We start from the raw sequence: 203,444 nt of genomic DNA on the forward strand, positions 1-203,444 counted from the left end.
GTAAATATTGTCATAAAAAAATATTGACGGTGTGTAAGTTTTGTAGACTTCTTTCTGTGACCACATGTCTATCCACAAGGTATCCAGTTAAACATGCTACAACACCGAAATCGATTGTACCCCAAAGTCGCTGCCTAGCGTATTGCAACTGCAACGTTACTTGTGATAATTTCAACGATGATAAAATATCGATACACATCTATCACATTTTAGGGTTTTGTCTTGTTGATGTGTTTTACTTTCTTCTGAGAAAGTAAACGTTGTTAAAAATAGTATCTCTCTTTTACGTAATATCATTATTGAAAAATACAAAATTATTTATTGCAAAAATTTGATTTGTATTTAAATTTTTGTATTATGGTAATTTGCTTTTATGCTTGTAAAATTACATTACATACTTAATATGACAAAACAAATCGTATAGCTTAAACTAATGAAAGCATAAAAGGCAATGTCTCCAAAACACATCAACAGGACAAAACCCTAAAATGTGATAGATGTGTATAGACATTTATCATCGTTGAAATTATCACAAGTAACATTACAATTATAATCTGTTGCATTTCCTTGACACAATGACGTCTCATTGATATTTAATAAGCATGTAATATCTGCCATCTGGTGAGATAATTGCTTTCCTTTGATCTGCATGAAAAGACAATTGCATGGAAAAATTAGTATTCTTACGTTCCCAATGACATCATGACATGTTGTGTCTTTTACACCGTTACACGATGCTCTGCTGAGGTATGTTTGAATAAAGAACGAATTAAAATTAAACATGTTTTGTATTAAGAAACACTAAGAATTAGATATTATTAAAGATGTAATTTGTCTTTTATATTTTTAGAGTTTTTGATAAAAGTTTTGACTTACATTTATAAGTTATTATATACTTATAACATATTTTAAATATGTAACATGTTTTAGAAACTTTTGACATTTTTAGAAATTTTTGAATTTATATAAAATTCAAAAATTTATTACAAAAATTTATATAAAATATTATGTAAAATAATGTATGAAAGTAAATATGCTCAAAATTTAATCTATCAATAAACTACACAATTGTAAAAAAATATAAACTTATATATTCCGTATCACAATAATGCGGTAAAGTTACACAAGACATGTTTTGAAAGTGATACTCTGATGGGGCATATAGACCTGACAGTGGGATAAGAAAAATGTCATAAGGTGGTAATTATTTCCTATGACAAAGTAATAATAGAAAGAATATTTTTCTCCACGCTTGAGTGTGTACAAGCAAAATCATAGCGATACTACCAATAATTAGTGGTGAAATACCAATTTGTTTTCCGTAAACGTGTAGAAATGGGAAAATAAAACCCACACCTAAAATTAGAATCATTGTATTTAAATATATTAATTTAATAGCATAATTTTCTGTATAGGTAAAATTTATTATTAATATTTCTTCAAATTATCCATATTTACACTGGACACACTCTGATTCGCGGATATTTATTTATTAATTTTTTGTTAATTACCGAAAATCTCGTGAAATGATGAAGGACTTTTCAATTTAGTTTAACTCGCTTTATTTACAAGAGATAGTGTTGTGTGTGTATGAGTGTGTGTGTGTGTGTGTGTGTGTGTGTTAGCACGATAATTATTAAATATCTTGTAATAACTATATAGAAAGTCATGCAACTAAATAATTAATATTTGTAAACAGTCGCGAAAGCGTTAATGATTTATGAATGTCGATCACAAAAGAAATACTTTTTTCATTATATGTAGATATTAATTCAATGTAAACTGTATAGTATAGATCGTACTGATGATGCAATTATTCGCTGCGGTTGTTGACGATACTGTGCAAAAACTCTGCATGGGTTTTTTAAAAGTTTACACACACACACACATACATTACAAAATTATCAAGTATTGCATATCAAGCGGTCATATATAATACACTGGTCTTCGTTATTTACAATATTTACATAAATAATATATTTGTGTCTAATAAATTCTTTAAAAAATGCATATTTTACAATGCATATTCAGTTGTTAAATAAAACTTGTTGGAAGTAAAAATTCTTAGAAGAGGGATATATTGTATTGTATATTTAGTTGTTAAATATTATTTGTAGCAAACAGAATTTAGTAAAGTAAAATAACTAAAGTAAATAAGTTGATAAATATATAACAGATTATTTTCAATATTTAGTTGTTAAATATTATTTGTAGCAAACAGAATTTAGTAAAGTAAAATAACTAAAGTAAATAAGTTGATAAATATATAACAGATTATTTTCAATGTGTGATATCTGTTCAAGCCACTTTTTACTCGTGACTTGAAAAGCTTACTCCTTAGCATCTTTTTGTTGAGCAATCTAGTGAGAAATTAGTAGAAAAGTATAGATGCTGGAATTATATCTTCACGCATACATCACTACACTATTTGTTGATGTGTATATGAGTTGCAGGAACTAACATACAAGCGCTATCTTGACGGTTGTAGATTGGGATAAGATAAGAAGTCCCTCCGATGGATAAGCCTACTTTAATATTTATGCTACTATTTAAACTAAAATAATCGACTACAACAAAAATAATAAAAATGTCTTTGAATGATTAAAAATGTCTTAAGTCTTTAAATTATTAAAAATGTCGCTACAAAATTATATCTATAAATGTCTGATAAAACATTCTGCGTTTCAAGCAATGGAAGCATTACTATTATATTTTCAATAATAATAGTAATAATGATATAAATTGTAAAATTACATAAACATTACGAATTCTCTAAGAATTTATTGTGTAAAATATACTTGTCGTAAAATTGTATTATGTAGAAATGTTACAAATTATTGCAATTTATCGTGATTTACATAAAAATGTTGTATTATACTCTTTCTTATTGTATAAAAAAATTAAAAATATTTGATATTATATTTCTGTTACACGATGTCTCCATGCATCATCTAGTTTCTTCCATTCAACATTATTGCATAAATCTACAATAAAAGAAAAACCTTGATACACTTCGACAATCTGAAAAAAAATTGTCACATTCCGATTGTTAAAATTACTTAAGTCCTTAACTGGTGTTTTATGCCTTAAATATAAAACATAAAAGAATAAAATATGTGAATGCAGATAAAAACTTATAATTACAATGTACTTGCGAGCCCGAAGAAGATGTTTTAACAATATGCACATATATTATTTTTAGCTGTTGCATATAACATTATGCATATGATTATGCATATGTCTGTTATTATCTACAAAAAGTAAAAAAAAATCACAATTACCATAATGTCATAAATTTAAAAATATTTTACTGACAATGCTCATAAAATTTTTGTACGCATTGTTATGTATAAATGGACAGATAAATTTGCAAGTATTAAATATTCGTTCATGTTTAACTTTTGCGATATTTTGTTCATAAAATTATCAAATAATTAAAAAAAAATAATAAGAAGAATTGAGACTAAAGAACGATGGGTAAAATGAGCCGGTTTTGGCTTAAAAAGTGTAATATAACGTAAATTATACATGTATTTTTTTGGATTGCTGAATATAATCGTATTCTTATCTTATAGCATTTTTATTCGTCTAAACCCGTGGAAAAGTGATCAAATATCGACATTAAAGGTCGAAATAAATTACATTTAATAGTAATTTAATATAGTAATTTAATTACAATTTTTCTAAAAATCTGTCGCATAATATTTGTAACAAAATTGTATTATGTAGAAACATGACTAATTATAGCGATTTATCGTAATTTACATAAAAATATCGTATTACAATTTCTCTTATTATATAAAGAAGAGTAAGAAGAGTCATGTCATGATTCTGCTACTACACAGTGTCTATGCGCATCATCCGGTGTTTCCCATTCAACATTGTTGCGCGAATCTACAACAAAAGAAACCTGCTGCTCTTTGACAATATTCTGAAAAAAATTGTCACAATTTGGCTATTAAAATTATTTCATTCCTCACCTGGTGTTTTATGCTTTATGTATAAAATATAAAGAATAAAATATGTTAATGCAGAAAGTGCTGCAAATACTGAAAATATTCTCATAGTTATTGTACCGCCAAATGTCTTATACAAGATACCACCTATCAAACTGCCAACCGACATTCCTAGGAATAATGTAACATTTCAGAGCGATAACAATTATTTGAGCACAAAAATACATAGTATACAGGGTTTCTATAAAGTTTTTTGTTACCCCTATATTTCGCAAATGGCTCAAAATAATAAAATAAAAATAAAAAACCGCGAAATACGTGTTCGATCATTTCGAGAGGCTATTTTTAAATTACTTTCTTAAAAGAATTTAAAAAAAAAAAGTAACTTATAAAAGAGTAGCCCCTCGAAATGATCGAACACGTATTTCGTGTTTTTTTTATTATTTTGAGCCGTTTGCGAAATATAGAGGTGACAACAGACTTTATAGAAACCCTGTATACATATTATTTATATAATATATGAATTATATGTAAATGTAAAGTTTTTTAAATAGAGTAGTTCTCGATGAATGCAACCAAGCAAATTTTACCAAAACCGTCATATATGCCTTGAGCAAGTGCTTGAACAGTAGCTGAAGCACCGGGTGGTGTTACTACGTTCATGTATGCTATTATTGTTGCTAAGCAAAGGGCATACGATGGTCCTTGCAGGATTAATTCTATCGGCACTATCCACCATGGCGTTGGAGATAGAGATACTAATGCCAGCCGAAGTGAGGAGCATACAAAACAGAATATAAAAGTGTAACCATATCCAAGCTTCTCCAGTATTTTGCCTGAAAAAGAAATAATAATTTTTAGGAAAAAAACTGTATTTAATTATGTATTACCGTCGTATATGTAACAAATTTTGATGAGAAGTAACTAAAGTTACCAGAAAAGAAGAGGAATAATACTTCGCCACCGAAAGTTTCCGCTGCTATGACTAATCCTTCTATCAATTTAACTTTATTCATATAACCGGTCGCGATAGCGATATCTTCTAGATACCTGTAAAATCAAATTACATTAAATATAATTAATTTTTAGATTATACGACTGTATAAGATATACAATCAAACAAAGGGAAAAATGCCGTAATTGGTCAAGACTGGATATATCTCGTAATTTTCGCATATTATTCCGTTTATTCCGAATTTCTTGTGTATATTTTAATAAAATTAAATTGATATTAATTTAATTGTGTGATTGTATCGTTCTGGCTTTGGTTGAGACTGCGTTATGTTCGAAAGTAACGGCGCGTGGTCTGCCAGGACAAAGAATTGTACGTAAAAAGTCACTCAAGAATTAATATATTATTCGGACAAGCAAGATCCAGTCCCTGACTGATTACGCCGTTTTTCCCTTTGTTTGATAATTAATTTTATTTTAAATCTTATTTTATCTGTTATTTTATGAAACGACAGATAAGCGAATGTATATTGTCGCCGTGCCGAAAGGGATAAAAGTTTACCACAACAAAAAGTTACGCTTGATAGTATATTGGATACCGGCAAAAGCAACAAAACACAAAAATATAATAATAGATTTTGATTTCAAAAGTGTAAATACATCCTTCAATATGGTTGCCGATCCTTTTTCAAGTGGTATCTGCAACAAAAATCTGCATGCAATAAGACAAAAACGAAACTATGCGCCGTTGATCTAGATTATGTTCTATTTTGAAATGCATAAAACAATCACCTGCAATTTTATACAGCAGATCAAATCGACGCAAATAAATATGAGCACGAGAATAAGCATTGGGGTGTAATTTTTATGAATTTCGTCTTGTGACCATAAGTCCACCATATATCCGGATAAACATGCTGCAACGCCATAACCCATTGTGGCCCACAGTCGCTGTTTTCCAAATTTTGACTGTTTACCTTGTCCTGGAAAGGAAATCTTTATTTTAAAAATAATATATCTTATATTTACATAATATTATTTTATAAAACTATAAAATTATTTATTGTAAAAATTTAATTTGTATGATTTGTATGACCAAAGTTTCATATTTTTTGGCAATCAGCACTAAAATTTATGTTTAGAAACACACCTAATATATGAAAACAAATTGCATCTCCTATGCTCATGGACGTAAAATAACTAATCTCGCCAAAAGACCACAAGAGAATATAACTCCAAAAACTAATAGATGTATATACACATTCATTTTTGAAATTATCACAAGTGACTTCGCAATTATAATTATTTGTTACATTTTCTTGGCTCAATGACGTCTCATTGACATTTAACAAGCATGCCGTATCTGGTGAGATAATTGCTCTCTGTTGGTCTGGATGAAAAGACAATCCCATGGAAAAATTCATATTGTTGCATATCCAACGACAAGCAGTGTCTTTTGTACCGTTACACGATGCAATCGCTGATGCATGCTTAAATAAAAAACAATTAAAGAATTAAACTAAACATACTTTCCTTTGACTAACAAGCACAAACAATTAAATTTTATTGATGATATGCTATTTTATACTCTTAATATGTTTAAGCAATTTTTCAAAATTAATTGACATATATATATTATACATAGAATATAATTATATAAATTAACTTATATGTTTATATGTATTAACATATTACTAAGTGGTATTATAGACTTTTGAAATTAACTTTAACTTACGTATTCCATTTCGCATTGCGATAGAGATGCATACGAAATATTTTGAAAATGATGATCCAGCAACGTTGGGCCTGGCAATGACGGTAAAAAGAATATCATAAGATAAGAGCCATTTGATACTATAATCAATATTATAAAGATGAGTTTTCTCCATTGAGAATAGTCTGTGATGAAGCCAAATATTAGTTTCGCTATCAGGCCCAGTATTGGAAAAATTGTGCCAATAATACCTACAACTAATGGCGAAATACCAAGTTGCTTTCCGTAAACTGGAATATATGGAAAAGTAGTACCAGCACCTAAATAATAGGAAGTTATTATTAAATATGTAATAAAATATAATGCATTAAAATACGTTACACTGTAGTAACGTGTATTCTTTAATTAACATTTATATATTTGTGTGTGGTACAGATTTTTATATTAAATATAAAAATAATTTTTTTTATTTTAAAATCTACTTTAAATTTAATTTTTTATAATCTGTGCATGTAAAAGAAAGAGGATATTATTATATATATATACATTTATGATTACTTACTCGCCACGTAAAAGAAATAATGCGCCTTTATACGCAGATGTCCGTAATTAATCTTCATGATTTATAATTGTGAGAAAAAATAAATTGTGATATTTTCTTCAAATTTATATCCCGCTACTTTTCACTTTTACATAGAAATATCAGGTAGTTAAATCTGTCGAATTCAATAATTTTGAAACTGCTTGCTACAAATGTCGATAGAATGTCGGCAGAAACATAACAGAATATTGGTTGCGGTCCACTTGACGCTACAAATGCTTCGAAGCATTCTTTTTCTCCTTTCTTTCAATGAAAAAAGAAGGAGAAGAAGAACGCTTCGAAGCATTTGTAGCGTCAAATGGACCGCGGCTATTATAGCAAATTAACTGCAAAATCTGCCATTTCTCTTGCCAGCAGCGTCTGCCGGTACGATACGTGTTTATAGACACAGATATTACAAAATTTGTTATAATATTTAAGCAAATTTTGTCGTTATTCTGCGAACAGTTTGATTATTAGGAAAGTGCTAACATACCAAAATTATTTAGATCCCATGAAAACACACTTGACGAAGCGAATAAAATTTCAATTGTTGGCGACTGTGTACTGTTATACGCTGCGTTTTGAAAAAATTGTTTTTCAAATTTATATCATATATCTATATTTATTTATATTATTCCCTTTTTCTAAAAAAAGGCATGTTGTCGATACTTGCATATCGGATATCTTGAAGTTTATTGTTGCCGCTTTTCCGCATTGCCGATTGGTTCTCTCGTTGCGCTTCATGAGCAGCTGTCATTGTATATTTTGACAGTGTGCAATGTTAAAGCTATATAGCGCGCGCGAAGCACGCGTCTGTGATGTCTAGTATTTTTAAATAACGAGTGTGATAATCGTTGCGTAAAATATCTATTGTCAGCAACATAAATAATAAAAAATTTTAATTTTAATACACTTAGGATCTAATAATTTCGTTGACAGTTTGAATTATTAAATTTTTCTTATCTGTATGAATAACAAAACTTATGATGACAATATACTTATAATGACAATATGACAATATACTATTAAAGCATTAACAAAGACGTTTCAACAAATATGCACAGGTCATTTTCAGTCCTTGCGTAAAGCATTATTTATATTATTATCTACACAAAAAATAAAGTGTATTATATATATAATTATCATGTTCTCGTGAATTTAAAAACTTTTCTGACGATGTATTATAAAATTTTATATCGTCAGATATATGATGGATTTGTTGTAAGTACTAATAAACGATCCTCCGTTCATAATATTATAGTTCAACTTTGAGATATTTTGCTAATAAAATTATTAAATAATTATAGAACATAAAATTATAGTAAGAATCAAAATTAAATTTGGTTTATCCATGCCACGCATATGTTAGATTTTGCACATTATGTGTAGAATTTTAATAAATTAGTAGGATATTTAATTTTATATCAAAGCCAATAATTGTCAATTCAGTTATATCCGTTATATGTGCCCTTCTGTATTTATTATGTTAAAACATAACGATCGCGGAAAAAACAGGCCCTGGTCGCGCGATAAAAGGAAAAGAAAGAGCTGAGGTGGTCGTGCACTAATTAGTTGCGAGCCTTGTCCAAGCTTGAGACGCATTTGTTATATTATAATCATAATCTACGACACTAATAAATACACACTACATCTTTATGGGAGCTCAGCCATGTGTTGCAAGATACGAAAGAAGATGATGTTGCGAATTTTTGAGACTGTCCTGCGGGACGATGGTGACGACGACGGCGGCGGCGATTAGTGGAGACGGTGACCGACGAGATTTAATGGTTATTTTAAGTTCTTTCACATACGTATGGAGAATAACGGTATAAAATATACGTCATTTGTTGTGCCTGATGTTCAATATCTTCAAGTTCTTCGAGTTCTTTGAATTTTTTCGAGCTCTATTTGGTATATGTTATTCTCCGTCAGTTTTTCAAAGATTCATCAATGAAGTTTTTAGAGATTTTAAACAATTTATATGAATGATTTAATTGTTTAAAAACGAACGGATTGGAAAATTTCAAAATTGTTTTGAAGACTACTAGCCAAGCCGGATTCGATCAATTGGAAAAAGCGTCATTTTCCGCAGCGAAAGGTCGAATTTCTCGGATACATAATCGAACGCGGAACTATACTATACTGTCTGAACGACAAACTGAAGTCGTCATGTATTTTCATGAAAATTTTTGAAGCCAACGCTATACTATTCTATTATAATTATTAAGAATGTTTTTTTCTAAGAGCTCTGTTAATATTACGAGTAGCCACAGTAGCATTATTCTTTAATTTAAATTTATACACGATAATTTCGTACAAGAAAATTATTCGATGTTCACCCTAATTTATGGTTATTTTTAACTTTAAATAAAACAATAAAAAACGTTTTTTTAAAACATTTATAAACATAATAACTACGATAATAAACGTAACCATTATAAGCAATTAAATTGTACATAAGATTATGTTGCAGAACTAATACAACTGAAACACTGATACACACATCAATATTTTCATTTAGCGGAAATCCGACATTTCTTATATGCACCATAATCTAATACCATGTATATGTTATGAGCTATCGCCAGCTATCGCAACGTGTATTTGTAGTAATATCCGCTAAGAATATTAATATAATGCTACAAGATTGCGTTAAAATTACAGTTTCTTTAAGAATCTATTTTGTATAATAATCATAGTAAAATTGTATTGTGTAGAAACGTTACAAATTATCGCAATTTACCGTGATTTACAAAAAAATATTGCATTGTATTTTTTTTTATTTTGCATATAAAAAAGATTAAGATGTTTCTGCTATTACACAGTGTTTTCGTGCATCATCCGGATTTTTCCATTCAACATTATTGCGTAAACCTACAATTAAAAAAAAATTGATACTTTTCGACAATATTCTGAAAAAAATTTGTCACAATTGTCACAATCCGGCTATTAAAGTCATTTGATTCCTTACCTGGCGTTTCATGTTTTAAACATAAAACATAAAAAATAAAATATGTTAATGCCGAAAATGCTGCAAATGCTGAAAATATTCTGAAAGTTATTGTACCGCCAAATGATTTATATGAGACACCTGTTATAAAACTACCAAATGCGAACCCTAGAAATATTGCAATATTTCATTAGCAATTGAAAAAAAAAAATATATATCATATAATTGTATGTAAGTAATCTTACCGAAACTATCATGCATGCTTTGAACAAGTCCTTGAACAGTAACTGACGTACCGGGAGGTGTTACTACGTTCGCATAGGCCGATATTGCTGCTAGGCAAAGTGCATACGATGACCCGTGCATGATTAATTCTATCGGAATTATCCACCATGGCATTGGAGATAGAGATATTAATCCCCACCGAATTGCGTAGCATATAAAGCAAAATATAATAGTGTAACTATATCCAAGCTTCTTTATTATTTTGCCTAAACAGAATAATGCAATATAATATCTTTTTAAAAAAAATTATTTTAGTTACAGTTTTAGTTATTGTTTAGTTACAAATTGTAATAAAAAGTTACTAATGTATTACCAGAAAAAAAAAGAAATGTAATTTCGCCACCGAAAGTCTCCGCTATTATGATTAATCCTTCTATCAATTTAATTCTGTTCATATAACCAGACGCAATAGCGAGATCTTCTAAATACCTATAAGTCAAGTTACATTGATAACTAATTTTATTTCAATTCCTTTTATAAAATGACAGATAAACTAATACACATCACATATAAGTATTGCCGCTCCGATAGAGATGAAAGTTTACCAAAACAAATAGTTACGCTTGACGGTATGAAGGATACCGGCAAATGCAACAAAACACAAAAATATAACAATAGATTTAGATTTTAAAAGTATAAACACATCCTTCAATATGGTTGTCGATCCTTTTTCAAGTGGCATCTACGTAACAAAAATTTATGATAACATGAGAACATAAAAACAAAACTATGTACTATTATTACTTTAGTTTATTTTTGAATTTGTAATGCATAAAACGCAATCACCTCCAATTTTATACAGCAGATCAAATTGACACAAATAAATACGAACGCGAGAATAAGCATTGGGGTGTAATTTTGATAAATTCCGTTTTGCGACCATAAGTCCATCATATATCCAGATAAACATGCTGCAACACCGTAACCCATCGTGGCCCATAGTCGCTGTTTGCCAAATTTTGACTGTTTACCTTGTCCTAGGAAGGCAAACTTTATTTTAGAAATAATAATTTTACTTTACATAATATTATTATATAAAAAAACTGTATAAAAACTATTTATTATAATAATTTACTTTTTATAGCTAATTTATTAATAATTTATGGCTAAACTTTTATACGTCGGGAAGTAACTCTAAAATTTATGTTTATAAAGTTTACACACCTAGTATATGAAAACACATTGCATCGCTTATGCTTATGGAAGTAAAAAAACTAGTCTCGGCAAGAGACCACAAGAAGACAAAACTCCAAAAAGTGTTAGATGTATATACACATTCATCTTTGAAATTATCACAAGTAACATTGCAATTATAATTATTTGTCACATTTTTTTGGCTCAACGACGTCTTATTGACATTTAATAAGCATGCAGTATCTGGTGAGATAATTGCTCTTTGTTGGTCTGGATAAAAAGACAATTCCATGGAAGAATTTATATCGTTACATATCCAGCGGCACGTAGTGTCTTTCGTACCATTACACGATGCAATCGCTAATGCATGCTTGAATAAAAATCAAATTAGAAATGAAATTAAACATATTCTCCTTTGACAAGCACTAACAATTAGATTTTATTGACGAAGTGCTGTTTTATACTTTTGGAATATTTAGCAAAATTTTGTATTCAAATTATACGTTGTTTTAGAAAGTTTCAAATTATATTTAAAATATATATTATATACACAATAAAATTATACAAAAAATTATTTATATCTAAATTTATATAAATTAATATTTTATAAAATAATATTATAGACGTTTCACTATTAACGTTTTATCAAGGAAATTCACAAATCCGAGAAAATGGAAACTTACATTTTCCATATCGCAAGTTGATAGAGATGCATAAGAAATATTTTGAAAATGCTGATCCACCAACATTGGGCCCGGCAATGACGGTAAAAAGAATATCGAAACACAAGAGCAACTTGATAGCGCGACCAATACTATAAAGATCAATTTTCTCCATTGCGAATAGTCTATGATAAAGCCACATACTGGTTTTGTTATCAGATGCAGTATTGAAGAAAATGTGCCAATGGTACCTATAACTAATGGCGAAACACCAATTTGCTTTCCATAAACTGGAATATATGGATAAGAAACACCAGTACCTGAAATAATAGAATGTTTTATTATTAAATAGGATAATAGTAATTAAATAGTATAATATAATGTATTAAAATATATTACACTGTATAGTAACATGTTATAACATTATTATTAAATGTATAATATAATGTAATGTTTTAAAATGCATTGTATTTCTTAATTAACGTTTATATGTTCCGTAGTACAGATTTGTATATTAAATATAAAAATAATTTTTTTTGTTTTGAATTCTACTTTAAATTTAAAATTTTATAATCTGTGCATGTAAGAAAGAGGATATCATTAAGTATATACATGTATTTAATGATTATACTTACTCGCCGCGAAAAAGAAATAATGCGCCTTTATACACAGATGCCCGTAATTGATCTTCATAATTTATATTTGTGAGAAAAAATAAATTGTGATATCTTCATCTGTGTCCCGTTACTTTGCACTCTTACACAGAAATTTCAGGTAGTCAAATCTGTCGAGAACAGATTTTGAAACTGCTTGCTAAAAATGTCAATAGAATGTCGGCAGAAATATAACAGAACATAACAGCAAATTGACTGCAAAATCTGCTGTTTCTCTTGCCAGCAGTATCTGCGAAATACGTGTTTATAGACACGGATATTACAAAATTTGTTGTAATATTTAAGCAAATTCTGTTGTTATACTCTATACTGCAAACAGTTTGATTATTAGGAACATGCTAACAATAGTAACAATTAAAAAACATATTATTTTATTACTCGACTAACTGGCAACAATATAAATAGTAGGCAATGTGCTTACTATTTATATTGTTGCCAGTTAATCGAGTAATAAAACAATATGTTTTGTTTTTAATCACTGGCGAAGGAAGTTATTTTTAAGTAAAACTTTTTTAGGCACGGTAGTGAGTTCGATTCGCGACACGGCAAAGCGACACAAACTTTACGACACGAATTTTGCGACACGAAAAGTTATGGCAAAGCCCTTACCTTCAAAAGTTTTACTTCTAACGCGCGTTCTAACGTGGCGACCACGCGTTCATTTTTTCTAGACTACTGAACCCTTTAACTTCTATGTATCCAACTTCTACTGTACTCGTTATGTAATAGTAAAAAAAATATATAAGAAACGTATATTTCTTCCCAAAATTTTTTCTAAAAACGTTATACAATTTAGTTCGGACAAAGAGAAAAGCTGATAAGATATAAGAAACAACTAGAAACTAAATCAAATAAATATACTTTATATAGAGCGCTGTAAATGTCTGAATGTTTATTTGTCTTACATTTTTCAAACTATCGACATTTAATACCAAAATTATTAAAGTACCAAAATTATTTAGATCCTATATGAATACACACTTCACGAAACGAATGTAACTGCCATTGTTGGCGACTGTGGTACTGCTATGCGCCTTGAAATGATTGTCTTTAAAATCTATTTTGAAAAGCTGATAAGATAAGAAACAACCATGGAAACTAAATCAAATAAATATACTTTATATAGGGCGCTGTAAATGTCTGAATGTTTATTTGTCTTAGATTTTTCGAACTATCGACATTTAATACCAAAATTATTAAAGTACCAAAATTATTTAGATCCTATGAATACACACTTCACGAAACGAATGTAACTGCCATTGTTGGCGACTGTATACTGCTATGCGCTGCGCCTTGAGAAATGATTGTTTTTAAAATCTATTCTTAAATATCGAGTGTGGTAATCGTTGCGTAAAATAGTAATTGTTGTCATAGGAACATAAATCAGTGGTCGGAATTAGTTGCACTTTCGAGAGTTTCGTGGCGATTTTCGAGATCTGCGCCTACTTCTCTCCTCTTGCCTCTCCGCTCGGCCGGCGAGCCCTACAAGTGACTAGTGTGTGCTTGAGCGACATGCTCGTCACTTGTAGGGCATGATTGTCGAGAGGAGCGTTAAGGGGAGAGAAGTAGACGTAGCTCTCAAAAATCATATTAAATATACAAATAATTCTGACCACTGAGTTATAAATAATAAAAAATTTCAATTCCTCTCAATACACTCAGGATCTAATAAATTCTTTGATGTTAACAGTTTGAATTATTACGTAAAATATTCTTATCTATATGAATAATAGAACTTCTAATGATAATATACTTGTAAGCATAAAGGTGCCTTTTCACGTTGACGCTCGACACTCATTTACAAAAATCTTCTGAAATAATATCTTTTATTTACATATATATATATCCATAAAATATTATTACTTGAAGATAATTAATATTTTACGTATTTTGAAGTCATGTTTGATTGTACTGGGACGATTAACGATTCAGCGACGACGCTGAATATTAAACAAATTCAACTCCATTCGCTAGCGTCAAAGCGAAACCACCATGCACGTTCACCTTGTTGCCGCTCATTTTCAGCATCTCATGAATTGGCACCTAAGAAAGACGTTTCAAAAACATGCCATTTTCAGTCGTTGCGTAAAGCATTATGCATACATCTATCATTATCTGCAAAAATAAATTGTGTTATAATTATCATGTTCCTGTGAATTTGAAAACTTTTCTGACGACGTTTTCCATCGTTATATATATGATGAATTTTTAAGTACTAAATGATCTGATCATATTAATTCAACTTTTGAGATATTTTGCTTATGAAATTATCAAATAATTTTAGAACATAAAATTATAGTAAGAATCAAGATTAAATTTGGTTTATCCATGCATATATTAGATTTTGCATATTATATGTAGAATTTTAATAAATTATTAGGATATTTAATTTTAGATCAAGGCCAATAATTGTCAAGTCAGCGATATCTGTTATAGGTATGTGTCCTTCTGTATTTATTGTTAAAACATAACGATCGCGAAAAAAACAGTCGTCCTCGCGCGGAAAAAAGTGCTGAGGCCGTTATGCGAATTAGTTGCAAGTTTTGTTCAAGCTTGAGACGCATTTGTTGTAATCATATACGTGACACTAACAAATTCTGCACACTACAACTTTTTGGAAGCTCAGCCGAGATCGAATAGAACAGATTTAAGAGACGTGTGTTGCGAGATATCGGAGAGGATAATATTGCGAGGTTTTAAGACGGTCCTGCGGGTGACGATTTCGACGACGACGACGGCGGCGATAGTAAGAATTAAGAGTGAACGACGAAAATTGATAGATGCATATGGAGAATACTGGTATAAAATATATGTCATTTGTCCTGCCTGATGGTCAATACTTTCGAGTTCTTCGAATTTTTTCGAATTCCATTTCGTGTACCTATTATGTAATTCTCCGTCAGTTTTCCAGAGATTCGTCAATAAAGTTTTTAGAGATTTAGTATAACAAAATGTTGTCTTAATTTATATGGATAATTTAATTGTTTAAAAACGAGAGTGAACGGATTGGAGAATCTCGAAATTGTTTTAAAGACTACTAACCAAGCAGGATTGATGATTAATTAGAGAAAGTGTCATTTTCTGCAGCAAAAGATCGAATTTCGGATACATCGAACGCGGAACCATACGACTGTCTGACAAACTAAAGCCGTCATGCATTTTCATAAACCGTGAGATGTCCGACAAGTGCAGGACTTTTCAGGTTCGAGCGGCTATGTTTGAAAGTTTTTGAAACCAACGGTATACTATTCTCTTATTAACAGTGTTTTCTCTAAAAGCTCAGTTAATATTACAAGTAGCCGCAGTAGCATTATTCTTCAATTTAAATTTGTATAAGAAAATTATACGAGTTTCACTAGAATTTATGTTTATTTTCAACTTTAAATAAAACAACCAAAAAAACTTAATAACTACAACAATAAACGTAACTACAACTATATAATGATAAGTGATTAAATTGTGATTATGTTATAAAAATAATATAACTGAAACATTGATATACCATAATTTTCAATTAGCGGACATCCGACATTTCATATATGCACTAACCTAATATTATACCATGTATGTATCCTGAGCTATCGCAACATGTATTTGCAGTAATATTCGCTAAGGATGTAATATAATACTACAAGATTACGTTAAAATTACAGTTTTTCTAAGAATCTGTCGTGTAAAATAATAGTTATGAAATTATATTTTGTAGAAACGTTACAAATTATCGCAATTTGTCGTGATTTACAAAAGAATATTGCATTATATTTTTTCTTAATATACATGCAAAAAAGATTAGAAACATGTTTCTGCCACTACACTATGTTTTCGTGCATCATCCGGATTTTTCCATTCAACATTATTGCGTGAATCTGCAATAAAAACAGTTGATACTCTTCGATAACATTCTGAAAAAAATTGTCACAATCCGGCTATTAAAGTTATTTGATTTCTTACCTGGCGTTTTATGTTTTAAATATAAAACATGAAAAATAAAATATGTTAATGCCGAAAATGCTGCAAATGCTGAAAATATTCTGAAAGTTATTGTACCGCCAAATGATTTATATGAGACACCTGTTATAAAACTACCAAATGCGAACCCTAGAAATATTGTAACATTTCATTAGCAATAACGTCTATTAATTGCAAAAAATATATATATCATATATTTGTATGTAATTTTATGACAAAATACTCATCGATAAGTGCATCTGTATAAGTAATCTTACCGAAACTATCATGCATGCCTTGAACAAGTCCTTGAACAGTAGCTGATGTACCGGGAGGTGTTACTACGTTTGCATAGGCCGATATTGCTGCTATGCAAAGTGCATACGATGACCCGTGCATGATTAATTCTATCGGAATTATCCACCATGGCATTGGAGCGAAAGATATTAATCCCAACCGCAGCGCGTAGCACACAAAACAAAATACAATGGTGTAACCGTATCCAAGCTTCTTTATTATTTTACCTAAACAGAATAATGCAATATAATATCTTTTTAGAAAAAATGATTTTAGTTATAATTTTAGTTATTTAGTTACAAATTGTTATAAGAAGTTACTAATATACCAGAAAAAAAGAGAAATGCTATTTCGCCACCGAATGTCTCCGCTATTAAGGTTAATCCTTCTATCAATTTAATTCTGTTCATATAACCAGTCGCAATAGCGAGATCTTCTAAATACCTATAAGTCAAGTTACATTGATAACTAATTTTATTTAAATTCCTTTTATAAAATGACAGATAAACTAATACACATATATTGCCGCTCCGATAGAGATGAAAGTTTACCAAAACAAATAGTTACGCTTGACGGTATGAAGGATACCGACAAATGCAACAAAACACAAAAATATAACAATAGATTTAGATTTTAAAAGTATAAACACATCTTTCAATATGGTTGTCGATCCTTTTTCAAGTGGCATCTGTAACAAAAATTTATGGTAACATGAGAACATTTAGTTTATTTTTGAATTTGTAATGCATAAAACACAATCTCTCGCCTCCAATTTTATACAGCAGATCAAATCGACACTAAGAAATACAAGTGCGAGAATAAGCATTGGGGTGTAATTTTTATAAATTTCGTCCTGCGACCATAAATCCACCATATATCCGGATAAACACGATGCAACACCGTAACCTATTGTGACCCATAGTCGCTGTTTGCCAAATGTTGACTGTTTACCTTGGCCTGGGAAATTTAATTAATGTATATAATATTATTATATAAATTTAATTAATATCTATATTATTATATAATATTATTATATAAAAACTATAAAACTATTTATTATAATAATTTATCTTATATGGCTAAAACTTTATATTTCGGCAATTAACTCAAAAATTTTTGTTTATAAAGTTACACACCTAGTATATGAAAACAAACTGCATCGCTTATGCTCAAGCAAGTACTGAAAGTAATCTCGGCAAGAGACCACAAGTAGACAAAACTCCAAAAGGTGTTAGATGTATATACACACTGATCTTCGAAATTATTACAAGTAACGTTGCAATAATTATTTGTTACATTCTTTTGGCTCAACGACGTCTCATTGACATTTAATAAGCATGCAGTATCTGGTGAGATAATTGCTCTCTGTTGGTCTGGGTAAAAAGACAATCCCATGGAAAAATTCATATCGTTACATATCCAGCGGCACGTAGTGTCTTTCGTACCATTACACGATGCAATCGCTAATGCATGCTTGAATAAAAATCAAATTAAAAATAAAATTAAACATATTCTCCTTTGACAAGCACTAACAATTAGATTTTATTGACGATGTTCTGTATTATACTTTTTTGAACTATTTAGCAAAATTTTTTATTCAAATTATACATTGTTTCAGAAAATTTTAAATTATATTTAAAATATATATTATATACACAATAAAATTATACAATAAATTATTTATATCTTAATTTATATAAATTAATTGATATTTTATAAAATAATATTAAAGACGTTTCACTATTAACGCTTTATCAAGAATATTCATAAATGTAAGAAAATGGAAACTTACGTTTTCCATATCGCAATTCGATAGAGATACATAAGAAATATTTTGAAAATGATGATCCAGCAGCATTGGGCCCGGCAATGACGGTAAAAAGAATATCGAAACAAGAGAGCAACTTGATAGCGTGACCAATACTATAAAGATCAATTTTCTCCATTGCGAATAGTCCATGATAAAGCCACATACTGGTTTCGTTATCAGGTGCAGTATTGAAAAAAATGTGCCAATGGTACCTATAACTAATGGCGAAACACCAATTTGCTTTCCGTAAACTGGAATATATGGATAAGAAACAGCACAACCTATAATAATAGAATGTTTTATTATTAAATAGGATAATAGTAATATTAAATAGTATAATATAATGTATTAAAATATATTACACTATAGTAACATGTATTTCGTAATTATTTATATAATCGTGGTACCGATTTTTATAATATAAATGTGAAAGTAATTTTTTTGTTTTAAATTCTACTTTAAATTTAAAATTTTATAATCTGCGATAATGATTATACTTACTCGCCTGGAAAAAGAAATAGTGCGCTTTTATACACAGATGCTTATAATTGATCTTCATGATTTGTATTTGTTAGAAAAAACAGATTAGTGATAAGCTTCTCTTGTAAGTTTTTCGTCTCGCTACAATACACTCTTACATAGAAATCCAAGATTTGACGAGAACAGATTTTGAAACTGCCTACCACAAATTATCTCTCAATAGGATATCAATCTGCTAACAGAATATAATGGTAAATTGACTGCAGAAATTGAAACTGCAGAATCTGCTATTTTCTCGCCAACAGGAGTTCTCCGACATAAGTTTAACATTATGGACATAGATATTATCGGATCTGTTGCATTATTATACGGTTTTAGTCGGACGAATCCTTTCTTCACATTGCTTTATTTTGTAATGTAAGTATATAAATTTATAAATATGTAGAGGCTCTATATATAAAGAAATTCAAATTAAATTTAGCCGCTAAGATTTATTTTGCAAAACTAATAATTAATACAGTCAAAAGTAGTCAAATAACGTACGTTTCGACCATTTTTGGGGTCATCTTCATCGCATTGTCTTAACATTTAAAATAATGAGTATTGGACTCCCGAAATATAAAATAAGATCAGGAATGGCTATAAGAGTCAGACGCAGTTGTCAGTGCGTAAAAAAACTTAAGCGATTTCATCAATCGAATATATATTCAAACAAGGAGAATGGGAGTAACTATTAACTTTTTTATATATTTCACTGAAGATGGTTCAATCCCGAGCCGAAACGTTTGAATATATATTCGATTGATGAAATCGCTTCAGTTTTTTTTACGCACTGACAACTGCGTCTGACTCCTATAGCCATTCCTGATCTTATCTTAACATTTAAATTCACCTAAATAAACCGCGTGAAGGTCATAATAATATTTAACATTTTGAAAGAACGAGTAACTCATTTTTCCGCCTGCGTGAATTAATAAATATGTAGAGGCTCTATATATAAATAAATTGAATATAAAATATAAAAAAATATTAAATATAATTATCATTGCACATAAAATATCACTTTATGATAAGTAAGAAATTAAAACACATTACGAATATTAAGAAATAAAAAATATCAAGGAATAAGAACGTTAAGATAAAACAATATTTTCTTAAAGCATAGTACCTAGATGAAAACGTTCTTAAAAGTCTGTTACTTAAAAGTCATGCACCAAAATAATAATTTTAAATTAGCTCTTATCAGACGATGTATGTACTTTTTTCCTTGTCACTGCCCAGTAAGCAAGAAACATCAAGAAACATTTCAACTACATTGCAGCAAAACGTTGTAACGTTAATTCAATATAGTTAAAATTTTCTTTGATGTTTCTTGCTTACTGGGTGATGTTTAGTAAAGGATTTATTTTCGGATTTTTTAGACCTATATGAATACCGGTAGTACTTCCATTGTACACATTATTTCAGCTGAATTGTACATAGAAACCTTTCATGAACATCACGTAAACGTTTTAAATGTTATGTTTCTATGTTATGATTTTTAGATGTACCAATGACGTTTTAGTGTTATTTAGAAACTTTTTGGAAACTTTAAAATGTTTCTGAAACATTTCTGTTGAGTTTTGTGCTATGTGAGTTCTATATTTAAGTAAAAACGACAAATGTTTCGGATCTTTATAAGACCATCCTCGATGTCGCACAACAATTAAGTCATTCGATTAAAAAGTTAATATACGTTACAAAAAAATTAAATTAACGCAACAGTTGAATCGCTGAATTAGGAGTGAAGCGTATTTTAAAATTGTAATAATTTTATCTATTTAGAACAATTCTGTGGGGTTATAGAAAAAGTAAAAAAATTAATATGTATACGTACATCAAAATTGTTTGTTTCATTCTGCCGTGAATTATGTTGTAGGGTCGACATTTCGGTTACGATGTGTTCTGTTAACAATAAACTGACAAAATACTCGGCGGCGAGAAAACGATATCGTATATATAGACTGACAGGAATGAAAAGGGAGGGGGAAAGGAAAAGTAGAGAAAGCACGGAGCTACTAGGGTGGGAACAGATTAAAAACAGGAAGATAATCTTCTGAAAAAAATTCAGTATCATTTTGCTTTATCAGATATTATTATAATCTCTTACGGTGTGATGGCTCTATGTCTAAAATCTCAACGTTGTCCCAATCAAACTCACGATACGTCTGTAAATGATGGCACGAGATGACAGAGGGGGAACCAGACTTTTTATCAATGTCAATCTGTGTTCCTTAACTCTGGTTTTCAATTGTCTTTTGCTTTGGCCAACATAAGTTACCTCACAGTCTTTACAGGGAATTTTATAAATGATGTTACTGTAGGCAAGCTTGTCGAGATTGTCCTTGCCTGTTTTAATAAATCTTTTTAGAGGATGTGAGACGGAATAAGCAATATCAAAATCTAAATCTTTGACCAAACTTTTGAATTTATCAGACGTAAATTTGACGAGGGGAACAGTAAAGTATTTTTTGCTGCTAGATTCTAATGTAGTATCTTCACTTTTTTTTTACAGAGAACAATTTGTTTCAATCTATTTTTTATGGTGGAGAAGATGAAAGATAACGGGTAACCATTATCTAAGAGCACTTATGAATACTGATGAATGAATAATTAGATTAAAGTTCTTCACGTGATACTGCGGGTGTGAAACCGAATTAATCTTGTCAACTGGGCCAAAAATAACGCCTCGTTTATGGGAGATTGGATGGTGTGAATGGTAATTAAGCCCAGAAAAGGTGCAGGGTTTACTTATACCAATCGAAAATAAATTTTCCGTCTCTCACCATCACAGTGACATCAAGCAAGTTAAGCCTATTATTTTCACTAATTTCCATTGTGAATTGTAATCTCTTATGTAGAGAGTTGAAAATTTATAAAATAAAAGATCAAATAATTCAGATGGAGCGGCCATAATAACGTCGTCCACGCATCTACGGAAAAACGGTACGTAAAAAGGTAACAAATGGATCGCTTTTTCCTCAATGTTCTGCAGTGTAATGTCGGCAATGATTGGTGAAAGAGGAGAACCCATAGAAGAGCCGAAAATCTGTTTATATATACGGTTATTAAAAATAAAAAAAAATGGAGTGTAACACCAAACGCCTAACAAAAACTCATCTTTTGGTATGTGAGTTCCCTCAGAAATAGAGTTCCATCTTTTTTCAATACTATTAATAGCTAATTCTATAGGAACATTAGTGAATGAGAAACGACATCCAACGAAATCAATTTGTAATTTGGTTCCAATGTGATGCCGCTTAACTCATTCACGAACTGAGAACTATTTTTTAAATGCGTAATAGGAATTGTAATGTCTTTGTAAATAATGTTATGTAAAAATGAAGCTAAAACATATAACGGACTATTAATCGATGAAACTATAATTCTGAAGGGACATTCCGGTTAATGGATTTTTGGTAAACCATAGGCTCTAGGAAGAACACCATCAGTTGTAAGTAGTGCTCTGTATTCCTGTGTGAGATAAACTTCCTCTTCTTCCATCTCATAAGTAACTCACGTAGATCGTTGGTGATCGTCCTTAAAGGATCATTTTTTACCACGGTATACGTCTCAGGGTCTGAAAGTGTTTCCTCCATTTTTTTTGTGTAGTCATCTCTATTGAAGTCTATATGGTAACGTTGCTCTTGTCAGCTCGAGTGAAAAGAATGTTTGGATGATCCAGCATAAATTTATTCGTGGTTTTTCACCAAGACGACAGCATTTGATCTACAGGATTCATTTTAATGTGATTTTTATAAAAATTGTTAGCAATGCGAATAGATCGGTTTCTAATAGGCTGGCTGATTTCTTCTCTATACCAAAATAGGTTTTTCTCAATATGTTTAATAAATTCTACTACTACTTTTTTCTTCCCTTTCTTGGTAACAGGCATGTTAAAACAGTCGCCCAGTTGTAAGAGAGACATGACATCATCAGGAATGTTGGTATTAGAGAGATTAAGGAACCATTTTTCATGATGTTTGTTTAATGGAACTTCTAGTTCAAACTTATTTGGTGAGATTTCTATTGTGTGCATATATTCTGCTTCAAAATTAGCAGGAGGATTAAAGGAGCAAGCAATGTTTGATGGAGATCTCCGAGAGGAAGAACAGTAATATTTAATAGATAAAATTATTACAAATTTTACAATACGGTCCACTCCTAATTCAGCGATTCAACTGTTGCGTTAATTTAATTTTTTTGTAACGTATATTTACTTTTTAACCGAATGACTTAATTGTTATGCGACACTGAGGATGGTCCTATATAAAGGTCCGAGAAACGTCGTTTGTTGTTTTTACTTAAATATAGAATATATATGAACACCAACACCTTGTTACGGCTCGACGCTCCATTTTCTTCAAATAAATATACTTTATCTAAAATATGGAACCCTGTGAACATCTTAATGTTTATTTTATTTATATTTTTCGAACTGCATCAGACTAATATAAAGTACTGGTATAAGTTATTTAGATCCCGTTGATACACATTTGACAAAACGAATGCAACTGCGATAGTTAGCGCACTTTGTACTGTTGTACGCTATGCATTGGAACGATTATTTTCAAAATTATTTTCTGATCCAAATATCAAGAGTGATAAATCGTTGCATATTATCAGATAGACTACATAAATAATAAGAAATTATATAATTTGAATGCACTTATAAGCCTAATAAATTCTTTGACGTTAATAATTTCAATTGTTAAGAAAAACATTTTTTTCTACATTAGAAAACTTATAGTTACAATATACATATGAGCTTATGTAAAATGTTTCAGCAATATGCACATATCATTTTCATTCATTGCATAAGAATATGCATAAAACATTATGCATATTCTTTTTATTATCTACAGAAATTAAATATGTTATAATTATTATGTTCTAAATTTAAAAAGAATTTTCCGACGACGTATATAAAACTTTCTATTTTAGAACTTGATACGTGATATATTGGCAAATATTAAATGATTCGTTTATGTTAGCTTAACTTTTGCGATATTTTGCTCATAAAATTATTAAATAGTTAAAAAAAATTATAATAAAAATCGAGACTAAGGGATGATGGGTAAAATGGGCCGATTTTGGCTTAAAAAGTGTAATGTAACGAAAATTATACATGTATTTTTTTGGATCGCTGAATATAATTATATTCTTATCTTATAGCATTTTTATTCGTCTAAACCCGTGGAAAAGTGATCAAAATTCGCCATGAAAAGGTCGAAATAAATTACATTTAATAGTAATTTTTAGTAATTACATTTACATAGTAATTACATTTAATAGTAAAGTAAACCTTACTAATTATGGCGATTTATCGTGATTTACATAAAAATATTGTATTATATTTTCTCTTATTATATAAAGAAGAGTAAGAAGATTTATGTCATGTTTTTGCTACTACACAGTGCGTCTATGTGCATCATCCGGTGTTTCCCATTCAACATTGTTGCGTGAATCTACAACAAAAGAAACCTGCTGCTTTTTGACAATATTCTAAAAACAAATTGTTACAATTTGGCTATTAAAATTATTTTGTTCCTTACCTGGTGTTTTATGCTTTATGTATGAAATATAAAAAATAAAATATGTTAATGCAGAAAGTGCTGCAAATGCTGAAAATATTCTCATAGTTATTGTACCGCCAAATGATTTATATGAGACACCTATTATAAAACTACCAACTGCGAACCCTAGGAATATTGTAAAATTTCATTAGCAATATATATATATATGTAATGTTTATATATATATAATATATATATATATATATATATATATATTGCAATTAATATATATGTATATATATATTTGTATGTAATTTTTGTGACAAAATACTCATCGATGAGTGTGCACCTGGGTAAGAGATATTACCGAAACTATCATGCATCCCTTGAACAAGTCCTTGAACAGTAGCTGATGTACCGGGAGGTGTTACTACGTTCGCATAGGCCGATATTGTTGCTAGGCAAAGTGGATACGATGACCCGTGCATGATTAATTCTATCGGAATTATCCACCATGGCATTGGAGCGAGAGATACTAATCCCAACCGTAGCGCGTAGCACACAAAACAGAATACAATGGTGTAACCGTATCCAAGCTTCTTTATTATTTTGCCTAAACAGAATAATGCAATATAATATCTTTTTAGAAAAAATGATTTTAGTTTTGTTATAAAAAGTTACTAATATACCAGAAAAAAAGAGAAATGTTATTTCGCCGAATGTCTGCGCTATTAAAATTAATCCTTCTATCAATTTAATTCTGTTCATATAACCAGTCGCAATAGCGAGATCTTCTAAATACCTATAAGTCAAGTTACATTGATAACTAATTTTATTTCAATACTTTTATAAAATGACAGATAAACTAATACACATATATTGCCGATCCGATAAAGATAAAAGTTTACCAAAACAAATAATTACGCTTGACGGTATGAAGGATACCGGCAAATGCAACAAAACACAAAAATATAACAATAGATTTAGATTTTAAAAGTACAAACACATCCTTCAATATGGTTGTCGATCCTTTTTCAAGTGGCATCTGTAACAAAAATTTATGGTAACATGAGGACATAAAAACAAAATTATATGCATTTATTGGTTTAGTTTATTTTTGAATTTGTAATGCATAAAACACAATCTCTCACCTCTAATTTTATACAACAGATCAAATCGACACTAAGAACTACAAGAACGAGAATAAGCATTGGGGTGTAATTTTGATAAATTCCGTCGTGCGACCATAAGTCCATCACATATCCGGATAAACATGCTGCAACACCGTAACCTATTGTGGCCCATAGTCGCTGTTTGCCAAATTTTGACTGTTTACCTTGTCCTGGAAAGGCAAACTTTATTTTAGAAGTAGTAATTCTCTCTTTGCATAATATTATTGTATAAATTTAATTAATGTATATAATATTATTATATAAATTTAATTAATATATTATTATATAAAGAAACTATAAAACGATTTATTATAATTATTTATTTTATATGGCTAAAACTTTATATTTCGGCAATTAACTCAAAAATTTTTGTTTATAAAGTTACACACCTAGCATACGAAAACAAACTGCATCGCTTATGCTCAAGCAAGTACTAAAACTAGTCTCGCCAAGAGACCACAAGAGGACAAAACTCCAAAAGGTGTTAGATGTATATACACACTGATCTTCGAAATTATTACAAGTAACGTTGCAATAATTATTTGTTACATTTTTTTGGCTCAACGACGTCTCATTGATATTTAATAAGCATGCAGTATCTGGTGAGATAATTGCTCTTTGTTGGTCTGGATAAAAAGACAGTTCCATGGAAAAATTCATATCGTTACATATCCAGCGGCACGTAGTGTCTTTCGTACCATTACACGATGCAATCGCTAATGCATGCTTGAATAAAAATCAAATTAAAAATAAAATTAAATATATTCTCCTTTGACAAGGACTAACAATTAGATTTTATTGACAATGTTCTGTATTATACTTTTGAGCTATTTAGCAAAATTTTTTATTCAAATTATACGTTTAGCATGTTTCTGAAAGTTTTAATTATATTTAAAATATATATTATATATGCAATAAAATTATATGAATTAATACACACATTTATAAGTTTATATAATTTAATATTTTATAAAATGATATAGACGTTTCACATTAACGCTTTATCAAGAATATTCATAAATGCAAGAAAATGGAAACTTACGTTTTCTATATCGCAATTCGATAGAGATACATAAGAAATATTTTGAAAATGCTGATCCAGCAGCATTGGGCCCGGCAATGACGGTAAAAAAAATATCGAGACCTCTGAGCCACTTTGCAGCATGATCAATATTATAAAGATGAATTTTCTCCATTGCGAATAGTCTATGATAAAGCCACATACTATTTTTGTTATCAGGTGTAGTATTGAAAAAACTGTGCCAATGGTACCTATAACTAATGGCGAAACACCAATTTGCTTTCCATAAACTGGAATATATGGATAAGAAACACCAGTACCTGAAATAACATAATGTTTTATTATTAAATAGGATAATAGTAATTAAATAGTATATTATAATCTATTAAAATATATTACACTGTAGTAACATATATTTCGTAATTAATATATTTATATATTCGCGGTACCGATTTTTATATTAAATGTGAAAGTAACTTTTTTGTTTTAAATTCTACTTGAAACTAGATTTTTCGCCCGCGCTTCGCGCTTCGGTCCACTAACGTGACTAACGAATGAGTAGTCGCGGTCAGACAGACAGACATACAGACAGACGTCAGGTACATATCGATTTAAAATTTTATAATCTGCGTGTAAGACAAAGAATATAATATATATATGTCGTCGTATATATTTAATGATTCCACTTACTCGCCGCGAAAAAGAAATAGTGCGCTTTTATACACAGATACTTGTAATTGATCTTCATTATTTGTATTTGTTAGAAAAAACAGATAGTGATAGCTTCTTTTGTAAGTTTTTTGTCTCGCTACAAGACACTCTTACATAGAAATCCAAGATTTGTCGAGAACAGATTTTGAAACTGCCTACCATAAATTATCTCTCAATAGGATATCAATAGGAATATAATGAAATCTGCTAACAGAATATAATGGTAAATAATTGATTGCAGAAATTGAAGCTGCAGAATCTGCCATTTTTCTCGCCAACAGGAGTTCTCCGACATAAGTTTAACATTATGGACATAGATATTATTGGATCTGTTGCGTTATTTCATCAAATCTGCTGTCATTCTGCGGGCAGTTTGCTTACTAACGTATTAACACAATTGACACTTTACGGTAAATTAATAACTTAAGATCCAATAGAATTATTTAAAAGTAGTAACATACGAAATATCTGTAACTACATTATGTAATAAATATACTTTATCTAAAACATGGAACGCTGTGAACATCTTAATGTTTATTTTATTTATATTTTTTGAACTGCGGACTAATATAAAGTACTGGTATAAGTTATTTAGATCCCGTTGATACACATTTAACAAAACGAATGCAACTGCGATAGATAGCGCACTTGTACTGTTGTACGCTGTGCATTGGAACAATTATTTTCAAATTTATTTTCTGATTAAATATCAAGAGTGATAATTGTTGCATATTATCAGACAGGCGACATAAATAATAAGAAATTATAATTTTAATGCACTTATAAGCTTAATAAATTCTTTGACGTCAATAATTTCAATTGTTAAATAAAACATTTTTTTCTACATAAATTAAGAAAAAATTGTAGTTGTACATATGAGCCAATGTAAAATGTTTCAGCAATATGCACATATCATTTTCATTCATTGCATTAAACATTATGCATATTCTTTTTATTATCTACAGAAATTAAATATGTTATAATTATTATGTTCTTGTAAATTTAAAAAGAATTTTCCGACGACGCATATAAAACTTTCCATCTTAGGACTTGATACGTGATATATTGGCAGATATTAAATGATTCGTTCATGTTAGCCTAACTTTTGCGATTTTATGAGCAAAAGCTCATAAAATTATTAAATAATTAAAAAAAAAGAAGCTGCGGAGAAAAATGAAGCAGAGAATAAAAAGCGCAAAGAAAATAATGAGGATGAAAAAAAAAAGAAGAAAAAAATTAAAACAGATTTACATTTTTTATATAATGTACAATTATTTTATTATAAATAATAAATATATTTTAATAGTATTATTTTAAAGATATATTGGTGTTGAATTTTCAAAAATTATTAAATAATTAAAAAAAAATTATAATAAAAATCGAGACTAAAGGACGATGGATAAAATGGGCCGATTTTGGCTTAAGAAGTGTAATGTAACGAAAATTATACATGTATTTTTTTTGGATCGCTGAATATAATTATATTCTTATCTTATAGCATTTTTATTCCTCTAAACCCGTGGAAAAGTGATCAAAATTCGCCATGGAGAGGTCGAAATAAATTACATTTAATAGTAATTTAATATAGTAATTTAATTACAATTTTTCTAAAAATCTATTTTGTATAATATTTGTAGCAAAATTGTATTATGTAGAAACATTACTAATTATGACGATTTATCGTGATTTACGTAAAAATATCGTATTATAATTTCTCTTATTATATAAAGAAGTGTAAGAAGAATTGTCATGTTTCTGCTACTACACAGTGTCTATGTGCATCATCCGGTGTTTCCCATTCAACATTGTTGCGTGAATCTACAACAAAAGAAACCTGCTGCTCTTTGACAATATTCTGAAAAAAATTGTCACAATTTGGCTATTAAAATTATTTTGTTTCTTACCTGGTGTTTTATGCTTTATGTATGAAATATAAAGAATAAAATATGTTAATGCAGAAAGTGCTGCAAATGCTGAAAATATTCTCATAGTTATTGTACCGCCAAATGATTTATATGAGACACCTATTATAAAACAACCAACTGCGAACCCTAGGAATATTGTAATATTTCATTAGCAATAACGTCTATTAATTGCAAAAAATATATATATCATATATATTTCTATGTAATTTTTGTGACAAAATACTCATCGATAAGTCCATCTGTGTAAGTAATCTTACCAAAACTATCATGCATGCCTTGAACAAGTCCTTGAACACTAACTGACGTACCGGGAAGTGTTACTACGTTTGCATAGGCCGATATTGCTGCTATGCAAAGTGCATACGATGACCCGTGCATGATTAATTCTATTGGAATTATCCACCATGGCATTGGAGCGAGAGAGATTAATCCCCATCGAATCGCGTGGCATATAAAGCAAAATATAATAGTGTAACTATATCCAAGCTTCTTTATTATTTTGCCTAAACAAAATAATGCACTATAATATCTTCTTAGAAAAAATGATTTTAGTTATAGTTTTAGTTATTTAGTTACGAATTGTTATAAAAAGTTACTAATATACCAGAAAAAAAGAGATTTGCTATTTCTCCGAATGTCTGCGCTATTAAGATTAATCCTTCTATCAATTTAATTCTGTTCACATAACCAGTCGCAATAGCGAGGTCTTCTAAATACCTATAAGTCAAGTTATATTGATAACTAATTCTATTTCAATTCCTTTTATAAAATGACAGATAAACTAATGCACATATATTGCCGCTCCGATAGAGATAAAAGTTTACCAAAATAAATAGTTACGTTTGACGGTATGAACGATACCGGCAAATGCAACAAAACACAAAATTATAACAATAGATTTAGATTTTAAAAGTACAAACACATCCTTCAATATGGTTGTCGATCCTTTCTCAAGTGGTATCTGTAACAAAAATTTATGGTAACATAAGGACATAAAAACAAAACTACGTTTATTCGTTTAGTTTATTTTTGAATTTGTAATGCATAAAACGCAATCTCACCTCCAATTTTATACAGCAAATCAAATTGACACAAATAAATACGAACGCGAGAATAAGCATTGGGGTGTAATTTTGATAAATTCCGTCGTGCGACCATAAGTCCACCACATATCCGGATAAACATGCTGCAACACCGCAACCTATTGCGGCCCATAATCGCTGTTTGCCAAATTTTGACTGTTTACCTTGTCCTGGGAAAGCAAACTTTATTTTAGAAGTAGTAATTCTCTCTTTGCATAATATTATTATATAAATTTAATTAATATATTATTATATAAGAAACTATAAAACTATTTATTATAATTATTTATTTTTGTTTATAAAGTTACGTACCTAGTATACGAAAACAAACTGCATCGCTTATGCTCAAGCAAGTAATAAAACTAGTCTCGGCAAGAGACCACATGAGGACAAAACTCCAAAAGGTGTTAGATGTATATACACACTGAACTTCGAAATTATTACAAGTAACGTTGCAATAATTATTTGTTACATTTTTTTGACTCAACAACGTCTCATTGATATTTAATAAGCATGCAGTATCTGGTGAGATAATTGCTCTTTGTTGGTCTGGATAAAAAGAGAGTTCCATGGAAAAATTCATATCGTTACATATCCAGCGGCACGTAGTGTCTTTCGTACCATTACACGATGCAATCGCTAATGCATGCTTGAATAAAAATCAAATTAAAAATAAAATTAAACACATTCTCCTTTGACAAGGACTAACAATTAGATTTTATTGACAACGTTCTGTATTATACTTTTGAACTATTCAGCAGAATTTTTTTTTTCAACTTATACGTTTAGCATGTTTCTGAAAGTTTTAATTATATTTAAAGTACATATTATATATACAATAAAATTATATAAATTAATACACACATTTATAAGTTTATATAATTTAATATTTTATAAAATGATATTATAAACGTTTCACATTAACGCTTTATCAAGAATATTCATAAATGCAAGAAAATGGAAACTTACGTTTTCCATATCGCAATTCGATAGAGATACATAAGAAATATTTTGAAAATGATGATCCAGCAGCATTGGGCCCGGCAATGACGGTAAAAAAAATATCGAAACATAAGAGCAACTTGATACTATAGTCAATATTATAAAGATGAATTTTTTCCATTGCGAATAGTCGATGATAAAGCCACATACTGGGTTCGTTATCAGGTGCAGTATTGAAAAAAATGTGCCAATGGTACCTATAACTAATGGCGAAACACCAATTTGCTTTCCATAAACTGGAATATATGGATAAGAAACAGCACAACCTATAATATTAGAATGTTTATAATATTAAATAGGACAATAGTAATTAAATAGTATAATATAATGTATTAAAATATATTACACTGTAGTAAGATGTATTTCGTAATTAACACATTTATATATTCGTTTTTTATATTAAATGTGAAAGTAATTTTTTTGTCTTAAATTCTACTTTAAATTTAAATCTTTATAATCTACGTGTAAGACAAAGGATGTCGTCGCGGCGTATATATTTAATGATTATACTTACTCGCCACGAAAAAGAAATAATGCGCTTTTATACACAGATGCTTATAATTGATCTTCATGATTTTTATTTGTTAGAAAAAACAAATAGTGGTAGCTTCTCTTGTAAGTTTTTTGTCTCGCTACAAGACACTCTTATACATAGAAATCCAAGATTTGTCGCGAACAGATTTTGAAACTGCCTAACTATAAATTATCTCTATAATTATCTCTCAATAGAATATTAAGAGGAATATAATAGAATCTGCTAACAGAATATAATGGTAAATTGACTGCAGAAATTGAAACTGCAGAATCTGCTATTTTTCTCGCCAACAGGAGTTCTCCGACATAAGTTAAACATTATGGACATAGATATTATCGGATCTGTTGGATTATTTTAGCAAATCTGCTGTCATTCTGCGAGCAGTTTGCTTACTAACGTATTAACACAATTGACATTTTACGGTAAATTAATAATTTAAAACCCAATAGAATTATTTAAAAATAGTAACATACGAAATATCTGTAACTACATTATGTAATAGTGATATATTAGAAACGCATATCTATCCCTAAAATGTACATTATACAGTTTTAGTCGGACAAAGAGAAAAGCTGAGAAGATAAGAGACAACTAAACCAAATAAATATACTTTATTTAAAATATGGAACCCTGTGAACATCTTAATGTTCATTTTATTTATATTTTTTGAACTGCAGACTAATATAAAGTACTGGTATAAGTTATTTAGATCCCGTTAATACACATTTGACAAAACGAATGCAACTGCGATAGTTAGCGCACTTTGTACTGTTGTACGCTATGCATTGGAATGATTATTTTCAAAATTATTTTCTGATCTAAATATCAAGAGTGATAATCGTTGCATATTATCAGACAAGCTACATAAATAGAAAAATTATAATTTCAATGCACTTATAAGCTTAATAAATTTTTTGACGTCAATAATTTCAATTGTTAAATAAAAGATTTTTTTCTACATAAATTAAAAAACTTATAGTTATACATATGAGCCAATGTAAAATGTTTCAGCAATATGCACATATCATTTTTATTCAATGCATAAAACATTATATGCCTATTCTTTTTATTATTTATAAAAATTTAATATGTTATAATTATTATGTTCTTGTAAATTTAAATATAATTTTTCGACAACGCATATAAAACTTTTCATCTTAGGACTTGATACTTGATAAATTGGCAAATATTAAATGATTTGTTCATGTTAGCTTAACTTTTGCGATATTTTGCTCATAAAATTATTAAATAATTAAAAAAAATTCTAATAAAAATCGAGACTAAAAGACGATGGGTAAAATGGGCCGATTTTGGCTTAAAAAGTGTAATATAACGAAAATTATACATGTATTTTTTTTGGATCGCTGAATATAATTATATTCTTATCTTATAGCATTTTTATTTGTCTAAACCCGTGGAAAAGTGATCAAAATTCGCCATGAAAAGGTCGAAATAAATTACATTTAATAGTAATTTAATATAGTAATTTAATTACAATTTTTCTAAAAATCTGTCGCATAATATTTGTAGCAAAATTGTATTATGTAGAAACATTACTAATTATGATTTACGTGATTTACGTAAAAATATTGTATTATAATTTCTCTTATTATATAAAGAAGAGTAAGAAGATTTATGTCATGTTTCTGCTACTACACAGTGTCTATGTGCATCATCCGGTGTTTCCCACTCAACATTGTTGCGCGAATCTACAACAAAAGAGACTTGCTGTTCTTTGACAATATTCTAAAAAAAATTGTCACAATTTGGCTATTAAAATTATTTTGTTCCTTACCTGGTGTTTTACGCTTTATGTATGAAACATAAAAAATAAAATATGTTAATGCAGAAAGTGCTGCAAATGCTGAAAATATTCTCATAGTTATTGTACCGCCAAATGATTTATATGAGACACCTATTATAAAACTACCAACTGCGAATCCTAGGAATATTGTAACATTTCATTAGCAATAACGTCTATTAATTGCAAAAAATATATATCATATATTTGTATGTAATTTTTGTGACAAAATACTCATCGATGAGTGCACCTGGGTAAGTGATATTACCGAAACTATCATGCATGCTTTGAACAAGTCCTTGAACAGTAGCTGATGTACCGGGAGGTGTTACTACGTTCGCATAGGCCGATATTGTTGCTATGCAAAGTGCAGAAGATGGCCCGTGCATGATTAATTCTATCGGAATTATCCACCATGGCATTGGAGCGAGAGATATTAATCCCAACCGCAGCGCGTAGCACACAAAACAGAATACAATGGTGTAACCGTATCCAAGCTTCTTTATTATTTTGCCTAGACAGAATAATGCAATATAACATTTTTTTAGAAAAAATGATTTTAGTTATAGTTTTAGTTATTATTTAGTTACAAATTGTTATAAGAAGTTACTAATATACCAGAAAAAAAGAGAAATGCTATTTCGCCACCGAATGTCTCCGCTATTAAGGTTAATCCTTCTATCAATTTAATTCTGTTCATATAACCAGTCGCAATAGCGAGATCTTCTAAATACCTATAAGTCAAGTTTATACATTGATAACTAATATTCTTGCAATTCCTACATTTTATGAAGTGACAGATAAACGAATACACGTACATATATATATATATATATATATATATATATATATGTATGTATGTATATAAGTATTGCCGCCGCGATGATGAGAATGAAAGTTTACCAAAACAAATAGTTACGCTTGATGACACTAAGGACACCGGCAAATGCGACAAAACACAAAAATATAACAATAGATTTAAATTTTAAAAGTATAAACACATCCTTCAATATGGTTATCGATCCTTTTTCAAGTGGCATCTGTAACAAGAATTTATGACAACATGAGGACATAAATAGAAAACTATGTGCTATTATTACTTTAGTTTATTTCTGAATTTGTAATGCATAAAACGCAATCTTACCTCCAATTTTATACAGCAGATCAAATTGGCACAAGTAAATACGAGCGCGAGAATAAGCATTGGGGTGTAATTTTTATAAATTCCGTTTTGCGACCATGAGTCCACCACATATCCGGATATACATGCTGCAACACCGTAACCCATTGTGGCCCATAGTCGCTGTTTGCCAAATTTTGACTGTTTACCTTGTCCTGGGAAGGCAAGCTTTATTTTAGAAATAATAAGTCTACTTTAAATAATATTATTATTTATTATATAAGACACTATTTATTATAATAATTTATTTTATATGGCTAAAATTTTATATGTCGGCAATTAACTCTAAAATTTATGTTTATATAGTTACATACCTAGTATATGAAAACAAATTCCATCGCTTATGCTTATAGAAGTAAAATAAGTTGTCTCGGCAAGAGACCACAAGAGGACAAAACTCCAAAAAGTGCTAGATGTATATACACACTGATCTTCGAAATTGGCACACGTAACGTTGCAATTATAATTATTTGTCACATTTTTTTGGCTCAATGACGTCTCATTGACATTTAATAAGCATGCAGTATCTGGTGAGATAATTGCTCTCTTTTGGTCTGGGTAAAAAGACAATCCCATAGAAGAGTTCATATCGTTACATATCCAGCGACACGTAGTGTCTTTCGTACCATTACACGATACAATCGCTAATGCATGCTTGAATAAAAGTCAAATTACAAATGAAATTAAACATATTCTTCGTTGACAAGCACTAACAATTAGATTTTATTGACGATGTTCTGTATTATACTTTTTTGGACTATTTAGCAAAATTTTTATTTAAATTATACGTTGTTTCAGAAAGTTTTAAATTATATTTAAAATATATATTATACACACAATAAAATTATATAATAAATTATTTATATTCTAAATTTATATAAATTAATATTTTATCAAATAATATTATAGACGTTTTACTATTAACGTTTTATCAAATTTAAGGAAATTCACAAATCCGAGAAAATGGAAACTTACATTTTCCATATCGCAAGTCGATAGAGATGCATAAGAAATATTTTGAAAATGCTGATCCAGCAACGTTGGGCCCGGCAATGACGGTAAAAAGAATATCGAAACATAAGAGCAACTTGATAGCGCATTTAATGCTATAAAGATCAATTTTCTCCATTGCGAATAGTCTATGATAAAGCCACATACTGGTTTCGTTATCAGATGCAGTATTGAAAAAAATGTGCCGATAGTACCTATAACTATTGGCGAAACACCAATTTGCTTTCCATAAACTGGAATATATGGAACAGATACACCACCACCTACAATAATATAATGTTATTATTAAGTATACATATAATGTAATGTATTTAAAATGCATTGTATTTTTTAATTGACGTTTATATGTTCCATGGTACAGATTTGTATATTAGATATAAAAATAATTTTTTTGTTTTGAATTCTACTTTAAATTTAAAATTTTATAATCTGTGCATGTAAGAAAGAAGATATAATTATATGTATTTAATAATTTATACTTACTCGCCATGAAAAAGAAGTAATGTGCCTTTATACAAAGATGTCTGTAATTGATCTTCATGATTTATATTTGTGAGAAAAAATAAATTGTGATATCTTCGTCAAATTTATGTCTCGCTACTTTGCACTCTTATATAGAAATTTCAGGTAGACAAATCTATCGAGAACAGATTTTGAAACTGCTTGCACAGCCGACATTCTATCGACATTTGTAGCAAGCAGTTTCAAAATCTGTACTCGATAGATTTGTCGGCAGAAATATTACAAAATATAATAGCAAATTGATTGAAAAATCTGCCGTTTCTCTTGCCAGCAGTGTCTTTCGCCAAAATACGTATTTATAGACACAGATATTACAAAATTGGTTGTAATATTTAAGCAAATTCTGTTGTTATACTGCGAACAGTTTGTTAGGAACGCTAACAATAGTAACAATTCCCAAAGAGCGCGAATGCGCGTATAACATGCTTTTAATGCGCGTACAATTGCATTGGTTTCAAAACCATATTAATTGTGTGTTCAAAATACGCGCATTCAAATGCGTAATTAATGCAAATTGAGCAGCATTCAATTTATAAATGACAAGTTTTATAAAATATTTAAATGAGTAGCTTCTGATTTATTATAAAACATTTTATTTAAGTTTTTAAATTTTATATAAATTGAATTTTAAATAAATGACATTTGTCATGTCAAAAATAAAGATATTCTCTAAATAAGAATATTCTTTTCTTCTGTAATAGCTGTACTGGAAATAACCTCACAGCAATGGTTAAAAGCTCGACACGAAGAAAAATTCCAATATAGTATACGGAGTTCACTAGTTGTCCGATCAATGAGCGTAGGTGCACTTTTTGGTATGCTCTTCCATAATAGAATGCATTAAATGCACATATAATGCGAGACGCATTGGCATATACGTTCCTTGGAAATTAACACTTTACAGCGAATTGATAATTTAAGATATATATATATAATACAATAGAGTTTAAAAATGATCACATACAAAACTTTTGTAACTACATCACAGAAAAAGGAGCATCGAGCCGCAACTATATGGAAGTGTTGTAAAATTCTATGTTAAGGCAACAAATTGACAAACGTTTCGGACCCTTATGGGCCCGTTCTCTTACCGCCGAGTAATTTGTAAGTCATTTTTAACTTTACACATCGCAGCACGAAAATGTCGATCCGGCGAAATAATTTTCAACAGAAAGAAACAAACTCAGGTGTACGTATTCTTATATTTGATTATTATTCCTTCTACAAATCCGCTGAATTAATTTTGACTAAATCACAATTGTTACAGTATGGTCCACTTCGGAATCAACGGTTGTTGCATTAACTGTAGTTGCGTTAATTTTAGTGTAAGAGTATGTAACGTGTAAACTATTTTGAAATTTGGACATAATTGTTATTTGACACTGAAGATGGGCTGAAGATGGGAACACTTCCATCTGCTCCTTTTTCTGTGATTTTTGTTTAATCTTATGAGCCTTTTGATATATATTTTTGTAACTACATTATGTAATAGTAATGTATAAACGTATATTTCTTTCTAAAATAAACATTATACAGTTTGGATCGGACAAAGAGAAAATCTGATAATATAAGAAACAAAAGTATACCAAATGAATACATAATAAGAGGATGGACACCCTTTATATCTGAAATATGGAGCGCTGTAAATGCCTTAATGTTTATTTGATTCACATTTTTTGAACTATTGACATTTAATACCAAAATTATTAAGGTATCAAAATTTAGATCCTGTGAATGAATATACACACTTGACGAAACGAATGTAACTGCAATTGTTGTCGACCGTGTACTGTTATGCGCTGCGGCTTGAGAAAAAATTGTTTTTAAAATATATTTTTAAATACAGAGTGTGATAAGCGCTGCGTAAAATATTTATTTTCAACGACATAAAATTTATGTTATTATGACTGTCATAAATAATAAAAAAAATTTAATTTCAATACATTTAGGATCTAATAAATTCTTTGATGTTAATAGTTTGAATTATTACATAAGATATTCTTAGTCATATGAACTTATAATAATAATATATTTGTAAGCATTAAGAAAGACGTCTCAACAATATGTCATTTTCAGTCCTTACATAAACCCTTGCATAAACCATTATATGCGTACGTCTATTATTATCTGCAAAAATAAATTGTGTTACAATTACTATGTTCTCGTGAATTTAAAAACTTTTCTGACAACGCGACGTATATAACGTTTTCCATTGTTATATATATGATGAATTTTGTAAGTACTAAATGATCCATTAACATATTAATTCAATTTTTGAGATTTTGCTTGTGAAATTATCAAATAATTATAGAAAATAAAATTGTAGTAAGAATTAAGATTAAATTTGGTTTATCCATGCATACACCTATATCAGATTGTGCAAATTATATGTAGAATTTTAATAAATTAGTAAGATATTTAATCCTTTAGATCAAGGCCAATAATTATCAAGTCAGAGCGATATCTTATATGTGTCCTTCTGTATTTATTGCCAAAACATAACAATTGCGGAAAAAAACAGTCGTCCTCGCGCGGAAAAAAGTTCTGAGGCCGTCGTGTGAATTAGTTGCAAATCTTGTTCAGGCTTAAGACGCATTTGTTATATTATAATTATATACATAAAAAATATAATAAATACTGCACACTACATCTTTTTGGGGACTCACCCGAGATCGAATAGAATAGAATTGGAAGATGTGTGTTGCGAGATATCGGAGAGAATATGTTGCGAGGTTTTGACACTGCGGGTGACGATTGCGACGACAACGGCGGCGATAGTGATAAGAGTGAACAACGACAATTGATAGATATATTGGCTTCTTTCTCATGCGTATGGAGAATGCTTGTATAAAATATATGTCATTTGGCATGCCTGATGATGACTAATCAATATCTTCAAGTTCTTCGAATTTTTTCGAAGTTCCATTTGGCATATGTAATATTCTCCGTCAGTCTTCCAGAGATTTGTCAATGAAGTTTTCAGAGATTTAGTAAAACCGAATGTTATTTCAATTTATACGAATGATTTAATTGTCCAAATACGAGAGTGAACGGATTGGAAAATTTCGAAATTGTTTTGGAAACCACTAGCCAAGCCGGATTGATGATCAATTGGAAAAAGCATCATTTTCTGCAGCAAAAGGTCGAATTTCTCGGATATATCGAACGCGGAACCATACGATCGTTTGAATGAAAAACTGAAGCCATCATGTATTTCCCTAAACCGCGAGATGTGTGACAAGTGCAGGTCTTTTTAGGTTTAAGCGGCAATTTTTGAAAGATTTTGAAGCCAACTCTACGCTATTCTCTTATTAACAGAGTTTTATCTAAAAGCTCTGTTAATATTACGAATAGCCGCAGTAGCATTATTCTTCAATTTGAATTCATGTAAGAAAATTTCGTATAAGAAAATTATATAAATTTCACTAGAATTCATGCCTAATTATTTTGAACTTTAAAAAAAACGCGTTTTTAAAACATTTATAAATATGATAACTAGAATAATAAACGTAACTATAATAAGCGATTAAATTGTACATATGAGATTATGTTATAGAAATAATAGAACTGAAACCAATATTTTCAATTAGCGGAAATTCAACATTTCATATGTGCATTAACCTAATATTTTATACCACGTATGTGTTTTGAGCTATCGCAACACATGTTTTTGTAGTAATATTCGCGAAAGATATAATATAATACTACAAGATTGCGTTGAAATTACAGTTTTTTTTAAGAATCTGTTGTGTATAATAATCGTTATAAAATTGTATTTTGTAGAAACGTTACAAATTATCGCAATTTATTGTGATTTACAAAAGAATATTACATTATATATTTTTATGCAACACGTGCATGGAAAGTGCCCCATTACGCACGCTACGCGTGCGTGATAGACCACTTTCCAGGCACTTGCAACATAAAATAGGGTGTGTAAGCCGTGTGTAAAGATGAAAATTCCCGGGTGCGGAGTTTACGCACGAGCCGAATTCATCTTACCTCACTTGTTACACAAATAACTATTTAATGTACATACAAAAAAGATTAGAAAGATGTTTCTGCCGTTACACAATCTTTTCGTGCATCATCCGGATTTTTCCATTCAACATTATTGCGTGAATCTACAGTAAAAAAAAATCTGACACTCTTCGATAACATTTTGAAAAAATTTGTCACAATCCGGCTATTAAAGTCATTTGATTTCTTACCTGGCGTTTTATGTTTTAAATATAAAACATGAAAAATAAAATATGTTAATGCAGAAAATGCTGCAAATGCTGAAAATATTCTCATAGTTATTGTACCGCCAAATGATTTATATGAGACACCTATTATAAAACAACCAACTGCGAACCCTAGGAATATTGTAACATTTCATTAGCAATAACGTCTATTAATTGCAAAAAATATATATATCATATATTTGTATGTAATTTTTATGACAAAATACTCATTGATAAGTGCACCTGTGTAAGTAATCTTACCGAAACTATCATGCATGCCTTGAACAAGTCCTTGAACAGTAGCTGATGTACTGGGAGGTGTTACTACATTCGCATAGGCCGATATTGTTGCTAGGCAAAGTGGATACGATGGCCCGTGCATGATTAATTCTATCGGAATTATCCACCATGGCATTGGAGCGAGAGATATTAATCCCCACCGAATCGCGTAGCATATAAAGTAAAATATAATAGTGTAACTATATCCAAGCTTCTTTATTATTTTGCCTAAACAGAATAATGCAATATAATATCTTTTTAGAAAAAAACGATTTTAGTTATAGTTTTAGTTATTTAGTTACAAGTTGTTACAAAAAGTTATACTAATATACCAGAAAAAAAGAGAATTGCTATTTCGCCACCGAATGTCTCCGCTATTAGGATTAATCCTTCTATCAATTTAATTCTGTTCATATAACCAGTCGCAATAGCGAGATCTTCTAAATACCTATAAGTCAAGTTACATTGATAACTAATTTTATTTCAATTCCTTTTATAAAATGACAGATAAACTAATACACATATATTGCCCATCCGATAGAGATGAAAGTTTACCAAAACAAATAGTTAATCTCGACGCTATGAAGGATACCGGCAAATGCAACAAAACACAAAAATATAACAATAGATTTAGATTTTAAAAGTATAAATACATCCTTCAATATGGTTGTCGATCCTTTTTTAAGTGGCATCTGTAACAAAAATTTATGCATGAGGACATAAAAACAAAACTATATGCATTTATTGGTTTAGTTTATTTTTGAATTTGTAATGCATAAAACACAATCTCTCACCTCCAATTTTATACAGCAGATCAAATTGGCACAAGTAAATACGAGCACGAAAATAAGGATTGGGGTGTAATTTTGATAAATTCCGTCGTGCGACCATAAGTCCATCATATATCCGGAAAAACATGCTCCAACACCGAAACCTATTGTGATCCATAGTCGCTGTTTGCCAAATTTTGACTCTTTACCTTGGCCTGGAAAAGCAAACTTTATTTTAGAAATAGTAATTCTCTCTTTGCATAATATTATTGTATAAATTTAATTAATGTATATAATATTATTATATAAACTTAATTAATATATTATTATATAAAAAACTATTTATTACAATAATTTATTTTATACGGCTAAAACTTTATATTTCGGCAATTAACTTAAAAATTTTTGTTTATAAAGTTACACACCTAGTATATGAAAACAAATTGCATCGCCTATGCTCAAGCAAGTCATGGTACTAGTCTGGGCAAGAGACCACAAGAGGACAAAACTCCAAAAGGTGTTAGATGTATATACACACTGATCTTCGAAATTATTACAAGTAACGTTGCAGTAATAATTATTTGTTACATTCTTTTGGCTCAACGACGTCTCATTGACATTTAATAAGCATGCAGTATCTGGTGAGATAATTGCTCTTTGTTGGTCTGGATAAAAAGACAATTCCATGGAAAAATTCATATCGTTACATATCCAGCGGCACGTAGTGTCTTTCGTACCATTACACGATGCAATCGCTAATGCATGCTTGAATAAAAATCAAATTAAAAATAAAATTAAACATATTCTCCTTTGACAAGCACTAACAATTAGATTGTATTGAGGATGTCCTGTACTATACTTTTGGACTATTCAGCAAAATTTTTTATTCAAATTATACGTTTAGCATGTTTCTGAAAGTTTTAATTATATTTAAAATATATATTATATGTACAATAAAATTATATGAATTAATACACACATTTATAAGTTTATATAATTTAATATTTTATAAAATGATATTATAGGCGTTTCTCACAGTAACGCTTTATCAAAAATATTCATAAATGTAAGAAAATGGAAACTTACGTTTTCCATATCGCAATTCGATAAAGATACATAAGAAATATTTTGAAAATGCTGATCCAGCAGCATTGGGCCCAACAATGACGGTAAAAAGAATATCGAAACATAAGAGCAACTTGATGCTATAATCAATATTATAAAGATGAATTTTCTCCATTGCGAATAGTCTATAATAAAGCCCCATACTAGGTTCGTTATTAAGTTCAGTATTGAAATAAATGTGCCAATGGTACCTATAACTAATGGCGAAACACCAATTTGCTTTCCATAAACTGGAATATATCGATAAGAAACAGCAACACCTATAATAATAATGTTATATTATTAAAATAGAATAATAGTAATTAAATAGTATAATATATAATGTATTAAAATATATTACACTGTAGTAACATGTATTTCGTAATTAACATATTTATATATTTGTGCACGAAGAAAATTTTATGTTAAATTTTACTATGCTGCCGCACCAACTGCGGACCATCAATACGCCCAAGTTTAAATGCTATAGTCTTGTGTAAAATTACTATGTCTATAGCATTTAGTGATACGATTATAGCATTATTATAGCATTGAATGCTATGATTGTAGCATTAAATGCTATAGACATAGTAATTTTACACAAGACTATAGCATTTAAACTTGGGGCGTCTTGATGGTCCGCAGTTGGTGCGGCAGCATAGTAAAATTTAACATAAAATTTTCTCCGTGTGGTACCGATTTTTATATTAAATGTGAAAGTAATTTTTTTTTTGTTTTAAATTCAACTTTAAATTTAAAATTTTATAATCTGCGTGTAAGACAAAGGATGTCGTCGTATATATTTAATGATTATACTTACTCGCCGCGAAAAAGAAATTGTGCGCTTTTATACACAGATACTTGTAATTGATCTTCATGATTTGTATTTGTTAGAAAAAACAGACAAGAGATAGCTTCTCTTGTAACTTTTTTGTCTCGCTACACAAGACACTCTTACATAGAAATCCAAGATTTGTCGAGAACAGATTTTGAAACTACCTACCATAAATTATCTCTCAATAGGATAACAATAGGAATATAATGGTAAATAATTGATTGCAGAAATTGAAGCTGCAGAATCTGCCATTTTTCTCGCCAACAGAAGTTCTCCGACATAAGTTTAACATTATGGACATAGATATTATCGGATCTGTTATTGTATTACTTCAGCAAATCTGCTGTCATTCTGCGGGCAGTTTGCTTGACACTTTACGGTAAATTAATAATTTAAGACCCAATAGAATTATTTAAAAATAGTAACATACGAAATATCTGTAACTACATTATGTAATAGTGATATATTAGAAACGCATATCTATCAATCCCTAAAATGTACATTATACAGTTTTAGTCGGACGAAGAGAAAAGCTGAGAAGATAAGAGACAACTAAACCAAATAAATATACTTTATCTAAAATATGGAACCCTGTGAACATCTTAATGTTTATTTTATTTATATTTTTCGAACTGCAGACTAATATAAAGTACTGGTATAAGTTATTTAGATCCCGTTGATACACACTTGACAAAACGAATGCAACTGCGATAGTTAGCGCACTTTGTACTGTTGTACGCTATGCATTGAAACGATTATTTTCAAAATTATTTTCTTATCTAAATATCAAGAGTGATAATCGTTGCATATTATCAGACAGGCGACATAAATAATAAGAAATTATAATTTCAATGCTCTTATAAGCTTAATAAATTCTTTGACGTCAATAATTTCAATTGTTAAATAAAACATTTTTTTCTACATAAATTAAAAAACTTATAGTTATACATATGAGCCAATGTAAAATGTTTCAGCAATATGCACATATCATTTTCATTCACTGCATAAAACATTATATGCCTATTATTTTTATCATCTACAAAAATTCAATATGTTATAATTATTATGTTCTTGTAAATTTAAATATAATTTTTCGACAACGCATATAAAACTTTCCATCTTAGGACTTGATACGTGATATACGTGGCAATTATTAAATGGTTTGTTCGTGTTAGCTTAACTTTTGCGATATTTTGCTTATGTAATTATCAAATAATTATAGAAAATAAAAATCTAATGAAAATCAAGACTAAATTTTTGTATTTGCGGTAACTTCCGCTAAGGATGCGATAATGCTGGAAATTTACACATAGATTACGATTTTGTACACAAGTCAAGAGTCTTGCGCGGGATTGTAATAAATCGTGTAAAGTAGGCAATAAATCTTACCATAATTACGAAGATTGCTTCTGTAGACATGAAATATAATAGAATTATAAAAGAAGGACAGAATGGTGTGTTTCGTGTATCGCAACATCAGTTGAAGAAATATAATAACATTAACCTAAGGTGTATACACATTGAGGTCTCCAAAACCCTATAGAGAAAGTTTGAAACTGTACCACTGGCAGAACAAATAAATAGGGAGGATCGTTTTGTAAAAGAAGTTTCAAGTATCTTCATTACGTATAGTGACTGCCGAATTAATCAATTGTTTATTGGTTTGGCAACAATTAACACTTAAAATAAGATATAGGGGTCTTTCAAACCCCAGTTGATATTTAGTGCAACTTTCTTTTATAAGTAATTTCAAGACGATGCATAATAATATATTATTATATTATATATTATTATATTTTTGCGTAAGTATCGTATTCGTAAATTTCAGCTCTTCTCGGGTGATCGCTACGACGCATGAATCTCTGCAAATAAAGCGCTTCTGTGCGCAGATAACAAATTTGAACGCCGCGGAGATAAAATCTTATCTCGGTGCACAACTCTAATTGTGACTCATCCGCGTATAACCATGTTGCCACTGCTCCGCCTATCAATGTTATAATCCTGTCAATCCTTATTACACGCAGCGATTTTATAATATTCGCGTCTAATTTACGTTAATAACGTTAATAACAAATTATATGAAAGAGAAGATCAAGAGCGATGAGAACCAATCGTGATTGTATTACTAATGAGTAATTATGACTCACTTGCACGTACGTTTCGATCGAACGTTAAAGTATATAAATTATCCAGTTAAAAAGATACGCGGGAGAAGATAAGGCAAATAAATTATACTTCTCGTCAGCCATAAACGAATTGATCGCGAAGCACTAATAAGCGACTCTTTCGCGAGAAGTTCTCTATGACGTCAGATCTTTCTCTTACATTTGAGATATAGCGAGCATTATTTGAAGTTAATCATATATATAATGATAAATCAATTTACCATCTAATACCTGTAAATCTACTTTTATGTGTTCTTTAACAACGCGATAATGAGAAACGTGCTGTACGCGCTCGTTGTTCCGATCGCTAATTGAAGCTAATTGAGTTTCTTCCTAGAAAACGTCTGGAACGCGTATGTCTCAAGAACAGACGTTACAAAAGAAGCTGAAAACGGAAGATAATCGTCCGGTAACTTTTCGAAAATGCGATTTTAACGCGACTTGAAAAATACTTCGGCAACATTTCTAATTCCATAAAACCCGTGTCAGACCGCGGATTGGGATTGAGATTGGATTAAAATTTAATTAATTAGAATAGAGAAAACTCTGATCTCAAGTTTAGTGAACTTTGCATTGATTGGTCAGGTTTCAGTACAATCTCGATTCGTAGTCTGTTACGGGCTTTAGAACTCATCGGAATGTGTGTTTCCCTTGTTACAACCGCAAGCAATTCCATATTTCTATCTTGATCTCTTTCTCTCTCTCTTTCTCTCGCCTTCTGATCCGGCGTCGCTTTCGTAACGCAACACGCATCGCGCATCGCGCGCGCGCGTATTACGCAGAAGTCCCTCATTGTGTCTTTAATCTCTTTCTCTCTCTTTCTCTGTCTCTCTCTCTCTCTCTCTCTCTCTTTCTCTCGTTTTCTCTCCCACCAGATTTGATGATTCCAGCTCCCCGCATACTTGGACTTTCCGTCGAATCGGCTTCGGGTATCATCAGCTGCGCGTGATACATGTCGCCGGGCAGTCGGGAACTTCGGTCGACCGTCATCGTTCTCATCCGCGGGCTTTCATGTTCAGTGCGGCTGTTTTGTACTCGCGATCGCGTGTCAGATAGTATTTTCAACCGCGAGTTCTTGCGGTCTTGTCACGGGTGTATAGCGTATACACTCAAAAGTGGGGAACGCGCGTCTCATCTCTCGCGTTCGCCTGATGCCCACGGAGCGCCGCGAATAAACAAGAGGACGAGCCGCGAAGAGGAGGCATCGTGTCTCGGTGTGAAGACTACTGAAGACACGCGATGAGAGAGCTGAGAGATCGGAGGTCGAGTCTTCGGGTCGTATTGACGTTTTCCTCGGAATCGGAGTAGCGGAAGAAGCAAGCCCACCCCTTTCGCGAATCAAGGGGTTTACATTTGAGAATTTCTGAAGCGATATTCAAGCGACGGAATTGATCGAAGAATATATTTCGAAGCTTACAATTAGACCGACGTGACTGATGTTTAATGACGGTAAATAGCTTCAGCGGATTACGCGTGAGATTCAGTGATGCGAGCGGTCTGGCCGGTTCTACAAAAAAGGCATTCTTCGCGTCGGCAAAAAGTTTTCAAGGTCGGAGAGCGAAAGTGCGCGCTTCCACGGTTCCACCGACCAGATTTCGGCATTTTTGGCACGACGCGCGCTCCAAACGACGCGAGAGATCGCATTGTCGATCCTAATCGTCTCTAAAGCGAAAATTATACGTGGTGAAAAATACGTACTCTTTTGCTGCTTTTGCATAACAATAAACTTCTGGATAATTAGTTCGGCTTTTATACAATGAAGGAAAATACATCCTTTTGAAATCGTTTGAGAAACGTATTTATCTTGCCTATGATAACTATCGTGTGGATGTATTATATATCTACAGATATATAAACGTTATTGTTATTTCGAACGTCCTTCCTAAATATACTTCATTAACGCGCTACAAAAGGTTTCTCAATTCTGAAAATAAAGCGGCGACTTCTCGTTAAATATTAAGCGTTAAGGTTTTACTGTATTTAATTATTTACTGTAAATTACACGTGACGTTTAGAATACAGGCAGCTATAAGATCTAAGATCACGCGTGTTGATTCAGCAAAATCTCGACGATAGCTACTGTATCGTGTGTAGCGCGATTTCCGTGCCGGTTGTTCTTCGTGCGATAACAGTGCGATAACCGCGTTGAACAAATCATGCGAGTGCGATGACGGAAAATCTCTTTTCGAGAAATTCAGTTAAAATAAGGAGGGTTCTATTCTTCTATTCTGAGGGATCGCTAAGTGGAGCGAAAATCAATCATGGATCTTCGTTGGCTCGTTTTCTCTCTCGTCATAGCTCTCGTAGATAGCTACGAATACGTCAGTGCTGCTAACAAGTGTAAGTAAGACGAGAATTGTGATAACGCTATGAAATTATTCTATTACCGCAACGAGCTCTTTAAGATATGCAGAGCGAATAATATAATTTTTCGAGATATACCGTTCAAGTAAAAAATGATCCGTTGACAATAAAGTGAATATTGAAATTATATGATAAAAAAGTTTGTGTCATCGGAGAAAAAGATGGTCCTCTGTTTCTCGGTTAAACCGCAAACTGTATAATTAATTGCAACACGCAAGTCGGGAAATTGTAAGATATATGATGTATACGTGAGTGCTTGCGTAAGTGCACGTGTATATTTTGCGGTTATAACCATTTTTGCACGCTTCTTGCCGAATCTTTTCCCCCGAAAATGGTTCATAGAATTGCAAATAGTTCTTCTATATCAATAAAATTATAATTTTAGCCAATATCGTTATAATTAAGAACACAGTATTAAATTGTACAGAATACATTAATAAATTGTTATTTTTCGTGAAGTTTGACTGATTTATTTTCGAGCGTGTGAGACAGCTGATAAATAATACGTAATTATAATATAGGGGATCGGGGGGTAGCCCCGGACAATTGAAATTGAAGTATACCACGTATCTATGGCCATTGTTTAAACATTCTAATATGCCCTTCCGCGTATCTTGGCATATGCAGAATGTTTAAACAATGGCCATAGATACGCGGTATACTTGAATTTCAATAATGTCCGGAGCTACCTTCCGTTCCCCTAAAATACGTATACTTAAAAATATCAGTGAAATACTTCTCATTCATATTAGAAAACCGTTTCACGAAAACCGTGTGCCAAAAATGAAAATTGTGATGTTTTAGGGACACTGTGCTTGGTCGACAGTGTACATACTGCGCAAAGAATTCTTTCACTCTGCCCGAAACTCGCGACGAGTCCGGTAGAATGTGTCATAGAAACTGATAGGCAAGTATGACGCAAACATAATAGAATTTTTCTAACGATGGACGTTTCTTTCAATTTAATGCTTATAAGTTTAGTTTTTTTTTCCTCGAAAAAGTCACATCATCTCTGTCCTTTTTTTTCTAGAGAACAATCATTTTTCAAATAAGTTAAAAAATTATACTTTATAACAGTACATAATAATAATGTGTTATATAACAACATGAGTTATTTAAAAACCAGTTCTTTGTTTTTGAAGGGTTCGATGGAGATATGGCTTTTTCAGGGAGACCGATTCGGAGTCGCGAAACTTGCCAATCGATCAATTTTCCCCGAATGCAAATATATTGAAGAATATATTTCTTATAAGAAAGTAATTCTTTCTCTGGTTTATAGATTTGGCTGTTTACGTCGAGTAACCAGTGGTGATGTCGATATTACTGTGCTGGAGCCAGAAGAACTCGTAGCGATAAGAAACTACAAACTATACAATGTACTAGTCACGAATGAATTAAGACTCTTCCCAGACGGTAATTCATTAAAGTAAAACATTGAGCGAGGAACACATAAAATGTCTCACCTTTGCCGAATTAAATTTCGATTAATTTCTAAACGAATTTGAATTATAATTAATTAATTAATCAAGGAATATATATTCTCTGGAATTCGAATCATAATAATTAATTGATTAAGGAATATATATATTTTCTCTGCTCACTTGGAAATTAATTATTACGCAATTACTACTCGAAACTAACAATTATTGTGCAAATTATTACTAATTTCGAATTTTTTTAGTAAAAATTAATCGATTTGATGCTAAAAAGTCTATTAAAGTTATATGTATATTTCAAATAAGACGTTTTTTTTCCAGATGATTATCGTTTTGAATTAGTGGCCATAGCGCACAAAAATGTGCAACGCATATGGGATGTTAAAGGCAAGCGATTGTGTCATCCCGGATTAGACACCATCGACGATTGGACTACAATTTTCTCGACGGTTGGTGAGCTTTTTTTTGTATCAGTGTGCTCGTTAGAATCATGCTCTTATCGCTCGATCTCTCGTATTTCAGTACTTCGAGAATCTGATAATTAGAAAAGAGTGCAACGCGAACATGACGCTGTTCGAGGACAGAATACACGCTCTGTCCAACTTCTTCGAAACGGCTTGCATCGCTGGCCCGTGGTCGGCAGACACAGTATTTGATTATCAATTGAGTATGTATTTAATTGCAAGCATATGCGAGTGTTAACATTGCATCGTAGATGCGTATATATATTGTATACGTGTATATTCATGATTTATTTATAATCGCGATTTATACGGCATGTATATAATACATGAAACTCTCCATTTCTTCGTACGGCGTCGAATAAGCGCCGTCGTGCTGGAAATCAGAAATGTTTATTGTCGTTTGCAGAATCGAAGTATAGGAATCTCTGCGCCGCTTGCGAGAAACCAGCCAGTTGTTACAACACCGATAAGTACTACGGACGGGAAGGTGCCCTGTTGTGTCTCACCGATGGCATGGGCGACGTCGCCTGGGTCAGATTAGGCGACGCCCGCATACACTTCAAGGTAATTGACAAGTCAACCCTACGGTCAATTTTGTCACGATATCTTTAAGGCAATTCGAACGAAGAACTCAGGAAGAACCATTCTCGTTCTAAATGTCCACTTCTATCGATGCGGATTAACTTTAATCTCACAATCAGTTCAACTTATTTTTTATCTTTTCCTAATTCTTAAAACTAGAAAAGGTAGAAAAAGTAAGTTGAACCGAAAAAAAAATTTATAGCACATTGGTAATGGACATAAATCGATTTAAAAGACTATAATCAAAACGGATTGCGACGCGACTCGCGGTACTAACGTCTAAACGATGTTGATGCAGGCTCAGATGATCGACACACAAGATTACAAGTTTCTATGCCCGGACGGCACCACGAGATCGCTCGACGATAAACCCTGCGTGTGGATATCGAAACCGTGGCCGGTCGTCGTAGCTAAACCGTAAGCGCTTTACGTCGCTCCTCCGTCAAGTCACCTCGTAATATCGGATTGTGTAAAATTGAAAGATTGAAAAGTCCTTCCTTTTCGCTAGAACGCATGCCGAGAATATCGCCCGCATGATGAACTCGATGATGAACAGGACGTACAATTGGGAGTCGAACGTCTTGCAGCTGATGGAGAACTATTACATCACCTCGACTGACGTGAGGGATCTGCAAACGCCCGACGATTACTTACATCGATGTAATGTATATACAGCACGGCTATTTATCTTTGACTTCTCGCAATAAGGCACTAACAAGTGATCTGTTAAAAATATACTTTTTACTAATTATATCACTGAACGATCATAGTAATTGTCAATTTCACGAGCTTTCCTCCCACTGGATAACGTCTATCATAACAAAGATGTAATTGTTTAAATACAGTTTCTTGAACTATATGAACATTTTAATATATGCAATTTGTTAATCTAATTATTAATTTAACGGTTGTTAATTATATAATTTGATAAAGTTCAGTGGAATCGATAGAGAAAAGTTTTCTACAAAGAAAGCATCTAGAAATATTTAGAACAATGATATGATAGATAACGTCTCATGTCCTAACAATTAACGTGAATGTTCTGGTTGAAGATCCATACTTCCTGAGCGCCAACGTTCGAATGGGATGTCAGCCGTCAAGAGACGTACGTTGGTGTCTGGTATCCAATCTCGAGAAGCGTAAGTGCAGCTGGCTAAGAGACGCTTCCATCATCTACGGCGTGGAGCCGTTGATCTCTTGCCTCCAGGAAAATAGCAGAGAAGCATGCGTGGAGGCTGTACGGAAGGGAAAGATGGACATCTTCTTGGCGCGGCCCGAAGAGCTGCTCGAGGACAGAATGTAAGCGAAGAGCAGGTCATCAAACGCGGCGAATAAAAGTTGAGAACATTTTCTCGGAGACATTTCTCAAATCGTTTCTCTCTCGCAGGATGGGTTTGAAGCCTATTATCCACGCGATGGCGAGCAGCCGGCAAGAATTGAATAGGATCGCGGCGGTTGTCAAGAGGAATTCCAGATTCAGAGTTATGAAGGATCTCAAGGGTGCCAGGGCGGCCTTCACGGGCTACAGAAGCGTCGGTGCGATTATATAAAAGATATAATTTCGTATTTCGCAGTTTCAGTAGAGAATCATTTTTAATCCATTTCGCCGTTGTGATCACTTGATCCCAGGTTGGAACGCTTTTGTCACGCTAATGAGGAACGAATCTGACGAAGACTGGGACTGCTCGGACGCGCAGGCCATTTCGAAATTCTTCCGAGATAGCTGTGTCCTCGGTTGGAACAGCAAAGATAATCACAACGACCTCCCAGCTAATTTACACTCGTTATGTAAGGAAGGTAAGACACGGAGGACACATACAGTCGCGATTAAGTGCGCGGGCGATTAAATGAGGCTGTAATTATAAAGATACGCGATGCAAAACGTATATGTAGTAGATCGTTTAAATTTTTACTTGCTAGGAACAACCTAGATAATGATGAACATGCATGTTGCATAAGACGTCGTAAAGATATCTTGGGAATGTGCAAAAGAAATATACAAATATAAAACGCGATACAATCGCGAGGAAAACGAGTAATTAAAACTCCGATCTTTTCGCAGATGCGGCACATGCGGGCGACGATTTAAGTGCCTTTAACTACCTGGCTTCCGATATCGTCGACGTTGCCTTCGTCAATCTGAAGATCATAGAAAACAAAACGGAAGCTGGTGAGTTGCGCCGATTGATCTAACTGTATCTTCTCTGTATCATATTACTACCTAATTGTTCTGATGTCGCAGGTGATTTTTATTACGAGAAGATTGATAGTATAAACCGCTTGCCTAAGTACAGAGTATTAGGCCCGACCTTGGCGGAAGCTATAAAAAGAGTCCCATATTTGCTCGCTTGGACACCTCTCGGCTCGGTATAAATCTTTTCTTTTCAAAAAAGTTTAGTGATTTAGCTAATGATTAGCAACTTACTTAATGCAAATATGAATTGTACGTAACGTGGACTTTCTTGCCTTGGCAGATAATAGCGCACGAGAATATCACGGATCTGAGGCGTCAGGAAATCTATACGATGCTGCTCGAAATGGACAAGATATTTGGAAGGAAGTTCAACGGACAGGCACCCACATTCTTGTTATATGGGCCGTACGAAGATAATCACGGTGTTATCTTTCCCGTAAGTTGAATACAGAGCATTTTATCACAAAAACAAATTTATGTAGCTCAATCTAGGCGATCCAGCGAGATAAAGTCAAAGTGCAGACATCGTCGTAAGAAAAATCGATAGAGTTGGTCGAGATTTATTTGTTAAAGCTTGCTCTGCGTGAATATAATAGAAAGGAAGGAGAAAAATTATATTATGCTTTGGGTATTAAAAATAGAAATAAATTGGAGCGTAAGAGATATATGTCAAAAAGATATTGTGAGTTGAGCTCATCGCAGCTCTGGTTGAAGTCGACAGCAGTTATTCGGTGAATCGCGGCATTTCGCCTAATTGGAATCTTCGCACATGCAGTCCGACGGTCGTTCGAGGACATCGATCTTCTCCGAGAACTTCTCATTCCTCGTGCATCCGTAATACACGTAGCCTCTGTCGCAATACGCCCATGGAAAATGCGCGCACTTGAAGGACACTGACGGTATCCCCTCACTGGTTAACGCGATCACGCCCACGTCAGATTCCGGCGGAGATGCTCCTCCGGTTTCTTCCTCGAAGTCCCTCAATATCTCGGCGACCACATTGTCGATCGACGTCGCCTTTCGCCGCAGCCGCCGTAAGATACGTCGGGCTGGCGCGTGTTTGTATATGGCTTTGTCGCAACCCGAGACGGATACGGAACCGCTCTTATCAACGTAAATACCGCAACCGATCGCCGTGCCGGTCGCGCTCACGATTCCGTGCAGCTTCCCCGGTTCCCCGGCCGTCGAGGTTCCGCTGGCGAGACGCTTCTTTCGGTCGAACGCCACTGCTCCGACCGCGCCGAGCTAATGTAAATTTTTTTTAAGTATTACGCACACAAATGTCCGTGCGGTAGTCGTAATATAAGAATACTTTAATTACTTGAAACATCCAGAGCAAGAATATAATAGGTCCATAAAGAAAAGAAAGAGAGATTGAGAGATTCGGATTTTACACTTAAGACTCTCTCTTCTCTATCTTTTTATCTTTTATCCATAAATTATAGGCTTATGTCCATTTCTATGCAGATTAACTTTAATCTCGATTTAACTTACATTTTATCTGTTTTTGATTCGTAAAACTAGAAAAAGATAAAAAGTAAGTTGCCAAGATTAAGGTACATTGATAGAAATGGATATTAGACGAACAAGAATAAATAAGTTAATGTATACAATTTCACATTGGCTATACGGGTTTATATTTAAGATTTGAATTCAAGAAATCTTAGAAATTAAAAAAAAGTAAAAAATTCAGTATATTTATTATATTTTTGCCGGAATATTTCACGTATATTAATTCGCCATCGCGAATTCGACGAACTCATCCAACCTGTATAAAATCAGGTTCGACCTCCAGGAACTCGTCTAATCTGGCGACCTCGAAGATAGCGCCTTCTTCCTTGTCTCCGTATCTTTCGATCACACACTCCGGTATGCATTCCTTTTTAACAGATGGTTTGTCCCCGTCTTGTAGAAGCTCTTGCGTCTTTCCTGTATCTTGCGCTTCTTCATCAGTATCGCGATTAAAATCTTAAAAAAAAAAAGCTCGTTTTTCCCCGTTGTCTATCCTTTACCGTTAATCTCTTCTTCGTGCAACGACGTCTTCGAGTCGGACGTAACGATTAACTGGCCGGGTGACAAAGTGGGAACACCTGACTCCAAGGCGAATTTTTGCGCTCCAGCTTCGACTATCAGCACAAGTCCCGCTTGCTGCAGGACTATTTTGGCTGCAAGAGTATCAAGCGCTTTTGAGCGGGTCGTTAGACAGATAAATGTATATAATTTCTGCAACAGAAGCGTTTTACTGAAAAAGGCATGGACCTAACGTTATGGGATGCGCTATATTGCGAACGGCACCCACGCAACCCGCGCGAAGACCATTCGTCATTATCGCAGCGTCCATCACAACCTCCCCGTTGGCGTCCAAGGAACCTCCGTATCCGCAATTAAAATACTTCTTACTCTCCATGTGACAGATCGCACGCTCGACTGCGTCCAGCGAGCAGCGTCCTTTAATTAGGTCGCGATACGCCGCTACTGCGGCATTTTTCACCTGCATCCATTCGTTAAACATCAATCTCATCATGAAATAATGATATTTTATCGCTACCCGCTAGAAAAATGTCTCAGAATTTTTTATACATATTATTAATAAAAAATTTAAGACTTTTAAAAATTATTTATACAAATTGGAATGTTTTTCAGAAAAACACAATCAGACAAAATAATAATAAAGTATTTCAGATTTTTCCCCGCCAATATATCTTTGTAGAAATCTGATGAATAAATATGAGAAAACTTTTTCTGACTTTCCTGAATGATGTAATTTCAAAGTATTCAAAAACTCAAATAATACTAGAGCAATGAACTGTTTTAGGCAGCTATATTTCTCGCATTCTGTAAAATGGCTTTTCCGAATTGTTTAATATGAATAAAAAACAATTTAACCTCGTCGAGCATAAATTTCCGTGCATATCGAGGAATTCTCCCGGCACCTCCGTGAACAACGACAACCGGATCCACCCGCTTTTTCTTCTTTTTCCTGATCCGCGTCTCGGCGCTGATTCTGGCCAAGATCTCACTAATCCAAGCGCAATAGTCGCACATTACATTAGTAACAATTTTAGCATTTTCAGGATTTTCGTTGCCTCTTAACATTTTTCTTCGCAAAAATGTCCTCAAGCGTCTGTTGAACGACAGCCCGCAAGTACCGGCGAATTTTGCTCTAATTGGGATTGCACAGAAGTGTACTTTTTTTTACGCATATGTCATTTGCGTGTAAAAAACCGCGACGATGTTATTTTATTTTCGACAGGAAGATATGCAATATTAATGTATAGTAAGCGTTGTGTAGACACGATTGCGTTTGAATACGATAATAAATGTGAATTTTGTTATCGCAGGATGGCACACGCTATTTAGAGCTACACGGTCAACAGATATTAAAGGGACGCAATTACGACCAAATCGTGGAAGAGTTCGTGAAGCAAGAATCTTGCAGTGCTGCTGATGCATGGATTTCTCGTTTCCCAAAATCTCTTCTTCTATGCATGATTATAGTCTTCATTCTAGACCGATTATTGAACTGCTGACGATGGATGGATAGACTATGCTCTCTATGAAAGTACAACGTAATACAAGACAGTTCGTTATTGGTGATGCAATAATTTTGTATAAAAGAATAAGTTTTTTTTTCTTTTAGACAGAGTTTCTCACTTTCGATAAAAACAAATTTGGATATTGCAAAATTAACAACAATCAAGTTATATAATTTTCAATTATACATATCAATAAAGGATACTTCAATAATGATTATGATATATAAATATAAAAATTCTTATAAGAAAAGCATATTTGACAATTTTGATATATGCTTTAAATATTTGTCTAAGTTATTATTAATAATAACTTACGCAAATAATTTTTAAAATATTTGTAAAATATATTCACATGTATTGTATGTTATTTTATTTTTGTATACATATACATATATAATATACGTAATGCACGATGTTATACATATATATGCATACATTATACAAATATATGTGTATATATATATATGTACATGTATAATATACATTCATATACGTACATATTATTTATATATTACATATATATTATTTATATATGTACCTCTTTCAACACTTCAATAATTTTGTTAGATTTCTTTGAATAAGATATCTAATTTCTTTTATTTGTATAATTGTTCATATATTGTGAGTGATTATGTAGAGATAATTTTAAGATTATCTAAGCTCGATGACGGGAAACATAAACAATTGTTTAATAATAGATCTCAAAAACAAAATTATTATTGAAGTTGTTGAACAATTACGAACGAGTATTGGAGTAGAATGATGTCGAACAATAAATTATTGAACAAAAAAGCTTTTTTATGAAAACTTTTTTCTACATTTATTTTTAAGATAAAATTATATCATCTCAGTTGTATCATCAATAATGAACCTACATCAAAAAGCGCGATATCAAATCGGCTAGGCTATGTATAAAATTCTATGTATAATTCGATTGTATAATCTTATCATTTGTCCTTATTTATATGATGTTTTATACGATACACTATGTAAATGTATGTACGAGACTCGTATAAATAATATTACGAATACTATTTTCATCTACATCTAATGGTACTTATTTTCCCTGGACGGAATACTGTGATACGTATATTATATTATAGAAAGATACGAATAAGTGCAAAAAAGTCTCATTCGTTATACACATACGGCGCGCTTGTAAAATATATAAAACCATAACAGTTTAATCGCACTTCATTGCACATTGGAAACATTCAATGTTATTCAAAGTTATCAAAGATGACTATCACTACACGTTGCTTTGCAAATCTTATAAATTACAAATTCAGAATCACGTGAAATAATTGAAATTGTATAAACCTTGTCAATTGAAAATTTTAAATTGTGTTTAAGTATTACTTTCTATGACTGGTATCTCACTTATCTATTGCAATAATTGCAAGTGCACGTATACATTGGAAGTATAAAACCTGTGAATCTTTCTATATTCAATTCCTTGATATAGCAATTCTAGAGAAACTATTAGTGGTTATATAATTCCCTCCTTGTTGATGCCATATCCATTTTCGTTTATGATACCGAAACGTATCGAGAAAATACGTTCAGTTCTTGTAAAAATTCCTCTTTCTTTGAATAGTAGAAACCTTTTTTCAGTTTGTGTACTTCCACATTACCAGATTCCATACCAAAAGCCTAAAAAATATATTTAAAAATGTATAATGTATAAAAATCTTCATCGAGAGTCCTGAGAGATCATGTTTAACTTTTTAAACTTACCAGGTATTGATTTGTCATATCTTGATCTATTATGCAAGGAGACAGCTGCATGCTGCTTATCTTTCCCCATTTTTGCATAGATGATGTATATATAGGGCAAATATCACTCTGACTCAAATCCCACACGTGAATTCTGTCAAATTTATAATTTATATTACATATGGATATTTTTTGTAATTACATCTTGTTTATTCATTTGCAATTTTATTCATTCCATGAGAAGTTCTTACCGAGAATCATTATCCAGAGCATATATAGTCAACGGTTTCGTTTTCGACCATTGCAAAGCTTTGATCTCGTCCGTGTACTGTTCACTTTTCAGTTGTACGATCGGTCTCTCCACATTTAAGTAATGAAGTCGAATCGTTCCATCGTCGCAGCCGACCTAGTAAACATAAAAATCGATAGGAATAAAATAAGATTTTGAAGGTAAGCTGCGAAGAGACAGTCTTACCCAGAAAAAGGATTGACCAAAAGGACAAACATCGATGCAAGTTGAAGTGCCGCATTCACCTGTAATAATTAATTGAAATAAGTCTGACGTCACCATGATGCACGTTTAATGCATACATCGAGATGATAAGACTATTTCCACTCACTTATCTCGGTTGGTTTATATGTTAATGGGTTAGTTCTGTTACCGATATAAGTAGCATGCAAGACATCAGTACTGTTAGTCGCGATATAAATGTTATTTGTATTTGCACTGTCCACATGCATATCGACAAATGTGTTCATTCTAAAAGAACATCGAACAGTTAAGGGAATTTCAGCCATATATATCCTTTCAAAAAAATTAATCTCAAATCTATTATAAGTATTTACATTTCTGCGTCTTTCCTCGTCAGAAACGTTTTCTGATTCTTTATGAGTCTTATGTCGCCCCAATGAGAGAGTCCCAGATCGTCGATATTTATACCCATGTTATGCACAATACTCCATATTATGAGACAACCATCCTCGTCTAAACTACATATCTATCGAATTCAGTTTAAAGATAAGCATGGATTAGTAGGATTACTAAATTTTAACAGGCCAATGTCAATATCGTAATAGTGGCAACCTGGATGGGGACGAACTTGTTGCTCCTTTCTTTAACAGAGGCAGTCTCGATCTTAGACAGCACGCGTATCGCAACAACTTGCGACGTGTGCGCATCTAGCTCCGCCGTTGTCGTGTAAGTAGGCGTTCTGATCACCCAATCTAACTCGTTAGCCTTATCCGTAATCTTCTGATGCCACATCTCGTCCTCCTTAAGGTCCCAGAGACTCAGCGACCTAGGTTCAATATTTTATTTTTAGACTAGTACAAGAACAGCGAGAGAGAAAGCTTTGAAAACTCAAGTCACATACCCATCCTCGAGTCCGGCGAACACCGTGTTGCAATTCGTTAAGTGAAAGCAACAGGCGGTAATTGGGCATTGCGAGTAGAATAATTTCTTCGGCATCGAAGGTTCGGAAATATTCCACACGCATCCGATACAACAGTCGGTGACATAATCTTGTTTGCTTATGGTTTCTAACTCCTGTTTAATATAAGAAATTAATTAATTACAATTCACTCTTCAAACCACATTAAATGGCATAACAGCTACGTACCTCTTCCACTGGAGCGTGTATGGTAAGCAGAACTTTATTTAAGACATTCGAATAATGTATAATCTTAACTGGTCTGGAAGCTAAGAACGTTACTGTATCTACAGAGAGCTTCACGAAACCATCGCTGAACGATAATTCGTCTACGTTGTTTTGAAAAACGGTGCCACCGTGTTCTCTTTCTTCCAGCAACGACAATACAACCGCGCCCGCGCGATTAAGAAAATCGTTTAACCGCAATACGTCGTACGACGGACGTGACGAAAAGTTTATATCGTCCGTTTCGTCCAAATCATTTCCCACGCCAATTTGTTCCTGCGAATTTTTAGAAAGTTCAGAATTATATTTATCTTTAATTCTATTCTACAGTCAACGGCGTAAACACTATTACCATTTTAAATAAATTTATATCTTGCTTGTCACGCAAGTTTTTTCTACAAGTTATGGGAAACTGTGTCCATTTGTTCTTACAAGGCACCTCGTCCGTTTGTATCTCAATGTCCATGTTGTCGTCGCCGGTTTGGGTAAACACCTGTAAAATGTGGTGTACAATAAACAATTGATCACTCTACAATTTGCCGTGTAGTGTGTTACGTACTTGTTGCGTATTTAATTTCCCGTAATTTCTTATAAATTCATCATAAGGTATGGGGCTGCACTCCAATATCGACCATTCCATAAAGTCCAGCTTTATCATTTCCAACAATTCTTCACCTCTGGTACGAGGCTTCTGCGAAAGACAAAACAACACGTTTTGGGTTTAAATATATAACAGTATACTTAATATTATAATACATTCTTTAAAAAATGGATTACCTCTTCACGTTGATTTTCTTTTGGTTTATGAAGATTGACAAACGGTACTTGCGACAGCGGCGGAGATCTGGTAAAGTCCCCAGAACGGCTGTCCTCGAAACCTTCATCGGTGGACGATGGCAGAGATTTATTCTCCGCCGGTCTGTCATCGCTGCGCCAAATAAATGTGAACACGTTAAATTATCCACGTATTTTATTTTATTGTTTTTAAAACGAAACGTTTTAAGAGAAAAGCATGCAAAGTAAAAGCGTAACAATCACATGTGACAAGAAACAAGTACAAGTAACAATAAATCTGCAAATGAATATCTCTCCATTTATTCGTCCTGATATTTGATCTTAGTTATCACAAACCTAAACGTTTTGCCAACTGGCTCTCTTAATTCGGGTAACGGTGGTGTGTTGGATTGCGTTAAGAGCGCAGATTCTACTCGCGCTGCCCGTTTTCTCGCTTCTGCGAGATCGTAATGTCCCGAATCGAGCATACGTTCCTCTTCGACCTTCGCGTGTTCCGTGCTCCTCTGCAAGAATTGTTTTCATAAAACTGCGTCTCAACACGCGTGGAATAAGCATAGAATAATACCTTCTCTCGGATTTTCAATTCGATAGGTTCTAAGTGGGAATTATTTCCACTGCTGTCTGATTTTTCGCTGATCGAGGGAGTATCGCTGTCGGTGCACTCTTGAAAGTCTGACTCGTAATCCTGAAAGACAACACAAGGTATTATAATCACACACACATATACATGTCCCTTTATTTAAAGTTTTCTTTTCTTTCATTTCTTTCTCACCTCAAAATCGTCTTCGTAATCATAGTCCGCCTCATTCGAGTCCGCTTGCGTATGAGAACGACTGTCCGACGTTTTCTTCTGCTCTACTTTTTCCACGACATTCGGTCTTCTTACGGCGCTGTGCAGCATCCTTACTTCGCTTGGACTCAGCGTCCTGGATTTCCTGCGTTCTCTGGACGACATTCGTGGCTTAGTTCGGTCGGGTGCGGGAGAATCTTGCGATTTCTCCTTATCCCTCGACGACCGATGTACAGTCTTCTCGTTAGATTTAACATTGAGCTTGCTCGCAGTCGATCTTGGCACGTATATCGTACTCTGACCTCTCTTCTCTGAATATCCCGCTTGCTGCTCTCTGGACTTTCTCTTTTTGACCGTACTGTCGTCGCTCGATTTAAGAGCATTTTCGGATCTCGTCTTAGAGGTTGTACTCTTCTGCGTTATCAAATGACTGGACGAAGTAATGCGCGGACTAGATTTCGACGTCGAGGATACTTGCTTGACAGTCCTAACTTGAGAAGAACTGACGGACGGCTTGCTAGTACTTCTAGTCGATTGTGTCCTCGTTGAAGTATTCTGCGTTGATTTGGACACTCTGTCTCCGTCTCCTCTGTGCTCGGTTTGAGACTTCCTCAGTAAATTAGAATCTTTCTTCGATGTTTCTGCATTGCCTTCGTTGCTGGACGACGTTTTCGGTTTCGACCGCACTCGCGTTTTGACTTCATCTTTAGGTACAATTTTTTTAGTTGCTCCCTAAGAAGAAATAAATGATTATATTAATGTAATATAAAATGTATACATACTTAACAAAGTTCAAGTTAAGATAAATAATAATACTCTAACACGCTCCGTCAGAATATAGTTTCGCGATTAATTACTACAATAATTTGCGCTCACAATATAAACATTTAATATATTTAACTAAAATAAATTGAAACAAATATTAAATAATAAAGTGATAAAATTAATTAACGCAATGTTTTAATAACAATTTTTATTTCGGTCATTGTTATATGTATTTATATTACTTCCATTTTCTTAGAGGGTGAAACAAATTGTAATATGCAAATGACGTTTAGAGTTTCTAGAGCCAGTTTCTTACGTCATCGAAGCTCATGAATAAAACATGACTAAATTAAGGCATGGTCTTTTGTAGAATTAATATAAAGGATACGCATAAAGAGATCTTTTTTATAATGACAATGAATTAAAGGGAATCAATACTATCTCTTTCTCTATACACCATTATCATAACGTTCTTTACGTAGCTTCGCGAGAAATGTCAATAGTTTCGAGGTTGACCCGAGTGAAGAGTAGAGCCTTTGTAAAAATGTCAAATTTGCGTGTTAATTAATACAGACAGAACGGGACGAAGAGGATACATTTCCGCGATCGAAAATGTAACGCGCGACACGGCGATCGAGCTAAACGCGTAAAAAATTATCGAGACACTCACTTTATTGGACATTATGCCGCTAATTGATCGGCGTTGACAGTTGCAGACGATCCTAGGGCAACCATGATGTAAACTAATGCGCGACAGCAACGAATTGAGCGAATTTTTTTGCAACCACCAAACTGGAATACGTTTTATACCGATGAACGATAGAGGCGATTTCTATTTTATCCTGGCAAATCGTTTTCTCTCGCTGCGCGCTTCAAGATTTCCCTTTTACCGACCGTGATAAATTACAGAATAAACGTAGAAAAATAGTTTTGCGCAATTCATCTTTTCTCTTCTTCTCGCCAACGTGAAAGGAAAAAGAGGAAAGATAAACTGCGCAAGAATTTCAGCTTGCTAAAAAAAACCCAGAGGCCTCTCGTTTGCTTCTCTCTTGACTTTTTGCGCTTTCATTTTTCTCCCTATTCTCGTCATTAGCTCAATTGTTGCAGATTGTTCGTTATTTGCAGATGTAGAAGATGAATGAAGACGAAACAAAATACTATTCCACGATCACGCCCGTATACCGTTAACCTAAATTTTGGTCCTGCAATTTTTACGATTAAATAAGCCGTTTCCCTGATTTATGACGATTACGTATCTTTTGCTGCTTTGCCATGGCTGGAGATCGGAGACTTCGTCGTCCGAGAGGCGTGCATCGACATCGCGCTGCGTTCGATCGCGCATACAGGTCAATTTAAGCCACGCGCCAATCTCGACACGAAAATATTAGATTGATCAAAAAGAGCTCGTTACAGCGAGCTAAACGACAGATCGTGCAATAATTTACGCCGCGCGATATATATTGGACGGCTGTAAAATGAAATGTGACGCATAAGAGTCGCGCAAGGCAAAACAAATATAACTTTGTTCATTGCCATTCGTTGCCTTAATTTGCGTCGTTATTTCCAATTAGGTCAGCTGTGCCGACGCGACATGACGAGGAGCGTTATTTCCCCCGGCAAGACATCGAAAAGTCAACGGTGTTCGATTTGGTGTACAAGTATCTGGGCAGATGCGCCGACAAGAACATGAAGTCGAGGCAGCGGAACTGCGCGTGTAGCAAATTCAATAAGCGACACGCGAGGAAGAAGGACATTCACGGGCATGACGTAGCGGCGATTCGTACGAATCTCGAGGGAGGAGTCTTCGCTGACGATGGCGAGCAGCGGTCTCGATCGCGCGCGGATAAAAATGTGCCCTTGAAGAGGGCGTCTAGAAGCTCGTCGAGGGAAGGTGTCGCCGATTACGCGAAAGCCGTCCGCGATGGTATAATTAATTCGCTTAAAATCCACAGAAATCGAATGTGGCTCGATGTACGAAAGAGCACATCACTGTTAACCCTCAAAGGACTCCGTCGGGTCGTTTTCGTCCACCCGAAAAATACGATCCTGAATATCTTTTTTTTTTATTTCTTTGAGCCTGAAACTCATTTTTTATATTTATTATAAATTTAAAAAAAAATCACTTTTTCAATTTCTTTATGCTAATAACTAAAAAAAAACTATTAAAGAAAAAAAATTTTTAGAAACCAACATCACAGCTTAAAAGAGGAAAGAATTCCATGAATTTTGCGGAATTTTTTGAATGATATTTAATACTATTTATAAGTCGAAAGGCAAAAAGGACCCGACGGAGTACTTTTAAGGTGCCAAAAAGCACGGAGTCTTTTGAGGGTTAAATTCGCGCAGTGTTAACTCAATTTAAGTCGTTTTTAACTATTTCTATATAGGTCGCCACTGCTCCTATTAAAAAAAAAAAGAATATGTCGTTAATTTAACATTAAATGCAATTTAAATTAATATTAAAATAATGTTGATTTAACTAAACCAATGGAGTTAAAATAATACTGTTTTGCATTAGAATAATAAATTTCGACATATATATGGCACTTGAAAGTAATACAATGTTTAAAAACAAAATTTAACTCAAGGTATATTGGTTTAATTAAACTTAAGTGTCATTCTTTAATATTTAACAGTGATAGATTCATCAAAATCTAATCTTCTGGAATGTTTGAGAAGAAGATAAAAATGTAGAAGCAAACGAAACATGGGTTGATTAACACGCTATTGATAGTATTGATTTTCTTTTGCTCAGGACGAAAACGCGCGAAATGTTACGTGCGGAAAGCGCTTTTATACGGAGTGCAATCCGGATTGTTATATCCGACCGATCGACGAAGGAACATGCTGCGCGTCTCGCGAGAGCTGGGACCATTCTTGTCAAGAAAAGATGCGAGAGAAGACGACGAAGATCCATCCAGTATCGCGACCACCGATACTGAGTATTCTGTGCGAGATCGATAGACTTGATTCGTAATAAATTTAATCTTTGAAAGCATAATATAATACGTTTTGTAACATTTACAATGCTAATTTTTAATTTTGTACTTTAATTATTAAATAAAAATGATTAAATAATTAAAATGTTTAATGATAAAACCGGCAATTATAGGCAAGTTATTATATTTTTATTTCTATTAATTTTAATTCAAAATTTAACACGCGCGTATTTTACTTAGCTCGTACATGGCAACAAATTGTTTCTTATATATTGGACAAAGAAATTGGACATAAAACTTTTTATTTCAAATTTAATATCTGTAAAAATTTTGAAACAGCAAAATCTTAGAATTATTAATTCTATTTCGAATTCACATTAATTTTGTTCCCATGCCGCATGGAAGTTAATTGCCGAGTTAAAGAAACAAAATTTATTTTTTCTCAAGTTTTTAAAAATATATTTGTACAGAGAATTATCGCCCTCTTCGTCGTTCGCATTCTTGACGACACCGCCGGATCCACCTTTTCAGCTCTCGTTCGCGTGCCGTAGTTCTCCTGCGTGGATCTCGCGCCCTTATTTCTTCGTACGCGCTATCTTCCTCCATGTCTTCATCCTCTTCTTCCACCCTTTCATCCTCCTCGTCCTCTTCGTCTTCCTCGACATCATTGCGACGACGTCCGTTTCGCTGGTTTCTAACGACGACGCGAGGACGATCGACAGGTCGGATCCTCGGATATTCATCTTGCGTTACAGCTTCGGCGTCACAAGTGCAATCCATATCCTCCTCCGTCGTGGTCTCATCATCTTTCTCATCCGCGTCACCCACTGTTCGATCTTCCACCCGCATTCTCTTCGCGTTTCTGGCTGGCACAGGAGTCTCCACGAATCTTCGGGAAGGCCCAGGGATCGGTTCCGCGTAATCGTCACGTTGCTCCATCCCGATTGCGTCGCGTCGTCGACGATCGTCTCGAATATCCGAGACATCGGCATTAAACTCCCTTTCGTCGGCCGGTATTCTGGTCGAATGAAAAATCGGTTCCGTATCCTCAAGACGATCGACAATGGGAGTCCTGAGTGACTCCACGTGGGGCGATCTCGGATCTTGGCGAAGACTTCTGGCAAATCGCGTACAGTTGCATACGCCGTTTCTCTGATCGTCGACGCCTCTTCGTCTTCTCGACGCGTCGTCTATCATGCGATTTTTGCAATCCCAGGAACAGCCATTCCGCTTTATCGAGCTAGCAACGGGTCCGACCAAATGATACTCGTTGCTCAGTAATTCCATGACAAATCTGTTGGAACGCCGTGACTGTCGTTAATTTATAGTAAACAGCGAAAGATCTTTTTAAAAAAATTAAATAGGAAAAAAAAAACACTCCGAGACGCGCGGCAAGAAACCCGTATTTGTCAATTTGTTACAAAGCTGTTATTCCTTTAACTAAGGAAGCGCGTACGTTTATTAAGCACTGTTAAATATTAAATTTAACAATTTTGAATAATATGCGCACGGTACAACATGTCTGCTGTACGTAATTAGTACCAAAATATCGGTCGATAGATACATATAGCCTGGGAACAAGATAAGTCGCGCAATATACTACAGCGATTGCCTTGAACAAAGCACGATTGCGAGAGAAAGAGAGAAATATCGTTATTTATTAAACGCTCTATTAGAACTAAAATAGCATTCTTTCAAACAGTACATACATTCTTTTGATGTGTGTTATAAAACATAACATTGCAATGTACGTGTTGCGTACGTGTTAATTTAACATAAAATAATAAAAGTAACAAAAATAAAAAAAAGTAAATTATCTGGATAGCCGACGTTATTTGTCAGCGTATTTGATATTGACAATATTTTGACGTTATTTGTCGTTTTGACGTCGAAATGACGACACATAACGTCAGCTTGTTACCCGGGTGGTACACGAGAATTGTATGAGTGCTTTTTGCGCGTGAAAGACGCGTTTCATCCGATCTGGTCTGATCTTCGACGAAGGGACAACTAACCCTTGAGAACAGACCTGTCTCAGCGCGGTCCGCACCTGAGCGTAAAGGTCGCCGTCGTGGCGATAATGCGACCGGATGTAGTCGGCGATCTCCTCGGCGGTGGACGTGGACGGCTGGTCCACGTCGCGCTGCAGCGAGCGCATCGCCTCCATCACGCGCAGCGAGAATCTCGACGAGTTCTCCACGGCGCATCTACATTGGGGTGTCTGTGGCGATAGAGATTTTCTGTTTCTTGGATCTTGGGTCTCCTGAAATTCGTTGAAATCGAGCATACAATATAATTGTCACGATTAACGTAATTTAAGTTAGCGTCGCCAAAAATTGTAACGGCATCGTTAAGCCTTCTTCTAATATTTTCTAATGCGCTGGTTTATGTATGATAAAATTACATTTTACTAATAACATCCAAAAGATAGAGATTTAACAAACTTTGTGATAGAATTTTTTTCGTTGGCTAACGCTTTAAAAAAGATCAATTAATATAATTGCAGTTACGTGAATAAAAAGAGATACTCTTTGCGCGTAGCTTACTTCTTTAGGCGTATCATCTAATTTCTCGCAGCCTGCCGGACAAGTTTCAGTTTGCGTTGCATCGAAATCGTTTTCCTGATCTTCATCAAGAATTTCATCGACTATCGCATTGACCTTTTTTTCCGTTTGTCTAGCATTCATCTCATCGTCGATTTCATTTATTCGAAAGGTTAGTGGAGAATGTCATCGAGACACGCGTACATACATGTCTGAAAATCGTTCTAGACGAGCGTTTCAAATTTCTTAAAGTAATCTCGGCAGCAGCCTGAAGTTTCAGAAGAGAAAGACCTTCCGAAGAAAATTGTTTGCGCAAACATCTGAAATAAAATATATCATAAAAATATATCATCATCTCTCTCTCTCTCTCTCTCTCTTTCTCTCTCTCTCTCTCTCTCCTTAATATGCGATTGTAACACACATTATTAAAGTCTACTATTATACATATAATATAATATAATATAATTATGCATTTAACAATAACATTTGGATTTATAAACTGCGCATATTAAAATTTCTTTTTAGATTACTACACTTATTTTTTTGTTTATGTTGTTGTTAGGTCTCCCAGGTACATTTTTATCTGTTCATATCTCAGGCAAACATTAGTACTTTTTTTATCTCTTTTTGTTTAATCGAAACGCAAAAGTCTGCTTAAGCGAACTACATTGTTTCATTTTGGATTACATTAATAGGAGAAAAGTTATAAAGACTTGAAGCAAAGAAGAATTTTTACATAGCCAGAAAAATCATGTTTCTGCTTGGGTCTCTCTCTCTCTCTCTCTCTCTCTCTTTCTCTCTCTCTCTCTCTCTCTCTCTCTCATTCCCAAAGGTAAAGTAGAGTTAAGGATTTCATGCGCCAATCGAGACCGATGATTCCGCGTGTAGCCCGTGTGTAGCTCGTACATTAATTTCGAAGGATTTCAATAAAGCGAAGGACTCCCGGGTCCCCGTATCGATTCGCAATCGGAACAACGCCACGAGAAGGTGCTACGGTCAAGGGGCGTAAATAGATATGTAGAGAGAAAAAAGTAGGAGGAGCCGGTCGAGCTGGCGTGGGTGGCCGGGGCGAGTGCATACGTGAAATATTAATAGAGCGGGCACAGTCGGCGAACGTGACTGCGCTGCACACGCGGAAGTGCTTTTGCACGTCGTCGTCGGTATACGCGATATGCCGCTCGGCTTCCTCAGTTTAAAAGATACTAGGTACTCACACTGTGTACAAATTGCCGATATAAAATTGCCGTTCCGCGAAAGACACGAACGCAATAGACGATAGGTACGTCGCTGTCGGTGCGATAGATCCGATAATAATAAAATTATACACGCCATCGCTGTTTCTTCATAATAACATCGCAATCTCCCCCCCCTCTCTCTACCATAAAAAGATTATACATTCATGCCCTCCGTCCTCCGTCCTCCGATCCGACGCACTACCCTCCGGATCTCGTCCTTATAGAGTTATAGAGAATCGAAAGAACAGGAGATAACGCGAAAATAAAAAGAGATAACGTTTTATCATCATATGCTATTACAAATTCCAACAAGGAGTTGTGTTTTAAAAACCGCAACAAAAAATTGGCACGCAGTTTACTGAGTTTGGAAAAAGTATACAAAATTCACGAAATATTATTTTTATTACGCCAATCCAGACCGTAAATGGTGTTTTTCTCTCTAATTAATTGTCTACCATAACGGTCCTGTTTCACTTATTATTGCCTATTACAAATAATATTATCTTTTATGATTTTTTGATCTCACAGAGATCATCGTGATTCCGTAAAATGGAGACTAGGAAGAAAATAATTCAGGAAGAAATTTAATTTTCTGCTTCCGATCTGTCTAGAGAAAGCTGACTTGTATATATTCATTCTGCAATTATATCTTATTCAATTGTAACGCGATATTATATAAAACCCGTGCAGATATTTGATGATATTTGTATCATGAGAAAATTTACAAATGGTACCCCTTGATTTCCCTTGCAATAATGGTTATTAGTGCCTCGGGAAATGGCTCGCGATATAAAAAGTAAAAATAAGATTACGCGGGCGGAGCGCACAGGCAGGTGAATCAGGAGAAGAGGTGAGAGACTCGCGGCGAATCGGGCTCGGGCAGGCACCACGCTCCACTTTTTCCTCGTTCGGGGGGACGACGCCGGCCCGGCGGTGGTGTGAGCGATTCCGCTTGTTGTTTCACGCCGTTTCCGATAAGAACGTAGCCGGGCCCGCCAAGAATTACCTGGACGAGTGCGCGGCAGGATAAGAATACCGCCGGTGCCCGGCGCGGTAAGCCGCAATTTGCCGACGGCCTGGGAACCGAAGGGCTGTAGATGGCCTGGCGTGCTCCAACGGGGGCAAATAGTCTAAATGATTCAGCCAGTCCCCCCCCCCCCCGGTGCCCCTCTCCTTGAGGTGCAGCTTGAAGCACGTCTCGTTCGCTCGAGAAATCAACGATCTCTTCTCAATCGTGATCTATTGATCGCGGATACTGTCATTCGGAGAATTATATCTTTTCTCGAAATGTCGCGGGGTCCAGTTTCTATCTAGACCTGAAATTCGATAAGTCGTTTCTTTCTTCGGCAAGTCATCACACCGCTTGCCACGTTGGAACGCGGGCATTGAAGTCTACTTGCGCGAATCGATCCTCGCGTTAACTCAATGCCGATATTCCGATTGAAATTGCAACTAATAAAACGGTCCTTTTCTTTGCGAAAGAGAGAAGGAAGAAATATCAGAATATTTTTTGGTCTCATATCGTAATTATTTTCTATATACTCTTAATCGCTTCTATTTTATAATCTTGAACGATTAGATTGATACTTATAAGCTTCTTATCTATCCCTTTCTATTAATGTAAATAAATTTTAATCTCGATTTAACTTACTTTTCATCTTTTTCTAATTATCAGAACTAGAAAAGAATAAAAATAGTAAGTTAAACCGAGATCAAATAAGTTAATCTACATTGGAGAAAATGGGCATTAGATAAATAAATGATCTTTTCACGAAACTTTCGATCCAATAACGTTTCGAGAAATTAAACACCGAATTATAAGAAAGTTAAGCGAACCGTACCGTGGGTACCTACTTTGATGAATTTTTTCTCCGAAACACTAATTAGTTAAGTCCTGATAACGATTCTGCGGTTCTGAGTGGGCGCGGAGCGAGCGCGAGATTATAAATACCCGCGCCGGAGCTGCAAAAGTATAAGAAAAGTTTAATCAGGACTTGGAGAAGGAGGAGGGAGGGCCAGAAGAGCGGGAAAGAAGGAAGGAAGGAGGGGGGGAGCGTCCTCGTGACGACTTGATGAGATAACTTTGCCCAAGTTGTGAAACAATGGGCGTCACGATACGTGACTTCGTGCGAGGGTGAAAGGAGAATCCGTGCTCCCTGCAGGTGCAGGGTAGGGGAAGGGGAGGAGGAGGGAGAGAGGGATGACGGCGGAACGAGACTAAGGGGCCAGACACGCGACCACCTTGGATACCCGCCCTGTCCTGTGTTCCTGAGGTGTACTACGACGACGATCGTACACCTCTGTGTATTCTGCGCTGCGTGAGTAGGCGGGCTTCGTCCTTCCGTTTCGTGTGAGGAAACGGAGCGCATTTTTGCGTGCGAAAACGCCTGTATAAACTCCTCAGTGCTGGTACCGGGGTGCTAACAACACAGTCCACGTGATACCTCGTGCAAAGCTTTGGGCAATATTATCACCAGCGTTTGACACGAAGTGTACTAATATAGAGGCGTTAAAATAAAGTAGGACGCTGCATTTTACACGTATATATATAGTCTTTCAAGATATTATAGTTAATGTCCCAAGAAAAAGACTGCGCACAGTTTTGAGCGGCAGACGATCTTATATAGGCGAAATGAAAAATCGCCACGCGCGAATTCCTGATGCATGTACGAAGGATACGTCCTGCACGTACGTCGTGAACCTCCGGGAGGGGAGGAAGATGGGGGAGGGGGGGACGTCGATTAGACCGATTACCGCCGGGGTCGTCGGGGGTGGGCTCGGGGGTGCGTCCGCCAGTTCGCCGGCTCATCACGTGACGTGATGTCACGTTACCTGGTGGTCGCCGACAGGTGTTCGGGTTCGCACGACCAGGTCCGATCGCGCGAGCAAGGACTGGGCGCGCGGAAGCGCGGAAGCCCGTTATCCGGCGTAAATCCAGCCACATAATGGTAACGAGCACATCCGCGAGCGGATGAGCGACAAGAAGCGCGCTTATAACGCTCGATCGATCTCTCCCCGCAAGAATAGATTTTACAAAAGAGAAGAAAAAATGCGAGCACTTTTCAGTCCCCGACGAAAAGAAAATCAGACGTCTAGGAGAGAATGTCCTGGCAGGAGAGAATTTAGATTCCAAAATAGGATAAATCTCGCGAGGTACAAAGGATTTTATATATATAGAGTATGGACAGAAGCTACGCGGCACGTTACTCGAACGTATGCGTTTAATTTTTCTCGCAGTGCACGCTGAACTCGCATGAGAGGGACACACGATTGTTTCGAAGGCGCCTGTAATTGCGCGGCGCCGTGGGATCACGACCACGTGGGTCCCTCCCCGGTGGTCCCTCGCCTCGCCCTTTGCCCTCGCCCGTCTCTCCACCTGAGGCTCGTCGCTCCCTTCCGCTGCAGTAAATTAGATATTACGATACTAAATGACGTTATTTAACCCGCCCGTGCGTGCCCGTGCCCCGATGGAGTTGAATTTATGCAGGTGTACAACGAAAGTCGCGCTCGCGATCATCGCCTATATCATCGCACCGTTGCACGATTAGCACGATTCTCCGTTCGAGCACGTCCGTTCGCCACGCGGTGCGGACAGAAAAATGCGATTTTGACCGCGCGAGAGCCTAAAACACGTCCGAAAGAAAGCTGGAAGGCACTCTTCACGTTACTTCGGGACGTCTCTCAAAAGTTCTTATCGATCAGTTATCTAGAATCTAGATAAACGCGATCGCGCGAGCGTGTATAACGCACATTGGAATTACAATCGCGAAGGTCAAAGGACGCGGAACACAATCGTGAGGCAAAAGTAATCGATCTCTTGACCGTTAATCGCGGGCTAGAGGATAATTACAGAACGGCCGCGAGCTGCAACATTAATGAGAGCGAGGAGACCGATGGAAGGGAGCAAGAGGGGAGGGGAGCGATCTAGCACGCGCCGCCAGCTAATTTACTTCATAATAATTACCGGCGGCGCATTAAACATTCGTTATACGTAGGTAACGTGAAAGTGTCAGGTGCTGACTGTCCCAGAGGCAACATTAGAAGGCAAACGTTAGGCTACGTATCGTATACGATATATATATGCTACGTTGGCGGGTCTATTGCGGAGGCGCGCGTGTATAACGTACGTACAACGCGCCTTCCTCTCCGCGCCTTCGCATGTGTAAGACTCGCACCTGCATCGCCGCCCGAGGTCTCCCAGAAGGACGAGGGAAGAAGATCGTAATTTCTCTGAAAATAGAGCGACTGAAGAATCGCGTTAACTCTCGCCCGTGCGAAAGTTTCCTGAATTTCCGTACCGATTCGATCAAACTTGCCGCGGAGGTTCGACCTCGCGGCGCGATCTCTCGTGATTTTTCCTCATATTTTCAGATGTTCGCTGTATTATACCTCCGAACGAATTTAGAGAAAGATTTTTTTCCCTACCACTCTGCGATGTCGTTTCTCTCTCTTACAATTAAACTGCACTCGTAATTCTTAGAACTTTTAAGCTCCTTCTCCTCCTTTTCTCTCTCTACTTCCATTTTCATTTTACTGCTAGCCGTCCGTTTTTTCTCTCTTCTTGAAAAATTTACGCTACGATAAACGTATTTCCTCTCTCTCTCTCTCTCCTCTTTTTTTTCATATTAATAAATTCGACGAAGTGTGCACACGATGAGAAGTAAATGACGAATGACTTAAAAAAATTATGCATGTCATAAGAATTACAGATCGAGGCCGTGTAAGATGTGTATGTGCGATAAGCGTCGGCGATCAGTCATCGCGAGGCCGCGACGTGTACCGTCGAGCGATGAACCACACGAATCGCAGATAATACCAGGCATAATGATTGGCAGATCAGAATCTCTCCGGTTACCTGAAATTGCGGTACTGGTCGTTATTCTTTCGCGACAATGAATATTTTAGATCGCGCTATAGCAGCGTACCTTCATTACGAACTAAATTTGTAATCTGAAATCAATTTTAAGTACAGTTTTACATTCGAAATGAACTCTACAGTTTCTGAACCTGAATATTCCGAGAACGCTTTTCCCTTCCGCTTGCTCGATACATAAATTAGTTTAAAACGTTAATTGCAATTTATAATAAAATAATATATTTCGTAGTTCGAGCTCGAATGGGATGTATATTTAAAGCGAACTGCGAAGCCTTACTAATTACAAACTCGATCAACTTTCGATCGCCTCGCAACGTTTCTGTAGATAATGGCGCGACAGCGAAATAAATAGTAACGCATTAATATCAATTAAATATTGAAGAGCACGAGAACGTTATACAGAGTCTCTTGTCGCGGGGTTATCTACGCGCGCGTCCTTTCGCACATCACATTCACGTGACCTATTATGTTGCCGCGGATTGCAGATTGGCCTCGCGATAACACAGTGATAAAACGGCGAAGGAGAGGAGAAAACGATTGGCACACGTCGCGATTGGCCAGGAGGGTCCGCGCCCGCATTTCGCCTTGACCAACGACCGACGATCGCATCGACGCCGGCAACGAATCAACCGGCGACGTGACAATGCGCATGCACTCGGAGGCGGGGTTGTTCGATTCGAAGTGACTCCCGTGTGTGCTGTATACGTGATACCGCGATGCTGCAACACGTGACGTGACGCGGCGCGTTATCGCGTCTGGATGAGGCAAGTATCTGGATAGTCGGGGCGAACTGCTAGTCCGACTTCCGACCGCTCCGACAGCCGCCGCAGGGAGTTACGCGAGATCGAGGCTTTTTCGTGAAAAAAGCTCGAATCCTCGCGCAATCGTAATCTTCGGACGACTTGGATTAATTCTTAATATTTGTTTCGACGCGACGAGTGAACGTCGGATGCGGAAGGATAGCAAAACGTCCAGTTTCAGATTCCGTTGACGAGATTATAACGCCTTCGAGCATGTGTACGAAAAACGCGCATGAATAGTGAAAAGGGAATCGGGCAGTAATGCGAGTCGTCGTCGAAGAAATTTTGCATCAACGAAGAGTTTACCGATGATGTACGAGTCGAGTTTAATTCTAAAAGACTATTAAAGTCTAAATAGTATATGGACCTAGAGTCTATTTCTTTTCAACTCTTATTCATGGTTGCGTGCACTTCAAATATTGATGTTTTTGAACAATTTAATATTAATTATTGGCAATTTTTCTAATCCTATTATATTCTTCGGTCTTTTCTACCCCTATTTTATATATAATTTTTTTAAATTTGATTGATTAGACTCAGAGTTGTACGCGATCAAAGTTGCAAGGTCCATATGTGAACAGTGTAGTCTAAAAGTGATTGAGACTTGAAGTGTAGCCTTTAAGGGTTAAAATTTTCTATATTTATTTCGACTTCGTTTAACGTCTTCATATATCTTAATAGTTTTGTACGCAAAATATACGCATATAAATAGTGACATGTATCGTAAAACGGACAAACAAGTATGCACATGTTTCTGAGAAGAGATTCCCTCGTCGTGATCGAGTGCGGTTCACCGAATGGCACCTTTCGATTTCACGAAAGATGTGATTGTCGGCAACTGTGGCGCAAGTTATGCCTGAAGCGACCCTCAAGGTTCGACTGATTTTAAAGACCGTCCATTTATGTGCAATGTCTGCGACCTAGGTCTCATAACGCCTGTACTTCTCTTCTGTATTATTAAAAGAACTCACCGTTCGAAGATCGAAGAGATGCGTAAAATCCACCTTGACCCCGCGCATTGAGAGATACCTTTCGAGAAATGAGTTCGCACTCCCATGCGAGGACGTTGTGCACCGGAAACGCAGTCTCTGGCGCATTCTCGGCGCTACATCTTCTGCGGAGTTACAGCCTCTTCGCTCCGAACTCAGGTGCGTAAATCGCATATGAAATTCTGGAAAAAAATTTAATTATATACATAAAATATGTCTATATATTTTTTTCTTGTCTTGTATAATATCTGTTCGTAAGTTCGTACATATAAGAAAAATAATAAAAAGAAAAATAAAAAAAATAATTAGAAGGATAATTTTCGCAGTTTTTTTTTTACAGAAAAGTGATACTTTTTTGGTATTCCTCAGTTTGAAGAAATGGAGAAAAATTGCCCATATATAATCATATATATAATGTAATAATCATACATAAAATATGATTATTATAGAATGTCGTATAATTTAATCGCGATTTTATTTTTTGTAGAAAAACAATGCGAAAATTATCCTTCTAATTATTTCTCAATTATTCCTCTTATTATTTTTCTGATATATGCGAACAGAGATTACACAAGAGAAAAAAAAACGTATATGGACATATTTTATATATACATATAATTATCTCTGCAAAATTTTTTTTGAGACGCGCGATATTATTTTCTTCTGTTAGACATATCTAACGCCAATTTATTTTACAAAAAATTAATAGAAATTTCACAATTTCGTACTGCGTGTTACTAAATTTTGACTTTGCACGTGATATATTATATTATATTATATAGTCTTTTATTTTTGCGTCAATACACACTTTACACTAGATAAATATTTCAGACATATCGCACGATATCTTTTATTTGTCGCTTGTCGGTCCCCGTTATGCACAAGTGAGCAAGTTGACCGATATCTAGATTGATGTATGATATTTTGCAAGCTTCTTCCAAGTCCTCCGATAGCCGTGATCGTCTAGTGGTTAGGACCCTACGTTGTGGCCGTAGTAACCCAGGTTCGAATCCTGGTCACGGCAATGTGAAACATTGTCACGGTGGAGGTTTTTTTTTACACAAATTTTTTTTCTCGTATTCTTTCATTGATGCTTACACCATTAGAATAATTTTTGTTAATAAAAAAAGCGTATTATTATATTAAATTTCAACAATTTCTCGGAATAACTCGGGGCAATCCAAACAATTTATTACTCCGAATTCATATAAAATGTCAGAAATAATAATAATAATAATTTTTATAATTTAAAATATCCGTATGTGTGTGCGAGTCCCATAGTTCGTATCACAAGCTACAACATAATTTGTTATTTGCATACATATTAGTATTAAAAAAGCTATCGAGACTCTCGTTTGCCTAGTTAAGTCGGTTTGATTTTTGCGAGCACGCATTCTCGTTACAAACGGCCGTCTTATTCGCGGCATCGCCATTATATCGGTGTTTTCTTCCCTTAAAATTGTAACTGGCGCGTTCGAGCAGTTTTAACATCCGAACGAATTTTACGACTTGGCTTTAACAGCCGTGGAGCAAATTCGCGCGAACGCTAACGCTTGCACAGTTTCGCACGAACCACGACGTGGTCGTTGCATTTTATCATCACGACATTTCGGATCGCGATATTTCATCGTCGGTATAGCATGCGCACGTTATAGCCGGACGGGGTAAAAGTTTCAACTTCGCCCCGGGGCGAAGTATCCAAGTGTCAAATAAATCTTGCATCGATCAAGCGAGCGAACAAACTGCGCTCCACATGCAGCTAATTAATCGCGAAGAGAAAGGGGAGGGGGAAGAAGCGAGTGTTTATTACACCTTTTATCGCCTACATGAGAACTAATTTGTATAAAAAATTGAAAATATTAAACAAAGAATCACATAATGGGGCGTTACATTGTACGGGAAAAAAATATATAATATTTGTGTTATTGCATGTAGTAAAATTAATTTTATATAATGAAAATCTCTCGTCGACGAAATGTTATTTCTATCTTTATTTTTTACGATATATTATTTAAATATATGATGCCAAAAAAAATTATAAATGTACCCCTGGTGGGACTCGAACCCACAATCCCCGGTTTAGGAGACCGATGCCTTATCCATTAGGCCACAGGGGCGGTCGGTGGAGATGCCGCTAAACCGTATAAACCTTGCCGCCCAGCAATTTAATTCTTTTTTTTAATTTTATAATACAAAATAACCGATATGTGATCAATAGAATGCGCGGTTTTTGTTAGAATGAAATTAGAATTAAATTAGAATTGAATTAAAATTAAATTGCTGTTTTTATTCGCAGATCTATGCAGGTACGAGGCGTACCCGTCCCGGGACTACGGCTTCGTCGAGCCGGATATTTTGTCGAGTTCCGTGCCGGCGGATTCCTCGCCGTTAACGTCCTCTTCCCTATCAGCGACGCTCTCGCTGCCGGGGACTCTGCTTCAGCCGCCCTTTCTAGCGACGATGCCACCCTTGATGCAATCCCTGAGCGTGCCTCAATCCTTCTCAACTTCCCCCACAGGTAAGCTAGTCTCTGATCTTTTATATATTTTAACGTTTGATCCTCCCTTTATACATACATAAATCTTCCGATACGTCCATTCGCATAGAGGGGCTTTTCTATTTATTCACCGATTAATAGGAGGGAGTCAACTGCCTCGGTAGCGCAGTAGGCAGCGCGTAAGTCTCATAATCTTAAGGTCGTGAGTTCGATCCTCACCCGGGGCATTTTTTTTTCTCTTCCACACAAAATCCTGCCGTCTCTGTGATAACACATATATATGATAATAATGTGTATATTTTTATTATTATTTTATGCGTGGGCGAAACAGGTGCTATGAACCGCCACTTCGTCACTACGAATGGCATGACCGCTCTCCACAGAAGACCCAGAAGCGAGAAGAAACCGATTCCGGACGAGCAGAAGGACGAGAAGTATTACGAGAGGCGTAAGCGGAATAACCAGGCGGCGAAGAAGTCGCGGGACGCCCGCAAGATCAGGGAGGACCACGTAAGGATGACGCGCACAGATATCGATTTTAAAGCCGCGACTTAATTATCGCGATTAATTCGATCGGCGCAATTGCTCGCGATAATTTCGAACGTAATTCCTAATTTAATCTTCCTCTTCGTGTATCAAACGACAAAAAATTAGCATAATTATATTAATCTCAATTAACAAAAGTTAACTGTACTCGACAAGTTAATCAGTTGATTCTGCCCTCATTCTAAATTTTAAAGGATCCTCACAGGCTCGAGGATTCGGCCCCCGTGAAATTCTATCCGACTCGCGCCGAGAAATTCCGACGTTATAATATAAAAGATCAATTTAAAAAATAAAGATTTTTTTATATGATTTAAAAATAAAACTTATAGCTCCAGTAAGTCATTAAAAATTTTAATCTGGCTTTCACAAAAAAGGGGGACCTCTATCTTTATAGCGGACGATGTAAATTGAATTCACTGGCGAGTCGCTCTAACAAGTTCGACGTTTTCAATTCGTATAACATCTGTTTACCTCTTTTCACAGATCGCGCTAAGGGCGACGATGCTGGAGCACGAGAACGCGATCCTGAAGGCGCAGATAGTGACCCTACGGGAGGAGGCGCAATCCTTGCGGCATATGTTGCTCAAGCAACACGCCCCGGCGATACAATCGATCGAACGATCGCTCTCGTCCGTGACGCCCGTGACGCTCTCTCCACCGCGTACGAGCGCGGAGAGAGAGCGTCTGGATTGTTAATTAATTCCCCCGGAGATTCCTCCGAAATGCGTGTGTGTACGAATGTTTATTATACATACGAAACTCAAATCCGGTTGCGATTTGTACCGGCGAACTCGCGCGAAACCAATTTCATGCCCGTTTCTATACCAACATAGATTAATTTTAATTTCGATTTAACTTAACTTTTTCGAAAAGTAAAAAAAAAATAAGTTTATTAAATCGAGATTAAAATTAATTGGTAAAAATGGACAATCAGTTTCAGAGAAGATTAGGATAGAATCCGAAGAGACTTCGGAGACTTTATTATTTATTGTTGGAATTATTATATCATCCATTTTAAGTGTAATTATATATATGACTGTTGCTTGAACGCTAATAAAGAGATGATTCAAGATATACGAACCAGAAACTAATGTGCTATTATACGAAATCATCTTGGAAGTTATTTCATCTCATCTCGCGGAATTCTCCACAAAATCCATGTTGCGTTTCTTTTTCTTTTACCGCGAAAGACGAAGCTGTCGTGTTTTTCAGATAAAAATATAAAAATATCCTTACGAGACATCTAACGGTGTAGTAAAACATCAAAATTTGTAGTAACCAATAATCGGTATGTGCTCAAAAGGTAACTAGAGAAATTGATATTTTCATGTATTAAATTCTTGTACCTGAGCGAAAAAGTAATATATTATATGTATTTATATTTTAAGTCGTTAGGAATAGGGAAATGGAAAAGCCGAATAAAAAGATTTAGATAAAGAATATTTATGACGCGCGTGCACTTTTGCAACGTGGACATTTTTTTCAAAGTGTCTAATTACAATATTCCTATTAATCCTAATTCAAATTCTTTTTGAATAAACAATTTTTTTTTAGAAAGAAACCGATACAATGAAAACGTGATAAACTAATAATGTTACGTAGCATAGGAGTAATGTGTATATACATATACACATATGTATAATGTACTTATTTTCTTTTCGAAGAGTGTATATGGGGATAAAGTTTATATACACTGAAAAGAATGGACTGTGTCGCCCCACACACGACTAGTCTTGTTTACCGTATAAAAAAGTACTTTAATTACAATACAATAAGAAACATTGTGACGTACATTTGAATTTTATATATATAATTTATGTATATATATATAAACCTTTTCGGTGTGCGTCCTATGCTAGTGTATAGACTACTTATACGATTACAGGCTACTCCTACAAGGAGAATATAGAATTGTAGATACAGAGACACATAAAGATGATACATAGACGCTCTAAGTAGATAGAAACGCGCAACTACTTTTATCGAAAGGAAAAAAAAAAGAAAAGAAAAGAAGAGGACAATGTCTACGTCCATCCGTCTATCATCACGCACATCCGTGTGTGTGTATCTGCGTCGAGTCGCGCAAGAGTTCTCTGACCTTCGCCGGTGCGAGACCTCGCAGAGCTGCGAGGACATTGTCGCATTTAAACTTTACAACCGTGCCTTATATCCCTAAAGTGCCCGGCGAGATCAAATTTTTACAAGTGCCGTTGACCCCCTCCAGGAGGACGACGCTTCGAAACGACGCTTCTCGCGAGAGAAACTTCGTCGTTACGTGAGGAAAAACTTACATCCCTAATTACATTTAACGATATACATATACAATGACGCCGTCCGATCGTTATACGATCATTCCGTCGTCAGAGCTCCTATACCCTCCGTTTCTTCGCTCTAATAACGCTAACATTTAAATATTCATCTACAAAGGCATTACATACTTGTCTTTCTGTAAAAACCTGGAATCGATGACGACGACGATGTCGACAAAAACACGCGAGTCGTTTGCGATGCAATCGCCTTCTAGACCGCGCGTCGGATCACCGAAAAATGGCAGTAATCGCGTGCCAGAGAGCATGCGGATGGTAACGCAGAATTATGCGAGTCATTATGCGAATCATTATACAAATCAATTGGCCGCTATTACAGCGGTCGCTGCTGCCGCCGCCGCCGCCGCCGCCGACGATGACGACGACGACGACGAAGATGACGACGACGTTGATGAGGACGATGACGACGAGGACGACGATGATTTCTTCTTCAGCACGATGTCCTTGATATTCAGATTGACCTTCTCCTTGTGCAGCGGCGGCACCGATTGCAGGCAGAACCGCTTGAAGGCCTCCAGCTCGCGTTCATCATCGTCCATCTCCTCGTCGTTCTCTATAGCTTTGGGCGTGAATACCTCTGTAAAAGACACGTTCTGAATACTGGATACACCGACAGCCCGCCTGCGAGCGCGGCAATGATTGGTAAAATCTGCTGTGCATTACTTTTCTCTCCCTCTCTCCCTCTCTCTCTCCCTCTCTCTCTCTCTCTCTCACTCACTCTCTCTTGTCCACTGTGTGGGTATGGGTAGAAGTATAAAGAGACGAGAAAAAAAGAACAATTATGTCAACGTGTGTTTGACGAATATCTCGGATATCGTCCAGATAATGGGCCATGCATTCGCGGAGCAACACAAAATCAGTGAGACATCCGTGTCGAGTTTGCAAATTCCTCTCGCAGAATCATTATTATGTTTCTCTCTCATTACAAGTACAGTTGTTAATGTTCATTTGAATCTTTCCTAACTTTCTTCGTTGTTACAATTAATAAGATACTGCTCGAAAAATTGTTTTGTCCCGGGGAATTCGTTCTTGTCTTCTCTACATTTATTGCAAGGCAATGAAGTAATTTTTAACATGTTGAATGAAAGAGAAAAAGAAAAATAAGAAAAGACAATGAGTGTGACTACCCATACTCATGCAGCATTTCGGGAAACGTATTTCTGCTCCGACAAAGGGGAAAAGAGAGTATAACATTGAAAAAAAGTAGCTTGCTCATTTATTTAATGTCATCAGCATATTAAAAAAACATCGTATACTAAGTATACTATCACATTCGTGTATCATTCAATGAGACGATCCCTATATTGTCATGGTCAATATAAATGGAGTCGAGCAATTTGTCCATTTATTTTTCGTCCGTCGATCGCGTTTAAAGCAGAGATTGTAAAAGATATAACAAAAATATCAATTATATACCGGTATATTTTTCGGTTATATACACATATACACGGTTATATATATGTATGTATATATATATATGTGTGTATGTTACATATTGTATCTTTTGTTATGTCATTTTATATAATGAAAACTAATCTCAATATAAATATTCCATATCGGTACATAATGGTATGCAGATAACGTTTCGATAATAACAGTATTATAATACCGATATAATTCGATACTGTCAGATCTCTCAGACTGTAATAGATTCTTGATATATTAAAAAAAAAAACTAGACAATTATAACTTGAATAAATTCGGAACATTCTCATTATCCAATATACTATAATTAAATAATCCGGTATAATCACACGTTCCCCTAATTGTAGTTTTATCAAAATAAAGATACCCGGTACACACCACAGTCGTCGGTGAAATTATTTTCGGTATTCGGTCCCCGGTTTGAAATAATCTTGTATTGTGTATGCTCCCCCTCCCCCTCTCTCTTTCCATCGTCACGCGCTCTCGGTTAATACATTTGTACGGCGTCTTATCGAGACGACACTGCCTCGCGTTCTGCATTCGAGTGGAAAAGAAAACAAGGACCGCCAAGAATTCGCACCTAAATCCAGAGACACTTAACTTTGCGCTTTCAAGAAAAGAACAAAGCGATTCGAATTGTCGAAACGAATCTCGCGTGGAACTGAAAAAAAAAGAGAAGGATGATCATTTGCCTTTTTAAAGCGATTGCCACAAGAAATTCGCGGTAGCCAACTCTCGAAAGTATCTTTTTCTCTTTTCCATTCTTTCTCTCTTTCATTCAAGAATACTTGGTTTGGTGTCTCAAAAATATCTTTTGACCTATATAGCAGACGACGCGGCATCCTAACGCGGTGCAGTGCTCTCTCCTGACGGCACGGAATAAAAGGGGAAAAAAAGATCATCCTTAGTGCGATAAGCCTACGAGCCTCCAAGAGAGATACGTATGGATAGTTTCCTTCATAAAGGAAAGAAAGATCTAGCCGTTGCAAGCGTGAGTAACAACCCGAGGAGAATGCGTGCCTGTACAATGTATTTGTGTAATGTATAATGTGTTAAAGAAAAACAAACAAAATGAAAGAAGCAGATTTACATGTTAAAGTCTGATTATTGTTGTTTCTCACCAACGAGGTCCAAGTCATCTCCGCACTGCCCCGTGCCGCTTCCGCGTTTTTTCTTTTTCTTGCTCTTTCCACCGCCACCGCCGCCGCCGCTGTTGTTGGCCGAGGCGGCGTTCATCGCCGCTTCCTTCGCCGCGGCGCATTTTGCCGATACCTGCCGCGCATCCTCCATATTCCCCGTTACCTCGGGTCTCACCTTCGTCAGGGTGACGCTGGTACCCTTGAGATTGATGCCGTTCTCCGGTATCGGTTGGCCATTCGTCATCTGGCTGATCTGGATGTTGGCGAGCTCGGACAAGGACGACGCGCAATCCGGCTGCGCGCTCAATCGGCTGCGCAATTCCGCCAGGCTCGACGATATGACGCCGTTCGCGTGTTTCACGCTCAGCTGACCGCAATCGGTCGTCGTCGTTCTGCCCGCCGACGATAGATCGCCCTTGACTATGTAATCCGGCTTAGGTGGTGACGTCAAGCCCGCATTGATCGCCTGCTGCAAAGCCGGACTTCGGATCGTCACCATGCCGTTCTCCGAAACTTTAATGATCGCAGCCTGTTGCGTCGGCGGCACCTTCATCGGTCCGAACGACGGGTTCCTGATGGTCACCATGTTCGTCCCGGGGTTGTGCAGTATCCTCGCCGGCTCGTCTATCGCGTGGTCGCTCACGAACGTGTCGCTATTTTGCACCGGCGACGGGGCCGCCGTGTTGCCCGAATTGGCTGAATTCTTATTTTTCTTCTTCTTCTTTTTACCGGTAGTGGTATTTTGAGGCTGGGAATCTATATAAAAAAAAAACCAAAAATTACTCGTTTAAATCACTAATAAGAATTGTACAAACAGAAACTTAAAGAAAAACATTCTCTATTTTGAAAAAGCACATTTAGAAATTTATGATTTTTGAAGGCAACTATAATTCCAGTGATTGTTAATAAATTTAATTGTTTGAAAAATTTTATCAACTCTTCACGTACTCGTTTGTTTTTATTATACAAGTATCGTGCTAGATAAAAATAGAAGCTTTCAGATTAAAAGGAGTACGATACAAAAATCTGTTCTTATTTATCACAATTGTTTCTGTTTTCAGACTCATTTCCTAAACAGAGAAATATATTTACTTTTCTGGAAGATTTCAATATATTTAGATATCGCAAATTCGAATAAAGACTACTAAATTCTTATCCACAACGAAATTTTATCTCAGTTTATCTATACCAATATCAATTTACCTTTTTCATTGGCTTTTGGCAGCAGATCTTGCTTGAGCTTGCCCGTGTCCACCACTATGACATTTCCACCTGCCTGCGGACTCGCGTAGCTCGACTGAACGCCGCTCATCGGCGCGGCGATGATAGTAGTTTGCTTGGGCGGATTCACTGGTTTCGGCAAAGGAGCCGTTTTGATTGGGAGCGGTTTCGGCGGCGCGTCGACCTTCGTGATCGTGATGCCCGGAGGTAACTTGAGATTTTCGATGTTGATCTTGGAGTTCGGCCCGATATCTTTAAACTGGCTACTAAGCGACGGCGAACCAACTCGTTCGGAACACGTATTTTGGACCTCCGTGGGCGCACGTTGTTTACTTACGGTAGTTTGATTCGTTTTATTTACATTACTACTCTTTTGAGAATCGCTCTTACTCGATACGCTCTTATTATTCGCGTTATTATTACTTTTATTGCTCTTACTGGTGTTCGATTGTGGATTTTTATCTTGTTGCTGCTGTTGCTGCTTCTTTGCTTTCTTACTAATCGCGGATTCGCTTATAATCTGGTTCTGGTTCTGCTGCTGCTGCTGCTTCTGCGACACCGGCGTCTGAGGAGGAGTACTCGCTTTATTCTGCTTCTTGTTAGTCGCGTTTTGTTGATTCTTACCCTTGTTCACTGTATTTTGCTGTTGCAACACGTTCTCCTTGTTCTCTGTATTTCTTTTATCTTTCTTCGATTTAGAACTTTTGACCTCGTTGACGCTCTGCTGTTGGACTTTCCTCTCGTCCATCTGTTTACCACTTTTCGACTTGTCGTTATTCGCTTGTTGCTTCAAATTCTTACCGTCGTTGGCTTTAGTTTGAGTCTGTTGCTTCGAATTATTCGATTGCTGTAACTTATTTCCCTGTTGCAAGGGATTACTATTGTTAATCGCTTTGACCTTTTTCTTTTTCCTACTGTTACTTTGGTTTTGTTCTTGCTCCGACTTGTGAGAAGGTTCTTTAGTCTGTCCATTCACCAACGTAAATAAAACCTTATCCTCGGCCGGGGTTTGGCCTTTCAGCGTGATCGTGACTGTAGGTTCAGCACTGCTCGAATTTATTTCTCTCCTAATAGTAACTATTTGCGGTTGAGATTCTGTATGTGCTGCACTTTCGGTCTCCCTTGCCTTCGCCTCTTCCAATTTCTTCATTTCCTTCTTTAATTTTTTCCTCTCCTTCTTCGTCAACTTCTTATCGAGTAAATCGACGTTGGCTAACTTACTTGCATTATTACTCGAACCGTTTTTCGTACACGTAATATTATTAATACTTGCTGGTGGCTTACCGCCTTTATTGCTATCAACTTTATCATTTTTCGCGTTATTCTTATTCCCTTGGCTAGAATTCGTATTCCGCACTTCACACTTTTCCGTGCTATTAATACTCTTATTTTTTGCGTTTGAATTCGCAGTCTTCGTCTTGTTACTCAAATTAGTAATACTATTACTGCCGCAGTTATTACTATTATTGCTACAAACTTCTTGCTTATCTTTTTTTCTATTGTTTAACTGTTTTATCGTGGGTACAGATACCGGTGGCGACGTTGGTAAAATGGAAACTTCCGGTAAATTACATTGAGGCAATAATCTTTGAGGTATGGGCTTTTGAGGGTCGACAACAGTGATCGTCACCTCTGGTGTCTTTTTTTGTAATTCTATTAACTTTTGTCTTTCTGCTTCTTGTCTGTCCTTTTTTAATTTTTCTTCAAGCTGTCAAAAGAATCAACATATAATTATAAAACAATCTAAAATTGAATACGAAATATAGCGTAGTATAATTTGTACTTGAACAAACCTTTCGTTGTTTCTGCCTCGCTTTCTTTTCGGCTTTCTTGTTGTCTTTCTTCCCGCTTTGATTACCTTCGATGAACTCTAACAATTCCTCCAAATCTCGCTGATCTCGTTGATCGTATTGGACCGTGGACATCGTCGAAATTGGAGTATTTGATATAAGAATCGAATTTGTCGCGGCTTTGGCTTCGGAGTTGGCGTTTGGAATCGACGATTCCGACGGACTTTTCTGCGGGCTGCAACCGGCTGCGACGGTCTTGCACTTTTTCGCCTTTTTCTTCGTCAGAAGTTGTCGCAATCGTTCCCGCATTTCCTTATAGTTTCGACTCACCGGCGCGACCGACGGCTAAAAATAACGCGCTCATTAATCGCCACTTCTTCGAGTCGAATAAACGCGATTTTTTAAAAGATCCAACTCTCACCATCCCGTGACCAAAGACCTCACAGTAGCAACAGTCACAGTGTCTCACATTGGCATCTCTTTGCGCGGAACTACTAGTGGAGCACGAGTCCCCTTGACTGCTCCCTGAATCCGAACAGTCTCCATCTCCTGAACTCACTGAAACAAATACAAGATTAAAATGTAAGCATACATAATAAATAAATCTTTAGAGGATATACACAATATATGTTTACTAACAATCGTTACACGACATTCTCTTGATATGTTCGACGTTGGCTTGCTTGTGGCACGCATGCGGTGTATGATTAAGTGGACGAAGTCTGGGGTGAGAGCATGGACCTGTGCTTTTCGTCAGATCCGGCAGCGGTCCGTGGGCGTGCGAATGAGTGTTACCTATGGTTGCGTGAAGAAAAGATGTACACAAACGTGCGCACATAATAAATGTGATAGAGACGCAGAAAAAAAGATTAAGATCGAGACGTAACGACTATGCGACGTAGGAACGACTCGCTACTTTCACCTACCCTGATGCATGCTGTGATTGTGAGTTTGCGTTGTAGAATGCCTCGTTTGGGTTTGGGTTTGGGCAGATTGCGTGGAACCAGTCTTTACAGCAGGTTTTTGGCTCGGCTCTGGATTAGCCTTTGTAACGGAAGTCGGTGACGTCGCTTTGGGACGACCATTCGGTACGACCGTTTCAGGTATGGCTGTTTTTCGATACATTATATCATTCGATTGACATAATTTTAATTGGTTGGCTAAGTAAAAATCCGACAAAAATCTGTTAAATCGCTTACATTTAGGCAAGCAAGGGCATATGTCCCACTTGCGTTTCGAATTCAACAGACAAGGACAGGGCGGACTTTCTAGAATTTCCTTTTTCCTTTCCGCTATTTCTTGCGCGTGTTGATAAACACACAAACAAGGTTCCGACTCGGGTGTTTTCGAGGCGGTATATTTGTGCAAAGTATCACGCGTACCCGGCTCTTTCTTCTTTTTGTCCTCGTCATTCAAATTATCTAGTTTCTTCTTAACTTGCGTCGCTGTACAACTTGCAGGTATTTCTAAAAACACGTTTATCTATTTTTTATCTTTCTGAGACACCTCTTTTCATTATTAATTTATATTTGCCTACCTGGAAACCCATTACTAAGGGATGGAAAAGAATTTATCTCGTCCTTTTCGACATTTTCGTCTTTATGTGTATCCTACAAAAAAAAATGTATTGTCATCTGTCAGTGTAAATTATTTTCAAGGAAAGTTTTATACAAAATAAAATCATAATAAAAAATTATACACATTATAATAATTATTTTTATTTGGTCTAAAAATTTGTATTCTCAGACTGATGTTAGAAGCACACATGGTATAAATAACATATCTTAACTTAGTTTTACATTAATAAATTGAAAAAAGAATATGACTTGAAAAAAATATGGAAAAATATAACAACGATCATCAATGAATTAATAAAACTTGAAATGTAATATCTTTACCGTATGGCCTATTCCAGTTTCATTGCATGTATAACATTCGCATCCTTTTCCATTTTCAAGCCCATTCTCCGTATCGCCAGAGATGTCATTGTGAGTCCTAAAACAAGTCAGATCATTTAACATGTTACAAAAGTTAATAAAACTCGAAATATACAATTCTTCATGTATTCGTATGACGTACCTCACCGATCTGATAGCGTATTGCGCCAACTGACACGTTGCACGTGTATAATCATAACAGTTAGAATCACCTTGTCCAGCGGCATCCACCTCGGTCGCGGTCAATGCCCCGGCTATGTCCGCTAACTTTTGATGCTGAGCTTTATTCCAATCATCTAACAATATTTGAACTATTTCTATGCTCGATGGCATAGCTATGGAATCCGAACTAAAGTCCAATACGGGACTTAGAGGTGGACTGTCGCTTCCAGATGTATGTGCGATGAGCGACGAAAACTGTCCGTGGATCTCTTGCATTTCACTAATAATATTGGTCGCAACAGATTAGAGAAAATCATAAAAAAGTTTTTTTCAGAATTTTGGGTACACGTGCATATCTTACTTTCCGATATCAGATGTTTTGTTTAACATGCTGCGCTCCATAAATTTACGTGTTGCCGTGAACAATTCCCAAGCTTCTCTAATTTGTCTAAGTCTCGTCATACGAACGGCTTGTTCTGCACTAAAACCACACTTTGCTTGTACAACCCTATTTTTTTATCTTCCGCCATTCAACTCCGCCGAGTTGTTCAAAATAATAATGTAAACAGCATAATATCCTTCAACTTACTTATATTTATCCATCCATGGCTCTGTTTCAGGCCACAAATTACCGATTCTCGTCATCTCATCGTCGAAAGATAAATATCTATGAACAAGAGCTTGATATTTGGAACCTTTCAACGGCAGAAGTTTCCTCAGCTGCAAATTCATGCGCGCACGTTTAGATTTACCAAGTCGCAAACGCCACTGGACATTTCTTCAGAAAATATAGCATTTTACCTGGCCAATAAATGTAGGTAAATTGTTTTGCACTAAAGCGTCATTATATACATAAATCTGATATAACTTTTTGATGAAGCAGTCCCACGTCAAATTAAAGTTGAGGCACTTCTTTAACGGTTTTACTAATTCAGAAATTAAAAGTGCTGTCGATACGAGAGCGTCGTAGTCATTCAAGAGACCTATATCGTGAAAAATCCAAATAAATCTTGTATCATAATATATATTTTGAAATTGTTTTTGCTTACGAAACGTAGTACTAACCAGTGAGAAAAATTTCAGCTAAATTCACGCTACGATCGTGTAGAAGAGCGAATAAACGGATTTTTACTTCTATCACAAACTCTTGCGCCTGGCTCACTAATCTCATGAAAAGTTGATGGGAATCTCTTTTGCATAATCTGTAACCAAAAGACACTGTTACGCGACGGTCCGGTTCAACAATAATGGCGCAAAGAACTTCAATATGTAGAAGTTTCTTACTGGATAACAGTGTTGTGCATATCCGTGGTGTATCTGTCACGAGATTGCAGCGACTCAAATATATGAGCCGTTTCTAGAGCGACGTTAAAGTCGCTACGTATGTACTGCCTCAATTCTGTCCACAGATTTTGGAAGTTCATAGCCTTCTGCAGCTCTTCTCTAAACATATCTCTGCACATACAAGCAAGACACTTTCAATTAATACCCGCATTCTCGCCCCCCTTCTCATTCGTTATGACATTCTAATTGTTGTCTTTACCGTTTAGCTTTGTAGTCAGCTGTATTATCACAGGAACATGACTCCTTTCCGAGACGTGACTGACCGTCCATAGCTGCCGCAGAGGAGTACAGTTTGGCAAGCGCGTCGGTGCTTACTAGAGACGACTTGCGTCGATCTTCATCGGCCGCTCTTGCGCCTCTGATAAATGCGTCGATCACGCGCTGATCGGTCGTCCCACACTACGAATAAGTATTCAATAAACTTATTTACGCGATGGAATTTGCGCAAGTGAAGTAGCGATGCAAGAGCTGACCGTTTAATTTGTGAAATTAATCTAGATCTTTGTTCTGTGGTGTAAATATTGAAAAATTGTTATTGGAAATTCTTAGTCTGAAGATTACTAAATAGATTGGGCCTATGCATATCTGTTCATATCACAAAAGTGTGTACCAAGTATATATTATCATGATTGTTTTGAAAAAACTGTAACAACATAGTGATATATTTCTGTTATATAAACAAGACAGTTTTCTTTGTTATTAACAAGTTTCATTTAGTCAGCTGTCGCTTCATTTAAGTATCTGCGAAACAGTAATAACTGACAACGTGGTTCAGTCCGCTAGGACTTCAGAATGGGTGCGTTCTGCCGATACTCCGCTAGCCTAGCAATCGTGAGCAGTCGCTCGTTTTCGCTCGTTTCCTCTCCTTTGACCCAATGGATTAAAAGGAGAGGAAACGAGCGACTGCTCACGATTGCTAGGATAGCGGAGTATCAGCAGAACGCAGCCAACAACTGGCACAAGGAAAACTGCTGCGGCATAACATAGAGAAACATCTATGCATCGGTCTACTCCATAGAGATATCTCTGACGACTATTTTCCAGGCTGACAATACTATACCCACATACATGCATATATGATATTAAAATTATAACGTTAATAAACAATGTATTAAATTCTCGAACAGGGAAAAGTGTCACAACTGACTGTGTATGTGAGCAAACTTTTTACTCCAAAAAGGTTAACAGTGGAATCTTTCACAAAGATTTCGGCGAGCGACGCTCTCTAAATTATACAAGAATTATGTTATTGAAATGAGATTTGTTCGACCATACATCGCGTTCGGTTTTCGCACAACAAAACCGCGCAGAAAACGAGAGGACGACGTACCCCGGTGGGATCGTAGTCCGCGACCGCGGGGAACACGCGGGCGTCCCCGCTCTCGTGGTCGCTCGGCGCGTCCGTGCCCCGGCGCGGCGTCGTCGTCCACGCGGACTCGTTGCTACCGCCGACGGCGACGGCAGCGTCGTTGCAGCGTCGCTTGATCGCCGTCGCGGTTGGACCGCCGTCGTCGCCCATCGCTCCGACCGTGCCGCTTTCCCCAGTGACGATGGTGGTGGTGGTGGTGGTGGTGGCGGTGGCGGCGGTGCTCTTTTCGCGTCGACCGTCCTCGCCGTCGCTACCGCTCATGACAGCGGCCGCTACGCCCGGCCTCTCGGATGGCACGCGCGCGTCACGAAGTGTCACGACGCACCGTGCACCAAGGCAACGGCCACGGAATCGATGCGCAACCCGTATCACGGAACCTTCAACCCGGAACCGCGTAAACACCGCAGCTCGCACATTCGGTCGACATCGACACTCGCAACACCCTCTCTCAATATGGCGTCTCCTGCCCGCAGCCCGCGCAACCGCACCGCGCATCGACCACGGCTCGATACGGTGGCGCGACGTCGCGGCGAGAATTCAAAAGCGCTATCGTCCGCCTCGCTGTCATTGTCGGTCGGTAAAGCAGGTCGCCCGTGTTCCGCGCGCTTCATTGCTCTGCACTTATTCCGTCTCAAAATTCGTAATCACTTTTTAGCTTGATGATATATATGTATATTTATTTATCATCTACAATGACAATATATCACATCGTATTTATAATATTATTTAACATTTGCTGGTTAAAATGGACAAAAATTTGAGAAGCGGCGCATTCGTCCAAAATGAATGCAACGCGTCGTGGTGGGCTCGCCTTCTTCTCTATTGTTTCCCCCTTCTTCTTTCCTTCTTGCCGTTGCGGAAGAAGAGAGCTATTTCCCACGCTGGGAATCGCTAATGACGAATGATCGCGTTTTAGCGCGACGCGCGCGAATGATCGCAATAATAAGCCGGCGTTATCAGGCATCGTTGTGTACAGTAATAGTAATGAGTACAAAGTCTTCGAAATTTGATTTGGAAAAATGTGAAAAAACTATACATTCCATTGTACATTCAAGAACATAATTCTATCACTGAGAATCTTATCACAATTCGCGATTAATAATCACATATGGATGAATTCATAATTAGCAATTTCATAATCGCATTCATATGTGATTGTGAACAATCATTCACAATGCGAAGAATCAGCTAAAAGCTAAATGATCAGGAACCACGTGTTCAGAAACATTTCTCAATTGTATATTGCGCATCGTATTTTCAATTATACAAAATATGTGCACGTTTTATACACTTCTTTTTTTTTTACAAATTCACCATTTGCTGAAAAATCAGAATCAAGTTTGCGAAGCGATTGCATTGTGCTACGCATAGCAACATTACGCGTATAAAATTCTAAACTCTTGCTAATCACCGAGCAAAACAATATCATATCGATCATTAACAATACATTGGAATCTATTTTTATTACATTTATATCTATCTCTTAATATCAATTAGCTAGTATAAAAAAAAAACCGTAAAAGAATACAATATCAATACTGATTTAGTTAGGTCGCGCAACAGTACCTTTCCCCAGGTTTTTTGCTTAGAACAATCGCTTCTTCTACCTTCTGCAAATTTTCCGGATTAGACGCGAAATCCTGTACGATTTCGTTGAACAACTCGACTGTAAAGGACAGATACAATATTAATACACTTTGCAAATAATGAAATAAAATAGAGGCGAAACGAGACATTTGCCAAATATAAATGTAATGCTTCCTTTACCTATGTTCTCTCCCGTTTTACTAGACGTTACGAAAAGCTTCGTCTGCGTGCCGCTCGCATACCTCTCCACGACATTCTGCATGTCCGGATCGTCCGACGCGAAACCTTCGTCGCACAGATCCTTCTTGGTGGCGCACAGGTACACCTTACAATTCTCCTCGATGCTCCTGAGTTCTCTGACCCAGTGCTTCGCTCTTTGGAATGTACTCGACTTTGTGATATCGTAACACACTATGGCAGCCTTGGCGCCACGATAATACGTCCTGGTCATTGCGTCATACCTGGTAATTAAATGATAACGGCATATCAATGAACTATGTATTTTTCCAGCTATGTAGATAACTATGTATTTTATTATTTGAAATTTCAAGGTGGGAACACGACATAGCAAACTGAATATACTTACTTCTCACTGCCCGCAGTGTCCCATATTCCCAAAACAAGCGTCACATCGTTTACTTGCACTCGCTTCGCCGCAAATACAGTGCCTATTGTCTGCGGCATAATTTCAACTGCATTCATTAATTGGTACATGACGCCCTCCCTTCCGTTCAGACGATTCTCAGTGCAAACTTTAACAACGTTACTTTTATAAATTTTCTTTCCACAATGTTGCGGACTAAGAGAAACAAGATTGTACCACGTTAGTGCTCGCAAATTGACTGCGGGCCCGTTCTTTTTAGCTTTTAACCGTATATGTGCCTCTCTCTCGCAAAATACGTCTCTGCAACTTTTCTTTTTCTCCTCTTTTGTTCCAAATCCACGACTGTGTCAGCGGCGTGAATTGCAAATCGCTTTTAAGAAATTGATCATACAATTCTCCTTCCGAAAGTCTTTTATCTGTGTGAATTAGAACTTGAAACAAAATATCATAACTTTAAATCATGATACTCTTCGTCTTCCGCGTATCGATGTGTTCAAAACAGCGCTGATAAAATCGTAACTGGAGACGCCCACAGATATATTATCACCGTCCGCGTATTTAACTTGAGATATACAAAATTCAAGCCGCAGAGTTCAGCTGAAAGGAACGGTCCCGTTGTCGGGGAGGATTCTAAGAATTCTAAGGAAATAACTACGACTTTTCTCTTTCCTTTGTCTCTCAACAAATGTCTTTTGTTGAATCGTCTCTTCCATGTAGCGTGTATCAGGAGTATTAACGCTGTCAGGCGTGGCCCTTTAATTTTTACGCGCAATTCAAATTGAAGTATCGTCATTCGGGTCGGTCTATTTAATCGCACAAGTACGCGAAAAGGTGCCTTTTTTTTTAACATCAAGGAGAAAAGTCGATCGCCGGACAGCGTGAACGCTCCCCGTACACACGCACGTATAACCGAACGAAGTATACTTACATTCTGATAGGGCCTGTCGCCGTTAAACGCGTCATGCACATATCGTTCCATAAGACTCGTTTTTCCCACCATCGCGTTACCGAGTAACACGACCTTCAAATCCACGCGACTCATTCTTGAATCGGGGAAACTCTCTGCCTCCTCGGAACAGGGAGCCTCCGTTTCAGCGTATCATGGGTGAGGTTATGGCATAGGACCCCCAATCCAACCGTCCACGCTGACGTTCCGAAACGCACTGAGCGCCCGAGTGAGCGGCAGTGAGCGGTGATGCCGACGTGCCGCTCTTTGTAATTTGTACATTGTACCTGATGACTTCAAATTAAAAGTTCAAAGTCTTCAAACACGAGATTTGCTTCTCGTGCATAAAAAAATAAATATGCCTCTCTTAGAAACATTTTGTAAGAATTATGTATTATGTGCAAAATGTGCGACCAATCTGTTTTACGTGGCATATCAAATAATAAAAGAATATAAGACATGTAAATAATATTGTTATATTCTTATAACTTATTAAGTTATATTAGGTGCTTTCCATTTACATCAAAACGTCGTTTGATCCTTTTTGGGAATTAATGAATAATAAAGACAGAATGACATCACAAGTGAGAATTATCTGAGTTTTGATGTAAATGGAAAGCAACTATTTAAGGCGTTCCATTTTAAATAACGCACTTGAGTATATCGAGAATTAAGAAAACACATTTGGAACTTTTTCATATAAAAGTTGAGGAAGATCATAAGATAATAGTTTCAATTTGACTCGAAATTCTCGCGCCAACGCTGTGTCGAGATAAACTTCAATTTTCAAATGGCGTTATGCATATTCTTTAACATACAATGTGTATATATAGGATTGAGTATCTCATACTTTCACAGATATATTCTATGATATATATTTGATATATATTTTTTCTTTACTTTACACAAGAGGAATGCTCGTTCAAGCAAGAACATTCTATCGTCTTTCTCGAGCTACATTCTCTATCACGGTAACGAAACTAGAGGTTCATAAATACTTAGTTAACAGACATACAAGAGAGATTTGCTTCTCGCAAATCGACACGTTAAACAATTTTTCAGATTTATCGTCGTTCATTTGGCCTTTCCTTGCGCGGCAACCGCGGCCATCGCGGCCTTAACAGTCTCCTCATCGCCCAGGAACTTCATAGAAACGACCGGCTTGAAGTTCTCGTCCAACTCGTACACGAACGGGATACCGGTCGGCAAGTTCAGCCCCATAATTTGGTCGTTGGTCATTTCTACAAAAGAGGAATATTCCGTAAATCATCATAAATCATATAACAATGGCTGCGTTCTGCCGATACTCCGCTAGCCTAGCAATTGTGAGCAGTCGCTCGTTTCCTCTCCTTTTAATCCATTGGGTCAAAGAAGAGGAAACGAGCGAAAACGAGCGACTGCTCACGATTGCTAGGCTAGCGGAGTATCGGCAGAACGCAGCCAATGTAAATAGATTGACCGTGCACAGAGCGCCTTACGATCCAGATGTTTCACTATGCCGCGCAAGCTGTTTCCGTGGGCGGCTATAATGATCCTCTTGCCCTCCTTCAACTGCGGGATAATCGTCTCGTTCCAGTAAGGTAACGTTCTCTCGATGGTCAACTTGAGGGACTCGAACTTCGGGAATTCCTCGGGCTTCGGGCCATCGGCGTAACGCGGATCCTTCACTATCGTGTCGTGATATTTATGATCGGCCTCCATCGGCGGTGGCGGCACGTCGAACGATCTCCGCCAGATCTGCACCTGTTCCTCTCCGTACTTGGCGGCCGTTTCCGCTTTGTTCATGCCGGTAAGACCGCCGTAGTGTCGCTCGTTCAAACGCCACGTCTTTTGAACCGGCAAATCCTCCTGGCCGATCTCCTTCAGGATCGACTTGAGGGTCTCCTGCGCTCTTGTGAGTACCGACGTGTGAGCCACGTCGAACGTGTAGCCCGCATCCTTGAGAGCCTTCCCCGCGGACACTGCCTCACTCTTGCCTGCAAGAAGATTGCCGATATATCAAGCTATATATGCCGATTGTGTCAAACTGGATTTAACATTATGCTTTGCGGTAGTCTATCGCACGGTTCTTCAAGCATTTGAATCAGTATGCACAGCTGGCAACTGCATTCTTGAGATCTCTATAAATTTGTCCAACTAATAAAAATTCTTTTATTTATGTTAAACCCGTCGATTAGATAAAATTGACACGATACTTGACCCTCGCTTATTTGCGAGAAATAACTCGAATCATAAAGGTCTTTAACCCAAACTTTAATCGTTTGATTATCAAATGTTCAAGCTTTTAAAGTTCAACAATTAAATGTTAAACTTTTAAATGTTAAAATATTTGCAATACATGATTGATGAATGTTAGACCCGTCGATTAGATAAAATTGACACGATACTTGACCCTCGCTTATTTGCGAGAACTCGAATCATAAAGGTCTTTAATCCAAACTTTAATCGTTTGATTATCAAATGTTCAAGCTTTTAAAGTTCAACAATTAAATATTAAACTTTTAAATGTTAAAATATTTGCAATACATGATTGATGAATGAACGATTGGTTTTTATCACGCGTGTCATATCAGACTTCATTTTTAACATGATTTAAGATGTACGGCCGCGATACGTCAAACAATGTCATTCAGAAGAGGGACGCGCGGTCGCGCGACCTTTCGCCCTTGAAACCGGTGAACTTGGCGGACAGGTTTACGCACCCTTGTCCGACAGATTGGCGTCGTACCACCCGCAGAAGAGGTTCAACTTATTCCACTCGCTCTCGCCGTGGCGAACCATAACGATCCTGTATTTCGACATGTTTTTCTCCGCGAGACCACAAAGCCGGGAGACGATTCACGAGCAAAGCGCACGGTGCTCGATCCGATATTATGGCTCGATACTTTCGCTCAGCTGTTCAGTTCGAGTCCCGTCTCTCTCTTTCCACCACCCTTGAATTCACCTTCAACGAACACCGGAGCCCGGAGCACGTCTTGCGAAAATGCGAAGAGAGGAGAGAGAGAACTGGCTGCACTAAGGTCTGTTCTATTTATCTGAACTTTCTGCACAGTTCATCTTTTCTCTTTTCTCTCCAACGTAAAAAGAAAAAGAGGAAAGATAAACCGTGCAGGAAGTTCAGCTAAAACGAACACTGGTCGATAAAAAAAGAGGTTTGCTGTTCTTTTTAACTGAACTTCTTGCACTTTTCATCTTTTCTCTTTTTCTCGCCGATGTGAAGAAAAAGAGAGAAGCTATAAAACCGTGCAAGAAGTTGAGCTGAAAAGAACAGGGAACAGGCCTACAAGATTGGCCACACATGCGCTCTATGCTCTATCTCTCTCATTTTGACAGAGGGCTGTCGATGAGTCTAATCTGTAATCGTTATCAAATCGTATAACTATACGATGGTGGGACGAGCTTGAAGTATTACATTTACAATAAGGTCCGCTGCAATTAGCAATCATGTCCTGTATTCGTGTGATTATTTCTACCCTCCAATCGTTATAAATTGAAAGGGGCTAACCTATCTTTTTTGACGTTTGTATCGAATAGAAGGGATAAAGTGCGGGTTCAAGATACGGAGGCTGTATAACTTGAAGGAAGATCGAAAACGCATACCGCGTAAGTCCTTTTCACTCGAGGAAGCAGAGAACAGAACGTTTATATCGAGCGTTCCGAGTTGTCGAAAAGGAGAGTGCAGAATTTTCAAGCTGCCGATGATGCAACGGCGTTAATTTCTGCTTCAGCGCAATTGATACAATAAAATCTAAAGGGTATTTTTTCTCCTTAATAAGTATTATTATTATTAATCATTATTATAATATTATTATTATTATAAAAAAAATTATTTATTCAGAAACAGTGGTTCTCTCTCAGCTTCTGCTCCCGACCTTCAAGATCGAGCAAGGATCATGCGTGGCAAGATGCGACAGTAAAGATCGCGCAGGAGAATGCTCACAATCGCGGACAGATCCGCGAGACTGCAAAGCATAGTTGCTGTACACGCCTCGTTCGCAAAAAGCTGACCATTAATTATACTCGCTTGCCTTGCTCAACGTGTGTCGGAATCATGGAGATAATGAACGCCGAGGATATGGGCGAGCCGCGCGCTTCGCTCTCCACGAAGCGCCGCGACAGTCCCCCGTTGATCTCGTGCAATTGGCAGATCAGCAATAATAAGCAATTCATTGATGCCGTCACTACTGCGCCGCTGCGATACGCGCCTGCAAGGTGAGCGAATCGATTGACAATCGGTCTTTAAGACACCAAAATGATATTTGAATAATGTAAACGTTTGCACAGAATAAACTGCGAAGATGTAGCCTCTGTGGATACTTGTATCGCTCTACAACCAATGGATTCCGGTACGGAGTCCAACGCAGAACCGTGCACGCTGAATATTGAAGTATCGAACTGTCAGAGGATAGCGCGCATCGCCGTTGTTTCCGAAGGTAACGTCCTGGAGATCTTCAAACAATTTGGAGAATACGAGACAACGATACTCGCGGAGTTCATAGACGAGTACGAGGGAAGTATAGTTTTCCTCGGCGAAACGACGATAAACCCTCCTACTACAGAAGTCAGTATTAAGGTAAGATGACTGTCATTTATTAATGTTTATATTGACACTTTGCCCTTATATTTGATGTAATAACGTTTGCTTTTTTGGTTTCCAGTTTATTAGAACAAAAAATAAAGGCCCTCCTATGTGGGTATATGGTATAAGACTGTTTTTGACGGAATCTATGAGAGAGGCAAAACCTAGTGCCTTCGATTACGATGTTATTCGGACTTTTCTCAGTAACGCTAGCAATGGCAAGACGAGTCAGGGATCTGAAATAGCGAGGAAAGTATTTGGATTTTACGATAGAGAAGAAATTACGAGAAATTACGGAGAGAAGCTTTTGGAAACACATGCCTCGGGTTCGAGGTACGACGGGCGTATCAACGAAAATGAAAGGAGCAATAATGACAAAGAATTTCCAAATTGCGGAGATGATTATGAACAGTCAAATGTCAAGTGTAAAAATAGAGCTGTGAGAAGAGATAGTGAGACAGAACACTTGAACTGTGAAGAGAATTATAAAAGCTCGGGCGCAGATATCAAAACCTGCATTGATAATAACACAGAATCTATGAAGAAGACAAAATCCGGTATCTTCAATTATGAAGATTTTATCCAGACATTTCTGAGTAATGCCGGTAACGGCAAAACGAGTCGAGAAATTGACATGACAAGGATGTTTGGGCTTCATGATAAATTCGATAATAATGAAATCGTGAATGAGCAGTTTTATCAGAAAATTTTGGGAACTCTTACTTCGGACTCGGATCTTTTCACATGTAAAAATAAAATCGCAAAAGGAGATAATGAAAGAGATCGTCGAAGTTGCGACGAAGAATGTACAAACCGTGAAGATGATAAAAAATCCGATACAGATATCAAAATCTATATCGACAATAAATTCCACGATATGGAAAAGAGACTGATGGAAAAAATAGACGAAATGGAAGCCAGATATATCGATAATAAATTCCACGATATGGAAAAGAGACTGATGGAAAAAACAGACGAAATGGAAGCCAGAGTGAATCAGAAATTGGATGCCATTTTGGAAAGACTTGAAACACGGTTGAATTTACAGTGAATTTATTCCTTAATTATTAATTTAGTAAGTTATTTTTTTATATTTAATATAATAGAAGATTTAAGTTATCAAATATTAGTTAAATTTTTTAATGTATATAATGAATTGTTTTATCACGGATATATTTTTTTGTTTTTATTAGCTAATTAAAAACTCCGACTCAACAAAATATAGTTTCTTTTTGTTATTTTTATGCAATCTTTTTTTTATTATATTAGAATTTGTATTCATGTATATTATATACGACTGTTTGCAAATTTTGTATCAAAAGCACATATAAAACATTGCACATTTTTGAATTTATATTTAAATACTCTTAACTCACACATGTATTTAATGTGTCCTAAATTAGTAATATAAATCTGCAAACGTCTCAAGAGAGACATTTAGTATACATATATTAATGTTATTTATACAAAATTATTTGTGCAAACTAAGCTTTCTAAAATGCGATTATAAAATTACGTACACGAGAACAGAAATATATCACTTCATGTTAATCATATTATGACCGTTTTCATATTTATAAATATATTATAAAATTGTTTCAAAAGACAGAAGCAATACTTAACAAACAAAATAGGAGGCGTTAAAATAACACGATTGCAATATAAATTAAAGAAAATGATATTGGCAGTATTTTGAATGGAATGACAATATGATTTTTTAGCCTAATTCATCAGCCTTGTCGTTCTCCTGAGGAGGATCCCAAGCGTGAAGTTGTTTTCGCCATAGCCTTACCATACCGTCCCAACCCCTTCTGCTGTATTTTATACATTTTGGTGGCGTTCTTGGATGTTCTTTCGTACGCTTCTCTCTGAAATAAAATTGAGGCTTCAGCTAGATATATACGTAAAAAAAACGGAGCATAGAATCTTATTATATCGATCTCACGACACTTACTTTGGAACCAGCTGAATATATCTGTCGTACCCGATAGTATTCTTCCCGTAATCGATCTCTTTTTGTCTACGTGCCAGCACAGCTGGATCCGTCTCGTACTCTATAAGCCTTTTGCCGTTCTCCGACGAATTTGTGGTCGAGCTGGAGTCGCTGGAGTAACGTCTGCTGCGAGAAACCTTGGCGTCCATATCGTGATGATCCATATTGTCCTGCCTCGCTCTCTTGCGCCAAGTATGCAAATCCTTTGGCCTGTTCCTCACGTTATCTCTGTACTCTATGTACTTAATATCGTCCGTACCCTCTTCGCACCCCGTCCGGGTATCGTCACATCGCGCACTCGAGTTCTCATCGTTCTCCTCGGCCCCGTCAACGTCCGCGTCCTCCTTGTCGTCGTACCAGGTACCGCCTTCCGGCTCGCCTTCCTTCTTCGTGCCGCTCTGCTCGGACTCGACGATCTCTCGATTGTTCATGCACAGCACTTCGTCGAGCAGATCGTCGTCCTCCACAATTTGCAATTCCACGGACGAGCCGCGCGAGGATGAATCCATGTTCGGTGAAGCGGCGAGACTTCGATCCGGGACGTCCGACTATCTAAAAAAAATACACACAGAGATAACGTGATACGCGTACGCTTGAACTCCGTCGACTCGAACAATGCGATACTGGCGTATCCGCGTATCGGCACACGTATAATTCGCAGAATTTATCGCAACAGGTATAACCTACACAATCGCAGTCGGTGTGTTTTGCTTCGAAAGGCGAGACGTCCGTTCGCACCGGTCTCGGTACAACGCGCGCTCATCGGCTAGGCTAGCTCCGAACACCAACGTCACGTACGAGTACGACGAAAGGGATAGCCGCGATTCGAAATCGCCTTCGGAAAGCTTTTCTAATTTTCGTTACTCACTTCACTATATATTTACCGTGCGCGCCTTTTTGACTACGCCGCAGTTGACTTCGCGCCCAATGTTGGGCGACCGAGGAGTAAAATTAAAATCCCTTCAGAATATGGTGCATTATACGCATGCGTATATCATACTGCGTGATTAGAATCCCGACAGATTCGTAAATATATATTAGTTCCTAGGATGCTTTGTGGGATCAATAAATTGTTTTTTATTTTTCATTACTTTACTATTTATAAAATAATTATATATATTAACAATACATTCTCATATATATTCATAAAATTAATATGTTTTTATATAATATATTTTATATCTTACCGCATGCACTTTACACATATTTTTATATGTAATATATATATATGTTCTTTACATTATTCTGCACACTGCACACTTATATTTATATAATTTATATAATTTATTTGTATTCGTTGGAATATAAATTTTTTAATAGAATATAAATATTGACATTTCTATGAGAAGTTGGCTGCAAAATATGCAATAAATCGATAGGTTTAATTGCTTCTATCCGTGAATCGTTACACTTTTGCATCATCGAAGATTTTCCACCCTCATTTTTATTATTTATTTTTTTTCAACGAGCCTAATGACACTCCTTATTAATAAATATATACATTGATGTTCATTAATCGAGTTTTTGGTCAAATTTCAATCCAATCTTAATCTATTGTATAATAATTCGTAGTACGGTGTGTATAGTGCTCAAAAAGACGCCACTTTGTGGTGCCACAGAGAGAACCCTTATAGACATTTAAAACTGCAGGAAGGTATTATAAGGTATAAGTGATTATAATTACTTATTTTGAGTGTTAAAAGCATCGCACTTAACAACAATGTTGATACTCAAAATAAGTAATCAGCCACTACCCTCCAGGATGAAATTTCTGTAAAGGAAAGCGCTACACACGAAACTCATCGCTCGTCCGAACTGGTCTGAACGGACTCGTGCGGATGGACCACTTTGTGGCGCCACAGATAAGCAGTCTCTTGTACAGTCGCGGTCAACAATGCTTTCTACCTGAAGTAGCTGTTTTCCTGGGGATTTCTATAGTGCACGTTACATGTACTATAGAACGCAGCTAACTGGGCATTATTGACCGCGACTGTACTGCGAAAGGGCCGTTTCTACAAAGTCAGAAGTCGTTTGTTGATGACACCTTGACGCCACAGACTCATGAGGGCGACGTTTGTGACGGCACATATTGCTCCGTGCGTCGTGGGTTCACACGAATCTTAATCTCATATATCTAGTCGTGTTCAGTCAGCTGTTTGTGTGTGTCACCTGTAGAAAAGTGTGCCGGAAGAATGGCACCCTTCGACACTGATAAATTTATCCAGGAAATTGAAGCTCGTCCCGTTGTTTGGAACACCACCTGTCTAAAATTTGGTAATAGACTTCAAAGAGGCAAGGCATGGGAGGAACTTGCTGTAATGTTTATACCAAACTTTGAAAAAATGGACTCCGCAAAAAAAAGTAATACAAGTAAGTCGTTTAATTGTGTTAAAATGTCAATGTTGTTTGAAACGAAAAATGGAAATATATTATTTGTGAGTAATAGCGTTTCTGATTGCAGAGGGATTGTATAGTTACAGACTATCGGCACATTTAAAAGATCAAGCATCAATCAGATACATTAATTGCTCCCAGATCAGTTCAAATTCTCTCTAATCAAAAACGCTATAATATAGAAAGAACATATGTAAAAACTAAGTAATATAAAACAAAGTGAACATAAGAACTAATAAGTAATATAGAAAATAGTTTGCAACGACAAAAGAACGAAAATATTCATATTTTAAGTAACAGGGATTAAGTATGTTCAACAGAATTTTTAACAATAATTACTTTGCCAAGCTGAGGCTTCTTCTTCACTAGAAAAATAGTCAGCAAATGTTTCTCGAATCTTTATTGCTGTTTGTTGAATTTCTGTGTGACTCTTTCTGTCTAAAATCCGTCTCTTTCTCTCGCAAAATTGTAAAGTAAACTGTAAGCTTTTACAATTGACTCGGCAAAGTTTACTTCGACATCGAGGGGACGACGAAAAATTCACCATTTATTTGTAAGAATACCGAATAAACATTCAATGTAATGCCTAGAGATAAATGATAATTATATATTTTTTTTGCAGTAGAGTCAAGTTTTTTCTCCTGTACGGTCGTTGCATGTGTTTCGATAACTTGCTATTTTGATTGCTCGCTATTTCCGTTAAAATTTTCTATATGTTGAAATTATTGTAAAATTCTGAAAATGTTTTATCAATTTTTTTCAGTTGCAGGTCTTCAGCGTAGATGGAAAAGTTTAAAAGATTCTTTTAACAGAGAACTCGGTATAATTGATAAAATAAAACGCGGCAAAATGCAGGATACAGGAAGGAAGACGTATGTTTATTTTAAACAACTTTCTTTTCTAAACTCGAGGAATAAGAAAGCTTCTCAAGAAAATACTTCTCAATCAAGAAGTACATGTCACGAAAGGACTTCTGATAACTATTCTGAAGATGAATCTCAGGAAGATGAAACAAATAGTGTGAATCAGACAGCTCCGACAGCTCCAACACCACAACCACAAAAAAGGAAAAGAGTATTAGAACAGAACCAAATCGGGGGGGATTTGGGGAGGGACTTGAGGAGAGATTTGGGGGGGAACTTGGGGGGAGATTTGAGGAGGGATTTGGGGGGGGACTTGGGGAGAGATTTAGGGGGGGACTTGGGGAGAGATTTGAGGATGGATTTGGGGAGAGATTTGGAAAGGGAGTTGGGGGGGGAGTTGGGGAAAGATTTGAGGAGGGATTTGGGGGGGCTGGAGAGGGGGTTCCACCTTTTAGCTGCTAATATGGAAAAAATAACAATAGCTTTAACAGCGAAGGACGACCCAGATAGGCATTTTCTTATGTCTCTGCTTCCTCATTACAAGACGATACCTGAACAAACAAAACTTGATGTGCAAGTGGACATGATAAATCTCATTAAGAGATATCAATTACAGCTTTATCCAAGACCCTATTAAAACACAACATACCAAACATTCAATCCATATTATCCTGATTCCTCCAGTTATCCCCAACTTATGGATCAATCACTACAACCCACTGATGTAACATCTACTCCTGTTCCGTTGACTTCCACTGCGGATATTGGTCCTCGCAGAGGGTTCAAAAGAACAACCTGTCGCAATCATTACAAACCCAATATCTCCAACTATGTCAGCTATGTTTTCCATAGAGTCTGATTCCTCAATGTGCGACTATTTTTATTTAAAAAAAGAATTTAAATCGTGTACAAAAAGCATATTAATTAGATGTAATATTGTTAATATAAAAATGTTTGTGTAAAAAAATAAAATTTTATTACTATTTATTAATTAACTCATTTTACGCTATTATTTACTAACTTATTCATTTTATGCTAACTTAATGGGAGTGTGAACTTTTGGTAGCACCATTTTTCTCCAATACTGTGTTCTTTCGCCTCGTGACAGATTTGTGTTTTCTCATTTTGTAATGCTCCTCTGTGACGCCTGCCTTCGACTGCCGCGATTATTGCTGGCAACATCGCGTAAAAATGATCACTTGCATCGCGCGTGCGAATAATATGGTTCAATTAAGGCACCGATTGTGTCTGGATTTTTAATACGTGAAATAATACAAAGCACGAGATTAATACAAGAAACGCATTTTTAAAAATAGCATTTTCTAGCACGAGAGAGGGTGCTAATCTGGAATATTTGAAATTTATAAATTATTTAACAATGAACGACGCGTGGAGCAAACGATACACGTTAAATGCCATTTTAACAGTATTACGTTTTACATTTGACGAGCTGAGTAAAGTTAAATATTAAAAATAGATCTGTTTTCATTATGGATATATTTCTTACATAGAAAAAATTAATACACAAACGGATGAGTTCTTTTGATAGTTCCGGGATTAAGTTCCTTCTTCTGCCTTCAGTTCCTCTATGAGCTTCTTGCGCTCTTCTGCTCTCCTTAAATTAGCTAATACGGTACTTTCAAGCTCTGCATCTGACATTCTTGCCTGCTGCGTCTGTATAATTCGAAAACATTACAAATTAACGTTATTATGCGCAATAAATTAAGTTTTTGAATCTTATATGTACTATGAGCTACAAATAATACATACGAATATATTAGGTGCAGAAGGAAAACTGACAGACCCACATGGCGTGCTGTTAAAATGTGCGGCTGCAGGAGATGTAGGCTTTTCAACATTAGAATTTGCACTACTCGCAACACCGCTTGAACGTTTCTGTGTATCCCACAGAGCACGTAGCGTTAATGGGTTTTGGGCTAAACCGATTTCTGTCTGGAGCGCTGTTTCCTGAAACAAACATTTTATTAAAGAATTTTACCTTGAATTTGGATTATACATGTATATTCTTATTGCTTCATTATCAAGCATCTTGTGGACTTACCGCTGCACTCTTATCTCTAAATTCAATCATGGCGCTGCCTTTCTTTGTAGATGATATAACAAGACCCTCTATGTCCCCGTACTGCAGAGAAAGAATAATTAAAAATATCTGATCTAAATATCTGACGAGCTCTAATGAGAAATGGAATTGGAAGATTGTGATATTTACCTTGGAAAACATTTTATGTAGATTATCATAATTGTATCCATTTGTCTGATCACCATCTTGTACCTTCCATCTTATTTTGATTCGAAAGTCTCCCACATTAGACGTTGAAGCGTCCGATGAGCCATAAAGCTTCTTCAAGAGTTCTCGCGTAAAGAACATCTCTTCTTCTATTCGCTTGTACCACCATTCTTGTAATCTTTTCACTTCCGCCTGAATAATTATATACTTTATATTTATATATCTGAACCAACAAATCTAAAAACCCCTAAAAAGTATTGTAGCAAAATCAAGCTGATCGCATACTTTTGTTCGTTCGCCGTCGGATTTAGTCTCAGGCACAGACTCACATGATCTCCTATAGGCCTCCTCGCGTGCCTCTAAGTCCTCCTTCAATTTTTTCCTCTTGGCATCAAATTGTCTAACGCGTTCCTTCGCCTGCTTCCTGGCAGCGATAGCTTGATCATATGCTGCCTTGTTTCACAATACATTTTTAATAAATTAGACCAGCTACGAGACTTTCTAGAAGTCTAAGAAGAAAGGTGTTTGATGATGACAAATGTTTAATGAATTTTGAAGAGATGCCGAATATACTTACCCTGGCCTTTGGGTCTGTTAATATTTCCAGTACTTTAGAGAGTTCCTGAAATAATTCCGCGGCTCTTGGATTGTCAGGATTCTTGTCGGGATGGCACGTCAAAGCTTTCTTGCGATATGCCTTTTTGATCTGAAAATATAAATATCGTGTCAAGTGTTTACCTCTTTGATATTTCTTGATTATCTTGGAAGTATTTTTGCTCCGTTATAAAACAGAAGTAAACATTTTTACGCAAATAATCTGAGAAACAAACTAAAAGTGCATACGTTACCTCTGGCATAGAAGCTGTTGGCTCTACACCAAGCAATCCATATAAATCCATTTGTGTAAGTGGATCCATTATTGATTTGGGTAATTAGGGGCTTCACCTCAAATATCGATAAAATAAACTGTATAATTACCGCAACACAAAACACACTTTTAGTAAGTTAACCTCAATTTATTCCTTGTCTAAACACATGCGTACTAGAGCAGAAGTGTGTGCTCCCCGCTTTATTGCGCATGTGCATACGAGATCGTCGAGATCTCCCAATCGTTTCCGCCTCTTCGAGGCGTCTTCGATATTTCGAGAATCGCACTATCGCCGTTCGAGAAATTTCAAATCATGCTCGAGAATTGTTTTTAATTTTTTTGTTTTAAACGAGCTTTTAATTTATTTTCGGCACGTTGTATCGTTTTTATTATCTCCTCTGATAAAATATCGATCTTCTGTATAAAATATCTATCGTGCTGCCATATTTCGGAAAGGCAAGAAGAATATATACAGAATGCTAAAAAAATTTTGAGACTTTAAAAGTGTATAGTACATTCGAAAAGAAATAGGTCTTTAAAGGCTTTTGAAATCTTGAATCCTCTTTTTTACGTGCTATATATTTCCATCTGATTATTTCTCTGTCGTTTTTTATTATTATTATACATTTAAATGTCATTTTTCGAATTTAATTGAATGCTGGCGCGTGAATAAAATATGGATCGAATGAAGGTATGTTTATCAAATCTACCTTTGGCACTCAGACGCACACTATACATCGTAAATATACTTTAAAAAGCCTGTATTAATGCTTGGCAATATTTAACAAACGGAAAATTGTCCTGGCATCTATCAGTAATGATCAAAGCGAACTTAAATATCCGACATATTTACTTTTTCGAAATATAATCGTTGTTTTTACAGGTTAGGTTAGGATGCTGCTCGAGTTGTCGGCATGTGTGGCGGTTGATATGTGTGAAAGTGTACTAACAGATTTGTCTCACTTGCAGTTCCTCCGGAATATTATAAGATTCGAAGCGTACAAAGAAGAAGAAAAGGAAAAGAAGAAAGAGAAGAAAAAGAAGAAGAGCAAGTAAAATTAAAAGTTAAAGAATAAGAAGAAACAACCAAGAAGAGGAACAACAACAAGAGGAGTAAACTTAGATATTGGAAGGTGAGAGAGAAAAACAAACGAAATTAGGCGAGAAAGGCGAGAAGAGAAGAACAAGCTTGGATATTAAAAGGTAAGAAAGAAGAACAAACGAAATTAAAGGACAAGAAAAGTGAGAAGAGAAGAGAAGAAGGGAAGAATGTCGAGCGTGATCGTGTTGAGTGATTCGGACGAGCCAGTGTCTCCTGTTGCCGACGAGCACGATAGAATCGAGTGGGAGATCGACGGCAAGTATCATTCGGACGCTACGAGTGACCTGGATCTCCCGGAGGTGCCGTTTTGCCGCGACATCGCGAGGAACTTGACGTTGCAAAGCCAGAGTCTTCCCGATTCGAACGCCGACGATGGCTGTGAACACGCTGAGGGATCGCCGTTCGATTCGGAGGACAATCGGGTCGAAGGAACCTCGCAGAAGGCGACAGTTTCCAAGAGAGTCTCCAAGAAGGACAAGGAAACGGTGAGGGAGGAACGAGCGAGACGTCGGGAGGCTCTGGCGAGGGAGAAGGCGTTGAAGGCGATCGAGAAGAAGACGTCGAGGGACATCAAGCCCGGCGAGTGCATGAAGTTCATGGAAGTTAATCTCGATCAGGGTATCGACGCGGTCGCTTCGCGAGGGGAGATTGAGAGCGCGTTGCAGAATGCCGGTATTAAGTTCAATGTAACCACCGAGTTGATTCCCAACAGTATTACGTGGCGGAGAAACGTCGAGGAGGACTACGTCGACGAGGACAATGAGATACGCACAAAGAGAAGTGTACGGACGGAGGAGTACGCTATTGTGATTTGGAGCAGCTACGAGGCGGTGAGACACGTGGCGGAAGGCACTTTCTGCACGTTTGTCTCGAACAGTAAGGACCTAATGCCGAACTATAATATGACTCTGGTCATCTGCGGTATGGAAGACTATTTCGCGTATCGGAAGAAACAGAAGTCGGATCGGAATCCTGGAGGCAAAGGGTCCGGGCACAACGGCAAAGGTAATCAGCGGTTTGACACGCTACCGATTATATCGAGGCAGCAATTGGAGATGTGCCTGACCGAAATTCAGATAGTGGATAGCTGTAGCAGCAGATTAATCGAGAGCGCGCAGGATTTAGCATTGATGGTGTGTCAGTATACAAAGTCCATTTCGGAAATACCGTACAAATTGCAGAAGGGAAAAAATGAGGAAGGCAAATTCGACTGGTACGTTGCGGGGGATAATAAGAACACCGTGCGCGTGGACAAAGATGGTAACGGGTTGAAGAGACTGTGGCAGCAGCAACTGTGCCAATTTAACTTGAGTAGCTTGGAAACGTCGGAGGCAATATGTACGGTCTATCCTAGCCCGATGCAACTTATCAAGGTACTGTTTATAATTAAACATTTTTATGTAATGTTGGAAAATCTATCTTTGCTTTGCTTATTAAATAGTAAGTTAAATATAATACTTTTATGTTTCTAGGCTTATAGAAATTGCACACCTGACGAAGGCATAAATTTATTAAAAGATATATCAGTGAGTCCCTTAGTTTTATTTCTTCCTATTAAACAATTAGAATATATAAAATTATCGGACGTACTTGAATTATTTCTAATACATACATTCTACTTTAATCAATTATACGGATATAAATTGCAATTATATTTTATATGTGATAAGATATTTAGCTGTTATACAATCTGTAATCTTGCAATTACTATAGTTTAAAATTTACTGACGTAATAAATTTGCAAAAGTTAATGTTATTTGACAGATAAGGAGAGCGGCAGGACCTCTCACAACTTCACGTAAAATTGGTCCCGAATTAAGTAAAAAGGTGTACATAATGTTCACATCGCAAAACGGGGACGCTTTATTGGGAACTGAGGTATAAATAAGCTGTAAGCTTTTGTAGGAACTTTATCTGTATATAATTCCATTTCTATAATCCTTCATGCTAAGTTCGTAATACAAATGCGTTAGGTCATGAAACAATTATACATTCCTAGATAGAAAATATTTCAACTTTTCGATGATACTTTCGTTTCCTAAAAATCAAATTTTCTAGTCGATTTAGAATATGATTTATATTTGTAACTTAAATTAAGTAATACATTAATACAATGCATTTTTGCGCAATTATTTCTTACTCTTTCTCAGACACGTTTCAGAGACGTTCAGAAATAATTATAACAAGAAACTGGTATTCTAAGAATAATACGTATTTTTCAAAATAACTGCATCACTGCATCATTATTTAACCATCTATTTTTTTGTTTTTCCCATTCTTTGGTCAATTTCAGTCTAGCAGCGAGCGTTCTATACGTATAAAAAATTTTACAGTACTATCAGACATAATTAAACAATAATTATAACATTCTATTTTTTGGAGTGTACATGCGTTTTTTCACATCTTTCTGTTTGTGTCACGCATATACAATATAGAACTCTAAAATAGATCGCATTATAATCTCATTATAATAACAAAGTATCAGTAATCGCTATTAAAGCTTAGAGACCAGTACAATGTGTGTGATATACAATATATAGTAATTATAATATGACATAATTATCATATATATATATATATATGTATACGTATAGGTTTAGATTATATCAGTACTTTGAAATAATCATACTTTGCAGGTATCTTCTCACATATCGCATAATTAATGTTCATCAAACAATTACGTCCTTATCTCGTAAAGCAATTACTTATGTATTATACGTTTGGATTTCACCAACATTGCCAAAAACAGATTGTTCTGAATCGTGTTCTATCTCGTTCAGTTTGGTCTCGTTGAAAATATCGCAGTCATCGAGAGTTACGGATGATGTCTCGTCGATTGCAGGCGCGGGTACGTATTTGCGTTCAATGATATTTGTTTTAATAGCGTCTTCAATCTCGAGCATGTTATCCGCACAATGATCATCATAATTTGTCGATGCCGTGGAAGATTGCGCTTGCACGAATCTATGCTCGTTTTTCTCGAAGGTCAGGATTTTAGGTGCGTTTATATCTTCCGGGATTTTCTTGGTCGCAACCACCTGCTCGCCTCTCTCGGTCTGCGAGTTTCTTTTCGCCAGTATGATCTTGGTGTACTTCACGGTAGGTTGTACCAACCGATTTTCCAGCGGCACTCCGACCCTGCTCCTTGCCGAGACGCCGCTGTTCTGCGACCGCGTCTGCAGTATCAACTGATTCAAGTTTTGCACAGACATATTAGGACATATAACGGCCTGCGTGGAAGCCGCTCCGAGTTTATTTGACTGCAGCTTGTCTTGTTTGTTGCTGATTAAAACCACCTTGGTGGTATTGTTCAACTTCGGTCTCTCCTGAGGCTCTTTAGCCAGCGTCGTTTGCGTCATCACCGGCATCTTGTTTATGTTGCTCAAATTGTCGTCGTCCTTGGCGAATATTATCGGTATATCCAGTATATTACCCAGATCGTCATCTATATCGTTTGCGACGTTTCTCTTCTGGACACTTTGAGGCTTCCCCTTTTGAAGTCTCTGCAAGTTGTTGGCGTTGACCGTGATCTTCGGCATCGTTTTCATCGATTTTTGCGAGATTTTCAGCTTGTTGGATAGCGGCAAAAAGTTGGAGCTTTGACCGCTAAATGGGACTATCACCGACGAAGGCGCGCTTCTGGTGTGGAGGGAATTCTCGACAATGACTATGTTACCGCACGATGTATTATGAGAGTTATCGGTACTATTGGATACGACTCCTTGCCGTGGTAAGTGCGCCGACTTGGATACGTCCAATAAGTGAGAATCACTGCTCCCTCCCATCTCTTCCATCGCTATAAAATATACACGTATATTTGTTTCATATCTTAAAAAGGTATATATAATGTATAAGGTATGTATAAGCCTATCATGTATTATTAACATGCAACAGTATCGTAAGACACTATATGAACACATCCGATATGCTACACTTTTACATGATTATCAAATAATTTTTTTAATATTCTTTGAATACTTTATTTTTGGTATTCAATTTTCCCGAACACTTTTCTAATATTTAGTTCTGTATTTAACTATTTACGTATCAAAATGACGTATTATTTTTATTTGACAATTCAATGAATACAAACATTGAGACATTGGACAGATGGAAATTTAGATTAATAGGATTTATATTTTATTTTAACTAAACAACAAGGAGCGTTAAATAATTTCCTTACCAAGTATATACTTAATGCAACGACCTACTGTTGTAATAAGTGCTTATCACTGCCCAAAATATCTGATGTAAGTAAAGGCGTTAATTAAATCTCCCAAAACCAACTGTCTAAAGTTACCCAGACTCGTTAATCGTTTACATTTTACTCAAGGTGGACGGGATTAAGGTTGGGAAGTAAACAAATTCGAATTACATGTTACAAAAAAATATTTATTGAATACAAAATAAAAAGCAACCTAGTATATTTACAATACTTTTTTAAAATATGTATTTGAGAATGCCTGACGATCCTTATTGTCACCTTTAGTCACCTTTATTCGGTTGTTAATTTAATATCTATAGTTAATATTTATAGGACACAATATACATATGCCTAAATATATTCACTATGTACAGTCACATTGCCAATTGAAAGATAGGATTGAAAGTTCTCAGTTCTCTATATGTATTTGAAATATTTTGTAAATACATGTAATTAAATAATTGAAAGCAATAAATATATCTTGTTAAGTAATTCTAACTACTTTAGTTACAAAGGAAATATATACAAAATGAGTAAAATAAGTAAAATATAAGTCCAGTATCAAATTTAATATTAAGTAGCCTTATGATTATTTTAGTTTCGCATAAAGAAAATTCCTAATAATTGTGAATAAATTGACAAAATAATGTAAATTTAGGAATAGTTACGTGATATATCTTTTATAAAAATATATATATGAGTTTTCCAAAAGTATTAGGTTTTTTAAAAATATAACTAATACGTTTTAAATCTATATATTACACAGTATACAGATTATATATAATACTTCAATGGAAAAAGATCATTATAGCAAAATATACATATATGTACATGAGGTTCTTCCATATATGTGGTTTCAAATACACATAGTATTATATTTATTATATAAATTTTATTTCCATATGAAAATTTATCTGATAGTGAAGTTATTATTTGCTTCAAATACTTTAGTTTGTCTGTGCATGTTTCGCTAGACTATTTTGAAAGAGCAAGTATGAGATTATAAGAAACTGAAAGAATTTTTTAGAACTTTTTAACTCCCCTTTTACTACATTTTATTATTTATCAAAATATGTGTATCATACAATTTTGAAAATTATGATTTGCGCTATTTTATAGAAGTATAAAAGTTTAATAGAAGAATATTATGTGTATATTTATGTGTATGTGTATGTGTATGTTTAAACTTTTACTAAAATACCAAGAAGGAGGCATAAAAATGTAAATTTATTGACTATATATATTTTTTGTTCGTGCGCGTGTGCATGTGTGTATCACATTAAATCAGTATTATAAAAATTTAATTTATGTTAAAGCAATTAGTTTACAGTGACTAAATTTATAATAAAAATCTAAATATTTTCGAAATTAATATCATCATTGTAAAATGTTCAATTTGTTAAATATGAAAATCGCCCTAAGTACGCTCACAAAGCAAAAATTATAACATCTGGTCATTCAATAAACAAACAATCCAAAATTATGTTAAACCCCTACATGTATGTTTATTTATAACTACGTTTCCGATAAATCAATTAATAATGGTTTAGATAATTGTAATCTACCTTTTGAAGGGGTCGATGCGGACGACGTTACGGTATTCGCTGATGACGTGGTGGTCGTTAGTAGGATACTAGAAGCCGACGATGCACGGGTGGAGGATGCACCGCTCGTAAGCGCAATCGAATTCTTTCCACTTTGCAAAAGATTCGACAAAGTGCCGCTTGTCGCCGCAGGTTTACTACTTCCCGCTATTTAATTGAAAGAAACAAAAAATTAATAAACACAAGTACCACTTTATGACTCTTCTACTGATAACGTTAATTAATTATACATTTATCTTACCTGTAGGAGTTGCATTAACTCTAATTTGATTTCCCGTGGGCGTGGTGAAAACGTTCACCAATTTCGTGTCTCCACTTTTGTCAGGAGTATTGACCTGTCTGTAACTGTTCGCGACCATATTCGAGTAAGACTTATTAGAAGATATCGTTTTCATTTTTGAAACATTCTGCAACGGCACATTCGAGATGATCTTCGGTGGCACTTTAACGGTCGTAGTTGAGGATTTGGATGCATTAGGTGTTTTGGAGGAAGTGGTCGTCGATTGACTCACTGCAGTGGGTGCTAAACGTATCGGCCCTATCGGCGCCAGACTCGCTAGTGTGCCAATATTGAGCGTTATGCCATTTTCTGAATTAATGTTTGTCTGTAACAAGTAATATTTAGCATAATCTATATGGAAATAATTATGATTATTATTAGTATATTATTTGTAGTATATTGTATAATATAAATGTCTCATCGACCATTATAGCTGATAGCATATTATCTAATACATATGTATCATGTATTGTGCATTGTGTGACAATTACCTGTCCAGCAAGTCTAGGAGTCTTCAGTTCTGAGAACTGATTTCTCTGATTGTTCGTGGGCCGCTTCCGTTTCACGGTGGAAGTATGATTTGTATGTTGCCCACTTACTTGCGTCAAATTGGATTGGATATTGAATGCACCGATTTTAGGAGCCGAGCTCGATGCCACGTTTGTTCCAACCGATAGCGCGGAAGATACCGGCGTGGTCGGCCGGGATTTCTTCACGGTCGGTGAGTTAGGTTCGCTTTCCACGGAACTGCTGGTCGAGTTTCTTCGTTTGTGAGAGTCCTTTTTGTTCTTGCTGTCACAGTTAGTCGTCATTGTCGGTCGCAGCGGTAATGGATGCGGTTGCAATAGGATGCTACCGATGAAATCTCCAATCTCGTCCAACACGCATCTGTCCACCATGCTCTGCGTGATGCCCTCGAGCACCTTTTTAGACGTGGATATTCTGAGATGATCGTCGGCCGTGCCCACGACCACCAGACTTGTCTCGACCAGCATTTTCTCACGGAGTTCCTCCAAATCGTCCGGTCTAACGAGGGTGGCGTTTTGCCCAATAATGAACATGACGGGACAGCGAATGTCCGTTAACATATCATCAGGCGTGCCCCGTTTTCCCTCGACCGTTGTGAAAGGAAATCCAATGCAGATAACAGCAGTTATGTGTTCCATCTGAGCCACCTACACCGCAAAGTAAATAAAAGTCAATAGACCTGTTTTTCTTCAGCTGAACTTCCTGCACGGTTCATCTTTCTTCTTTTTCAAGTTGGAAAGAAACAGTGAAAAGATGAACTGTGCGAGAAATTTAGCTAAATAAAACAAATCTAAGAACAATTGGAAGAAAAATTGATGCAAGATATACAGAAGTAATTTTACCTGACAAGCAAGCGCTGCGCCAGCGTTGAAACCTACGAGTATGATCGGCCTACCAGGACAGTCACTTCTGACATCTTGTATCTTGGCTCTTGTGGCCTGAACCAATTGATCCATGCACACCATCATAGTCATTCTGTTGGCTGCTAAACTCATGTGAGTGTGAACGGTAGCGACCATGCCTAACAATCCCAACTGCGTGATCCATTTATGCTGACGAGACGAAACGGATGCCGACGCGATGCCGGAAGGTACTACTATTAAGATCGGATTTCCGGGCAATTTCTTCTGCAATCAATTACGTTAATTCCCGTCTTACATTACTAGACCTATATAATGTACGTTAATGATCAAGTTATATTTACAGGTCTATTTCCGCTCAAATTCTGCGCGACTGGATCCCAAGATCGTTTTAAGAGTGATCCGAGCGTTTCCCACGTTATGGAGCCGTTCTTAGCGCTAATATTCGGTTGCACAGCGATCATCTTATCGATTAGCTGAGGGATCTTCAGTCTCAAGGTCTGTAAGATATCGAGATAAATGGCTAAATATTCCTGGGGGAGACGCTCGAACAGCAAATTGTGCAGCCATTGAACCAGTCTCCAGTCCCATCCGGTCGAGGCTAACGTTTCGCGAAATCTCCTCGCTGCGATATCCACCGACGTTCTTCGAAAGATCGGTTCCGTTACGCTCTTAGCCTTGGCTAATCTTGCGAGCCTCTCCGAACTTAATATCCGTGTCACTTTGGTAAATATCCGATTCTGAATCGGAGACCACAAGGTTTTCTCTATCTTCTCCTCCCAATCCTCCTCCTCGTCCTCCTCCTCGGGTCGCGCAAAATTCGCTAACCGTTCAAACTCGTCCATCATATGCCGAACTCTGGTTAAATCAAAAGGCAGTGGCGATGGTTCGCTGTCAATATTTTCCACGTCGATTTCCTCATCCTTTCTGTGCTTATCACTAAGATGGAAGAAGTAATATAATAAATCCATTGTTACGTCTATTTTGTATCCTTCCATATTTAAGCAAAAATAAAATTAAGTTAGACGTTATAAATAATCATACCTCACAGTGTTCTTCGAGAAAAACAGCTTTTTTATAGGCTTTACATAAATGTTTTCTGGTCTCCAGTTCCAAGGTCGAGCATAGCAATGATCTTTGAATATCGCATCACTGTCCATCTCGTAATTTCCAGCTAGTTGATGTAGGTACGCCGTCAGTTTGTTCGAAATGTCGTCAAACGTATCAGTAGTTGGACTTGGTAGCCCAGAACTGCTCGCAGAGGTGGACGGTGCCATAGGCATGGACGTTAACATTATGCTATCTTAAATTAGATCGGGTAGTAGTCGAGATAAATATCTATTCACTCGATATCTCTTCGAGTTTCTTCCAAATATCCTATTATGTGTTACAATGTCATTATTATATTGTATAAAACATTAAAATTTTCCTCTTTCTCTCTTTTTCTTTCTCTTCCTCGGTTTGTCCCTGAAACAGATATCTTTCAATTATATCTTGTATTTGTGAATTTAGCTAGGTGTGTGCTTATACTATTGTCACAAACAAACGCTAATTATAAAATATTAAGCTTGATCTTTTTAGCTGAACTTCTTGCACGGTTCATCTTTTCTTTTTTTCTCTCCAACGTGAAAAGAAAAAGAAAAAAGATAAACCGTGCAAGAAGTTTCAGCTAAAAATAAGAGGCCTATTGTTACAGCATTAAAACCCTTTTACGAATTAAGTAATTAGAGATAGATTTCTTACATGCGAGAAATCCGAGAACTAACCTCCACTAACCTCTGTCTCCTTTTTTTCACGTCGGACGACGAACGCTTAGCTGTTCATTGAATTAGTATCATTCTCATCTATCGTGTAATCCTGCATTCATTGGAATTTGTAAATGTAAACGATATTGTGGCTACTTGTTTCACTTTCACGTATCAGAGGACATCCCCAACGCGAGGATAAACGCGCTGGCAAACGTCTATCACTGCGTCACTGCTCACTGCTCAATCACGTGTGACTCGATGTCGAAAGTAATTAGGGTATTATGTGTCATTAATTGTGATAATACGCACAGGCATTGCGTTTCGCTAGGTTGATACGACACGTGGCACAGGCTTTACGCGAGAAAATGCAATGCATCCATTTTTTCATAAAGCGAACAATTCTTGCATACATAATACATACGTGAATATATATGACTGTGTGTGTGTGTGCGTGTGCGTATGTGTGTATACATATATATATATATAGCTACATAACCTAAGAAATTAAATTTGGGTTTTATCTACACTCCCTAGCACTTTTGTGTCTGAAATGAATTCCGTAACGCGCATATGCGCGCATTTTCTATAGTAAACGTTACGTATACTATAGATAAATGCGCGCATATGCGCGTTACGGAACGTAAGGATAGATATATGTTTAATTGTTTCGGCGTTAGAAAAAGAAATTTAAGAATAAAAAGAACCCGAAAATGCAAGTAAAATGGACAGCCTATTAATTGTCATAGCTGCACTTTTCTTTGGTTTGCAAAAGACGCAACTAAAACGGAGTTTGTAATTGAAAATAATATAAATAATGCGCAAGAACAATATTTTAATGCAAATGAAAGAGTGTGCGAACGTATTGAAGTGTAAATTTGTTTTTCGTAGCTGCACATTTTATTATTTGTCTTTCGCATAATGCGTAAGCATAAGAAAATTGATTGGCCCATACACATGTGCATAAGGAAATAGACCAATCAGTTTTCTTATGCTTACGTATTAAGCCCCTTGCACAATGTTAGACAATTAGGCAATAGGAACAAGGAATAGAAATAAAAAATCATGTACAATGAATGCAGAATAAACAGCAGTAGTGACACAAGCAATAGACCATTCCGCGTCACGTTGGGAAATTCTGTGCCTGTTGCCTGGGGGCTTATTACGTATCTTTTCACAAGGTGAAAATGCGAAAAGTGAACAGATTTACTAGATTTCGACCAACGAAATCGTAGATACTCTGAATTCTCTCACTTTTCGCATTTTTACCTCGTGAAAAGATAGGCCCCCTGTTGCCAACCAATCATAGCATTCGAATTTTTTAGAAAAGACTTGGATATTTAAGTTTTAGGAAAAAAGAATGAGAAGAGGAAAAATCGATAGATTAACGTAAATTTAAAGTGTACCCCCCATAATTACAGATAAAATTTGTAATTATTTGCAACGCGAGCAATTCTTCGATCGAGATTGGGCGCGTTCAGCAGACCAAGCCGCTGAGTAGCATTCGAACGTGATTGGCTCCTACTTTTAGAACCAACCAATCAACGCATAGTGTTGATAAGACGAACTCAACAGTTGTGTCTGCTGAACGCGGCCATTATTATCGATAATGTTCGACTTTGTGTATCAATCGAGAAAAGTTTTGGAACGCAGTCCGCACTGTCCGCAGTGGCGCAGGTGTGGTCTTGTGTGATCCTGTCTCGGTCTATTTATTATATCTATGATGCTTTAACTAAAGTTAGGTTAAATTTTGACGTTTTGAAACGAAACATTCCATAAAAGTGAAATACTGTTACTAATTTCTATCTTGTATAAGTTGGATTCAACATGTGGTGTCTTAAAGGACGCGAAGGTAAGGTTAAATTGAAATTTTAGATGTAACGCTTATTTTATATAATTATAATATTTATCCTAATAGATAACAGACAAGATTAGAAATGATAACTAGATGTAATAATAAACAACAATTTAAAATCAAAGTTTATAACTGATAAAAGTTCAAATAATAAATCATTTAGAACTTTAGTATGTGCAATTTAAGAAATTATTCCCCTTTTTGTGATTTTTTTTTGTAAATTCTACATAATAAATAGAAAAACATTAAGAATTAACGGTATTTAAGAATTAACAATAGGTTTTCTTTCAGACTTGTGCGTTTATATTTTACCAAATCAGAAAAAATCGTTTGGTAAATCATTGTGTGACATTAAGCTGGAGGGAGATCCCACAATTAGTAGAATTCATGCAGTAGTTTCTGTAGAACCAACAGAAGAATCAGAGGTATATACATTAGTTCTTTTATTATTTCTAATATATATCTCTTTTAGAAATGTTACTCTATCATTACATTAAAAATATATGTTTCAGACACAATATAGATGCGTTATTAATGATGTATCTAAGTATGGAACCTTTGTTATAAGAGATAATAAGAAGAGAAAATTGCTTCCTGATAAGTTTGTTTTGAAAGTTGATGATATAGTACAGTTTGGTCTAAAGGAATCTACTTTTGTGTAAGATTTGATTTGTGATGATTTATTTTGCTACGCAAGTCTTAGTTTTTCTATTTAATTTTTATTTTAAGAATTTATATATACATATAAGATTTAATAAATATTTATTATATAATATTGATTTTTTATAAAATTTTGATTCTAATTAAAATTATAACTCAGAATAAATCATTTCAATTGTTTTTAACAAACTTATTAATTTTTGTAACTTATTGTAGGGTGTTGTGTCATTCATTTGTAATTGCAAGATCCAGCTTGGGCGAACAAGGTATTAAGAAATTACAAGATATTGCGCAGAATTTGAAAGCAACATTATCTGAGACTTGGGGGAACTTTTGCACACATTTGACGGTGGCTGAAAGTACATTATTTACCCCAAAAGTAAGATTTTGTATAATTTTGTGTAAATTTGTCCAGTTATTGAGATCAGATCATTTAAGTTTTTTTTAAAACTTTTTTTAAACATTACATCCTTTTTCCAATTTTATGTTATATGTATAATTTTTTTCTACTCTTTCTAAACATGAAAAATGGATGAATTTTAGTTTTGTTTACGTTAAAAATAAGAGTATACAGCTAATAAAATTGCATGCATCTTTAGCATTTAACAACTAAATTATTTTTGGCTATTCTTTTTAATTTTATATTATACGACATTTTATATCAAGCAAGAAAAGTATTATGAAATATTTTGCAATAAAAATGTATAAGTGACAAGAAAAAAGTTTATCAATTTATATATTTGCAATATATATTTTGTATAGTTAGCTTGTGCATTGGCATCCGCCAAACCTGTAGTCACAAATGCATATTGGGAAGCAGTTGACGTAGCTGTCAAAGAATCCAAAGAATTACCAAAAATCGAAGATTTTCTGCCAAAACTGAGAGAAGACTGGTTGAAAGTGGATCCAAGAAAGTTTTTACCGGACGAAAAGCGTAGAACATTGTTCAAAGGTCTCTCGTTTATCCACTTTTGTGCAAAACAGTATTCTGCAAATGCGCCGTTGATTACTACTGCAGGTGGTTAATACTAATTTTTATCCTAATTCCAGATCTTAATATACAAAGATAAAACTTTGCAATAATATAGTAACATATAAAAGTATATTATGAAAGAAGATATAAAATATGTAAATATAAATATAGTCTTATTGTTATGTTTAATTTAAATTTTATTTTGTATTAAGATACATTAATCTTTTTCATCATTTAATTTTTTATATTTGTGTACTTTACAACATATTACAACATATTTTTACATTAATTTGTAAGTATTTAAAGCAAAATTATATTTTAGGTGGCAAGTCATGTGTGTATCCCACGAAGAGACCTTTGACTCCCCGAGATCTCACTGCAAAAAATGCCATTGTCATACTATATCCTGCCAGTGATTCTACACAACTTACTCAAGCTATCCCAGCTGATTATCCAATCATTCGTGAGTAATTATATATTATCATTAAAACTAAAAGTAACAAATAGAATAATATATGACATAATATTTCTGTATTGCAGATCGCAAGTTAGAAGCTGTCAAACGTAGAATGATTTCTGATTCTGAAATTCCAATCGCGGTTCTACATTGCAACACGGAAACGTATTGCAATCCGAAATATGATTTCGCCACATATTTAAAATCAGAGACTCCAAACATTTTTCTCTCTAATACGATAATTGAGAATACACAGGATATTGTTAATACCGATACAAGACAAATTAAAAGAAAAATAATTCCTGAAACTTGCGATTCTCCAAACAATGAGAGTGTTTCGAAAAAGGTTCGCTTTGACGAGAGTGAAAGGAATATTTCTGGCAATATTATGACGACGCAGAACACTGATAATATAGAATCTAAATGCAAAATAATTCCCGAAACTTGTGATTCTCAAACTAGCAAGAAAAGTTCGAAAAGTTCCTATCCTTTTGACGAGAGTGAGAGGAAATGTATGTCCGGCACTAATGAGAGTAATATTGCAATGAACAACGTGCAGAATGCCAGTAACAAAGAAATGAAATGCAAAATGACTGTCAAAACTTATGATTCTCAAAATAATGAGAACATTTCAAGTCAGGTTTTTTGCGAAAGTGAACAAAGATATGTTTCCGATACCAGTAGAAGTAATATTCTTACGAAAATTCAGAACAAAAGTATTATAAAAAATAATTACTCTTCTAACGAACAGAAGAATATTTCCGACAGTAACACGAATAATATTTTACCTAATGACACCAATAAACACAAAATTATTCCCGAGAGCTGCTGTTCTGTAGAAAAAAATACAAGCGATATTTTTTCTGGCAAGAGCAATAATAAAGAAGTTCGAATTATTCCCGAGAGCTGCTGTTCTGTAGAAAAAAATACAAGCGATATTTTTTCTGGCAAGAGCAATAATAAAGAAGTTCGAATTATTCCCGAGACTTGCGAATTTAATGAAGAACTCGTTGGAAACAATGCTGTTACAAAAAAAGAGCATCATATTGTCGAATTACAAGAAGAAAGTATGCTGCAAGAAAATGAGTATGGATTTCAACAGCAAGAAAATTCGATTGTTGAAAAAGACAATTTAAATAAAAATAATGATAAATTTGCGAGATGGAAAAGCTCTAAAAATGCCAAAACTCCGCACACTGTATCCATAAACGAGATTAATGACAGCGCAGCAACTGATATAAATATAAAACAAGGAAAAGAAAACAGTCTATTTGAAAAAGGTTGCTCTAGAGTTGAGTTGCAAGATTCATTGAAAAAGCAAAAATTGAGTCCAGGCTGCAGTTCTGAAAAAAATCAAGAAGATAAAAGAGTGAAAGAGGATAAGATATATACAAAAGATAATAAGAAAGAAGAACTTCGAAAAACAGTGAGTTAATAATTATTAATTATAATTTAATTATAATAATTTTAATATATTGAAAAATTTATAAAATGTATATAATTATAATAGGGCGGTAACAAAACATATCTAAATCAAGGATTTACGGATAAGATATTACGGAAAGATGTACCTTGTGGCAAGAAATTTATAAAGGTTTGTATAAAATGTATGATTTAATCCTACATCATCTTTTTTTTTAAATTTATTTGATTAGTAGCTTGCTGCTAATCATACAACGTACATAAATGTAGCAATACAATTTTTGTGTAGAGTCTGTAAATGTATAAAATGCAATTTGCGATCAGGTGGCTACTTGACTCTTTTAATCAATTTTAAGTTTTTATATTTAAAAGAATTACTGCCCAGAATAAACAATTGCAAAGACTTATGATATTGTTTTTGGTAAAGTTTCTGTAAAATATATAAATTATAAGAGAACAAGTGTAGTTTGCGTGTATATTACGTGTATGTATGTGTGTGTAAAAGAGTTGCAATATTTTATTATGTGATTTCGTAATATGTAACAAATTTTCTTATTAATAATTTAGATGTTCGTTATGAAACCAGAGAGGATATTAAGAAGGAACGATTTTGTTTTGTAATTTTGCACCTATACAATTTTCCCAAAAAGGACTGCATCACATTTAGAGTATACTAAAATAAGAAGAATTATCATTTTTTAAGATATAGATTTTCAGTAAGCTTTCTGTTTGTATAAATGTGTTTTAAAATATTGAAAAATAATATAAATAATAATAGAAAATTTAAAATTGTTTTTTTTATTTTAATTTAATTTATTTTTTAGTTAAGTTATAAAGTTTGTTACTTCGGCTAAATCGGCTAAGCACTCAGTTAGCATATTGTCTTATCTAAATACTTAGGATAACTAAACCAGTTATATCTATTCTATTAATCAACCATTTTTATTTTTTTAGTGGTAGAATCTGTAAGATAAAAATTCTTTACAAAATCTACTATCATCTTATTTTTGAATTGAGTCTATTATACTAAAAACAATTTACATCGAGAGTTTTATAATTCTTTTAAAAAACAAAATCTGCGATTTTTACCTATATATGCCGGATTTTTTGATGAACATAATCATTGATGTTTTTTTTAAATTCTTGCAAAGTAATTTATATATCATGCTGTACTGATCGAAATCACTTTCTACAACGGCGGTATTTTGATCGCAGAACTATTCAGCGAATCGTATACAGCAGTTACAATGACTTCGATCTTAACGATTAACCAAAGCATTTGATTAAATCGCAATGATGTCGATCAAGTTGATGCTCGCGCTTTAGTTGTATTGTCTACGGTTCACCTTAATCCACATATCAGTTTGCGACAGATTGAATTTCAATTAGGAGTTCCTCGAACAACTGCCGGCAGAATTTTTAAGTCTGTACGATGTCGTTGGATTGTACAATAATAAACATTTCTTAGTAATTAAAAAGTTAATTTTAAATTATTAATTTTAAGAGTTGTTTCCAAAGTATAGCATATTCAGTCAAAATTCAATTCGTTTATTTTAAACTAATTAAAGAATCTTATAACTTATAATTAACCACAAGATTTAATATATGTATATATATTTTATATATTAATATATATTTTTTTAAATACATATATATTATTAAATTTATATGAATATAAAATTTAGTAAATGCATAATAATACATAAACAATCTTTTTATATATTTATTTTACATACAAAAATATTTATTGATATATTGATGTTTAAAAATATTTTTTAAATTTTATATTATAACCTTTTACAAATTAAATGTAATTACTGCTAATTAGATAAAATGATCCCATCAAATCTCCATATATTAAATTTCAAATTTTATTTTACTATACCTTGAAAAACAACATATTTGCGATAAGAAAATTATTGAATTAAATACAGTAAAAAAAAATTAATTTTTTTTATAGATAATTATTGTAAACGGGGAGACTCATAATTTTCCAATTGTAAAATTTATCGAATGGATCAAACAAAGAGCGATGTTGCATTATTCATAAAAGTTCCAAAAGCGTTTCACGAAGCTTTTGTTATTGCTATTTTCGAATCGCATGGCACCTGTGGTCGCTAAATCGAGATTTCGTTGTGACTTTTAGAATCTCCGTGGTAACAAACAGTCAAACGTGTTGCAATTAATTAATGTGCTAGTGGAAAATAAAAATACAATTTCTATACATAGAAAAATGAAGGAAAATGAGGATCAATGTGCAAAAAAATTACTACGAAAGTTTAATTTATACGGTAATATGCTTGCAATTGATATATATTGTGTCTTTATTTATATATTACTTAAATTGACAGTATATAATATTTTTCATTGACCAAAATAAGACTTTTCACATTTTTGTTAATAAAAGGCTATTTTAAAGGCTGAAAAGTTTGTTTCATTTGCTGTTACGAATTCGAACAATTTCGAATCGATAAATCGATAGACCCTCTATTTTTCTAACGAATGAAAGAATAACTTGGAAAGAAGGTTGAAAGAGGATCTTAGGAGGATGGAAAGGGGTGGAAGAAAGCTTCAGTGCTTCGGCTTCTTTGCACAGCTGCATCACGTGCGATGCGCGCGCAAATTCAAGCGATTATGCAAATTTCGCATTAAAATGCATTTTATCGAAATCTCCGACTATTCGGCGAAAGGCGAACACGAAAGGCGTCGTGACGCTTTATGTATTTGCGCTTGTGGTTTGCTCTTCCATCTCCTAATTTGTTATTTGTAATTATCATCATATCGGAGCATCCCTTTTTATTGAGTATTTTCTTCTTTGCAATTTTTGGTATTTTTTTATTGTAAATCAATCGCATTACTATAAAAAAATATCCATTACGTTTTTTTATTAAATAATCTATAGATACCAAATATTAAAGAATTAATATCTAGTGATGTCATTATATAAACATTAATTGCATACTTTTAATTAATTTTTTTCTACATTATTAGTTTATAAGAATTATATTATTTTCTATATTAATAATCTGTCTTATAAATTTATGCAAATTGTGTGTGCATTCTTTTCGCAAGAAAATAAACTCACCTTTCCAAGCGTTGCTGATGACAGGGGTGAGAAAGACTTTGTCTCGATACGTCTTCCAGTATGTCAGCTGTTGTGCTTTAACGTTTGTTTATGCCGGAGCTTCGATTAGTGTCCCGCTCCGAAGAAAGTTCTCGTTCAAAACTTTACTGAGCTGTACAAAAGATTGCCGATGAAATGCCGGCTGATTTCTTGCGACTGACTTTTCCTCACCGAGGAATTTGTTTACGACGAAATACCGTGACTGTCTGTCTCAGAAGAGACATTGGAAGTGCAAAGTTTCTTGCTTAACACCGTAATAGAATTACAAGTTTTTATTTTTTTGAACAGTAACTATTAACGTGATGTAATTACTAATAATAAATATGCTATTATTGTGCTATTACAAATGTACTATTAATGACAATTCAATATATATTTATGCAAGAAGTTCAACAAAGCAATTTTTCGGAATTATACATATAACAATTATTGCATTCTAGATAAAAATTACAAAAAAGTAAGATTTGAGAAAAATTCAAGAAAAGATACATTTTTCTCAAATAAATAATTGAGAAATATATACGGTGTATGTACAACGTAGGATATTTTTTTAAGAGATATATGAAAATATATCTAAATTTATCTAAAAAGAAAAAGCATTTTTCTCTCACATTCATAATCCTTTTCTCGTCGAGTCAAATTGTCACCATCGATTTTGTGGTTTTTCATAGAACACGTACAGATGAGAATCGATAGTACGGAAGAACTTTATGAATGTCCATTTGAGTTCGTCGTCCGCAGAACTGCGGACGAAGAAAACCACGCGAACATTATTAGATCACAAAGAATGATGGCTGCTGAAGTGAAGTACAATAAGAAGTCAATGCCGTTCGAATAAATATATATCCGCCCTCCGACCTCCGACTGACTTTTTATCCGTATTTTAAACGCATATAGACCACTCGTGGAACAAATCTTTCTCCACAGTTTTTTTTTTGCTGATAAAGCTAAAAATGGACTTTTGTAAACGTCATTCAATTTCTCGCGTGTCAAATTTTCATATAACATTTAAGAGAAAAACTCTCGTCTTTAAATAATTCTTTGTAATGTATCTTTCCTTATTGTCACCTGCGCAATTACGTAATTATTTAATTATTAATATTACAGTATATAACATTGTTTAACAATTGCCACATTTCAAATATTATTTTTGGTGAAAAAAAGAAAATATTTTTGCAACATCTTTTACATTTTAAACGTGATATTTTTTGGCAAATTATGTAACTCTTTGGCGTTTCAGCTTAAGACTCTCAGAATTAATAAGCGAGATTTACGAATATACAACGGACAACTTGTGTTTGACGAACGTCTTGGATGGGATTAGCAACCTGGGATCTGCCCCTGTCTACGACAGCAACAGGATCAAACCAGCCTCCCTTTGAAGGAGCGGATTGGCATACGGGAGAACGGTGGGAGTGAGAGAGGGTATATATCCTGTTAATTACACGATCTCGGATTTGCCTGTGACGTTAGATGTCTCGAGCAGGATGTCTGTTCCCTGACAGACAGATTGAGTTGCCTTCCGTATTATGGACGCGATTAATAGTAATCACCCTTCCTGTCTCTCGATCCGTAAGATCTCATCGTGCAGTCTCAATGCGAAACAACAACAGAATTGTTCCTTGATCCTTTATTAAGTATTTTATATATTAATGTTGCATCTCTCTCGAAAGAAAATAAGTCAGATCGCATATGTGAACCATTCTAGTCTAACAATTATTCTGTGAAAACAATCACTCTTCAGTACAATAAAGATAATTTTCCAAAATTTTTCTTAACTTAAAATATGCTGTAATTCAAGAAATTCAAAAACTTAACATTCGAAAAAATTTGCTATATTTTTGAAGATGTGCGCTGTTAAATGTTATCTTTTCGACTTTTCTCATAAAATCGTGTAATTCGTAAAAATTCGTTGCTATAAAATAATAAGTGGTAGAAATGTAAGTTTCGATAATCCTCTTTCAATCAATTTAATATTTTAAGATACGGATGCATATAGAATACCGCTAGGAAAACATTAATTGTGTAATCACGCAGACTTACCGAAATTTTTAAATAGGCGTTCCTCTTTAAAACAAGCATATGTCTTTCGCAAATTATTTATAAACTATTTTTATATCTTTAGTTTCAATCCGATTGTCTTCATCAAAATACAATCTGTCAGTAATTTGTTATAATTGAAGCTTTTTTGTAATATTATAAACGTAATATATACGATCTGCTATAACTTTTTCTACACTCATGTATTGTAATTAATTGTAAAATATCTACTACGATAAAATTAACGCGTAACTATTAGTAGCTTTTGCAATAAATGTTTAATTACGATTCATAAGCAATATTCGGCAGTATTAGATATTGATAAAGCGAGAATATGTTAAAATAATGGTGCGCGCTGTTAAATAATTGCATTTTATAACGATTCTTGCAACATATTGTGATAAAATAACTTTAATACAACGTCACGCGTGTACAGCTTTTATATACGTGCTCAATGGTTACGAGAGGTCTGCGCGTGCTCCCAAAATATTTTTCATAAGCACTTCGATCGCACTTCCATTCTATTTTTGATTTCGAAGAGAAGCCGTAGAAATACATTTCTGGCCTTTGTTTTAGAAAAACGGAAGTTTTTCTTCAATATGTAACAAGTAGAAATGTTTACGTTGACATTTACGTAGATAAAATAATATAGAGAAAATGTTTATAATATTTTCAAAATACCAAATTATTTATTGTACCATTTCTTAATTTTAATTTTTAAACTTTGAATCTTTATGAAAGTCTCTAAGTAAAAACGAACTCATTATTTATTGTTTTATAACTAAACATTTTTAAAGATTACGCGATTTTTTTGAGAAATGCCGAAAAGTCAATACTTAATAACGCATATCTATCCTTTTTTAAATTAAACTACTAGTTTTGAATTCTATACATATATAAATAAGAACGTTGGAGATATTACAAATTTAATTTATTACTGAATATTATAAATAAAATAATTAAAATAAAATAAAAATATTAAATAACCCTTCTGTAAATTTTGAAATAGAATGTTAATTTTGAAGTATATTAAGATATTGTAAAATAATAATAAAAACAATATTAATGTTTATATTATAATTATTGCTTTTTTAATGAGTTAATGTTCGTTAATAGTCGAATGTATGTTCTAATTGGCAATTTTGGCTACCGATTACTAATTGACGATTTCGATGGTTCTGTGAATAATGATTTTGCAAACGTCGGGGGACTGAATGTAAAATGACGGACCTCTTTATTATACGCTAAATAATTGTGAATTCAGCTTTGTCGGATATAAACGCGATTCTTTTCTTATTTTTTTATGTTGTTTTTTTTTCTGAAGAGGAAATATAAATCGTATAAATATTAATATCTTGTAATTCATATATCGCAAAAGTCGACTCTAATACTTATACTATAATTATATTATTATACACACACATTTGTATATTATATAATTTAAATTTACCTTATTACACTATAGGACAATAATTTTACCTACAATTATCATTTCACGTAGACCTTTGTCCGCTAAATTCGAATCTCACGTTTAAGTTTGCACATCACGTTAAATTTTTGAAAAGATTAAAGCTAAAAGTGTAAAAAGTAATATTATATCAACTTTTATTTTATTGTAAAATTGTAAAAGATTTCGATACTATCCCAATACGGTGTCTTAAAGAGCCTACGAATTAGTGATCTGGAAACTTCCATCACGTCTGTCACCCGCAACTACGAAAATCGGAAAAACCCATAAACGCGGAAAACAAGTACAACACGAATTCATGAGATTCGCGATGTTGAAGAGGCATCAAAAGCGAATTGAATGACGAGCATATTATTCTGATTATCTTGACGTTAATGCGACATTAATTGACGATAGAGTCAAGCAATTCACTTGAAATTTAATAAGAAATATACCGGCACCATATATTTGTTTCTAAAATTTAATTTGCAAATATATAATTTAATTAGTATTTTAATTATATAATAATTATTGCCTCAATTTTTCGTTAACATAATTATAGTTAAAATTAATATGAATAATTGATAGCAATAACTGACAGTAAAACATCAATAAATATCGATAAAAAATTATTAACAATTTTTTCAGTCAAAAGAGCCGATTTTTAAATAATTCACACTCTGAAAAAAGTATGTAACAAACTAAGCAATTCGTCTACAATACCTCTATAATTCTTCTTCTTTGAGATAAGAAACATCTGAATGATTTATTTAAATCTTTAAATGTGACGGAGTCACATTTAATTTGTAAATTAAAATTGTAAATCGCCCTTAGGAAAAGTACGAGAGAAAAAGCTTATTTTCCTGAGAAATCTATGACTATTTTCGTTTGACGGCTAAAAACCAGTCTATTTTCGGCAGATATGAGTAAGTAAAGAGATCGACGAATTAATTTTGCGATTCTCACGCGTTTCCTCTCGCCTCAAAGCTCATCAAATATTTGCGCGACTTTTCGCGCCTTGATGTATCCGTCGGATCTTCGCGTTTGTTGTACTTGGGAATTTGCGGTTCCGCGTAACTTTATTCGCCTTTAGCGAGGGCTTAAACTTTGCTTCTCTTCTCTTCGCAGGAAAACTTTCTCTCGAGGAAACGTTAACGATGGATTTCCTGACAAGATCAATAAGCCTTCTTTAGACCTTAATAAGCAACTAATCAATATGTTCTGATTATATATAGATATAAGTATGTATAAAAATATACCTATGTGTGCGTGTGGGTACCTGTGTGTATACGCGAAAGAATTAGCGATAAATTAAAAATCTACGAAACACAGATTTGTAAAAATGATTCGTAGAAATGATGATGAAATAAGATGATTGGTTCTCTCTCTGTTTAATTAAAACAAATTTCAGAAAATTCACATTTGTCGCGTTATTCTTGAGTTCATTACTGAGAAAATCGATTCGTTGTGGAAAACTCCAAAGGTAAGAATCTCGTTCTGTGTAATTCTAGAAAAAGTTGGTCGATTTTTCCGTTATGATTGATCTCTTATAACAGTATCTATCTGTGAAGAACAATTGGAAAGTTTTGTTTGTTTTATTCAATTTTCTGTAGTATTCTGCGGGAGAATTAAGAAGAAAATTATGAACTTTTCCATAAGTATTAAATTATTTAATTGACATTTTTACTATAATAATAAAGACGTAATAAAATTTTATATTACATAAATGGCTGTATTATAAGAATTATTAATACAGCAATATGCAAAATAATAATTTTTTAAATAAATATTTGATTTAATTTTATAAATATAAAAATTTTATTAAATGTTGACATTTTATTATATTTTTCGAGAAATCGAGAGGCATTAAAAAAATAAAACACAATTGTACAGAGAATTAAAAGATCTTTAAAATGATGTGTACTTATTCACTTGAGTTCTATTGCTATATATTTGAGATTTTTGAAGAGATGTCTACTCTAATTAAGGGATAAAGCAGCATGAATTTATCAAAATTATATATTTTCCTTAAAAACAAAAATGATGCGTTTCGGCATATTTTATGTGATGTATATATATACATATATTGATTTGCTATGTCCATCCATCTCTATAAATTTTAAAATATAATTAATTAATTTTTAAGAGATTCTGATTAAATAATTAATTTATTATCTGGAGTTAGATTGCATTTTACTTTATTTTTATTTGACAAACATTTAGATGAAGAGGGAAAAGAGTATTAATTAAACTGCATTCCGTTTTATTTTCCATTCAAATTTATTTTTTGTATACAGGTGCGTAAGGAACATAAAACATGTGTATGAAAAGCACACTTTACAAAAGCCCTCTCACGCATTTACATGCAAGATTCACACACACATAATGTAATTTAAATCTTTCTCTTATACACTTGCAAACATTCTCGATTTTATTTACAATATTATTATAGCAATTTTTAACCCATGATAGGCCATAACAATCATATAAAGAATTGTATAATCAATAATAATTTTCTAATTTTTGATCAATTCTTAATTCTATATTAATAATCAATTTTCTTCTTCAGTGTGTCATATCAGGTCACCCTGACGTTGACGATCACTTTGAAGAGAGTTGCACTGTTTGTATGGCTATGTGACTTGGACCCATCAAGGAGTTGTCTTGGGACTGAGGGCCTTTTTATTTTATAAATTTCTCTCTGTATAGCGACATCTTGGACAGTAATAACCAGAGTGGTTTCCCTTTAATTTCTGGTAAGCCTTCGATAAAATTAAGCCCTCACATATGTGGGGTGAGAATCAGAGAATCAAACTTGAGACCCGCCGATTATCAGTCGGTCGCTTTCATAATGAGTCATCCTAATTTTAAATGTCACCCTAATTTTATAAAAAATCAATAATTATTCAAAGTTTTATAGTTATAAATTGTTATATAATACAATTAATATGTACATTTTTTTAAAGTTAATTATCTAATTAATGCTAAAATAATTAAATTATTAAGTCATTATTATATCATAACTAAAAATTAATATATAATTACTAATTATTTATTTATAATTTTATATTTCTTTTTGTGAGTATAATAAACAACAATAAACTATAAGAGCAAGAAAAGTGAAATTTTGGCCAATAATAGGTTAAATTTTTAACATTGTTATTTATCATGTTATTTTTACATCAATAATATTTATTATACGCGATGACAACTTGTGTTTTTTGATTATCGCCAAGTCGCAATGAATATACATACATATAACTAAATTGTGTATTTATAAGTATTTATGCATACAATAGGTACAACAGCCTCCTTGTAAATTAATAATTTTTTTTTATTAAAAAGTAAAAGCTAATCAACAAGATTTTCTATGATATGTTTAAAGATATACTTTCCTCGAAAAATAATAACATTACCATTTAGAATTATTTTAAATTATTATTTTTTATTTCTAAATTTTTTACAATATATATATAATAATAAAATAAATCAAAATGAATTTAAAAAGATAATTTTAATTTTTTAAATTTCTCCCGTCAATTTTAATTCTTTTTATTTTTCATAGAATTTTCTTTTCAAATCTCTTCCCTATATATACACAATAAACTTTTTGTTTATTATATAAAATAACATTTTTTTCAATTATATATATTATTACGTTAAAAATCAGATCGTGATACAATATCAGTTAAGCTGTAATGAAATAACGAGTATAATTTTCTAAAAGTGTAAAAAATTATAATTTCATGTTTAATTTCTCATGTTTTTTGTATATGAGTAATTACACATTTTATTAAAAATTAACTATGAATTTGTAAAGTAACGCTATTTGCCAAAACTTATTCTAAAAGTTAATTTATTAACCATTTAACGATAACTTAATCTTAACAATAAATTGCATACAACTATAACATTAATTTAATATAATTATAATTTTGTAATAGTTAATTTTTTTACATTAAAATGTATTATTTAAATGTATTCATTAAAACGTACCAATAAAGTTTCTTTAATAAACATTAAAAAATATAAATGTAGTAACAGATATAACAACCTCCCTCCGAATTAAATTAAAACCAAATAGATATTAGTTTTAATTTTTAAAATATTTGTTTAATAATCGATTAAATTAAAAATCACGATTTTCAATAATACAATTTTCAACAACTTAATCAAATAAAAGAAGATATAAAAATGATCTTGAATATATGATCTTCTTATTTGACGCCATTCCATTTGTATAATTAATAAGTCAACTAATTTAATTTAATCGATTTAGTTATAAATGAAGTGTTTAATTTGCTTTATATACATTTCCAAAGAAAAATTATTATGAAGATACTATATATAACAGAAAAAAAAAGAAAAGATCTTCTAATATTTTCTCGGAACTGTGAATCAGCATTTTAATTTACAGATTTAAAGTTTTAATATTAAGGTATTTGAGAGAAAAAACAGAAAGAAAAAGCGAGTAAAAGAAGAGGGGGAAAAGGAGGAGATCTCTTTTTACATTTTTTTTACATCGCAATTATTTATTCTAGACCGCGATTAAAGGCTATAACTTCGAATCAATTTTATCGCTGTGGACGACCTGTTGCGAAGAGTTTTCGCGAGCAATGCAGTCGCGGATGGCCTGCAGAACAATGCCTATCCGCCGATCTAGGGCGTCTAAATGTGGTTCCCATAAAACGGGAGCCACAGGATCCCTTGCCATACTCTGCCGCATGGCAGTGCTGAGCCGCTTGGACCCATTATGGAAGCTGCAATCAGAAGTGAGCAGTGTTTCAATAAAAGGAACATTTTTTAAATTTATTACTTAAATAATAAGCTTTTCAAATAAAAGAAAAGATTTCTATTAGTAATTATATCAAATTATATAGAATAATATATAGTACAATCACGAACAGAAATGCCATCCGTTTCGAGTATAGTGAGTTAAATTGCACATGTATATAAAAAAATTGTATTTAAAACATTTTGGCATATTGTTTATCGTTTCGATGATACACGCTTATGAAAATATAAAAGTCAATTTTCTTAAAAGAGATGTTTTACTCACTTAATATATGCATAAGAGCTTATAAAAAGATACGTGTCTCTTATTTTGATCTACATTGCACATATCCAAAATTCATCAAAATCAGAAGAAGATATTTGTGACCTTTTCCTCATAAGCATTTCTAAAATTTCTAACAATTTATTTAGCATTATAAAGTTTGCGAAATAAACTTTATTATTCAATAATCTTGTAACTCAAAAATTAGTTTCTTGACATATTTACTAACGATATATACTCCCAATTGTGTTGTTAAAAATTAATATAGGGAAGTAAGATATCTTGGATATCTTCGTCAATTATTTTTGCTTCCATATATGAGCCTAATTTTTATATTGCGTAATAGTGCATGGTGACAATAAGAGTAACCAAGTAAACAACCAAGTCTCGGCAGGATGAAAAGGCTGTTCAGTCTCAAGGCTCATCCTTCCTCCTTAATCCTGAAAGAAAGTTCTCCGAAGATTCCCTGGAGAGAGTAGTCCAGCTTGTGTGGCAAAGCAAAGTACTCTGCGAGAGTCCACTTTTATCCACGTGATGCGTCGGAATGTGTGCGTTTTGTGTGTGCGATGTGCAATATGTATGTGTCTATGTGTAGGAATGTAGGTATGGACGTAAGTGTGGATATGCGTGCGTGCGCGCGCGCGCGTGTGTGTGTGTGTCACCCCGTATAAATAGAGCCCAAGTCGAGTGTCTGCTCAAGCCGATACTTTATTCATTGGCAGTTCCACCGACCCGTGGAGGCTTCCATTACCGTTCTGAAAGCTTCCGACCGCCCGGTTGTTGATCTAAAAACCCACGTCGCTCTGAAAAGCGCCTCGAGACTATTATCAATCCCGAAAACCTTCGAACTCGATATTGTTTTCTTGAGGTATGTTCAATTATTATTGAAAAACACAATTTTTTCACAATCATCACTATTAGTAATTTGAAAATTTATAAACGATCCATTTTTATTGATATAAACTATTTCTACTACTGCTACCTAATACACTGGCGAACAGCTGGCGAAAACAAAAGGAAAATTTCAGAAATTAAGATGGTTAAAAAATGAGTAATAAATTATTAAAAAATGCCAAACGGATTATTTTGTCCCCTTTAGTGGTAGTTCTAATAATATTAAATCCTTTTTAATACTGAATCCAAATATGAAATCAGATTTTTTTTATCAAGGTTCTTAATTGTTAGTTCTCTTGTAATGTTCATATTGTCGCCATTTATTATAATAAAAAAAATTAATAACATTGATAGTTTTGCTCTCTGGAAAAGAAGGGGTTTCTTGAGGTTTTTTGCGTGCTGAATCTGAATTTACAAGCAAAAATATTTTAGCACGTCATGCAGATTAAAAAGAAAATAAATTTTTTATTATTTTTGAGAATTTGTAGCTAGCAAAATAAACCCGATGTGCTAAAGGTTTTGAAAAGAGTTCAAGTTAAAACTGAAGTATCGTACTTTAAAATAAAAATGTTGAATCTTTTACCGCAAGCATCATTGAACTTCTGGCGCGCTTTGTTTCAAGGGTAAGTACGTGTACAGGATAAAGTAGAATTGCATTTAGACCCACAGTGAAATCATTGCATGTATAAAAAAATGTAGATTAGTACATAAATATAATAGAATGTAAATAGATATATAATTTTTTTAGTAAAATAGATAATGTCGCAATAAATATTTTTAATCGTTATTTTTCACAAATTGTTTCATAAGCTAAATTAAGATTTAATAATGTCTACACGGTAAAGATTAATCGTTTTTATTTTGAAACTGGCTATTGCCGGACTGTTAAGAGAGATAAACAAAATATACTGAAGACAATTAAATAAAACTTTCTAAACTGCAGATTTTCCTTGATCAAATTTTAATAAATATGTATAAATATATCGATTTTTTAAAATTCACTTGTCGCTCAGTTTTATCTGATAGAGAAATTTCGCAAACATATTTGGATTCAACACAAAAATATTACAAAAATTATGTATTTTCATCCTCAGGATAGAAAACAAATTTTTTTTGTTCCCTAGTGATATAAAGTTGTAAATAATGTAAATTCTATTTAATAAATAATCAATCAAAAAGGTTTTTTTTTCAGAGATTCGTAATTTTTTCATTACTATATAAACAATTTGGCAACCTAGAAATGGTCTATTATCATTTCTTGAAAACTGTTTCTTCATCATTTTTATCAGTCAGCAAATTGATTTCTGTCTAGTTAATAGCCAAGCAATTTCACTGAATTGTTATTGTAATTATGCGGTTGCTTAGATGATGGGCTACCATATAGAATGTAGAAAATAGACTAACAGAAGAAGAGTCGCAATCAGCGATTCATGCGACGAAACAGCATAGCAGGAAGCAATTATCCCGTAATAATGCGCTTAATGGACGATGTGTGGGTTCCTTTTAGCTCCGCTATACGTATTTGTGTATGCGTATCTGTTCGTTTCCTATACCTGACCATTAGCATGTTTCGCATATTTATTTTCAGATAATACTTATCAGACAGAGTAAAAAATATCTATTTAATATCCGTTGGAAAAAATTGTCAAGGATATCCTATCAAATGTTAATGCCAAGCCATTCTGAAATTCGAATATACACATTTATGTGCTAATTATACACTCTTATATCACAATAACGTTAATTTTCACGATGTATCTTCTACGGGTTACCCTTTTAGAAAAAAAGGGTAACATTCATTTATAAATTTAAAATTCCAAAATAGATTACTTAACTAAGCACAATAAGTTTTGTACATACACGAATGCATAGATATATGTATGACTACATATACATATATGCATGTATGTTTGTCCGTGTGCGTATACGCGCGCGCACAAGCTCTCATACATATGAAAGGCAGGAGAAAACACAAATTATATTAACAAATTAATAAACGGCAAATACACGAGTCAGGCGCAGTACGAGATGCGCAAATAAAAAAATTGCCACCTCTAATTCTTCACATACTGACATTATAGATACATAGAAGAAATGGCTATTCAGGTCATAGAACAGCCATTTCATGTGGTTTCAAAATATGTTAAATAAATTCATTTCCAATAAAAAGAAATAAAACAGCTTAACAAACAAAAGTACAATATTATAAAAAAGCCTATTCACTACTTGATTTGAACAAATCTTCAGATTTAACACAATAAAACTGAAAAAGCTTATATACGTCACTCCTTGTATAAACAATCTCACGACTTAACGACTAAAAAGCATTACCATCTATTGGATATGAATAATGAATGAAATATTAACAAAGTGGCATCTTCGATCTACTTACCTTACGTAATTAGGTTATTTAATTTAGAAATCGTAAACGAATTGTAAGAGAATATTATTCTTCGCTTTAAAGGAGAAATTCCTTAGAGGATACAAAAATCGAAATTACTCTGAGCACATAATTAGTGCATAAAAGTGTATTTATTTTTTGAAATGACTTGTCACTTTCAACACTTTATAAAAAATCTTTTTGGCTTAAACTAAGTAAGCATAAAATGTGATTCTTGTAAATTTCAAGAGTGCATAAATATGTTAAAATTATGTAACTTTTTGTTAAACTTTGATTGGAACTATGAAAAGAGGCAACTGGGCAGACATAAGTATATTACAATAATATCACTGCAAAATGAAAATTTTACGAAATATCTAATATTTTATGTCGTAATAATATCTCTGATATAGGTATGTAAATAATATCTCATGAAGTATTCGTTATTTTGAAAATTTTACTGTGTAATATTTTTATATGTAACTAGAATGTATAATGTTATATTTAAAAAATCACATGTATAATCACATATAAAAATTCAAATAGGTCAGCTGAATTACTGAAAGATCTCTTCTATATATCTTTGATAAGATTAATTTTTTAACTTGTATTGATTAGATATCTTATACTCATAAGGGAAACACACGCAAGTGTCCTCCTGATTTTAACGAACTTTGGATATATTTGGATATCTATTGTGGTATAGATAAAAATAAGTGATACCTACATAAATTTAAACCTCGTAAAAAATAACTATCCGTTTTGTAAATACTGAATTTTTTTCTATTACCTTGTATGTAAGAAAAAAACTATTCTTGTTTCTGCTCGTAAGCATTTTTTTCTATTAATTATTACTAAAAATTCTATTTATTACTAGAATTTTTATTATATTTATGTTATATATGTATCGCGTAAATTTTATTTAAGAGTTCTAGCGGAAATATTAAATTTAAAAATGACTTGATTTAACATATAATTTATGGGATTTATATCTGATCGGAGAATAAAAAACTAATGTAATATGACAATAAAAAATTTGTTAAAAGAATATATATGTCATACTGTCGTGTTTAAAGGAATTCAAATACTAGCACACGTATAATAAAAGATTGAAATAAGGACGATTGTTTTGATTTATCGAAGAAAATTGTCGAATCGCACGATGGATAGTGTCCATCGATCGGTGAGATTTGCAATTCAGAACGGTTAACAGTAGGTTTAGCGCCGCTAAATTCGATTCCATCCGAAAACGGAAAAAAAGAAGAAAAACTTTACGATAAGGCGGATTCCGCAATCCGGGATGCTGCGTTTTATCAGAATTGCTGGGACGCGGTCGTGAATTCTTGCTTTGATGCGGATTCGCGTTTTTACGGGCTGCACGATAAATCCGATGTCCAGCCGTCCGGATTTCGCGGACGCGCAAAGTATCGGAAATGGAAAACCGATAAATAATGTCGTGTGGGAGATTAACACTGGGATACAGATTAAAACGCTTATAATCAAATCGTTCGTTTCTGTTATCGATGTCTGGTCGTCCAGACGAAATCATGAAACATTTGACACCTCGCAGATTAAATTGTATTGTACAATTGCTGTACCACATTATTTCATAACAATAAATTCAATAATTACTGCTTTTCTTAAAGTTATGAAGTAATTCATATTTGCAAAAAGCATTGAAAAGATTGAAAAAGCTGATCACAATGTAATATAAAAAAAATAATTGTGCACAACTTTCTGCAATAATTATTATTTTTTATAATTATTATTTTTGTATTTATATTTTTTAACTTTTATATTTATTATATAATTATATATATTATCATCACGTGTAATTATTGTATTAATATGTTGGCTATAGCTGTATAATCAAAATTTTTATATTAATTTGAGAGATTTGATAACTTAAGAATTCAAAATTTTGTGGAATTAATTACTATTTATAATTTATTGTTTATTTTAATAATACTATAATATATTATTATAAAAACATTAATTATTAAAAAGTTTTACTCACCGGAGTAGAGTACTTAAAGTAGTCTGTCTGATAATACAGCATTGTAAAAGAGGCGCTAAAATAGACGTCTCATCATGGAAGGGTTTTCCAAAGCCTCTTCCGTGGTCCAGATGTAACGTAAAACTATCGTTTCCAAAAATTCTAAACGTCTCATAATGATGGCGATCCATATTACCCGTTAAAAAATCGAAGACCGCCATGTCCATTAGATCGAGTAATCGTCGACCTTCATCATATGGTGGGATTTCTCTTACCAGAGAGCAGTAATCGGAATCTGCAAGTTTGTAAAAAAAAAAAAAAGATTTTATTAATTAGAAATATTAAGAAGCTTAAAAATTAAGAAAAAAAATGTAAAGAAAAAAAATTGTAAAATTTTTGTAGTTTTTATTACGTACGCTTCACGAAAAAAAAGGTTGGATTAAAACATAGAAGGTCAATGTGTATCAATATGTGCAATAGTTACTTGTAAGTTAGGATAGTGAGTGTATGAATGGAAGGATGAATGATTAAGGCTATTTGTAAACCACTTCATAGCCAAGTCCACTTCTTGGCTATGTAGCTGAAATTAACAATAAATATATATTACGTACGCTTCACTCTAATTTTTTTTAAATTATAATATTAATTATAAAGTAAATAATTAATATCAATTACAACGTAAGAATAATAATAAAAAAATAAAATACAATAAGAAACTTAAATAAATAGATAATAATAAATAGAAGAAGAAGAGAAAACCTCGTGTTTTCTTTTAGAATTCTGTACATTTTTAAGAACATTTTTCTAGGAAAAAAAAAGATCGTGTCTTACCATGTTCCCACTGGGCCTTCTTTCGTTTGTGATAACTTCTGCGCCAGGGATGCCGCCAGGCCTTTCTAGCCGCGAAAGCCTTATCTGGCAAAAAGGCGGCGAAGCTACCCTCGAGGGTATCGGGGCTGCCGCAAACTGCGTGTGCCGTATCGCAATAGTAACTACATTTGCCATGGAAGCACAGGTTGCCGGCCGGACTCACGAAGAATGTTTTAAGCAGCTCACCGTCGGCAATCTGGTAGATTTCGGTTGTAACGTTGAGTGTCCGACCGCTCACCGGCATCGCCCTGCGAAACCCCAAAAGCCTGCGAGCCAAAAAATAAGATATATGTTATAAAAGATTTTAGAATATTAAATGGGATTCAATTTAATAATTTTATAGTTTACTTGAATATGTAGGTATCTTTAATAAATTTCTTGATCTCTTTAAATATTTTAAATTTACGTTATTCTCATTTTCTACTAGGAATCAATCTTTTTTTTTTAAATAATATTCTTTCGTAAAATCAAGAAAAATATGTATTTTAAACATATGTACATTTTTATGCATGACAAAAAGTTAAATATAATATTACCTGTCTAGATGAAAAGAGGCAATTTCAGCGGTATGCCTCTCAAAGTCTGTGAAGTAGAAATGGTTTGGCAGAGTCTGTTGTTCTCGCGGAAACCTGCGATTGAAAACCACTTGCTTATTATTGTGATAAACAGAATATTATATAGAAAAGAGAATAGAGTTAAGTAAAAAATTAGAATCTGCTGTTTTTTAATTGACAAACTAAACAATAGTACAAAAATTGAATTAACTGTGGTTAAATTTAAAATCTTTTTATTATTATTATGATTTTGAGAAGGTTACAAGAACATGCAGTGGTCTTGAAATAGTCTGTGTAATCACGGAAGAGTATAAACGTCTCTGAAAGAGACTCGCGTGCATAATATTGCGGGTATTATCCGAAATTGCTATATTGCAAAATTAAGGCAAATTGGGGTATCAATCGATCGATATCTATCGCGTGACTTTGTGATCGTTCTGTTTATTGCGTAACGCAGTAACTATTTATTACTATATTTACTCTATTTCAATATCTTTCAAATTTTATATAACATAATTTGCAAGATTGTTTAACGGTTTTTTTCCTTTTGTAAAAAGAAAATAAGAATAAGACGTGTAATTTTTATTCTTTTAAACCAAGACTACGAATATTTTTCTTTAAATGTTTTACAAAAGAGTTTACTGGTTTATTTCGCTAATTACACGCCTCATTTCTACTAATAATTTGCAGTACATTCTATACAGCGCGATTATTCATTTAGTGAATGAATTAATATAATTAAACAATACATATACACGCATACCAACACACATACACAAACACACATATATCAGTATTCTAATGTAATACTTATTATAAATGCTCGTTATCAAGCGGTATTTGATCATTATTTCATGTTTTCCGGCATAATGCGTTAAATAAAGACATTACTAGAGCTGTATAAACGATGCTTTGTTTGAATAAACACATAAAAATTAACCTATTTTATACGTAACATATATATAATATAATTAAATATTATTTATACTTAAATAAAAAAGCTCCTATATATAGAAGCGTCTTACAATATTGCCTTTATTTACATCCAATCAGACCAAATATTTTATTATAGATTGTAGTAAATTGATGAATTGTAAACTGTGCAATGCATAAGACAGTCAGGGCACATCATGTGTGACAGAAAAGAAAAAAAAATTAAAATTATTCACTGGGGATGTGCAGCAAAGGGACAATGCAAAAGCTCAGACTTTTATTAGTCCCCGAACTTCTCTTTAGGACCTCTTTCTCTTGAAAGGAACACGAAGGGAAAAGGGATAGAAAGAGAAGAAGAAGGAGAAAGGAGGGAAAGGAAAAGGAGGGGGGAGAGAGAGACAGACAGAGAGAGAGAGAGAGAGAGAGAGAGAGAAAAGAAGAAGAAGAGAGAAGGAGAGAGAGGAAGGTTCAGGAGTTCCGCAAACTTGAGCACGATCAAATATTTACTCGGTGATCTTGGTGCGGGTTTTACGAGCGATATATGTATATACGTACCTATATATACATATACGAGACAGGACAATAAGCACGAGCGAGGAGCATGAATTTCGCGAGCTCCGATCGAGATTCTAGAGAACAAGGAAAAAATCTACTTCGTAATCCGGACAATCAAACATCTGATTTCAGATTCGTTCCTTAAAAAGTTCTATTAAACGATTAAACGATTAAATTGTAAATATCATATTATAAATGTTGCAAAAACACTTTAAATCTGGACTTTACTTTTCTATAAAATACGTCGGATATGGTATCTATAAAACTGCAACTTTCGAAATTTGACATAATAACATAATGTCTTTGTGCATATAATGACTTAAACGATATTATCACACAAATCTAAAAGTCAACAATAAACAAATAAATAAAATATAATCATATAAAGAATATGTGGATATCGTGAATGTTTTCGTTCTTCTCCTGGATTGAACAAATTTTGTCCGAACGAGTAATGAGAGTTTATTGCGGCCAGCTCGCCGTTTCGCCGAAATTCTCGCTGCCATGGAATCGCAAACTTTCCGTGGAACTTATTGGCGAACTTATTACCAGAGTTTAAACCGCGCGAGCACCAACCACTTATCGTAGAATCTTCGGCCCACTGGAAGTTTAAAGGGCTCTAGTCTCGTGTGGACCACCAAGAAGGAGAGGTAGATAGAGAGACAGAGATAAAAATAGAGATATAGATGAAGAGGGAGGGAGGAAAGGAAAGGAGGAGAAGAGAATCGCAATATCAGGTTTGTCTGAAAATTTCTTACGACCTTTTCGAATATTGCATTGTCGCTGCTCCATTATTGTTAGTGTATTTAAAATAATTTTTGTTCGAAACAATAATTATTATAAAATATAAATTGATATGTTGTAAAATAATAATTGTTATATTCAATGTGTGTTACATCTACTAGTAGGTACAATAAAATCTTAAAGATGTCTTCTAGACATATTGTCTGAGATGTAATAGAAAATGTAAGATTTTTGTATAAAATATATCGATCTGTCATTAAAGTCATAAACCAAATTTATTAATTCAATATTGATTTTAATATTTGTATTCCACATTCAGTCTTCTATTTCTATCAGTCTAATTTGAAGATAACTAAACGTAAAAATATTTGCGTTTTTATCGTCATTTTTAAATTATTTTCAAGATTCTCGTGCATGTTTATTGCTAAAATTATTAAAATTTTATTCTAATATGCATATTGATTTAAAAATAGAAAGTTAGTAATAAAACGCAATTCAAAGATGTGCAAATTATATAGAATTATCACATTTTAAGATAAAAATCAGTCGAATAAATTTCAATTGAATCTCAATAGAAATCATTATTTACTAACGATTTTATGCAAAAAGGTACGCATGTCTGAAAATGTAGAACAATGGCGTGTGTGTCATATCATTTACTAGAAAAGCGCTATAAAAGAAAAAGAAGAAACCGGTAGAGGAACAAGAGGAAGGGGATGATGAAGAGGTCTGGCTGTTCAAGAGTGTTCTTCTCATAGTTCAAAGCGCGCTCCGGCCATCACTTATGTAATTGCACTTGTAATCCAATCCAAATGTAACTTCGTCAGTAAAAAAAAATCAAGATGAGAGAAATAATTGTATCCATTTCAAATTAGGCTTTATCAATTGCATTTCGAGAAATTAGAATGGGTAACCTGGGATTTTTATTTAAAAAAATCTTTGATATTGATATTATAAGATATTTTATAACACGGGCATAATCGCAGAGAAGAATTATAAAAAAAAATTTGCATAAATATTTGTCCTATTTGATCTTGTTTCCAAGTTACAGAGGTTTTGTATCTCAATAATTCTTATTGAGCATCATGCAAATTGAGCTAGCTAGATTCCACTTAGCTGATTCCACTTAGCTGTTCATTATCAACGTTTTATCGTATAATGCTTTGATTATTTGTAAATACTTTCGTAATGTTAAATGAATCAGTTTAGTCCGTTCTCTTGACAATAAGCTCCGAAAATTTCTAATGTAATTTTATAATAATGTACATTTAAAGTAATAATGGTCGAACAAATAGCAGATACTAGGGAGGAATTGCCTAATGAATACCGGGGTTATCTAAATCGGTTATCTAATGGTAAAAATATGAAATAAATGAGCAATAAGAAATATAGGTAAAGTATTCCTAAATCTTAAAAAATAACACTTTTAAAGATGCTACGTATGTTTAATGAATAAAATTTTATTAAATTTTTCTGTGCAAATTGTGATTTCATGCAAATTCTAAGTTTTATAAAATGCATAAATGATCAGGAAAGCACGAAAGTAACCAAGGATTTAAATAAATTACAAAATTATTTGTTAGCTAATTTTAGATAAAATTTACTTTAATAAATTTCTAATTTGAAGTTTAATTATAAAGATGCTAAGGATTGAGAAGTTGATAACTTTCCTCAACATTCTTACTAAAAAAAAATCAACTTTAAATTGATCTTGATACTATCGATAAAAAGTAATGCGCAAGAAGCAGAAAACATCTTGTAATGATAAAATTATATTGCCCCTCGCCTTCTTTTCTGGAGGGAGAAACAATTTTGAAATTTTCAATAAAAACCTACAGAAAACTTTACTTTCAGATTTTATGCAAAGAAACAAGTAATTTTTATTTAAGATTTTTTCGTAATGTAAATGTACTAAATGTAAATGTACTAAAAAATTACAAACACTTGAAACTTTAGTTGAATTAATCCATGGACACTATTTTTTTTTGCTTGTTTACTTTATTGAATATCCAATTGACCATTTTTACTTTTCTAAAAGCTTATTTAAAACTAATCTTTTAAATTACTTAGAGGAGATCAAAGTAACCTTAGCAGAAAGGAATGCAAATTTGTAAATTTGCGTATAGACTGTGTGTGAATTTAAGACGGCGATTCGAGCAATGCTTCGGCGTTAATTTGGGCGCTATCGTGGCAGCGTCCCGCGGCGCCGTTGCACCGACAAACTGCCCAAGTAATTTTGCGCGCTGTCTGCCTGTGATCCCAAGATACGCCAAGAACTTTGCGACATTCTGCGGTTTCACCGCCATCGTTCACATCGGGTCATAGAAGCTGACCTCTCGCTCGTAATTTGCATGCAATCGTTCCTAATTTGTGCTATAATGGCGCTAATTAGAATATACCTACATACATGTATACACGTATACATGTGTGCACACGCGCGAGTATGTACGAGAAAATCAATAAACAAATATTAACGAATAAAGATGGGAAAAATTGATCTAATAGCAACAGTAATCCCCCAACAATTGAACAATAGGAAACTTATATATAATATTTTATTCAAAACTTATTATCTATGTACGCGTGTTACATCTATGTAGGTATATAAATATAATGATGTGCGCGCCGAAATGTTATTGTGTCTGTATTAAGTTTATATTCATATTAAAATTTATATTTCTAATATATATTATATCAACTTTTCATGTATTATGTATTTCATTTACATAACCGGTTAATTTACAAAATTTTTAAATTATCGTTACGAAAATCTATATATAAGGGGAAGAGTAAGAAACAAAAATGTTAAATACAGTATATACTGATTGTATACTTACCGCATCGGTTTGAACAACGCCTGCATGTTTTCGCCGTAATCAATGATCAGTTTTAATTGTGTGCCGCCGTCTTTTTGAACTGTAACAAACCAATAAATAAATCTTTAGATGACATTGTTTAATTATAGATGACTTAATTAACAGCTATTAAATAAAATTGCTTAGAACAAAACAGAATTAATATAGTAATATTGATTATTACTATTGATAATTACTAAACATGTATGTATATAATTATACTATATATCAAATATCAAATATACCTATAATATATTATTATTATTGTACCTATTGGTAATATAATGCATAAATTATATAAGGTTAACTAATATTTTAATAAATTATCCTAAATTTCAGTTATTTCTCATTGTTTAAAAATATTTTAAATAAAAGTTTCACAGTTTGAAGGAGAATTTATTTTGATATAAAATATGAAATATCTGGTAAAATATTTATTTTTTGATCTTACTTTAATACTTTTATGCACAGAATAATAAGAGAAATCGATTGATAAGAAACAAAATAATATTTTGTTTCTAAAATATAACTGTATTTATCAAGAAATATGTAACTGTACATTGCAATTAAAATAATTCACTATGTGGACTATATATAATCATTGTAGTCTTATCTTAACTAAATATAACGCTGTTCTTTCTTTTGTGTGTAAATTACACTTGTGTAAAATTTTATACTTAAAGTTTAGATACCCCAACAGAGGATTATAGTTTTCCATATTACAAATCGTTACTAATGTTACAGAATAATTAGGATACATTTAATAAAATCGTGGTTAAGTTAAGCGATTCGTCTAGCTCTTGTATTACTATATAAGCTTCGAGAAGTAACGCGAGTCAATAATTCGTCGGGCAACGATGATTCGTCGTGGTCAAATAATAAAGCATCCGTCGTCTGCGGCCTGAATTAAATATACGACATTCACGAGATTAACAGTCGAGACTACGAAATCGATATATCTGACGAAAAATAGAACTAGGTTTGTTCAAACAAGTCACCATTGTGACAGTATGTTAATGAACAAATCAAATACGCAGCTATTATACTCAGACAGCACGCATGTCTATAAAAGACGTATTTAAAACGTCTTTTGGACATACGTATAATTTAAAAGACATCATAAAAACATTTTTAAGATGTCTTTTAGACACGTATATCTAAAAAACAACTTAAACGTTTTAAAACCGTCTTTGCGACGTTTTAGATATGCGTGCTATCTCGATAATTTTATTATCAGAAATGCTATTACGATTTATGATTTATGATTATGATTAATCAATACAAATTGAACAATGGAAAACCTGCATATTTTATACAAATATTATTAGCTATATATGTATATCTACATACTTTTACATATTTTTATATTTAATTATTTCTGAAAAGTTTATATAATTTTACATAACTTTATGTAATCTTACAATAAAATATTTTTTTATAATTTAAATGCAATATTATTTCTCTCACGCTATTCGTTAATAATATAAGGTAAACAGGGGTTATTTAAATCAATTAAAGAAAAAATCCGATAAATTTTCAAGACAAAAAGTCAAAAAGCCCTATATAGCTCAAAAAGCCCCTCTCTACTCTGAAAATTGAAAAGCTCCTTCATGTCTTAAAAATTTTGTATCCAATTTTTTCTTTAACTCAAATAGTCCCTCAAATTACCCTATTATCTTAATTGTCATAATGTCGTGAATAGTTAGACGATAATTACTCACTCCCACCTCCTAGCTAATTAAATACGTTCTTCTTTATTCTCAATCGACAGAATTGGAGCGAAATTTTAATTATTACGGTAAAAGTTTTATCCATTTATCTTCATTAATTTTTGCTTCCTTATTTAATTTCGTAATATCATTATTATTAAGCAAAGATTTCCATATGTCAGATCTATTCCATAACTGCCAAACTTATGAGATGGGCATGCGAACATTATGTAATTCAATACAAATAAAAGTATTATAATACAAATTTATATAATACTACCAAAGTACTATGATACCAACTAATAAAATATACAAAATAAATATGTAACACAACGTATATATATAACAATAAGTAACATTTATAAAATATAATTAAAAAGCTAATAAAGTAATTCAAAATGAATTACAAAACAATAATTTACAGAAGATATTTCTGTAATTATTATTTACAAAAAATATTTCTGTAAATAAAAATTATAAACTTTGCGATTAATTAGTGATTATATTAATCTGCTCACCGACATGAAGAATCGGCTTTGTCGCCATCTCGTGAAGCAATTGGTCCACATACTTCGAGTCTTCAGAGTATAACTCTAATCTCGAGATTTGTAGATGGAATTTTTCCAAGGTTGTGCTATTTTTCCTGTAACAAAAAAAATTTCCTACAATATTACATATTTTATTTTAACATTAAATATATATTTAAATTATATATGCACGTCCTATACATACAAATTAACAATCTACATTTTTGAAGCAATTAGTTTCTTAATTACAAAATATAATAACAATAATAATAATAATATAACGGTTAAAAATGTAATGTCAAAATATAATTTAATAATAATATCAGCTTAAAAATAAAGAAAAACATACCAATAACAGTAAACATACCAATAAATATACTTTTAGCAAATGTGTGTATGCACGAGTGTGTACCATAGATATACGTCTATATATGGTGTGTACATATACCCCTATATTCACATTTATTTTAGACATATATATTCGAACTCTGCACAACAACATTTTGATCACTTAATTCGTGAAGATTAACTCAATTATTACCTGCCATCCTCTTCCAAGAGTTCAATTTTTTTTTAAAGATAGATTTAATATGATTTGGGAAGAAATATATTCTTCGATTTTTTCGACGTTTATTATTGATCGTAACATTTTAATAGCAAATTGGTGATAACATTTTGTCATAAGAAAAGGTCGAATGTCAATCGATGCCAATATCAATTCTAAAAACGTTCATAGCGTTGTAAAAATTCCCGATAGTTATTTCCGCGCAAAAGTAGAACGAGCAATAAAAACGTAAGTCTCGTTGCATTGCCATTTTTTTATCGATATATTAAGATAAACGAAGAAAGAACAAGAAACGGCAAGTCAAGAAACATAAGTAATATATAAAATGTACCTATATACCTACATTATATATATAATGTATATACATGTATTATATTAAAAAAAAACAAGTAATAAAATAAATAAGTAAAAAGTAAATAAAAAAGAATATAACTGATTCGTTATTTAAAATTTCATTCGTCATCGATCTGCCAAGATGAGACATTCCGTGAGAATAATCGTCGGAATTTTATGGCGTGATATCAAACCCTTGGGGATGGTAAAGAAAGATGAGAAGAACGAAGGGATAGAGAAGATCAAAACCGCAATGATTGCGAAAATATAATTTGTAGGCATCGTTTGGCCGTTTTAAAATGCATGGAGCGGTGTCCACAACGATGACGGTCTTCGACGACCTTCTTTTTATGCCCTAAGGGTGAGGAGCATCTTATCCAATGAGAAGAGAGTTATTATGTCACTTCGGTTATTTTCCTACGTAAGCACTATTCTTTCGATGTCGCTATTTATAGTTATACAATATGCAAATATATATGGAAAATATATCGAGATGATGAAAAAAATTAAATTAATAATAGAAAAACGATATAATAATGTATAATAAGTAAACTTTCATAAGAACGTATTTTTAGATGACAAATTTTCAGATAATTAGTTATTATCAAATTACAAAGAAATTACTTTGCAGAATCCGTTATTAAATTATTTTCAAGCGAAAAAACTTTCCGACGGCATCAAGCTTAAATCTAGTAATTTACTACGGGGCACATCGGCAGTCTTTTATTAAAATTCACCTCATGGCTTTCTAGCTGCTATACTCCTGCTCCCAATCCCATTTCCACCCCCACCCTAAAATCTGAGTACTTGTCGATATCCAGTTACGACGTGTTTCCAATAAAAATCTGCTGCTTTTGCTAAATAAATCATTATATCGTCGCGTTGCTGAAACTTTCTCACAGTCACATTTCGATTTTTCTATTTTTCTATTTTTCTATCAACTTGGAAAAATTTGTAATTATATAAAAAAGTTATTTGCAATTGATTCTTAGACTGAGGTCATTTTTACTTAGATATTGATTTCAATTGATTTATTTTATTATTTTTGTTAATAAATTTTTTAAATCAAGTTAATGTATATATATTAAGTTATTTTATTATCTTTTAGAATTAATTTTAATTCTGATTTATGATTACATCTCTTTCTATATCGTATAATTTAACACGTTTGGGCCTGAATGGCGGCCCAAAGATAACTCGGAAGAAATATGTATATCCTGTAACTGGATGGTTAGTATGCAGGAAGAACTCCGCTATGATGCTCCTTCATCTTTCTTGAAGGTGGAAAGTTGATGCGACACTTTTAGGTAAGAATTTTTCATCGTTGCAAATTATACTCCCTATATATTATATAACATAACTTTATCTTACTGATATATATTTTTATAATTTACTTAGTTCAATAAATAATATAAAACTATATGTATTATTTTTTATTATATATATATATATATACATATGAATATATACTATTTTTTTTAATTGCAACATAAATGTATTTTGCAATTTAATTCTATATTTAATATTATTTTATTTTAAACTGTATATTGCATTTATATCCCCAATTAATAATAAATATAATAATTGAATAGAACTTAATAGAGTTTAATGGAATTCATTTAATTAGGATAGATTAATCCATTAAACAAATAATTATTTAAATTGGTTTGTAATACTATTGAAATACATATACGATAGTGAAAAAGTTTCTTGAGTTTTATTTATTATACATATATAATTTATGAAACGCGTAGTTTCAACCAGAGGTCAAATATTTGATGGAATATTTATTGAAATCGATTTTCCGGTTTCTCCGGAAACCTATTTAACAACATTTTTTCCATTTGTCAAAATCTCATATTGAAAACCAAAAGGTATTTGCGATACAATTGACAACAAATTATACAATTTTACTTGAAATTAAATAAAATAAAAAATTGCTTATTTGCAGAAAAAATTAGAATATAAAAATATTCTTACATTATATAAAAGTAATCAGCAATATTTAAGTCGACAAGCACAAATGATATGCAATAATGTATAATACAGTACACATGCGGTGGTGATGGTGTGCTGTGTGTATGTACCTAATATATTATACACATATTAATATCGACTTTTGCTTAAGTCTTCTACATACTTGTCAGTGTAATGTTAGCTATTAGTTATATATGAAACACTTTATAAACTTTTTAATATAATAATACCGTTATTATAAATAAATTATTTTAATAAGTCACAACTTTTTAAATATATCTTTGATATATTTTTCGATACATTTTCATTGTCCTTTCTGTTTTACAAGAAACGTCTTTCAAATTTTTACAATTCACGTTTAATTACAAATAAAATTTTTCACTCTTCCGCCATTAATTATCTTCATAAGAAATTGTTTTGTACAAAATGTTTATAAAAAAAGTTTTAGATGCAAGTAGATACATATAAAAAATATTCTTACATTGCAATTAATGTTTAATTAAAATTCACTATATAGATTTATTAATTAATTATCATCTTCCTATGACCAATAAATGATCAAATCTGAGGTTTTTTATAAGCTTCCAAAGTTGCAAACAAATGCGATGGCTAATTAAAGATTTCATGATTAGACAATTCTCTCTCTCTCTCTCTCTCTCTCTCTCTCTCGTGCAAGGGACGTCGCCGTCGACGACGATGTCGTCGTCGCAACGTCATCCTGTCTCTCGAACTGCAAACCGAATCTCTAGATTGAGTTCTCAGCGAACACACGTGCGAGCGAAACTAATCCGCGACTTCTTCCTCTCCCCCCTTTTCACCCGCCACCCTATTCCTTTCTCGATGTCGATGTCGGAAACTCCGTCGAGACTAAGTCTTAAGCCTGGTTCTCATGTATAACGCGTAGCGATCCCGAAATTAGCTCAGAAACGAGAGGTTTCTACTGATAGTATTATTGGATTGGTAGATATTTAGATCCCTGGCTTCCGGTTTTCCTAAACCCACGAGAAGCCTTCGGAACCTTAAAGTCGTCTTTTATAATAAAAAAATTAATAACTGTCATGGAATTGAAATAATTTAATAATTAGATGATAATTAAAAAAATAACAATTTTCCCCACTTGCTTTTCGTTTCTACATCCAAAATTCGCATCAAAATCGAAAATGCAATCAGAAACGGAAATTCGAGAGAGATGGGACGTATGCAAAAATATAAGCGGCAAACTGAATTAATGCGAATCGTGTGTGGACAAGACGTAATCAGTCGCAGCCAGCGCACATGAAAGGCTGACCTAAGCCTTCGTTATTGCACATGTACGTACGCGTCCGTGAAATTGCATTAGCGATCGCGTGCATATTGAGAACGAAAGCGAGCGAGATTGTATATCGTATCTCTGTAGCATAATTCGTTAATACAAATATAAATCAATAATTCGGCGATCTTTGAATCGAAAATTCTTAATAAATCAATAATTAAACATCGTCAACCTTTTAATTAATATCAAGAAAGATATTTATATTAAAGAATATATAATTAAAAATAAAATAAAAGTATTTCATATAGTAAATTATACAATTAAAATAATAGTTTTATAATGTATAAGGTATTAATATGTATATAATAATAATCCATATTTTTTAATGTAAATTCTATGCTTTCAACATAATTATGTAAAATCTTCAATTTCAATTATAACATTTGTATAATCAAGTTTATAATATCATAATGATTTGTTTTCGAATACCTTATACAGTTTTCCGAAAAACAATGAGATTTCATATAATTTTCTGCCGAATAATGCAATATAGTTTACCGGGAAATAACGCGGTCCACGTCGAGAGATTCTCAAGTAACGTCCGTTCGTCCGCTGCTGTGATGCATAATGCATACGAATGCACTTTCTCACGTGATCTCGTAACGGAGGAAGGAAATATCACCACAACGCCACTGGAGAGAATATCAATTCTGAGAGGATATCAATGGCAAATCGCGGATTCAGATATGTCACTTCCTCGATTTGCGAGATCTGTGCCCTCGCTGTACCAAACCCCCCAAAATTTCACGATGCATCTCAATTCGTTTCTTCAAGATAGTAAAATTTATCCTGAAAATAAGCTTCATATAATTATAATAAATTTTATCGATCTCCAAATAAATTATAATAAATTAAAATGTATGTTAATTAAATTTATTCTATATTTTTATGTCATTATTTATTTTTATATTATTATATTAAATATATAATACGTTATTTATTTTTTATGAGAAATTACCTCTTTCCGATTGTATTATAATTTCAAAGACACATTCATATAATATTTTTAGAATAATATGTGGCGATTATATCGTCATATACTTAACCGCCGAAACAGCTCAAATCGAAAATAAGTGGTAGCAAAGTCGTAAATAGGAAAAGACGTTAGATGGGAAAACGGAAACATAGGTGACAATAAGCGGAAACGTATAAACAATAATTAATAACATTGAGCGAAACATGACGAGCGACTCCTCGAAGGATACGAAGTCCGGAGGGGAGACAACTACCGGAGATCCCGGGGATAGAGAGGTAGACATTCGGCATCGCGACTCGCTAGCATACGGATGTACCTATCCGCCAAATTGTACATACGCTAAAACTTGTGGGATTAAAGACTATGTTAAGATACGAACTCGAATAAATTACTCAACCTACACGCACATTCCCGACCTATCCCCAAAAATATTTATTTATGATACAATTTACAATTTATATTAGTTTTTAATATAAAATTATTATTTTATCAAATATATATTATAATTTTTTTTTATACTAGACTTGACTAGCTTTGTTTATCTATACGCAATGAGTTTTTACAGTTATTAAAAATAGAACTTTTAGACATAATAAGTTCATAATTATTCTATTTTAAGTATTTCAAATAATTATTCTTGATTATATCTTATTCTTTTCTAGATTACATTTCTATCTGCTTTGGAATGTAAATTGTGAAAGAGTATTTAGTCAACCACGATTAACGTTGACCGACTTTATCAACCATTTCAATTATTGTGTACCGCATATAACTTACATCATTATCAATGGCTCATAACACACTATGATAGTGTGCACCGTTAATAAACCATAAAACTCTTAATTAAAATATTAATGATAATAACGATAATAATAACTACATATATACAATAAGATATAATAAGAATTCAATATGAGAAATATAATAAATAAGTACAATATAATATAATATAATATATAGATATGTATATTATAAATGTTTTATTTAAAAAAAAATAATGTTACGCATAAATTATAAAACAAAAAGAAAAAGAGTTTATCTCTATAAAATCTGAGCTTTATGCTACTGATGATAAGAGCATATGATAAATCTGAAAATGAATGCAATTGCAAACCCTTTCTGTACAGATGCACGGATGCAGATACAAATACACACACACACATACACACACATACACACACACACACAAGTGCACGCGTAAAAGGAGAGCTGGCAATTCTTAGAGAAATAATTCAGTGACCAACTCGGTCGTCTCGCAAGCAGGTGAATTCAGGTGAAAAAGCGTTGTTGTAATGCAAAACATTTAAATTGTTTATAAACGTACTTTAGTATTTAAACGGTATAAACTTATATATAGGGGATTATATTAAAGATAGATCAACTGTAGATAATAGGTAAAAGATATAATACCTAAATAGCTTTTTCCTTTTATACATATACTATATGTCTGTTTATTTAAAACGTAGTATTATCATTTTTTTTTATCTTTACCTGTTTAATCTTTTATGTAATTTTTTCCTTGCAGTTTTATCTAAAACTTTCAATAATTTAAATAATATAATTTTTATCAAATTATTATATAAAAGCATGTTTTACAATTTTTGTTTGTTTGTTTCAAGTTTATTTGTAAATTTTTAAGAGAAATTTATATAATAATATTTTACAACTTTCTTTAAGAATAAAAAGAAATTCATAAAATAAAATATAAACTTCTTACTTATGAAAAGCTGTGCTGACGAACGCATAAGAAAAATAGAAATTACTATACAAAATTTAACGACTAAAATATGAAGTTAAAAACACGTTTTTTATTTTCATACCTTTAGCTTTAAGTTTATTGGATTTCATGAGAATAAAATTATCAAAACAATTTCTTATTTTAAGAAACATATTACTGAATGCGTTCTGATTATATATGTTTTGTTGGGAATTACTTAAACACATCGCTATAATACAAGATCAAAATTCTCATAGATCTATCAACAAATTAATTAAGTTGCTAAAAGAATAAATTCCTTTAATTTTTTGATATCTCGGGTGAAAAGTGTGACAGCCGTCTTTGGGACAAGTTTCGCTTGTAATATCGACCATGCCGCAACACGAAGTGTTGTAAGGGAAATGTTAGCATGCATTTCCCTTAGGGTTACAACGTGTAAACGTTGTCGTGTAACAACCATAGTCCGCGCTATCAGAGAGGGTACACGAGGCCGTGACCCCGTCGTCAGGGGAATAAGTCATTGTTTTGCGTAACAATAACGCAACGTCGTCCTCGTTGCTCTATTTCGTTTAATTGAATTTTTATCGCGAGGCAGATTCTTGCAGAAAAAAATTAAATACTGATTATCGCGCTCTCTGTTTCGCGGTTTCTTTTATATCAATCAAACACTTTGATGTTGAGTGTTTATTAATATTGACACAATATAAAACGAATTTGTTGTGAACTTGGTTATTTTCAATGGATGATATAACATGCTTTCAGTCAAGGAATGAAAATTCTCGACGGAAGAATATTATTGAATTGGCTGGCCGCGAACGTGATCATTTTTACGGTGATATCAAATAATGGAAGATTTTGAAAAGAGAGTTGAATTGTTATATAAAAATGATTGTAAATGTAAAAATGTAAAAAATATTTCTTAACTCATTTTAAAGGTAATACTTATAATAGTATTGATTTTGTTTAAAAATATCAATTTTTGTATCAAAGATTTTTGAAAAAAGATAACATTCTCATTTATTGATACTGACAATATAAAACTACTTTCACGAATTAATCTTTTGCGTCATTTGATATTTAAAAAATTCAATTATTACAGCTTAAATTTTAAAAATAAAAATAATAATTTAATTTGCAATTTAACGTACATAGAAACTAACTAGTGCGCGAAAAATCAGTGATCACAGATTTCGAATTTTTTCTCAATATCTCATTAAGTCAATTGGAAATAAAAATGCGGATTTGACGCATCACGGCGCTGTTGCAAGACGACGCACCGTAAACAAGCGAGGATAGAAATTATAGATGAGCTGGCGGGGTAAACAGGCGGCACAGCACGAGAGCCGAGAAAATGGCTTTTCCCCGGGAGAGAAATGCGTCGCCGCATTTTCCAGAGCGGAACCATCCGGTCCACGGTTCCTCTTTCCTCATCTTCCCTCCTCCCCTCTTTTGTCCCCTTCAATATGATCTAACCCGTTATTCTGATATATGTACATAAATGAGATATTATATGTACAATAGAAAAGAAAGAAAGAATTTGAAAACTGTATGCGTGCGCGCGTGTCCGCCCGGGGGTGTGTATCTACGGAGAAAATTATTATAAACAAATTAGTTAAATACGTTTAAAAAAGTAAATTTTGTAAAAAACTTTCTCAGACAAAAAAGTATCGTAACTTTGAGAAAAAAGTACGAGATATGCAAATTTTTTGCACCATCCGATTTTTGAAATTTGTAAAATATTAAAATATTATTGATATTAAAAAATAAAATCATACAATTTTCCTATAGCCATTGATGCATATATGAAAGTATAAAGATAAGCTTACCAAAAAATTAATAGTTTATGAGATATTTTATACTTTATTTTAATATATATATTTTGACATGATAATCATTTTGTAAAATATTCCTTTTCTTCATGATCTTGCTTTAATGCTTTCATGCACAGAATAATGAGATAAATCAATTGGTGGATAAAAAAACAACTATAATAAACAGTTACTTAAAAAAAATATGCTCATATATGTTGCAAATTGCATGTTACGCGCGCATACACACACTACTTTGTAGGCATCATAAAATGTTGCAAGTTATTTTCACGAAACATTAGCAATAACAATTATTTTTACTGAATTTAATTCCACTGGAATCTTTAATACGATACATAGGGTATTACTGTCAGGCCCTCCACAAGAAGAGAAGCAGCGAATAAATCTTACTTCTTTGAGCTAAAACTCTCCTAAATATTTTTTTTATATCGATTCTTCTCATTATTCTACTTATAAAAATATCAAGATAAGATAATGGAAAAGTAAATATTTTAACAGGCATTTTATATTGTATTCTGACACATTTTAATATAAATTAAGAAATATTTCATATAATTTTTCAATAATTTTAATGCTTTCATCAACGGATTTCGAAGGATTTTGCGTCGTATGTCATCAAGTTTATCTCTTCAGCGACCATCAAAATACATGCAAAAAAATATGTAAATATCCTGTTCAAAACACATATAAAAGTAATCTTTATATTTTACATGTAATATTTTCAACAATAAATTGTTTTATTGAAAAGAATATGTTATGCCTTTTAATTAAATATTAATAATCGCTGTTAAGACAAATTTAACATATAACACAAAGTCATTTAAACTTAAAAAGACATGATTGATTTATCAATTTTTAAATTTGTCTCGAAAACAAAGACAAAATCTTATTTTTTGATAAACAATTTTTATAAAAAATTATCCCCTCTTTGGTGGTACCATCAATTCAATACATATATACTCATCGTATGTATTAAAAAATTAAATAATTATCATATATCATTATATCATATTGAATTATTATTGCAAATAAAAAATAAAATTATGAAAACTCAGATTATTAAGTGTAAAATTCAGCTCAATTTCTGAAATCTAAAATTTATATCTGCTTTACATCTTTTTTATATTTTAAGCTACAGTTTCTCAATATTAGTAGAAGCAAAATCAATTTCCCATGTTTCTCTTTGCTTCAATCCCGATCACATATGACAATTTGGACAGGCAAGCGGGTTCGAGAATAGGCAGTACTGTTTGCCGGAAACTGACGAGACAGAGAGACTGCTATTGACCTAATTTCGGCTCATTGTGTATAAACCGAAACTAACCGAGCGAGAATCCGACGGATCTATAGACGATCTATAGGCCTATAGATTCTGTTAGCCGTCTACGGCATTCTAATCTAGTTAATTTTGCTTCTGCTATGCAAACGACTGTGTAAACGTGACATAAGAAAGTATGAATTATCGAAGATAATAGATCTAAAAAAAGAATACCGTAGAATAATACAGAATACTGTAGAATTGAATTCAAATTTTATCTACAAAATTTTCGGTTTATTTATTAAATCATTATATATGTGGATGTAATAAATAATAATAGAACAAAATAAATGAGATAGTAATCAAAGATATTTTGATAAACGTGAAATATTCTTGATATTTCTCTCGTCTATCGCAGATCGGTTATTTTTATCATTCTTATTTGATAAGCTACGATAAGAAGCGGTACACTTGTTTACGACGTCGTCGATCGAACATTTAATTCCAATAACGAGCGTGTCTTTTACTGTGAAATCTTAAATATAATTAACATTAAAATAATAAAACGATAATCCTTTCCAAACATAAAAGTGTAACAGTTATAAACAACTCCATATCAATAATATCAACATATTTTTATATTTTAAAACATGTTTTGCAAGAGATAAATTATCCATTATTTCTATTAATATTTTATGTACGTAAAAAAGTTATTAATTATTTTTATTAATTTATATACATTTATTTATTTTTGATATAAATGTCTTTTGTGACATTGCAATTTGCTTTATAAAAAATATTATTTTACGGTAATAATAAATTCAGAATAAATAAATAGAAAATAGAAAATATATCTTATATTTTTATTATATATTTTCTTCTTATTTCTTCTTATATATTTTTGTTGTATATTTATATATATTATGTATTATATTTATAGTTACATATTATATAATAATAATGACATAAAATGTGCAATGTCTGGCCTAATATTGATCTTCCTATTATCTTACTCTAATACTTTTCTACGTAGGATAATGGAAAGAATCGATTTACGCCAAGAGAAAGAGAAACTTTATATGGTTCCATTTAAGAAAGTGCGGTTACAAGTGCATCAATATTGTTCGAAAAAATAGAATTATAGAATGGTAGATTATATTAATAATAAATAGTGAGAAATTTTCCTTCATTTTTTCTATTTTTACTTACAATTAGAAAAGAACTATAACTCTCGACTCAGTTACAAGAATTACTCTGTACATACTATATGTCAAACTTTAAAATGTATTCTAATAAGCATAATGCTTCACATTCACTTACTAAATAGATAATTAAATAAATATATTAGTAAAAATTTTTTACATTTTTTATGTCACTTTTATAATAAATATATAATAGAATAAAAATGTATAATAAAATTATGTTTTAATTGAAAGGCAAATTAATTTTGAGAGAGAACAATTTAAACTATAGAAAGTTGATGCTTTCTGGAAGATAAAATCACAAATTTCTTTACTCGCTAATTTAATTCATAATACAATAAATGTTTAAATTTTATTGTTTTATATAGGATATATGGTCACGATATGCAACTGGTATATCCAGTTTCGCGGATACGATAATCCAGTTTATCCTTGCGTGCAGCAATTACATAACTGTATTTCTAATGGACGATCGACCCCAACGTTATACATTTCACATATGTGTATACATATATGTGTGAATATATATGTATGTATTTTTTATGTTTTTAGTGTGTTTATTTTAGCTACAAAAAAGTTGCAGAAGCTGCAAAATACGTGGCTGTCTTTTCCGCTGGCTATTTATTTTAGTTTCGTTTTATTTAATTTGTCTTTATTATTTCGTTTTAGTCTATTAAAGAAAAATTTTAATATTAATGTAAAAAATATAATATAAAATTAGCTATACTTATCTGAAAAATTCTAATGTCACAAAAATGTCCGTAATATAAAACAATTAGATTCTAATAAAATTTATATTCATCGAAAAATTTATAATTGTCCCAAAGATCGTTACAATCATTTTTCATAGCACTGCATAACATGCGTAAAATGTATTTCTTTCTTGATTCAGCAATTTTACGTTGGTTTCTGATTGTTACTGAATGAAATCGCGCGATAAGGATTAATAGAATTCGTTGGTGAGAAATTAAACAACTGACAAGGTTTTATGATTCAATCATTTTCGATTCATATTTTGTTTTCTTTTTTCCTATATTAAAAAATTAGCAATTTATGTTTCTAGCACAAATATATAGTATACAACATATTTTTTCTTTTTATTTTACGATTACAATACTCGTTAGAAATATGATCGATCGACCGTGAAACGTGAATACGCGATAGGAAGTTATTTTTAATTCTAATAAAATCAAATTAAAGAAGAATCTTTATATATATACACGGAGAAAATTTTATAGTAAATATTACTATGGTGTCGCACTAGCTGCTATGTCCATAGCATTTAGTGCTACGATCATGCTATAATTATAGCATTAAATGCTATGATCGTAGCACTAAATGCTATGGACATAGTAATTTTACTATAAGACTATAGCATTTAAACTTGTGCGTCTTGATGGTCCTCAGTTGGTGCGACAGCATAGTAAAATTTAATATAAAATTTTCTTCGTGTATATATATATAAAGATTCTTCTTTAATTTAAACGTACTATTAAATATACATGTATATTACACGTATATTTAATAGTACGTTTTACTTTCAAGATTAATATAATAATGACGCATGTGTAAATTGCATTACAGCGAAAAATATGACTGTGCTGAACCACATGATATGTAACAATCGTTATAGTTATCTTCGTAACAATTAAATTTGTGTGCGTATGTGTGCGTGTGTATACATGCGTGCGTGCGTGCGTGTATATCTATGCCTATGTAATGTTAAATAAAGCAAACAGAAGCAAAATAATAGCGATGATAAAGGAAAATATATCTCTAGCAATTAAAAATTTATTTATCTTATTTTATCTTGTAATTTTATATAAGTATTACTTACAATTAGTAAATAAAAATAAAATAAAATTTGCAATGACGGTTTTAATAAGATTATAAAATCTAATAACTCTAAAGAATCAGATCTTTACAAGTAGAATTTTATCTCGGAATCTTAAAGACAACTTTCACATTTCAATCGGTTGTAATTATCTCCTAAATTGTTAAGTCGACAAGATGGTAGCGATTCGATAGAGTATGCACTCTTCTCATTTCGGATCAGTATTGTTTCCTTCGATTGAGATCGAGATCATTTCCGATCCCACAACGTCAATTCCCGAGAAAGCGTGGGAATTTTTTTCCATTTGTTCTTTCCAGACATCCTAAATCGGCGACATAGCCTTCCTCCGTCCTTATCCATCCTTTTTGCCTCAAATATTTGAAATGTATCTCGCTTTTATGCTATCTCTTCCTTCTCTTCTGACAAAACGGCCTTTTGAAGAAATTTCAAAGCCATGAGAATAAGCAACAGCATATTTTTTACAGTGTTAAAGTATAGCGCGGATAAATTTAAAGGCGTTATTTTATCAGATTATTACATTCAATATGTCATTTTTACATTAATAATTTTTAAATAATTTTTGAGAGAAAACATAATAGATTGTATAATTATTATATCCACTATAGTCTTCCATATTTCTCAAAAATGTTTTCAAAAGTTGCAAGCATTTCTTAAAAGTAGAATCATATTTCTATAATAAAATTATGTCACATTAATGTATGTGTAATAACACTTTGTTAGTGTGTGTCAGAAAACTCCAACTATATTTATTTATAAAATAAAAATTTGTATATGAATATAATATTATTTTATAGATTTATAATGTTTTTTTAATTTGACAACATTAGCGACCACATAACTAATTGTTAATAATTAATTAATTAATTAGATGGTCAATTATAGTGTAGATTTACAAACAGCGACAGTCAACAGATCGATGAACAAATAAATAAATGGACATATTAAAGTTGACAAATGTTAATGAAGTTGACAAATTTAATGATGATTTAAATATTAATTAACTTATAATTTAATTATACGTTGCATTACAAATATGTAGAATTAATGTCTGCGTTTAATTTTTGAAATGCATTATCATTATTTAATGCAAGCAGCATTCCGAGAATTAGCCGCAAGGTGACACGAGATGACGAGAAACGCTAACGTAACATACGATGAATGGACACATGCTGATGACGCATTTCCCTCTGTAATTCACCATGATCTAATGCGCTTTATGGTTTCTCGTGCGTAATACAATAATGAATTTTACATAAAAAAATGGAAGAAAATGTAATAACTTCCATTCCTTCAGAAAAGCCTGAAATTGATTCTGCAGCGAAAATATTGATGCAAATATCAAATAATATTACAGTTTTCTATATTTCGCATATTATAATTATATTTAATTTTAAGCGGATTTTTTATCTAAACAAAATTTTAATTTGCGCTTAAGAAAGAAGAATGTACAAAATGTTCTATTTTATTTGTATCAATCTTAATTTTAATAATATATTTTTCTATAAATTTTTGTCAGCAAAATATCGATTTCCTATAACTTCCATAACATCTTTAATTTAAGATTCTAATATAACAAAATTTGCTTCCCTCAGATTATTCAAAAAAATACATTGTGTTAACTATCTCAATCTGAAGATTAACTCGAGAAAAGTAACGTAACAAAAGTGAAATAAAAATTCTTGCACGGTGCCTATTGACTAGAACTAGAAAGATCTTGTAACATTTTTGTTTAAGCAGTTTAATTAGGTTCGCATTTTGTTTAAGTTTTATCAAATACCAGATACGCAATTCTGTGTGCAGTCTTTGATAATTACGTGTCATCACGGAAATAGGGCGCCATCGTAACTGCAATCATTGCGCTTCCGCCATTGCTGTATAATCACGTTCATAATGCACTGAAGCGACCTTCACATCTCACGAAATATATAACAGCATTAATAAGAGAAGTCTTTGAACTTGATAAAGAAATTCTTAAGTTTAGATTTCAGTACTAAGAATAGAATTTGGAGCACTTGGGAAATCTAGCTAAAGATAAAAAAAAGTATTTATCAAAGGAAGAGTCATAAAAATTGGATAAACCGGAGTCTTTCTATTGGTCTACTTTTCCGACGGCAATGTCTCCAAAAGTATTGTTGAAATAACGAAGCGAGAATTATTCCAGGTAGAACAATGATGTGGGATCGAATAGACCCAACAACAACCTTTATATGCGTTCTCTACCACGCGATTATAACGAAACGTAATTCCATCGTTCCACGAAGGTGCCATGGAACATCGTGCACCTGTACCAACAACATTTCCGATGTACGTGTGTGCGTACACGTAAACAGATACATACACGCACGCCGAGATTACGTATGTTCGTTCCGACTGTCATCGGTATAATTACGTTTGCAAACGGCAAACGCACTCGTGCATGCGCCGCCGACTCGCATCCCGCAACGCCTAAAGCGTCACTCACATCGAAGAAGAGAAGATTACAAAGAATTTATTAAAAATTATACTTTGGACAAATCATATAAATAGACAAAGATCCGAATTGACAGACGAGATTAATAAGTTTAAATCTTACAATAGTGGAGAGAATTTTATTACAAATTTAGAAAATTAAAAATTCTATACGTATAATTAAATCAACAGTTAAAAATAAAAAAATATGTATAAAACATGAAGGTGATTATATTCATTTTTCACAAAATATAGGTAATTTATAAAATTTCTTTTTTATGACTGTTAGCATTTTTATAATATTTGTCATATGATATTCAATAAGGATATTTGTTCAACTTTATCAATTTTGTTACTTACTTTAATGTCGTCTTTCTCAGTTCTCCAATCGTCGGATTATAGTCCCGGTCCTCTCCGCTAATTCTTGCCACTCCTTCGTCAACGTTTACCCCATACCCGTTCACCACCAAGTCCACCAAGTCCGTGAAATCGTCGTGTTTCCTCATGGTCGACGGCGTTACCTCGCTTTTCTTAGATTTTTCATTGGTGGGCGTTACGTCGCTATTAGCCTGTTCGCGACTGCCATTACCTCGTTGAAGAAACCTCCGACGGAAATTATTGTAGACGGTATCGGCGTACGGTGAATCGCCGATACGGACTCGCGCATGGCTGGGACTCAAGTGATGGCCGCTGTAGCCCAGGTCCATCTGCAAATCCACCACCAGCAGCAACGTGAACACGATGGCGAGCGCGCTCAGAAATAGCACAAATTTGTCGCGAATACGGATAGGCTTGACGTTTAGCCTCATTTTCGGATTTTTATGAGGTCTCTTGCCGATTGATCTTTGTCTCTTCTCACTTTTCACTAATTTCCGCTCAATTAATGGTAACTCCGATTTATCCAATTGATCGATAACAACGGAAGATTTCTGGATCAATCGTTGGTTATTTAAAGCTTCAAGATTACCGACTATCTTCGACGTGGACGAATTGTTGGTGTATTTCTTGGTGGATGAATTTTTTGTAACTTTATCGGGGTTTCTTATCTTATTAAGTGGGTTCTTCAAGATGTTCCTTTTTTCGGGATCTTCTTTAGAATGTACTATTAATGGCAGTCGTGGATCTGCAGGATTATGAAATTCGTAATTTATAAGATTAAAAGAGTTTTGTGAATCTCTTTGAATTAATTGTTGATGATATGGAGCTTGAAAATTATCAATTATCTTCCAGGTAAGCAACTTATTAATATCTACTTTAGTATCTTGAGGTATCGTCGAGGTTTCTCCAGAATCTCTTATCTTAATGATTGGTTCCTTCAACGTTTCTTCGGGCTCCTGCACTTTGATGATTCGACATTTCAAGCTTTCATCAAACTCTTTAGTTACTGAATTCTTCGGATTCTTCTTAGAATCTTTATCAAAATTCGGACATTCTGACACACTTTCAACGGACCCTGCGACGGAGTCGGCTAATGAAACTTTTTCGGAGCTGTCTATTAACTGTTCGGAACAAGGTGAAATCTTGAAGATCTCAATATGCTCCTCGAGTGGTTTCGCGATCGACTGACGTTCCGCATAGCGATTTGAAACTATAAGTTTACATGTCACGACCGAATCGTATTTATCGGCTGACCCGCTGTTATCGGATCCCGTTGACTCTTGACCCGACCAATCCTCCTCCGGCGGAGGCGATCGCTTCACTTTACAGACACTATTACTTCCTTTTCGCACTTTCTTCTCAGATCTTTGAACAGCTTGCTGAGCGTCTTTCGAAAGATAGCGTCTGTGAATGATAGATGATTGATAAGAGCGATTTATTGAATCACTTCTAACTTGTTTAAGTCTTGAAGAAGATATGAATGCTGCTTGATTATCAACAGTTAAACATGTGTTCTTTTTCGTTGAAGGTTTGTCCTGGGTGCTCGTCAGTTGCGATAGCTTATCTTCCTTCTCTGAAGTAATATCTTCTTTATTTGGAGAACACAGCTTTTTTGTCAAAGGTAAACTATTCTGGACAATGTTTTTCGTTAATTGCGATAACACATTTTCTTCAGGAATGTCTTTCTCTTTTTCCGGTAAAAAATCTTGGTTAGCTGAAAAAATGACTTTCCTAGCGGGAGAATAAGGATCTTTCGTCAACGAAAAATTTTCTCGAATGCCCCTATCTATTAATTGTGAAACTACAGGAATGTCTTTTTCTTTCTTAGCTAAAGAAATAAGATCCTTCGTTAATAAAGAATCATCTTGGACGATTCTTTCCGTTAATCCTAATTGTGAATCATTAGGAATGTCTTTTTGTGACAACAAGGAACTTTTGTCTGTTGCCTGTGAACTTTTCTCAAAATCTTTCTCTACTAAGCATACGTTTTCTTCAAAGATGCTTTTCGACAATTCTAAGTTCTTTTGAATATCTTTTTTCGTCAATTGCATTAGTGGATCAATCGAAGAATTCCTTTTTGTTAATAGCAAATTGTCATCCACATTTTTATGTATTAAATGTGGACTCTTTTCAGGATTCCTTCTTGTCAGCGAATCTCCCTCTTGAACGTCCTTCTTTAAAAATAATTTAGTTTCTCCAATGCTTTTTGTAGTCAATTGGAAGATCTCATTAGCTTTAATTTTCTTCGATGACGATAAATCTTTTTCAATGCTTTTTTGGGTCAATTGTTTTTCAAGATCTGTCTTCGTCGAATACTCTTCAACATTCTTCTTTGGCAACAGAACACTTTTATTAACGTCTCTATTGGTCCCCTCTTTCTTCAATAAAGAACTGCTATGATTATCTCTTTTCACTAATGTTGCATTCTCTTGATCGTGTGTTTTGGCTAGTTCTTCCTCTTTGGCTAATAATTCTTCTTTTTGAATATTCTTTTTTACCAATAATGGACTATCCTTAATATCTTTCTTCAGCAATCGTGGACTCTCCTGTATGTCCTTCACCACTACTGGACTCTGACGATTTCTATTAGTTTTCCTTTGAACAGTCTTTTTTAGAAACAATGGAGTCTCCTCAATATTTTCCTTTAAATTACTTGTTATATCTTCTTCCTTTTCCAATATTAAACTCTGCTGATCGTTCGTATTGTCCAATAATGCTTTCTTTAGAATATTTTTCTTCGATAACAAAGAATCTTCCCGCACATCCCTCCTCAAACTTGGATTCCGCTGGGTGTTTTTCTTCAACAACGATTGACCTTCTTTAATAGTCCTCAGCAATCTGTCGCATCTCTCGCCTACATTTTCCCTTAACACTCTCTTCAAGAAACTCTCCGCTCTCCGAAATCTCCCGACATGATTTTCTCTTAACTGATCGTCGATCACGTTCGTTAATTCAAAGGATCCGTCTATTACGCCCTTTCTAAAGTTCTCTGACACCTCGTCGTCATTGTTCTCATTTTCAGACTTAAATCTTCCACTTTTCGATCTAGATCCTTCGAATTTTAATTTCGATCTAAATCTTTCGTGCGACTCTCCACAATCGTATGCGCTATCTGTGTATATCGGGCGGCCGGCAGTTGCTATCTCGTTGCTGCAACTTGCACTTTCGAAACATCTCCCGTCGGCCAGAGCTCGAGATGATCCCTCGGGACGATCCGACGTTGCGACGCGTCGCCGGCGTTTTGCACGCACAGATTTTTAAAAACAGATCACTCGAGGCACTTTTACCGTGCTTTAAGCACTCACGAAAATATGCCGAAGAACTATATCACTTATTATATAAATAATTAAACAGTCGATTAAGTAATTAACTGAATCTCGAGAAAAGTGCGTGACACCGCGACACTCTGCGTTCTCACCGTCGCATCGCCTGAAACAAAGAAGAGAAAAATACCATTACTATATGGAAAATTATATAAAAATTAATACGTGGTTCGACAAAAAAGAACCTAAAAATGATTATTTCTTATAAATCTTTAATATTCAATACGATTTTAAATTGAGAAATGCTCCATCATGTCAGTTTTAACATTTAAGATTAAAAATATAAGCTTCTAAATGAGTTAAAACTTTTCAATATATCAGCTGTAGTATAAGTACATTAAAATAAAGTACATGAAAAATTTTTTTTACAACTTATCGTCAAATTGTTCAAAGTTGTAACAAAATAGAACATTTTGAATGTCAAAATCTCTTTAATTATGCAAAATATTTTAAGTAAATGTTGCACATTTAACGAAATGTATTTAAATTATTTCATTAAAAAGTTTTAAATTTCCTCCTTTGTTCTTTTTTAGGAAGAATCAAGACAATATCTTATCATTTAAAAGGCCCCAACAAACCATAAAATCTGGCAAACAGAATTTCCTCACTTATAATATACCTTTAATAGTTTTAGATAAACCGTGTAACACTCTATGTGAGGCACTCTATATAAAATTTTTTATCAAAAAGAAAAAGAAAAGATTTGTGGTGTAACTAAAATTTTTTATATTACAATTACGCATGCCAATGCATTGCGTTGCGTTGCATTGCGATGCATCGTTGTGGTGTATTATGTGATGCGTGGCATGTAATTCAAGACGATAATGAGACCGGCCAGCGTTATTTTTACGACAACGCGCAGCGGCATCCGCCGCTTTTATATCATTCTGTCGTTACTGTCATATATATTGTACACGTGCCATTTTGATATTTATATTGCACTATAGTGTGTGCACGAAATTGAATATGCAAATGGCATAGCGTGACGTATAACCATGCTGTAATCACTTGTTTTTTCCTGTTTATTTAGAGTGGTACAATCATACATATATCATCTGAATCATCTGAATCATCTAGCTATATCTAACATGTTATTAAATTTGCAAAGAAAGAGTGATAGTTGTATTAATTATCGTACCGTAATTTCTATAATTATTTTATTTTAGGATTGTTTAATCATTTTTATAGGTAAACACTATTTCTACAGTATTTTGTCGATAAATGCTATTATTATATATGTATTAATAAAATGAATAATATAACAAGTCCGAGATTTAAACATTTTATTTGATAATACTGATAACATTGAATCGCGCGTTCTCGCATTTGTCAGTGGAATTCCAATTCTCCTAATTGCTAATTAATTAGCGAACATTAATGAGAGGCAAAAGGGCCGGAAAACCGCAAATACCACCGAGGGATCGTGTGTTATTTCGAAAACGCGATCACGTCTTCCATACAGGCGAATGGGCGAATGGTTTTACGAATCCCGCGAGCACTTTTCTTCCCGCGCGCGGAGGAACATCAATGGTCGTATATAAGTATATATGGTATCTTTATTATATCGGAATCGCGGGACACGCAGAATTTCAATGGCACCTTCAATTCCGATGCAACAACCGGCCGGCTTTTACATCGACTTTTACAGCGAGACCTCGGCTTGCATTACACGACGTAAGTACCTGTTCAGATCGCAGATTCCGGCGAAACGGTCGTCCAAAGATCGCCAATCGCATCGATAAATATTACCGATTTAAAGATGACTAGCTATTTTCTAGAACGATCCCATCATTTTCGACGATCTCACAATGTCGTTTTTACTAAAAAATCATCGTGCATCTTTGTGGATAATATTTATATAAATAAGATTTATTATATTAATATATTTTTTAACGTATATTTATGACAATTTTGTTTTCATTTTTGCTTAATCACGTTCAGCTCAAGCAATCCTTCTGTATTACTTTAACGGGAAACCTTATGATTTTTAATTGATTATTATAATTTTGTTTTTTCATCTCAGTATAATGTTGCAAATCTTGATCCCTGATTGCATGTATTACAATATCCACTCTAATTGGTATCGATGTCTCCTCGAGGAGACTAAAAGTGCAGTGATAAAAGAATTCGCACGCAAAAATAGCACATTATGGCTTTTTATCGTCCGCGAGGGGGTTTTGTGTTGCCGGGTCAAGGTGCGCTCTTTAAGAGAAGGGTGAAAGCGGGTGGATATCAACTGTGAAATAGAGTGACGGTAATGGGGCTGCGCGTTGCGAGAGTGGCCATTACAGTTATCGCGAAGTCGCGTCATAAAGGCGACGGTGCAAAGCTATTATATATACATGTACATGCTTTTGCACGCGCGCGCGTATGTGTGTGTGTGTTACATATGCAACATGCACATACGATATATAAATAAGGGAAAAAGAGCGTTGTATCGAAGCAGCTGCATAATTCAATATCTCTACAGTCGCTATGCTCCGAGACGAAATCTCGAGGTCGCGCGTGCATTTCCGCGATTATCAGTTTTCACCCTTTTACCTCTTAAAGTTGTAAATAATACGGTTCTGTTTAGTATATATTTATTATACAGTCTCGTGTTTAATCCCTAAGCTAGATATCTTCGCAACTAAGAGAATACTATCCAGACAAAACATTAAATAATCATTTTTTGCAGTTAAATGACAGGGACATATAATATTTTTACATAAAAAGATTTTACCCTTAAACCAAAAGATTTATGATTGTTTCAAGCTCAATCTCATTTTTTTAAAACACTTTAAAATTGTTTTTGCTTCTATCTCAAGAAGAATAAATTACAAGAATGCACAATCATCAAAATATAAATACAAGAAACAAGTTATTATTATGTAAATTAAATAGAATTTAGTATCAAAAATATTTTGCAGTGATTTACTCGATACGTTTTTCTATATAACAAAATTTTACTATTCCAAATATAAAATCACGAATAAGCTATAAATGAATGATGAGAGTTTAATTAAAAATTTCAATTTTTTCTCATTTTATTTTTAATAGACTCATGTTTTCCAATATCACGATATTCCGATGATGCACGAATCACTCACGACCTATTTCTGCACTTTGTCTTAACTTACGTCACTGCGGATCGCGACAATATTTTTGCATTTTATCATACGTTTATTTTCCGCACGATAAGGTTTCGAAAGTGCAATAGTCAGCGCGAATCTTGCCGGAAATGGAGACACTTTTATTTTGCATGTTATTCATATACATCTCTGAATACAGATATGAGTTATATAAATTATATTATTTCTGATTATACATTCGTTTTTCATACACATTCGTTTTACAATTTAATTATTACAAAGTGATACATCATATCTTTCATAATGTAGATTTTAACAAGTTAAAATTTGTAATGTAATATTAAAATTTTAATTTTTATTATACTGTTGAAAAAGATCGTTTCACAGTTAAAAAAAACAGAAATTAGTTCTCAGCAAATAACATGAAAATGTTTAGATATGACATACATAAAAATATCTTATGTTTTATATAATATATTGTGTTAAATATAATAAAACTTATAAGGAATAAAAAAAGACCGTAATGTTATATAAATATATATATACAAGACATAATCTATTTATCTTTATCACCAGAAATATCTCCACTCTTTTTAAGAATAGAACAGAAGATGTGAGGAGATTATTCAGTTCAAGAGACTACGTATTATCGGTAATACATCCTCCTTAAGATCATTTCTTTTTCTAAATATTAAGATCATCATCTTTTTCATTATATAATTTATCTTCTTTTATAAAATGTTACAGTCAGCATTATGATGAATTTAGCAACCTAAGTTAATAATGATCTTTGAATGAGATATTCCTCAATAACACGGGATGATGAAATATTTTTATTCTTTGGAAAAAAACAAACGTTACAATTGTAAATGTGAATTTTTTTATTCAAAGCCCCATGCAAAAGTCATATCAGTTTAGATATTTTTTGCTACAATGTAGGTGGTTGTATTGTTAGCTATTACAGAGTACTATATAAAAGAAAATATATCATATGATGTAAAAAAAAGTATTAATAATCTTGAAATCTAGAAAAAAATAATTTTGGAAAAATATCTCACTTATCATAAAATCAGACATAAAATATGTGCTTTTGAACTGAACAATCCCGTAGGCATTTCATTATATTTTTCAAAACAATGAAAATATTTGATAAAAATAAATAAACCAATTTGCATATATATAACAAAATATGTATAACATAATAATGTAAATTGTAGAATATTGTTATTAAATATTTTACTAACATCTATTTTATTAATTTTTATTGAACATATTAAAAATAATTAATATAAAACATGGATAAATTTACAAATGCATATAATGCACAATATATTTAATGCGCGAATTTTCCGCGTCGAAAGAGAAAGAATAAAATAGAAACAGAGGCACTAAAAGAAGTGGTTTTTAAGAGGAACTCGATTATATGCCAACTTCGCGAAATTCCTTTCCCTCTCCCTCTGTCTTCTCCCTCGAATCCTCAGCTAGACTCTCTCACGTTTATTGAATCTCACACGGAATTTGTTTCGCAAGCAAAAAGTGGAAACCTCTGAATGCAATTTGCAACGGGCATAACGAGCTTGCCAGTGGCACGTGCCATTTTATGCTATAAAGAAGATTATTGGTGTTTAAGAAAAAGAAATGGCGACTTTTTACGTGAAAGAAAGAAATAAAAGATATCTGCTAATAATACTAGATACTTATTATCAATATATTTACTATTATTTGTGATTGTTTTTATTATAAACATTCTATAGCATCAAGTTCATAATTTCTGAAAACTTAGATTCAAGATGAAATTGCTTCGAAAAATTGTGTTTTTGAATTTATTAAATAATCTATCGTTCTATGAAATTGCCGAAATTCTACGTGCAAATCAACTGATTTGTCTATAAAGCGCCACAATCGAGATAGTTATCCAAAAAGATAACTATAAAGTAAGAGAAAAAATTATGTAAAGGTGTCAACAATAAAAAGAATAAATTAAAAATAAGATACGACTAGTTTATAAGAAAGAATTTTGCTAAGCGTTAATTATACGTCAAAATTTCTTATCATATGCTTATTATAATAGTCACAGAATTAGAATAAAGCAGGGAAGTTAAGAAGGGAAGTGAAGAGGAAAGGATTAAGACGATTGGAATTTATATTCATTCTCGTATACACAACAACTACACACGTCGACGCCGTAACCGTGTAAGAGCGAAAGCGTTATCTTCCAGAGAGCGAAAATTGCAGTAAACCCGCAATTTAGAGCCAGTACAGTAGTCTCGTTAACACCATTTGATTGCGTCGAACAAAAGATCCTTGTTTAAGGATTATAATATGCACTTAGGATCATGAAGTCTAATATTCGTTAAATATACTTTCTAAAATTAAAATGAAATATTAATTTTTAAAAATATTAACTTAGAATATATTAATTTGTAGAAAATTTTTAAAAAGATAGAGAAAGAAAGAAAAAGAGAAAGGGATTTAAGTTGGCTAACAGATATAGTAAAACTGAACACATTATTTAAATATCAGATCATATATCTGATGAATAAAAAGAATGTCAAATCTATGACTTGTGAAAGCATTTCAACCAACTAGTTTCTACTAAACCAGACGAATTAATCGTATCGATAGTTAAATTCGTGTTAGTGAAAGTGCAAATCGTTATTTTTTGGAAACACGTTTCGCCAATCACGCTAATTTTTTCAAAGTTGAGAGCGAGAGAAACGAGGAAATCGGGAGAAGGGATGAAGGAAGTAGAAATGTGCATTTGCACGTTCTTGCAGTCGCCTGCTTTTGCTTCGGTTTCCAGCCAGTTATCGCTTTCTTCCGTGAAACCTGTCGGCTGAATCTTTTCGCAAGACAAGTCACAGCGAAACGACATTCAATATTTACGCTCACTGATTTTCCTATAATAGAGGCCTTCCTATAAGAGACCGGCGGGGCCCCAAGGCCCCGAGATTCCCGTGAAGACGTTAGGCTATATTTATTTCTAACTACGTTTCTTATTCGCATCTTAAGAATAAAACAAACTTTAAAAAAATTAAATAAATGTTATTATTATTATTATTATTATTATTTGATTATTATTGTATTATAAATATATTCCATATATCTAACTTGTCCATATATCTTATTTATATTTTGTATCTTTAAAGGTATTATGTTTTTAAAAATGAGTTATAATCGATTTTGCATTGTGTAAAATTTCTACACGATGATTTCTTGCTTTTCTTGTCTATGTTATGTAATTCAATCCATTTATTAATTTGTGCATTCTAATAAAATATTAAAAAATATTAATTTAGTTTCTAATATATTAATATTAATTCACGCATAAAAAAATTTCTTTGATATATAATATCATTTATTGCAGTCAAAGTAATCGAAACGCTGCGTTTCTTGCAAAAACGCGAAACGAAATCGACGGTGCAAAGCATTGTTGCGCGCCGGTGAAATCGTCTTCGCGAACGCACGTCCTCGAGATGCACAACGGCGAAGACTAGATGCAGCCGGTGTGCGCGCATACGGCTGGATGGATAATGCGTTCTTATGCGCGAACACGTGTGTGCATCGCTCGGATTATGCAAGAGAGGCCAGGCCTCGTGCCGGGTCGCTGAGCGTTCAAGATGCATGTTAAGACGCGCGTGTTAGTCAGCCACGACGCAACCGATTACAATTGGTATAATCTTAGACGGCACACAAAAATAGTTTTACGACTTGACAGAATATTAAATGTTATAATATTATAATTAATATAAACATATTATTTGAGTAATATAATAAATTTATATTTATAGAATGTGCAGAATGTTTCTTAATTCTAGCGATGTTATACAAATCATTAATTTTCATGATTCAAACTTTTAATTGTACAATTTTAGAAAGAAAAATTTTTTTCAAGTACAAGTTGCTTACTTTTTAGAATTCGATTATATTATTTTTTAAAGTTTGTTTTCGTACTGCAAAGTTTTAGAAATTCAATTGTGGCATGACAGTTAAAAAAACCTTCTTATAACAAAAAATAATCCCTTGAATTTTGTATTTTTAATATATGTACATATAGGGAAGAGAGATGAGTGACAGTTGGGACAATTTTGACACTTTACTTTTTGTAGCTTCTGTTTTTCAAAATTTTATAACGACAACGAGTAGGATTTATTTCTTATTGTATTCAGAAGTAATTTATATATTTTTTTGAATATTATAGAACTTTGTTAATAAATAAGAATCTAATAAAAATATAATTTTGTTCTAACTCTTCCTTATATACCGAGGAGACTTGGGATAAAATAATAGAAATAATTGTGCTATAATTTTTATTGTATTTATTTTTTTAACTAAATAAATAAAATAGCTGGGACTAATAACGTCCCAACCTTCCCAACTCTCTCTCATTTGTCTTCTTTAAATTAAAACGGTTGTCTTTTAGTTAGGTTAAAGATTAAAGTCAGATATTTTTTGTATTGTAAGGTTAAGAACTATACATATTAGAAAGTGTTGAATAAGATTCTTCTGAAATGTAATCATCAAAAGAGATATCAAAAACATTAAATAGAAAGATAATTACTTTCAAAAGTAAAAAATAATTTTACTCACTTTGAATTAACTGAGTTCTTTACACAATAATGTAATTAACAAAGTTTTCTTACATCTCACATTGAAGATCATCAGGTGTATTTTGGTCATCAGGTGTAGTCAAAAATATACTACCAACTGTTACAAAGAAAAAACTCTGTCCCAACTCTCCCCCGCGGTGCCAACTCTCCCTCATCTCCCCTATGTTAATCTCAAATCGGAATGTGCATTTTGCAAGTTTTACTTTTTACGGTAAAGAAAGAAAAATAAAACGCGACAAAGGATATCTCGCAATACTTGCTTCACGTATGCCACGGGGCAAAGGATAGAAAGGGATTAGGATTTATCTTTGGTTTTGCGTTGAAGGAGGAAAGGAGAAAGGATAAATGTGAAAATGTACATATTAATCCTATAAGAGTGCCTGTGGCGGTTTCATTGAAATGTCGTTGTGTGAGTAGCAAAACAGCATTTGACTTAAATTCCAAATACTTTGACGTCATTTAATAAAATTAGTCACATCTCTTTCTCTTTCTCTCTCTTTTCCTTTCTTTAATAATACTTTCGAACTCTCAAAGAAAATAGACAGTTGAACGAAGTAAAAAGCAAAGGATTATCATACAATTACAATTAATGTTTCGCGACCAATTATTCGAAAAGAACTTGCATTAATAAAAAGGAATCAATATATAAAAATAGTAACAATAGAAATAATTTGTTTTTATAAACAGGAATAGAAAACAAATAAACTGGTAGTGCAGAAAAATTGCTTGAAAAATTTCATAATTGAATTTTTATCGTGCAATCTTTCTGTGAATTAAAAATTTGTATCGACATAGAAAAAATATCAATAAAAACATGCAAAAAGAATATTGATATAATTAAATTGCGTTGTGCAAATAAATAAGCTCGATATTACACTATTGAGAACTTTAATTTCTAGTTATATAACGGAAGTGGTTCTTTTGTTCTGCTCAAGAAATTCCAATTGCAAAAAAAAATTTGCTACAAAGTAATAAACAACAATGAATTTGGAAGTTATAATATTTATAATATGTTATTTTTAATCGCTAACTGTAGAAATTTTTGGAAGTTTTTTGCATACATGCTATAATTAATTTGTTTCGGGATTTATTAATTTCTTTTTATTTTCGGATTCTACACGACTCGTCAGATTTTCTATCGTTAATAAGAGCAAAGAAATGCGAGAAATCATGCGAGCAAAAAAATTAAAAATAAAAGAGGAAAAAGTCAATTTATATGAACAGAGTTAAGAAACGTAACAAACGAAGAATATTGCAATTCTCGGAATGTCACAAAAATTGTAAAATAAATTATTAATTTTGTTGATATGCTATTAAATAATAAATTTAGATTTATTTTATAATTTATTCTTTTATATATATAAAAAATATGTATAATTTCTTTAATTTTATCATTACATGATTGGTTTTATTACTACATAACTAATTTATTTCCATTTATTATTTTATTGTCGTAGAAAATATGTCTGATTATTATTAATTTTGTTCTAACATATAAAAAAGTAAGTTTTTAAATCTCAAGACTTTTATACAACACATTTTCTATTTAATTACAAAGACGCGAGAAAAAGGCTCTCGTCTTAATGACTTTCTTAAAAGAGCTTCTCAACAACATGTCACTACTGACGAGATGCAAGTTATATCCCCTTTCTGCGAAGAAGAAAAGATCGCGGATTTCATTTTTGTCTTTTTTCAAAATCAAGATATGATTTGACAACCTCGACATGAAATTATCTTTTAAATAAAAGCGGAAGCGCCAGTTTTACAATCTGTGAAGAGCGGAAATAGGATGAAAAAAATATAGAATATCAACTAAATTTGCAATGCCAAATGATAAAGTTGCAATAAAGCAAAAAAATTGTTAAATAATATAATATAATTTAAATAAAATAATTATTAAAGAATATATTACATAAGTGATATAATATATATATATATATATATATATATATATATATATATATATAGAGTATTAGAAAATAGTTAAAACCGAATTCTTCCGTCATTGAACAATACATTGAAAATATTTTTTTATTGCAAAAGAAGTTCTGACTTCCATTAATATTAATAATTAGAATCTATTTTAAACAATTTGTAATTCACAACAAAATAAATTCTGTATTTCTATAATTTGAATAATGTCGTTTTAATGTATAAAAAACATTTTTCAGGATCGAATTAATTTGTAAAATAAAAACGTGTTTCATTTTATAGCTTTTGTCAATGTCGATTAATATCAACATTAATTCAATTGATTTTTCCTCCCTTTCTTTCAAAGGATCAATTAAATCAAACTCAATTAAATCAACGTTGAAAGCGATCATTATTGGAATCGTGGAGCAATAACTGAATAGAATCAAGATAGATATAAACGTTACTTATTGTTAGACAAGTGTCAAAAAAAAAATTGTACAGGCGTGTTGAATATTTCACGTGACAAATTCGTATTCTTCCTCGATACTTTTAAAGAACAAAAATGGAGTAGAAGAGAATATTTCTGTTAAGTAAAACTTAAAAAAGTATATGTAAGTTATAAAAATATGATATGTTAAATCGATAGTACATACACTAGAGCATATCTTTTATTAACGCCATTAGTCGTGAATCACAGTGAATTATAATAAATAAGCGAATAATATAAATACAAAACAAAGTTTAGTAAACAACTCACCGACTTCTCTCGACGATCTGTTTTCCATGACTGGTTCAGCCGCGTCGTCGTTACATGTTAATTCGGAGTTAATTCACACCGATTAATTGCACCTGTACTAATCATCTGCAAAACAAGACCACGCTTGTGAATAAATACGCAACAACACCAGTAAACTGTCATTCATTTAATTTAGCACAAATCATAAGCATATAAATGGGTAAAAAAAACTATTTTAAGCACAAATATCTCCTTACAGTTTTTACATCAATTTATTTATATCTGTACCTAGCTAAAGTATATCTTATCAATGCAAAGAAAAATTCATTACTGTGTCATTACCATAAATACTGATAGCATTATCAATGGCCTTGCGGAATAAAACAGTCGCATGACAAACAAAGCGAGCAGGATAACAAGAGCGAGGATGTCTCAAGTTAATTATTTCAAACAAACGCGTAACATGATGCACATAATGATAATATGAAGATAATATTCATAGAGATAATTTTTGTGGGTGCAAACAGTAATGGTATCGATTAATCATCGTCGATCTGAATCACTAGGTGGACTTGTGCATCCATCATGCAAGAGTGTTTAATTTTGACCGCCATGTTGCGACAATATCCATCAACATGTCGTCGGTTGGTTAGGTTGGCACTGATAAGAGAACTCGACAAAATGCGATAAAAGATATTTCACACTATTTTACGGTAATTGGTTAGTTTGCATGTCTTGAAAAAAATGTAAAAAATTTTGGTCAAATTAAATTGTAAATAAATTACTAAAAAAAATACAAATTTTTATTTTATTTTATCTTATTTATATGTTTTTCTTTTACTTTGTTTTTTATTATTTATTATTATTTATTTTGTTTAATTATTTTATATTATATTAATTATTATAATTAAAATTTATACATATCTCAATTTATATTTAAGATAATTTTGAAATTTTTAATTGTCTAAAAAAGCTATTTAAAAAAAATCTTTTCAATTAAGTTTTAAAGTTCAAAAATTTATAACTTTATCATAAACAAAGAGAGTTTTTATAAGTCTAAAATATCGATTTCTTTCATATTACTATTATAAACTGTTAAATATTTCAGACTTAGCAAATTCCTTTGTACAGCAAATTCCAACAACAAGCTATAACTCTACGTGTCTTAAATTTGATCTATTCTCAGTATTTCATTTCAACAGCCGTTGCATAATACCGAACATGCATAATCGCTTCGCATTAGCAAAGGGGCTACAAATGCTCGCAATTATACGGTTAATCAACACTGGAAACTACTATTGAATATCTGACAAAAAAATTAGTAATAAAACAACCCTTGTCAGAAAGATCGTTTTTCTTCTGAGAGAAGGAAAAGCTTTCTAGTTAATTTTTAATTTTACGTTTTTGGTAAATATATTTTTGAATGTTATTTCTTTTGTAATTCAATTTATTATTTATAAAATATAAACTAATTTATTTATTCATATCTAAAAATTTTTGCTTGGTTCCATCAACAGCTTTAATATTCAATGTAATATGCAGAATTTATTTATTAAATTATACATATACATATACAGGAAAAAAATAATATCATTTATATAATTCACTTATTTAGATTACATATGGTCTGTGGAACCTAACAAAAATTTCAAGTTGCATTCTTAAAAATTTCTTCTTCTTTAAACGTTTATATTTCACAATTTAACAAAGTTTGATTTTACAATCGTATTCTATCATATTTATTCTTCTGAAAAAAATTCGTTGAAAAATATAAATTTTTACCAGTTATAATTAAAAATATTTGAATGGATCTGAAAAATCTATATCTAGGTATTACAAAAAAATTAAAATTACATAAAGTGTAAAAATTAAGTATAAAAATCACATATTAAATGTAAAACTAATATATAATATATGTATGAAATAGAGATGTGTACATTTCCGTAATAAATCACGCGATTTTTATGCTTTATATAATTTTATATACTTTTTACGGTGCAGTGTATGGTCCACGTGTACAAAAATATAATATATAGTTCCAAGGTTTATATCATTACCGACCTGCTATAATCAATCAAATCAATAATTATAAAATAATGCAAAACGTATATCATACCGTGTGTACATATTTTACTGTCATATCCCATAGAATCATCTCATTTATAAGACGTGACACAGCGATAGAAATAGGCGCGCATTTAATCGCGCGTTTTACGGTCGGTGCATTTAACAGGGAGGTACGCAATTAAACACGCCGATGCAATTAACCGAGATGAATGCGGTAAATGTATTATAAAAGAAACGTCTCGTTATTTGCATAAGAAGCTCGAGCAAATTTCAGTTTTTGCATTTGTATCAACTTTCCCATGCTAATATACATACATATTTACTCCATTATGCATTAATTTTTTTTAATAAGAAAAAGATACATTTTTTTCTCTCTCATCTACATACTTCATACAGTAATAATATAAAAAAATAATATATCTCATATATTTAATACATAATATTTAATGAATATACTATATATATCAACGTATATATTATACAATGTTATACGTTATTAAATTTACGTCTTTTTAAAACAACAGAATTTTCATTCAATTTTCCAATGATACGCTCTTCTCTGTCTCAATGTAAATTGACTGTTTTACACAACAACAAATTTATGGAAACCTGAATGCATTTCTCGCGTTACGCTCTCATTCACTCGTCGAAGAGATTCGATGGTCGATCTTTTTGTCTATTAACTTTTATTATCACAGCATGATGTTACTTTCATTGGATCAAATCATCTATCTCGTTAAATTTTAATGGGATCCGTCACACTTTCAAAGTTATTTTGTTCAAGTTTACATTTCAAATGCTCCTGATATTTCTAAAATAATGCATTTTACAATATCTTTTGCATTATTTAACATTGTCTTTATTCTATTTATATTTCTCACAAAAAATGTCTTAGTTTAAAAATAGAGATTTTAATCATATTACATTATATAAAAAAATTTTGTAAATTTTAAATTCCACATACATTTTTCAATTAAAATAATTTGTTTTGAATACGCGATCTTATATATATACATAGCAAATCATTAAGAAAATTTACGGTATTACTAGAATATCTTAAGATAACCTCACAACTAGCAAAAAAAATAACGTTACTTAATGTACTTAGCAGTGGTTACGAAATCGCCGTGCATTGTTTTACATGAAATATTGTGGATTTTGCGCGAATTCGCATAATTATAAAACGAGCGTTCGATACGTTTATATTTGCTGCGTTTGATAAACAAACGACGAGTTACGTTTATTTGGTGCAAGAGTAACGTTGGTGCTAGTCCGCCAATTATCATGCAAATATTAATAATACAAACATTAATGTCGAATGAAACGATATTTTGCTCCCTCCAATGCATCTTGCAAGAAAACAAACATTTATCGATTTATCGCTATTCTAAACATTTTCATTTATTTATCAAAACTATAACTTTTTATCTTTTGTGTATTTCAATTGTATTTTAATATATCATATTTTTTAAGACACATTTTTTTTTAACTCTTGTTGACTTCTAGGATATTTTTTTTCTTTCTGTTTACTCATAAAAAAATGCAATTTGATATAATAAGTATCGTTAGGTATTATAATTTATAATGTAAGTAATTTAAAATATATACATCAGGATGTCTTATTTTAAACAGTTCAAGCGAATATCTCGAAAGCTGAGCCTGCAGGCAGGCAAAAATGTTTCAGACAAAAGTTGTATGATCTGGAAGGGAACAAATAATAGTAAAATCAATTTTTGAAAAAAAATCCGAATTTTTAAGATCTGACATAAAGGTTATTGTTATTTTTTAAAATCAAATTATAGGAATTTTTAAAAATAATATATGATTTCTTCTATAGTTATTGCTTGTAAGGATGGTTAGTTTTCGAGATATTCGGCTATTTAAAATAGAATACTCTGTATACAATAAATTTCTGATATGTTTCCTCTGTGCGTGCGTATGTGCCAAATATGCATTACATTCTTTTTTTCATACAAGTGAGTAAACGGAAAAAAAATCTTAGAAATCAACAAGAGTCAAAACGAATCAATTTCTCGGCGGAATGAAAATACAGAGCTTTCAACTGGATTGACTTTCATCAACTTTCTGAGGGATCGACTAGAAGGATTAGAATCATGGAAGATGGATGAATTTGAAATTCGAGTCGCTAATTCGAGTATTTGCATGATTTTATTCTCCTTTCTTTCAAGGACTAGGTATCTATTCATCTAGAAAAGCTTATTTGTGGTGACAATAAAAAGAAGAAAACGAATCTATTTGACAAAACTATAGTTTTAAGATTAAAATATATTAATAATAAATAATATATTAATAAAATATATTAAAACGTTAAAATCTATTACATGTAATGTTATATTTGTAACTTTCTTATATTGATGACCGGAATATTTTAGAAGACAATTCTATATATGTATATATATATTTTTTATATAAATTCGAAATGCATTAAACTGTGAAACTTTGCACAAACATAAAATTTTTCTATTGAAATTTGTAACTATTTCGATATCTCAATCTCTTAAGTCGCTAGTCTTTTTTCTTGGTTATCCGAAAGAACAACTGGTGCCCTTGGATATATCATAGCAAAAGCGATAAAGCAATGATAACACGACGCTGAAAAGCGAGAGATATGTTGCTAGAAACCGGGAAACAAAATAAAGTGATGATAACACGACTAAGGAATGAAAGATTGTTAGTATGCTGCAGTGCAAGCATTTAAAAAATATCGTTGGAAAGATTTTTATCGGAACTCTGTTGCATAAAGGAAAGAAAAACGAACAATAATTTTATGAATTTTTTTCTTAAGATGATGCTCATAAAAGTAATAATATCATATAATACAATATCTATCAATACAATATTTAAATAGGATATCTTATATATATAAACTTTTTGGAGACGCTCAAATATCTGGAAAGAATTTTTATTTTGTATTGTAGATATTATAAAAATTAAAACAAAAATTGATAAATTATTACTATAACTGCCATTGTTTATCGTTATTTCGTTGATCATTTATAGAGTTTTTTAAGATTTTAGTTTATAATGTGTCTGACACGTATTTATAAAAATACTCATGTATGTGCATATCATCCCAGTTTCAATTTGGCTGGTTCATCTCATATAGTCAAGATAATTAATTCAATTTAAAGTTGCTAAAGTTGCTGGGGCTTGCAGGTTCTCTTAATAAATTTATAATTTTTGTAATTTTGCCAGCAATTATAATTTCCTTACATTGAACATACCGTTTACAAAAAAGAAAAATAAATAGAAAAAAAGAAAAAAATAATCTACATCTTTTATAATACGTATGTATAACATGTTGAAAATTAGTTATTTAAAATTAAAGCGTATTAAAATTGAATTAATTTTTTTAGAATAAATATTTTTCAAATACTTTTTAAACAGGCTTTAAAGCTTCCCGCCCAAAGTAATATTCTTCTCTGAAACAAAAGAATAAGAGAGATTCTGATTTCCACTCGACGAAACCCAATCTACTAATTGGTGCTATGTTGACCTCTCGACACCTCTGAGAACATTTGATAAACAAATTGCAACGTAAAAGATGATTGAATCGATGAAGATGACGATAATCGAGTCAAATAAATGCATATTGTCATTTCAATTGTTTATGAATAATTTATCTATTGTTTGTAGCTTCAAAGGGCATTTAAAACGTCTTTGTGAATTGTAAAGTAAATTTATGTTAACGATGTTTACGAATTGCAGGAAGATGATAATTGAACGACAAACAGCTTCAAAGAGGATCCCATAAAATGAAGTGATATAACTGTTAAAATATTCAGGCAAATTTAAAAAAATAAAATTAATGTATGTGTAAATATACGTTAATAACAAATATTTTGATATTATAGTTTATATAATTTATACATTTTTTGTTTAAATAAGTCTTCACATGTGCATAATCTTATCATGTACATGCACATTCCATACGCATTATATGTATAGTATGCATGAAATTAGAAAATTCTTTTAATATTTTATATATGTATTAATATTTAACTACATTTCTTTTTTAAATAAAATTATTTTTTAAATTAATGAATTTTTATCATTCTGTATATAAAAATAGAGATTTTTTGTATCATATTTTAATTTATCTTTTTATAGAGAAAAGTCCCCTATTATGAGATAGGCTCCTAATATGCGATAGCGAGGTTTCTGCTAAACTAATAGGTTCTATCTTTGGTTTCATCATAAACTTATTGCCCTTAGAGTAAAACCTATCTAGTGGAAAATTCATTATTCGATTGTATGCACTCGCCTACTACAGTTTTCAATTTTGCACATAAACTTCCGGTAATCACGCAAAATAGATGTGGTATCTCATAATATAGGAGACTTTCCTTTACACAATACTGAGAACATCAAAACAAAATACGAAATTTTACACTTTACAAAATATTTCACACTTCCTCCTATTTCATATACCGAAATAGGTATGTTACGATAAAAAAAATATGAAATATATCGTAAAATGTTCACTTTTTTATAATTTTACAATATCTGAATAATTTTACATGTAAAATAACGAGAATTGATTTATGTGAAAAGAATTGCACTTTGAAAGGAATGTTCCATGAAAAAAGAATGCAAATTTACTTTGACATAGACTGTCATAAGAATATGTTATATTCATTCACATCATTGTCTTAAAATTAAAATTTTTTTGATTTAAAAGATTATTCAATATACTCGTTGTTACTTATAAAGTCTATCGTTATTAATTATTACATAGCAGTGTCTAGCTCTTATACTTTTCATTAAATTTTCAGCATACCTATATGAATAATTACTCCTATATTCTTGTTAGTTTGAAACACAGTTTCCAGCATAGACCAAGGTTTTTATCTAGAATAACATGCTCAAAAAACAATGATTTATATTATAAAATTTATCACATTATTCTAATTTCGAAGAACATTTATCTCCGTTTATGTTTATCGCTTTTCAATGTGTCTTATGAATATAGTTTCAAATTAAATTATATTAACAATCTAACAATTAATAATTTCAACTGTGTGTTACGACTTTATGATAATATAAAAGTATATTTAATATTCCATCAAACTATATAAAAATCATTGAGTAACAAGGAAAGTGGGCTTTGAAAGTCAAACATGCGGTTAATTGTGCGTGAGTTGACGCTACGTAATACTTAATTAACAATTTAACACAAATTATAAATTGTACGTTTCCACTCTATTTTGAGCCAGCGATGCAGTAATAAATAAGTAAATAAATAAATAATAGGTAGATAAATTAAATAATCTCAAGCTCTTCGACGAGCATAAAGCGAGTTAAAAAATTGAATATTCAAAGATAGTATAATTTTTAAGAGAAAAATACCAGAAAAATTCCGCGAATATTCTAGTCTACAAAATATTCAGACTAGAAAATTGAGAAAATGTAAATTGAGACTAATCGGCGAAGAGAAGTGAAATCCACTCACTAAACTAAGTCCAGAGAACATAAGATTGACAAACTAAAGTCTTAAGAAAGACAACGGAAACTCACAATGTGAGATGATTTTTAAGCGGCGATGATTTATATAATCGCGAGACAATGAAAGAACAGACCTGGTTCCAAATAACAGCTGGTTCGTCCGGTTGTCAACCGTTGACTGACTGTGAGTCTCCATTTGACTCTCAAAACCTACTTTTTCTTATCACTCGTTAATTTTAATATAAAAAATCTTTTATCTATTAACTAATCATTTATTTATATAAAAATATTTTATTTCAATAATAATATGTAAATAATCGACTACGCTCTTGTGTGATCTATAAATGCATCATCAGTGAAAAAATATCCACCCATAATAAAAATAAAAATTTTTAAAAATACAAACAACAAATACAACAAAAATTTTTTTAATCGTCTTGTTCTATTTATACTTAGAAAAAATGTATTTTCGTCTTGTTTAGAATCATCCTTGCGTACGTAGAAAAGAGGAGGTATTATTGCGCAAAAAATTATAATTAAGTTACGTTATTTCTTACAATGCAAATTTTTAATTCACGTCTCGCAAGACAAGAGATGTAAAACGAGAAAAACCGGAAAATTGCATCTGTGTTGCGGAAAAAGATAGAAAAAGAACGAAGAACACGAATTTTACACCCAATGGAAATCGCCGTGTAATGCCGTGGCGTCGACGACGTGGAGCGTCATAAGGCGATTTTCCGCACGTGCCATCAATTGTTTGCTCGCTTTTCCTTTACACATATTGTTCCATTTCGTTTCTAAGTCTTTTGTCTTTGCCAAAGTCAATTCACAATGTGTATAAAATAAATCGGCGACGTAATTCCGTCAAATTTTCGAAAAAATGCTACTATACTTAAAAATTTTGTTATTATTCATATTCTTTGATATAAAAGCATGAATGCATAATCACATATAAATGGTCAAAATTTAAATTGTTTGCGAGATATTTTATACTTTAGTCCGACATAAAATATGAAATATCTCATAAAATATTCATGTTTCGGTCTTATTTTGATGTTCTCTTACATACAAAATAACGAGATAATTCAAATAATCGATTTATATGCTTTAAAAAAAAACCTATATGCTTTTTAAAGAAAGGTATGAAATTTGCAACTACATATACTGTTTTTTATTCATAAGCTTTATAACATTAAAAAAATTTGTTTCGGGACTTGAAGAATAGATCATATCAAATCAAGTAAAAAACGTTTAATTAACATAAGTTAGAAAACTTTGTTTCTTTAAATGTGAAAGTTTTCAGAGTAAAAAATGTTTTAACCTTATGTCCGTTTTTTTATGTCCGAATTTTTCTGTATAAATCTATTTTCTTCCTCTTAATTCACATATTAAAATCTTAAAAAAATGAACATTTTGTGAAATAATAAAGGACAAGATCAGAAAATTTTATATAGAAACTTTTATAGAATCTTACATAAAATCTCTCTTATCTCTTTTCTTTGTAAAAAATTCAGAATTACGTACGTTTATACGTATAATATATAATTATAAAATTAATATATTAATTATTATATCTGTGTATTCGACCAGATAATATATTTCTACTCATCTAAAAAATTTTATACTGTACAACGGAGATGAAATCTTTGAAACAATAGCAATACGAGATACAATAAAGAGTTGCGTCAGTGTTTCATCTAAGTGTTTCTTCGAGGAGTTTCCGTGAGTTGTATCTTGACGATCGCGCTTCATCCGCGTCATCTGCTCGCGCGGGAAATTGCACTCGCCCGGCAAGATGAAGGAAAACTTCGAACTAAGTAAACTACGAACAAAGAAATGATCGGAGCTAGATGGATCTACAGATTTTGTAGGACGCTGGACAACTCATTTTCTTAACATGCTCAAACTTTAATTATAACATACTTAAAGCGATAACGCGTTATGATGATAATCAATTTTATATATATATCTTTACTTTCATCTCAAGCAGTAAACGATCAATTTAAAGAAAAAAGTATCTCGAAAAAGTTACCGATTGTGCTGGGTATATCTTTCTTTAGAACGAGCTTAAGGTATATAGACGTGTGCAATCACTATAATGGATCTCGCAGTGTGTGCACGCGTGTTACGCTTGTTCATCTTAATATCCGCGCCGCTGTGCTGTGGGTGGACGAGATAAAGCCTAATCAAGGAGATGCGGTCTTATCCGCGTCGCAAACTGAGACATATTGCACGGCGAGCTGTGACAACGATACGTGCATCGCATAATGCCAATCATGCGAATCACAGTACCCCATAACACTCGTAACTTCTCGCAACAACTTTCTCCATCGTATCGAGCCTGAGATCCTTGCGAAGTTTAATTTACTAAATTTTGTTATTTATATGAATTATATGTATATATACGTAAATTTTATTAGTTCTTATATTGCTTGTGACTCTCTCTACTCGCTTAGAGATTAAATTAAACAATAATATTGACTATTGTAAATGTCAATAAAAAAATTACTTAACACTAATTAAAGTTAATTAAATGTCAATTAAAGATAATTTAAAACTTTACATTCGGCAAAATAAAAATAATTTTTCTTTAAACCGCAATAACGCTACGTTTTATAGAGATTAATTGACGTGACGAAAAAAACATAAATGAGAACCCACGGCACATGACAAACACAGTGACCTTGAGTCGCTTCGCTTGGTATATAATGCGAGTAATTAGCGTGTGGCGTAATTGTCTGTTCAAATAATGAATGTTTAGTCAAGAATACCGAAATTATTCAAATATTAAAGTCAAAAATATAATCCTAATTAAAAAACAAACTCCAAATGTGCAAGCAAATGAAACAAAAGTAATTGAAAAAATACATATATGATTACCTTCTTCTGTGTGTACAGGTGTGTATTAAAGTCGAAGACAAAATGTATCAGAAACACTTATTATACAGATAACATTTTTCTTTCAGTCTCTTTTGTATAATTAATATAATTAAACATATTGTAATAAAAGTAATATAACAATTTATATATAACGTAATATAATGATACTAATATTATAAAAATACTAAAATTGAAAACAGAATCTCATTAAAAAAAATAAACTGCAGGTATAAATATGGAACGACAGCAATTTAGAAAAATACAGTGATGAGTAATTGCGTTTTTTGTATGTACAGGTGTGCATTCCATGAACACCCGAGTATTTATTACAGCCTGAGGGGAATAAATGCTTTCTCTCTCTTTCTGTTTTTCTTTATCTATACTAAAAAAATAAAATTGTCTGTTTTTTTTCGTGTTTTCCTGATGCTTCAATGAATATACTATATTCAAAATCATTGGTACATTTATTTTTATCGCACATGCGTATGTATGTATGTATATATATATATATATATATATATATATATATATATATATATATATAAACTATTATTAATGATATAATCAGCAAAAGAATAAATCTTTATAAAAAAATGACACAAATATCAAATAAATTTTATATATGCATATATATTAAATTCCGTAGAAAAAATAATTTAAAATTTAGAAAGTTAATATATTTTATTTCATATTTGAATAACTTCTGAGGACTTAATGTTGTATATTAATAAATTTAAAATAATTCTTTGTATAAATAATTTTATATTATAATTGTATATTTTGCAATTAGAATTTTACAATAAATTTTAGATAATATTAAGTTATTAATTTAGATATTTAACTGCATATTACAAATTATAAACGCGTGTTGTCGTATATAGTCGGTTAAAAAAAGATACATCCGAGAATCAGAATTTCGGCCAGCTGGAACTATTCTCGATGCCGGATCTATTTTCAAAGACGCCTGCTATACGTCCTACGCTCATCAAGTATCATCATAGCCGTGAAAACTCGAAATATTTCTTTCCTAACCTTATTCAAATTTTACCTTAAATTAATAAATAATAAGAAAAACAATATTTTTGTATAAATTTTATTTAAATTGCTTTTACAAGCTAACTAGATTTTATTTCAATATACAAAAGAATTATAATAACCTTCTTTAATAACACCACTCAGTAAAAATTTAATTTCTTTTCTTAATAAAAATAGAAAACTATAACTTCTCATGACTAATTAAAAAAATAATAAAATAGTTTAGATTGTTTACTGTAACATGCTTGATAAATATATGTATATATAAGTATATGATAATTAAATATTAAGAGGTTTATAAATATGTGAAAATTTGATATAAAATAAAATATGTTATTATTGAAATCAAATCTTATGCTATTAAAATATATTAAACAGCTGATACAAACTCATCACCAGCAATCGAGGGTTAATTAAATACTTAAGTATTTGCTTGTAATTTCAACGCGCAACACGAATTTTCATACATCTCTTTCTTCTTTCTACGAGAGGTGCGGTTTGGCCTCAATTATTAATTCTGAAATTATGCAATCACAAAAACAACACACAATAAACGGCCAACATATTATTAGATATTCTGCCTGACGTAATATGACCGAAGTATATACAGACAATAAAGATGACACTTTAACAATTTTAGTAAAAAATGGGGCTCTCAATTTTAAACACAATCAACATATCTGGAGCTGTCATTTAATTAATAAATATGTCATTTAAATATGTCAGTTCGTTATAATTAATATAAAAGTAACTATATTTGTAATATGATAGTATTATACATTAGAATATATATTATAATATTATAATAGATAAAATCTAAGAGCTATAAGCATAATTTTTTCAACATTTCTCTCTTTTTTTAAATTCTAGTATCGTGATTCTTTAATATTCTGTATGTATTTCAATATAACAAATATTTTCGTATTACGACTAGATTTAATGTCAGAAATTTTCCAATGCCTTTTTGGAGCATTTTTTTTTTAATTATGTCATATATTTTGACATATGCTAGTATTTTGCAATTAACCGCTTCCTACGCTATTATTTTCCACGAGCAAACTTCAGAACAAGTTTTTTTTATCGTTGTTCGTCGTCCAGCAAATTGACGTTATTACGCGGTTTATCGCGGCAGACCGCAATTGTCGAAACAAACACAGTTTGCAATTTCACAATATAATGCGAATTTTCTATTTCAATTTAGGCAGCGTTCAATTTATTCCGTTTACTTGTAATGTCGTTATAACAGTTCACAATTACAATTGTATAATCGCAATATATAAAAGCTTTGTATATTATTAGCCATTTAATTTTATGTTTTATATAAATAATAATTTAATTATTAAATTTAATATTAATAATAATTAAACTTCAACTTTATTAATATATATTAATGTTAATTTTTGATTGTATTTTATTTAATCTATTAAATTAATTTTATTATAGTTTATAATTTCATATTCTTGATCTTTAATTGCATAAAACAATACATTATAATTATTATATTTAATTAAAAAATGTATCATATTTTTATTCAGATAAAAAAAACTTTATATATATTTATTTATATAAGATTTAAGAAATAAACCTCTTTATTTATTTCAAACTCTTAGATGAAGATAGCGTCTAAAATATATATGCGTTCAAGGAGAAGAGTGCCAAGAAGAGAGAAAAAGATCTGATTATTTTTGCAGAGAGAGAGAGAGAGAGAGAGAGAGAGAGAAGAAGAGTACTTTAAAAAAGATTTCTATTGCATAATTAAAATATGAATAAACATATGTTACTTTGCGTAAGGCGCATATTTCCTATGAATTATTTAGTGGTAGTTAGTGTATCATTTTCTTTGCGAATCAACGACGCAACATATTTCAATAATAAATTTAACAGAACTCGTATTTCAAATGTTTATTTTTATTAACTTTATAACCGGAGAAATAAACATTTCTTCGAATGCAATAACCATGCTTTTGTATTTGTAACAGAGTTCGAAAAAACAAATTCAGTCGATCAGTTTATCATGGAGCATTTTATATTTAATTTTCAATTTAATTTCAAGATAAAACCGATAATTTTGAGTAAAGACTTAAATTTTGTTACAAATTAATTTAATTTATTTCTAAAAAAACGATTTTTTCATTTAATCAAATTTGTTAAATTTTTGGACAAATTGTTTCTAAATGTAACATTATAATTATTTCCAAATAATTCGCGAAATATGCGTATTTCATAATTATGTACATCATTATCTGTCAAACAATTTTCATTATCTTCCAAAAGGTTTTTGTTTATGTTTGTTAAAATAAAAATGTATTAAATAAACGTATTAAAATGTATTTATTAAAATAATGTAATACTCCTTTCGAGCTCGTTGATAAAATAACATAATTATAATAATTTTCATTGGCGTATAACAAAGAAGAGATGTGAAACAATACATTCCCTATTTTGCCGTTGTAAAATTCTTTTGCGAGTTTTTACGGTATATTAGCCGTTTTGTTAACATTTTAATCTTTTAATTTATATATGTACGCTTTTAATTAAATTGTACGCATATTAAAAGCTTGTTTATTTAATAAGATAGAAATAAAACTTTTATATATCGGAGCTGTTACACACCTTTTCCGTAATGTCGCAGCTGAACTTTGTCAATGTAGAAGCCTCAGAAAAAATACTATTTCACAAATATCGCACTCGCGAATATCTACACGGGCTCCAATTTTTTTTTCTTTTTGGCAGTGTTGCGATACCGTGGAGAATCGAGAAATAAGCTTTGTAAATGTTGACGACAATCGTCAATTTGAATTGCAATGAAACAAGATGCACGATTTCCGATTTACGAACGATTTACGTCACGCGATCTTGCAATGCATATAACGGTGGCAATGGTGCGAGGCGAGTATCCCGTAGGAGTGCAAAACCACGTGGTCGCGCAATTTTCGAGACGGAGCACACGGCGCAAAACGAAACTCGCGTATCAGCAGCTCGCTGTACACTGTCGCGCGACGCGCACTCAGTCATCGTGATCGTCCGCGCGCGTTATCCCCTCTTTGAACCCACCATGCCACTCTCCATTCCACGCGCCAGCGCACGCCGCTGATGTACATGTGTGAAATATAAAGTGAATTCGTAATCACATGCTACGCTCGATTAAAGGGGTACTCTAATAAAATTTCCCGTTTCTTTATATTCATCAGTTTTTATTAATTAAATATAATTTATATATTTAAATATTTATACGTTCGTAATATAAATAATTTATATACTTATAATGCAATATATGCTATTTATAACGTAGAATATGGTATTTTTGTTGTTTAATGTAATAAATTAATAATTCTCTATCACTGATCGATCGCAATCTTGTATAGTTGATCTATAATCGGGCGTAATTATAAGTACTGTAGTAATATATACACACATATATAATAGGGAATAAAGTTTTATTTCTTTAAATATACTTATTGAATGTAGATGGAATAAAGGGAATTTAGAAACCAATTTTTCCAATTACATTTCATGAATTTACTTCACCTTTCTACGAATTTATTGCAACTGAAGGAACATTTGTAGCTCATAAAAAAGGTATTACGCAGCACATTTCTCGGCGAGTCCAATTTCCAATTACTTTGCCGTTTTGAACACACATTCGACAATGACAAATTACTAAATCGCTGCAGACCTCGCGCCAAATGCATATCACGTTGTTAGACATTTAACATTTTATCAACTTTTATATAATGTACAATGGATTGTCGCATATAAAATATTAAAAATTGAATATAAAACAATATTTAAAAATTATACATATTTATAAATATAAATATAAATATATACACAAATATAATATAAATCTGTATAATACAGACAGGCAGTACATGCACACACATCACATATACGCGCACACGTATTGTGTGTATGTTTTCTATATATATTTTTGGTTATTAACTTTTAGTTATCCGAGAATATCAAATAACATTATATTGTTTAAATAGACAACTGTGGGAGTTAAGACATTCTCAACATAGTGCGGCATAGATCATCAGAAAGTGACTTAAAAGTAGAGTGAAAGGGCTCGCAGGATCACATCCCTCGAAGGCACAATCTCGAGATAAAAATCGAGCGAGCAAGCGAGCATAAAAGTGGCATTAAATTCGAATTGCTCGTATCCTGGCGCGCAAAACTTTAACGGGAGGCGGTCGTCTCTGTTGTCATAAAAAAAAAAATGGAAAGGCGTAAAGGCGCCGCGCGACACTCGAGATACAGGTATGTGATTGTGCATAGAGAATACGAGACATATTATGTATATGAAATATAAATAAGGGATTTACAGTTTTATTTTTTATTTGAGTATATAAAATGCAAAAATCCACTTGAAATTCATTTTGAAACGTTTGTATATGCGTGTGTGTGTGTGTGTGTGTGTGTGTTGTGTGTAACGCATGATTTCTATATGCCATTTTATACATATATAATTACGAGAGAGAGAGAGAGAGAGAGAGAGGAGGGTACAGTAAAATATAATTATATATGTATAATAAAACCACACATATATATATATATATAATAATTGTAATAAATCAAAATTATCATATATTATAAATTAAATATAATAAATAATGAGTAAATATATAATAAAATACTTAATAATTAAAATTAATTAAAATTGATAAAAATGATTAAAATAATAATTTTTATTTTACATAAAATAAATATTTAATTTGTATGTAAGTATAATGATAATAAAAACGTGATTAAAAATGTGCAGAAAATGTTTCATACATATTAGCGAACTGGTGAAAATTTGCATAATATTTTGCGTCATTCCATGACGGCTTTGTTAATTAACGAATCGTTGCCGCAAGGCGTGTAAAATGTTCGCTAAAATAACATTTCAATATAAACTTTCTGAAACAAGTATTTTTACAAGTGTAACGGGTTTCGCGATTCAACGCGAAAATATAATTCGTGAACAAATGTGCAAACACGTCTGAATATTTTATTTTATTTTTTTTTATTGTGCCATTTACGTAAGTTTATTTTTCGCAAATTTTCTTTTTTTTCATATATTCCTGAAACCATCATGAATCAATAATAAAATATTTATCAGCAATAAAAGTATAATAAATGGAAGATGTAAATTGAGAAATAAATAAAAAACTTTATTTAGATAACGTATGTATTTTATCTAATAAAATAAAAATTGCAAACAATTGCAATAAATATAGATAATTATAAGAAATATATGTCTTTCAATAATGTGTTATCAATTTTAAGATTTGAAAGAAGTGTACACATATATACCCCAGATAACATAATGTCCAAAATCGGGATATAAGACGTCTTAAAAACGTCATTAAAACTTTTAGACCGACATATTATAAGGCGTCTTAAAGACGTCATTAAGGCCTTATGTCCCGATTTTGAACATTGTGTTATCTGGGACCCATATACACGCAACACGCTCGCATGTCTCTATTTTTTGAACCTTCAATCAATAAGACATTCTTGACAAAAAATATTTCTTACAATTATTTATATTGACATAAATGCATAACTTATATGAACCTTGTTTTCTTTAATTCATAAGATTTTATATATTTTCGGGATTTCTCACACTTTAAATGTTCCGCGAAAATAGAAAATCTCTTGATCGCACGTTTTGTATGCAGAAAAATGTGGGCAAACATAGAAACCTTGCGGCGAAAATTCGGTCGTTTGATTATTTGCTTGGCAGATCAACTCTCTCGTGACTTCTCGCTATTGTCTTATCACATTTTATCAGATTCTTCAAATCGTCTTTTATCGTAATAGATAGACAGATAGTTTCCGATACGAATCGTTATTAAATTAACTTACGAGAGTAAAATGTATGTATTCGGAAATGTCGTCTGTATATTTATGAATTAATGTTAAATAATGATTTTCGAAAAAACATTTTGCATACACATTTGGGAGTCGATTGTGTATCTTGAAACGAGATAAAAATTACAAAAGTGAGGAAATTCACTAGAGTATCCATGATTTTATTTGTCAAAATCTGGTAAATCTGTTCACTTTTGTAATTTTCACCTCGTTTCAAGATATACTCGAACTCTTTATATTTTTATGTATTGTTACGTAGAAAACAGAAAATGTTCTCTACAAATGTTTTTATTCATATATTTATTATTATAAACATAAAAATAAAATGATGTACTTTATATATTTGCATTACATATTATTATACTTATATAACATGACGACTCCTTCTCTTCCTTTATCTCTTAATATTCTTCTCCATTCTATTATATGTGTTTTAACAATTCTCAGGTGTATTAGTTAAAATTTAATTATTTTTTACTCAATTACATTAATCAGATTCTATTTTAATTATATTTTATGTTATGTATAATTAGCGAGAGAGAGAGAGAGAGAGAGAATAAATTTTTATACAATCTATATATTACGTATACATACGTAGTTAACGGAATACACCGAATAATAAAAGCAACTATTTTTTTAACCACCAATTACAGGCAAAGTTTCTCGTTAAAAAAATGTCAGTCAAACTTAAAATCATCTTATAATCTGTTTTATCTTTAAAAAATACGCGCATGCCCAATAATTCTTTATTGATTTAATGTCATTTGCAATAAAATTTCTAAAAATTTGAAAGATTTCTCTGACAAGTAAAAAATAGATACAATAAATATGAGAAACTGATGCGCTACGTAAACTGTGTAAATAATAAATATATGTGAAAAATATTGTTAGAATTTGCAAAGTGACATGTGATGTACGTTAAAAAGAACATAAATGTCAACATATATATTTACAAGAATAGATACGATGTTATCAGTTGCACTGACTTTCATGCTTTTTGCGATCTAATTTCCATGATAATAATACTTTACTTTACAATGATAACTATAATTTATGTTGCGAATAATACCATGCATCGCCGTAAATTTCCTGAAAGATACGTTCTCGTATCTTCCACTCCACATATACACAGCCTTGACTCTCTTAGATTCGTAAAAGAAATTATATACTAAGATAAAATATGTATCAGTATGCATTCTGGTAAGTGTTGAATCTAAAAAATAAAATAAACAGAAAATTAAATTAATAGAAAACATAAGAAATGAAAAAGTATATAAAATAGATAAAAGCTAAAATATATAGAAAAGCTAAGAATATGCAAAAGATGTTAATAGATATAAATATATTAAAATAACATTTATAGTTAATTTTTCTATAATTTTTCAAGATTCAGTTTTAATATGTAATACATTTTTTCAGGCTTCATTGCAACCAATTTCCTTTTTAGCAAAAATTATAGACTTGTTGACAACTGTTATTTATAAAATATAATACAAATTCTTCTATTATTTATTTTTACTGTTGATGTTTATATATTAGCGATACTGATGAGGTCATACAAATTTTTATAAAATGACTGGTAATTTATCGACGGAGTAGAAAATAAAGACTTCAAAATTTTCAAAGGATAAGTGGTTTGTATTTAAACCTAGACATAGATTTAAGTATATAAACCCATGTCTATGTTTAAATACAAACCATATTAATAATATTTTGTAAAAAAAATTAGGACAACGATCGACCCAAATTATATCGTATGTGTATATATACGTGACGCGTACATATATAAATCTACTAGATGGAAGATGGAACAGGGTAGACATCTTTCGGATTTGTTTCACTAGTCAGGTAGTATGGAACGAATCGTTGTCTACGGGTGTAGTATATACTAGATATGTCCGTATTGCTTAAAATTCCTAAAAATTCCTGCACTTAAAATAAGATAAATATACATTAAATTGGGAGTTGGAGAAAGAGAAAGCGAAGATTCTAAATTCTAAGTGCAAAAACGGCAACGCGAACAGATCTACTAACTCGATACAAGATGGCAGAATTATCGTGCATCTGACTATCAAATTCCTCACTATAATTTTATAGTTAATGGTCAATATATAGAAAAGTGACGTTGATTGACGTTTGAAGTGACGTTTCCGTGGACAGATCAATGTTATGGAACACGAAATAAAAGTAATTCAAAAGCATAAATACATCCATATATAAAACACACATGAAATGAGTGAATATATTAAATAGCAACAAATAATCATAAATCAAGCATAAAATAAATTTTTTTTATACAGTGTATTTATATAACTTCTTAGTGATTAACTTCAATTCATTCTCACAACAATGACGTGTTACGAGAAGACGTAAACAATACCAACAAATATCGATACTTTCGTAAAATCTACAAAAAATAGCTTGAGAATATATCATATGCTATTAAATTTATTAAACACATTGAATGTACTGTAATTAAACACTTAAATGTTCTGATATTTCGCAAAAGTGTGTTTCATATTGATTTTCCTAACCATTACAAACTTCAATAAAATTTGCAAAACTTGTGATCCACAAAGGTGATAAAAAAAACGTTAAATATCGTAAAATACATCGAATATACTGTAATTTGGTTGAAGTGCATAGTTTTTACAGACACTTCTGTTTCCTAAAGTTCCGTAAGCTTTAAAAGATCTGAGAATGGGGTCCGAGCAAAGCTCTCAGAATAGTAACCAAGGTGCCAACAGTGGAAAAACAAGGACGAGTCAACTCAGACGTGGCAAAAGCGTTCCAAATCGTGAGAGAGTGCCAGAGGATACTCCACCAAGGTGTATCAGTCCTGGCGCCAGCATTTGTTCTGATTCCGACCTGCCGTATATTTCTTATACAGTGAATCGACCTATCGGAGATTCACCAAAGATGACGAACAAACAATCACAACTCTACAGAGGGAAGAGTATTGGAGCTGGGGAATTTTCGAGGCGGAAAAACAGCCCAGGCACAACAAATCACAAGTAGATATCATCGGGTTGTATAAAAAATATCAATTTTCAACAACTCTTCAAATATTTCCAATGAAAAATTACATATTAAGAAGATACTATAATATTCTTTAAGTATGCCAAGTAACAAGGCGTTCTCATAATATTCTTATTTTTTATACTTATAAATATATGTAAAGAAAGAGTACACTATGTGTCACGTGATATTTCGTTATTAGATACTATTTACTCTATCAGAATGTTGTAATAAAAAAATCAACACCTTCAAAAATCATATTTTATAACAATTTTATGTTACGTAGGATTTCATTTGATTTGATCTCTTTCCATCTGTTAAAAGTCACAGGAAAATGAATACGGACAACAGGGCACACAATATCGTAGTGGTGAAGCCAGCTCAAGCAGACCCTACAGCAGACAAGGATCCTGACATAGTGAAACTACAGAGTATCCCGATGTTCCTGCCGATCATGCGTGGCACGTTGAACCTACCACCGGGTGTACGCGATCCGGAGGTCCTGGAGAGGCTTGATCCTGTCGGTCTGTTCAATCTGTGCGCGCGTTATCAACATCATCTCAATACGAATGCGCAGATAATAGCAGCCGAGCAAGCCACTTTGTGTACCAATATGGAAGTGGAATTTGGCAAAGTGCTGAATCTCGCTGTGGATCGACAGAAGAGATTCGCTAGGTTCGCGGAGCAGATGAACAAAGTGCACGATCTCAGCCGTCAGCTCACTAGATGCCATTCGCTCCTCAATCAAACCCTCGAGAGCCTCGAAACGCTTAACAATCTGTTGCCAGTAGAAGAGAGGCTCGAGCCCTTCGTCTGGACCACAGGCTAAATACATCCGAATTATAGAAGGAATTTCATCGCTCTTATTTTTAGCAAGAAACTTGGATTCGATAAAATGTTCGTGTTCTTTCGCAAAGAAATTATGATTAAGAGATACAAAAAGCTTCGAGACATTATCTAACTTCAAGAAACTTCAATTAATTTCGTTATAAGTTTCATCCTCCATATTCGACTCACATTCAACATATAATCGTAACGCAATAAAATCAGGAAAATAAATTTAAAAAAGAAACAATCAAATATATGCTTTATTGAAACACAATTTATTGCTTTTGTATATTTTAAACATACCCTAGTCGCTTCTATTAGCCAATCGCTGAGACTTCAATTGTCTGTAGGCTGCAATAGCTTCACTCTGTCTCTTCTCTAGTCTTCTTCTTTCTGTTTCAGGTAAATGTTTCCTCTTTCCAGAACGATTAATCACTTTAGGAGCAGAAGAAACCTCTTTAGGACTTTCCAATAACGAACTCAACAATAAATTCTTCGGCTTTCTATTCTCATCCATTTTTTTGGACTTGATTTTTAATCTGGGTGGTTCGTGGGCAACTTCGCCAAAAATAACCTTGTCTTGCAACCTCTCAAACTCATCACGATTTTCCAGTTCCTTTTCTTTCTTCATACGCAGCTTCAGTTTCCGCTTATCGCTTTTTGTTAAGGTAGCTGAAGGCTCAGCTACCTTCTTTTTCCTGGTAATATTCTTATGCTTCGCTTGTAACGCTTCTACATCATCCTTTTCACGTTTGCATTTTGTTAAACCTTGAATTTCGCCAGTATTCGAATCCCGCTCAATCTGGACACCATACTTCTTCTCAAATGCTATTTCCTTGAGAAAATCGTGCGTTTCTTTGGACACCCTGTGCATGAATTGCCTACCGGACTCGCCTGGTCGCTGTTGAAATACTGGTGTAACTTTCTCTGGCTTTCCTTTTGGATTTGGTTTATGATGCTGTAGCCCCACACAGATAAGCGCATTCTTTTTCTTTCGTTTCCTCTTCGAGATGTTGCCGCTGGTCTTCGCAGCTTCCTTCAATTTAATCACGCGCTCCAGGCTCTTCGGGATCGCCTGCTCGTCCACGTTTTTCGGCGCCGTATTCGTGCACAATTCTAACCTAAAATCCGCTGCCAGCTCAGTATACAAATCATCTAAACTTCATCGCTCAAGTTCCAACTTTTTAGTAACTCACTCCGCCATGCGCTTAGCGCGCTGCTTCTCGGGATCCTTGACACCCCGATGCTTCTTCCCCGGTATCTTGCGGCCCATATTCGCGTTTTGTTCGTTCTCTCGTTCCGTCAATCCGCGTCTTTCGCCTCGCGCTCGCACGTGGCTTGTGTGGCCGCGTAAACAGCTTGTTTACAAACGTTCATTTTCTAGGGACGAAAATAATCTATTTTCTCTATATATAGGAACCTTATAAACTGTCTTACTAAAATTTCTAAAGAATTTTGGGTGCATTCAGTAGCACGACCGCTAAATATGATTGGTTGGATTTAAAGATTTAAAGATAAGAGCCAATGAGCGCGTTCAGCAGACCAAGCTGCTAAGTAGCAGTCAAACGTGATTGGCTCTTACTTTTAGAACCAACCAATCAACGCAGAGTATTGATAAGACGAACTCAACAGTTGTGTCTGCTGAACGCGGCCAATCACATTTTATAGCTACTTAGCTCAATTCATTCACAATCCAGTGTCCCGATTTTGGACATGCGTGCTGTCTGGAAAGATAAACGTGTGCGCAAATTCCGTTCTTATGAAAAATCTACAAGTTGATTGGCTAAGAACAATGCGATAGCCAATTATACGTTTCTCTTGCAAATTAATTCAAGAATCGAGCCCTTATTCTCCGTAAAACGGGATTCCATCTATCTAGCATATTACATCTATGGTTCGAACGTCCTAAATGTTATTGTTCCAACAAGAGGTTAGATAAGACTTCCTTGAATTTATTCCAACGTTATTCATAAGCAAAAACCAAGCAGTTATCTCATTCCGTTAATCTAATCATTCTACAAACAATTTTACTGCATAGCATGCATCTTACCCAGAATTAAAACAAATGAATTCCACGCTTCGATCGAGACTATTTGTTACTAAAAGACTGTATTGTTATCGGCGGAATATGTCGATACGAAAAGATGACGAGGATCGGGTCGATCAAGCAAAGGAAACTTCAATTGGCGATTTGGTGGAGCCGACCAATTGCTGCATGTCAGGATGCACGAATTGCGTATGGATTAAATATGCAGAGGAATTGAGTAACGTGATAGAGAGATCCGACATAGATCTGCAAAAAACCATCTTCGAGAAGGTGCAAGATCCTAATATGAGAGCGTTTCTAGCGATGGAACTGAGGTGTCGGAAGCTGATAAAATAGAGCGAATCAATAAAATAACGCATCAATATGGATAGTGTGAGAAGAGGTAATTCGAAAGAAAATACACCTGTGGTATTTGTAACCATTAGTCTAAAAATCCACAAGACAAAAGAATTATGATTGCTGCAGAGTACCTTGTATATATTGTAAATTGTAAATAAGGTTCTAGGCGATGAATATTATTTTCAGTTTATGTAAATATAACATTTTCGAGATACATATTGTATAATTATGTATATATATATATATACGTTCACAATATATTGATATTATATATTACTTTTGTTGAAGTTAAATTATAAGTTTACCAAATTAGAAGAAACTTTGCTTCGCATAGTAAATGATTAACAAAAAAGATTTTTACTCGATCCAATTGGTCATATTATAATTATTACGTTTACTACGTTTCAACCATTGTATAGCCATTGTATAAATTTACTCTATATTATTCGCATGATTTTTTTTAACGTAATTACTTACTTAAAGTATATTTTACACCCCAACATTATATATTATAATTTTGTTTTTTATAATTAAGTAAAAGTTGATAAATTTCTATATATCTTCTGTATAAAAATAAATACAAAAGTTCTTCTTTAATTGTGAAATAATTTGTGCAGCATTCGATTAATAAAGAAATTTTTATTCTGTGAATTTAGTAGATTTCCTACGTTGGGGTGTACTTCACCTTGTGTTGCGAGTAAATGTTAGGGTTAATAATTTTTTGTAATCAAATGGCAAAATAAATAAGATATAAAACAAGTGAGTAGAATAAAAATTAATTCAGCTAACCGAAATACTTATATATAATTTATTAAACTTTAGGAATTAATTTATTTAATAATTTATTTTGTTTAACTCTTTATTGCCCTCGCACAGTAAACGTTAATGTTTTCATATAAGCACCGAATCATAATAAAGAAAACTATAGTTTCAAGTTTAGTGAACTTTGCTATGATTCGCTTTATACAGGGACAATAGAGGATTAATACATACAAGTCCTTTATTTTATAATTATACTACTAATTTTTTAGTTCCAATTGTGTATATCTTGGTCAATATAATTTTCATACAATTTGTAATTATAATATTTTTCTATTTAATTATACTATTTTTTAAATGTCAGTTAAAATAAGTTTTTTTATTAGTTTATTATATTACATTCTTTGTAC

General features: G+C 33.2%; 26 protein-coding genes and 3 non-coding genes across 62 annotated transcripts; 10 read left to right on the forward strand and 19 right to left on the reverse strand.

The window, feature by feature from the left end:
* Nucleotides 1–3,594: 3,594 nt before the first annotated feature.
* LOC139808354 (major facilitator superfamily domain-containing protein 6-like) lies at nt 3,595–8,430 on the reverse strand. The gene is made up of 9 exons (XM_071770242.1): nt 7,184–8,430; nt 6,643–6,941; nt 6,058–6,397; nt 5,700–5,890; nt 5,470–5,606; nt 4,891–5,006; nt 4,547–4,792; nt 3,981–4,127; nt 3,595–3,894 (listed from the first exon to the last, which is right to left on the reverse strand). The coding sequence occupies exons 1-9, from the start codon at nt 7,239–7,241 to the stop codon at nt 3,824–3,826; spliced, it is 1,605 nt and encodes a 534-aa protein (XP_071626343.1). The 5' UTR covers nt 7,242–8,430; the 3' UTR covers nt 3,595–3,823.
* Nucleotides 8,431–9,526: 1,096 nt separating this feature from the next.
* Nucleotides 9,527–14,178, reverse strand: LOC139808352 (major facilitator superfamily domain-containing protein 6-like). 9 transcript variants are annotated; one of them, XM_071770230.1, is made up of 11 exons: nt 13,815–14,105; nt 13,519–13,576; nt 12,871–13,048; nt 12,257–12,555; nt 11,604–11,943; nt 11,226–11,416; nt 10,985–11,121; nt 10,753–10,868; nt 10,400–10,645; nt 10,176–10,322; nt 9,527–10,078 (listed from the first exon to the last, which is right to left on the reverse strand). In XM_071770230.1, exons 3-11 carry the CDS (start codon nt 12,926–12,928, stop codon nt 10,005–10,007), a joined length of 1,608 nt encoding a protein of 535 aa, XP_071626331.1. In that variant the 5' UTR covers nt 12,929–13,048; nt 13,519–13,576; nt 13,815–14,105; the 3' UTR covers nt 9,527–10,004. The 9 variants fall into 9 exon arrangements, with proteins under 9 accessions (XP_071626331.1, XP_071626338.1, XP_071626334.1 ...); XM_071770237.1 differs by lacking the exons at nt 13,519–13,576; nt 13,815–14,105 and adding an exon at nt 14,115–14,178 and having other exon boundaries at nt 12,871–13,019; XM_071770233.1 differs by lacking the exons at nt 13,519–13,576; nt 13,815–14,105 and adding an exon at nt 14,115–14,154.
* A 2,092-nt stretch (nt 14,179–16,270) lies between these two features.
* On the reverse strand, nt 16,271–21,405 carry LOC139808353 (major facilitator superfamily domain-containing protein 6-like). Of its 2 annotated transcripts, XM_071770239.1 has the most exons (10): nt 21,321–21,405; nt 19,466–19,676; nt 18,947–19,245; nt 18,291–18,627; nt 17,921–18,111; nt 17,706–17,842; nt 17,483–17,598; nt 17,136–17,381; nt 16,861–17,007; nt 16,271–16,775 (listed from the first exon to the last, which is right to left on the reverse strand). In XM_071770239.1, exons 2-10 carry the CDS (start codon nt 19,521–19,523, stop codon nt 16,699–16,701), a joined length of 1,608 nt encoding a protein of 535 aa, XP_071626340.1. In that variant the 5' UTR covers nt 19,524–19,676; nt 21,321–21,405; the 3' UTR covers nt 16,271–16,698. The 2 variants fall into 2 exon arrangements, with proteins under 2 accessions (XP_071626340.1, XP_071626341.1); XM_071770240.1 differs by lacking the exon at nt 21,321–21,405 and having other exon boundaries at nt 19,466–19,916.
* Nucleotides 21,406–24,596: 3,191 nt separating this feature from the next.
* LOC139825280 (major facilitator superfamily domain-containing protein 6-like) lies at nt 24,597–28,555 on the reverse strand. Of its 3 annotated transcripts, none has more exons than XM_071797877.1 (9): nt 28,400–28,555; nt 27,214–27,512; nt 26,561–26,897; nt 26,151–26,341; nt 25,908–26,044; nt 25,689–25,801; nt 25,367–25,612; nt 25,039–25,185; nt 24,597–24,951 (listed from the first exon to the last, which is right to left on the reverse strand). In XM_071797877.1, exons 2-9 carry the CDS (start codon nt 27,334–27,336, stop codon nt 24,893–24,895), a joined length of 1,353 nt encoding a protein of 450 aa, XP_071653978.1. In that variant the 5' UTR covers nt 27,337–27,512; nt 28,400–28,555; the 3' UTR covers nt 24,597–24,892. The 3 variants fall into 3 exon arrangements, with proteins under 3 accessions (XP_071653978.1, XP_071653976.1, XP_071653977.1); XM_071797875.1 differs by having other exon boundaries at nt 27,883–28,552; XM_071797876.1 differs by lacking the exon at nt 28,400–28,555 and adding an exon at nt 27,592–27,863.
* An 839-nt stretch (nt 28,556–29,394) lies between these two features.
* On the reverse strand, nt 29,395–33,207 carry LOC139825279 (major facilitator superfamily domain-containing protein 6-like). Of its 4 annotated transcripts, XM_071797871.1 has the most exons (10): nt 33,058–33,198; nt 32,427–32,604; nt 31,880–32,178; nt 31,223–31,559; nt 30,890–31,080; nt 30,653–30,789; nt 30,433–30,545; nt 30,086–30,331; nt 29,808–29,954; nt 29,398–29,721 (listed from the first exon to the last, which is right to left on the reverse strand). In XM_071797871.1, the coding sequence occupies exons 2-10, from the start codon at nt 32,482–32,484 to the stop codon at nt 29,651–29,653; spliced, it is 1,599 nt and encodes a 532-aa protein (XP_071653972.1). In that variant the 5' UTR covers nt 32,485–32,604; nt 33,058–33,198; the 3' UTR covers nt 29,398–29,650. The 4 variants fall into 4 exon arrangements, with proteins under 4 accessions (XP_071653974.1, XP_071653973.1, XP_071653972.1 ...); XM_071797873.1 differs by having other exon boundaries at nt 29,395–29,721; nt 31,223–31,459; nt 32,427–33,207; XM_071797872.1 differs by having other exon boundaries at nt 29,396–29,721; nt 30,749–30,789; nt 32,427–33,207.
* A 501-nt stretch (nt 33,208–33,708) lies between these two features.
* Nucleotides 33,709–40,359, reverse strand: LOC139825277 (major facilitator superfamily domain-containing protein 6-like). The gene is made up of 9 exons (XM_071797869.1): nt 36,923–40,359; nt 36,404–36,702; nt 35,743–36,082; nt 35,393–35,583; nt 35,152–35,288; nt 34,867–34,982; nt 34,517–34,762; nt 34,243–34,389; nt 33,709–34,156 (listed from the first exon to the last, which is right to left on the reverse strand). The coding sequence occupies exons 1-9, from the start codon at nt 36,978–36,980 to the stop codon at nt 34,086–34,088; spliced, it is 1,605 nt and encodes a 534-aa protein (XP_071653970.1). The 5' UTR covers nt 36,981–40,359; the 3' UTR covers nt 33,709–34,085.
* A 348-nt stretch (nt 40,360–40,707) lies between these two features.
* On the reverse strand, nt 40,708–44,900 carry LOC139825276 (major facilitator superfamily domain-containing protein 6-like). 5 transcript variants are annotated; one of them, XM_071797865.1, is made up of 10 exons: nt 44,747–44,900; nt 44,161–44,665; nt 43,323–43,621; nt 42,662–43,001; nt 42,261–42,451; nt 42,022–42,158; nt 41,799–41,914; nt 41,449–41,694; nt 41,173–41,319; nt 40,708–41,085 (listed from the first exon to the last, which is right to left on the reverse strand). In XM_071797865.1, the coding sequence occupies exons 2-10, from the start codon at nt 44,216–44,218 to the stop codon at nt 41,009–41,011; spliced, it is 1,611 nt and encodes a 536-aa protein (XP_071653966.1). In that variant the 5' UTR covers nt 44,219–44,665; nt 44,747–44,900; the 3' UTR covers nt 40,708–41,008. The 5 variants fall into 5 exon arrangements, with proteins under 5 accessions (XP_071653966.1, XP_071653968.1, XP_071653969.1 ...); XM_071797867.1 differs by having other exon boundaries at nt 43,323–43,486; nt 43,553–43,621; nt 44,161–44,891; XM_071797868.1 differs by having other exon boundaries at nt 43,323–43,441; nt 43,553–43,621; nt 44,161–44,890.
* A 2,377-nt stretch (nt 44,901–47,277) lies between these two features.
* Nucleotides 47,278–57,960, forward strand: Tsf3 (Transferrin 3). Of its 3 annotated transcripts, none has more exons than XM_071797861.1 (16): nt 47,279–47,789; nt 48,356–48,680; nt 49,509–49,611; nt 49,984–50,117; nt 50,462–50,589; nt 50,663–50,807; nt 51,011–51,168; nt 51,485–51,603; nt 51,695–51,846; nt 52,239–52,485; nt 52,574–52,722; nt 52,816–52,983; nt 53,249–53,356; nt 53,429–53,553; nt 53,661–53,816; nt 56,722–57,960. In XM_071797861.1, exons 2-16 carry the CDS (start codon nt 48,602–48,604, stop codon nt 56,908–56,910), a joined length of 2,160 nt encoding a protein of 719 aa, XP_071653962.1. In that variant the 5' UTR covers nt 47,279–47,789; nt 48,356–48,601; the 3' UTR covers nt 56,911–57,960. The 3 variants fall into 3 exon arrangements, with proteins under 3 accessions (XP_071653964.1, XP_071653962.1, XP_071653963.1); XM_071797862.1 differs by having other exon boundaries at nt 48,539–48,680; XM_071797863.1 differs by lacking the exon at nt 56,722–57,960 and having other exon boundaries at nt 47,278–48,680; nt 53,429–53,578; nt 53,661–53,799.
* Nucleotides 54,131–56,425, reverse strand: LOC139809052 (isoaspartyl peptidase/L-asparaginase). Its single transcript, XM_071771661.1, has 5 exons — nt 56,267–56,425; nt 55,640–55,871; nt 55,393–55,545; nt 55,149–55,348; nt 54,131–54,625 (listed from the first exon to the last, which is right to left on the reverse strand). Exons 1-5 carry the CDS (start codon nt 56,423–56,425, stop codon nt 54,131–54,133), a joined length of 1,239 nt encoding a protein of 412 aa, XP_071627762.1.
* Nucleotides 57,694–63,419, reverse strand: LOC139825274 (cytoplasmic dynein 2 intermediate chain 1). Its single transcript, XM_071797859.1, has 16 exons — nt 63,308–63,419; nt 61,855–62,604; nt 61,648–61,767; nt 61,419–61,585; nt 61,065–61,215; nt 60,847–60,978; nt 60,640–60,780; nt 60,252–60,563; nt 60,006–60,178; nt 59,717–59,930; nt 59,479–59,630; nt 59,253–59,392; nt 59,108–59,166; nt 58,884–59,038; nt 58,654–58,786; nt 57,694–58,569 (listed from the first exon to the last, which is right to left on the reverse strand). The coding sequence occupies exons 1-16, from the start codon at nt 63,317–63,319 to the stop codon at nt 58,447–58,449; spliced, it is 2,934 nt and encodes a 977-aa protein (XP_071653960.1). The 5' UTR covers nt 63,320–63,419; the 3' UTR covers nt 57,694–58,446.
* Nucleotides 63,420–63,787: 368 nt separating this feature from the next.
* LOC139808860 (uncharacterized) lies at nt 63,788–65,619 on the forward strand. Its single transcript, XM_071771325.1, has 3 exons — nt 63,788–63,983; nt 64,209–64,561; nt 65,393–65,619. The coding sequence occupies exons 1-3, from the start codon at nt 63,910–63,912 to the stop codon at nt 65,599–65,601; spliced, it is 636 nt and encodes a 211-aa protein (XP_071627426.1). The 5' UTR covers nt 63,788–63,909; the 3' UTR covers nt 65,602–65,619.
* A 292-nt stretch (nt 65,620–65,911) lies between these two features.
* On the reverse strand, nt 65,912–67,833 carry LOC139808704 (uncharacterized). Its single transcript, XM_071770959.1, has 2 exons — nt 67,606–67,833; nt 65,912–66,870 (listed from the first exon to the last, which is right to left on the reverse strand). Exon 2 carries the CDS (start codon nt 66,861–66,863, stop codon nt 66,051–66,053), a length of 813 nt encoding a protein of 270 aa, XP_071627060.1. The 5' UTR covers nt 66,864–66,870; nt 67,606–67,833; the 3' UTR covers nt 65,912–66,050.
* A 7,078-nt stretch (nt 67,834–74,911) lies between these two features.
* LOC139809059 (uncharacterized) lies at nt 74,912–80,224 on the forward strand. Its single transcript, XM_071771669.1, has 4 exons — nt 74,912–76,178; nt 78,316–78,537; nt 78,848–79,026; nt 79,546–80,224. The coding sequence occupies exons 1-4, from the start codon at nt 76,070–76,072 to the stop codon at nt 79,756–79,758; spliced, it is 723 nt and encodes a 240-aa protein (XP_071627770.1). The 5' UTR covers nt 74,912–76,069; the 3' UTR covers nt 79,759–80,224.
* Trnah-gug (transfer RNA histidin (anticodon GUG)) lies at nt 76,972–77,043 on the forward strand. Its single transcript has one exon. It is a non-coding gene; the product is annotated as a tRNA-His (tRNA).
* Nucleotides 78,064–78,136, reverse strand: Trnar-ccu (transfer RNA arginine (anticodon CCU)). Its single transcript has one exon. It is a non-coding gene; the product is annotated as a tRNA-Arg (tRNA).
* Trnam-cau (transfer RNA methionine (anticodon CAU)) lies at nt 78,671–78,743 on the forward strand. The gene has a single exon. It is a non-coding gene; the product is annotated as a tRNA-Met (tRNA).
* A 265-nt stretch (nt 80,225–80,489) lies between the features above and the next one.
* Nucleotides 80,490–92,255, reverse strand: LOC139809056 (uncharacterized). The gene is made up of 18 exons (XM_071771663.1): nt 91,738–92,255; nt 90,607–90,806; nt 90,348–90,518; nt 90,129–90,265; nt 89,865–90,046; nt 89,653–89,783; nt 89,425–89,544; nt 89,044–89,343; nt 88,863–88,959; nt 88,502–88,574; nt 88,164–88,430; nt 87,891–88,073; nt 87,604–87,759; nt 87,386–87,522; nt 86,968–87,309; nt 85,157–86,882; nt 83,936–84,709; nt 80,490–81,966 (listed from the first exon to the last, which is right to left on the reverse strand). The coding sequence occupies exons 1-18, from the start codon at nt 92,035–92,037 to the stop codon at nt 81,689–81,691; spliced, it is 5,574 nt and encodes a 1,857-aa protein (XP_071627764.1). The 5' UTR covers nt 92,038–92,255; the 3' UTR covers nt 80,490–81,688.
* A 738-nt stretch (nt 92,256–92,993) lies between these two features.
* LOC139809061 (ras-related protein Rab-24) lies at nt 92,994–95,623 on the reverse strand. Of its 2 annotated transcripts, none has more exons than XM_071771674.1 (4): nt 94,896–95,623; nt 93,950–94,038; nt 93,544–93,824; nt 92,994–93,442 (listed from the first exon to the last, which is right to left on the reverse strand). In XM_071771674.1, the coding sequence occupies exons 1-4, from the start codon at nt 95,007–95,009 to the stop codon at nt 93,324–93,326; spliced, it is 603 nt and encodes a 200-aa protein (XP_071627775.1). In that variant the 5' UTR covers nt 95,010–95,623; the 3' UTR covers nt 92,994–93,323. The 2 variants fall into 2 exon arrangements, with proteins under 2 accessions (XP_071627775.1, XP_071627776.1); XM_071771675.1 differs by having other exon boundaries at nt 93,950–94,055.
* A 149-nt stretch (nt 95,624–95,772) lies between these two features.
* Pglym78 (phosphoglyceromutase 78) lies at nt 95,773–97,911 on the reverse strand. The gene is made up of 3 exons (XM_071771668.1): nt 97,616–97,911; nt 96,392–96,889; nt 95,773–96,154 (listed from the first exon to the last, which is right to left on the reverse strand). Exons 1-3 carry the CDS (start codon nt 97,713–97,715, stop codon nt 95,988–95,990), a joined length of 765 nt encoding a protein of 254 aa, XP_071627769.1. The 5' UTR covers nt 97,716–97,911; the 3' UTR covers nt 95,773–95,987.
* A 153-nt stretch (nt 97,912–98,064) lies between these two features.
* On the forward strand, nt 98,065–100,863 carry LOC139809057 (uncharacterized). 3 transcript variants are annotated; one of them, XM_071771666.1, is made up of 5 exons: nt 98,065–98,337; nt 98,448–98,668; nt 98,752–99,125; nt 99,198–99,486; nt 99,572–100,863. In XM_071771666.1, exons 3-5 carry the CDS (start codon nt 98,965–98,967, stop codon nt 100,541–100,543), a joined length of 1,422 nt encoding a protein of 473 aa, XP_071627767.1. In that variant the 5' UTR covers nt 98,065–98,337; nt 98,448–98,668; nt 98,752–98,964; the 3' UTR covers nt 100,544–100,863. The 3 variants fall into 3 exon arrangements, with proteins under 3 accessions (XP_071627767.1, XP_071627768.1, XP_071627766.1); XM_071771667.1 differs by having other exon boundaries at nt 98,451–98,668; XM_071771665.1 differs by having other exon boundaries at nt 98,065–98,668.
* Nucleotides 100,864–101,154: 291 nt separating this feature from the next.
* Slbp (Stem-loop binding protein) lies at nt 101,155–102,430 on the reverse strand. Of its 3 annotated transcripts, none has more exons than XM_071771671.1 (3): nt 102,173–102,430; nt 101,447–102,033; nt 101,155–101,360 (listed from the first exon to the last, which is right to left on the reverse strand). In XM_071771671.1, the coding sequence occupies exons 2-3, from the start codon at nt 101,992–101,994 to the stop codon at nt 101,210–101,212; spliced, it is 699 nt and encodes a 232-aa protein (XP_071627772.1). In that variant the 5' UTR covers nt 101,995–102,033; nt 102,173–102,430; the 3' UTR covers nt 101,155–101,209. The 3 variants fall into 3 exon arrangements, with proteins under 3 accessions (XP_071627772.1, XP_071627773.1, XP_071627771.1); XM_071771672.1 differs by having other exon boundaries at nt 102,134–102,430; XM_071771670.1 differs by having other exon boundaries at nt 101,447–102,037; nt 102,173–102,429.
* Nucleotides 102,431–103,290: 860 nt separating this feature from the next.
* Nucleotides 103,291–105,733, forward strand: LOC139825365 (uncharacterized). Its single transcript, XM_071798026.1, has 2 exons — nt 103,291–103,855; nt 104,643–105,733. Exons 1-2 carry the CDS (start codon nt 103,678–103,680, stop codon nt 105,377–105,379), a joined length of 915 nt encoding a protein of 304 aa, XP_071654127.1. The 5' UTR covers nt 103,291–103,677; the 3' UTR covers nt 105,380–105,733.
* Nucleotides 105,734–106,220: 487 nt separating this feature from the next.
* Nucleotides 106,221–108,454, reverse strand: LOC139825364 (dnaJ homolog subfamily C member 17). Its single transcript, XM_071798025.1, has 7 exons — nt 107,839–108,454; nt 107,568–107,696; nt 107,276–107,443; nt 106,973–107,182; nt 106,805–106,885; nt 106,513–106,710; nt 106,221–106,416 (listed from the first exon to the last, which is right to left on the reverse strand). The coding sequence occupies exons 1-7, from the start codon at nt 107,905–107,907 to the stop codon at nt 106,300–106,302; spliced, it is 972 nt and encodes a 323-aa protein (XP_071654126.1). The 5' UTR covers nt 107,908–108,454; the 3' UTR covers nt 106,221–106,299.
* A 101-nt stretch (nt 108,455–108,555) lies between these two features.
* On the forward strand, nt 108,556–111,078 carry Mms4 (Methyl methanesulfonate sensitivity 4). 3 transcript variants are annotated; one of them, XM_071798022.1, is made up of 4 exons: nt 108,556–108,741; nt 108,828–110,333; nt 110,433–110,486; nt 110,725–111,078. In XM_071798022.1, the coding sequence occupies exons 2-4, from the start codon at nt 109,128–109,130 to the stop codon at nt 110,842–110,844; spliced, it is 1,380 nt and encodes a 459-aa protein (XP_071654123.1). In that variant the 5' UTR covers nt 108,556–108,741; nt 108,828–109,127; the 3' UTR covers nt 110,845–111,078. The 3 variants fall into 3 exon arrangements, with proteins under 3 accessions (XP_071654123.1, XP_071654122.1, XP_071654125.1); XM_071798021.1 differs by having other exon boundaries at nt 108,556–110,333; XM_071798024.1 differs by having other exon boundaries at nt 108,556–110,333; nt 110,708–110,825.
* A 35-nt stretch (nt 111,079–111,113) lies between these two features.
* Nucleotides 111,114–118,584, reverse strand: Rcd1 (Reduction in Cnn dots 1). Of its 3 annotated transcripts, none has more exons than XM_071798019.1 (8): nt 118,213–118,584; nt 117,481–117,903; nt 116,781–117,375; nt 116,419–116,703; nt 115,540–116,223; nt 115,010–115,373; nt 114,730–114,915; nt 111,114–112,756 (listed from the first exon to the last, which is right to left on the reverse strand). In XM_071798019.1, exons 2-8 carry the CDS (start codon nt 117,729–117,731, stop codon nt 111,666–111,668), a joined length of 3,456 nt encoding a protein of 1,151 aa, XP_071654120.1. In that variant the 5' UTR covers nt 117,732–117,903; nt 118,213–118,584; the 3' UTR covers nt 111,114–111,665. The 3 variants fall into 3 exon arrangements, with proteins under 3 accessions (XP_071654120.1, XP_071654121.1, XP_071654119.1); XM_071798020.1 differs by having other exon boundaries at nt 116,419–116,700; nt 118,203–118,584; XM_071798018.1 differs by having other exon boundaries at nt 118,203–118,584.
* Nucleotides 118,585–119,845: 1,261 nt separating this feature from the next.
* On the forward strand, nt 119,846–131,792 carry LOC139808319 (uncharacterized). 3 transcript variants are annotated; one of them, XR_011730829.1, is made up of 10 exons: nt 119,846–120,033; nt 120,328–120,461; nt 120,549–120,694; nt 120,913–121,075; nt 121,459–121,714; nt 121,992–122,132; nt 122,210–123,552; nt 123,637–123,720; nt 127,913–128,097; nt 131,288–131,792. XR_011730829.1 is itself a non-coding variant. In XM_071770163.1 (9 exons), exons 1-9 carry the CDS (start codon nt 120,009–120,011, stop codon nt 127,994–127,996), a joined length of 2,376 nt encoding a protein of 791 aa, XP_071626264.1. In that variant the 5' UTR covers nt 119,846–120,008; the 3' UTR covers nt 127,997–129,548. The 3 variants fall into 3 exon arrangements, 2 of the variants coding, with proteins under 2 accessions (XP_071626264.1, XP_071626265.1); XM_071770163.1 differs by lacking the exon at nt 131,288–131,792 and having other exon boundaries at nt 127,913–129,548; XM_071770164.1 differs by lacking the exons at nt 127,913–128,097; nt 131,288–131,792 and adding an exon at nt 124,116–124,572.
* Nucleotides 131,793–132,405: 613 nt separating this feature from the next.
* Nucleotides 132,406–193,177, reverse strand: LOC139807923 (uncharacterized). Of its 2 annotated transcripts, XM_071769420.1 has the most exons (9): nt 192,798–193,177; nt 178,758–178,862; nt 165,065–168,511; nt 149,224–149,348; nt 146,979–147,057; nt 141,892–141,984; nt 141,317–141,621; nt 140,507–140,780; nt 132,406–134,919 (listed from the first exon to the last, which is right to left on the reverse strand). In XM_071769420.1, exons 3-9 carry the CDS (start codon nt 167,131–167,133, stop codon nt 134,715–134,717), a joined length of 3,150 nt encoding a protein of 1,049 aa, XP_071625521.1. In that variant the 5' UTR covers nt 167,134–168,511; nt 178,758–178,862; nt 192,798–193,177; the 3' UTR covers nt 132,406–134,714. The 2 variants fall into 2 exon arrangements, with proteins under 2 accessions (XP_071625521.1, XP_071625522.1); XM_071769421.1 differs by lacking the exon at nt 178,758–178,862.
* Nucleotides 193,178–197,954: 4,777 nt separating this feature from the next.
* On the forward strand, nt 197,955–200,163 carry Borcs5 (BLOC-1 related complex subunit 5). 2 transcript variants are annotated; one of them, XM_071771497.1, is made up of 3 exons: nt 197,955–198,622; nt 198,699–199,057; nt 199,386–200,163. In XM_071771497.1, the coding sequence occupies exons 2-3, from the start codon at nt 198,744–198,746 to the stop codon at nt 199,888–199,890; spliced, it is 819 nt and encodes a 272-aa protein (XP_071627598.1). In that variant the 5' UTR covers nt 197,955–198,622; nt 198,699–198,743; the 3' UTR covers nt 199,891–200,163. The 2 variants fall into 2 exon arrangements, with proteins under 2 accessions (XP_071627598.1, XP_071627597.1); XM_071771496.1 differs by having other exon boundaries at nt 197,958–199,057.
* On the reverse strand, nt 200,132–201,580 carry LOC139808948 (coiled-coil domain-containing protein 137). The gene is made up of 2 exons (XM_071771492.1): nt 201,086–201,580; nt 200,132–201,010 (listed from the first exon to the last, which is right to left on the reverse strand). Exons 1-2 carry the CDS (start codon nt 201,160–201,162, stop codon nt 200,194–200,196), a joined length of 894 nt encoding a protein of 297 aa, XP_071627593.1. The 5' UTR covers nt 201,163–201,580; the 3' UTR covers nt 200,132–200,193.
* Between the last annotated feature and the right edge of the window lie 1,864 nt (nt 201,581–203,444).

The sequence above is a fragment of the Temnothorax longispinosus genome, chromosome 2 (genome assembly GCF_030848805.1).
Source record: "Temnothorax longispinosus isolate EJ_2023e chromosome 2, Tlon_JGU_v1, whole genome shotgun sequence".
In the NCBI taxonomy this organism is placed as follows: Eukaryota; Metazoa; Arthropoda; class Insecta; order Hymenoptera; family Formicidae; genus Temnothorax; species Temnothorax longispinosus.

Bases quoted from the DNA above. Each gene is read 5' to 3' on its own strand.
- LOC139825274 (XM_071797859.1), bottom strand. The intron at 59,931-60,005 runs GTATGTGACTTG...TATTGAACCTAG, and splicing joins TTCGCCGGACTCGAGGATGG to GTCGCTGAGTCTCTGGGACC. The intron at 59,167-59,252 runs GTGAGTGGAAAT...TAATTATTACAG, and splicing joins ATATAAACCAACCGAGATAA to GTGAATGCGGCACTTCAACT.
- LOC139808354 (XM_071770242.1), bottom strand. From the start codon at position 7,241: ATGAAGATTAATTACGGACATCTGCGTATAAAGGCGCATTATTTCTTT. The intron at 6,398-6,642 runs GTAAGTTAAAGT...TTTTTATTTAAG, and splicing joins CGCAATGCGAAATGGAATAC to CATGCATCAGCGATTGCATC. The intron at 4,793-4,890 runs GTAACTTTAGTT...TTTCTTTTTCAG, and splicing joins ATTATTCCTCTTCTTTTCTG to GCAAAATACTGGAGAAGCTT.
- LOC139808860 (XM_071771325.1), top strand. From the start codon at position 63,910: ATGGCTGGAGATCGGAGACTTCGTCGTCCGAGAGGCGTGCATCGACAT. The intron at 63,984-64,208 runs GTCAATTTAAGC...ATTTCCAATTAG, and splicing joins GCGTTCGATCGCGCATACAG to GTCAGCTGTGCCGACGCGAC. The intron at 64,562-65,392 runs GTATAATTAATT...TCTTTTGCTCAG, and splicing joins CGCGAAAGCCGTCCGCGATG to GACGAAAACGCGCGAAATGT.
- LOC139825277 (XM_071797869.1), bottom strand. From the start codon at position 36,980: ATGAAGATCAATTACAGACATCTTTGTATAAAGGCACATTACTTCTTT. The intron at 36,703-36,922 runs GTAAGTATAAAT...ATATTATTGTAG, and splicing joins TTACTTCTTTTTCATGGCGA to GTGGTGGTGTATCTGTTCCA. The intron at 34,157-34,242 runs GTAAGGAACAAA...CTTTTGTTGTAG, and splicing joins CATAAAGCGTAAAACACCAG to ATTCGCGCAACAATGTTGAG.
- Borcs5 (XM_071771497.1), top strand. From the start codon at position 198,744: ATGGGGTCCGAGCAAAGCTCTCAGAATAGTAACCAAGGTGCCAACAGT. The intron at 199,058-199,385 runs GTAGATATCATC...ATCTGTTAAAAG, and splicing joins CCAGGCACAACAAATCACAA to TCACAGGAAAATGAATACGG.
- LOC139825364 (XM_071798025.1), bottom strand. From the start codon at position 107,907: ATGGATCCACTTACACAAATGGATTTATATGGATTGCTTGGTGTAGAG. The intron at 107,697-107,838 runs GTAACGTATGCA...TTATATTTTCAG, and splicing joins CAACAGCTTCTATGCCAGAG to ATCAAAAAGGCATATCGCAA. The intron at 106,417-106,512 runs GTATGTATTATT...CGAATTATACAG, and splicing joins CTTCTGCACCTAATATATTC to ACGCAGCAGGCAAGAATGTC.
- LOC139808353 (XM_071770239.1), bottom strand. From the start codon at position 19,523: ATGAAGATCAATTATAAGCATCTGTGTATAAAAGCGCACTATTTCTTT. The intron at 18,628-18,946 runs GTAAGTTTCCAT...TTTTTATTCAAG, and splicing joins CGAATTGCGATATGGAAAAC to CATGCATTAGCGATTGCATC. The intron at 17,008-17,135 runs GTAAGATTACTT...CAATATTTCTAG, and splicing joins AGGCATGCATGATAGTTTCG to GGTTCGCATTTGGTAGTTTT.
- LOC139825280 (XM_071797875.1), bottom strand. From the start codon at position 27,940: ATGAAGATCAATTACAAGTATCTGTGTATAAAAGCGCACTATTTCTTT. The intron at 26,045-26,150 runs GTGAGAGATTGT...TTTTTGTTACAG, and splicing joins TCTGTTGTATAAAATTAGAG to ATGCCACTTGAAAAAGGATC. The intron at 25,186-25,366 runs GTAATATCTCTT...CAATATTCCTAG, and splicing joins AGGGATGCATGATAGTTTCG to GGTTCGCAGTTGGTAGTTTT.
- Mms4 (XM_071798021.1), top strand. From the start codon at position 109,128: ATGTCGAGCGTGATCGTGTTGAGTGATTCGGACGAGCCAGTGTCTCCT. The intron at 110,334-110,432 runs GTACTGTTTATA...TTATGTTTCTAG, and splicing joins GCCCGATGCAACTTATCAAG to GCTTATAGAAATTGCACACC. The intron at 110,487-110,724 runs GTGAGTCCCTTA...GTTATTTGACAG, and splicing joins ATTTATTAAAAGATATATCA to ATAAGGAGAGCGGCAGGACC.
- LOC139809056 (XM_071771663.1), bottom strand. From the start codon at position 92,037: ATGAGCGGTAGCGACGGCGAGGACGGTCGACGCGAAAAGAGCACCGCC. The intron at 88,074-88,163 runs GTAAGCGATTTA...ATCGAAAAACAG, and splicing joins ATGCCCTTGCTTGCCTAAAT to CCATACCTGAAACGGTCGTA. The intron at 84,710-85,156 runs GTAAATTGATAT...TTTTTTATATAG, and splicing joins GCCAAAAGCCAATGAAAAAG to ATTCCCAGCCTCAAAATACC.
- Rcd1 (XM_071798019.1), bottom strand. From the start codon at position 117,731: ATGTTAACGTCCATGCCTATGGCACCGTCCACCTCTGCGAGCAGTTCT. The intron at 117,376-117,480 runs GTATGATTATTT...CTTCCATCTTAG, and splicing joins TTCTCGAAGAACACTGTGAG to TGATAAGCACAGAAAGGATG. The intron at 115,374-115,539 runs GTAATTGTCACA...TACTTGTTACAG, and splicing joins CTCCTAGACTTGCTGGACAG to ACAAACATTAATTCAGAAAA.
- Pglym78 (XM_071771668.1), bottom strand. From the start codon at position 97,715: ATGTCGAAATACAGGATCGTTATGGTTCGCCACGGCGAGAGCGAGTGG. The intron at 96,890-97,615 runs GTGCGTAAACCT...ATCTTCTTGCAG, and splicing joins CGCCAATCTGTCGGACAAGG to GCAAGAGTGAGGCAGTGTCC. The intron at 96,155-96,391 runs GTAAGGCGCTCT...CCTCTTTTGTAG, and splicing joins CATAGTGAAACATCTGGATC to AAATGACCAACGACCAAATT.
- Tsf3 (XM_071797861.1), top strand. From the start codon at position 48,602: ATGGATCTTCGTTGGCTCGTTTTCTCTCTCGTCATAGCTCTCGTAGAT. The intron at 50,118-50,461 runs GTAATTCATTAA...TTTTTTTTCCAG, and splicing joins ATTAAGACTCTTCCCAGACG to ATGATTATCGTTTTGAATTA. The intron at 51,847-52,238 runs GTAATGTATATA...TTCTGGTTGAAG, and splicing joins CGACGATTACTTACATCGAT to ATCCATACTTCCTGAGCGCC.
- LOC139808352 (XM_071770237.1), bottom strand. From the start codon at position 12,928: ATGAAGATCAATTACGGGCATCTGTGTATAAAGGCGCATTATTTCTTT. The intron at 10,869-10,984 runs GTAAACTTTCAT...CTTGACTTATAG, and splicing joins AAGCGTAACTATTTGTTTTG to GTATTTAGAAGATCTCGCTA. The intron at 10,646-10,752 runs GTAATACATTAG...TATTCTGTTTAG, and splicing joins TACATTTCTTTTTTTTTCTG to GCAAAATAATAAAGAAGCTT.
- LOC139825365 (XM_071798026.1), top strand. From the start codon at position 103,678: ATGGCACCCTTCGACACTGATAAATTTATCCAGGAAATTGAAGCTCGT. The intron at 103,856-104,642 runs GTAAGTCGTTTA...AATTTTTTTCAG, and splicing joins CGCAAAAAAAAGTAATACAA to TTGCAGGTCTTCAGCGTAGA.
- LOC139825279 (XM_071797870.1), bottom strand. From the start codon at position 32,484: ATGAAGATCAATTATAAGCATCTGTGTATAAAAGCGCATTATTTCTTT. The intron at 30,332-30,432 runs GTATATTAGTAA...TATTTTGTTTAG, and splicing joins AGCAAATCTCTTTTTTTCTG to GCAAAATAATAAAGAAGCTT. The intron at 29,722-29,807 runs GTAAGAAACAAA...CTTTTGTTGTAG, and splicing joins CATAAAGCATAAAACACCAG to ATTCACGCAACAATGTTGAA.
- LOC139807923 (XM_071769421.1), bottom strand. From the start codon at position 167,133: ATGCAATTGACGAAAAAAGATATTCAAAAGAACTTAGAATTGTCGAAA. The intron at 141,985-146,978 runs GTAAGTATACAA...TTTCAATCGCAG, and splicing joins GCGTTGTTCAAACCGATGCG to GTTTCCGCGAGAACAACAGA. The intron at 140,781-141,316 runs GTAAGACACGAT...ACAAACTTGCAG, and splicing joins GAAGGCCCAGTGGGAACATG to ATTCCGATTACTGCTCTCTG.
- LOC139808948 (XM_071771492.1), bottom strand. From the start codon at position 201,162: ATGGGCCGCAAGATACCGGGGAAGAAGCATCGGGGTGTCAAGGATCCC. The intron at 201,011-201,085 runs GTGAGTTACTAA...AGCGGATTTTAG, and splicing joins CGCGCTAAGCGCATGGCGGA to GTTAGAATTGTGCACGAATA.
- Slbp (XM_071771671.1), bottom strand. From the start codon at position 101,994: ATGGATTCATCCTCGCGCGGCTCGTCCGTGGAATTGCAAATTGTGGAG. The intron at 101,361-101,446 runs GTAAGTGTCGTG...ATTTTATTTCAG, and splicing joins TATATTCAGCTGGTTCCAAA to AGAGAAGCGTACGAAAGAAC.
- LOC139809052 (XM_071771661.1), bottom strand. From the start codon at position 56,425: ATGTGCGACTATTGCGCTTGGATTAGTGAGATCTTGGCCAGAATCAGC. The intron at 55,872-56,266 runs GTTAAATTGTTT...GAATGGATGCAG, and splicing joins GGAAATTTATGCTCGACGAG to GTGAAAAATGCCGCAGTAGC. The intron at 54,626-55,148 runs GTTGGATGAGTT...AATTTACATTAG, and splicing joins TCGAACCTGATTTTATACAG to CTCGGCGCGGTCGGAGCAGT.
- LOC139808319 (XM_071770163.1), top strand. From the start codon at position 120,009: ATGTGGTGTCTTAAAGGACGCGAAG. The intron at 121,715-121,991 runs GTGGTTAATACT...ATTATATTTTAG, and splicing joins GCCGTTGATTACTACTGCAG to GTGGCAAGTCATGTGTGTAT. The intron at 123,553-123,636 runs GTGAGTTAATAA...TAATTATAATAG, and splicing joins AAGAAGAACTTCGAAAAACA to GGCGGTAACAAAACATATCT.
- LOC139809061 (XM_071771674.1), bottom strand. From the start codon at position 95,009: ATGAGTCGCGTGGATTTGAAGGTCGTGTTACTCGGTAACGCGATGGTG. The intron at 94,039-94,895 runs GTAAGTATACTT...ATTATGCCGCAG, and splicing joins GCGACAGGCCCTATCAGAAT to ACAATAGGCACTGTATTTGC. The intron at 93,825-93,949 runs GTAAGTATATTC...TTTAATTACCAG, and splicing joins GACACTGCGGGCAGTGAGAA to GTATGACGCAATGACCAGGA.
- LOC139825276 (XM_071797865.1), bottom strand. From the start codon at position 44,218: ATGAAGATCAATTACAAGTATCTGTGTATAAAAGCGCACAATTTCTTT. The intron at 43,002-43,322 runs GTAAGTTTCCAT...TTTTTATTCAAG, and splicing joins CGAATTGCGATATGGAAAAC to CATGCATTAGCGATTGCATC. The intron at 42,159-42,260 runs GTGAGAGATTGT...TTTTTGTTACAG, and splicing joins TCTGCTGTATAAAATTGGAG to ATGCCACTTAAAAAAGGATC.
- LOC139809059 (XM_071771669.1), top strand. From the start codon at position 76,070: ATGAGTTCGCACTCCCATGCGAGGACGTTGTGCACCGGAAACGCAGTC. The intron at 78,538-78,847 runs GTAAGCTAGTCT...TGGGCGAAACAG, and splicing joins CTTCTCAACTTCCCCCACAG to GTGCTATGAACCGCCACTTC. The intron at 79,027-79,545 runs GTAAGGATGACG...CTCTTTTCACAG, and splicing joins GCAAGATCAGGGAGGACCAC to ATCGCGCTAAGGGCGACGAT.
- LOC139809057 (XM_071771665.1), top strand. From the start codon at position 98,965: ATGGAGATAATGAACGCCGAGGATATGGGCGAGCCGCGCGCTTCGCTC. The intron at 99,126-99,197 runs GTGAGCGAATCG...ACGTTTGCACAG, and splicing joins CTGCGATACGCGCCTGCAAG to AATAAACTGCGAAGATGTAG. The intron at 99,487-99,571 runs GTAAGATGACTG...TTTGGTTTCCAG, and splicing joins CTACAGAAGTCAGTATTAAG to TTTATTAGAACAAAAAATAA.
- LOC139808704 (XM_071770959.1), bottom strand. From the start codon at position 66,863: ATGGAATTACTGAGCAACGAGTATCATTTGGTCGGACCCGTTGCTAGC.